Raw genomic sequence first — 288,358 nt, 5'->3', positions numbered from 1 at the left:
TGCTGGGATGGGCCACCCCAGGTCAGGGGGGCTTGGAGGCTAATGTCGGCCCCATTTATGTCCTCTTAGCGCCCAGCTCACTGCTGAACATGTTGCGGGCCCTCTGCTGAAACATCTCCTGGTTGTTTGTGAAACACCCAGTGGGTGCCCATGGGCACTGCTTTGGGGATTTCCCAATGTCTCCTATCAGGAGGTTCATCTGAACCTCAAATATGCCTGGGAGGTCAGCAGAGGGCTCTTGTCTCGGCTTGTTTGGATTTACAAAGATTTCCTGGGCCTGCTCTGGGTCAGACATGAGATGCTCCCAGTCTGGTGGGGAAACCTCAGACCCATAGACAGACTGAATTAATATGGTGGGAGGTTGGACTTGGTGCTGTGGGAGCAAGAGACGAGGTGCTTAGTCCCCAAGGCGTTTGGAAGGAGGTGACACCTGAGCTGAAGCTTTTAAAATTTATTTATTTTTTATTGAAGGATAATTGCTTTACAGAATTTTGCTGTTTTTTGCCAAACCTCAACATGAATCAGCCATAGGTATACCTATATCATCTCCCTTTTGAAACTCCCTCCCATCTCCCTCCCCATCCCACCCCTCTAGGTTGATACAGAGCCCCTGTTTGAGTTTCCTGAGCCATACAGCAAATTCCCGTTGGCTATAGTGGAAACAGTGTCAGACTTTATTTTTCTGGGCTTCAAAATCACTACAGATGGTGACTGCAGCCATGAAATTAAAAGATGCTTACTCCTTGGAAGGAAAGTTATGACCAACCTAGATAGCATATTCAAAAGCAGAGACATTACTTTGCCAACAAAGGTCCGTCTAGTCAAGGCTATGGTTTTTCCTGTGGTCATGTATGGATGTGAGAGTTGGACTGTGAAGAAGGCTGAGCGCCGAAGAATTGATGCTTTTGAACTGTGGTGTTGGAGAAGACTCTTGAGAGTCCCTTGGACTGCAAGGAGATCCAACCAGTCCATTCTGAAGGAGATCAGCCCTGGGATTTCTTTGGAAGGAATGATGCTAAAGCTGAAACTCCAGTACTTTGGCCACCTGATGCGAAGAGTTGACTCATTGGAAAAGACTCTGATGCTGGGAGGGATTGGAGGCAGGAGGAGAAGGGGATGACAGAGGATGAGATGGCTGGATGGCATCGCTGACTCTATGGACGTGAGTCTGAGTGAACTCCGGGAGTTGGTGATGGACAGGGAGGCCTGGCGTGCTGCAATTCATGGGGTCGCAAAGAGTCGGACACGACTGAGTGACTGATCTGATCTGATCTATTTTACAGATGGTAATGTAAGTTTCCATGTTACTCTTTCCATACATCTCACCCTCTCCTCCCCTCTCCCCATGTCCATAAGTCTATTCTCTATGTCTGTTTCTCCACTGTTGCCCTGTAAATAAATTTTTCAGTACCATTTTTCTAGATTCCGTATATATGTGTTAGAATACGGTATTTCTCTTTCTGACTCACTTCACTCTGTATAATAGGTTCTAGGTTCATCCACCTCATTAGAACTGACTCAAATGCGAACGCTTTTAATGGCTGAGTAATATTCCATTGTGTATATGTATCACAGCTTCTTTATCCATTCATCGGTCCATGGATGTCTAGGTTGCTTCCATGTTCTAGCTATTGTTAATAGTGCTTCAATGAACAATGGGATACATGTTTCTCTTTCACTTTTGGTTTCCTCAGGGTATATGTCTAGGAGTGGGATTGCTGGGTCATATGGTGGTTTTATTTCTAGTTTTTTAAGGAATCTCCGTACTGTCTTCCATAGTGGCTGTATCAATTTACATTCCCACCAACAGTGCAAAAGCATTCCCTTTTCTCCACACCCTCTCCAGCATTTATTGTTTGTAGACTTTTTGATGAGGGCCATTCTGACTGGTGTGAGGTGATATCTCATTGTAGTTTTGATTTGCATTTCTGTAATAATGAGTGATGTTGAGCATCTTTTCATGTATTTGTTAGCCATCTGTATGTCTTCTTTGGAGGAATGTCTGTTTAGGTCTTTTCCCCACTTTTTTTTTTTTTAATTAGGTAGCTATTGTTTTTTTTTTAATTTATTTTAATTGGAGGCTAATTACTTTATAATATTGTATTGGTTTTGCCATACATGAACATGAATCCGCCACAGGTGTACATGTGTTCCCCATCCTGATCCCCCCTCCCACCTCCTTCCCTGTACCATCCCTCTGGGTCATCCAGTGCACCAGCCCCAAGCATCCTGTATCCTGCATCGAACCTGGACTGGCAATTTGTTTCTTATATGATATTATACATGTTTCAATGCCATTCTCCCAAATCATCCCACCCTCTCCCTCTCCCACAGAGTCCAAAAGACTGTTCTATACATCTGTGTCTCTCTTGCTGTCTCATATACAGGGTTATTGTTACTGTCTTTCTAAATTCCATATGTATGCGTTAGTATTCTGTATTGGTGTTTTTCTTTCTGGCTTACTTCACTCTGTATAATAGGCTCCAGTTTCATCCACCTCATTGGAACTGATTCAAATGTATTCTTTTTAATGGCTGAGTAATACTCCTTTCCCCCACTTTTTGATTGGGTTGTTTATTTTTCTGGTATTGAGTTGTATGAGCTGCTTGTATATTTTGGAAATTAATCCTCTGACAGTTGTTTCATTTGCTATTATATTCTCCCATTCTGAGGGTTGTCTTTTCACCTTGCTTATAGTTTCCTTTGTTGTGCAAAAGCTTTTAAGTTTAATCAGGTCTCACTTGTTTACTTTTGTTTTTATTTCTGTTACTCTAAGAGGTGGGTCATAGAGGATCTTGCTTTGATTTATGTCATCGAGTGTTCTGCCTATGTTTTCCTCTAAGAGTTTTGTAGTTTCTGGTCTTACATTTAGGTCTTTAATCCATTTTGAGTTTATCTTTGTGTATGGTGTTGGAAAGTATACTAATTTCTTTCTTTTACATGTAGCTGTTGAGTTTTCCCAGCACCATTTATTGAAGAGGCTGTCTTTGCCCCATTGTATATTCTTGCCTCCTTTGTCAAAAATAAGGTATCCATAGGTGCATGGGTTTATTTCTGTGCTTTCTATCTTGTTCCATTGGTCTGTATTTCTGTTTTTGTGCCAGTACCATGCTGTCAGTACCATACATGACTGTAGCTTTGTAGTACAATCTGAAGTCAGAAAGGTTGATTCCTCCAGCTCCATTTTTCTTTCTCAAGACTGCTTTGGCTATTCGGGGTCTTTTGTGTTTCCATATGAACTGTGAAATTTTTTGTTCTAGTTCTGTGAAAAATCCCATTGGTAATTTCATAGGGATCACATTAAATCTGTAGATTGCATTTGGTAGTATAGTCATTTTCACAGTATTGATTCTTCCTACCCAGGAGCATGGAATATCTCTCCATCTGTTTATGTCGTTTTTTGTTTCTTTCATTAGTGTATTATAATTTTCGGTGTACAGTTCTTTTGCCTCCTTCAGTTCAGTTCAGTTCAGTCGCTCAGTCATGTCTGACTCTTTGCAACCCCATGAACCACAGCAAGCCAGGCCTCCCTGTCCATCACCAACTGCTGGAGTTCACTCAAACTCACATCCATCGAGTTGGTGATGCCATCCAGCCATCTCATCCTCTGTCATCCCCTTCTCCTCCTGCCCCCAATCCCTCCCAGCATCAGGGTCTTTTCCAATGAGTCAACTCTTCGCATCAGGTGGCCAAAGTACTGGAGTTTCAGCTTTAGTATCATTCCTTCCAAAGAAATCCCAGGGCTGATCTCCTTCAGAATGGACTGGTTGGATCTCCTTGCAGTCCAAGGGACTCCTAAGAGTCTTCTCCAACACCACAGTTCAAAGGCATCAATTCTTTGGTGCTCAGCTTTCTTTATAGTCCAACTCTCACATCTATACATGACTACTGGAAAAACCATGGCCTTGACTAGATGGACCTTTGTTGGCAAAATAATGTCTCTGCTTTTGAATATGCTATCTAGGTTGGTCATAACTTTCCTTCCAAGGAGTAAGTGTCTTTTAATTCCATGGCTGCAGTCACCATCTGCAGTGATTTTGGAGCCCCAAAAAATAAAGTCAGCCACTGTTTCCACTGTTTCCCCATCTGTTTGCCATGAAGTGGTGGGACCAGATGCCATAATCTTTGTTTTCTGAATGTTGAGCTTTAAGCCAAACTTTTCACTCTCCTCTTTCACTTTCACCAGGAGGCTTTTTAGCTCTTCTTCACTTTCTGCCATAAGGGTGGTGTCATCTTCATATCTGAGGTTATTGATATTTCTCCCGGCAGTCTTGATTCCAGCTTGTGTTTCTTGCAGCCCAGCATTTCTCATGATGTACTCTGCATAGAAGTTAAATAAGCAGGGTGACAATATACTGCCTTGATGTACTCCTTTTCCTATTTGGAACCAGTCTGTTGTTCCATGTCCAGTTCTAACTGTTGCTTCCTGACCTGCATACAGATTTCTTTTTTTTTTTTTTCTTTTTTTTTTTTTCTTCCAATTTTATTTTATTTTTAAACTTTACATAATTGTATTAGTTTTGCCAAATATCAAAATGAATCCTCCACAGGTATACATGCGCTCCCCATCCCGAACCCTCCTCCCTCCTCCCTCCCCATACCATCCCTCTGGGCCGTCCCAGTGCACCAGCCCCAAGCATCCAGCATCATGCATCGAACCTGGACTGGCAACTCGTTTCCTACATGATATTTTATATGTTTCATTGCCATTCTCCCAAATCTTCCCACCCTCTCCCTCTCCCACAGAGTCCATAAGACTGTTCTATACATCAGTGTCTCTTTAGCTGTCTCGTACACCAGGTTATTGTTACCATCTTTCTAAATTCCATATATATGCGTTAGTATACTGTATTTATGTTTTTCCTTCTGGCTTACTTCACTCTGTACAATAGGCTCCAGTTTCATCCACCTCATTAGAACTGATTCAAATGTATTCTTTTTAATGGCTGAGTAATACTCCATTGTGTATATGTACCACAGCTTTCCTATCCATTCATCCGCTGATGGACATCTAGGTTGCTTCCATGTCTTGGCTATTATAAACAGTGCTGCGATGAACATTGGGGTACACGTGTCTCTTTCCCTTCTGGTTTCCTCAGTGTGTATGCCCAGCAGTGGGATTGCTGGATCATAAGGCAGTTCTATTTCCAGTTTTTTAAGGAATCTCCACACTGTTCTCCATAGTGGCTGTACTAGTTTGCATTCCCACCAACAGTGTAAGAGGGTTCCCTTTTCTCCACACCCTCTCCAGCATTTATTATTTGTAGACTTTTGGATCGCAGCCATTCTGACTGGTGTGAAATGGTACCTCATAGTGGTTTTGATTTGCATTTCTCTGATAATGAGTGATGTTGAGCATCTTTTCATGTGTTTGTTAGCCATCTGTATGTCTTTTTTGGAGAAATGTCTATTTAGTTCTTTGGCCCATTTTTTGATTGGGTCGTTTATTTTTCTGGAGTTGAGCTGTAGGAGTTGCTTGTATATTTTTGAGATTAGTTGTTTGTCGGTTGCTTCATTTGCTATTATTTTCTCCCATTCTGAAGGCTGTCTTTTCACCTTGCTAATAGTTTCCTTTGATGTGCAGAAGCTTTTAAGGTTAATTAGGTCCCATTTGTTTATTTTTGCTTTTATTTCCAATATTCTGGGAGGTGGGTCATAGAGGATCCTGCTGTGATGTATGTCGGAGAGTGTTTTGCCTATGTTCTCCTCTAGGAGTTTTATAGTTTCTGGTCTTACGTTTAGATCTTTAATCCATTTTGAGTTTATTTTTGTGTATGGTGTTAGAAAGTGGTCCAGTTTCATTCTTTTACAAGTGGTTGACCAGATTTCCCAGCACCACTTGTTAAAGAGATTGTCTTTAATCCATTGTATATTCTTGCCTCCTTTGTCGAAGATAAGGTGTCCATATGTGCGTGGATTTATCTCTGGGCTTTCTATTTTATTCCATTGATCAATATTTCTGTCTTTGTGCCAGTACCATACTGTCTTGATAACTGTGGCTTTGTAGTAGAGCCTGAAGTCAGGTAGGTTGATTCCTCCAGTTCCATTCTTCTTTCTCAAGATCGCTTTGGCTATTCGAGGTTTTTTGTATTTCCATACAAATTGTGAAATTATTTGTTCTAGCTCTGTGAAGAATACTGTTGGTAGCTTGATAGGGATTGCGTTGAATCTATAAATTGCTTTGGGTAGTATACTCATTTTCACTATATTGATTCTTCCAATCCATGAACATGGTATATTTCTCCATCTATTAGTGTCCTCTTTGATTTCTTTCACCAGTGTTTTATAGTTTTCTATATATAGGTCTTTAGTTTCTTTAGGTAGATATATTCCTAAGTATTTTATTCTTTCCGTCTGCATACAGATTTCTCAAGAGGCAGATCAGGTGGTCTGGTATTCCCATCTCTTTCAGAATTTTCCACAGTTTATTGTGATCCACACAGTCAAAGGCTTTGCCATAGTCAACAAAGCAGAAATAGATGTTTTTCTGGAAGTCTCTTGTTTTTTCAATGATCCAGCAGATGTTGGCAGTTTGATCTCTGGTTCCTCTGCCTTTTCTAAAACCAGCTTGAACATCTGGAAGTTCATGGTTCATGTATTGCTGAAGCCTGGCTTGGAGAATTTTGAGCATTACTTTACTAGCATGTGAGATGAGTGCAACTGTGCGGTAGTTTGAGCATTCTTTGGCATTGCCTTTCTTTGGGATTGGAATGAAAACTGACCTTTTCCAGTCCTGTGGCCACTGCTGAGTTTTCCAAATTTTCTGGTATATTGAGTGCAGCACTTTCACAGCATCATCTTTTAGTATTTGAAATAGCTCAACTGAAATTTCATCACCTCCACTAGCTTTGTTCGTAGTGATGCTTTCTAAGGCCCACTTGACTTCACATTCCAGGATGTCTGGCTCTAGGTGAGTGTGAGTGATCACACCATCGTGATTATCTGAAGATAATTACGTGATATCATGAAGATCTTTTTTGTACAGTTCTTCTGTATATTCTTTTTTCTTTCTTCTGTATATTCTTGCCACCTCTTCTTAATATCTTCTGCTTCTGTTAGGTCCATACTATTTCCGTCCTTTATTGAGCCCATCTTTGCATGAAATGTTCCTTGGTATGTCTAATTTTCTTGGAGAGATCTCTAGTATTTCCCATTCTGTTGTTTTCCTCTATTTCTTTGCATTGATTGCTGAGGAAGGCTTTCTTATCTCTCCTGGCTATTCTTTGGAACTCTGCATTCAAATGGGTATATCTTTCCTTTTCTCCTTTGCTTTTCACTTCTCTTCTTTTCATAGCTATTTGTAAAGCCTCGTCCAACAGCCATTTTGTTTTTTTGCATTTCTTTTTCATGGGGATGGTCTTGATTCCTGTCTCCTGTACAATGTCACAAACCTCCGTCATAGTTCATCAGGCACTCTGTCTATCAGAGTGCAATGGTGAATGAGATTGATTCCTAAATTTCTCTTTTTGATTTTTCATTGTTAGTATGTGGAAGTGCAAGTGATTTCTGTGTATTGATTTTGTATCCTGCAACTTTGCTAAGTTTACTAATTAGCTCTAATAATTTTCTGATACTATCTTTAGGGTTTTCTGTGTATAGTATCATGTCATCTGCAAACAGTGAGCGCTTACTTATTCTTTTCTAATCTGGATTCCTTTTATTTCTTTTTCATCTCTGATTGCTGTAGCTTGGACTTCCAGAACTATGTTGAATAATAGTGGTGAAAGTGGACACCCTTGTCTTGTTCGTGATCTTTGGGGGAATGCTTTCAGTTTTTCACCATCAAGAATAATGTTTGCTGTAGGCTTGTCATATATGGCCTTTACTATGCTGAGGTAGGTTCCTTCTATGTCCATTTTTAAAAGAGTTTTAATCATAAATCGGTGCTGAATTTTGTCAAAGGCTTTTTCTGTATCTATTGAGATTGTCATATGGTTTTTATCTTTCTATTTATTAATATGGTGTATCACATTGATTATTTTCCATATATTGTAGAATCCTTGGATCCCTGGAATAAACCCAAGTTGATCATGGTGTATGAACTTCTTGATGTGTTGCTGAATTCTGTTTGCTAAAATTTTGTTGAAGGTTTTTGCATCTATGTTCATCAGTGATATTGGCCTGTAGTTTTCTTCTTGTGTGTTGTCTTTGTCTGGTTTTGGTATCAGGGTGATTGTGGCCTCATAGAATGAATTTGGAAGTGTTCCTTCCTCTGCAATTTTTTGAAAGAGTTTTAGAGGGATAGGAATTAGCCCTTCTCTACATGATTGATAGAATTCTCCTGGGAAGCCATCTGGTCCTGGGCTTTTGTATTTGAGGAGATTTTTGATCACAGCTTCAATTTCAGTGCTTGTAATTGGGTTTCTATTTCTATCTTCATAATTTCTATTTCTTCCTGGTTCAGTCTTGGAAGACTGAACTTTTCTAAGAATCTGTCCATTTCTTCCAGGGTATCTATTTTATTGCCATATAGTTGTTCATAATAGTCTCATAATCCTTTGTATTTCTGCATTGTTTGTTGTAACCTCTCCTTTTTGATTTCTAATTTTGTTGATTTGATTCTTCTCTCTTTTTTAAAAATTTATTTATTTAAATTAGAAGCTAATTACTTTACAATATTGTATTGGTTTTGCCATACATCAACATGAATCTTGATGAATCTGGCTAAGGGTTTGTCAATTTTATCTTCTCAAAGAATCAGCTTTTAGTTTTATTAATCTTTACTATTGTTTCTTTCACTTTTTCATTTATTTCTGCTCATATCTTTATGATTTCTTTCCTTCTACTAATTTTTTTTTCTTCTTTTTCCAGTTGTTTTAGGTATAAAGTTAGGTTGTCTATTTGATGTTTTTCTTGTTTCTTGAGGTAGGATTGTATTGCTATAAACTTCCCTCTTAGAACTGCTTTTGGTGCATCCCATAGGTTTTGAGTTGTCATGTTTTCATTGTCATTTGTTTCTAGAAATTTTTTGATTTCCCTTTTGATTTCTTCAGTAACCTGTTGGTTATTTAGAAACGTGTTGTTTAATCTCCACATGTTTGTGTTTCTTACAGTTTTTTTCTTGTAATTGATATCTAGTCTTATAGCATTGTGGTCAGAGAAGATGCTTGATACAATTTCAGTTTTCTTAAATTTACTGAGGTTTGATTTGTGACCCAAGATGTTGTCTGTACTGGAGAATGTTCCATATGCACTTGAGAAGAAGGTGTATTCTTCTGCATTTGGATGGAATGTCCTGGAGATATCAATGAGATCCATCTCATCTAATGTATCATTTAAGACTTGTGTTTCCTTATTAATTTTTGTTTTGATGAGCTCTCCATTGGTGTGAGTGGGGTGTTAAAGTCTCCTAGTATTATTGTGTTACTGTCAATTTCTCTTTTTATGTCTGTTGGTGTTTGTCTTATGTATTGAGCTCCTACTGTGTTGGGTGCATAGATATTTACAATTGTTATGTCTTCCTCTCGGATTGATCCCTTGATCATTATGTAGTGTCCTTCCTTATCTCTTGTAATTGTCTTTGTTTTAAGATCTATTTTGTCTGATACAAGGATTGCTACTCCAGCTTTCTTTTGCTTCCCATTTTCATGAAATATATTATCCCATCCTCTCACTTTCAGTCTATATGTCTTGAGGTCTGAAGTGGGTTTCTAGTAGACAGCATAGATATGGGTCTTGTTTCTGTATCCATTCAGCCAGTCTGTGTCTTTTGGTTGGAGCATTTAATCCACTTACATTTAAAGTAATTATTGATATATATGTTCCTGTTGCCATTTTCTAATTGTTTGGGGTTGATTTTGTAGATCTTTTTTCTTCTGTTGTATTTCTTGACTATATAAGTCCGTTTAACATTTTTTGTAAAGCTGGTTTGGTGGTACTGAATTCTCTTAACTTTTGCTTGTCTGAAAAGCTTTTTATTTCTCCATCAATTTTGAATGAGATCCTTGCTGGATCAGTAATTAGATTAAGATTAAGATACAATAATCTTGGTTGTAGATTTTTCCCTTTCAGTACTTTAAATATATCCTGCCATCCCCTTCTGGCCTGCAGAGTTTCTGTTGAAAGATAAGCTGTTAAGCATATGGGGTTTTCCTTGTATGTGACTTGTTGCTTCTCCCTTGCTGCTTTTAATATTATTTCTTTGTGTTTAGTCTTTGTTAGTTTGATTAGTATGTGTCTTGGTGTGTTTCTCCTTGGGTTTTTCCTGTATGGGATTCTTTGTGCCTCTTGGACTTGATTGGCTATTTCCTTTCCCATGTTGAGGAAATTTTCAATGATAATCTCTTCAAAAATTTTCTCATACCCTTTCTTTTTCTCTTCTTCTTCTAAGACCCCTATAATTCGAATGTTGGTGCATTTGATATGGTCCCAGAGGTCTCTGAGACTGTCCTCAGCTCTTTTCATTCCTTTTACTTTATTCTGCTCTTCAGAAGTTATTTCCACCATTTTATCTTCCAGCTCACTGATTTGTTCTTCTGCTTCAGATATTATGCTATTGATTCCTTCTAGAGTATTTTTAATTTCAGTAATTGTGGTGTTTGTCTCTGTATGTTTATTCTTTGGTTCTTCTAGGTCTTTGTTAATTGATTCTTGCATTTTCTCCATTTTGTTTTCAAGGTTTTTGGTCATCTTTACTATCATTATTCTGAATTCTTTTTTCAGGTAATTTTCCTATTTCCTCTTCATTTATTTGGACTTCTGTGTTTCTAGTTTGTTCCTTCATTTGTGCAGTATTTCTCTGCCTTTTCATTTTTTAAAAAAAATGATTGTGTTTGAGGTCTCCTTTTCCAAGGCTTCAAGGAAAGTTGAATTCTTTCCTTGAAGAAGGTTGAATTCTTTCTTCCTTTTGGTTTCTGCCCTCCTAAGGTTGGTCCAGTCGTTTGTGTGAGCTTTGTATAGGGTGAGATTTGTGCTGAGTTTTTGTTTGTTTGTTTGCCTGTTTTTCTTCTGATGGGCATGGCTGAGTGGTGGTAATCCTGTCTTCTGATGATTGGGTTTGTATTTCTGTTTTGTTTGTTGTTTAGATGGGGCATCCTGCACAGTGTGCTACTGGTGGTTGGGTGATGCCAGGTCTTGTATTCAGGTGGTTTCCTTTGTATGAGTTTGATACTCCCTAGGGTTAGTTCTCTCGGAGAAGGAAATGGCAACCCACTCCAGTGTTCTTGCCTGGAGAATCCCAGGGACGGGGGAGCCTGGTGGGCCGCCGTCTATGGGGTTGCACAGAGTCGGACACGACTGAAGCAACTTAGCAGCAGCAGCAGGGTTAGTTCTCTGGTAGTCTAGGGTCTTGGAGTCAGTGCTCCCACTCCAAAGGCTCAGGGCTTGATCTCTGGTCAGGAACAAAGATTCCAGAGTGCTTTGTTATGGCATTAAGTGAGATTAAAACAAATATCCAAAAATAAGAAACCAAAGATGAACCCCAGACAAATGGCAGTTACAAAATTAGGCAAATAATAATTAAAATAATGGCATATACACATATACATATACAACCGTGAGCAAACTGAAAATAGTCCAACAAAAACAAAGTACAATAGATTGATCTGGCAAACAAAGGAAATAAAAAATTATATTTAACAGTTAAGAACAAAACTAACTTAAGCATAAACTGGAAAACAAAACTAAAGCAAGGTGCTAAGTGGGGAATAAAGCAATGTAAGCAAAACAAAACTAACAAATATGTTGAGAGGAAAAGAAAGAATAGATATGCAAAGTTAGAGGTAGATGCTGCTGCCGCTGCTGCTGCTAAGTCACTTCAGTCGTGTCCAACTCTGTGCAACCCCATAGACAGCAGCCCACCAGGCTCCTCTGTCCCTGGGATTCTCCAGTCAAGAATACTGGAGGATGGTGCCATTTTCTTCTCCAATGCATGAAAGTGAAAAGTGAAAGTAAAGCCGCTCAGTTGTGTCCGACTCTTAGCGATCCCATGGACTGTAGCCTACCAAGCTCCTCCATCCATGGGATTGTCCAGATAAGAGTACTGGAGTGGGTTGCCATTTCCTTCTCTGAGAGGTAGATGAAGAAGATTTATATACATTAAAGATTAACTGCAAGGGGAAAAAAACAGTAGGAAAGACAAACAAAAGAATAAATGTAGACGAAATATAATAGGTTTTAAAAATTAAAATTATATATATATATTTACATTTATTATTATTATTATTTTTTTTTTTACTTTACAATATTGTATTGGTTTTGCCATACATCAACATGCATCCACCATGGGTGTACACGTGTTCCCCATCCTGAACCCCCCTCCCACCTCCCTCCCCATACCATCCCTCTGGGTCATGCCAGTGCACCAGCCCTAAGCTTCCTGTATCCTGCATCGAACCTGGACTGGCAATTCGTTTCTTATATGATATGGTACATGTTTTAATGCCATTCTCCCAAATCATCCTCCCCCAAATTATAAAAAGGAGCAAAGAGAAAAAAATGGAAGAAGAGCGAAAAAAAGGGGGAAAAAGGAAAACTCACAGAACTGCAAAAGCCCAATGTAGAGGCAGAGTTTTGTAACAACAATAGAAAATGTGACTGAATATACACATATACACCCAGAAGCAAAATCAAAACAGCCCAACAAAAATAAAGTACAATAGACTGACCTGGTGAGCAAAGGAAACCAAAAGTTATATCTACTAGAACAAACAACTTAAAGCACAAACTGGAAAACAAAACTAAAGCAAGGTGCCAGTTTGGGAATAAAGCAATGGAGATAAAACTAACAAATATGTTGAGAGGAAAGGAGAGAAAGAAAAGAAAGACTAGATATGCAAAGTTAATAGAGGTAGATAAAGAAGGTTTATATACATTAAAGATTTACTGCAAGGGGAAAACAACAGTAGGAAAAGCAAACAAAGGAATAAATGTAGAAATAATAATAATAGGTTTAAAAATTAAAATTAAAAAAAGAGGAAAACACAGACCTGCAAAAGCCCAACATAGAGGCAGAGGTTTATGACAACAATAAAAAATGTGACTGAGGAAAAAAAGAAAAAAGTTCAAAAGCTTAATTGGATTTCTTAGTGCCAATAAAATCGACAACTATAGCAGAGGGGGGAGAAATCCAAAAGAATCTACAGAACAAGTCAAAAAATAAGAAGAATAAATGTTTTTCTTGAGTCACTTTCCCGAGCAGTCAGAGTCCTTTCCCGCACTGGGAGTCACAGTCCACCTTACCTCCCTAGGATGCCCTCCAACACTGTGCTGATATCAGGACCTGCTGGGGGCTGCTCAGATTCTAATCTGGTCCTCCTCCTGTGTGTTTTTGCCTCCAATGTCCGCTGCTCTCAGAGCTAGTGCATTTTCTTCTGTGGGCAATCTCAATGGCCTTTTGTATATTCCATAGACACAGAGTCTGCTTAGTTGATCATGTGGATTTAATCTGCAACTTGTACAACTGGTGGGAAGGTTTTGGATCTTCTTCCTTAGCCGCACTGCCCCTGGGTTTCAATTGTGGTTTTATTTTCACCTCTACACGTGGGTCGTCTACTGGGGTTTAGCTCCTGCGGCTTCCCTGGAGGGCTTGGGTTTGCCCCTGTGAGGGCCAGGTGTGGAGGTGGTGCAGCTGCTTGAGTCACAGGGGTTCTGGCAGCACCAGGTACTCAGGGGGTTGGCAGTTAGAATGGTAGGAAATACAGTGCTCTAGAAGGGTATGGCAACTAGTGTTGGCCAATAGGCTCCAGTATTCTTGCCTAGAGAACCCCCTCTCTGAGAAGCCTGGCAGGCCACAGTCCACAGGGTTGCAAAGAGTTGGACATGACTGAAGCGACCCTGAGTGCATAATTGCAAGATTTTTTTTTTTTTTTTTTTTGCCTGTAGCAGCTCTGCCCCAGTGAAAGTTGAGCTTGAAGGTGGTGCAGCTGTTTGGCTTGCAGGGACCCTGGCGGCGCCAAGTGTGCAGGGACACAGACTGCCTCCGCCACAGGAGTTATGGCCCTATCAGAGTCTTTTTTTGAGCCTCTTGTAGCTGGTGATCAGAAATCCTCATAGGACAGTCTTTCTCCATAGCTTCGCCCATTCAGGAACTTAGAGGACTCCCTTGTCTGGGGTCCTTCTCTGTTGTTTGGTGCTTCAGGCACATAGAGGGACCCCCCTGACTGGGATCCTACTCTGTAGATTGGTGCATCAGTAACTTAAAGGGGCACCCTGGGTGGGGTCCTGCTCTGTAGTTAAGTGTGTCAGGCATTTGATGGGCCAGCCTCTCTATTGTTCAGCTGCCAATGAGAGTTTTGTGTGGTTCTATGTATTCTTTTCCACTGGTCAGGTACTCCTGTCCGCTCTCAGCTGGTGTTCTGCATGCATTTCTGTGTCTGAAGTTGTATTCCTGATATATCTGTGGAGAAAGATGTACTCCACGTCCACCTACTCCTCTGCTATTTTGTTCTCTGTGCCTAAAATTTATTTTTAAAAGCCAAATTTGTAGATGTACATGCTTTAGAAAGTGGAATCAGTTCAGTTCAGTTCAGTCGCTCAGTTGTGTCCAACTCTTTGCAACCCCATGAATCGCAGCATGCCAGGCCTCCCTGTCCATCACCAACTTCCGGAGTTCACTCAAATTCTTGTCCATCGAGTCGGTGATGCCATCCAGCCATCTCATCCTCTGTCGTCCCCTTCTCCTCCTGCCCCCAATCCCTCCCCGCATCAGAGTCTTTTCCAATGAGTCAACTCTTCCTTCGCATGAGGTGGCCAAAGTACTGGAGTTTCAGCTTTAGCATCATTCCTTCCAAAGAACACGCATAGTCCTACACTATTTACAACAAAATTAGAGGCACCTTGCTCTACTGATCCCCACACTAGATTTTCCTTCCAATGTCCATTTTTCACTCCAATGAGAAGTTTCTTCCAGTGTTTGTTGCCATGTCATTAAATGACATGCTTATCCTACTATTTCTTGATTACTCTGGGAGATGGGGATTCAGGTTTCTGATATCCTTCTGGCCTCACACAGGGAAGATAAAACAGGGATACGAATGGGGTTTTTATTTGGTGTTTGCATCATGATGACTTAAGTTCTCATTATTCAGACTGAAGCCACACACACTTCTGTACTTACATTTCTGTTCTTGACATCTTTTCATTTTTTTTTTTTTGGAATCAATAGTTCCTCTAGTAATCATGAGTTTTCTGTGTCCCAAACTATCATCCGTTTTCTATAAAAGTGTGCCTCCCCTCTCAGGATGTTCAAGCCCTCCCCAAGCTCTCTCCTAGCTTAGGCCTAGGCTACTTACTTCTGCTCCTGTATGGCCATCTTCCTGGGCATTCCCCTTGCCTCTCTGCTGCACTGAATTTTACCTGTTCCTGGATGCTCAGGCTGTCTCTTTCTTGGTTTTGTCCCTTGTTTTGATAGAGGGCATCATCTTGTCACTTTCTGAGGCATAATACATACGAGAACTTTTTTTTTCCTGGGAAGTTGCATGTCTGAATAATTCTCTGTTCTACACTCATACTTGATTGATGGCCTGAGTGTAAAATTCAAGGTGAGGTGAACTTTCTCTCTGAATTTGAAGACATAGAGTTGTGCTTCTGTTATTGCTGTTGAGAAGCTCAGTGCCCTTCTGATTTCTATTCCTTTGTGTCTGAACTGTTTCTTATCCCCACCCCACTTTTGGAAGTTCTTGGGACTTTCTTTCTGTCCCTGGTTCTCCAAAATGTCATGACTGTGTGTCCTGGTGGGTCTGCTTTCATCTGTTATTCTAGGCCAGGGCTGTCCAGTCCACCTTTCTGTGGTGCCACAAATGCTCTCTACCTGTGTTGTTCTGTATGGTGACCTCCAGATGCTAGAGACAAACAAGCATTGAAATGTGGCTGGTGTGACCAAGGAACTGCTTGTCTGGTTTTATCTAATTTTAAGTAATTTGCATTTTAACTTTAATTAGCTTCATGTGACTAGGGGCTACCATATTGGACAGTGATTTCCATTGATTTTTCAGTCTGAACCCATAGCATTCGGGAGACAAGAAGTAAGCAGAGCCACACCACTAGAGCCCAGAAAGACTCAGGAGCTGAATGACCCAGGTACCTCTGCAACTGGGAGTGTTAGGGGTGGGGGTGAAAGCAGAGGACCTCATATCTGAGTGATCATTTCTTGAGGGTCTGCTGAGGATCAGGTATCTGATGGGCAAGGTCACATGTCCTCTTCTCTCAAAGCCACCAGGACACTGATCTGCAGATCCAGGCCCCAAGCCCATCAGGTCACAGATCAGGGGCTAGTGTGGTCTGGGCTCCTTTAGAAGGGAAAGGCATAATTAGTATCATTGATTTTATAGATTAGGCAACTGAGGCTGAGAAGGTTTAAATAACTCACCCAAGGGCCTGCATATCAGTCACATTCTGTGGATCCCTACCAGCCAACTGTCCACAGAACAGAGAGCATAGGTGGCCCTGGAGCCCATAGAAGGCTCAGGGACCTCCTTGGGCAGGTTCCCAACCATACCATTTGCTTGTCACCCTCTATTTCTGGCAAATTCTCACAAATTCTTAGTTACTGTGGTTGTACAAAGTCAAAATCCCAGAAATTTGACTCTTTCACAAAAACTAGAGTGGCTATAAAAAAAAAAAAAAAAGAAAAGAACAAGTGTTGATGAGGACGAAGAGAAATTGGAACCCTCATCTGTTGCTGGTAGGGATGTAAAGTTGCAGCTATTGTGCAGAACACTTTGGCAGCTCCTCAGATAGTTGAGCATAGAATTACCACATGAGCCAACAATTACACTCCTGGGTAGATACCTAAGAGAACTGCATACAGTTTCTCCAACAAATACATGTATCTGCATGTTCATAGCAGCACTATTCACAATAGCTGAAGGGTAAAAGCAAGGCAAACCAGTGGATGAATAAACAGATCGTGATGTGTCCATACAATAATGGTTTCTTCAGCCACCAAAGATATGAAGTACTGATACATGGTACAAGAGAGATCAACTTCAAAGACATGTAATCAAAAGAATTCAGACACAGGATGCTGCATATAATGTGGTTCATTTATATGAATCATCTAAAATGGGCAAATTCATGAAGACAGAATGTACATGGGTGGTGGCCAGAGGCTGGGAGAGGAGCGAGTGGGAAGGAGCTGCTTATTGGGCTCAGGAGTACACTCTGGTGGAATGGGAGTGTCTTAGAACTAGAGGAGGCGGTGGCATGACCCTGTGAATGTGCTAAATGACATTAAATTGTTCACCTGAAATAATTTGTGTCAGGTGGATTTTATCATAGTAAAAAAAAAGTTAAATGCCAGGACTGTACCCAAGAAGTACAAGACAGGTCACTGTGGTTTCTGTGAAGCCCAGTGGCTTTATTTTAAATTTTTAAATTTATGTCTATTTATTTGACTGTCCTGGATCTTAGTTGCCGCACGTAGGATCTTTAGTTGTGGCGTGGGATCTGTTAGTTGTGGCATGTGGGATCTAGTTCCTTGATTAGGGATTTAACTGGGCCCCCTGCATTGGGAGCTTAGAGTTTTAGCCACTGTACCACCAGGGAAATCCCACCCAGTGGCTTTTCCCCGATGTCTTGCATAGCCTTCAGCTCCCTGCTGAGCTGTCCAGGGTGGAACCTTGGCCCCAGAATTACAGGATCCCCAACTTGGCCTGTGATCTGATCACTTCCTTCATAGCAGTTATAAAAGCTGGCTGATTTAGACTCTGCTTTGCAACCAAGAAATGACAAACATACTCAGCAATGATGATGATAAGATGGACCATTCTCACAGCCTAGAATCCTCTCTCTGCTTCTCTCCTTAGACAAACACTGCTCTGTCCCTAGTACTGCAAGCAGTGTCACCTCTTCCGAGAAGCCACTCATCCCTACAGAGGCTCCAAATCCCACTTATCTCTGCCTTTCCCATCCTTTGGAGTTGTCTGCATGCATGGAGCACCACACTTAGGTAAGTGTGACAGTGTGACACTTGTCACTTAGGTAAGTGTGACAAGTGTGACAGTCTTGTTCACACTTTGTGCCCATGGTGCATCATAGCTCTGGACACAGCGAAGACCAGTTCAGACTGACCCACAGGGCGTATGACCATGCAGATAACTGTGTGTCCAATCAGAATAGGGCATCTTGTGTTGGAGTCCAGGTGTGGGCTGGAATTGGCCAGGCTGGGCCCCTGGAAAAAGTCACTTGATTTGGCAGACACATGGTGACATGTCTATTTAGAAATCTTTTGGAACTGCATGCAGTAATGAGGATTTGTTTATTTTCTGGGCATTTGGTTTTTTTTTTTCCGTCTGATTATCACAGAAGCTGATGTTGTAACCAAAGGTAAAGAACTCAGCATTTGAACCTAGTTGATCTCAGTTGAATGAACCCATGTTGGTCAGTTCAAACAGCCTCAAATGGTCAAAAGTATTTAATTTATTCAGTGATTTTTTTCAATTGTTCACCTGGTATTCACAAGCTGGGTTTCTGACAAAAACAAGTAATGACATTCTTTTTGTTTCCAGCATAAAATTAACTGATGGGATTTTATGTACTTAAAGAGTGTTACAAATTTTGAAAAGGCTGTATGTGCATGTGGTAAAGTAGCATAAGCAGATAATGCTTTTATACTATGAATGATGTTTTGTTAGGTGATTTTGGTAGATCCTTTTATCACATTAAGGAAATTCCTTGCTATTAGTAGTTTACATTCTTCTTCTATCATAAATGATATATTGAATATTAACAAATGCATTTCTGAAGCTGTTGGGATGATAAGACTTTTTTCTTTTAATCAATTAACCTGATAACTAATATTTATATTAATTCTCTGTTAACCACCCTTGAGTTCCAGGGTAAAAGCCAACTTGGTCATGGTGTATCATAGTTGCTGGATTTGACTGGCTTTATTTTGCTCAGGATTTTTGTGTTGAAGCCCGTGATTGAGACTGAAATGGAGTCTTTCTTTTTTGTCCCATTTTTGTCCTATTTGGATCAAGTTCATACTGTCTTCATAGAGTGAGCTGAGAATCTTAGCTTCACCTCTGCGATGGCATCCTCTCAGTTGGCCACCAATGGCTCTGCCTGCTAGCACTTACGCCACATTTAACCCCCTCCCATTGGTGAGGCTGGGATAGGTGACTTGCTTCTAATGAGTAGAATATTAATTGGGTGCCCCCTCTCACTCCCTCACTCTGGGGGAAGCGACTGCCATGTTGTGAGCTGCTCTGTGGAGAGACTCCGGTGGCAGAGATCTGAGGGGGCTTCTGGGCCATAGCCAGTGAGGAACTGAATCCTCGAGCTTGTGAGGATTTGAACCCTGCCAGACCACCTGGAGGACCTGAAAGGGGGTCCTTCCCCAGTGAGACTTTGGATGAGAGGCAGCCCAGCCTGACAGCAGGAGAGAGCTTGAGCCAGAGGCTCCCAGGTAAGCCACGCCTGGACTCCCAGCCCAAGGAGTGTGACACAGTCAATGCTTGTTTCAAGGGGCTGTATTTGGGGATAATCTGCTGGACAGCATAGAGAACTAGTGTACCTGCCATGGTCTCTGTTCCCGCCACACTACAGGGACCATCTTCGCCCGGATTCCAACTGAATTCGTGCAGTGAAGCCTGACTGTGCCTCTCAGACTAGCAATTCTTCTGTAATACAGAAGTTTTAGAGAATTACTTTTCTGTGGGAGGAACATTTTCCCAAAGGGAGAGGGAAACCAGTGGATACCCTCTTCCCCCTTCCTTCCCTTGGATGGGCTGCATCTTCTGAGTGGTTGTATGGCTTCTCAGAAGATGGTCAGTTGAGCAAAGAGCTGGTTGCTTTTGATACCAAGTGTTGACCAGGTTGGTTAATGAATCTGGTATTGATTCTCCTTCCTTGCTTTGTTCCTATTTTCCTTCATTCTTCCTGTCCTGGATCAAATTCCCCAGATGATAATACCATGAAAGCCTGTATTTCAGGCTCTCCTTTCTTGGGAAAGAAGGCTAAGACAAATGTGTTCCTTGAAGGTTACCGTAAAACTCTGGATGAATTTCTCCTTGTAGGAAGACTTTGACTTCCAATTATTTTTAAAGGAGTTTTGGGACTAATTTTATATTTCTTGTTTGGCTGGTGTTGGTCAATTTTGTTTCTCTAGGAACCAGCCTATTGCTTTTAATATTTCAGCTAATGTTTTTCATAATTCTTAGCAACAATTAAATTAATAATATGATTTTTCTTGAGTTTTACTTCATCCTGTCAATTTCAGGTATTCAGGTGGGCCCAGGCATATGTAGTTTTTAACATTCCCCCTGCACTTGGATTATAATGAATGTCATGGTCTGAGAGTCACTATGTTTCTTCATGAGAACTGTGATATGCAGAAGTGGGACCCTCCCCATCAGCTACATGTTGAGGACAAGGGTCAGTGGGGAAGATGTTGCCTTGGCTGACTCCCAAAGGAAGTTTAGGAATTCACCAGATGGAAAATGGATTGGATCCATTCCAGATGGAAGAACAGTTGTGTAGACACAAGAAGACCCAGTCATCTGAGGAGCTTGGGGACAGTACATCTTACCATTTTCTTTTTTTTTTTTTCCATAGCATGTCTTTGTGTTTTATTTATTTATTTTAATTGGAGGCTAATTACTTTACAATTTGTATTGGTTTTGCAATACATTGACATGAATCTGCCACGGGTGTACATGTGTTCCCCATCTTGAACCCCCCCCCACCTCCCCCCCCCCCCCATATCATCCCTCTGGATCATCCTAGTGCACCAGCCCCAAGCATCCTGTATCCTGCATCGAACCTGGACTGGCAATTTGTTTCACACATGATAATATACATGTTTCAGTGCCATTCTCCAAAATCATCCCACCCTCTCCCTCTCCCACAGAGTCCAAAAGACTGTTCTATACATCTGTGTCTCTTTTGCTGTCTCGCATATAGGGTTATCATTACGATCTTTCTAAATTCCATATATATGCATTAGTATACTGTATTGGTGTTTTTCTTTCTGGCTTACTTCACTCTGTATAATAGGCTCCAGTTTCATCCACCTCATTAGAACTGATCCAAATGTATTCTTTTTAATGGCTGAGTAATACTCCATTGATCGCTGAGGAAGGCTTTCTTACCTCTTCTTGCTATTCTTTGGAACTCTGCATTCAGTTGCTTATATCTTTCCTTTTCTCCTTTGCTTTTCTCTTCTCTTCTTTTCACAGCTATTTGTAAGGCCTCCCCAGATAGCCAGAAATAGAGGAAAACAACAGAATGGGAAAGACTAGAGATCTCTTCAAGAAAATTAGAGACACCAAGGGAACATTTCATGCAAAGATGGGCTTGATAAAGGACAGAAATGGTATGGACCTAACAGAAGCAGAAGATATTAAGAAGAGGTGGCAAGAATACACAGAAGAACTGTACAACAAAGATCTTCATGACCTAGATAATCACGATGATGTGGTCACTCATCTAGAGCCAGACGTCCTGGAATGTGAAGTCAAGTGGGCCTTAGAAAGCATCACTACGAACAAAGCTAGTGGAGGTGATAAAATTCCAGTTGAGCTATTTCAAATCCTGAAAGATGATGCTGTGAAAGTGCTGCACTCAACATGCCAGCAAATTTGGAAAACTCAGCAGTGGCCACAGGACTGGAAAAGGTCAGTTTTCATTCCAATCCCAAAGAAAGGCAATGCCAAAGAATGCTCAAACTACCGCATAATTGCACTCATCTCACACGCTAGTAGAGTAATGCTCAAAATTCTCCAAGCCAGGCTTCAGCAATACGTGAACCATGAACTTCCGGTTCATGTTCATGCTGGTTTTAGAAAAGACAGAGGAACCAGAGACCAAATTGCCCACATCTGCTGGATCATGGAAAAAGCAAGAGAGTTCCAGAAAAACATCTATTTCTGCTTTATTGACTATGCCAAAGCCTTTGACTGTGTGGATCACAATAAACTGTGGAAAATCTTGAAAGAGATGGGAATACCAGACCACCTGACCTACCTCTTGAGAAATCTGTATGCAGGTCAGGAAGCGACAGTTAGAACTGGACATGGAACAACAGACTGGTTCCAAATAGGAAAAGGAATACATCAAGGCTGTATATTGTCATCGTGCTTATTTAACTTATATGCCGAATACATCATGAGAAACGCTAGGCTGGAGGAAGCACAAGCTGGAATCAAGATTGCTGGGAGAAATATCAATAACCTCAGATATGCAGATGACACCACTCTTATGGCAGAAAGTGAAGAGGAACTAAAAAGCCTCTTGATGAAAGTGAAAGAGGAGAGTGAAAAAGTTGGCTTAAAACTCAACATTCATTAGAACTGATTCAAATGTATTCTTTTTAATGGCTGAGTAATACTCCATTGTGTATATGTACCACAGCTTTCTTATCCATTCATCTGCTGATGGGCATCTAGGTTGCGGCTGGTGCACTGGGACGACCCAGAGGGAGGGTATGGGGAGGGAGGAGGGAGGAGGGTTCAGGATGGGGAACACAGGTATACCTGTGGTGGATTCATTTTTATATTTGGCAAAACTAATACAATATTGTAAAGTTAAAAAAAAAAACAAACTCAACATTCAGAAAACTAAGATCATGGCATCTGGTCCCATCACTTCATGGGAAAAGATGGGGAAACAGTGGAAACAGTGTCAGACTTTATTTTGGGGGGCTCCAAAATCACTGCAGATTGTGACTGCAACCATGAAATTAAAAGACGCTTACCCCTTGAAGAAAAGTTATGACCAACCTAGATAGCATATTCAAAAGCAGAGACATTACTTTGCCAACAAAGGTCCGTCTAGTCAAGGCTATGGTTTTTCCTGTGGTCATGTATGGATGTGAGAGTTGGACTGTGAAGAAGGCTGAGCGCCGAAGAATTGATGCTTTTGAACTGTGGTGTTGGAGAAGACTCTTGAGAGTCCCTTGGACTGCAAGGAGATCCAACCAGTCCATTCTGAAGGAGATCAGCCCTGGGATTTCTTTGGAAGGAATGATGCTAAAGCTGAAACTCCAGTACTTTGGCCACCTCATGCGAAGGAAGAGTTGACTCATTGGAAAAGACTCTGCTGCTGGGAGGGATTGGGGGCAGGAGGAGAAGGGGACGACAGAGGATGAGATGGCTGGATGGCATCACTGGCTCGATGAATGTAAGTCTGAGTGAACTCCGGGAGTTGGTGATGGACAGGGAGGCCTGGGGTGCTGCGATTCATGGGGTCGCAAGGAGTCGGACACGACTGAGCGACTGAACTGACTGAACTGAATACTCCATTGTGTATATGTACCACAGCTTTCTTACGCATTCATCTGCTGATGGATATCTAGGTTGCTTCCATGTTCTGGCTATTATAAACAGTGCTGTGATGAACACTGGGGTACATGTGTCTCTTTCATTTCTGGTTTCCTTGGTGTGTATGCCCAGCAGTGGGATTGCTGGGTCATATGGCAGTTCTATTTCCAGTTTTTTAAGGAATCTCCACACTGTTCTTCATAGTCGCTGTACTAGTTTGCATTCCCACCAACAGTGTAAGAGGATTCCCTTTTCTCCACACTCTCTCCAGCATGTATTGGTTGTAGACTTTTGGATAGCAGCCATTCTGACTGGCATGAGATGATATCTCATTCTGGGTTTGATTTGCATTTATCTAATAATGAGTGATGTTGAGCATCTTTTCATGTGTTTTTTAGCCATCTGTATGTCTTCTTTGGAGAAATGTCTGTTTAGTTCTTTGGCCCATTTTTTGATTGGGTCATTTATTTTTCTGGAATTGAGCTTCAGGTGCTGCTTGTATATTTTTGAAATTAATTCTTTGTCAGTTGCTTCATTTGCTATTATTTTATCCCATTCTGAAGGCTTTTTCACCTTGCTTACAGTTTCCTTAGTTGTGCAAAAGCTTTTAAGTTTAATTAGGTCCCATTTGTTTATTTTTGCTTTTAGTTCCATTACTCTGGGAGGTGGGTCATAGAGGGTCCTGTTATGATTTACATCGGAGAGTGTTTTGCCTGTGTTTTCCTCTAGGAATTTTATAGTTTCTGGTCTTACATTTAGATCTCTAATCCATTTTGAGTTTATTTTTGTGTATGGTGTTAGAAAGTGTTCTAATTTCATTCTTTTACAAGAGGTTGACCAGTTTTCCAAGCACCACTTGTTAAAGAGATTGTATTTTCTCCCTTGTATATTCTTGCCTCCTTTGTCAAAGGTAAGGTGTCCATAGGTGTGTGGATTTATCTCTGTGCTTTCTATTTTGCTCCATTGATCTATATTTCTGTCTTTGTGCCAGCACCATACTGTCTTGATGACTGTATCTTTGTAGTATAGTCTGAGGTCAGGCAGGTTGATTCCTCCAGTTCCATTCTTCTTCCTAAGATTGCTTTGGCTATTCAAGGTTTTCTGTATTTCCATACAGATTGTGAAATTATTTGTTCTAGTTCTCTGAAAAATACCATTGGTAGATTTATAGGGGGAGAAGGCAATGGCAACCCACTCCAGTACTCTTGCCTGGGAAATCTCATGGATGGAGGACCCTGGTAGGCTGCAGTCCGTGGGGTTGCAAAGAGTTGGACATGACTGAACGACTTCACTTTCACTTTTCACTTTCATGCACTGGAGAAGGAAATGGCAACCCACTCCAGTGTTCTTTCCTGGAGAATCCAAGGGACAGAGGAGCCTGGTGGGCTGCCGTCTATGGGGTCGCACAGAGTCGGACATGACTGACACAGTTTAGCAGCAGCAGCAGCTTTATAGGGATTGCATTAAATCTATAGATCACTTTGGGTAGTATACTCCTTTTTCACTATATTGATTCTTCCGATCCAGGAACATGGTATATTTCTCCATCTATTTGTGTCATCTTTGATTTCTTTCATTAGTGTTTTATAGTTATCTATATCGAAGAAGGCAATGGCACCCCACTCCAGTACTCTTGCCTGGAAAATTCCATGGACTGAGGAGCCTGGTGGGCTGCAGTCCATGGGGTCGCTAAGAGTAGGACATGACTGAGCAACTTCACTTTCACTTTTCACTTTCATGCATTGGAGAAGGCAGTGGCAACCCACTCCAGTGTTCTTGCCTGGAGAATTCCACGGATGGTGGAGCCTGGTGGGCTTCCGTCTATGGGGTCACACAGAGTTGGACACGACTGAGGTGACTTAGCAGCAGCAGTTATCTATATATAGGTCTTTTGTTTCTTTAGTTAGATTTATTCCTAAATATTTTATTCTTTTTGTTGCAATGGTGAATGGAATTGTTTCCTTAATTTCTCTTTCTGTTTTCTCATTGTTAGTGTATAGGAATGCAAAGGATTTCTCTGTGTTAATTTTATATCCTGCAACTTTACTATAGTCATTGATTAGCTCTAGTACTTTTCTGGTGGAGTCTTTAGCGTTTTCTATGTAGAGGATCATGTCATCTGCAAACAGTGAGAGTTTTACTTCTTTCCAATCTGGATTCCTTTTATTTCTTTTTCTGCTCTGATTGCTGTGGCCAAAACTTCCAAAATTATGTTGAATAGTAGTGGTGAGAGTGGGCACCCTTGTCTTGTTCCTGATTTTAGGGGAAATGCTTTCAATTTTTCACCATTGAGGATAATGTTTGTTGTGGGTTTATCATATATGGCCTTTATTATGTTGAGGTATGTTCCTTCTATGCCTGCTTTCTGGAGGGTTTTTTTTTTTTTTTATCATAAATGGATGTTGAATTTTGTCAACGGCTTTCTCTGCATCTATTGAGATAGTCATATGGTTTTTATCTTTCAATTTGTTAATGTGGTGTATCACATTGTTTGATTTGCAAATATTGAAGAATCCTTGCACCCCTGGGATAAAGCCCACTTGGTCATGATGTATGATCTAGCCAGGTTATTCCAGGAAGCCTCTTGGAATCCAGCCAAGCATGACACTGGCACAATTTAGAATTATGAGATCTAGCTCCATGCCCTGCATTCATGGTTTAATGTTTGGGCAAGATTCTTCCCCACTCTAAGCTTCTGTTTTTACATCTGTAAAGTGGGAATCAAACAACACCAGCACTGCTTATCTCACAGAATTTTCAGGGAAATCAGTTAAGAGAGACATGAAAGAACTTTCTTGGCTTCCCTGGTGGCTCAGACCGTAAAGAGACTGCCTACAATGTGGGAGACCTGAGTTTGGTCCCTGGGTTGGGAAGAAACCCTGGAGAAGGACATGGTAACCCACTCCAGTATTCTTGCCTGGAAAATCTCATGAATGGAGGAGCCTGGCAGGCTACAGTTCATGGGGTCTCAGAGTTGGACACAACAGAGCAACTTCACTTTTCTTTTCCTGAAAGAACTTTCTAAGGTGTACTGTGCAGTAGAGATATTAGTGATTCATTTATCAAGAAAGAGAAACTCAGGAATGGAGTCGAAAGTGAGCAGCCATGAGGTCCTTCTCATCCCTTTGCTGTGAAGTCCACGGAAGTGCACCTGCTTAAGGGCACGTATGTGTTTCTTCATGGTGGGATATGTGTGGGTCAGAAAGAACATCCCTGTACCTCACCCCAGCCCCTACGGACTGGCTTGCTAGGGGCCCTCACCTTGTCTCTGTTGGGGCAGTGCTCTGGTCACAGACCCGTGATCTGTGAAATTGGAATCTAGCACACACATTATTCCAGAGAAACACAGCCTTCCCGTACTGTGAGCAGTTCTCTCAGCCAGTGGACAAGCTTCCCAGAAGAGGAGTCACCTCTAAAAGGAGAGGAATAGCAGACTGACAGGGCCTCTTACATCACTGAGTCCCTGGCACCCTGCTCACCTCTGCTGATATCTGAGCCTAATGCCCAATTCCATGAGTGTTCTTTGATTTCCATCTCTGACTGATTTCTGAAGTCTGAAAAGAGAAGCCACGTATTGTTGATGAGGACACTGTGTTTCTAAAACATGTATAATTAGTTTACCTTGGCAGTACTATAATTGTCTATTTCTATCTTCCACCTGAGTAATATCAGGATCTTAGTCACATCTGCATGTGAAGCACTTGGAATAGAGCTTTGACCATGCCAGGCCGTCAGTACACAAATGACCAGATGAGAGACGTGAGGTGTGGGGTGCTCTTCAGGCACACACGTCTTCCTTCACGGTCTTCGTAAGTGAGACTTTTCAAGTCAGGTGTGTCTGGCTGTGGAACGAAGAGCACAAAGACCATGCCTTCTGTTATTTCCCCTTGCAGAGCAAGCCATTTGCCTTTGCTAGGACGTGGCTCTGGCTACACATTTTTCCAGGACTTGACTAGACTATTGACACTAGACAGATTCCAACCAGCTGGACCAGGCCCTGAGGTGAATTGGGAAGGTGATGGCATGTAAGTGTTGGTGAGAAAACCATCATATTAGCATATGTTTTGGAGGAAGATGAAAGTATGTAGTTTCCACAAGGGTTTTGTTTTCAAGAAGAATAAGAAAGGCTGTGGGTTTAGCTGAGTGAATTAAGTTGTCAGTAGTTATCAGATGACACTGTAATCTCTTCATGGGGATGTATTTTGTGTTCCTCTCAGTGGAGAATACAGACAGGTGGGTCCTCATGACAAGCACCTGTCCTTGTTCCTGCTGAGGTGACACGAAGTCTGGGTTCTGCAGACCCATGGGGGAGCCCCTGCGCAGGGGTAGACATGGAGACAGAGCCAGAATTGTGACCAATGTGCTGCTTCAGCCTTGGGTCTCACTATTTCACACAGTGACTCTCATCATGAATCAGCAAATGTTGAATATCGGCATTTCAGAGCAGAAGACTTGCCATCTTTCTTCATATTATTTATAACATGTTTTGATCAATAGCTGTTGGGAAGCCACTTGCAGTCACTAAGGCTCACTTTCTATCTGTAAATGGAGGATTGTAGCATGACCCTCTTTAAAACTATGCCATGTGTGCGTGTGCTTAATCATTCAAATATGTCCCACTCTTTGCAACACCATGGTAGTAGTCCATCAGGCTCCTCTGGCCATGGGATTCTCCAGGCAGGAATGCTGGAGTGGGTAGCCATTCCCTTCTCCAGGGGGACCTTCCTGACCCAGGGATCGAGCCTGGGTCTCCTGCATTGCAGGCAGATTGTTTACAGTTGAGCCACCAGGGAAGCCCCAACAGTACCCAGGGAAGGTACCAAAAGGGGGCAGAAATGTATCAAAATTCCTTGGACTTTCTGACTTTCCCTGGGGATCATCGTCCAGTTTCCCAGGTCTGTGCTTTGTTGGTACTCAAGCTTCCGTTCATTTCTCTCCTTTGCTGCCTCTCTCTAGGGCTCCATTTCCCCAAGGATTCCAGAGGTATGCCCCATACTGAGCTTGGTTGTGTGTCTCACTCCCTCCACCGGAGGCTGCTCCCCAGGGAGGGGACTGGATGGCTTCTAGCCCACAGTCCAGCACAATACCAGCGCTGAATTAACCAGCTGAATTAACTCACTTGGATGACGCAATGGACAGATAAATGTGTTCAGACAATACAATTCTCATTGGATGTGGATTTTAACAGAGGCCTCCTGGAAGAAGTGAACCCTAAGATGACAAACTCTGATGGTAGAAATATCATGCTCCATGAGAAGCTCCCAAGGAAATAAAAAAGTGCAGGAGACATAGTTCAGACTTGCTGCATTTTACTAATGAGACTTCCACTCAGGCCAGTATGGAACAGCCCTGGGAACTCTCAGGCCAGAGTGAGGGAAAGAGTTACCAAGAGATGAGTATCACTTTCTGTAGGAGTAAAAGTGAGAAAGGATAAAGGGAGAAGGAAGTGCACAAACACAGCTTACATGTCTTATGTTTCTATCAAGTTTTGGGAACCTTTGAGCTTTTGTTTTTCATGTAATCCATGGTCATTCAGGCCTGGCAGATGCAGGACATGGTTCAAAGTACTGATAATGAGCCAGTGTAAATTCTCGATGCTCAGCCTTCATACTGCTCCCATCAGGAATTCAGCATGGATGGAAGGTGGCTCTAGTGGTAAAGAACTCGTCTGCCATTGCAGGAGACATAAGAGATGCTGATTCAATCCCTGGGTTGGGAAGATCCCCTGGAGGAGGGCATGGCAACCCATTCCAGTATCCTTGCCTAGAGAATCCCATGGACAGAGGAGCCTGGTGGGCTACAGCCCATGGGACACAGAGTCAGATATGACTGAAGCGAATTAACTGCACAGGGGAAGGCCTACCAGCTGGTAATACCAACTGCTACTCTAGGCCTCCTCAGTATCAGCTCCTTGTTACCCAGTAAACACTCCCTGTTTTGTGCATGCTAATTCGCTACAGTAGTGTCCAACTCTATGTAACCCTGTGGACTGTAGCCCTCCAGGATCCTCTGCCATGGGATTCTCCAGGCAAGAATACTGGAGATGGTTGCCATTTCCTCCTCCAGGGGATCTTCCCATCCCAGGGATCTAACCTGTGTATCTTAGGTCTCCTGCATTAGCAAGTGGGTTTTTTTTTTTTTTTCTTTTACAACTGGTGCCACCTGGGAAGCCCCAAATGCCCTACATGTCCACAAGTGGGAACCTGTCTGCTCTGACCCACCCACACCTCACATTCCCCAGAGATAACATGCCCTCGTGTGATCTTTTTGGAGTCCTGTTGCTGTACATGCCACATTACTGGTGGCTAAGGACGTTGGGGTCCTCTTGGCCATTGGGCTGCTTTTTTCTCTCTCTTTACACCCTTTGATCTTGGATTGCAGCCTTTCCAGAGAGAGGAGACCATTCTTTGATCTAGAATCTGACTTGCAGGATACTCTGAGGGTGGGACAGGAATGAGCCTGAATTGATACCATTGGTGCAGCCATCACCCTCTCCTCCATGTCCTGCCTTTCCTTCTGGGGCCCTCTTGTCAACAGGATTCTGATGGATTCTCCTGAAAATACAGAGACAGTGACCAAGGCCCAGCCAGGCCCTCTTGGTGTGTCAACAATTCAGGAAAGCACTTCTGAAAGCACTGTGCTAGGTACCTGGGACATGACTGTGGCTAGTATCCAGCATGTGCCCAAGCTCTTGATCCACTGAGGGGACTAGAAGTGGAAACTGACTGTGGTGTGGGAGATAGTAGGATTGTGTGCAAGGGACAGAAGTCCCCAGAGGATGAAATTGTTATATCTGCTCAAGGAGGTTTGTTTGGGAAATCTCTAACACAGATGTTCTGTCTGAACTTCATTTTGAAGCATAATTAAGAGCCTACAAGGGAAACAGGGGCATTCCTGGGCAGAAAAAAAAAATCATATAAGTAACAGTAACAATCAGTACAGCCATCTTGTTTGACCCCCTAGAGAAAGAGATAACACCTGACTCCAGTATTCTTGCCTGGGAAATCCCATGGACAGAGGAGCCTGTCGGGCCACTGTGCATGGGGTCACAAAGAGTGGGACACGACTTGGCAACTACACTGCCACCATCATCTTGTTTGAACAATTTCAAACATTTTGGACTGCAGGCAACCCTAGAGACAGGGCAGTCGAGAGGAGAATTAAAGCCAGTGGCTTTATTTGAGTTTCTGTAACCTTTGGGCTTACTGTTAACACTGATTGAGTTGTTTATTGATTTCCTACAGAATATGAACTCAAGGGAGGTCAAACTGTAATGTGTATGATGCTCAGCCAACTACCAAGGCCGAGAGGGCTCCTACAGGTGGAGCCCAGGTGGCTCTTCTATTGGTTGCAGCTCCAGCTCCAACTCCTTTCTAAGCACATAAATCTCCCAACCGCACTGAATCTCCACCTAATGTGAACAGAAGCTTCACACTGAGAGGTAGGCAGAGAGCAGCACACACAGCTGAAAGGAAACTCAGAGGAGGGAATCACCAAGAAAGTGGCCATGGAGCTAATCCCAAGCTTTTCCATGGAAACCTGGGTTCTCCTGTCTATCAGCCTGGTGCTCCTTTATCTGTGAGTAACTGTTAGGCTCATCTCTTCTAAAACCTAGGTCTTGGGGTGCTAATCAGGAAAGGGGGTTCCCTTAGTTTTTTAAAGTTCAAAGTAAATGGAGGGGAAGTTGCTCAAGCATCATGTGCTATGGGCACCAAATGGGTTATTATCATCGATCTTACCCACATCTGTTGAAGGAGTTAACTTTACTCCTGAGTTGCTGTTAGCATAGTTAGGAGGGTTTGTGACATTATTTGCTCCTGAGAATGACCCTCTGATTGACTGCCAGTTTGCGTGGACCTAGAGTAGTCAACCAGAGTCCATCAAGGGCAAATTAAAAACAACTGGCCCATGCCAGGGACCTGCCCCGGCTGATCCAGGGTATTCGAAGCGGGGACGGCGTCGGCGACCTATTTATTTAAATATTTTATCAAAGATATAAAGAGTAATAGGATGAGGATAGCTCAGTAGGAAAATTCAGTGGAGAAAAGAGGCTGAGTAGCTTGGTTTACGCGGGAGACCAATAAAACTTCAAGACAAGAAGTTTGCACCACTTACGTAGGCCGCAGGCGTCCTTCCGTTCTCCCGAAGGAGAGGAGACACTGAGGCCTCCCCGGTCGGATCTTAGAAGCCCAGGCATAATTAGTAAGCATGGTGGGTTCCGCGCTCCAGATGGAGACTCAACCAGAGTGAGAGAGAGAGCGACATGGGGAGACCAGTATTTCGAGAAACTGATCCCAATTCTTTATTTTCCATGGTCTACTTTTATACACTGAGATGTTATGCAAAAGTCACGCGGGGTCAGCAGTCCTGACTTCAAAGTCAGGTGCTTCATACAAATGTATACAGAGGTCTTAGGGGTGTTACATCATCTTCTGGCCAGGGGGGCCTGCTGACAATTTACGACCCTCTCCTTGTGACAGTGGTCAGTCAATCAGGACACTTATTTCTCCAGGGCTGATTATTCTCAAAACAGACGCCACCCAAATAAAGTTACATTCCTACAGGGTGAGGGTGTAGTGGGTTTTAGTTAAGGAAAGAATTTACTTAGCCTAAGGTCTAACGTGATTAATATCAAAGGTTAATTCTATATATTCATTAATGTGTGTAAGGGCAGGGGATATGGAGACTTAGCAACAAACATTGGCTCAACAAATGAAAAACCCTTCACCAACACAATTTCTAATTAGCCCATTATACTTATACTAATAGTTTTCTAACTTTTCTAAGGAACCTGTTTTTAGAAGGTTTAAAGCATCTTGTGCCTCTCACGGTTGGGAGGCTGTGAGCGATCACATGTGGCCGGACAAGCCTGTCAGGCAGGCCAGAGAACCTTCAGAGGAGTTTGTAGGTTAAAACACTCTTATCACGCCCAGGAATTATTATAAACTGGAGCTCTAAGTTAACTCCTTCTCCAAAAGAGGTGGTGGGGGACAGCCCCCCATAAAGTCAGAGGTGTAGGTGAGCACAAAGTAGTAAAGTAGGCAGGCTCTGGTTATGGGGGTAGATGCTCGAGGAGTTCCAGGGGGACTCCTGAGGCTCAATCCCGCCTTTGCGTATGTCGAGCCTCCTTCCTCATGACCTTTGTCACGGGCGGAGTACCTCACTCTGGCCCCCAACAGGCCCATGTACAGCATAGTCCTTACTGATTCCCATGGCTGGGAATCCTGGAGGCAAGGATCAACGTGGATTTTTGTTTCAGTCTCTCTGACTGTACCTGCTGCAAGAGACATGAGGAAGTATCGGCCCCTTTGTCACTCAGGAGTTCCTGCTCCGGACCCTTCTTCCAGGTGTTATTTACACAAGGCATGGGGTGCGCCCCGACTTTTTTGGGAGGCCTGAGACTGAGCACCCTTTTTTTCATGGTCAGACCTTCCCCTTTTCTGTGCCCCTCCTCAGGGCATCCCTTCCTAAGACTCAATTCCCGCACCCTGTACTCTGCAGAAATTATCTAGTTTCCAAATGAGAAAGCTTAAGATCTGAGGAGACTTGGTAAAAATCTTGAAATTATATTCATTTCTTTCACCTTTTCTCTCAATCTCTGGAAGGGTTAGAATCAATGTACATATTTATTTTCCCTGTGATATGACATCTGCTAAGCCTACAAGAGGCACAAGCCCCAGAGTCCAATTTGGATTTTATTTTCCCTGTATAAGTGTGGCACAGGAGGTTGAATCAAAACCATCTAGCAGAAAAATTCCTTTCAATGTTGAGATTCTGGTATCATGGATTGGATTGGGAGAGGAGTTATTTCTAATGAGTGATTAGAGAGATACCCCTACAAATCACATTTAGGTTCTGTGTCAATTTCATTTTCACTAAGTGTAGTAAATCATGATGACATGTATGTGGGTAATATTAACCTCATTTTAATTACTTGAAAGAAGTATTAGGAATTTAAGGTATTTCAGCAACATATTTTCTGTCTATTATTATAAAATTAATTGGTACAGTTTAATTTCATTCTATTTAGTACTGCTGCTGCTGCTGCTAAGTCGCGTCAGTTGTGTCTGACTCTTTGTGACCCCACAGAAGGCAGCCCAACAGGCTCCTCTGTCCCTGGGATTCTCCAGGCAAGAACACTGGAGTGGGTTGCCATTTCCTTCTCCAATGCATGAAAGTGAAAAGTGAAAGTGAAGTCGCTCAGTCGTGCCTGACTCTTAGCGACCCCATGGACTGTAGCCTACCAGGCTCCTCTGTCCATGGGATTCAAAATCAATATGAGTATTTCCAGCATGTGGTTTTTCCCTGAAGGACAAAAGAGGACTGTTTCTAGGTGTTCCAGCACCTAGAAAGGTATGTAAATAAATTCGCCCTCTAGAATAATGCCTGGAATATGAATCTAGTGTAGTAAAATATTCCTGTGATATACCCTTTTAAATATGCATGTCCAGCAAGCTATTTTAGTCTTCAGGGCAGATGAGTATACATGCCTGGGAGCTGGTGATGATATGAGAGGCATCCAGAAAGAGATCGGGATGGAGGGGAGAATATTCCTCTTTCCTCAGAGCAGACCCCCTAGAGTTATTCCTCAGACCTGGTCCCACAGAAGGTCAACAGGGTTGGCATCTCATCTGCTGGAAGCCTGGGGACAAGACACAACCTCAGTCACACTGTGTGTGGTCCGTCTGACAGTGGGGCTGGTACCAGCTAGTGTCCCACCAGGCAAACATCCCTGTAGCCTGAGAAGGTGCTGGTGCAGCCAGGAATCAGCTGCTGCAGGCAATGCTCTTGTTAGGCTGACAGGATGTAAAGACAATAAAAATGTTGGCTTTATCTTTAGCCCCTTCCTTTTTACCCAAAATAGCATTACTGTACCAACCAAAAAGTAAAGAGCTAGAAAGAAGCCAAATAATTCACTCAGTCCACCTGCTGCCTTGGTGGAACCATGTGAATTTAGACACTATACCAGAGCTCTCTGTGGGACCAGTGTTGCCAACATGTTCACTCAATTGCTTGGCATCACTTTTGAGTTTATGTAGCAACCCACTCCAGCATTCTTGCTTGGAGAATCCCAGGGATGGTGGAGCCTGTTGGGCTGCCATATATGGCATCGCACAGAGTCTGACACGACTAAAGCGACTTAGCAGCAGCAGCAGCAGCAGCACACTGAAGGTTCAGAAGCAGACATTGACTTGCCCTGTTTGTGAAGACAGAGGAAGCAACTGGGGTTTGAATAGCCCAGGCCATCTCTTTTGTGGTGATTGGTGCCCACACCTCCTCCACTTGCTTTGGAGGAAAGAGAGATATAGCCGACTGCACTTGGCCAAGGTACCTCTGTGTGCACTTCCAACATAGGTACTTTCCTGAAATTTTTTGGGTTTCTCTTATCACATACTTTAAGACCGCTAGATTTCTACAGAGATTTGAACCTGTGCTACCTTAAAGGCTACCTTCCAAAGAAGGAGAGAGAGGAGCTTAGTCCAGTATTCTGGAGTTTTTTATGGTCACTCATTTTTGGTCACACAAAGTCTGTTGCTCTACACGGAAAGGTAACTGAAGACTGGGAACCGTGATATCTCTTTGTTGAAAGTGCCCATAGGGCATGATGAACCATTTACACATAGCATGCTTTTCAACCATACCTTACTAATTTGCCTCTAGAGAGTTAGCCTTGGAGGCCTAGCAAGTTCATGTTTAAACCATCGATGGCAGTTTCTTCCTTCAGCCTCTCTTTTCCTGCACTCTGTCATCTCTCAGGAACACCAGAGTGAGCAGGCTTGCAAAGATCCACAACTCGGAACTGTGAGCTTGCACACATAATACATGAAGAATAACCTGCAGGTAGGCCTGGCATAGGGAGCACCAGCTTGATTGGTTTTTAAGATAGTTGAAGTGCAGAGGAAGTAATCTAGCTGCTTTATGATTGAGAATCTTCAGAAAAATGAGTGTATTTCAGGCCCTGGGCTTAGCAGGTGGTTGGAGGACCAGATGCCATGAGGTGGGGAATGGTCTGGAGATGGATCCTTTAGTCATTGATTCATTTATACAGTTTCAGGGAACAAAAGGGTCAACCACCCTTTTTTGTAGTTCAAGTCAACCAAATTGCCTGGTGACAGAGTCATGGGTGTAGCTGAAAGGTACTCAATTTCTATGATGGCAGTGGAAGTCTTGAACACAGTTTTCATTATACAGACAAGAACACTGTGCTTGTTTTAATGCCAGCTTGTGAAGACAGAGTTAAGAAGAATCAGATCCAGTGTTCTTGCCTGGAGAATCCCAGGGACGGGGGGAGCCTGGTGGGCTGCTGTCTATGGGGTCGCACAGAGTCAGACATGACTGAAGAGACTTAGCAGCAGCATGGAGGGAGGTCTGATGGGAGGAGCTTACTCACTGGAGAAGACCCTGATGCTGGGAGTGATTGAAGGCAGGAAGAGAAGAGGGAGACAGAGGATAAGATGGTTGGATAGTATCACTGACTCAATGAACAGGAGTTTGAGCAAACTCCAGGAGATAGTGAAGGACAGGGAAGCCTGGCATGTTGCAGTCCATAGAGTGACAAAGAATCAGACATGACTGAGTGACTAAACAACAAAACAATATAGAGGAAAGGAGAAAGATAAGAACAATGCCAAGGTAGACTCTAGTAACTCTGTCATTGGGCAGATGCAGTTAACCAAAGTCTCATGTTTGATACAGAAAAGAAAAGTTTCCCCTTTGTATCTAGAATGAGAATCTCTAAATCATGGAAGAGTTAACTTGCTGAATACATATGAATGAATTTTTTGGAGGAATTATAGCCTACACCTCTCAGGAGCTCTCAAATTTAAATATTTATCAAGCATCCAATCTAGGATTAGGACCTTCAAGATTTCACTTGATGGTGAAAGTGATATTATCTCACTGTGCAAGAGGGAAAGAAGATGATGAATGAAAGTAATTATTGCTTTTGGAATTGCTGTTATTATTTATCGCCTACATGTTACCTCTCTAGGCTGACAGTTCCAGTTCCAAGTCTGTGACTGGCCAGCTCCACACATTCCACAATCCCTGACCTGGATTTTCTCTTTCACTTTATAGATATGGAACTTATTCACACGGACTATTTAAGAAGCTGGGAGTTCCTGGGCCAAGACCTCTGCCTTATTTTGGAAATGTTCTGTCCTACCGAAAGGTGTGTGTTGTTTGATGTCCCTTTTTTGCTTCTTATTGCAAATCCCAGATGAGTTGCATAGTAAAAATTCTCCTCCTCAGGAGATAGTGGAGAGTTTTCTTACTTCCCAGAAATGGCATTGTAGGCCCCACCCACACATGCCCTCTTTACCCGAGGCCTCTGTTGTCAGCTGTCAGGAGCCTCAGGTTTGCCTCCTCAGACAGCTGAACTCTCTGGCTGAGTCAGCACAGGATTTGAAGTTCCATCTTGTAAGCTTTGTGAAGAGGGTCTTATCTCTGCCAGGTGCAGATTCCCAGCAAAGCACAGCCCTACTAATTGTCAGGAGAGAAGCATGAAGGGATGCCTGGTCGTGGCTCTTAAGCAGCGTACAGTACAGTCAGATGTATCCTGTTGGTAGCATAAGCTCTGGGTACTCTTTTTTCTCCTTTCTCCTGAATTGCTTGGATGCTTCACTTTTAATGTATCAGGTAATTTGCACATACTTGGATTCTCTCAAGAACTGCTAGTGCCTGCAGCTTGTTTTTTTTTTTTCCTCGCTTTTTCTGCTCTACCTCTTGCTACACATGACATCTTTTGGGATATGAAAAATGGAACAAAAGCTTTCTGCTTTTCTTCTGTGCTTTCAAAGCGGGCACCTCATGGATGAGTTTGAGCAGGGAATTAGTGTAACTGAGACAACATGGTGGTTGTCTATTTGCTTCAGATACTTAACTGCTAAATAAATTGTGGAGTTTTTAAAAATAAGGCAGAATTACATATACAAAAATCACTAGAAATGATATGATTTGACAAAATTATTAGAAGTTTAATTTAACTGAAAGGAATGTAGCAGGTGGCAGATGGACTGTGAATTCTGATATTCATTCAGCTCTGATGCCTCCCCAGGGCCTGGCCCCTGAACTGAAGGTCATGAACTGCATTCAGATGTGCAGAGGCAGAGCCCCGTGTGCAGGCTGCTCTCTGGCTTAGATTTCCTGTCCTGCAGACATGAGGCTTGTTTCTCAGATCCTGATTCTCCCAACTGAGGTCTTCACTGTCTTGTTACTGCCTCAGAGTTTCCTGAACATTTTTCCATCTGAAGAAGCAGTAATTTTCTCTCCACCTTTCCTAGGTGAACTCTTTAGTAGATGCACCCCAATTCACATTTCTGAGACTTTCATTTACTTGTTAAAGCATTAAATATCATGATAGAAACTTAGGGACAGGCTTTTTTTTAAGTTATAGAAGTAAAAACTCAGGCCAGGTCTTTTTGTCCTGTGTGTATGTGTGTGTAGCAGAGTTTTATTAAAGTATAAAAAGGGACAGAGAAAGCTTCTGAGACAGACATCAGAAGGGTGATGGAGAGTGCCCCCCTCACTAGTCTTAGCAAGGGAGCTGTATACTTTTTAAATTGGTTATTACAATACATCAAAAGAATGTCTCAAGTTTGTAAAGGTCCTACCAGACCCACTCCCACAATTTACAAGTTTCAAGATAACAAGATTAGTCAGAAGGTTCTTGCTAAGGAGAAACATGTCCTCGAGCAAGATACATTGTCATATTCACTAAGACAAAGTAATATAGAAAAAAATATTTGTCCTTTTCTCCTTGAGAGCCTCAGACCCCTTTCTCCTCCTTGGGGAATCTGGTCTTTTTATCAGCCTGCCTAGGAACTGACTCTCTCATCCCCCCCTCCCCAACCTTTTCTTTTAGGAGAATTATGTTGCAAGGGAAAGGGGCATCATTTTCATCCCATAACTACTTCCTGCTGTTGAGGGGCATAGTCCCTAAATTGTTGAGGCAACATATTCTCCTAACCCTCATGTTGAGGGTGTCTGATTCAGGGACCCCAAGTAATAGTTTGAGGAGCCTGTGGCATTCATAGGAGCTTGAACAACCATTTGTAACTTAAGAGGTTTCAGCCAGTTAGAAAAAAATCCAGTTACATAGTTATAGATATAAGGCAAAATGGTCATTAAACCAAGTTAAAACATAATCAAAATTAAAAGTTACATTATGTCCATAGTTACACCAGTCCATTTTAGGATTGTTAGATGTCATCAGATCAAGAAGAGGCATCACATACGATTGTTGTTCATGAAGATATTTGCAGAGTTGAAGAAAGTCCTTTCCTTGAAGTGGAGAAACCCACCATGGGAAGCCTTCAATTGATTAGGAGGGGGAGTGCTCCACAGACCCAGAAATTAGACCAATGTGGAGGCTGGGTCAGGGGTCACCTCCCAGAGTTCTAGTAATGTCTGTTGAAAAGCTGAGTCACATAGTTAGTTAATTCTAAGGCTTTAGGATCTATGACAGTATCTGTATGCAAAAACAGTCTGTCATAGAGAGAGTCCCTTTTTTGGGGGGCAGTTTGAGCCCTCATTAAAAGCTGGGCAAGTCCCCCATAACCCAGAATCCAAATTTGGCAATAGCCTGTAATGCCCAAGAATCCTCTCAATTGTCTTAAAATCATAGGTAGAGGATGATTTAATATAGGTTTAATGTTAGAAAGCATCATCCTTCAAATCAGTCACTGAAAATTATATGGCTTGTTTAGGAATTTCAGACAATAAAGTATAAGAATTAGGCACTTATTATTCATATATCTAGAACAAGTCTCCACTTATCATTTGAGCCTTTTCACACCCAAAATAGAAGTGTTACGTGGACTATTGTAGGGAATTAATAGCCCTTGTTACTTTAAATTTTCAATGATAGGCTTTAACCCTTTCTTAACCTCAGGTTTTAATGGATATTGCTTTTGATATGAAAATAGGTGAGGGTCATTGAGCTTGATAAGGAGAGGAACAACATTTTGTGCTCGACCACAGTTTTTCCATCAGTCCACACTTTAGGATTTACATTTTTTTCAGTTAAAAGAACGGGTTCCATATTCATGAAAACAGAGGCCTGGACTTTGTTCAGTATATCCCTCCCCAGAAGGGGTGAGGGAGACTCTGGCACGATTAGAAACTCGTGAGAAAAACAGCTCAGAGTCCCAGTTGCAGCTTAAAGGATGACTGAAATAATAACGTTTGGCTCGTTCTGACAGAAGCAGACCAGGGGCTTCAGTGAGCAAAGAGAAAGCTGCCCCAGGGTCCAAAATAAAATCGACTGGTTGGCCCCCCACAGTTATTAATGCCCAGGGTTCCTCAGGTGTAATTAGGGTGGAAGCTTGTGTGGGCACCTTTGGTCCTGATTGTCCTGAGAGTCCGACCCCTGGGGCCTACACCTTAGAGGGCAGTCTCTTCTCCAGTATGGTCCTTTTCAGACCAGACATGGAGCTGGGGGTGGCATAGATGCCTGAGGGCAATCCCACTTGAGATGCCCCTTCTTTCCACAGTAATAACAAGCCCATCCCTTTTCACCTGGGTCCATCTGGGCATTTTTCTCAGGCTGTTTCAGAGCAGGTCTAACAGCCATTGTTGGGGCTTCAGTCTTTTGCCTGGTTCTTTTTTCCCCTCTTATTTTCTTTCTCATATTCTTTACCATAATATACTGTCTGAGCCAGCTGTAACAGTTTTTCTAAAGACTGATTTGGTCCAAATGCCAGTTTTTATAACTTATGGCAGATATCTGGAGCCGACTGAGTGAGAAATCTTTTTTTTATTTTTATTTTATTTTATTTAACTTTACAATATTGTATTGGTTTTGCCATATATCAAAATGAATCTGCCACAGGTATACATGTGTTCCCCATCCTGAACCCTCCTCCCTCCTCCCTCCCCATACCATCCCTCTGGGTCGTCCCAGTGCACCAGCCCCAACCATCCAGCATCGTGCATTGAACCTGGACTGGCGACTCATTTCATATATGATATTATACACGTTTCAATGCCATTCTCTCAAATCATCCCACCCTTGCCCTCTCCCACAGAGTCCAAAAGACTGTTCTATACATCAGTGTCTCTTTTGCTGTCTCGTATACAGGGTTATTGTTACCATCTTTCTAAATTCCATATATATGCATTAGTATACTGTATTGGTGTTTTTCTTTCTGGCATACTTCACTCTGTATAATAGGCTCCAGTTTCATCCACCTCATTAGAACTGATCCAAATGTATTCTTTTTAATGGCTGAGTAATACTCCATTGTGTATATGTACCACAGCTTTCTTATCCATTCATCTGCTGATGGACATCTAGGTTGCTTCCATGTCCTGGCTATTATAAACAGTCCTGCGATGGATATTGGGGTACACGTGTCTCTTTCCCTTCTGGTTTCCTCAGTGTGTATGCCCAGCAGTGGGATTGCTGCATCATAAGGCAGTTCTATTTCCAGTTTTTTAAGGAATCTCCACACTGTTCTCCATAGTGGCTGTACTAGTTTGCATTCCCACCAACAGTGTAAGAGGGTTCCCTTTTCTCCACACCCTCTCCAGCATTTATTGCTTGTAGACTTTTGGATCACAGCCATTCTGACTGGCGTGAAATGGTACCTCCTAGTGGTTTTGATTTGCATTTCTCTGATAATGAGTGACAAATTGAAAAATAAAAACATTTGATTATCTCAATAGATGCAGAGAAAGCCTTTGACAAAATTCAACATCCATTTATGATAAAAACTCTCCAGAAAGCAGGAATAGAAGGAACATACCTCAACATAATAAAAGCTATATATGACAAACCCACAGCAAACATTATCCTCAATGGTGAAAAATTGAAAGCATTTCCTCTAAAGTCAGGAACAAGACAAGGGTGCCCACTTTCACCATTACTATTCAACATAGTTTTGGAAGTTTTGGCCACAGCAATCAGAGCAGAAAAAGAAATAAAAGGAATCCAAACTGGAAAAGAAGAAGTAAAACTCTCACTGTTTGCAGATGACAGGATCCTCTACATATAAAACCCTAAAGACTCCACCAGAAAATTACTAGAACTAATCAATGAATATAGTAAAGTTGCAGGATATAAAATCAACACACAGAAATCCCTTGCATTCCTATACACTAATAATGAGAAAACAGAAAGAGAAATTAAGGAAACAATTCCATTCACCATTGCAACGGAAAGAATAAAATACTTAGGAATATATCTACCTAAAGAAACTAAAGACCTATATGTAGAAAACTATAAAACACTGGTGAAAGAAATCAAAGAGGACACTAATAGATGGAGAAATATACCATGTTCATGGATTGGAAGAATCAATATAGTGAAAATGAGTATACTACCCAAAGCAATTTACAGATTCAATGCAATCCCTGTCAAGCTACCAATGGTATTCTTCACAGAACTAGAACAAATAATTTCACAGTTTGTATGGAAATACAAAAAACCTCGAATGGCCAAAACTATCTTGAGAAAGAAGAATGGAACTGGAGGAATCAACCTGCCTGACTTCAGGCTCTACTACAAAGCCACAGTCATCAAGACAGTATGGTACTGGCACAAAGACAGAAATATAGATCAATGGAACAAAATAGAAAGCCCAGAGATAAATCCATGCACATATGGACACCTTATCTTTGACAAAGGAGGCAAGAATATACAATGGATTAAAGACAATCTCTTTAACAAGTGGTGCTGGGAAAACTGGTCAACCATTTGTAAAAGAATGAAACTAGAGCACTTTCTAACACATACACAGGAATAAACTCATGGATTAAAGATCTAAACGTAAGACCAGAAACTATAAAACTCCTAGAGGAGAACATAGGCAAAACACTCTCCGAAATCTATCTTTTTTTTTTTTTTTTATAAAGTTTTATTAAAGTATAAAGGAGATAGAGAAAGCTTCTGACATAGGCATCAGAAGGGGGTAGAAAGAGTATCCCCGAAATCTATCTTTTAAGATCATTTCTCCCTCTGTAATTTCAGGATCAATGTCAGTAAACATGTGGAGAGCCTCCCATAATCTTTGTTAAGAGTTTACCAGGAGTTTCCTTCTCTCCCTATTCTATGTTAGTTAACTTAGCATAGTTTAAAGTCTTAGCATATGCTCTCTTGAGTCCTTCAAGAATACATCTGGCAAAGTGGCTCTGTTATGGGAACGACTTGGCTCCCAGTAGGGAGGAAGGCTATTTTGTGATCCCTCTTTCCCCTTGCCTCCAAGCCATTCATCTCCAAAAGTAATGGCTTCCCCCAAAACTCGAGCTCTCAAGTCAGGAATCAGCATCTGTCCCAAGACATATCCTCTAAATAGTCTACTGAGACTGAGGTAAGCTCTCCTGGAAGGGTGCCTTGATTCTCAGCCTGTTCAGTTGGCAGCCCCAGATACAGGGGCAAAGTAAGAGAACAGGAGGGAGCTGAAGGTTTCACACTCAAGTCTGTACCCTTAGGACACAAGTCTGGCATGTCTCACAGAGAGATAAAGAGCAACATATATGGCACTTCCACCCATTTCTTTGTTTTCTACAGAACTGATCTAATTGTAAACAATATTGTAATTAAGAGACTCTTCAACAGGCTAGTGTTCCCTGTCTTCCAAAGGATACTATGGCCATTTGGTATCACAGAAGAAGATCAGGCATGTCTTTTTAAACTCTAGGGATCAAACTTGTCCTAGTTTTTTGTTTTTGTTTTTTTTTTAATAGATTTTAAAGGAGTGGTTTTGGAAATGTTAGTTCCCATCTATAAGAGAGAAAAAAGAAGCATCCACAGCCATGGTTTCTTTCCACCGAAGGCGTCCCTCTCTGCTCTAGATGGGAGTGTAGACAGACTTTCCACCGAAGTTTTCCTTCCCTGGTCGGACTTAGTCTGTCCCTTACCAATGCAGAAGCCTGATTCACCTCTTCCGGTTCTACCACTGAGATGGGGTGGAGATGCACCAGGGGTAGATCTGATGGCATCCCAAATTGATTTCTAGTTCTATACCACCACAACCTTTGATTTGTCACAGTAGTTTCCCAAAATGTTTACCAAGCTAGGACTACTAGGGGAAGCATCCGTCTTCCCTGTGCCTATGCACATTCCTGAGTACAGTCCTGACTGCAGTAGAAATGGTGGTCATAAAGGGATAAACAACAACCAAGATGTCCTTTCTGAGTGTCACCACGCCAGTATATGTGATAGCAAAAGGGTCGGCCAGCGAGGAAAAAGTGATTTTTGTCCTCAAGCTACTAGAACCAATCCTTCCAGTCCATTTCCACAGATTCCACAGAAAGAATATCTAAGGAGTTGAGACAGAAGCCACCCGAGAGCCTCTTCTGGTCCACTACTAAAGGAAGAAACCCTTTGCATTTCCAATCTGACCAGATCCTGCAATTCCCAATCTGTGTCCTCAAAAACCTCATGGTCAGCAGCAGTGCTTCTCTCCACATAGATCAGAGGCACAGCCATGACAAAGACTCACTTTCAGATCGCTGGTCCCTGAGGCAGCCAAGAGAGTGACCTTTAGCCTGAGAGACATTCCTGGAGTTAAAGTTCTGTCTTGCTCCCAAATCTGCTCTTGTAGCTTTTGGCTCCTAGCAAGACCAGGCACTTCCATGACTACCAAGCTTGGGGTCTAAGTGAAAGTACATAGTAACGGCATGAATCTTAAGTCTACTCAAAGTCTATGACCCAACAGATTAGGTTAGTAGTTCTGATTCCCCATGCAATTACAAAGTGGTCAAAGGGACCAGGAAAAATGACCAAGAAAGGAAAGTTCTGTCCACACACTTTGCCATCCTCTGGCCACTCCCTTTACAGGGACATTGGGTGTCTCTTGGCATTGACAGGTGGTATAAACCCCTGACAAGGCTCCCCTTTTTGGATCTGCCTTCAGTCATTACGAGGCACCGTGAAACTGCAGAGCAGGGCTCATCACTTGCTTTGTGCAGGGCATGTCATTCATTCACACAAGCAAACCATAGAGTTAGTAAAAGTAAAGCAGAAAATATGTATACTGAGAAAGCAGAGAGACTAGAGCTCTTGAATGTTCTTACCCTGTCCTGAAGATCCTGGGCAAGCCCCAAGATGATAGCTTAATGTGAACAATGCAGATTCATGATCTCCGAAGAAGACTTAGCTTCTGGACCAGGGACCAAGCTTGATCACTCAAGAGCTTTTGCATAGCAGAGATTTATTTAAAGTACAGAAAGGGACAGAGTAAGCTTCTGACATAGACATCAGAAGGGGGATGGAGAGTGTCCCCCTCGCTAGTCTTAGCAAGGGAGCTATATCCTTTTTTTAATTGGTTATTCCTATCAAGCCAGGTGTTTAAAATGCACTGTTCCTTGTATAGTTGTGGCATCTCCCCATTTTTTTCTGTGTTGAGCTGGAAGACTAGGAGGTATGTCCAATTTGTCATTCATTCAGTCACTCACTCACTTTCTCATTGAACACACACCCCTTAGACTTCTTTAAATCTGTGAGATTAAAAGATGTTACTAGTGCTTTAACTTGCTTATTCTGCTAGAATTCTAGAAAGAGCCCATGAGATAAATGAAAAGGCTGCTTAACTAGGAGATGAAAGTGTGTGTAGGAATCTGTTACTTCCCTCAGCTTCAGTTTTGTCACATGTCCATGGAGGATTAGAGATGAAGAGATTTTAGACAACGCATGCACAAGGAAAAGCCTTCAGGAAGACAAAGAGTAATTAGTATTCACTGACAGGGTAAGTGTTTAGTGTCTATAATATTCAAAGAATATTCAAGAGTGATTTTAAATTGTCGGTTTCAAATATCTCCTCTATTTTCCCTCCTTCCCCTTAAGACATTTGTGAATAAGAACAAATACAATATTGTAAAGTAATTAGCCTCCAATTAAAATAAATAAATTTATATTAAAAAAAGAACTTCCCTCCAACTGCCAGTGAAAAATAGTAGTTTTGTGAATTAGAGATAGGGTTCAATACAGGATATTAATAATGTAATATTGTTTTTCCTTATAGGGTGTTTGTGAGTTTGATGAAGAATGTTTTAAAAAGTATGGGAAAATGTGGGGGTGAGTATTCTGAAAACTCCCATCGGACACACTTGTTATAATAATCCTGCCCTCCCCTGGTGGTGTGGAGGGCACTCTCAGTCCAGAGCTTCTTGGAATGAAGTCATTTGCTGTAAAGCTTGCAGGTTTTTTCTACCAGAGATCATGAAGGCCACCAGGTATCCAGGTCCACAGTCTGAATCAGGCCTGGAGGACCACAGGTCGTCACTTTTCTCCAGACTTTGAGGCCCAGAGACTCCTAGCATCACTTTCTCTCCAGGATCTCACTCTTCCTCCCCTTTTTCATTTTTCTCTCCTTAGGTTACCTTTAATTGCATAAAATGCATTATCCCAGAACATTCTAATATGTGCTCATAAATGTATCTTATGACCCTTTCCCACATGATTACCTTTTAATTTAAACCCAATATCCTTTATTTAAACTCTGGATTTAATATGTCCTTTTGGAAAAAGAGATGAGGGTTATAGATTAACATAATGGGAAATCATTTCTGCTCAGCTTTTTACTTTCTCTACATGTATGGAATTTGTTTAATTTTCAGGTAAGATTTTCCAATAGAATTGTATTCAATGATTGTTTTATCTACTGTTTTTCTCTGACCTTGAGGAGATGTAGGGTATATATATCTAACCCAGTCTGTCAGGTGGGCTTTAGGAGCTGTTGGAGGTTTGGTGAGAGCAGAGGGAGAGGTGTCTTGTGGTGCTTCTTTGCCAACAGCAAGTGGCAGAGGCTCTACCTGTCCGGACCTCTTCATCTCCTCTCATGAGGCCCTCAGAAACCATGGGAACCTGTGAGTTGCCATGGCCCCACATGTCAACCTGCTTGAGTGGAAAGAATACATAGCACTGGGACACTACTGGCCCAGCTCCAGCTGCCCCTCCAACGCTTAGTACCTGTGAGCTCGGGCTGGAGTCCGTTTTTCATGGTGGATCCCAGTTCTCTTTTAGAAAATGGTTCTCATGCATGGATGTATGAGGAGCACCTGGGAGAGCTTGTTATAAATACAGACTTTGACCCCACTCATCAGTACACTGAATCACTATGATCTGAGGTGGGTTCAAAGACCTGATTGTAACTGTTAGTGAGAGAAATTATTAAGGCTGGAGTGACATCATGAATATAAAGCAAACCACTATCTCTTCTCTACCCAAGTGTTGTTGCAAAACCATGGTGGGAAGAAGGGAATCATACAAATAATAACTCAGTCAGGTGGAAGAGCAGATTAAGTGCCTCCTCAATCCCTCCTGTCACTGCTTCAGCACTAAATGCTCTTGACACCCAATTACACCCTCTGAGTTTTAGAACAGCTTTTGGAAATGGGCAGAAGTAAGTGCAGTGTTTCTCTGCAATTTTTATATGTGATCATGAAACCATATGAGATTCATCTGTGAAATTAAAGGAGGAATAGGGAACATGTGGAAAATCTTCCAATTTGTTCTAGCCATTGCAAGTGATTGATAATGAAACCAAAATGTCAGAAGACAGTAAATAACCCAGAGTAAACCTCATTCCAGTGGCCAATTCCCATGAATGGGCATCCTGATAGTCAGGAGATCAGGTCAAACAGTGACATGTCACATCTGAGGAGTCAGCTTTGTGTGATAGGTGGGTCAAACGTGGGCCTGCCCTGCTGGTGATGGATGTCACCGACATGGAGCCTGAGGCCCACGGGACCCATGTAATGAAAAGAAAATATTTAAAAGATGAGTTATACATACTTCTCTGATCTTTTTCATTCTCTTTTTCCTTTTGTTCAAATTCTCCTGAACTTGATGCTACCAAAGATATCTCACTATTTAAAATATTTGCTTAAAAAATATTAACTAGTAAGCAAATTTTAGAAAATAGGACAAAAAAATCTTTCATATCCCACTGTCAGTTGTGGAGCATTCCAAATCTTCTTCCATTTGCAGATATATTGTTACATATTTATGATAGCTGTATCTACAGTTTTCATCTAATATTATATGCATTTTCATGCTTTGGGTATATCTTAAAAAATGACTGAGTAGATGGACTCCCCTTAATTATTTTTTAATTTTCAGATAATTTACTTCCTTCAATTATTTACTAACCTAACTTCCTTCTTGATAATGAAATATATTAAACCTATAAAAATTGTGGAAAATGATACAGGAAATACCCATATACTTACCACCTAGAATTAGCAGTGTTTTCATGGTATTTTTAATGATAACTTTAGAAGGATGGGTTATGTAATGTTAAGATAAACATCTGGACTTCCAGGTATGGCTCCAGCTGCAGAAAATGGCTTATTAAGTTTAATCAGCTTTGTTTTCCCCACACAGGATTTTTGAAGGTAAACATCCTCTGTTGGTTATCACAGATCCAGATGTGATCAAAACAGTACTAGTGAAAGAATGTTATTCTGTCTTCACAAACCGGAAGGTAGGCATCCATTTTTTTAATTTAAAATTTGTTTATTAGATATGCATTTTGAAATATATTACAGATTCACAGGATATTGTCAAAAGAGAAAAATACAGAAAGGCTGGATGTCAGGTACCTTTCATCCTGATTCCTCCAACGGCAATAAATTGATTAATTAGTCTACAATTTCAAAGCAGAAAGCTGACATTCATACTATCCACAGAGCATATTGTGGTTTCTTCAGTTTCATGCTCACTCATTGTGTATGTTTTGTTCTGTGAAATGTGTCCTAGATGTAGATTTGTGTAGCTACCACTACAATCAATGTACAGAACTATTCCATCCCTACAAGTCTCCTCCTTACTATTCTTATATAGTTGTAGCAGGTAGCTTGTTTTTTCCTCTTATCAGGGTCTTTAGCATAGCAAACACTGCTCTTTAAATTTTGATGAATGATTTATCAATTTTCCATTTTATGGATTTTGCCTTTGTTGTCAAGTCCAAAATATCTTGACCTAGCCCTAGGCCTTGAAGATTTTCTCCTATTTTGTCCCTAAACATTAAATCATTTTATGTTTTACATTTACGCCTATAACCCATTTTATGTTAGTTTCTCCGTAACGTGTGAGGTTAAGTTTTTTTTTTTTTAATTTGGCTTCTAAATGTCTGAATTGCCCTAGCACCATTTATGGAAAGACTATCCATTTAAAATAATGTGTTTATTTAATATTTATTCATTTTTAGCTGTGCTGGGTCTTCACTGCTGTGCTCAGGCTTGAGCCTGGCTGTGTGCAGGTTTGTGGCTGTGGAGGTTAACTGCGGACAGGTGTGTCAGTGCAGTCGAGTGACAGTAGTGAGGACTGGCTTTAGGCATCTGAGCATCTGCAGGGGCCTGTCATAATGTTTTGCACATGCCCACCCAAAAAGATTGACTGCTGTTATCAATCCTGGGTCTTATAGCATCAACAGTGGCACTAGCTGGGCAGCTCTAGTGGGGTTGGAGGCAGTAGGGTAGGATTCATGAAACTCCCTGAACACCATGAACATGGAATAAAAGACGGCTGATTGTTCAGTTGACTGGGGAGAAAGGCTACACACACTGGTCAGTTTCCATTGGTATCAGAAGCTGCACATGGCTCTTCATTTCTCTTTTTTGCCCCTTCCTTCCCCTCTCCTTCCCTTGCCTGTCATGTCTTCTTGGACTATCCAGTCCTAAACCCATAGGTGGGCCACAGAATGTGGGCAGCCTCACACATCAGGGTGGGGCCAGAGAAGGAGGACAGTGGCTCCAAATCAGAGACTGAGTAGGGAGGGGATGGTGTTCACAGGGATGGCAGCTGGGCACTGGTAAAGTGAAAGTGAAAGTCACGAGAGGGGGAGGAGCCAAGATGGCGGAGGAGTAGGACGGGGAGAACACTTTCTCCCCCACAAATTCATCAAAAGAGCATTTAAACGTCGAGTAAATTCCACAAAACAACTTCTGAATGCCGGCAGAGGACATCAGGCACCCAGAAAAGCAATCCAACTCTTCGAAAGGAGCACGACTGAACAAAGAGAAGAAATACAGCTCCACCCATCAGAACACCGACACAAGCTTCCCTAACCAGGAAACCTTGACAAACCACCTGTACAAACCCACACACAGTGAGGAAAAGCCACAATAAAGAGAACTCCACAAACTGCCAGAATACAGAAAGGACACCCCAAACTCAGCAATTTAAACAAGATGAAGAGACAGAGGAATAGCCAGCAGATAAAGGAACAGGATAAATGCCCACCAAACCAAACAAAAGAGGAAGAGATAGGGAATCTACCTGATAAAGAATTCCGAATAATGATAGTGAAATTGATCCAAAATCTTGAAATTAAAATGGAATCACAGATAAATAGCGTGGAGACAAGGATTGAGAAGATGCAAGAAAGGTTTAACAAGGACCTAGAAGAAATAAAAAAGAGTCAATATATAATGAATAATGCAATAAATGAAATTAAAAACACTCTGGAGGCAACAAATAGTAGAATAACAGAGGCAGAAGATAGGATTAGTGAATTAGAAGATAGAATGGTAGAAATAAATGAATCAGAGAGAATAAAAGAAAAACGAATTAAAAGAAATGAGGAGAATCTCAGAGACCTCCAGGACAATATTAAACGCTACAACATTCGAATCATAGGGGTTCCAGAAGAAGAAGACAAAAAGAAAGACCATGAGAAAATACTGGAGGAGATAATAGTTGAAAACTTCCCTAAACTGGGGAAGGAAATAATCACCCAAGTCCAAGAAACCCAGAGAATCCCAAACAGGATAAACCCAAGGCGAAACACCCCAAGACACATATTAATCAAATTAACAAAGATCAAACACAAAGAACAAATATTAAAAGCAGCAAGGGAAAAACAACAAATAACACACAAGGGAATTCCCATAAGGATAACAGCTGATCTTTCAATAGAAACTCTTCAAGCCAGGAGGGAATGGCAAGACATACTTAAAATGATGAAAGAAAATAACCTACAGCCCAGATTATTGTACCCAGCAAGGATTTCATTCAAGTATGAAGGAGAAATCAAAAGCTTCTCAGACAAGCAAAAGCTGAGAGAATTCTGCACCACCAAACCAGCTCTCCAACAAATACTAAAGGATATTCTCTAGACAGGAAACACAAAAATGGTGTATAAATTCGAACCCAAAACAATAAAGTAAATGGCAACGGGATCATACTTATCAGTAATTACCTTAAACGTAAATGGGTTGAATGCCCCAACCAAAAGACAAAGACTGGCTGAATGGATACAAAAACAAGACCCCTACATATGTTGTCTACAAGAGACCCACCTCAAAACAGGGGACACATACAGACTGAAAGTGAAGGGCTGGAAAAAGATTTTCCATGCAAATAGGGACCAAAAGAAAGCAGGAGTAGCAATACTCATATCAGATAAAATAGACTTTAAAACAAAGGCTGTGAAAAGAGACAAAGAAGGTCACTACATAATGATCAAAGGATCAATCCAAGAAGAAGATATAACAATTATAAATATATATGCACCCAACACAGGAGCACCGCAGTATGTAAGACAAATGCTAACAAGTATGAAAGGAGAAATTAACAATAACACAATAATAGTGGGAGACTTTAATACCCCACTCACACCTATGGATAGATCAACTAAACAGAAAATTAACAAGGAAACACAAACTTTAAATGATACAATAGACCAGTTAGACCTAATTGATATCTATAGGACATTTCATCCCAAAACAATGAATTTCACCTTTTTCTCAAGCGCACATGGAACCTTCTCCAGGATAGATCACATCCTGGGCCATAAAGCTAGCCTTGGTAAATTCAAAAAAATAGAAATCATTCCAAGCATCTTTTCTGACCACAATGCAGTAAGATTAGATCTCAATTACAGGAGAAAAACTATTAAAAATTCCAACATATGGAGGCTGAACAACACGCTGCTGAATAACCAACAAATCACAGAAGAAATCAAAAAAGAAATCAAAATTTGCATAGAAACGAATGAAAATGAAAACACAACAACCCAAAACCTGTGGGACACAGTAAAAGCAGTCGTAAGGGGAAAGTTCATAGCAATACAGGCACACCTCAAGAAACAAGAAAAAAGTCAAATAAATAACCTAACTCTACACCTAAAGCAACTAGAAAAGGAAGAAATGAAGAACCCCAGGGTTAGTAGAAGGAAAGAAATCTTAAAAATTAGAGCAGAAATAAATGCAAAAGAAACAAAAGAGACCATAGCAAAAATCAACAAAGCCAAAAGCTGGTTCTTTGAAAGGATAAATAAAATCGACAAACCATTAGCCAGACTCATCAAGAAACAAAGGGAGAAAAATCAAATCAATAAAATTAGAAACGAAAATGGAGAGATCACAACAGACAACACAGAAATACAAAGGATCATAAGAGACTATTATCAACAATTATATGCCAATAAAATGGACAACGAGGAAGAAATGGACAAATTCTTAGAAAAGTACAACTTTCCAAAACTCGACCAGGAAGAAATAGAAAACCTTAACAGACCCATCACAAGCACGAAAATTGAAACTGTAATCAAAAATCTTCCAGCAAACAAAAGCCCAGGTCCAGATGGCTTCACAGCTGAATTCTACCAAAAATTTAGAGAAGAGCTAACACCTATCCTGCTCAAACTCTTCCAGAAAATTGCAGAGGAAGGTAAACTTCCAAACTCATTCTATGAGGCCACCATCACCCTAATACCAAAACCTGACAAAGATCCCACAAAAAAAGAAAACTACAGGCCAATATCACTAATGAACATAGATGCAAAAATCCTAAACAAAATTCTAGCAATCAGAATCCAACAACACATTAAAAAGATCATACACCATGACCAAGTGGGCTTTATCCCAGGGATGCAAGGATTCTTCAATATCCGCAAATCAATCAATGTAATACACCATATTAACAAACTGAAAAATAAAAACCATATGATTATTTCAATAGATGCAGAGAAAGCCTTTGACAAAATTCAACACCCATTTATGATAAAAACTCTCCAGAAAGCAGGAATAGAAGGAACATACCTCAACATAATAAAAGCTATATATGACAAACCCACAGCGAACATTATCCTCAATGGTGAAAAATTGAAAGCATTTCCTCTAAAGTCAGGAACAAGACAAGGGTGCCCACTTTCACCATTACTATTCAACATAGTTTTGGAAGTTTTGGCCACAGCAATCAGAGCAGAAAAAGAAATAAAAGGAATCCAAATTGGAAAAGAAGAAGTAAAACTCTCACTATTGGCAGATGACATGATCCTCTACATAGAAAACCCTAAAGACTCCACCAGAAAATTACTAGAACTAATCAATGATTATAGTAAAGTTGCAGGATATAAAATCAACACACAGAAATCCCTTGCATTCCTATACACTAATAATGAGAAAACAGAAAGAGAAATTAAGGAAACAATTCCATTCACCATTGCAACGAAAAGAATAAAATACTTAGGAATATATCTACCTAAAGAAACTAAAGACCTATATATAGAAAACTATAAAACACTGGTGAAAGAAATCAAAGAGGACACTAATAGATGGAGAAATATACCATGTTCATGGATTGGAAGAATCAATATAGTGAAAATGAGTATACTACCCAAAGCAATTTATAGATTCAACGCAATCCCTATCAAGCTACCAACAGTATTCTTCACAGAGCTAGAACAAATAATTTCACAATTTGTATGGAAATACAAAAAACCTCGAATAGCCAAAGCGATCTTGAGAAAGAAAAATGGAACTGGAGGAATCAACCTACCTGACTTCAGGCTCTACTACAAAGCCACAGTTATCAAGACAGTATGGTACTGGCACAAAGACAGAAATATAGATCAATGGAACAAAATAGAAAGCCCAGAGATAAATCCACGCACATATGGACACCTTATCTTTGACAAAGGAGGCAAGAATATACAATGGATTAAAGACAATCTCTTTAACAAGTGGTGCTGGGAAATCTGGTCAACCACTTGTAAAAGAATGAAACTAGAATACTTTCTAACACCATATACAAAAATAAACTCAAAATGGATTAAAGATCTCAACGTAAGACCAGAAACTATAAAACTCCTAGAGGAGAACATAGGCAAAACTCTCTCTGACATACATCACAGCAGGATCCTCTATGACCCACCTCCCAGAATATTGGAAATAAAAGCAAAAATAAACAAATGGGACCTAATTAAACTTAAAAGCTTCTGCACATCAAAGGAAACTATTAGCAAGGTGAAAAGACAGCCTTCAGAATGGGAGAAAATAATAGCAAATGAAGCAACCGACAAACAACTAATCTCAAAAATATACAAGCAACTCCTACAGCTCAACTCCAGAAAAATAAATGACCCAATCAAAAAATGGGCCAAAGAACTAAATAGACATTTCTCCAAAGAAGACATACAGATGGCTAACAAACACATGAAAAGATGCTCAACATCACTCATTATCAGAGAAATGCAAATCAAAACCACTAGGAGGTACCATTTCACACCAGTCAGAATGGCTGCAATCCAAAAGTCTACAAATAATAAATGCTGGAGAGGGTGTGGAGAAAAGGGAACCCTCTTACACTGTTGGTGGGAATGCAAACTAGTACAGCCACTATGGAGAACAGTGTGGAGATTCCTTAAAAAACTGGAAATAGAACTGCCTTATGATCCAGCAATCCCACTGCTGGGCATACACACTGAGGAAACCAGAAGGGAAAGAGACACGTGTACCCCAATGTTCATCGCAGCACTGTTTATAATAGCCAGGTCATGGAAGCAACCTAGATGTCCATCAGCAGATGAATGGATAAGAAAGCTGTGGTACATATACACAATGGAGTATTACTCAGCCATTAAAAAGAATACATTTGAATCAGTTCTAATGAGGTGGATGAAACTGGAGCCTATTATACAGAGTGAAGTAAGCCAGAAGGAAAAACACCAATACAGTATACTAACGCATATATATGGAATTTAGAAAGATGGTAACGATAACCCTGTATACGAGACAGCAAAAGAGACACTGACGTATAAAACAGTCTTATGGACTTTGTGGGAGAGGGAGAGGGTGGGAAGAATTGGGAGAATGGCATTGAAACATGTAAAATATCATGTATGAAACGAGATGCCAGTCCAGGTTCAATGCACGATACTGGATGCTTGGGGCTAGTGCACTGGGACGACCCAGAGGGATGGTATGGGGAGGGAGGAGGGAGGAGGGTTCAGGATGGGGAACACATGTATACCTGTGGTGGACTCATTTTGATGTTTGGCAAAGCTAATACAATTATGTGGAGTTTGAAAATAAAATAAAATTAATTAAAATTAAAAAAAAAAGAAAGTGAAAGTCACTCAGTCATGTTCCCATGGACTATACAGTCCATGGAATTCTCGAGGCCAGAATACTGGAGTGGGTAGCCTTTCCCTTCTCCAGGGTATCTTCCCAACCCATGGATTGAACCCAGGTCTCCCACATTGCAGGAGGATTCTTTACCAGATGAGCCACAAGGGAAGCCCAAGAATCCTGGAGTGGGTAGCCTTTTCCTTCTCCAGGGGAATCTTCCTGATACAAAAATTGGACTGAGGTCTACTCCACTGCAGGTGGATTCTTTACCAACTAGCTATCAGGGGAGCCCCTTTCACTTTCCCTGGTAAGGTAACCCAGAATACTCACTTGTGGGGTTGGCCCATAAGGCGAGGGGGCATTGTGAGTGGAAAGGGATGCATTGTGGATTGGGTCCATAAAGGAAGATTGATCAAGTAATAATATAGAAAGGATGATGGAAGCTGGCATTCTCACTGTTGGAGAAGAAGTCACAGGTTCAAAGACTGAGAAACTAGTCTGTGGAGTCACCACCTGTATTATCAATGCAAATCCATGCTTTTCTGTGTAGATAGATGATAGCAGGCCAGATGATATAGACAGATGACAGATAAATACAGATAAAGACAGATAGGTGTGTGTGTGTGTGTGTGTGTGTGTTTGTGTAGCTACAAAAGCACATTATACCTACTGCTTTCTACTGATATAGTATAGACACCTGAGCAGCTGCAGGGGTCTGGGATGGGGTTTTACACATGCCCAGCCAAAAAGATTGGGGCTGGCAGCTGATATGGATTTTGGGTCTCACGGCATCACTGGCTGGAGCAGCTCTCTTGGGGTTGAGGGGGAAGACAGGACGCAAGAAATTGGAATCTGCCCATCACTGACTCGATGGACATGAGTTTGGGTAAACTCCGGGAGTTGGTGATGGACAGGGAGGCCTGGCATGCTGCGATTCATGGGGTCGCTAAGAGTCGGACACGACTGAGTGACTGAACTGAACTGAACTGAACTGAATATAGAACCCTGGGAGTGATCAGCACCAAAATTTTCAGAGGTTTTTCAATGACTATGCTGGCAGTTGGCTTCATCATAGCAAAGTTTCTGGGGTTTTCTGCAGAGCAGGATACAGAGAACCATAGTCACTCCTGCTGCGTGGTTGACACTGATAGTCCCTGCCCTTCTTCTTTGTTCCTAGTTGTCTCTAGTTGTCTCAGCTCTGCTCTTCTCTGGGAAGGGTGAAAGCAAAGCAGGTCATTTGTGCAATGTTCTGAAAGGCTGGAGAAACTGGTCACTGATCCTGTTGTCTCTTTTAGTCATTTTTAATGTTTCCAGCAAGGGAAAATGTCTCAGGCTGGGGAAATCCCTTTTGATGCTGAGCAGTTCAGGCCTAGAGGAAGGGATGATGCAAACATCAGCTATTCTCCTCTTTTTGTGAGTTATTTTCAAGTGTGCTCTGTTGTATTGCTGAGGCTTCTTAGACCTATTTTCATTTACTGTGAGCTATCTAATTATGAGACAACAAAGGCTGGAGTCTCCACTCTGGTGATGAGTCTCCTATCTTGGAGATGTCACTTTGGTATTTCATCATTAAAGTGCTATTAGCTGTAGGTCTTTTTGTAGATGCTCTTTATCAAGTTGAGGAAATTTTTTTGTCTTCCTGTTTTGTGAGTTTTATCATGAATGAGTGTTGGAGCAATCTATTTTAAAACAAAATATAAATTTGAAAGATTGAGGAGATTTTCAAACAAGTTTGCTTCATACACCTGTCCCAAGCTGAGAAGTAGAATTGTCTTCTTTCCCCTTCTATTCCTGGGGAAAATGAAGGGGGAAATGTTTTCCATATCATTGCATAATTTTTTTCAGAAGATCAGGTAGATTCATAATCTTTCGCGTAGTTAGTACTACTTAAAAAGTCCCCACCATGTCAACACATTCCTTTTTCCAGTTGGTCAGGCTGTAAAATATATGTAAAGACTGAAGTAACCTGAGGCAAAATGCAGTCGGCCAAGGCTATCTGGCTGGCTGTCACCAATCCCTTCTCTGCATGGCCCAGGAACATGAACTAGATCTTATTCCCTTCTATCCCCCTGGAAGAACCCTTTCCATACTACATGGGTCATTTGTGTTTAAAAGGAGATTGGAATATGAATGCTGGAAACCACATCAAGTGGCTGAATGTCTCTTCCACATTCACAGGAACCTAGACATTCAGGATAAATGTTTATTGTTCATCTAGCATAGGGCCTGGTACTACATAGATAGTCATTAAACATGAAGGGGACGACAGGATAGATGGCTGGATGGCATCACTGACTCAATGGACGTGAGTCTGAGTGAACTCCGGGAGTTGGTGATGGACAGGGAGGCCTGGCGTGCTGCGGTTCATGGGGTTGCAGAGTCGGACATGACTGAGCGACTGAACTGAACTGAAAGATTTGTTGGATACATTGTTCCCAAATTATTAACAAATTTTCCCCAACTGTTGAGACTTCCAACACTTAGGTAGGGTAAAATGTGTTTTGCTTTCAACTCTAGGTTTTTGGTCCAAGGGGAATTATGAAAAATGCTGTTTCTGTGGCTGAGGATGAACAATGGAAGAGAATACGGACATTGCTCTCTCCAGCCTTCACCAGTGGGAAGCTCAAGGAGGTAAGAAAAGAATACGGTTTTCCATGAGCAACTTAAAGAATAAGGTAGAAAATAAATTCATATCCCTGTCTAAGGCGTGTGCCAAATTTGAGTTTCCTAAAATGGTTTTTATCTTCACATCCTAAAAGAGACATCATCAGATTCATAATAAAATGTCATTTACGGCTCCATGCCCCTGAAAACCAGGTTCTTCTAAAACTTGAAAACTTCTCCACATTTAACTTCCTGTGCTGTTGTGTTTTGTGTCTAGATGTTCCCTATCATTGGGAAGTATGGAGATGTGTTGGTGAGGAACCTGAGGAAGGAAGCAGAAAAAGGCAAGTCCGTCAACATGAAAGAGTAAGTAGGAGTGGAGCTTCTGGTCCTCTGAGCTCCAGGGAGACCCTTGTGTTTCGTGCCTTGGAGCCAAATTCCTACTGCTGAGTTACTCTAGTGACCAAACAGAAGCAGGTGTATGGTTTACAATGCCAGCTGGCCGGCCACCCAAGAATGAGTGGTGGCTCATGAAAATATCAGAAGTTATCTTCTGTGTACATGAGCCAGGATTAACTTCTCTGCTTAAGTGTCACCTTGGATATTCTGGGAGACAAAAATACAGTTTGGTCTTAAGTCAGGGAGCGTGATGCCTCCATCTCTGTTGGTTTTCTCAAGATTGCTTTGGCTATTTATGGTCTTGTATGGTATTTTTTTGGGCTGCAAAATGGCTGCAGATGGTGATTGCAGCCATGAAATTAAAAGATGCTTACTCCTTGGAAGGAAAGTTATGGCCAACCTAGACAGCATATTCAGAAGCAGAGACATTACTTTGCCAACAAAGTCCATCTAGTCAAGGCTATGGTTTTTCCAGTGGTCATGTATGGATGTGAGAGTTGGACTGTGAAGAAAGCTGAGCGCTGAAGAATTGATGTTTTTGAACTGTGGTGTTGGAGAAGACTCTTGAGAGTCCCTTAGACTGCAAGGAGATCCAACCAGTCCATCCTAAAGGAGATCAGTTCTGGGTGTTCATTGGAAGGACTGATGCTGAAACTGAAACTACAATACTTTGGCCACTTCATGTGAAGAGTTGACTCATTGGAAGAGACTCTAATGCTGGGAGGGATTGGGGGCAGGAAGAGAAGGGGACGACAGAGGATGAGATGGCTGGATGGCATCACCGACTCGATGGACATGAGTTTGAGTGAACTCTGGGAGTTGGTGATGGACAGGGAGGCCTGGCATGCTGCGATTCATGGGGTTGCAAAGAGTCGGACATGACTGAGCGACTGAACTGAACTGAACTGAACTGATGGTTCCATATAAACTTGAGGATTATTTGTTCTAGTTCTGTGAAAAGTACCACAAGTATTTTGATAGGGATTGCGCTAGATCTACTTGGGTTGCTTTGGGTTGTATGGACATTTTGGAAACGTTAATTGTAGCTATCCATGTACATGCAGCATCTTTCCGTTTGTTTGGATTTCCTTCATCATTTTATCGTTTACATAGTATAGGTCTTTCACTTCCCTGATTAAGTTTATTCCTAAGTGTTTTATTCTTTTAATGTGATTTTAAACAGGATTGTTTTATTATTTTCTCTTTCTTATAGTTCTTTATTACTGTATAGAAAAGCACCAGATTTCTGCATATTAATCACCTATCTGCCACTTTACTGAATTAATTTATTCTAGTTTTTTGGTGGAACTTCAGGGTTGCCTATATAAAGTATTATTTCATCTGCAAATAGTGATAGTTTTACATGTACCCTTCCAATTTGGATGCATTTTACTTCTTTTTCTTGTATTATTATGGCTAGGACTTCTAATTCTATATTGAGTAGAAAGGGCAAGCATGGGCATCCTTGTCTTGTTCCTGATTCTAGAGACTACTTACTGGTACAAAACAGACACATATCAATTGAATAAATTTGAGAGCTCCAAAATAAACCCTTATACTTAGAGTCAATTAATCTATGATAAAGGAGGTAGGAATATACAGTGGAGAAAAGACAGTCTCTTCAATAAGTATGCTGGGAAAACTGGACAGCTACATGTAAAAGAATGAAATTAGAACATTTTCCTATACCCTATAGAAAAACAAAACTCAAAATGGATTAAAGATCTAAATGTAAGACTGGAAAATCATTAAAACATAGAAGAAACAATAGGCAGAATGCTCTTTGCCATAAATATCATAACAATATGTTTTTGGATTTAACTCTTAAGAAAACAAGAGTAAAAATAAGCAAATGACCTAATTTTTTATTTTTGCTTAATTGAACTTAAAAATCTTTTGCACAGTGAAGTAAAATATTGATAAAATGAAAAGACCACCTAGTTAATGGATGGGAGAATAATTTGCAAATGATATGATGATAAGAGGTTAGTATCCAAAAATATATAAATGTCTCATACAACCCAAAATCTAAATAACAAACAACCCAATGAAAAATGAGCAGAAGATCTTAATAGACATTTTTTTCAAGCGAAGATATACAATTGAAAAGATGTTCAACATTGCAAATCATCAGAGAAATGCAAATCAAAATCACAAAACCAGCCAACACCTGTAAGTTTGGGTGAGGATGTGGAGAAAAGGAAACCCTGGTACAAGGTTGGTGGACTGTAAACTGATGCAGACACTGTGAGAAACCATATGGAGGTTTCTCCAAAAGCTTAAAGAGAACTATTGTCTGTGTTCCGTCATGTCCCACTCTCTGTGACCCCACAGACTGTAGCCCCCAGGCTCCTCTGTCCATGGGATTTCCCAGGCAAGAATACTGGATTGGGTAGCCATTCCCTTCTGCAGGGGATCTTCCTGACCCAGCGATCGAACCCAAATCTCCTGCCTTGCAGCCTGAGGACTGTGATATGATTCAGGAATTCCACCCTGAGTATACACCCAGTGAAAATGAATATACTAATTTGAAAAGATACATGCACCCCATTTCTTTTATCAGCTTTATTTACAGTAGCCAAGATATGGAAGAATGTAAGTATCTGTCAGTAGATGAATGTTGAAAGAAGATGTATCACATGTGTGTACACACACACACACACACACACACACACTCCACACAAGAAATATTACCAAGCCATATAAAAGAATGAAACTGTTCCATTTACAACAGCATGTATGGACGTAGAGGGTATCATGCTTAGTGAAATAAGTTAGAGAACGACAAACATTGCATGTTATCATTTGTATGTGGAATCTGAAAATAAAATGAATAAATATCAATATAACAAAACAGAAACAGACTCACAGTGTAGAAAACAAAGTGGTGGTTACCAGTGAGAAGTAGGAAGGGGAGTGCAAGATAGGACAGATGATTAAAAGGTACAAATTGCAATGTATAATGTAATTGTGCTACAGGGATAGACTGTACCTAACAAGGAATGTAGTCAATATTTAATAATAACTTTAAATGGAGTATTTAAAATCGTCCTTCTACACCTGAAACTAATGTGATATTGTATATCAACTCTGCTTTTGCGCTAAAGGGGCATCAGCTCTGAGCACAATTCTGTGGTAAGGTGAGACCCAGATCAATGTCCCCTTTCTTGACTCCCCAGGAAGAGTGAATTTGCTCCCTTTGCTCTGCTCAGACACAGTCCTTATACACCTTTTATTGCCATAGTCAAAGCACACTACTGTCCTCTGTCTGATTATGGGTTCTATCCTTCTGTGACTGAGCTCCTTGAGTTTGGGGGGTGGGGTCTAACTTGCCTTAGTGTCCCCATCCCCCCAGCACGGGGACAGTTGCATCATTCACACTTATACACACCTCAGGAGTGAGTGATAGTAGCAGACAGTCTTCCATGATCCAGCAGGTGGTTCTGAGAGAGTGTGGCTCTTGACCTGTCTTGCCTGGGCATCTGATTATATATGATTTTCTTGTTGACTCTGTTGGATATGGATAGTCAGCTGGTCCTGATTTTAACTGTCTGTGTCTGTCTTTCTCTACTCAGGGTCTTTGGGGCCTACAGCATGGATGTGATTACTAGCACATCATTTGGAGTGAATATTGATTCCCTTGGCAACCCGCAAGATCCCTTTGTGGAGAATGCTAAGAAGCTCTTAAGATTTAATATCCTCAATCCATTTCTTCTCTCAGTAGGTAAGTATCCTACTACATTTCTTTTTCTGTATTCTTCCTCCTGTCCCTCCTTCCCTCTCATTCTTTTTTCCTCTCTTCCTCCTTCCCTCCCTCCCTTTCTTCTTTTTCATAGGTTTATTGAGATATAATTCACCAATTTAAAATATACAATTCAATGGTTTTTATAACCTAAGTGCCCATTGATGGATAAATGGATAGGAAAAATGTGGTATTTATACACACAGACACAAACACAACAGAATACTCTTCAGCCATAAAAAGGAAGGAAATTCTTTCATTTGCAGCAATGTGGCTGGACCTCATGCTAAGTGAGATAAGTCAGACAGAAAGACAAATACTATATGTTGAATCAAAGGAAGAAATCCAAACTCATAGAAAAATGATGTCAGATTTTTGGTTACTAGAGACAGGGTTTGGGAGATAGAATTGGATGATGGTGGTCAAAAGGTACAAATTTCAGTTATTACTTAAATCAATAGTCCTGGTGCAATTTGCTTATAGGTATCCAGTTGTCTGAGCACCACTTACTGAAAAGCCTGTTTTGTCTCCATTGAATGGTCTTGGAAACATTTCCATTATTCAGTTGGCCATAGACACGTGGGTTTATTTCTAGACTCAAAATTTTATTCCATGGATATATGTCCATCTTTAGGCCAGTGCCACATTGCCTTGATTAATGTAGCTTTATGGTAAGTCTTAAAATCAGGAAAGGTGAGTCTTATAACTTTATTATTTTTTTCAGTAATATTTTGTCTTCTCTGAGCCCCTTCCAATTTCATATGAATTTATGCTAAGTTAGTCAGTTTATTCAAAGAGCTCAGCTAGAGTTCTGATAGGGAATATCTTCTATCTGTCAACGTGCCATCTTGACAATGTGAATGTTCTGATTCATGATCATGGCATGTTTTTCATTTATTTACATCTTCTTTAATTTAGTTCAACAAGGTTTTGTGGTTTTCAGAGTGTAAATTTTACATCTTTTATTTTATTCCTACTTATTCTATTCTTTTTGATGTTATTGTAAGTGGAGTTATTTTCTTAATGTCACTTTATATTATTTATTGCAATATAGAAATACAATTGATTTTGTGTTGTGATCTTGTATCTTTTTTTTCTTTTTATTTTAGTTGGAGGCTAATTACTTTACAATATCATAGTGGTTTTTGCCTTGATCTTGTATCTTGAAACCCTGCTGAACTTATTTATTTTTTCTAATAGGTTTTTAGTGGTTTTCTTAGGATTCCCTGTATAAAATATCATGTTGTCTGATAGCAGAGGTTTAGTCTTCATTTCCTATATGGATATATTTTATTTAATTTTCTTGACTAATTCTTCTGGTTAGAATGTCAGGTACAGTTTTGGGTAGAAGTGGTGAAAAAGGCTTCCTTGTCTTATTCTTAATCTTAGAGAAAATCATCCAGTTTTTCACTATTAGGTATTAGTGTTAACTATGGGTTTACATAAGTTGTTAAATATGTGCTTTTCATAGATTCCTTTTATCAGGTTGATGAAAGTCCCTTCTGTTTCTGTTTGCTGAGAGTTGTTTTTTTTTTTTTTAATCACAAGCACGTATTGGATTTTTGTTACATGCTTCTTATGCATCTATTAGATAATTGTGTGGTCATTGTTTATTACTCTATTGAAATGGCATATTATACAACCTTGCCTTCCTGGGATAAAGCACACTTATACATGATGTATACATCTTTTTATATGTTAGTAGATTCAGTTTGCTAGTATTTTGTTGAGGATCTGTGTATCCATGGTCATAGATACATTGATCTATAGTTTTTTTCTTCCTCTACTATCTTATTGTTTCTCACACCAGGTTAATACTGATTCTGAAGAGTGACTTTCAGAGTATTCTGTCATCTTCTATTTGTTTGATGAATTAGTGGAAAATTGGCATTAATTCTTTAATTATTTGAGTAGTGTTCAGCATGGAAACCATCTGGACCTGAGCTTTTCATTTTCAAGTTGTGGGTGGTGTCTTGATTATCAAATCAAACTGTATTTCTTATAGGTCTATTCACATTGTTTCTTTCTTTTTGAGTAGTTTCTGTTTAATAATTTTTTACAGTATATTAATTTATTTTAATTGGAAGATAATTACATTACAATATTATGAGGTCTTTTGTCATCCATCAACATGAATCAGTCACAAGTATACATGTGTCTCCCCGTCCTGAAATCCCCTTCTCACCCCTCTCCACACCCTATCCCTCTGGGTTATCCCAGAGCACCAGCTTTGGTGCCCTGCTTCATATATCAAACTTCCACTGGTCATCTATTTTACATATGGTAATGTACATGTTTCAGTGCTATTCTCTCAAATCACCCCACCCTTGCCTTCTCCCACTGAGTCCAAAAGTCTGTTCTTTACATCTGTGTCTCTTTTACTGCCCTGCATGTAGGATTGTCAGTACCTTCTTTCCAAATTCCATATATGTGCATTAATATACAGTATTTTTTTCCTCTTTCTGACTTATTTCACTCTGTATAATAAGCCCCAGGTTCATCCACCTCATTAGAACTGACTCATAAGTGTTCCTTTTTATAGTGAGTAATATTCCATTATGTATATGTACCACAATTTCCATATCTATTCATGTGCTGAGGGACATCTAGGTTGCTTCCATGTCCTAGCTATTGTAAATAGTGCTGCCATGAACACTGGGGTACATGTGTCTCTTTCAGTTCTGGTTTTCTTGGGGTGTATGCCTAGCAGTGGGCTTGCTGGGTCATATGGCAGTTCTATTCCCAGTTTTTTAAGGAATCTCCACACTGTTCTTCATGTGGCTGGGTTGGTTTGCTTTCCCACCAACAGTGTAAGAGAGTTTCCTTTTCTCCAAACCCTCTCCAGCATTTATTGTTTGTAGACTTTTTGATCAGAGAAGGCAGTGGCACCCCACTCCAGTACTCTTGCCTGGAAAATCCCATGGGCGGAGGAGCCTGGTAGGCTGCAGTCCATGGGGTCACTAAAAGTCGGACACGACTGAGCGATTTCACTTTCACTTTTCACTTTCCTGCATTGGAGAAGGAAATGGCAACCCACTCCAGTGTTCTTGCCTGGAGAATCCCAGGGATGGGGGAGCCTGGTGGGCTGCCATCTATGGGGTCGCACAGAGTCGGACACGACTGAAGTGACTTAGCAGCAGAAGTAGCAGCAGACTTTTTGATAATGGCCATTCTGACTCATGTGAGATGATACCTCATTGTGGTTTTGATTTGCAGTTCTCTAATAATGAGTGAGATAGCATATTCAAAAGCACAGACATTACTTTGCCAACAAAAGTCTGTCTAGTCAAGGCTGTGGTTTTTCCAATAGTCATGTATGGATGTGAAAATTGGACTGTGAAGAAAGCTGAGCGCCGAAGACTTGATGCTTTTGAACTGTGGTGTTGGAGAAGACTCTTGAGAGTCCCTTGGACTGCAAGGAGATCCAACCAGTCCATCCTAAAGTCCTGGGTGTTCTTTGGAAGGACTGATGCTAAAGCTGAAACTCCAGTACTTTGGCCACCTCATGCAAAGGTTCGACTTATTGGAAAAGACTCTGATGCTGGGAGGGATTGAGGGCAGTAGGAGAAGGGGACAACAGAGGATGAGATGGCTGGATGGTATCACTGACTCGATGGACATGAGTCTGAATGAACTCCGGGAGTTGGTGATGGACAGGGAGGCCTGGTGTGCTGCAATTCATGGGGTTGCAAAGAGTCAGACATGACTGAGCGACTGAACTGAACTGAATAATGAGTGAAGTTGAACATCTTTTCACGTGTTTATTAGCCATCTTTATGTCTTCTTTGGAGAAATGTCTGTTTAGGTCTTTTGCCCAGTTTTTGACTGGGTTGTTCATTTTTCTGGTATCGAACTATATGAGGAGCTGCTTGTATATTTTGGAGATTAATTCTTTGTCAGTTTCTTCATTTGCTACTATATTCTCCCAGTCTGAGGGCTATCTTTTCACCTTGCTTATGGTTTCCTTCATTGTGGGAAAGCTTTTAAGTCCCATTTGTTTATTTTTGTTTTTATTTCCATTACTCTGGGAGGTCGGTCCTAGAGCATCTTGCTGTGATTTATGTCAGAGAGTGTTCTGCCTTTGTTTTCTTCTTTTTATAGTTTTTGGCCTTTCATCTATTTTGAGTTTATTTTTGTGTATGGTGTTAGAAGATATTCTAGTTTCATTCTTTTACACATATTTGACCAGTTTTCCCAGCACAACATTTTGAAGAGACTGTCTTTTCTCTATTGTATATTTTTGCCTCCTTTGTCATAGATAAGGCATCTTTGGTGTGGGGATTTACCTCTGGACTTGCTATTTGTCCCATTGATCTATATTGATTTCTGTCTTTGTGCCATTACCATTCTGTCTTGATGACTGTAGCTTTGTAGTATACTCTTCTCTGGTGGCTTAGACAGTAAAGAATCTGGCTACAATGCAGGAGACCTGGGTTCAATTCCTGCGTTGGAAAGATCCCCTGGAGAAAGAAATGGAAACCTACTCCAGTACTCTTGCCTGGAGGATCCCATGGACAGAGGCACCTGGAGGACTATAGACCATGGGGTCACAAAAAGTCAGACAGGGCTGAGTGACTAACACTGTCACTTTCTTTCAGTATAGTCTGAAGTCAGGAAGATTGATTCCTCCAGTTCCATTCTTTCTCAATATTGCTTTGAAAGCATTCCCTCTAAAATCAGGAGCAAGACAAGGGTTCCCACTCTCACCACTACTATTCAACATAGTTTTGGAAGTTCTAGCCACAGCAATCAGAGATGAAAAGAAATAAAAGGAGTCCAGACTGAAAAGAATAAGTTAAACTCACAGTGTTTACAGATAACATCATCCTCTACATAGAAAACCCTAAAGATGCCATGAGAAAATTACTAGAGCTAATCAATGAATATAGTAAAGTTGCAGGATATAAAATTAATACACAGAAATCCCTTGCATTCCTATATAATAACAATGAAAAATCAGAAGGAGAAATTAAGGAAATAATGCCATTCATCATTGCACCAAAAAGAATAAAATAGTTAGGAACAAATTTACCTAAAGAAACAAAAGACCTCTATACAGGAAACTATAAAACACTGATGAAAGAAATCAGAGATAACACAAATAGATGGAGAAATATACCGTGTTCTTGGATTCAAAGAATCAATATAATGAAAATGAGTATACTACCCAAAGCAATCTATAGATTCAATGCAATCCCTATCAAACTACCAACGATATTTTTCACAGAACTAAAACAAATAATTTCACAATTTGTATGGAAACATAAAAGACCCTGAATAGCCAAAGCAGTCTTGAGAAAGAAGAATGAAGCTGGAGGAATCAACCTTCCTGTTTAATAATTTTTAATAGAAAAATTCAGATTGTCTCTTTCTTTTTGAGTTAGCTTCTGTACTTCATGTCTTTTAAGGAATTTGTCCACTTTGTCTAAGTTATCTAATTTATTGGTGAACCTTGTTCCTGGTATTCTTTTAATGTCAACAGTAATCACTCCTCTTTCATTGGGATGCTACATATTTGAGCTCTCTCTCTCTCTCTCTCTTTTTGGTCTATCTAGCTTCAAAGTGCTTCCCTGATAGCTCAGTTGGTAAAGAATCCACTTACAATGAAGGAGATCCCGAGTCAATTCCTGCATTGGGAAGATCTGCTGGAGAAGGAATAGGCTACCCACTCCTGTATTCTTGGGCTTCCCTTGTGGCTCAACTGGTAAATAATCCACCCGCAGTGCAGGAGACCTGGGATCGATCCCTGGGTTGGGAAGATCCCCTGGAGAAGGGGAAGATACCCAGTCCAGTATTCTGGCCTGGAGAATTCCATGAACTGTATAGTCCATGGGATCAAAAAGAGTTAGACAAAACTGAGTGACTTTCACTTTACTAGCTTAAAAGTTCTTTTCAAAGAATTAGCTTTTGGTTTTATTGATTTTCTCGATTGTTTTTATTCTATTTCATTAGTTTCTGCTCTTGTCTTTATTAATTTCTTCTTCTAGATTTAGGTTGAGTTTGCTCTTCTTTTTTCATTGAGTTAGGGTGGAAAGTTAGGTTCATGCCTTGAGGTATTTGTTCTTTTTAAAAGTAGATATTTATAGCCTTAAACTTTCCCATGAGCACTGTTTTTTCTATATCCCATTCGTTTTGGTAAGTAATAGTTTCATTTTTATTTATTTCAAAGTAATTCCTGGTTGTATATTTGATATAGTATACAGATCATTGTTTATTTAGGAGTGTATTGTTTAATTTCCATGTATTTGTGAATTTCCCAATTTTGGTTATTGATTTTTAATTTAATTCCATTGTAGTTAAAAGATATATACTGTTTTATTTCTATCTTGAATGGTTTTTTGCAGAAAATGGTTAATTAGAGTAGCATACTATAGTGTGATTTATCCAAAGAAATCCGAATCCAATAGATAAAAAACTAGGAAGTTAAGGAATATAATCCTGTTTTGTTTTTTTTTTAATCATTCCAAAAGGCCAAAACGACCACTGATTTCACTACTATAGTGACGGCCCCTATAAGTGGACTTGGCCTTGCTCAGTCATTGACTTGGAGGTCTGAGCAAAGGTCGTACAGGGAGTGATTCTGGTTGAGAAACCTGGTATCTTTCTCTGATAGATAGAGCAAATTATACTTGCTGTGTAAATTTTGAATTTTCACTGTGCTTTTCTGTTATCTCTTCTCTATAGTACTCTTTCCATTCCTTGTCCCAGTCTTTGAAGTATTAAATATCACCATGTTTCCAAAAAGTGCTGTGAATTTTTTGGCAAAATCTGTAAAAAGAATAAAAGAAAGTCGCCTCAAAGATAATCAAAAGGTAAAATCTGGTGGTGGTTACATGAGGGTGTTCACGTTTTGAAAATTTTTTAACCTGTACACATATGATTTGTGAACTTCTCTGTATTTTTTAAAAGATATGTTGAGAAGTATAGATTTTAGAACTGGGGGATTATTAATATATCATTGTGAAGGGATGAGAAAGGTGGAGATTGGGGAAGAAATAAGAAAATGGGCCAGAGAGTGATGTTTTAATAGTAGGCATGCACATTAGTATGTCATTGCATAAATATTGTTGAGATGAAAGCTTTACCACTTCCATTCAATAAACTGTTAAAGGATAAGAATTACTGTTTAAAAATGATTTTACTGATATTATAGATGCCCGAGATGTTATACTGGTAAAGAATCACTTTGATTCCAAGACTCTTATATTATAGATTGTGTAGTGAAAAGCCCCATCAGGCAGCTGGTGGAGTGAATTCTGTGTTAAATTGGAGCTGTCTCCTAGTCTGGCATGGGCAGGAGTCTTCTCTGGGCCATGAGGCTGCAAGCTGGTTAACCCACCTTTACCTTCATGAAGCCTGGAGGCCAGCACAAGCATGTCTGCAGGTCAGGGGGACTGAGGGTTTTGTACCCAGGATGCCACTGAAGACTGTATAGAGTTCTGAAAGGGTCAAGGCCTTGAAGATGCTTCTATACAAGTTGCCAAAGTACTTTGCAAATGTGAGGGGATTAATTTGTGTGGTAATTCATTAAGAATTAAAATTGGAAGGAAAAAAAGGATCGAAGTCATGGATTTTCTCCTGAGCAAACAGGTGTGACAGGAGAGACAGCAGGCAACTCTTTGGCAAAGAAGCTGTTTCAAAAGCCAGAGAAACCAAAGATCAGAGAGAGTGAGGACCAGAAAGCAGTTGACATAATGGCAGGTTTCTCTCTGGGAAACGTCATGTTCTCCAAGGTCTGTAGGTGAATGTTAGTTCACTGAGGACTCAGGCAATACTAGTCAGACTTCTGCTCTATAAGGGGCCATACTCTCAGGAAAGAGGTTAAATACTGCACTCCTGATTTGTCTATGACTTCACAAGTAACTTTCTTTCATAGAAATTTTTTTTCTGCTTACAGCCACGTGTGGATTTTCTTCAGCTGATGATTAACTCCCAGAATTCCAAAGAAACAGACAATCATAAAGGTAACCAAGGAGAGCTTCAGAGGGGCCACAGTGGGGAGATGCAGAGGTAGGGGGCAGTTCTGAAAATGAGCAGAAAGTTTTCTAGGTAGATGAGAATTTCTGCCAAATTGAAGAAAGACACTTGTGCAGAAAGAGTAGACTGTGGTACTTCCTGGGAGTTTGCAGGCACAACTTTGTTCAGAGCTCGAAGGACAAGGATAACAAGGAAGTCATGCCCAGAAGCCAGTTATGATGTGGATTACTTACAGCTGAACCTCTGGGGAGCTTGGTTCCAATACCAGTTCTCAGGATCCTCCAGACCCACCAAGTCAGAACCTCTGCCTGGAAATTTGCATCAAGGCTTCATCCCTTCATTCATCAGGGGGCACATTGCCCCATTGTTGGTGACCTCCAGTTGGAACACTTTTTAACTTGTGTTCACCAGCTTACTCTACTGTAAAGTGTATTTTTCCCCCCTTTGTTATTAACACGTAACTTCTGGGAGAAGCCTTAAATATTCTGTTCCTCCTCAAATTGTCACCCACTGGTTTTATCATTCATGGATAGTTTTTGACTGAAACCGTTGTTACTATGATGATTACAACATGATGCCTTTCTTTTTTTTTTTTCCTAAACCTGAGGCAGACTTTTTTAAAATTTAAATTTATTTATTTTAGTTGGAGGCTAATTACTTTACAATATTGTATTGGTTTTGCCATACATCAACACATGATGCCTTTCAAAACCCATCATTCTTCTGTGTTTATGAGCTGACATTCTTTCATAGGGAGAGCTCTCCATTCTCCCCCAATCATTTATTTATTTATATCAGTATAATCTCATGTATAACTAACTTACTCTCTCACATCACTCTTCAATTTAATTTTCAAATTGTCAGGTTTGTCTACTGGAGCCCTTTCAAGTGGGCTCCTATATATATTTTACTTTTTTTCTCCTTAGACATTTCTTTCAATAGTCTATTTTTTAGCAGAAATTAAAAAAGCATAATTGAGTGAAGAATAGTTTACCAAAATACATTTTGCCCCCACCTACATATAGCCTTCCTCAATATCAGAAGTCCATACTGGAGTGATACACTTGTTATAATCAATGAACCTCCACTGATACAGTATTATCACCCAAAGACAATAGTTCCCACCTGGGTTCAATCTTGATATTGTACATTCTATGGCTTTTGATAAATGTATAATGATGTGTGTCCACCACTGTGGTACACAAAGTATCCTGTGTCCTTTTCATTTATCATTTTCCAAGAACCTCACTTCCTAATGCAAGGCATTCCAGCTTTCTCTTCTATTTCCCCTGGAATAAGCCATTTCTCTAAGAAGTTCTGCTTCCATTTAGTGAAAAATGGTATTTAGAACCCAAAATTTGGGTTCTAGGAATGCTCATTGCTTCTAGGGTTTCTTTGCTTCCAGATCCTCTCAGTGGACAACTGTCAGAACATCAAATATTTTTACACTTATGTTAAATAAAAAAAGATTTCTGTATCTACCACAAATCACTGATATAAACATGCTCTCTCTCTCAAACAAAAAGACCCTGGTGTGTTTTAATTCTATGACATGAATACTCCTATAGGATTAATCTGAAGCTACAAATGGATTGATAACCATCTCACAAAATAATGAATTTTGTAAAATTGGGTCTTGAAAGCAGGGATAAACTGCATCCCATTCTCAATATGTCTATACCTGTTTATATACATACTTATATCTATCTTGGAGAAGGCAATGGCAACCCACTCCAGCACTCTTGCCTGGAAAATCCCATGGACGGAGGAGCCTGGTAGGCTGCAGTCCATGCGGTCACGAAGAGTCAGACACGACTGAGCGACTTCACTTTCACTTTTCACTTTCATGCATTGGAGAAGGAAATGGCAACCCGCTCCAGTGTTCTTGCCTGGAGAATCCCAGGGACTGGGGAGCCTGGTGGGCTGCCGTCTATGGGGTCGCGCTTGGTTGGACATGACTGAAGCAACTTAGCAGCAATAGCAGTAGCATATCTATCTATCTATTATTATCATCTAATATTTTTCTAAGTACATGATTCAATACAACTTTCTCTGATGAAGGAAATATTCTGTATCTGCTCTGTTCAATATAGTAATCACTAGGCATAAATGTCTGTTGAGGACTTGACATGTGACTAGTGCCACTGAAACCTGAATACTAAATTGTATTTAATTTTAATCAATTAAAATTTGAAGAATCATATATTAGCACAACTCTAAACTTTGAGTATTATGCAGTTTATGCTAACTGGAGAAAGAATTTGATGGTTGAATTTATTGACAATAGCATCACAGATATCATCACTAGGGAATTAGAACTTCGTAGATCTTTATTGCACTCATTTTATATTGCTTTTTTTTGCTAATCGCTTGTTTGGGGCAGGTACTATGTTGAGTTGAGTGCTCTAAGTAACAAAGATCCTACTTCAGTCCCATCAAATAGCTGAGAGCCTGAGCATGTTTGGTCTCTCAGGAGAAAATAAAAATGGAGACTGGTATATAATCACAGGACTGTTTGATAAGAATAAAGAAGAGCAGAAAGAGGAGGTGTATACTGAAAGGATGACCTTCAGGCCAGACTTGAATCAGCATTGCTAATTGTACTCCCTGGACCTAATTTTTCTATATTTCACGCTGGCCTAAGTCCTTATATGCACACATTCTTTCTTCTGCTATTTTAATGTCACTGATTAGACTAGGATCATCACAACTCTTCAAGTTTTTTATTGATTTCTGCAGCTTCTATACATATCTCGATCCTCCCCTTGAAGACTTTATGTCCCAGGTCTTGTATTACCTGGTGCCTCTCAAGGGCATAATCCATGCTTCTCAGGCTACATTGTGCACATACATCTCCACATCTCATGAAAGTTCATGTGGGTTGTTTCCATAGTTCAGGGTTTTTGGGATTTGAGACACTGAATTTGTATTAGGCTTCTAGATCCTGCTCATGCTGCTGGTCCATGGACCACTCTTTGAGTAGCAAGAGTTTAACTGTAGCCCAGTATTGTACTCTTATGTTCCTGGAAACAAGTTTTGATAAAATATAATTTAATTTCCCCTACCATATAGCCTTAGTACTGTAAATCTCTCAAAAAAAACAAAATCAAACTATACCTTAAGTGGAATAATTTAAAATATTCTAGAAGGGAATGCTACTCCATTTTACTTGGATCTAAAGTTCTTTTACAGTTCTCTAAGGGACACATTGATAACACTGTAGATTTTAGACACAAATGCCATCTCTTGAAATTACCCAGCTGTGTTGGTGGGGCTATGGTATTGCCAGGAACAGAGGGCCAAGAATAGTATAGACCTGGGAAAAACTCAATTAAAACAGTTCTTGGCTTTTTCTTGGCTCTGTGAGGCAGACACAGAGTGGAAATCGATCTCATTTTGATTCTGAATTACTTTTCCATGATTCCCCTAGGGCTTTGGGAATTACACTGGAATGTCTCATCATCTAAACTGTGGTTTTTACATTGCCATGCTTTACCTAAAATATCTTGACTTTCTTTTTAGCTCTCTCTGACCAAGAACTCATGGCCCAAAGTGTTATCTTTATTTTTGCTGGCTATGAGACCACTAGCAATACTCTTTCCTTCCTTTTGTATATTTTGGCCACTCACCCTGATGTCCAGCAGAAGTTGCAGGAGGAAATTGATGTGACTTTCCCCAATAAGGTGAGTGATGATACCTGGAGAGAGAGGGAGAAGGTGAAGCCTTAGCATGATTGTCTTCTCTCTACTTCTTACAAGGTTTTTGCCCAAAGCATAAGCATCAAATCATTTACTTCCATTCCCAGATGGTGCAGTGGAGAAGAATCCAATCCTCCTGCCAGTGCAGGAGATGCAGGTTCAATAGGTGCGTTGGGAAGATCCCCTGGAGTAGGAAATGGCAGCCCACTCCAGTATTCTTGCCTGGGAAATCCATGGACAGAGGAGCCTGGTAGGCTACAGTTCATGGGATTGCAAAGAGTTGGAGAAGACTAAGCAGTTGAGCACTGCACATTTAGGAAGGATGTATAGCATACAAAACAAAGGGAGAAAACTTAAGTACTTCCTGCTACTCACAGCAATGTAAGTATTTTGAAAAAAGTGCTGGTCCAGCGGTATCAGTTATCAGAATAATCCCAACTAAATTCACTGAACTTCAGTGGCATCACTTATTACTCTGGTGTCTGCATTTGTTTTTGTTCAGTTGCTAAGTCATTTTGGACTCTTTGTGACTCCATGGACTGCAGCACACCAGGCCTCCCTGTCCCTCACTATCTCCTAGAGTCTGCTCAAGTTTATGGTGTCTGCACAGTTACCTATTGATGTTGGCTGGATTTGCTGTGGTCTGTGCATTGGCTGATCTTGGCTGCCCTTAGCTAAGTGTTTGGACTGACTCAACTCCACACATGCTCCTCACATGTCTCAATCTCCACATGTCTGCTTCTCAAGGCAGTTGTAGATGTCATGAGCAAGAGGCCTAATCCCATGGATGACTTTCACAACTCTGCTAGCATTACACTTAGTGAATATTCCACTGGTCAGGTTGAGCCACCTGACCAACCTGAGTCAGAATGGGAGGGCATCGCAGAGTTAATGGCGAAGGGAATGGACAGAGGAAATGGTGGAGAATTGGGACCATTCATTTAGTCTACTGCCTGCTGTAAACTTTAGACTAGGTGAAGCCTGGTGTACAAGAAAGGATATATGGTAAGAAACAGAGGACATGAGTATGAGACCTGACTGGTTTTGGACAAGTCTTATGACCTTTCAAATCCTAGGTCCTTCAAATACTTTGTAGGGCCTGCATAAATTAGAGATGATATTTCTTCTCTGGTAAACCCCATATTGGGATTCTCTTGATAACAAGAAGATTGAATGGTCACTAACTGAGGTTACCTAAGGCATTACATTCTCTCCTTTTTATAAGAATACTTACAGTAACACTACTACTGGCTAATATGTACTTCTTACTATATATGTCTGTTCTAAATACTTTCTATTTATGAATGCATTTAGTTTTTGAGAAATTATTAGTCAGGAGAGGTAGGTTATTCCTCAGTAACGGATGAGCCCTGAAATCTCAGGGGCTTTTATAGTAGAGGTTTACTTCAATCTATGTCTACAGATTCAACATGGATTGTTAGTGGAGGATGGAGCGGACAGCTCTGCTTCACAGTCACTCAGGAAAACCGACTCAGAGCTTCCACCATCTTGTAGCTGCCTTATCTGGAACATGAGACCTTCTTGTCATCTGTGGAATATGGAACTCGAGAGTTGCTTTCCAGGGTTCAAATGATTTGTCTCTGAACTGACATAATCATCTCACAGCCTGTTGGCTGATTTGGCCTTAACTTCAAGTGGGATGGGGAAAATGGGGCTGACATGGATGCTGGGTGAGCAGTGAGTGTCTCTGCCACACAACCCTATGGAGGGTCAGCTCCATCTGTCTCCATGTAACATATGAGAAACCTAAGCTACAGGGAGATGAAATACTTCCAGACACTAGTCGTGTATGTGGTGGTGATCTAGTCAAGCTGTGATCCAGGGTGTTGGCTCCTGAGGCACTCTTACCCTCTACAAGGTTGCTCCTTAAATATAACCCCACTTGACAGCCATGTATCACCCCCAGTTCAGTTCAGTTCAGTCGCTCAGTCGTGTCTGACTCTTTACGACCCCATGAGTCGCAGCACGCCAGGCCTCCCTGTCCATCACCAACTCCCAGAGTTCACTCAGACTCACATCCATCGAGTCAGTGATGCCATCCAGCCATCTCATCCTCTGTCGTCCCCTTCTCCTCCTGCCCCCAATCCCTCCCCGCATCAAAGTCTTTTCCAATGAGTCAACTCTTCGCATGAGGTGGCCAAAGTACTGGACTTTCAGCTTTAGCATCATTCCTTCCAAAGAAATCCCAGGGCTGATCTCCTTCAGAATGGACTGGTTGGATCTCCTTGTAGTCCAAGGGACTCTCAAGAGTCTTCTCCAACACCACAGTTCAAAAGCATCAATTCTTCGACACTCAGCCTTCTTCACAATCCAACTCTCACATCCATATGTGACCACAGGAAAAACCATAGCCTTGACTAGATGGACCTTTGTTGGCAAAGTAATGTCTCTGCTTTTGACTATGCCATCTAGGTTGGTCATAACTTTCCTTCCAAGGAGTAAGTGTCTTTTAATTTCATGGCTGCAGTCTCACCCCCAGTGGTCTCAAATCTCAGCCAAAACTGGAGTTCTTTGTGGTGTGAGGAGAGCTGGCCCCTGGGGCTGGAGTGGCTTGTTTAGACCTTCAGACCTTAGGGTCATACCCACAGGGACAACAGGAGACCCTTCTAGCAGCAGAGGGTGGGGTTCTGATCCTCTTGTAACTTCCCTGCATCTGAAATTGTATTCTCATTCATTTGCGGATTTGGTTTAGAAAGGAACTCATTTCTCCCCAAGTTATTTATAGAGTTTTCATATATTATTTCTGGACTGTACATGTATAATAAAGAGAATGAGCAGTCAACAGTATTCATCTAAGAACCTTCATGTTGAATAGGGTATTTGCTCTGTTACACGTCTTTCCTTTGAACAGATGTATGGCCTCATTTCAAAAAGAAATGGTGACTTGGCCTTTTTCACTTAAAAGTAAGGGTCCTAGTCTGTTGGTCATGTTTGTTCTCATGAGAGAGAAAATACGTTCCCTGATCACCTCTGGTGTTTCACAGTTTAGATGATTGTCCCCATTTTCTTCTTTTGTTATAACTACTGTACAGTCAATGGGCATTGAGAGCTCAAAGGACATGATAGTAATGTCCATAAATACTAAGGTCCTTTACCAATTTAAATTATTCCCCAGAGCTCCTAACATTTCAATAGGACTATATAGATGGCGTTGAAGGGTGATCCAAATTCTTAATTTATCAAAATCTGTATTTCTCTTCCCAGGCCCCTCCGACCTATGATGTCCTGGCACAGATGGAGTATCTTGACATGGTGGTGAATGAGAGTCTCAGAATGTTCCCAATTACTGTTAGACTTGATAGGCTCTGTAAGAAGGATGTGAAAATCCATGGAGTGTCCATTCCCAAAGGGACAACAGTGACGGTGCCAACCTCTGTGCTTCACAGAGACCCACAGCTCTGGCCAGAGCCTGAGGAGTTCCGTCCTGAAAGGTACAAGAGCCCAGGGAAGGGGACCCTCCTGATCCAGTTGCTCAGAGCGTATTCTGATGACTCTCATTATGGGTGACAAATATGTGACTATACAATCATTTTATTTTACATCTTTTTATTGTTAAATGTATTTCCTATTCCAAGAATGATATTATTTGATTAAAAGCTTTACCAACCATAAACAAAAAAAAAAAAAAAAAGAAAGAAAAATTTAGTTGTTCATTTCTAAAACATTAAGCTTTGTTGTTTAGTCACTAAGTCATTTCCGACTCTTTGTGACCTCATGAACTGTAGCCCACCAGTCTCCTCTGTCCATAGGATTTTCCAGGCAAGGAGACTGGAGTGGGTTGCTATTTTCTTCTCCAGGGGATATTCCCAACCCGGGGATCGAACCCACATCTCCTGCATTGGCAGGTGGATACTTGATCACTGAGCCACCAGGGAAGCCCAATACCTTAAGATAGGCCTCATTAATAGTGCAATGTAAGTCCTGAGGACATTTTTCTATGCATATACAGATTGTTAAAGCTTAGAATGGCATTACATATAGTGTGATTTTTTTCAGTTGCTTACTATATGTAACAGTAAACTATAAATGGCATTCTGTGTTTTTAATATATATATATATATATATATATATATATATATATATAAAATTGTTGCATCTGCTATAATTTATTTAACAGCTATATTATTTTAGGTGTATTGGTTTTTTTCCTTAAGTCTTTCTGTCTGTTCTCCTTAGCTCTTTGAATTCGTCACTAACGTTCCCACATTTCCATTTCTTTAAACACTGGCTGCTGTTTCCTCCATTATTATTGTGGGATGTAGGCTGAGGACCTAGCAGTCTCATCCCAGGTGGTTCCAGCAGCCTCAGTGAGGATGGAGGAGACACAGGTGGCCTGGTTCTGTCTGTGGCTGTAGACCTGGGCCAGCTCCCTTTTGCCTCCATGTTTTTTGACCTTCCAAAGAGAAGTCCTCTGCTCTCTAGACATCTAGACACCCCAGTTGGAGAGGTTAAGCATTGTCTTCTGGGAATTCAGAACCAGGTTCTGCTTTGGGCACAGATGGGATTCTGGAAATAATTGATGCTCTCCCTATATGGTGAACAAAATTTGGATTGAACATTTTAGGGCACTATCTGGGATCTAGACTTTTATGAGCTCCTGACTATAAGCTCCCTGGTGGCAGGGACTGTGTCTCGTTCACCTTTTTGCCCCTAGTACTAGCATAACCTGTACACGTAGCATTGTTGAAAGAAGAGTCAGAGTCCACCAAGTCCTCTGTTCTGGACCGGGGAAACTCTGTGTCACCCTCAAGCTCAGCAACTTCAGCTTCCCCTCCTGCAGCGTCAGGAACGTAAAACCAGAGACCACTCACTGTACTTCCCTTTGATTCACTCAGCCCTCAAGCAGAGAGTTAGTGCTCACCTGTGTGTGTCAGGGTCTGGGCCAGCCGATTATAGAGTTTTTGACATATACACAGTACAGTTTATAGTTACAGGTTATATGAATCATTTTTAATGTATCAGTATGTGTCCATTCCCTGCTCAACAGCCTTTGACCCAGGTCTGCAGCACTCAGATGCTGCCCTTTGACTAATTTCCCATGTAGCTACAGTGACATTATCTGTATTCTTCCAGAATATTTTCCATAATAGGACTGTTTATAATATACACAACCGTAATGCCATTATCACTTCTCCAAATCCAAATTTGAGGAGTCAAATTTGAATAAAGCAGAGATCTAGCCATCATGGACTTTATCAGTTTGTGGAACAGATAGACAAAAAAATCAGTGATTGAACCAGAGTATAGTAGAGTCATATGCCCTCATGAATCTACTGACCTCAGCAACCTCTGAGTGTGGGAGAAAGAGACGTATCCACACAAGAGGAAGCCAAGGGAAAACAATAGAAAACTAACAACTTAAATATTCAAAGATGTTTCTACTGCTTCCTTCATCTCTGAGCACATGACCAATGTAAGTGTTCATGGAGGCAGGAACCCACTCTTCCTGCAATCAGTCTCATTTCCTAACTGCCTTTCAGAGCATGAGCATCTCACCACCCTGAATGTAAATTTCATATTTAAAGACACATTTTCTTTAAACAGCCTTCATCTTATTTTCTCACCCAGACTGAAACCTCCTGTAGGATCCAGGGAATGGGAGTCTCTCCCTTATGCTACTGGTTGAGGGTTTAAGTTAAAACTTCAGACCTGAAGCTTCTGTGATTTTTCTGTTTCATTCACTTGTTTCATCTACTGTTGTGGATTCAGGTTCAGTAAGAAGAACAAGGACACCATAAGTCCTTATGTATACCTGCCTTTTGGAACTGGACCCCGAAATTGCATTGGCATGAGGTTTGCCATCATGAATATGAAACTTGCTGTTGTCAGAGTCCTGCAGAACTTCTCCTTCAAATCTTGTAAAGAAACACAGGTTAGCAGTTAACTATCTGCATAAATAATGTTTTATTGGGAATTTTTTAACCAAGATGTATTTCTCTGTGTCTATAAGATTGTATCTATAAGACTTATCCCTGGAGGGCTAAGTCTGTGGCTTCATAAAGACCCAACTATAAAGGTCATCTAGAGTCAAGGCGTTAGCACGACATGATTACACAAAGTCAGTGAACTTGAGCAACTTATAAAATTTGGTTTCATGTTCACTAGAAGGAAGGAAAATGTTGTACAAAGTCGTGAGAGCAGTGATGACCATGTCATGACTTTTCAGTGATGCCCTTCTCCACGGGAACTTACAGAAACTCTCCTGACAGTGATTCTCAGCCACTATTTGTATAAAGAAATTACCGGGGAGCATTATCCCGATGCTGAGGTCACCTCAGACTCTCTAAAATAATTCCCCCATAGTGTGGTGTCGAGAGCACCCCCACTGATCCTCCTGTGCAGCCACAGTGATCCCTGAGTGAAAGCATTTCTGCTGGATGGGAAGGACTCCCACAGCCCCTCACCTGCCAGGAATCCTGCTGCCATCTAGCTGGGCTCCCTTTACATTCTCAGAATGACTGTGTGTCCTTCCTGTCTACCCTTCCTGTCCTGTCCTTCCTGTCTACAGTCCATTCTCCCCCATAGAGTTCCAGTTCAGTCCCGAGCCCCTCCATGCAGCCTCCCCATCCAGGCCAGAGCCCACTCTCCCCTCTGCTGTGTTTACAGGTACCACAGGCTGGCATCAGTGGTCCTACCACCTAACAATACTTTGTCCCTGAACCAGCCAGTTTGATTCTTGTTTCCTTTGTACTTAAGAAGGTCTTTAACTCTGTCCCCTCATTTTATTCCTTCCATAAACTCCCAGTGGTGCCTTGACGTCATCGGGCAAATGTTTAAGGAGTGACTTGCAGTTGATTAGAGCTCTTGGACACAAATACGGAACAATTTGAACTTTAAAAATTTAACAGATGTCATCTGTGTGCTTGCTTGTTTTGTGTGTGTCTGTGTGTCTATCTGCAGGGAAAATGCTTACCATTTGAAAAAAAACAATTTGTTGCAGTTATAGAAAGACCTGGAATCACTCTCTGAGGAGCACACAGAACAGTTGGCATTGATTCATCTCAAGCATGGCCCTAAAATAAGGCTTATTTCTAGGAGTCATGCATTTAGTAAGCAGCTGCTCCCTTTGAGTAGCTTTCTCAGGGAAGAGGAGGATAGAGATGTTTCCATTTTACTTGCAGGCATCTGTGTGGGCGTCCTGTAAGTGTGCACACACAGCGGACTCAGCCCTGAGAGAAAGGGGGCCTCGGGCACGCCTGGGAAGGGCAGATGCCGCTGCAAGCTCCACCCAGTACCCCATGGGCTGGGGCTTCTCCCTCCACAGCTCCTTGCTTGTCCTTCAGTCAACTGAGGTTAGAAGGTCACTCTGTTGGTTCCCCCAACCCAGAAGGAGTGACTGGGTGAGAAAGGGGCTAAAAATCTCAGACAAACCACTGTAGGTCTTCAGAAGTTCACCATTTGCCCTGCACTTGGAACCAGGGCATGTTTAAAAAAACAGGCAAAATGCTTCATATAGGCATAGTGTTCAAATAATATTTTGTGCAAGAATGATGGGTGAATGCTTTCACTATCCAGTCTTGACAGAACTTACAGAATAAGTACAGAGAATCAAAGATAAAGAAAAGAAACTGGATGCAAGTGATCGAAAGGTACAAACTTCTGGTTATAGATAAATAAGTATTAGAACTATTGTGTAAAACATGATGATTATAGTTGACATTTTTATATAGTAGAAGAGAGTAGATCCTAAGAGTTCTCATGAGAGGAAAACAGTATTTTTTCTTTTTCTATCTCTTATGAGTTGATGGATGTTAACTAAACTTATTGTGGTAGTAATTTCACATATATGTAAGTCAAATGTTTATACTGTTGATCATTTATATCTCAGTAAAAGAGGAATTAAAACAATTTTTTTTAAGGTGAATAGTAAGGGGGTACTAGAAATGACTTTATGCCCATGTATTTTATAGCAAGTTAAATAGACCAATTTTCTGAAAGTCATGAAGTGTTAAAGTTTAATCAAGGAAATATTGACAGCCTGTCCATCCCTATAGCTTTTAAACACATTGAATTTTAGTTAAAAAAATCAAAGACACACGATGTGTAGCTTGTATACGGTTGTAAAGCATTATTGTCTGTAATGTATCTTGTCTACTTTGCTTCTATTGTTGGCGGTGCCTCATTCATTGGTTCTCTTAACTGTTGCAGATCCCCTTGAAGATAAACAGTCAAGGACTTATAAGACCAGAAAAACCCATTTTTCTGAAGGTTGTGCTCAGAGATGAGACCATAAGTGGAGCTTGACTTCCCTTAAGGACCTGGGCTTTGTTCTTCAAGGAGCTGTGTCCCACAGTTTCAGGGGACTTGATTTACTTTGTGATAAAACTCAGAAATAAAGACGGGCTGCATCTATTGTACTTGCTGGATGACTAGGGTATCCACACATTTGTTTAGCTTTCTCAGTGTCTGTGTGGTGTTATATATTGTGTAATATGAAAGAGGTGACTAATGAGGGCCAGATACGTACACTCAGCTTATCTGATTCTCAAAGGACCATCTCCACCTACCCCCAGTTAGTAGCATCTACTCCTCCAGAGCAACGATCAAGAAAGAAAGTGTCTCAACAGTTTTATCAGCAAATTAATGAAAACAAGAATTATTGTGGTGACTAAAGTTCTGACATATTTTAATAAATCACTGGTTTTATTTTATATATTTCAAATCTAATATTCTATTGAGGAACTCTGTAAACCTCTCTTTACAAAAGTATTGTCTGATACCAACCTGCACTTTAGGGTAATATGTACATCTGAATCAGGGATAAGCAGTGACTAAATACTTGGCCATCACAATTCCTGGTGGGTGGGGCCTCTTTCAAAACTGCTGTTTGTTACATTACACAGGTAAGAATTAATCCACAGTGTTTTGCGCATTTCTTAGAAAGTATAAAAATGAAAGTCACTCAGTCATATCCCACTCTTCGTGACCCCATGGACTATACAGTTCATGGAATTCTCCAGGCCAGAACACTGAAGTGGGTAGCCTTTCCCTTCTCTAGGGAATCTGCCCAAGCCAGGGATCAATCCCAGGTCTCCTGCATTGTAGATGGAATCTTAACCAGCTGAGCCACAAGGAAGCCCAAGAATACTGGATTGGGTAGCCTATCTGTTCTCTAGTGGATCTTCCAGACTCAGGAATTGAACTGGGCTTCCCTCATAGCTCAGTCGGTAAAGAATCTGCCTGCAATGCAGGAGACCTGGGTTAGATTCCTGGGTTTGAAGATCCCCTGGAGAAGGAAATGGCAACCCACTCCAGTATTCTTGCCTGGAAAATCCCATGGACAGAGGAGGCTGGCAGGCTACAGACCATGGGATCACAAGATTTGGACACGACTCAATGACTAAACCACCACCTCCTGCATTGCAGTGGATTCTTTACCAACTGAACTATCTTTCATGGTTTAAATCTACTTTTTGGGGGTACACATTTTATATAACAGACACACATATAATTATGTTATTAGTTTTGATTAAAATTTTTCATCTCATCTCCTCTGATATTTCTTGAAGACAGGAAACAGGTTTTCTTGAAGTGTCTTTGTATTCCACCCTCAATTCCCAACTGTCTTAACATAATGAATATGGAATAAAAGATGGTTGATTGGTCAGTTGATTGGGAAGAAAGGCTACAACCACTGGTCAGTTTCAGTTGATATCAGAAGCTGCACACAGCCCTTCCTTTCCCTTTTCTGCCCCTCCCATCCACAACCCCTTCCTTGCTAGGCTTTTCCTAGATAGTCCAGTCCTTAAGCCATTGGGGGTGCACAGAAGGCGGACAGCCTTACCCTCCAGGGTGTGGGCAGAGAAGCGGGGCTCAGTGGCTCCAAGTTGGAGATTGAAGTGGGACAGTGTCCACAGGAACAGCAGCCCGGCATGGCTGTGGGTGTCCAGGCAGGGAGCAAGAGTGTCTGCTCAGAAGGGTGGCCTGGCCAGGGCATCCAGAGCCTAAATAGGGTGTGGAGAACCATGGAGGGTGAGGGGGATATCAGGAGTGGAAAAAGGCTGAGTGGTAGTAGCTACACAAAGGGAGACTGATTAAGCAAGTAAACATATTATGGATAATGGAAGATATGTTTTTTCCCTGTTAGAGAAGGGAGTCCCTGGTCCAGGAAAGGGGAAACTAGAAGAAACCCCATGGAGTCAGAGATTGGAACTGCATGTATCTGTGAACATCCTTGCTTTTCTTTGTAGACAGATGACAGCTAGTTAGTTGGATGATACACTACAGATAGATAGCTGATATAGAGAGATAGATGACAGATATAGATAGATAAAGTGTGCCTGTATGGTGATTGGGGAATCTGCAGCTGGAGTCCTACTCAGGGCCCCAAGCTCATACAGCTGGAAAGACCCCTGCCCCAATTAGAATCCATGAAATAATGTCTTGAACATTTAAACTCAGTGGCTCCTCACATAATAAGTGGAAAAGGAGACATTTAAACATAATTAGAAGGAAAAAGGTAAAGATTCAAAGTTAGCAAACTCCCAGCCTTTTATTTATTTTTCAATGACAACTTGAACTCATGCCTCCTCTTGGTAACAAACAACACAGTCCATAACTTATGGTTTTTCTATTATACTTGCCCTTTTTGGCGACTACTTGAACTCATATGAGCTCACGTGAGTGAACATTTCTAGAGAGTTTCCTGAGGGTCAGGTGTGTGATGGGCAAGGTCACATGTTTTCTTTCCCCAGTGACACCAGGACTCTGATCGCAGGTTCAGGCCCCAAGAGCCTCAGGTCATGGATCAGGGTCTGGTCTGATCCAGGCTCCTATAGGAAGGGAAAGACATAATTATTATTTTTTAATTTATTTATTTTAATTGGAGGCTAATTACTTTACAATATTGTAGTGGTTTTTGCCATACATTGACATGAATCAGCCATGGGTGTACATGTGTTCCCCATCCTGAACCCTCCTCCCACCTGCCTCCCCATCCCATCCCTCAGGGTCATCCCAGTGCACCAGCCCTGAGCACCCTGCCTCATGCATCAAACCTGGACTGGTGATCTATTTCTCATATGATAATATACATGTTTCAATGCTATTCTCTCAAATCATCCTACCCTGCCTTCTCCCAGAGTCCAACAGTCTGTTCTTTACATCTGTCACTCTTTTGCTATCTTGCATATAGGGTCATCATTACCATCTTTCTAAATTCCGTATATATGTTTTAATATACTGTATTGGTGTTTTTCCTTTCTGACTTATTTCACTCTGTATAATAGGCTCCAGTTTCGTCCACCTCATTAGAACTGATTCAAATACATTCTTTTTATTTTTTTAAATTTTATTTTATTTTTAAACTTTACATAATTGTATTAGTTTTGCCAAATATCAAAATGAATCCGCCACAGGTATACATGTGTTCCCCATCCTGAACTCTCCTCCCTCCTCCTTCCCCATACCATCCCTCTGGGTCATCCCAGTGCACTAGCCCCAAGCATCCAGTATCGTGCATCGAACCTGGACTGGCAACTCATTTCATACATGATATTTTACATGTTTCAATGCCATTCTCCCAAATCTTCCCACCCTCTCCCTCTCCCACAGAGTCCATAAGACTGTCTATACATCAGTGTCTCTTTTGCTGTCTCGTACACAGGGTTATTGTTACCATCTTTCTAAATTCCATATATATGCGTTAGTATACTGTATTGGTGTTTTTCTTTCTGGCTTACTTCACTCTGTATAATAGGCTCCAGTTTCATCCACCTCATTAGAACTGATTCAAATACATTCTTTTTAATAGCTGAGTAATATTCCATTCTGTATATGTACCACAGCTTTCTTATCCATTCGTCTGCTGATGGGCATCTAGGTTGTTTCCATGTCCTGGCTATTGTAAGCAGTGCTGCGATGAACATTGGGGTACACGTGTCTCTTTCAATTCTGGTTCCCTTGGTGTCTATGCCCAGCAGTGGGATTGCTGGGTCATATGGCAGTTCTATTCCAGTTTTTAAAGGAATCTCCACACTGTTCTCCATAGTGGCTGTACTAGTTTGCATTCCCACCAACAGTATAAGAGGGTTCCCTTTTCTTTGCATCCTCTCCAGCACTTACTGTTTGTAGACTTTGTGATAGCAGACACTCTGACTAGCATGAATAGGTACCTCATTGTGGTTTTGATTTGCATTTCTCTGATAATGAGTGATGTTGAGTATCTGTTCATGTGTTTGTTAGCCATCTGTATGTCTTCTTTGGAGAAATGTCTGTTTAGGTCTTTGACCTATTTTTTTTTCAGAGAACTCTTTTTTTTTTTTAATTTTATTTTTAAACTTTACATAATTGTATTAGTTTTGCCAAATATCAAAATGAATCCGCCACAGGCATACATGTGTTCCCCATCCTGAACCCTCCTCCCTCCTCCCTCCCCACACCATCCCTCTGGGTCGTCCCAGTGCACCAGCCCCAAGCATCCAGTATCATGCATTGAACCTGGACTGGCAACTCGTTTCTTACATGATATTCTACATGTTTCAATGTCACTCTCCCAAATCTTCCCACCCTCTCCCTCTCCCACAGAGTCCATAAGACTGTTCTATACATCAGTGTCTCTTTTGCTATCTCGTACACCAGGTTATTGTTACCATCTTTCTAAATTCCATATATATGTGTTAGTATACTGTATTTATGTTTTTCCTTCTGGCTTACTTCACTCTGTATAATAGGCTCCAGTTTCATCCATCTCATTAGAACTGATTCAAATGTATTCTTTTTAATGGCTGAGTAATACTCCATTGTGTATATGTACCACAGCTTTCTTATCCATTCATCTGTTGATGGACATCTAGGTTGCTTCCATGTCCTGGCTATTATAAACAGTGCTGCGATGAACATTGGGGTACACGTGTCTCTTTCCCTTCTGGTTTCCTCAGTGTGTATGCCCAGCAGTGGGATTGCTGGATCATAAGGCAGTTCTATTTCCAGTTTTTTAAGGAATCTCCACACTGTTCTCCATAGTGGCTGTACTAGTTTGCATTCCCACCAACAGTGTAAGAGGGTTCCCTTTTCTCCACACCCTGTCCAGCATTTATTATTTGTAGACTTTTGGATCGCAGCTATTCTGACTGGTTGACCCATTTTTTGATTGGATCATTTATTTTTCTGGAATTGAGCTGCAGGAGCTGCTTGTATATTTTTGAGATTAATTCTTTGTCAGTTGCTTCATTTGCCATTATTTCCTCCCATTCTGTAGGCTATCTTTCACCTTGCTTATAGCTTCCTTTATTGTCCAAAAGCTTTTAAGTTTAAGTACGTCCCATTTGTTTATTTTTCCTTTTATTACCATTACTCTGGGAGGTGGGTCATAGAGGATCCTGCTGTGATTTATGTCAGAGAGTGTTTTGCCTATGTTTTCCTCTAGGAGTTTTATAGTTTCTGGTCTTACTTTTAGATCTTTAATCCATTTTGAGTTTATTTTTGTGTATGGTGTTAGAAAATGTTCTAGTTTCATTCTTTTACAAGTGTTGACCAGTTTTCCCAGCACCACTTGTTAAAGAGATTGTCTTTTCTCCCTTGTATATTCTTGCCTCCTTTTGAAAGATAAGGTGTCCATAGGTGTGTGGATTTATCTCTGGGCTTTCTATTTTGTTCCATTGATCTATTTTTTCTGTCTTTGCACCAGTACCATACTGTCTTGATGACTGTAGCTTTGTAGTATAGTCTGAAGTCAGGCAGGTTGATTCCTCCAGTTCCATTCTTCTTTCTCAAGATTGCTTTGTCTATTTGAGATTTCCATACAAATTGTGAAATTATTTATTCTAGTTCTCTGAAAAATACTGTTGGTAGCTTGATAGGGATTGCCTTGAATCTATAGATTGCTTTGGGTTTTTCACTATATTAATTCTTTTGATCCATGAACATGGTATATTTATCCATCTATTTGTGTCATCTTTGATTTCTTTCATCAGTGTTTTATAGTTTTCTATATATATCTTTTGTTTATTTTGGTAGATTTATTCCTAAGTATTTTATTCTTTTTGTTGCAATGGTTAATGAAATTGTTTCCTTAATTTCTCTTTCTGTTCTCTCATTGTTTGTGTGTGCAAGGTATTTCTCTATGTTAATTTTATATCCTGCAACTTTACTATATTCATTGACTAGCTCTAGTAATTTTCTGGTGGAGTCTTTAGGGTTTTCTATGTAGGGGATCATGTCATCTGCAAATAGTGAGAGTTCTACTTCCTCTTTTCCAATCTGGATTCCTTTTATTTCTTTTTTTTTTCTGATTGCTGTGGCCAAAACTTCCAAAACTATGTTGAGTAGTAGTGGTGAGAGTGGGCACCTTTGTCTTGTTCCTGATTTTAGGGGAAATGCTTTCAATTTTTCACCATTGAGGATAATGTTTGCTGTTGGTTTATCATATATGGCTTTTATTATGTTGAGGTATGTTCCTTCTTTGCCTGCTTTCTGGAGGGTTTTTTTTTTTTTTATCATAAGTGGATGTTGAATTTTGTCAAAGGCTTTCTCTGCATCTATTGAGAAAATCATATGGTTTTTATCTTTCAATTTGTTAATGTGGTGTATCACATTGATTGATTTGCAAATGTTGAAGAATACCTGCATCCCTGGGATAAAGCCTACTTGGTCATGATGTATGATCTTTTAAATATGTTGTTGGATTCTGTTTGCTAGAATTTTGTTAAGGATTTTTGCATCTATGTTCATCAGTGATATTGGCCTGTAGTTTTCTTTTTTTGTGGCATCTTTGTATGGTTTTGGTATTAGGTTGATGGTGGCCTCACAGAATGAGTTTGGAAGTTTACCTTCCTCTGTAATTTTCTGAAGAGTTTGAGTAGGATAGGTGTTGCTGCTGCTGCTAAGTCACTTCAGTCGTGTCCAACTCTGTGTGACTCCATAGACGGCAGCCCACCAGGCTCCCCCATCCCTGGGATTCTCCAGGCAAGAACACTGGAGTGGGTTGCCATTTCCTTCTCTAATGCATGAAAGTGAAAAGTGAAAGTGAAGTCGCTCAGTCGTGTCCAACTCTTTGCAACCCCATGGACTTCAGCCTACCAGGCTCCTCCGTCCATGGGATTTTCCAGGCAAGAGTACTGGAGTGGGGTGCCATTGCCTTCTCCGAGGATAGGTGTTAGCTCTTCTCTAAATTTCTTGTAGAATTCAGCTGTGAAGCCATCTGGTCCTGGGCTTTTGTTTGTTGGAAGATTTCTGATTACAGTTTTGATTTCCATGCTTGTGATTGATCTGTTAAATTTTTCTATTTCTTCCTGGTTCAGTTTTGGAAAGTTATACTTTTCCAAGAATTTGTCCATTTATTCCAAATTGGAAAGACATAATTAACCCTCATTCTATATATCAGGCAACTGAGGCCGAGCAGGTTTAAATAATCCACCTAAGGCCTGCACATCAGTCACATACTATGGATGCCTTCTAGGCAGCTGTGTACACACTGGAGAGAATAGGTATCCTGGAGCCCAGAGAAGCCTCCAGGACCTGGTGGACCAGGTTCCCAACCATACACTTTGCTTGCCCTCTCTGCTTCTGGCAAATTCTCACAGATTATTAACTAACAGTGGTAGCACAAAGTCAAAATCCCAGAAATGTTACTACATCACAACCACTGGGATGGTTATTTTTTAATAAAGTAAAACAAAAGAGGATGTAGAGGAACAGTTTGGCAGCTCTTCAGGTCATTGAGCATAGAATTACAAGTAATTGCACCCCTGGGTAGATGCCTAATAGAACTGAACACAATTTGTCAAGCAAAGACATACACCTGCATGTTCATAACACCAGTATTCACAATAGCTAAAAGGTAGAAATAAGACAAGCCATGGTTGAATGGATAAACAGATCGTGATGTATCCATAGAATAGTCGTTTCTTCAATCATCAAAGATGTGAAATACTAATACATGGTACAAGAGAGATTAACTTTAAAAATGCATAAATGAAAGAATTCACACACAAGAGACCACACGTTACATGATTCCATTTATATGAAGCATTTGGAAGAGGCAAATCCATGAAGTCAGATGTACATGAGTGGTGGCCAGGGGCTGGGAGAGGACAGAGTGGGGAGGAGGGCTTATGGACTCAGGAGTGCACTCTGGTGGAATGGGAGTGTGCTGGAACTAGAGGAGGTGGTGGCACGACCCTGTGAATGTGCTAAATGGCCCTGAATGGTTGATGTTATGCTGTGTCAGTGTGACCTCAGTAAATGTTTTTAATCTCAGGACTGTACCCTAACAAATTCAAGACAGGTCACTGTAATACCACAAAGCCTTGTGGCTTTTTTTCCCAGATGTCCTGCACATCCTTCAGCTTCCTGCTGAGCTGTCCAGGGTGGAACATTGATCCTAGAATTACAGGATCCCTAACTTGGCCTGTGATCTGATCACTTCATTATTAGCAGTAATAAAATTTGGTTGATTTAGACACTGTGTTTTGCAACCAAAAAATAAACGTACTCAGCAATGATAATGATAAGATGAACCATTCTCACAGCCTAGAATGCCCTCTCTCCTTCTCTCCTTAGGCAAATTTTGCTCTGTCCCTGGTACTTCAAGCAATGTCACATCCTCTGGGAAGCCCACCCATCCCTACAGAGGCTCTGGATCCCACTCCTCTCCACCTTTTCCATTCTCCTGATGCCTTTGGAGGTGTCTGCATGCATGGAGCACCCCACTTAGGTAAGTGCCCTTTGTGACAATCTTGTTCACACTTTGTCCCCATGGTGCATCATAGCTCCAGACACAGCAAAGACCAGTTCAGACTGACCCACAGGGCGTATGACCATGCAGATAACTGTGTGTCCAATCAGAATAGGATATCTTGTGTTGGAGTCCAGGGCTTGAATTGGCTGGGCCAGGCCCCTGGAAGAAGTCACTTGACTTGGCAGGCACATGGTGACATATCTACTTAGAAATCTCTTGGAAGTGCATGCAGTAATGAGGATTTGTTTATTTTCTGGGGATTTGGTTTATTTTTTCCATCTGATTATCACAGGAGCTGATGTTGTAACTAAAGGTGAAGAACTCAGCATTTGAACCTAGTTGATCTCAGTTGAATGAACCCACTGAATGAACCCATGTTGGTCAGTTCAAACAGCCTCAAATGGTCAAAGATATTTAATTTATTCAGTGATGTTTTCAATTCTTCACCTGGGATCCACAAGCTGGGTTTCTGACAAAAACAAGTAATGACATTCTTTTTGTTTCCAGCATAAAATTAATTGATGAGAGTTTACATACTTAAAGAGTGTTACAACTTTTGAAAAGGCTGTATGTGCATGTGGTAAAATAGCATAAGCAGACAATGCTTTTATACTATGAATTATATTTGGTTAGGTGATTTTGGTAGATCCTTTTATCACATTAAGGAAATTCCTTGCTATTAGTAGTTTACACTCTTCTTCTATCATAAATGATATATTGAATATTAACAAATGCATTTTCTGAAGCTATTGGGATGCTAATACTTTTTTCTTTTAATTAATTAACCTGATAACTAATATTTATATTAATTCTCTGTTAACCACCCTTGAGTTCCAGGGTAAAATCCAACTTGGATATGGTGTATCATTGTTGCTGGATTTGACTGGCTTTATTTTGCTCAGGTGAGTGAATGAGACTGTCTCATAAGTGAGAGTGAAATGGAGTCTTTCTTTCTTGTCCCATTTTTATCCTATTTGGATCAAGTTCATACTGTCCTCATAGAGTGAGCTAGGCATGATTGAATTAATTTTATGTGACAACTCAGAATCTTAGCTTCACCTCTGTGATGGCATCCTCTCAGTTGGCCGCCAATGGCTCTGCCTGCTAGCACTTATGCCCCATTTAACCCCCTGCCACTGGTGCGGCTGGGATAGGTGACTTGCTTCTAATGAGTAGAATATTAATTGGGTGCCCCCTCTCACTCCCTCACTCTGGGGGAAGCGACTGCCATGTTGTGAGCTGCTCTGTGGAGAGACCCTGGTGGCAGAGATCTGAGGGGCTTCTGGGCCATAGCCAGTGAGGAACTGAATCCTCGAGCTTGTGAGGATCTGAACCCTGCCAGACCACCTGGAGGACCTGAAAGGGGGTCCTTCCCCAGTGAGACTTTGGATGAGAGGCAGCCCAGCCTGACAGCAGGAGAGAGCTTGAGCCAGAGATACCCAAGTAAGCCACGCCTGGACTCCCAGCCCAAGGAGTGTGACACAGTCAATGCTTGTTTCAAGGGGCTGTATTTGGGGATAATCTGCTGGACAGCATAGAGAACTAGTGTACCTGCCATGGTCTCTGTTCCCGCCACACTACAGGGACCATCTTTGCCCGGATTCCAACTGAATTCGTGCAGTGAAGCCTGACTGTGCCTCTCAGACTAGCAATTCTTCTGTAATACAGAAGTTTTAGAGAATTACTTTTCTGTGGGAGGAACATTTTCCCAAAGGGAGAGGGAAACCAGTGAGTACCCTCTTCCCTCTTCCCCTGGACGGGCTGCATCTTCTGAGTGGTTGTAAAGCCTCTCAGATGGTCAGTTGAGCAAAGATTTGGTTACTTTTGACACAAAGTGTTGACCAGGTTTGTTAATGAATCTGGTATTGATTCTCCTTCATTGCTTTGTTCCTGTTTTCCTTCATTCTTCCTCCCCTGGATCAAATTCCCCAGGAGATAGTAGCATGGAAGCCTGCATTTCAGGCTCTCCTTTCTTGGGAAAGCAGGCTAAGATATATGTGTTCCTTGAAGGTTACCGTAAAACTATCTGGATGTGATTTTTCTTTGTGGGAAGGTAACTTCCCCTTATTTTTAAAGGCGTTTTGGGACTATTTAACTTTATATTTCTGTTTGGCTGGTGTTGGTCAATTATGTTTCCCTAGGAGCCAGCCTATTGCTTTTAATGTTTCAACTAATGTGTTTTTTTTTTTTTTTTACAATTCTTAGCAACAATTGAATTAATAGATAAGATTTTTCTTGAGTTTTACTTCAACCTGTCAATTTCAGGTATTCAGGTGGGCCCAGGCATATGTAGTTTTTAACAGTCCCCCTGCACTTGAATTATAATGAATGTCATGGTCTGAGAGTCACTAAGTTTCTACATGAGAACTGGGATCATGTAGAAGTGGTACCCTCCCCACCACCTACGTGTTAAGGACAAGGGTCAGTGGGGAAGATGGCACCCTGGCTAACTCCCAGAGGGAGTCCAGGAATTAACCAGATGGAAAATAGATTGGATCCATTCCAGATGGAAGAACAGTTGTGCAGACTCAAAAAATCCCAGTTGTCTGAGGAGCTTGGGTATGGCACATCATACCATTTTCTTAAAACATCATGTTTACACTGGATGTGGACTGAGACAAGACTGTAGAAGTCAGCTGTGGCCAGATGCACACGGGTCTTTTTTCACCTTTTATTTATTAATTTATTTTTAAATTATTTTAAGAAATTGAGTTCTAATTAACATTGTTCAGTCGCTCAGTCACATCTGACTCTTTACAACCTCATGAACTGCTGAACGCCAGACTTCCCTGTTCATCATGAACTCCCGGAGCTTGCTCAAACTCATGTCCATTTAGTCGGTGATGCCATTGAAACATCTCATCCTCTGTCACTCCCTTCTCCTACTGCCTTCAATCTTTCCCAGCATTAGGGTATTTTCTAATGAGTCAACTCTTCTTATCAGGTGGCCAAAGTATTGGGGCTTCAATTTCAGTGTCAGTCCTTCCAATGAATATTGAGGGTTGATTTCCTTTATTATTGACTGGTTTGATCTCCTTACAGTCCAAGAGACTCTCAGGAGTCTTCTCTAGCACCACAGTTGAAAAGGATCAATTCTTTGGTGCTCAGCCTTCTTCATGGTCCAACTCTCACAGTCATACATGATTACTGGAAAAACCATAGCTTTGATTATATGGACCTTTGTTGGCAAAGTAATGTCTATGCTTTTTAATACACTGTCTAGGTTTATCATAGCTCTTCTTCCAAGGAGCAAGCATCTTTTAATTTCATATCTGCAGTCACCATCGACAGTGATTTTGGAGCCCAAGAAAATAAAGTCTGTCACTATTTCCATTGTTTCCCTGTCTATTAACATATAATGTTGTGTTTGTTTCAGGCATACAGAAAACAAATAGGTGGTTGCCAAAGAAAATAGGGACAAAGAAAATAGGTGAAGGGAATTAAAAGGTACAAACTTCCATATATGTTATATTAGTTTCAGGTATACAACACAGTGATTCCATATTGTAATACATTACAATTTCATCACCTCAGTAAGACCAGCAAGCATCTGTCCCCATGTACATTTGTGACTGTATTATTGTCTATATTCCCTATGTGAACATTACATCCCAGTGACTTATGTATTTTTGATCTGGAAGTTTGTACCTCTAATTCTCTTTATATATTTGGTTTGTGAATATTCATTAGAAGGATTGATGCTGAAGCTGAAGCTCCAATAGTTTGTCCACCTGATTCAATGAGCCGACTCATTAGATAAGACCCTGATGCTGAGAAAGACTGTAGACAGGAGGAGATGGGGATGACAGAGGAGGAGATGGGGATGACAGAGGACGAGATGGTTGTACGGCATCACTGACTCAGTGGATATGAGTTTGACAAGCTCCAGGAGATGGTGAAGGACAGGGGAGCCTGGCGTGACACAGTCCCTGGGGTTGCAAAGCATCGGACATGACTGAGCGGCTTAATTAGTTAATTAATTCCCTTCCTTGTGGTCTTCTGAAACAATAAATAAATGACATTATACAGTAATTTTTTTTCAATTGGACTTATTTCACTTAGCATAATGCCCCAGGTCAATGTTTAAAAACCAAACACTTGATTAAAAAGTGGGCAGAAAACCTGAATAGACATTTTAAAGATGGCATACAGATTGCAACAGGCACATGAAAATATGTTCAGAGTCACTCATCATCAAGAAATGCAAGTCAAACCCTTAATGAGATACCACCTCACACCCATCCAAGTGACAAATTATCAAGGAGACAAGAAACAACAAATGTGGGTGATGATGTGGAGAAAGGGGAACTTTCTTGCACTATTGCTGGGAATGTAACTAGGTGCAGCCACAGCAGAAGACAGCATGGAGATTCCTCAAAAACCCGAAAGAGAGCTACATAAAACCCAGCAGTTCTACCTCTGGCCGTTTATCTCAAGCAAGGGCTACTTTGAATATAGGCCCCTATGCTCAATGCAGCAATGTTTATAATAACCAAGAAATGAAAGTAACCTACATGTCCAACATGGGTCTTGAATTGCTGTCCCATGGCATTTGGGTTTAATTCTGCGGATGATGGAAGTTGTTGGAGAGATTTGAGCAACAGAGGAATGATGCATGACTCGTGTTTTACCAGGCTCTGTCCGGTGGCAGAGTAGGGAATTTCCTGGGTGAGGCCAGTCTAGGGTTGGATAAAACTCCTTAGCAGGTTGCTGCACTGATTAGGAGAGACAGCCAACACTTTGCTCCTCTTTTGCAGCTAATCTGTGATGCTCATCTATTCCCTAATTTTACACCTCCTGTATCATTAATTCCCTCATTGTGGTCTTCTGAAACTTGTCCCCCTCCTCTGATTCCTCTTTCACTCCTTGGTTTCATTCATTGTTTACTTCCTACTTTCTTGGAAACCCAAATGATTCTGATTGTGACATGTCAGAACTATTTGCAGCATCCTTTATCTGCTGACACCATGAATTCATGAATACATAAAATTTAGTCTGGTGCTCTATTTTTTGTGGCCACTAACAGCTTTAGCACTTACTACAAGAATAGTAGCATGATGGATAGTGTGGAAGGAGATATTTATCCCATAAGAGGTTGACACAACCTGCCAGGTTATTTCAGGAGGCCTTTTGGAATCCAGGCAAGCATGTCTCTGGCACAATTTAGAATTATGAAATCTAGCTCCATGCCCTGCATTCTTGGTTTAATGTTTGGGCAAGATTCTTCCCCACCCCGAGCTTCTGTTTTTACATTTGTAAAGTGGGAATCAAACAACCCCAGCACTGCTTATCTCAGAGTTTTAGGGAAATCAGTTCAGAGAGACATGAAAGAACTTTCTTGGCTTCCCTGGTGGCTCAGACCATAAAGAGTCTGTTTGCAGTATGGGAGACCAGGGTTCAATTCCTGGTTTGGGAGGATCCCCTGGAGAAGACATGGCACCCACTCCAGTATTCTTGCCTGGAAAATCCCATGGATGGAGGAGCCTGGCAGGCTACAGTCCATGAGGTCTCAAAGAGTCGAACACAACAGAGTGACTTCACTTTTCTCTTCCTGAAAGAACTTTCTAAGGTGTACTGTGCAGTAGAGATGTTAGTGATTCATTTATCAAGAAAGAGAAACTCAGGAATGGAGTCAAAAGTGAGCAGCCATGAGGTCCTTCTCATCCCTTTGCTGTGAAGTCCATGGAAGTGCACCTGCTTAAGGGCACATGTGTGTGTGTTTCTTCATGATGGGATGTGTATGGGTCAGAAAGAACATCCCCGTACCTCACCCCAGCCCCTACTGACTGGCTTGCTAGGGGCCCTCACCTTGTCTCTGTGTTGGGGCAGTGCTCTGGTCACAGACCCGTGATCAGTGAAATTGAAATCTAACACACATGTCATTCCAGAGCAACATGGCCTCCCCATACTGTGAGCAATTCTCTCAGCCAGTGGATAAGCTTCTCAGAAGAGGAGTCACCTCTAAAAGGAGAGGAATATCAGACTGACGGGGCCTCTTGCATCACCGAGTCCCTGACACCCTGCTCACCTCTCCTGATATCTGAGCCTAATGCCCAATTCCATGAGTGTTCTTTGATTGCAATCTCTGACTGATTGCTACAGTCTGAAAAGATAAGCCATGTATCGTTGATGAGAACACTGTGTTTTCAAAACATGTATAATTAGTTTACTTTGGCTGTACTATAACTATTTCTCTCTATCTTCACAACCTGAGTAATATCAGGATCTTAGTCACATCTGCACATGAAGCACTTGGAATAGAGCTTTGACCATGCCAGGCTGTTGGTACACAAATGACCAGATGAGAGACATGAGGTGTGGGGTGCTCTTCAGGCACACACGTCTTCCTTCACGGTCTTTGTATGTGAGATTTTTCAAGTCAGGTGTGTCTGGGTGTGGAATGAAGGGTACAAAGATCATGCCTTTTGTTATTTCCCCTTGCAGAGCAGGCCATTTGCCTTTGCTAGGATGTGGCTCTGGAGAAGGAAATGGCAACCTGCTGGGAGCCGGTGAGGCATTCCACTCGTGACAAAAGTCATGAGGAAGGAGGCTCGGCATACGCAAAGGCGGGATCGAGCCTCAGGAGTCCCCCCGGATATTCTCGAGCATCTACCCCCAAAAAACCAGAGTCTGCCTACTTTATTGCTTTGTGCCCTCACCTCTGACTTTACTGGGGGCTGTCCCCCACCACCATCTCGCTCTCTCTGTCAGAGTTAACTTACAGCTCCAATTAATAAAGTTCCTGGGCAACTAGGAGTGTTTAAATCCAAACCCCTCAGATGGCTCTCTAACTCGCCTGACAAGTTTACCCGGACTCCTACAGCTATGCATACGATTGTTTACAGTCTCCCAGCCTCCAGAGGCATGGGAAGCTTAAGATATTCAAATAGCTTAGAGCCTCTCAGAGAGTTAGAAACTGTCAGAATAAAACTAGTAAAAGATTTCATTGATGAGCCAATGCTTGTTGCCAAGTTTTCACATCCCCTGTATTGTATCCTTGAATGTGTATTAATTAATATAATTGGTATGTAGAAAAAATAAGTAGTGGCCTTGGTGTTAGTAACTTTAGACCCTTAAGGTAATCAATTCTTTCCTTTGTTGTAAACCCATTACACATCTGCCCTATAGGAATGCAATTTTATCTTTGGAAGATGGTGCCAAACCTTAAAATAATTACTCCTAGATAAAATAAGTCTTTGTTGATAAGTCTTTGTCAAGAGTCATAAAATGTTAATAAGCCTTCTGGCCAGAAGATGATGTAAATCACCTAAACCATTTGTATATGATAAATTTGCAGGAAAGAAACCCTGGTTTTTGATAAGGATCAAAGACTGCTGACTTTGCATCCCCTATTATCCTCTATGTGTAACTTAGGGTATAAAAGCCCCTGTTGAAAATAAAGCTATGGGCCTTGCTCACCAAAGCTTGGTCTCCCCATGTCATTCTTCCCCTTAACTTCCAGCTGAGTCTCCATCTGGAGCGCGGATATCCTCTGCGACCATTTATATTTGCCTGGGCTTCTAAGACCCACTTGAGAAGGTGTCTAAGTGGGGCACCTTCCGCTATTCGAGAGGGCGCCTGCGGCCTCCGTGGTCAGAGCTAACCTGGTGTCACAGGTTATATTGATTTTCCACGTAAACCAAGCTACTCAGCTTCTTTTCTCCACTGAATTTTCCGACTGAGCTATCCTCATTCTATTACTCTTTATATCTTTGATAAATAAATAAATAAATAGGTTGCCTAAGCCATCTCTCCTTCAAATACCCTGGATCAGCCGGAGCTGGACCCCTGCAGCAACCCACTCCAGTGTTCTTGCCTGGAGAATCCCAGGGATGGGGGAGCCTGATGGGCTGCTGTCTATGGGGTCGCACAGAGTCGGACACGACTGAAGCAACTTAGCAGCAGCAGCAGGATGTGGCTCTGGCTACACATTTTTCCCAGGACTTGACTAGATTATTGACACTAGACAGATTCCAACCAGCTGGACCGGGCCCTGAGGTGAATTGGGAAGGTGATGGCATGTAAGGCTTAGTGAGAAAACCATCATATTGGCATGTTTTGGAGGAAGGTAAAAGTATGTAGTTTCCACAAGGGTTTTGTTTTCAAGAAGAATAAGAAAGGCTGTGGGTTTAGCTGAGTGAATTAAGTTGTCAGTAGTTATCAGATGACACTGTAATCTCTTCATGGGGATGTATTTTGTGTTCCTCTCAGTGGAGAATACAGACAGGTGGGTCCTCATGACAAGCACCTGTCCTTGTTCCTGCTGAGGTGACATGAAGTCCGGGTTCTGCAGACCCATGGGGGAGCCCCTGGGCAGGGGTAGACATGGAGACAGAGCCAGAATTGTGACCAATGTGCTGCTTCAGCCTTGGGTCTCACTATTTCACACAGTGACTCTCATCATGAATCAGCAAATGTTGAATATCGGCATTTCAGAGCAGAAGACTTGTCATCTTTCTTCATATTATTTATAACATGTTTTGATCAATAGCTGTTGGGAAGCCACTTGCAGTCACTAAGGCTCACTTTCTATCTGTAAATGGAGGATTGTAGCATGACCCTCTTTAAAACTATGCCATGTGTGCGTGTGCTTAATCATTCAATCATGTCCCACTCTTTGCAACACCATGGTAGTAGTCCATCAGGCTCCTCTGGCCATGGGATTCTCCAGGCAGGAATGCTGGAGTGGGTAGCCATTCCCTTCTCCAGGGGGACCTTCCTGACCCAGGGATCGAGCCTGGGTCTCCTGCATTGCAGGCAGATTGTTTACAGTTGAGCCACCAGGGAAGCCCCAACAGTACCCAGGGAAGGTACCCAAAGGGGGCAGAAATGTATCAAAATTCCTTGGACTTTCTGACTTTCCCTGAGGATTCTCTTCCAGCTCCCCAGGTCTGTCCTTTGTTGGTACTCAAGCTTCCGTTCATTTCTCTTCTTTGCTGCCTCTCTCTAGGGCTCCATTTCCCCAAGGATTCCAGAGGTATGCCCCATACTAAGCTTGGTTGTGTGTCTCACTCCCTCCACTGGAGGCTGCTCCCCAGGGAGGGGACTGGATGGCTTCTAGCCCACAGTCCAGCACAATACCAGCGCCTGAATTAACTCACTTGGATTGAAGCAATGGACAGATAAATGTGTTCAGACATTTCAATTCTCATTGGATGTGGATTTTAACAGAGGCCTCCTGGAAGAAGTGAACCCTAAGATGACAAACTCTGATGGTAGAAATTTCATGCTCCATGAGAAGCTCCCAAGGAAATAAAAGAGTGCAGGAGAGATAGTTCGGACTTGCTGCATTTTACTAATGAGACTTCCACCCACTCTGGCCAGTATGGGACAGACAAGGAACTCTCAGGCCAGAGTGAGGGACATGTCTGTGTGTTTCTTCACGGTGAGATGTGTGTGGGTCAGAAAGAACATCCCCCTACCTCACCCTAGAGATTGCAAGAGATGAGTATCACTTTCTGCAAAGGAGTGAAAGTGAGAAAGGATAAAGGGAGAAGGAAGTGCACAAACACATGTCTTGTGTTTCTATTAAGTTTTAAGAACCTTTGAGGTTTTGTTTTTCACGTAATCCATGGTTATTCAGGTCTCACAGACATAGGACATGGTTTAAAGTATTGATAACGAGCCAGTGTAATTTCCTGATGCTCAGCCCTCATCCTGCTCCCATCAGGAATTCAGCGAGGGTAGAGGGAGACCTGGGCTTCCCAGGTGGCCCTAGTAGTTAAGAACTTGTCTGTCATTGCAGGAGACATAAGAGACGCTGGTTTGATCCCTGCATTGGGAAAATTCCCTGGAGGAGGGCATGGCAACCCACTCCAGTATCTTTGCCTGGAGAATCCCATGGACAGAGGAGCCTGGAAGGCTACAGCCCATGGGTCACAGAGGCAGATATGATTGAAGTGATTAAAGTGCACAGGGTTGGCCTACCAGCAGGTGATACCAACTGCTACTCTAGGCCTCCTCAGTATCAGCTCCTTGTTACCCAATAAAAATTCCCTGTCTGTGCATGCTAAATTCCCTCAGTAGTGTCCAACTCTTTGTGATGCTGTGGACTGTAGCCATCCAGGTTCCTCTGGCATGGATTTCTCCAGGCAAGAATACTGGAGTTGGTTGCTATTACCACCTCCAGGGGATCTTCCCATTCTAGGGATTGAACCTGTGTCTCTTAGGTATTCTACATTGGCAAGTGGGTTTTTTTTTTTTTTTTTCTTTTACCACTAGTGCCACTGGGGAAGCCCCCAAATTCTCTTTGTGTCCAGAAGTGGGAACCCATCTGCTCTGACCCATCAACACCCCATGTACCCTAGAGATAACATCCCCTTATGTGATCTTTTTGGAGTCCTGTTGTGGTACATGCCACATCACTGGTGGCTAAGCACGTTGGGGTCCTCTTGGCCATCAGGCTGCTTTTTTCTCTCTCTTTACACCCTTTGATCTTGGATTGCAGCCTTTCTAGAGAGAGAGGACCATTCTTTGATCTAGAATCTGACTTGCAGAATGCTCTGAGGGTGGGACAGGAATGAGCCTGAATTGATACCATTGGTGCAGCCATCACCCTCTCCTCCATGTTCTGCCTCTCCTTCTGGGGCCCTCTTGTCAACAGGATCCTGGTGGATTCTCCTGAAAATACAGAGACAGTGACCAAGGCCCAGCCAGGCCCTCTTGGTGTGTCAACAATTCAGGAAGATGGCATGGTCACCAAAGAGCCACAGGGAGAGGGCACACAGGTGCCCAGTGGTCTTACCTCTACCAATTCAGTCCATCTACCATTTGGGATGCGCACTCTGCAGAAAGCAGTCTGCTAGGTACCTGGGACATGACTGTGGCTAGTATCCAGCATGTGCCCAAGCTCTTGATCCACTGAGGAAACTAGGTATGGAAACTGACTGTGGTGTGGGAGATAGTAGGATTGTGTGCAGGGGACAGTTCCCCAGAGGAGGAAATTGTTATATCTGTTGGAGGAGGTTGGTTTGGGAAATTTCTAACACAGATGTTCTGTCTAAGCTTTATTTGGAAAAGTTTAAGAGCCTACAAGGGACACAGGAGCATTTCTAGGCAGAAAAAAGAATTGTATGAGTAACAATCAGCACAGCTATCTTGTTTGACCCTGTGGAGGAGGAGATGGCACCTGACTCCAGTATTCTTGCCTGGAAATCCCATGGACAGAGGAGCCTGTTGGGCTGCTTCCATGGGGTCACAAAGAGTGGGACATGACTTAGCAACTAAACCACCACCACCATCTTGTTTGAAGGATTTCAAACATTTTGGACTGCAGGCAACAATAGACATGGGGCAGTTTAGAGGAAAATTAAAGCCAGTGGCTTTATTTGAGTTTCTACAACCTTTGGGCTTACTGATAACATTGAGTTGTTTATTGATTTCCTACAGAATATGAACTCAAGGGAGGTCAAACTGAAGTGTGTGTGATGCTCGGCCAACTACTAAGGCAGAGAGGGCTCCTGCAGGTGGAGACCAGGTGGCCCTTCTGTTGGTTGCAGCTCCAGCTCCACCTCCTTTCTAAGCACATAAATCTCCCAACCGCACTGAATCTCCACCTGAAGTGAACAGAAGCTTCACACTGAGAGGCAGGCAGAGAACATCACACACAGCTGAAAGGAAACTCAGAGGAGGGAATCGCCAAGAAAAGTGGCCATGGAGCTAATCCCAAACTTTTCCGTGGAAACCTGGGTTCTCCTGGCTATCAGCCTGGTGCTCCTCTATCTGTGAGTAACTGTTAGGCTCTTCTTCTCTGTAACCTGGATCTTGGGGTGCTAAGCAGAAAAGGGGGTTCCCTTAGTTTTTTAAAGTTCAAAGTAAATGGAAGGGAAGTTGCTCAAGCATCATGTGCTATGGGCACCAAATGGGTTATTATCGATCTTACCCACATCTGTTGAAGGAGTTAACTTTCCTCCCAAGTTGCTGTTAGCATTGTTAGGAGGGTTTGTGACATTACTTGCTCCTGAGAATGACCCTCTGATTGACTGCCAGTTTGCATGGACCTAGAGTAGTCAACCAGAGTCCATCAAGGGAAAATTAAAAACAACTGGCCTGTGTACAGCATAGTCCTCACTGATTCCCATGCTGGGAATCCTGGAGGCAAGCAGTAACCTGGGTTTTGTTTCATTCTCTGACTTCTGGATTCTGTACCTGCTGCAGGAATCCTGAGGAATGTTTGGCCCCTTTGTCACTCAGGAGCTCCTGCTCCAGACCCTCTTTCCAGGTGTCATTTACACAAGGCACCGGGTGCACCCCGACTTTGTTTGGAGGCCTGAGAACAAGCACCCTTTTTTTCATACCCATCCCTCCCCCTTTTCTGTGCCCCTCCTCCTTTTCTGCACCCCTCCTAAGGGCATCCATTCCTAAGACTCAATTCCCCCACCCTGTACTCTGCAGAAATTATCTAGTTCCAAATGAGAAATCTTAAGATTTGAGGAGACTTTGTAGAAAATTTAAAATTATATTCATTTTTTTCACCTTTTCTTTCAATCTCTGGATGAGTTAGAATCAGTGTACAAATTTATTTTCCCTGTGATTTGAAATCTACTAAATCTACAAGAGGCACAAGCCCCAGAGTTCAGTTTGGATTTTAAGTGATTTTTCCCTAATAAGTATGGCACAGGAGGTTGAAGTAAGCCAGAAAGAAAAACACCAATACAGTATACTAACGCATATATAAGGAATGGTAACAATAACCCTTTATACGAGACAGCAAAATAGAGACTGATGTATAGAACAGTCTTTTGGACTCTGTGGGAGAGGGAGAGGGTGGGATGATTTGGGAGAATGGCATTGAAACATGTATAATATCATATATGAAATGAGTCACCAGTCCAGGTTCGATGCACGATATTGGATGGTTGGGGCTGGTGCACTGGGACGACCCAGAGGGATGGTATGGGGAGGGAGGAGGGAAGAGGGTTCAGGATGGGGAACACGTGTATACCTGTGGCAGATTCATGTTGATATATGGCAAAACCAATACAATATTGTAAAGTTAAAAAATAAAATAATAATAAAAAAAAAACCATCTAGCAGAAAAATTCCTTTCAATGTTGAGATTCTGTTATCATGCATTAGGTTGGGACAGGAATTACTTCCAATGAGTGATTAGAGATACCCCTACAAATCACATTTGGGTTCTGTCAATTTCATTTTCACTAAGTGTAGGAAATCATGATGACATGTACGTGGGTAATATTAACCTCATTTTAATTACTTGAAAGAAATATTAGGAAATTAAGGTATTGCAGCAACATATTTTCTGTCTGATATTATAAAATTATGTGGTACAGTTTAACTTCATTCTATTTAGGACTAGATTTAAAAAATTGATGAGTATTTCCAGCATGTGGTTTTTCCCTGAAGGATAAAAGAGGACTGCTGTCCAGTACCTAGAAAGGTATGTAAATAAATTCGCCCTCTAGAATACTGCCTGGAATATGAATCTAGTGTAGTAAAATATTCCTGTGATATACCCTTTTAAATATGCATGTCCAGCAAGCTATTTTAGTCTTCAGGGCAGATGAGTATACATGCCTGGGAGCTGGTGATGATATGAGAGGCATCCAGAGAGAGATCGGGATGGAGGGGAGAATATTCCTCTTTCCTCAGAGCAGAACCCCTAGAGTTATTCCTCAGACCTGGTCCCACAGAAGGTCAACAGGGTTGGCATCTCATTTGCTGGAAGCCTGGGGACAAGACACAACCTCAGTCAGACGGTGTCAGGTCCGTCTGACAGTGGGGCTGGTACCAGCTAGTGTCCCACCAGGCAAACATCCCTGTAGCCTGAGAAGGCGCTGGTGCAGCCAGGAATCAGCCGCTGCAGGCAATGCTCTTGTTAGGCCGACAGGATGTAAAGACTATAAAAATGTTGGCTTTATCTTTAGCCCCTTCCTTTTTACCCAAAATAGCATTACTGCACGAACCAAAAAGTGAAGAGCTAGAAAGAAGCCAAATAATTCACTCAGTCCACCTGCTGCCTTGGTGGAACTATGTGAGTTCAGACACTATACCAGAGCTCTCTGTGGGACCTGTGTTGCCAACATGGTTACTCAATTGCTTGGCCTCACTTTTTGAGTTCATGTAGCACACTGAAGGTTCAGAAGCAGAAACTGACTTGCCCTGTTTGTGAAGAGAAACAGGAAAGGAAGACAAACAAAAGGGGAAGCAACTGGGGTGGGAATAGCCCAGGCCACCCCTTTTGTGGCAGTTGGTGCCCACACCTCCACCACTTGCTCTGGAGGAGAGAGAGATATAGCCAGCTGCGCTTGGCCAAGGTACCTCTGTGCACTTCCAGCATAGGTCCGTCTGTGAAATTTTTTGGGTTTCTCTTATCACATATTGTAAGATTGTTGGATTTGTACAGAAATTTGAACCTGTGCCACCTTAAAGGCTCCCTTCCAAAAAGGAGAGACAATATCTTAATTTAATATTCTGAAGTTTTTTATGGTCACTCATTTTTTGTCACACAAAGTGTCTTTTGCTCTACATGGGAAGGTAACTGAAGACTGGGAACCCCGATATCTCTTTGTTGAAAGTGCCTGTAGGGCATTATGAACCATTTACACACAGCATGCTCAACCATACCTTACTAATTTAACTCTACAGAGTTAGCCTTGGAGGCCTAGCAAGTTCACATTTAAACCATTGATGGCAGTCTCTTCCTTCAGCCTCTCTTTTCCTGCACTCTGTCGTTTCTCAGCAACACCAGAATGAGCAGGCTTGCAAAGATCTAGAACCTGGAGTTGTGGGCTTGCACATGTAATACATGAAAGATAAGCTGCAGGCAGGCCTGCCATAGGGAGCACCTATGCCATAGGGAGCACCAGCTTGATTGTTTTTTAAGATAGTTGAAGTGCAGAGGCTTTGTGATTGAGCGTCTTTAGAAAAATGAATGTAAATCAGGCAGTGGGCTTAGCGCGTAGTTGGTGGACCTGATGCCATGAGGTTGGGAATGGTCTGGAGATGGATCCTTTAGTCATTGATTCATTTATACAGTTTCAGGGAACAAAAGAGTCAATCACTACAACTTATTTGTAGTTCAAGTCAATCAAATTGCTTGAACACAGAGCCATGGGTGTAGCTGAAAGGTGCTCAATTTCTATGATGGCAATGGAAGCCTTGAATCAGTTTTCATTCTGCAGATAAGAACACTCTGCTTGCTTTAAGTCCTGCTCTTGAAGACAGAATTAAGAAGAATCAGATCTTAAAATGAGGTCAGATCATGGAGGGAGCTCTGATGCATTGGCCACTTGATGGGAAGAACTTACTCATTGGAAAAGAACCTGACGCTCGAAAAGATTGGCACGGAGGATGAGATGGTTGGGTAGAATCACTGACTCAATGAACATGGGTTTGAGCAAACTCTAGGAGATAGTGAAGGACAGTGAAGCCTGGCATGTTGCAGTCCATAGGGTCACAATGAGTTGGAAATGACTGAGTGACTAAACAACAAAACATCAGAGGAAAAGAAAAGGATAAGAACAGGCCAAGGTAGAGTCTAGTAACTCTGTCATTGGGTGGACACAGATAACCAAAATCTCATGTTTGAGACAGGAAAATTTCCCCTTTGTATCTAGAATGAGAATCTCTAAACCACTTTAGTGGAACCACTAAGAATCCACTTACTAAATACATATGAATGATATTTTTGGAGGAATTATAGCATAAACCTCTCAGAAGCTCTGAAATTATAAACATTTATCAAGCATCCACTCTATAGGATTGGGACATCAAGATTTCAGCTGCTATTTATGGTCTCACTGTGGAGGATGGAAAGAACATGATCAACAAAAGTAATTACTGCTTTTGGAATTGCTGGTATTTATCACCTACGTGTTGCTTCTGTAGGCTGATGGTTCCAGTTCTGAATCAGTGACTAGCCAGCTCCAGCACTTATTCCACAATCCCTGACCTGGATTTTCTCTTTCACTTTATAGATATGGAACTTATTCACATGGACTGTTTAAGAAGCTGGGGGTTCCTGGCCCAAGACCTCTGCCTCTTTTCGGAAACGTTCTATCCTACCGAAAGGTGCATATTGCTTGATGTCCCTTTTTGGCTTCCTATGGTTGCAAATCCCAGCTGACTTCCATAGTAAAATTCTCCTCCTCAGTAGGCAGTTGTCAGTTTTGATATTTCCCAGAAATCACATCATAGGCCCCACCCACACATGCCTTCTATACCCCAGGCCTCTATTGTCGGCTGTTAAGAGCCTCAGGTTTGCCTCCTCAGACAGTTGAGCTCTCTTGACTGAGTCAGCACAGGACTTGAAGTTCCATCTTATAAGCTTTGTGAAGAAGATCTTCTCTCTGCCAGGTGCAGATTCCCAGCAAGGCAAAGTCCTACTAATTATCAGGAGAAAAGCATGAAGGGATGCCTGGTTGTGGCTCATTAAGCAGTGTACAGTATAGTTAGACGAGTCCTGTTGGTAGCATAAGCTCTGGGTACCCTTTTTTCTCCTTTCTCCTGAATTGCTTGGATGCTTCAATTCTAATGTATCAGGTAATTTGTACATACTTGGATTCTCTCAGGAACTGCTAATGCCTGTGGGTTCCCCCCCCCCCCCCCCCATTTTATGCTCTACCTCTTGCTACACATGACATCTTTGGGGATATAAAAAATGGACCAAAAACTTTCTGCTTTTTCTGTGCCTTCAAAGCAGGCAACTCATGGATGAGTTTGAGCAGGGAATGAGTGTAACTGAGGCAAGGTTGTCTATTTATCAGATATTTAACCACTAAATAAGTTGTGAAGTTTTTTACAAAATAAGGCAGAATCACATATACAAAAATCACTAGAACGGATATGATTTGACAAAATTATTAGAAGTTTAATTTAACTGAAAGGAATGTACCAGGTGGCAGATGGACTGTGAATTCTGATATTCATTCAGCTCTGATGCCTCCCCCAGGGCCTGGCCCCTGAACTGAAGGTCGTGAGCTGCATTATGATGTGCAGGGGCAGAGCCCTGTATGCGGGCTGCTCTCTGGCTTAGATTTCCTGTCCTGCAGACATGAGGCTTGTTTCTCAGATCCTGATTCTCCCAACTGAGGTCTTCACTGTCTCGTTACTGCCTCAGAATTTCCTGAACATTTTTCCATCTGAAGAAGCAGTAATTTCCTCTCCACCTTTCCCAGGTGAACTCCATAGTAGATGCACCCCAACTCACATTTCTGGGACCTTCATTTACTTGGTAAAGCATTAAATATCATGATAGAAACTTAGGGACAGGCTTTTTTTAAGTTATAGAAGTAAAAACTCAGGCCAGGTGTTTAAAACGCACTGTTCTTTGTATATTTGTGGCATCGCCCCATCTTTTCTGCGTTGAGCTGGAAAACTAGAAGGCGAGTCCACTTTGTCATTCATTCAATCACTCATTTACTTTCTCATGGAACACACACCCCTTAGACGTCTTTAAATCTGCGAGATTAGAAGACATTACTGGTGCTTTAGCTTCCTTATTCTGCTGAAATTCTAGGAAGAGCTCATGAGAGAAATGAAAAGGCTGTTACACTAGGAGAGGAAAGTGTGTGCAGGAAACCCTTACTTCCCTCATTTCCAGTTTTCTCAAATGTCCATGGTGGATTAGAGATTAAGAGATTTTAGACAACACATGCACAATAAAAAGCCTTCAGAAGACGAGGAGTAATTAGTATTCACTGACAGGGGTAAGTGTTTAGTGTCTATAATATTCAAAGAATATTCAAGAGTGATTTTAAATTGTCAGTTACAAATATCTCCTCTGTTTTCTCTCCTTTCCCTTAAGACATTTGTGAATAAGATCTTCCCTCCAACTGCCAGTGAAAAATAGTAGTTTTGTGAATTAGAGATAGGGTTCAATACAGGATATTAATAATGTAATATTGTTTTTCCTTATAGGGTGTTTGTGAGTTTGATGAAGAATGTTTTAAAAAGTATGGGAAAATGTGGGGGTGAGTATTCTGAAAATTCCAATCGGACACACTTCTTATAATAATCCTGCCCTCCCCTTGGTGGTGTGGAGGGCACTCTCAGTCCAGAGCTTCTTGGAATGAAGTCATTTGCTGTAAAGCTTCCGAGAAGGCAATGGCACCCCACTCCAGTACTCTTGCCTGGAAAACCCCATGGACAGAGGAGCCTGGTAGGCTGCAGTACATGGGGTTGCGAAGAGTCAGACACAACTGAGCGACTTCACTTTCACTTTTCACTTTCATGCATTGGAGAAGGAAATGGCAACCCACTCCAGTGTTCTTGCCTGGAGAATCCCAGGGACGGGGGAGCCTGGTGGGCTGCCGTCTATGGGGTCGCACAGAGTTGGACACAACTGAAGCGACTTAGCAGTTTGGAAAAATAGATGAGGGTTATAGGTTAACATAATGGGAAATCATATCTGCTCAGCTTTTTACTTTCTCTGCATGTATGGAGTTTGTTTGTTTGTTTTTTAATTGTTTCAGGTAAGATTTTCCAGTAGAATTGTATTCAATGATTGTTTTATCCACTGTTTTTCTCCGATTTTGAGGAGATGTAGGGTATATATATCTAACCCAGAGTCTGTCAGGTGGGCTTTAGGAGTTGTTGGAGGTTTGGTGAGAGCAGAGGGAGAGGTGTCTTGTGGTGCTTCTTTGCCAACAGCAAGTGGCAGAGGCTCTACCTGTCCGGACCTCTTCATCTTCTCTCATGAGGCCCTCAGAAACCATGGGAACCTGTGAGTTGCCATGGCCCCAAATGTCGACCTGCTTGAGTGGGAAGAATACATAGCACTGGGACACTACTGGCCCAGCTCCAGCTGCCCCTCCAATGCTTAGTACCTGTGAGCTCGGGCTGGAGTCCGTTTTTCATGGTGGATCCCAGTTCTCTTTTAGAAAATGGTTCTCATGCATGGATGTATGAGGAGCACCTGGGAAAACCTGTTATAAATATAGAGTTTGACCCCACTCACCTGTACACAGAATCACTATGATCTGAGGTGAGTTCAAATACCTGAATTGTGACTGTTAGTGAGAGAAATTATTAAGACGGGAGTGACATCATGAATATAAAGGGTCACCTGAAACCACTATCTCTTATCCACCCAAGTGTTGTTGCAAAACCATGAGGGGAAGAAGAGAATCGTCCAAGTAATATGGTCAGTCAGGTGGAAGAGCAGATTAAGTGCCTCCTCAATCCCTCCTGTCACTGCTTCAGCACTAAATGCTCTTGACACCCACTTACACCCTCTGAGTTTTATAACAGCCTTTGGAAATGGGCAGAAGTAAGCGCAGTGTTTCTCCGTAATTTTTATGTGTGATCACAAAACGATTTGAAATTCTTCTGTGGAATTAAAGGAGGAATAGGGAACATGTAGAAGTGAAGTGAAGTCGTTCAGTCGTGTCCGACTCTTTGCGACCCTATGGACTGTAGCCTACAAGGCTCCTCTGTCCATGGACTTTTCCAGGCAAGAGTACAGGAGTGGGTTGCCATTTCCTTCTCCAGGGGATCTTCCTGACCCAGGGACCCGGGTCTCCAGCATTGCAGGCAGACGCTTTACCATCTGAGCCACCAGGGAAGCCCCAAACTTAGTCCTAACTGTCAGGCGAGTGTACGCTCCTCGGTTCTGTCTCATCCACAACAAAGATTTGGAGCGACGGACATTAAAGCCCTCGGTGCGTCACAGCTCTCGGGTCTTGGACAAACCATGTTATAGCTCTTAGGCAAATCAGTGTTATGGCTCTATTTTATTTAGAAGATAGCAGGAGAATCCATCCTCAAAGCGTGAGGGCATGCCAACCCAAAGACACGAAGAGAAGAGAAGAGAAGAGAGTGGAGGAGCGCGCCAGCGTGCGGGAGAGAGAGAGAGAGCAGGCGCTTTGGCTCCTCTTTTTATGTTTCTTCCTCCCCCTGGGCCTGCCCTATGCAAACTGGGCTTAGCCAGGAGTGCTGTTTGTTCTACTTGAGGTCTTCATCCTGGTCCTCGGACCTTCCTTTGTTCTATTTTCACAGGCTTTTCCCTTCCTTGTCTTTTAGACACTGCCATTTTGGACTCTTTTTCCCTACTCTAACTACCTAGCATAACCATATACAAAACTTTTCCTCAGGGTTGGCTTTTCACAAACCTTATCCCTTTCTGTACCCATTACTGTCGACGTCCATCTAAAAAGCCACCTGTAAGTTAGGCTTACTTCCTTTTCCCTTCACAAAATGCAATTTCATTCCTCATACCCTTTTTACCAAAAACACACTTCCTACTTCCCTTAAGCAACCAAAAACTGACTTTTATATTAGCATTTTATAGATTTGTGAGCATAAATACCAGTGATAATTTCTAAAACCTTTGTTTTCTTAGAACATTTTAGGATGGCACCAAACATCATTTATTTTTAATCCTAAATCTCTTTAATTAAGGGAACATGTAGAAAATCTTCCAATTAGTTCTAGCCATTGTAAGTGATTGATAATGAAACCAAAATATCAGAAGACAGTAAATAACTCAGAGTAAATGTCATTCCAGTGGCCCATTCCCATGAAGGGACATCCTGACAGTCAGGAGATCAGGTCAAACAGTGACATGTCACATCTGAGGAGTCAGCTTTGTGTGATAGGTGGGTCAAATGTGGGCCTGCCAAGCTGGTGATGGATGTCACTGACATGGAGCCTGAGGCCCATGGGACCCATGTAATGAAAAGAAAATATTTAAAAGATGAGTTATACATGCTTTTCTGATTTTTTTTCATTCTCTTTTTCCTTTTGTTCAGATTATCCTGAACTTGATGCTACCAAGGAGATCTCACTATTTAAAATTTTTCCTTAAAAAATATTAACTAATAAGCAAATTTTAGAAAATAGGACAAAAGAGAAAATCTTTCATAATCCCACTGTCAGTTGTGAAGCATTCCAAATCTTCTTCCATTTGCAGATATATTGTTACATATTTATGATAGATGTGTCTACAGTTTTCATCTAATATTATATGTATTTTCATGCTTTGGGTACATCTCCAAAAATGACTGAGTAGATGGTCTCCCCTTAATTATTTTTTAATTTTCAGATAATTTGCTTTCTTCAGTTATTTACTAACCTAACTTTTTTCTTGATAATGAAATACATTGCTGCTGCTGCTAAGTCGCTCCAGTCGTGTCCGACTCTGTGCGACCCCAGAGACGGCAGCCCATCAGGCTCCCCCGTCCCTGGGATTCTCCAGGCAAGAACACTGGAGTGGGTTGCCATTTCCTTCTCCAATGCATGAAAGTGAAAAGTGAAAGTGAAGCCGCTCAGTCGTGTCTGAGTCTTAGCGACCCCATGGACTGCAACCCACCAGGCTCTTCCATCCATGGGATTTTCCAGGCAAGAGTACTGGAGTGGGGTGCCATTGCCTTCTCCAATGAAATACATTAAACCTATAAAAATTATGGAAAATGATATAGGAAATACCCATATACCCATGACCTAGAATTAGTAGTGTTTTCATGGTATTTTTAATGATGACCTTAGAAGGATGGATTATGTAATGTTAAGATAAACATCTGGACTTCCAGGTATGGCTCCAGCTGCAGAAAATGGCTCCTTAAGTTTAATCAGCTCTGTTTTCCCTACACAGGATTTTTGAAGGTAAACATCCTCTGTTGGTTATCACGGATCCAGACATGATCAAAACAGTACTAGTGAAAGAATGTTATTCTGTCTTCACAAACCGGAGGGTAGGCATCCATTTTTTTTAATTTGCAATTTGTTTGTTAGATATGCATTTTGAAATATATTATAAATTCACAGGATGTTGTTAAAAGAGAAAAACACAGAGAGGCTGGATGTCATGTACATTTCATTCTGATCCCTCCAATGGCAATACATTGATTAATTAGACTACAGTTTCAAAGCAGAAAATTGACATTCATACCATCCACAGAGCATATTGTCATTTCTTCAGTTTCATGCTCACTCATTTTGTATGTTTTGCTCTGTGAAAATGAGTCCTAGATGTAGATTTTGTAGCTACCATGACAATCAATGTACAGAACTATTCCATCCCTACAAGGCTCCTTCTTACTATTTTTTTTATATTTGTGGCAAGTAGCTTGTTTTTTCCTCTTATCAGGATCTTTAGCATAGCAAATATTGCTCTTTAAATTTTGATGAGTGATTTATCAGTTTTCCCTTTTATGGATTTTGCCTTTGTTGTCAAGTCCAAAATATCTTAGGCATTGCAGATTTTCTCCTATTTTGTCCCTAAACATTAAATCATTTTATGTTTTACCTTTAAGTCTATAATCCATTTTGTGTTTCTGTGTAACATGTGAGGTTAAGCTTGCTTTTTTTTTTTTGCATCTAAATGTATGATTTGCTCCAGCACCGTTTATGGAAAGACTATCTATTAAAAGTAATTTATTTATTTTATTTTTTGCTCCCCTGGGTCTTCATTGCTGTGCTCGGGCTTGAGCCTGGCAGTGGGCAGGTGTGTGGCTGCAGAGGTTAGCTGTGGGCAGGTGTCAGTACAGTTGAGTGACAGTAGTAAGGACTGGCTTTAGGCATCTGGGCATCTGCAGGGCCCTCCGATGGTGTTTTGCACATGCGCATTGAAAAAGATTGGCTGCTGGTGTGGATCCTGGGTCCACATAGCATCAGCAGTGGCACTAACTGGGCAGCTCTAGTGCGGTTGGAGGCAGTAGGGTAGGACTCCTGCAACTGCCTTAACACCATGAATGTTGAATTAAAGGTGGCTGATTGATCAGTTGATTGGGAGAAAGGCTACACGCACTGGTCAGTTTCAGTGGGGTCAGAAGCTGCACGTGGCTCTTCCTTTCCCTTTCCTGCCCCTTCCCTCGCCTCTCCTTCCCCTGCCTGCCATCTCTTCCCTTTCCTGTCCCTTCCCTCCCCTCTCCTTCCCCTGCTTGCCGTCTCTTCCTGGACATTCCAGTCCTAAACCCGAAGGTGGGCCACAGAAGGTGGGCAGCCTCACACGTCAGGGTGGGGCCAGAGAAGGAGGACAGTGGCTCCAAGTCAGAGACCGAGTAGGGAGGGGAGGGTTTCCATAGGGTTGGCAGCCAGGCACTGGTAAAGTGAAAGTGAAAGTAGCTCAGTCATGTCCGACTCTCTGAGACCCCATGGACTATAGAGTCCATAGAATTCTTCAGGCCAGAGTACTGGACTGGGTAGCTTTTCCCTTCTCAAGATCTTCCCAACCCATGGATTGAACCCAGGTCTCCTGCATTGCAGGCAGATTCTTTACCAGCTGAGCCACAAGGGAAGCCCAAGAATCCTGGAGTGGGTAGCCTTTCCCTTCTCCAGGGGATCTTCCTGACCCAGAAATCGAACCAAGGTCTACTGCACTGCAGGCAGATTCTTTACCAACTGAGCTATCAGGGAAGCCCCTTTCACTTTCACTGGTAAGGGAAACCAAAATACTCACTTGTGGTGGTGGCTAGTAGGGTGAGAGGGCATCGTGAGTGGAAAGGGATGCATTGTGGATTGGGTACATAAAGGAGGATTGATCAAGTAATAATATAGAAAGGATGATGGAAGCTGGCATTCTCACCATTGGAGAAGAAGTCACAGGTTCAGAGACTGAGAAACTAGACTAAACCCTGCGGAGTCACCAACTAAATTATCAGTGTAAATCCACACTTTGGTATGTAGATAGATGATAACAGGTCAGATGATATAGGCAGATGACAGATAAATACAGATAAAGACAGATAGCTGTGTGTGTATGTTTGTGTAGCTACAAAAGCACATTATACCTACCGCTTTCCACTGATGTAGTATAGAGCAGCTGCAAGGGTCTGGGATGGGGTTTTGCACATACCCAGCCAAAAAGATCGGGGCTGGCAGCCAGTGTGAATCCTGGGTCTCAGGGCATCACTGGCTGGAGCAGCTCTTTTGGGGGTTGAGGGGGAAGATAGGACTTAGGGCACTGGAGTCTGCTAATGTAGAACCCTGGGGAGTGATCAGCACCAAAATTTTCAGAGGTTGCTCAATGACTATGCTGGCACTTGGTTTCGTCATAGCAAAGTTTCTGGGGTTTTCTGCAGAGGAGGATACAGAGAACCATAGTCACTCCTGCTGCGTGGTTGACACTGGTAGTCCCTGCCCTTCTTCTTTGTTCCTAGTTGTCTCTAGATGTCTCGGCTCTGCTCTTCTCTGGGAAGGGTGAAAGCAAAGCAGGTCATTTGTGCAATGTTCTGAAAGGCTGGAGAAACTGGTCACTGATCCTGTTGTCTCTTTTAGTCATTTTTTCTCTTTTTTCCAGCAAGGGAAAATGTCTCAAGCTGGGGAATTTCCTCTTGCTGCTGAGAGGTGCTGGCCTAAGGGAAGGGATGATGCAAACAATATGCAACTCTTCTCCTTACTTTTTTTGTGAGCTGTTTTCAAGTGTGCTCTGTTGTATTGTTGACCTTTTTAAACCTATTTTCATTTACTGTGGGCTGTCTAATTGTGAGACAACAAAATCTGGAGTCTCCTACTCTGGTGACGAGTCTCCTATCTTGGAGATGTCACTTTGGTATTTCATCATAAAGTGATATTAGCTGTAGGTCTTTTTGTAGATGCTCTTTATCAAGTTGAGGAAATTTTTTTGTCTTCCTGTTTTGTGAGTTTTATCATGAATGAGTGTTGGAGCAATCTATTTTAAAACAAAATATAAATTTGAAAGATTGAGGGGATTTTCAAACAGGCTGGCTTCATACGCCTGTCCCAAGCTGAGAAATAGAGTTGTCTTCTTCCCCCTTCTATTCCTGGGGGAAAATGTAGGGGAAAATGTTTTCCATGTCATTGCACAATTATTTTCAGAATTTGAAATAGTTTCATAAACTTTTGTGTAATTAGTACTACTTAAAAAGCCCCATCAATTCAGCACATTCCTTTTTCCAGTTGATCAGGCTGTAAATATATGTAAAGACAGAAGTAATCTGAGGCAAAATGCAGTCTGTCAAGGCTATCTGGCTGGCTGTCACAAATCCCTTTCTTCTCTGCATAGCCCAAGAAGATGAACAAGATCTTATTCCCTTCTATCCCCCTGGAAGAACCCTTTCTGTACTACATGGGTCATTTGCGTTTAAAAGGAGATTGGAATATGAAGGCTGGAAACCACGTGAAGTGGCTGAATGTCTCTTCCACATTCACAGAACCTAGATATTCAGGATAAAGTTTATTGTTCATCTAGCATAGGGCCTGGTACTACGTAGATAGTCACTAAAGATTTGTTGAATACATTGTTCCCAAATTATTAAGAAATTTTCCACAACTGTTGAGACTTCCAACACTTAGGTAGGGTTAAATTTGCTTTCAACTCTAGGTTTTTGGTCCAATGGGAGTTATGAAAAATGCTGTTTCTGTGGCTGAGGATGAACAATGGAAGAGAATACGGACATTGCTGTCTCCAACCTTCACCAGTGGGAAGCTCAAGGAGGTAAAAGAAGAGGGTTTTCCATGAGCAACTTAAAGAATAAGGTAGAAAATAAATTCATATCCCTGTCCAAGGAGTGGTGTGCCAAATTTGAGTTTCCTAAAATGGTTTTTATCTTCCCATCCTAGAAGAGACCTCATCAGATTCATAATAAAATGTCACTTAAACCTCCATGCCCTTGAAAAGTTCTCTAAAACTTGAGTCTCCACATTTAACTTCCAGTGCTGTTGTGTTTTGTGTCTAGATGTTCCCTATCATTGGGAAGTATGGAGATGTGTTGGTGAGGAACCTGAGGAAGGAAGCAGAGAAAGGCACGTCCGTCGACATGAAAGAGTAAGTAGGGGTGAAGCTGCTGGTCCTCTGAGCTCCACTGAGACCCTTGTGTTTCCTGCCTTGGAGCCAAACTCCTATTTCTGAGTTACTCTAGTGACCAGACAGAAGTAGGTGTATGGTGTTACAACTCCGACTGGCCGGCCACTTAAAAATGAGTGTTGGCTCATCAAAATATCAGAAGGTATCTTCTGTGTACATGAGCCAGGATTAACTTATCTGCTTAAGTGTCACCTTGGATATTCTGGGAGACAAAAATACACAGTTTGGTCTTAAGTCAGGAAGCATGATACCTCCATCTCTGTTGGTTTTCTCAAGATTGCTTTGGCTATTTATGGTCTTGTATGGTTCCATATAAACTTGAGGATAATTTGTTCTAGTTCTGTGTAAAGTAACACAGGTATTTTGATAGGGATCATGCTAGATCTATAGATTGCTTTGGGTAATATGGACATTTAGGCAATATTAATTGTTCCTATCCATGTACATGTAACATCTTTCCATTTCGTGTATCACTTTCAGTTTCCTTCATTGTTTTATAGTTTTCATAGTATAGGTCTTTCACCTCCCTGGTTAAGTTTATTCCTCAGTGTCTTATTCTTTTTAATATGATTTTAAACAGGATTGTTTTATTATTTTCCCTTTCTGATTGTTCTTTATTACTGTATAGAAAAGAACCCAGATTTCTACAAATTAATCATGTACCTGCCACTTTACTGAATTTATTTATAGTAGAGTTTTGGTGGAACTTCAGAGTTGCCTATATAAAATATTGTTTCATCTGCGAATAGTAATAGTTTTACATGTTCCCTTCCAATTAGGATGCCCTTTATTTCTTTTTGTTGTCTGATTCCTGTGGCTAGGACTTCCCATAGTATATTGAATAGAAGGTGGAAGAGTGGGCATCCTTGTCTTTTCCTGATTTTAGAGAGTACTGGCACAAAAGAGACACATATCAATTGAATAAAATTGATAGGCCCAAAATAAACTCATATACTTAGAGTCAATTAATCTATGATAAAGAAAGCAAGACTATACAATGGAGAAAAGACAGTCTCTTCAATAAGTATACTGGGAAAACTGGACAACTACATGTAAAAGAATGAAAATAGAACATTTTCTCATACCCTATAGAAAAGCTAACTCAAAATAGATTAAAGATCTAAATGTAAGTCTGGAAACCATAAAAACATAGAAGAAACAATAGGCAGAATGCTCTTTGACATAAAGCATAACAATATGTTTTTGGATTTAACTCTTAAGGCAAAGAAAACAAGAGCAAAAGTAAACAAATGACCTAATTTTTTACTTTTATCTAATTGAACTTATAAGTCTTTTACACAGTGAAGTAAAATATTGATAAGATGAAAAGACAGCCTAATAAATAGATGGGAGAAATAATTTGCAAATGATGTGATGATAAGAGATTAGTACCCAAAATATGTAAATGTCTCATACAACTCAATATCTAAATAACAAACAACCCAGTGAAAAATGAGCAGAAGATCTTAATAGACATTTTTTTCAAGCGAAGATATACAGTTGAAAAGATGTTCAACATTGCAAATCATCAGAGAAATGCATATCAAAATCACAAAATCAGCCAACACCTGTAAGTTTGGGTGAGGATGTGGAGAAAAGGAAACCCTGGTACAAGGTTGGTGGACTGTAAACTGATGCAGACGCTGTGGGAAACGGTATGGAGGTTTCTCCAAAAGCTTAAAGAGAACTATTGTCTGTGTTCCATCATGTCCCACTCTCTGTGACCCCACAGACTGTAGCCCCCAGGCTCCTCTGCCCATGGGATTTCCCAGGCAAGAATACTGGATTGGGTAGCCATTCCCTTCTGCAGGGAATCTTCCTGACCCAGCGATCGAACCCAAATCTCCTGCATTGCAGGCAGTTTCTTTACCACTGAGCCACCCAGGAAGCTAAGAACTGTCATATGATCCAGCAATTCCACCCTGAGTATACATCCAGTGAAAATGAATATACTAATTTGAAAAGATACATGCACCCCAATGTTTGTATCAGCTTTATTTACAAAGCCAAGATACGGAAGCAGCATAAGTATCTGTCAGTAGATGAATGCTTAAAGAAGATGCAGCACATGTGTGTACACAGGCACCCCCACAAGAAATACTACTGAACCATAAAAAAGAATGACACTGTGCCATTTACCGCATGTATGGACCTAGAGGGTATTATGCTTAGTGAAATAAGTTAGACAGAGAATGACAAAGTTGCATGTTATCATTTGTACGTGGAATCTAAAAATAAAATGAATAAATATCAATATAACAAAACAGAAACAGACTCACAGTGTAGAAAACAAAGTGGTGGTTACCAGTGGGAAGTAGGAAGGGGAGTGCAAGATAGGACAGATGATTAAAAGGTACAAATTGCAATGTATAACGTAATTGTGCTACAGGGATAGACTGTACATAACAAGGAATGTATTCAGTATTTAATAATAACTTTAAATGGAGTATTTAAAATCGTCCTTCTACACCTGAAACTATGTGATATTGTATATCAACTCTGCTTTTGCACTAAAGGGGCATCAGCTCTGAGCACAATTCTGTGGTGAGGTGAGACCCAGATCAATGTCCCCTTTCTTGACTCCCCAGGAAGAGTGAATTTGCTCCCTTTGCTCTGCTCAGACACAGTCCATATACACCTTTTATTGCCCATAGTCAAAGCACACTATGTACTTTGTCAGATTATGGGTTCTGTCCTTCTGTGACTGAGCTCCTTGAGTTTGAGGGGGGGTGTCTAACTTGCCTTAGTGTCCCCGTCCCCCCAGCACGGGGACAGTTGCATCATTCACACTCATACACACCTCAGGAGTGAGTGATAGTAGCAGACAGTCTTCCATGATCCAGCAGGTGGTTCTGAGAGAGTGTGGCTCTTGACCTGTCTTGCCTGGGCATCTGATTTTATATGATTTTCTTGTTAACTGTGTTGGATATGGATAGTCAACTGGTCCCGATTGTAATTGTCTGTGTTTATCTTTCTCTACTCAGGGTCTTTGGGGCCTACAGCATGGATGTGATTACTAGCACATCATTTGGAGTGAATATTGATTCCCTTGGCAACCCACAAGATCCCTTTGTGGAGAATGCCAAGAAGCTCTTAAGATTTGATATCCTTGATCCATTTCTACTTTCAGTAGGTAAGTGTCCTACTACATTTCTTTTTCTGTATTTCTCCCTCCATCCCTTCTTCCCTCTTGTTCTTTCTTCCCCTCTTCCTCCTTCCCTCCCTTCCTTCCTTCTTTTTCACAAGGTTATTGAGATATAATTCAATACCATCAATTCACTGATTTAAAATATACAATACAATGGTTTTTACAAGCTAAGTGTCCATGGATGGATAAATATAGAGGGAAAATGTGGTGTATATACCCCCCCACCCCCACCACACACACACACACACCAGAATACTATTCAGCCATGAAAAGGAAGGAAATCCTGCCATTTGCAGCAATGTGTCTGGACCTCAATGGAGGGTATTATGTGCCAGGGTCCAGCCCGGGTTGGATCCAGGGATTCCCTCAGGATGACCGCGTTGGCGATTAAGGGATAGCAAAGGCTGAGAGATTTATTAGATGCTCAATAATAACTGGTTTACGCGGGAAATCAATAAAGTTCATGACACCAAACTTGCTCTGACCACGGAGGCCGCAGGCGCCCTCTCGAATAGCGGAAGGTGCCCCACCTTAGGCACCTTCTCGAGTAGGTCTTAGAAGCCCAGGCAAATAAGTGGTCGCAGAGGACCCCCTTGCTCCAAATTATTTTGGCATGAAGGAAGAACAGAAGAGAAAAGGAGGAAAAGGAAACAAGAAAGAATGACACGGGGAGACCAAGCTTCAGTGAGCAAGGCCCGTAGCTTTATTTTCAACAGGGGCTTTTATACCCTAAGTTCCACATAGAGGATAATAGGAGATGTGAAATCATGCAAAATCAGCAGTCTTTGATCCTTATTGAGACCAGGCTTTCTTTTCTGTAAATTTATCGTATACAAATGGTTTAGGTGATTTACATCATCCTCTGGCCAGAAGGCCTGTTAACATTTTATGATTCTGACAAAGGTTTGTCAACCATAAGACTTATTTTCTCTAAGAGTAATTATTTTAAAGTTGGCGCCATCCTCCGAAGGTGTTAGATAAAGTTGCATTCCTATAGGGCAAAGGTGCAATGGATTTACAACAAAGGAAAGAATTTATTACCTTAAGGGTCTAAAGTTGTTAACACCAAGGCCACTACTTATTTTTTCTACATACCAACTATATTAATTAATACACTTCCAAGGATACAATACAGGGGATGTGGAAACTTGGCAGCAAGCATTGGCTCAACAATAAAATCTTCTACTAGTTCTATTCTGACAATTTCTAACTTTCCGAGAGGCTCTATACTATTTGAATATCTTAAGCTTCCCGTGCCTCTCGAGGCTGGGAGACTGTAAACAATTGTATGCATAGCTGTAGGAGTCTGGGTAAACCCGTCAGGCAAGTTAGAGAGCCATCTGAGGGGTTTGTGAACTAAAACACTCTTGTCACACCCAGGAACTTTATTAACTGGAGCTGTAAGTTAACTCTTTTTCAGAGAGAGAGATGGTGGTGGGGGACAGCCCCCCGTAAAGTCAGAGGTGTAGGTGAGAGCACAAAGCAGTAAAGCAGGCAGACTCTGGTTTTAGGGTAGATGCTCAGGCAGGCCCAGAGGGGCACCCCTCAAGTTCTGGCTCGCCTTGCCCTCCAGAACTCTCCCACATAACCTTGTTATGGGTGGGGACTCCCGTGCTGGCTCCTGGCAATTATGCTTAGTGAGATAAGTCAGACAGAGAAAAACACTTACATGTTGAATCAAAGGAAGAAATCCGAACTCATAGAAAAATGATGTCAGATTTTTGACTACCAAAGATAGGGTTTGGGAGATTGAATTGGACGATGGTGGTCAAAAGGTACAAATTTCAGTTATTACTTAAATCAATACTCCTGGTGTAATTTGCCTATAGCTATCCTGTTGTCTCAGCACCACTTATTGAAAAGACTGTTTTGTCTCCATTGAGTGGTCTTGGAAACAGTTTCAGTGTTCAGTTGACCATAGGCATGTGGGCATATTTCTGCACTCAAAACTCTGTTCCATGAATCTGTATATCCATCCTTAGGCCAGAGCCACTTTGCCTTGATTAATGTCACTTTATGATAAGTCTTAAAATCAGGAAATGTGAGTCTTTATAACTTTATTATTTTTTTCAGGAATGTTTTGTCTTCTCTGAGCCCCTTGCAATTTCATATGAATTTAATCTAAGATAGTCAATTTCTTCAAAGAGGTCAGCTAGAGTCCTGAAAGGAAATGCCTTATATCAGTCGATTTGCCATCTTGACAGTGTAAATGTTCTGATTCACGATCATGGCATGTTTTTCATTTACTTATGTCTTCTTTAATTTAGTTCAACAAGGTTTTGTGCTCTTTAGAGTGTAAATTTTACATCTTTTATTTAATTCCTACTTATTCTATTCTTTTTGATGTTATTATAAATTGAGTGTTTTTTCAATGTGACTTTCAGATTATTTTTTGCAATGTAAAGAAATACAATTGATTTTGTATTTTGATCTTGTATCTTGAAACCTGACTGAACTTGTTTATTAGTTCTAATAGGTTTTTAGTGACTTCCTTAGGATTCACTGTGTACAAGATCATGTTATCTGATGATAGAATTTTAGTCTTCATTTCCTATATGGATATGTTTCTTTAATTTTCTTGATTAATTCTTTTGGTTAGAATGTCAGGTACAGTTCTGAGTAGAAGTGGTGAAAAAGGCTTCCTTGTCTTATTCTTAATGTTAGAGAAATCATCCAGTTTTTCACTGTTAAGTATTAGTGTTATCTATGGGTTTACATTGGAGAAGGCAATGGCACTCCACTCCAGTACTCTCTCGTGGAAAATCCCATGGACGGAGGAGCCTGGTGGGCTGCAGTCCATGGGGTCGCTAAGAGTCAGACACGACTGAGCAACTTCACTTTCAATTTTCACTTTCATGCATTGGAGAAGGAAATGGCAACCCACTCCGGTGTTCTTGCCTTGAGAATCCCAGGGACAGGGGAGCCTGGTGGGCTGCCGGCTGTGGGGTCGCACAGAGTCGGACACGACTGAAGTGACTTAGCAGTAGCATGGGTTTACGTAAGTTGTTAACTATGGGTTTTTCATAGATTCCTTTTATCAGGTTGATGAAAGACCCTTCTGTTCCTGTTTTCTGAGAGTTTTTAAAATCACAAGTGTGTATTGGATTTTTGTCACATGGTTCTTATGCACATATTAGATAATTGTGTGGTCATTGTTTTTTTTCTCTGTTGAAATGGCATATTATATAACCTTGCATTCCTGGGATAAAGTGTACTTATATATGATGTATACATCTTTGTATATATTAGTAGATTCAGTTTGCTAGTATTCCCTTGAGGATTTGTGTATCCATGGTCATAAGACACATTGATCTGTAGTTTTTTTTTTTTTCCTCTACTATCTTACTCTGTTTCTCACACCAAGTTAATACTGATTCTGAAGAATGACCTTCAAAGTATTCTGTCATCTTCTATTTGTTGGATGAGTTAGTGAAAAATTGGTATTAATTCTTTAATTATTTGAGTAGTATTCAGCATTGAAACCATCTGCGCCTGAGCTTTTCATTGTCAAATTGTGGGTAGTTTCTTGATTATCAGATGAAACTTTGTATTTCTTATAGGTCTATTCACATTGTCTATTTCTTTTTGAGTAGTTTCTGTTTAATATTTTTTCCAATTAATTAATTAATTTTAATTGGAGGATAATTACTTTACAGTATTGTGAGGTTTTTGTCATCCATCAACATGAATTGGCCACGGGTATACATGTGTCCACCCCATACTGAATCCTCCTTCTACACCTCTCCGCACCCTATCCTTTTGGGTTATACCAGAGCACCAGCTTTGGGTGCCCCGATTCATGCATCGAACTTGCACTGGTCATCTATTTTACATATGATAATACACATGTTTCAGTGCTATTCTCTCAAATCATCCCACCCTTGCCTTCTCCCACTTGGTCCAAAAGTCTCTTCTTTATATCTGTCTCCTTTGCTGCCCTGCATGTAGAACTGTCAGTACCTTCTTTCTAAATTCCATATATATGCATTAGTATACAGTATTTTTCTTTCTCTTTCTGACTTATTTCACTTTGTATAATAGGTTCCAGGATCATCCACCTCATTATAACTGACTCAAATGCATTTATTTTTATAGTAAGTAATATTCAATTGTGTATATGTACCATAATTTCCTTATCCATTCTCTGCTGACAGACATCTAGGTTGTTTCCCTGTCCTAGCTATTATAAATAGTGCTGCCATGAACATTGTGGTACATGTGTCTCTTTCAGTTCTGGTTTCCTCAGGGTGTATGCCCAGCAGTGGGACTGCTGGGTGGTATGGCAATTCTATTTTCAGTTTTTAAAGGAATCTCCACACTGTTCTCCATAGTGGCTGTACCAGTTTGCATTCACATCAACAGTTTATGAGAGTTTCCTTTTCTCCACACCCTCTCCAGCTTTATTGTTTGTAGACTTTTTGATAATGGATATTCTGACTGGTGTGAGATGATACCTCATTGTGGTTTTGATTTACAGTTCTCTAATAATGAGTGAAGTTCATGTTTTATTAGCCATCTGTATGTCTTCTTTGGAGAAATGTCTGTTTAGGTCTTTTGCCCAGTTTTTGATTGGGTTCTTCATTTTCCTGATATTGAGCTGCATGAGCTGCTTATATATTTTGGAGATTAATTATTTGTCAGTTGCTTCATTTGTTTTTATTATATTCTCCCATTCTGAGGGCTGTCTTTTCACCTTCATTATAGTTTCCTTCATTTTGCAAAAGTTTTTAAGTTTAATTAAGTTCTATTTGTTAATTTTTGTTTTTATTTCCATTACTCTTAGAGGCCAGTCATAGAGGATCTTGGAGTGATTTATGTCAGAGAGTGTTCTGCCTTTGTTTTCCTCTACTTATAGTTTCTGGTCTTATATTTAGGCCTTTCATACATTTTGAGTTTATTTTTGTGTATGGTGTCAGAAAGTGCTCTAGTTTCATTCTTTTACACATAGTGAACCAGTTTTCCCACCACCAGTTGTTGAAGAGATTGTCTTTTTTCCATGGTATATTTTTGCCTCCTTTGTCAAAGATAAGTTGTCCATAGGTACATGGATGTTCCTCTGGACTTTCTAATTTGTTCCATTGACCTACATTGATTTCTGTCTTTGTGCCAGTACCATACTGTCTTGATGACTATAGCTTTGTAGTATAGTCTTCTCTGGTGGCTTAGACAGGAAAGATTCTGCATACAGTGCAGGAGACCTGGGTTCAGTTCCTGGGTTTGGAAGATCCCCTGGTGAAAGAAATGGTAACCCACTCCAGTATTCTTGCCTGGAGAATCCCATGGACAGAGAAGCCTAGAAAAACTATACACCATGGGGCCACAAAAAGTTGGACAGGACTCAGCAACTAATACTCTCACCTTCTTTCAGTATAGTCTGAAGTCAGGAAGGTTGATTCCTCCAGTTCCATTCTTCTTCCTCAAGATTCCTTTGAAAGCATTTCCTCTAAAATCAGGAACAAGACAAGGGTCTCTATTTTCACCACCACTATTCAACACAGTTTTGGAAGTCCTAGCCATAGCAATCAGAGAAGAAAAAGAAATAAAAGGAATCCAGGTGGGAAAAGAAGAAGTAAAATTCACACTGTTTGCAGATGACATGATCCTCTACATACAAAACCCTAAAGATGCCACCAGAAATGAATATAGTAAAGTCTCAGGATATAAAATTAATTCACAGAAATCCCTTGCATTCCTATATATTAACAATGAAAAATCAGAAAGGGAAATTAAGGAAACAATCCCATTCATCTTGCATCAAAAAGAATAAAATAGTTAGGAATAAATTTACCTAAAGAAACAAAAGTCCTGTATACAGAAAACTATAAAACACTGATGATGTTGAAAAGATGCTCAACATCACTCATTATCAGAGAAATGCAAATCAAAACCACTATGAGGTACCATTTCACACCAGTCAGAATGGCTGCGATCCAAAAGTCAACAAGCAATAAATTCTGGAGAGGAAGTGGAGAAAAGGGAACCCTCTTATACTGTTGGTGGGAATGCAAACTAGTACAGCCACTATGGAGAACAATGTGGAGATTCCTTTAAAAAGTGGAAATAGAACTGCCATATGGCCCAGCAATCCCACTGCTAGGCATACACACTGAGGAAACCAGAAATGAAAGAGACACATGTACCCCAATGTTCACTGCAGCACTGTTTATAATAGCCAGGACATGGAAGCAACCTAGATGTCCATCAGCAGATGAATGGATAAGAAAGCTGTGGTACATATACACAATGGAGTATTACTCAGCCATTAAAAAGAATACATTTGAATTAGTTCTAATAAGGTGGATGAAACTGGAGCCTATTATACAGAGTGAAGTAAGTCAGAAAGAAAAACACCAATACAGTATAATAATGCATATATATGGAATTTAGAAAGATGGTAACAATAACCCTGTATGTGAGACAGCAAAAGAGACACAGATGTATAGAACAGTCTTTTGGACTCTGTGGGAGAGGGCAAGGGTAGGATGATTTGGGAGAATGGCATGGAAACATGTATATTATCATATGTGAAATGAATCGCCAGTCCAGGTTCGATGTATGATACAGGATGCTTGGAGCTGGTGCACTGGGATGACCCAGAGGGATGGGATGGGGAGGGAGGTGGGAGGGGAGTTCAGGATGGGAACACATGTACACCCGTGGTGGATTCATGTCAATGTATGGCAAAACAATACAATATTGTAAAGTAATTAGCCTCCAATTAAAATATATATATTTATATTAAAAAAATAAAATCAGAGACAGCTGAAGTAAAAAAAAATTTTTTTAAACACTGATGAAAGAAATCCAAGATGACACAAATAGAGGGAGAAATATACCATGTTCTTGGATTACAAGAATCAGTATAGTAAAAATGAGTATACTACCTAAAGAATGCTCAAACTACCGCACAATTGCACTCATCTCACACGCTAGTAAAGTAATGCTCAAAATTCTCCAAGCCGTTTCTATTTCCAGTTTTTTAAGGAATCTCCACACTGTTCTCCATAGTGGCTGTACTAGTTTGCATTCCCACCAACAGTGTAAGAGGGTTCCCTTTTCTCCACACCCTCTCCAGCATTTATTGCTTGTAGACTTTTGGATTGCAGCCATTCTGACTGGTGTGAAATGGTACCTCATAGTGGTTTTGATTTGCATTTCTCTGATAATAAGTGATGTTGAGCATCTTTTCATGTGTTTGTTAGCCATCTGTATGTCTTCTTTAGAGAAATGTCTATTTAGTTCTTTGGCCCATTTTTTTTTTCTAATTTTATTTTATTTTTAAACTTTACATAATTGTATTAGTTTTGCCAAATATCAAAATGAATCCTCCACAGGTATACATGTGTTCCCCATCCCGAACCCTCCTCCCTCCTCCCTCCCCATACCATCCCTCTGGGTCGTCCCAGTGCACTAGCCCCAAGCTTCCAGTATCGTGCATCGAACCTGGACTGGCGCCTCGTTTCATACATGATATTTTACATGTTTCAATGCCATTCTCCCAAATCTTCCCACCTTCTCCCTCTCCCACAGAGTCCATAAGACTATTCTATACATCAGTGTCTCTTTTGCTGTCTCATACACCGGGTTATTGTTACCATCTTTCTAAATTCCATATATATGCGTTAGTATACTGTATTTATGTTTTTCCTTCTGGCTTACTTCACTCTGTATAATAGGCTCCAGTTTCATCCACCTCATTAGAACTGATTCAAATGTATTCTTTTCATGGCTGAGTAATACTCCATTGTGTATATGTACCACAGCTTTCTTATCCATTCATCTGCTGATGGACATCTAGGTTGCTTCCATGTCTTGGCTATTATAAACAGTGCTGCGATGAACATTGGGGTACACGTGTCTCTTTCCCTTCTGGTTTCCTCAGTGTGTATGCCCAGCAGTGGGGTTGCTGGATCATAAGGCAGTTCTATTTCCAGTTTTTTAAGGAATCTCCACACTGTTCTCCATAGTGGCTGTACTAGTTTGCATTCCCACCAACAGTGTAAGAGGGTTCCCTTTTCTCCACACCCTCTCCAGCATTTATTGCTTGTAGACTTTTGGATCACAGCCATTCTGACTGGTGTGAAATGGTACCTCATAGTGGTTTTGATTTGCATTTCTCTGATAATAAGTGATGTTGAGCATCTTTTCATGTGTTTGTTAGCCATCTGTATGTCTTCTTTGGAGAAATGTCTATTTAGTTCTTTGGCCCATTTTTTGATTGGGTCATTTATTTTTCTGGGCATACACACTGAGGAAACCAGAAGGGAAAGAGACACATGTACCCCAGTGTTCATCGCAGCACTGTTTATAATAGCCAGGACATGGAAGCAACCTAGATATCCATCAGCTGATGAATGGATAAGAAAGCTATGGTACATATACACAATGGAGTATTACTCAGCCATTAAAAAGAAAACATTTGAATCAGTTCTAATGAGGTGGATGAAACTGGAGCCTATTATACAGAGTGAAGTAAGCCAGAAGGAAAAACACCAATACAGTATAATAATGCATATATAAGGAATTTAGAAAGATGGTAACAATAACCCTGTGTACAAGACAGCAAAAGAGACACTGATGTATAGAACAGTCTTATGGACTCTGTGGGAGAGGGAGAGGGTGGGAAGATTTGGGAGAATGGCATGGAAACATGTAAAATATCATGTATGAAACGAGACGCCAGTCCAGGTTCGATGCACGATACTGGAAGCTTGGGGCTAGTGCACTGGGACGACCCAGAGGGATGGTATGGGGAGGGAGGAGGGAGGAGGGTTCAGGATGGGGAACACATGTATACCTGTGGCGGATTCATTTTGATATTTGGCAAAACTAATACAATTATGTAAAGTTTAAAAATAAAATAAAAAATTCTCCAAGCCAGGCTTCAGCAATACGTGAACCGTGAACTTCCTGATGTTCAAGCTGGTTTTAGAAAAGGCAGAGGAACCAGAGATCAAACTGCCCACATCCACTGGATCATGGAAAAAGCAAGAGAGTTCTGGTAAAACATCTATTTCTGCTCTATTGACTATGCAAAGCCTTTGACTGTGTGGATCACAATAAACTGTGGAAAATTCTGAAAGAGATGGGAATACCAGACCACCTGACCTGCCTCTTGAGAAACCTATATGTAGGTCAGGAAGCAACAGTTAGAATTGGACATAGAACAACAGACTGGTTCCAAATAGGAAAAGGAGTACGTCAAGGCTGTATATTGTCACCCTGCTTATTTAACTTCTATGCAGAGTACATCATGAGAAACGCTGGGCTGGAAGAAGCACAAGCTGGAATCAAGGTTGCGGGGAGAAATATCAATAACCTCAGATATGCAGATGACACCACCCTTATGGCAGAAGTGAAGAGGAACTAAAAAGCCTCTTGATGAAAGTGAAAGGAGAGAGTGAAAAAGTTGGCTTAAAGCTCAACATTCAGAAAACGAAGATCATGGCATCTGGTCCCATCACTTCATGGGAAATAGATTGGGAAACAGTGGAAACAGTGTCAGACTTGATTTTGGGGGCCTCCAAAATCCCTGAAGATGGTGATTGCAGCCATGAAATTAAAAGACACTTACTCCTGGGAAGGAAAGTTATGACAAACCTAGACAGCATATTAAAAAGCAGAGATATTACTTTGCCAACAAAGGTCCATCTAGTCAAGGCTATGGTTTTTCCATTGGTTATGGATGGATGTGAGAGTTGGACTGTGAAGAAAGCTGAGCTCCAAAGAATTGATGCTTTTTAACTGTGGTGTTGGAGAAGACTCTTGCAAGTCCCTTGGACTGCAAGGAGATCCAACCAGTGCATCCCTAAAGGAGATCAGTCCTGGGTGTTCATTGCAAGGACTGATGCTAAAGCTGAAACTCCAATACTTTGGCCACCTCATGCGAAGGAAGAGTTGACTCATTGGAAAAGACCCTGATGCTGGGAGGGATTGGGGGCAGGAGGAGAAGGGGACGACAGAGGATGAGATGGCTGGATGGCATCACTGACTCGATGGATGTGAATCTGAGTGAACTCCGGGAGTTGGTGATGGACAGGGAGGCCTGGTGTGCTGGGATTCATGTGGTCGCAGTCAGGCACAACCGAGGGACTGAACTGAAGAACAATAGAGAAAATCAATGAAACCAAAAGCTGATTATTTGAAAAGAACTTTTAAGCTAGTGAAGTGAAAGTTGCTCTGTCGTGTCTGACTCTTTGCAACCCAATGGACTATACAGTTCATGGAATTCTCCAGGCCAGAATACTGGAATGGGTAGCCTTTCCCTTCTCCAAGGGATTTTCCCAACTTAGGGATCGATCCCAGGTCTCCCGCATTGCAGGCAGATTCTTTACCAGCTGAGCCACAAGGAAAGCCCAAGAATACTGGACTGGGTAGCCCAACCCATTCTCCAGTGGATCTTCCCAACTCAGGAATTGAACCAGGATTTCCTGCATTGCGGGCTGATTCTATACCATCTGAGCTCTCAGGGAAGCCCTTTTAAGCTAGATTGACAAAAAAATAAAATAAAAAGAGAGAGAGAGAAAACTCAAATTTGTAGCAATAAAATGGAAGAGGAGAGATTACTGGTGACATTAAAAGTGAGAAAGATATAAAGGAATATTAGGAACAAGGTTCACCAATAAATTAGATAACTTAGAGGAAGTGCACAAATTCCTTAAAAGATGTGAAGTACAAACTAATTCAAAAAGAAAGAGACAATCTGAATTTTTCTTTTTTTTTTTTTGGTCTCTTTTTTTTAAATTTTATTTTATTTTTAAACTTTACATAATTGTATTAGTTTTGCCAAATATCAAAATGAATCCACCACAGGTTAAAAATTATTTAATAGGAAGATTGATTCCTCCACATCCATTCTTCTTTCTCAAGATTGCTTTGACTATTCGGGGTCTTTTGTGTTTCCATAAAAATTGTGAAATTTTTTGTTCTAGTTCTGTGAAAAATATCATTGGTAGTTTGATAGGGATTGCATTGAATCTATAGATTTCTTTGGGTTCAGTTCAGTTCAGTTCAGTTGCTCAGTCGTGTCCAACTCTGCGACCCCATGAATTGCAGCATGCCAGGCCTCCCTGTCCATCACCAACTCCCGGAGTTCACTCAAACTCTTGTCCATTGAGTCAGTGATGCCATCCAGCCATCTCATCCTCTGTCGTCCCCTTCTCCTCCTGCCCCCAATCCCTCCCAGCATCAGGGTCTTTTCCAATGAGTCAACTCTTCCTTCGCATGAGGTGGCCAAAGTATTGGAGTTTCAGCTTTAGCATCAGTCCTTGCAATGAACACCCAGGACTGATCTCCTTTAGGGATGCACTGGTTGGATCTCCTTGCAGTCCAAGGGACTTGCAAGAGTCTTCTCCAACACCACAGTTAAAAAGCATCAATTCTTTGGAGCTCAGCTTTCTTCACAGTCCAACTCTCACATCCATCCATAACCAATGGAAAAACCATAGCCTTGACTAGATGGACCTTTGTTGGCAAAGTAATATCTCTGCTTTTTAATATGCTGTCTAGGTTTGTCATAACTTTCCTTCCCAGGAGTAAGTGTCTTTTAATTTCATGGCTGCAATCACCATCTTCAGGGATTTTGGAGGCCCCCAAAATCAAGTCTGACACTGTTTCCACTGTTTCCCAATCTATTTCCCATGAAGTGATGGGACCAGATGCCATGATCTTCGTTTTCTGAATGTTGAGCTTTAAGCCAACTTTTTCACTCTCTCCTTTCACTTTCATCAAGAGGCTTTTTAGTTCCTCTTCACTTCTGCCATAAGGGTGGTGTCATCTGCATATCTGAGGTTATTGATATTTCTCCCCGCAACCTTGATTCCAGCTTGTGCTTCTTCCAGCCCAGCGTTTCTCATGATGTACTCTGCATAGAAGTTAAATAAGCAGGGTGACAATATACAGCCTTGACGTACTCCTTTTCCTATTTGGAACCAGTCTGTTGTTCTATGTCCAATTCTAACTGTTGCTTCCTGACCTACATATAGGTTTCTCAAGAGGCAGGTCAGGTGGTCTGGTATTCCCATCTCTTTCAGAATTTTCCACAGTTTATTGTGATCCACACAGTCAAAGGCTTTGCATAGTCAATAGAGCAGAAATAGATGTTTTACCGGAACTCTCTTGCTTTTTCCATGATCCAGTGGATGTGGGCAGTTTGATCTCTGGTTCCTCTGCCTTTTCTAAAACCAGCTTGAACATCAGGAAGTTCACGGTTCACGTATTGCTGAAGCCTGGCTTGGAGAATTTTGAGCATTACTTTACTAGCGTGTGAGATGAGTGCAATTGTGTGGTAGTTTGAGCATTCTTTGGCATTGCCTTTCTTTGGGATTGGGATGAAAACTGACCTTTTCCAGTCCTGTGGGCACTGCTGAGTTTTCCAAATTTGCTTATTGTCTCTATTTCATTAGTTTATGCTCTTGTCTTTTTTTTTTTTTACTTTACAATATTGTATTGGTTTTGCCATACATCAACATGCATCCGCCACGGGTGTACATGTGTTCCCCATCCTGAACCCCCCCCCACCTCCCTCCCCATACCATCCCTCTGGGTCATCCCAGTGCACCAGCCCCAAGCCTCCGGTATCCTGCATCGAACCTGGACTGGCAATTCATTTCTTATATGGTATTATACATGTTTCCATGCCATTCTCCCAAATCATCCCCCCCTCCTCTCCCACAGAGTCCAAAAGACTGTTCTGTACATCTGTGTCTCTTTTGCTGTCTTGCATACAGGGTTGTCGTTACCATCTTTCTAAATTCCATATATATGTGTTAGTATACTGTATTGGTGTTTTTCTTTCTGGCTTACTTCACTCTGTATAATAGGCTCCAGTTTCATCCACCTCATTAGAACTGATTCAAATGTGTTCTCTTTAATGGCTGGGTAATACTCCATTGTGTATATGTACCACAGCTTTCTTATCCATTTATCTTCTTGTCTTTATTACTTTCTTCTTTAGTCTAGATTTAGGTTGAGTTTGCTCTTCTTTTTTCAGTGTGTTAGGGTGGAAAGTTAAGTTCATGATTTGAGATCTTTGTTCTTTATAAAAGTATACATTTATAGCCTTAAACTTTTCCATGACCAATGTTTTTCCTATATTCCATTCATTTTGGTAAGTAATAGTTTCATTTTTCTTTATTTCAAAGTAATTCCTGGTTTCATTTTTGATATAGTATACAGCTCATTGGTTATTTAGGAGTGTATTGTTTAATTTCCATTATTTGTGAATTTCCCAATTTTTGTTATTGATTTTTAATTTAATTCCATTATGGTTGAAAGGCACATACTGTTTTATTTCTATCTTGAATTGTTGTTTGAATGAAATGGTTAATTAGAGTAGCAGACTATTGTGGTTTATCCAAAGAGACTCTGATCAAATAGATAAAGAACTACCAAGTTAAGGAATATAATTCTGTTTCCTTGATCATTCCAAAAGGCAGCAGGGACTACTGATTTCACTACCATAGTGAAGACTCCATAAGTGGACTTGGCTTTGCTCAGTCACTGGCTTGGAAGTCTGAGCAAAGGTCACAGTGGGAATGATTCTGATATCTTTCTCTGATAGAGCAAATTATACTTCCTGTGTAATTATACTTCCTGTGTAAATTTTGATTTTTTACTGTGCTTTTCTTTTATGTTTTCTCTTCAGTACTCTTTCCATTCCTTATCCCAATCTTTGAAGTATTAAATATCAGCATATTTCCAAAAAGTGCTGTGAATTTTTTGACAACATCCGTAAAAAAGATAAAAGAAAGTCGCCTCAAAGATACTCAAAAGGTAAAATCTGGTGGTGGTTACATGAGGGTGTTCACTTTTTGAAAATGTATTTACCTCCACACATATGATTTGTGTACTTCTCTGCAGTTTTAAAAAGATAGGTAGAGAAGTATAGATTTTAGAACTGGGGAGTTATTAATATATCATTGTGGAGGTTGGGAAAGAAATAAGAAAATGAGCCAGAGAGTGATGTTTAAATTTAATAGTAGGAATGCATACTCATATGTCATTGCATAAGCATTGTTGAGATAAAAGCTTTATCACTTCCATTCAATAAACTGTTAAAGGATAAGAATTAGTTTAAAAATGATTTTACTGATATTATAATTTCCTCAATGTTATACTGGTAAAGAATCCACTTTGTTTCCAAGACTCCTATTTTATAGATTGTGCAATGAAAAGCCTCATCAGTCAGTTGGTGGAGTGACTTCTGTGTTAAATTGCAGCCCTCTCCTAGTCTGGCATGGGCAGGGGTCTTTTCTGGGCCATGAGGCTGCAAGCTGGTTAACCCACCTTCGCTTCCATGAGGCCTGAGACACAAGCTTGTCTGCAGGTCAGGGGAGCAGAGGGTTTTGTACCCAGGATGTCACTGAAAAGGGTCAAGGCCTTGAAGATGCTTCAATAACAGCTGCCAATGTACTTTGCACCTGTGAGGAGATTAATTTGTGTGGTAATTCATTAGGAATTAAAATTGGAAGGAAAAAAAGGATCCAAGTTATGGACTTTCTCCTGAACAAACAGGTGTGACAGGAGAGACAGCAGGCAACTCTTTGGCAAGGAAGCTGTTTCAAAAGCCAGAGAAAAAAAAGATCAGAAAGAGTGAGGACCAAAAAACGCTGACATGATGGCAGGTTTCTCTCTGGGAAACGTCATGTTCTCCAAGGTCTGTAGGTGAATGTTAGTTCACTGAGGACTCAGGCAATACTAGTCAGACTTCTGCTCTGTAAGGGGCCATACTCTCAGGAAAGAGGTTAAATACTGCACTGCTGATTTGTCTATGACTTCACAAGTAACTTTCTTTCATAGAAATTCTTTCTGCTTACAGCCGCGTGTGGACTTTCTTCAGCTGATGATTAACTCCCAGAATTCCAAAGAAACAGACAATCATAAAGGTAACCAAGGAGAGCTTCAGAGGGGCCACAGTGGGGAGACGCAGAGGTAGGGGGCAGTTCTGAAAATGTGCAGTAAGTTCTCCAGGCAGATGGGAATTTAGGTCAAGTTGAAGAAAGACACGTGCAGAAAGAAAGAATAGACCGTGGTACTTCCTAGAAGTTTGCAGGCACAACTTTGTTCAGAGCTCGAAGGACAAGGATAACAAGAATGTCATGCCCAGAAGTCAGTTATGATGTGGATCACTACAGCTGAACCTCTGGGGAGCTTGGTTCCAATATCAGTTCTCAGGCTCCTCTAGACCCACCAAGTCAGAACCTCTGTCTGAATATTTGCATCAAGGCTTCATCCCTTCATTCATCAGGGGGCACATTGCCCCAGTGTTGGTGACCTTAACTTGGAACACTTTTAAACCTGTTTTCACCAGCTTACTCTACTGTAAAGTATAATTTTTTCCCCTTTGTTATTAACACGTAATTTCTGGGAAAAGACTTTGAAACTGTAAATATTCTATTCCTCTTCAAGTTGTCACCCACGGGACATTCATGGATGTCACCCATTCATGGATGGCTTTTGGTTGAAACCATTGTTACTATGATGATTAAAACATGCCCTTCTAAACCCATCATTCTTCTGTATTTATGAGCTGATGTTCTTTCATAGGGAGAGCTCTCCATTCTCCCCCAGTCATTTATTTATTTATATCAGTATATCTCATGAATAGCTAACTTACTGTGTCACATCACTCTTCATTTTGATTCTCAAATTCTCTCAGGTTTGTACACTGGAGCCCTTTCAAGTGGGCTCCTATATATGTTATTACTTTTTTCTCCTGAAAAAATGTTTTCAATAGGCCATTTTTTGGGCAGAAATTAAAAATCTTAATTGAAGAGTACAGGGTTTCTCAATATGCATTCTGCCCCCACCTACATATAGCCTTCCTCAATATCTCAAGTCCATACTGGAGTGATACACTTGTTATAATCAATGAACCTACACTGATACATTATTATCACCCAAAGACAATAGTTCACACCTGGGTCCAATCTTGGTATTGTACATTCTATGGGTTTTGATAAATGTATAATGATGTGTGTCACCACTGTGGTATACAGAGTATCCTGTATCCTTTTCACTTATCATTTTCCAAGAACTTCCTCACTTCCCAATGCAAGGCATCCTAGCTTTCTCTTCTATTTCCCCTGGAATCAGCCATTTCTCTAAGAAGTTCTGGTTCCATTTAGTGAGAAATGGTATTTAGAACCCAAAATTTGGGCTTTCGAAATGCTCATTGCTACTAGGGTTTCTTTGCTTCTAGATCATCAGTGGACAACTTTCAGAACATTAACTACTTTTACCCAGGTGTAAAAATAAAAAAGATTTCTGTATCTACCTCAAATCACTGATATAAACATGCTCTCTCTCAAACAAAAAGACCCTGGTGTGTTTTAATTCCATGACATGAATACTCATATATGATTAATTTGAAGCCACCAATGGATTGATAACTTCACAAAATTTGTGATAACTTGTGATAACCTCACAAAATTATTAATTTTATAAAGTTGGTTCTTGAAAGCAGGGATAAACTGATTCCAGCCCATTCTCAATATGTCTATTCCTGTGTGTACACTACTTCTATCTATCTATTATTATCATTTATCATTTTTCCAAGTACATTATTCAATACAATGTTCTGTGATGAAGGAAATATTTGATATCTGCTCTGTTCAATATAGTAATCACTAGACATAAGTCTCTGACATGACACTGAGTGAGTGAATGTGAAGTCACTCAGTTGTGTCCGATTCTTTGTGACCCATGGACTGTAGCCTACCAGGATCCTCCATCCATGGGATTTTCCAGGCAAGAACACTGGATTGGGTTGCCATTTCCTTCCCCAGGAGATCCTCCCAACCCGGGGACTGAACCTGGGTCTCCCGCATTGTAGGCAGACGCTTTACTATCTGAGCCACCAGGGAAGTCCCATGACATGTGACTAGTGCTACTGTAACCTGAATGATAAGTTGTATTTAATTTTAATTAATTAAAACTTGAAGACTCATATGTTAGACAGCACAACTCTAAACTTTGAGTATTTTGTGGTTTATGCTAACTGGGGAATGAATTTGATGGTTGAATTTATCCACGATAACATCACACATAACATCATTGGGGAACTAGAACTGTCTAAATCTTTATTACACTCATTTTATATTGCTTTTATTGTTAGTCAGTTGGTTGGGGTAGGTACCACGTTGAGTTGAGTGCTCTAAGTAACAAAGATCCTACTTCAGTCCCATCAAATAGCTGAGAGCCTGAGCATGCTTGATCTCTTGGGAGAAAATAAAAATGGAGACCAGTGTATAATCACAGGGCTGTTTGGTAAGAATAAAGAAGAGCAGAAAGGGGGGATGTATACTGAGAGGATGACCTTCAGGCCAGAGTTGAATCAGCATTGCTAATTCTACTCCCTGGACCTAATTTTTCTATATTTCACACTGGCCTATGTCCTTATATGCACACATTCTTTCTTCTGCTATTTTAATGTCACTGATTAGACTAGGATCATCACAACTCTTTAAGCTTTTTGTTGATTTCTGTAGCTTCTATACATATCTCGATCACCCCTTGAAGGCTTGTGCCCCAGGTCTTGTATTACCTGATGCCTCTCAAGGGCATAATCCATGCTTCTCAGGCTACATTGTTCACATACATCTCCACATCTCACGAAAGTTCATGTGTTGTTTCCATAGTTTTGAATTTGTATTAGGCTTCTGGATCCTGCTCATGCTGCTGGTCCATGGACCACTCTTTTAGTAGCAAGAGTTTAACTGTAGCCCAGTATTGTACTCTCATGTTCCTGGAAATGTTTTGATAAAATATAATTCAATTTCCCCTATCATATAGCCTTAGTATCATAAATCTCTTAAATCAAGCTGCACCTTAACTAGAATAATTTAAAATATTCTAGAAGGGAATGCTGCTCCATTTTACTTGGAGCTAAAGTTCTTTTACAGCTCTCTAAGGGACATGCTGATAACACTGTAAAGTTAGAAGTGCTATCTCTTGAAATACCCAGCTGTGTTGGTGGGGGCGTGAAATTGCCAGGAACAGAGGGCCAAGAATAGTATAGACCTGGGAAAAACTCAATTAAGACAGTTCTTGGCTTTTTCTTGGCTCTGTGAGGCAGACACAGAGTGGAAATCGCTCTCAGTTTGACTCTAAATTACTTTTACCTGATTTCCCCTAGGGGTTTGGGAGTTTCACTGGAATGTCTCATCATCTAAACTGTGATTTTTACATTGCCATGCTTTACCTAAAATGTCTTGACTTTCTTTTTAGCTCTCTCTGACCAAGAACTCATGGCCCAGAGTATTATCTTTATTTTTGGTGGCTATGAGACCACTAGCACTTCTCTTTCCTTCATTATATATGAATTGGCCACTCACCCTGATGTCCAGCAGAAGCTGCAGGAGGAGATTGATGCGACTTTCCCCAATAAGGTGAGTGATGATACCTGGAGAGAGGGGGGAAGGTGAAGCCTTCGCATGATTGTCTTCTCTCCTCTTCTCAGGAGGTTTTGCCCAAAGCATAAGCATCAAATCATTTACCTCCATTCCCAGGTGGTGCAGTGGAAAAGAATCCAAACTAACAGTAAGCACTTATTTCTCTGGTGTCTGCATTTGTTGTTGTTCTGTCGCTAAGTCATTTTGGACTCTTTGCGACTCCGTGGACTGTAGCACACCAGGCCTCCCTGTGCCTCACTATCTCCTAGAGTTTGCCCAAGTTCACGGTGTCTGCATATTTATCTATTGATATTGGCTGGACTTGCTGTGGTCTGGGTGTTGGCTGATCTAGGCTGGCCTTAGATAAGCGGTTGGACTGACTCAGCTCCACACATGCTCCTCACGTGTCTCAATCTCCACATGTCTGCTTCTCGAGGCAGTGGTAGATGTCATGAGCAAGAGGCCTAATCCCATGGGTGACTTTCAAAACTCTGGTAGCATTACATTTGGTGAATATTCCAGAGGTTCAAAGTGAGCCACCTGACCAACCTGAGTCAGAATGGGAGGGCACCACAGAGTTAATGGCGAAGGGAATGGACAGAGGAAATGGTGGAGAATTGGGACCATTAATTCATTCTACTGCCCTGTGTAAACTTTAGACTAGGTGAAGCCTGCTGTACAAGAAAGGATATATGGTAGGAAACAGAGGACATGAGTATGAGACCTGACTGGTTTCGGACAAGTCTTATGACCTTTCAAATCCTAGGTCCTTCAAATACTTTGTAGGGCCTGCAGAAATTAGAGATAATATTTCTTCTCTGGTAAACCCCATATTGGGAATCTTTTGATTACAAGAAGATTGAAAGGTCACTAACAGACCAAGGCTAGCTAAGGCATTGCATTCTCTCCTTTACACCCACGGCTGATTCATGTGAATATATGGCAAAAACCACCACAATATTGTAAAGTAATTAGCCTCCAATTAAAATTAAAAAATTTTTTAAAAGAATACTTATAATACTAGTACTATTGGCTGATATGTGCTTCTTACTTTGTATGTCTGTTCTAAATACTTTCTACTTATAAATGCATTTAGTTTTCAAGAAATTCTTTATGAGTCAGGAGAGGCTAGCTTATGCCTCGGTAACAGACAAGCCTGGGATCTCAGGGGCTTTCCTAGCACAGTTTTCCATCACCCATGTGTACACGCTGAACATGGACTGCTAGTGGGGGATGGAGTGGACAGCTCTGCTTCAGAGTCACTCAGGAAAACTGACTCAGAGCCTCCACCATGTTGTAATTGCCTCGTCAGGAACATGAGGCCTTCTTGTCTTCTGTGGAATAAGGAACTCGAGAGTTATTTACTGGGTTTTCAACTGATTTGTCTCTGAACTGATATAATCACCTCAGTTCACAGCCTGTTGGCAAGGATGATTTGGCTATAACCTCAAGTGGGATGGGATTCATGGGGCCGACATGGATGCTGGGTGAGCAGTGAGTGTCTGCCACACAACCCTCTGGAGGGTCAGCTCCATCTGTCTCCATGTAACATATGAGAAACCTGAGCTACAGGGAGATGAAATACTTCCAGACACTACTCGTGTACATGGTGGTGATCTAGTCAAGCTGTGATCCAGGGTGTTGGCTCCTGAGCCACTCTTACCCTCTATAATGTTGCTCCTTAAATATAACCCCACGTGACAGCCATGTATCACCCCCAGTGGTTTCAAATCTCAGCACAAACTGGAGTTCTTTGTGGTGTGTGGAGACCTGGACCCTGGGGCTGCAATGGCTTGTTTAGACCTTCAGGCCTTAGGGTCACACCTGCAGGGAAAATAAGAGACCCTTCTAGCAGCACACGGTGGGGTTCTGATCCTCTTGTAACCTCCCTGCATCTGAAATTGTGTTCCCAATCTTACTCTTCATTTGCAGATTTGGTTTAGAAAGGAACTTGTTTCTCCCCAAATTATTTATAGAGTTTTCATATATTGTTTCCAGACTGTATATGTGTGATGAAGAGAATGAGCAGTCAGGAGTCTTCAGCTGAGAATCGGGGATTTGCTCTTTTACGCGCTCTTGCCTTGGTACGGTTGTGTGGCCTCAGTTGGTGATGGACAGGGAAGCCTGGCAGGCTGCAGTCCGTGGGGTCGCAAAGAGTCAGACACGACTGAGCAACTGAACTGTAGCAACTATATTTCAATTAAAAGAATAAAAAAACTAAGTTCTATGGTTCCCTGTCAAGCAATCCCTGACCAGCTCATGTCTCCTGACCCTCTGAACTGAACCTTGTTTTCAGATTCTTTGTAAACAAAATTCCATCTATTCTTTTAAAAAAATAAAATAAAATCTTGTGAGACTGTTGTAAAAAAAATAAAAAGAAAAAGAAACACTGACTTTGGACTTTTTCACTTAAGAGTAAGAGTCCTAGTCTGTCGGTCATGTTTTCATAAGAGAGAAAATACACTCCTTGATAACCTGTGGTGTTTCATCTCAATGGGCATTGAGAGGTCAAAGGACATGATAGTAATGTATACAAATGCTAGGATCCTTTACCAATTTAAATTATTCCCTGGAGCTCCTAACATTTCAGTAGGTCTACATAGATGGAGTTGAAGGTTGATCTGATATCTTAATTTATCAAAATCTATTTCTTTCTTCCCAGGCGCCTCCGACCTACGATGTCCTGGCACAGATGGAGTATCTTGACATGGTGGTGAATGAGACTCTCAGAATGTTTCCTATTGCTGTTAGACTTGAGAGGTTCTGTAAGAAGGATGTGGAAATCCATGGGGTGTCCATTCCCAAAGGGACAACGGTGACGGTGCCAATCTCTGTGCTTCACAGAGACCCACAGCTCTGGCCAGAGCCTGAGGAGTTCCGTCCTGAAAGGTACAAGAGCCCAGGGAAGGGGCCCCTTCTCATCCTGTTGCTCAGAGCGTATTCTGATGACTCTCATTGTGGGTGACAAATATGTGACTATAAAATCATTTTATTTTACATCTTTTTATTGTTAAATGTCTTTGCTTTTTCCAAGAATGATATTATTTGATTAAAAATTTTACCAACCATAAACTAAAAAAAAAAAAAAAAACAACCAGAAAATTTTAGTTGTGTGCATTCCTAAAACCTTAAGCTTTTTTGTTGTTTAGTCACTAAGTCATTTCCGACTCTTTGTGACCTCATGAACTGTAGCCCACCAGTCTCCTCTGTCCATGGGATTTTCCATGCAAGAAGACTGGAGTGGATTGCTATTTTCTTCTCCAGGGGATGTTCCCAACCCAGGGATCAAACCCATGTCTCCTGCATTGCCAGGTGGATACTTTACCCCTGAGCCATCAGGGAAGTCCAATAGCCTAAGATAGGCCTCATTAACAGTGCAATGTAAGTCCTGAGGACGTTTTTCTATGCATATACAGATTGTTCAAACTTAGAATGACATTATATATAGTTTTATTTTTCAATTGCTTACTATATTTAACAGTAATGTATAAATGGAATTCTGTGTTTTTAATATATATATATATATGATTGTTACACCTGCTATAATTTACTTAACAGCTGTGTTATTTTAGGTGTATTGGTTTTTATTTCCTTTAAGTCTTTCTGTCTGTTCTCTTTAGCTCTTTGAATTCGTCACTAACATTCCCACATTTCCATTTCTTTAAACACTGGCTGCTGTTTCCTCCATTATTATTGTGGGATGTAGGCTGAGGACCTAGCGGTCTCATCCCAGGTGGTTCCAGCAGCCTCAGTGAGGATGGAGGAGACACAGGTGGCCTGGTTCTGTCTGTGGCTGTAGACCTGGGCCAGCTCCCTTTCGCCTCCATGTTTTTTGACCTTCCAAAGAGAAGTCCTCTGCTCTCTAGACATCTAGATACCCCAGTTGGAGAGGTTAACCATTGTCTTCTGGGAATTCAGAGACAGGTTCTGCTTTGAGCACAGATGGGATTCTGGAAATAATTGATGCTCTCCCATTTATTTTATGGTGAACAAAATTTGGATTGAATATTTTAGGGCACTATCTGGGATCTAGCATTTTATGAGCTCCTGACCATAAGCTCCCTGACAGCAGGGACTGTGTCTCGTTCACCTTTTGTCCCTAGTACTAGCATAACCTGTACCCGTAGCATTGTTGAAGGAAGAGTCAAAGTCCACCAAGTCCTCTGTTCTGGACTGGGGAACTTCTGTGTCTGCCTCAAGCTCAGCAACTTCCCCTCCTGCAGCATCAGAAACCTAAAACCAGAGACCACTCACTGTACTTCCCTTTGATTCACTCAGCCGTCAACCAGAGAGTTAGTGCTCACCTGTGTGTGTCAGGGTCTGGTCGAGGGAGTGAGAAATCCAAATGTTAAAGCCAATTATAAAGAGTTTTGACATATACACAGTATAGTTTATAGGCACAAGTTTTATGAATCATGTTTAGTGTATTCTTCCAGAATATTTTGTATAATAGGGACACTTTAAAATATATACAACCACAGTGTCATTATCACTTGTCCAAATCCAAATTTGAGGAGTCAAATTTGAATAAAGCAGAGGTCTAGCCATCAAGGACTTTATCAGTTTGTGGAACAGACAAGGAAATCCGTGATTGACCCAGAGTAGAGTTGAGTCACATGCCCTCATCAGTCTACTGACCTCAGCAACCTCTGTGTGTGGGAGAGAGACATACCCACACAAGAGGAAGCAAAGAGAAAACAATAGAAAACTAACAACTGAAATATTTAGAGACATTTTCCCTGCTTCCTTTGTCTCTGAACACATGACCAATGTAAGTGTTCATGGAGGCAGGAACCCACTCTTCCTGCAATCAGTCTCATTTCCTAACTGCCTTTCAGAGCGTGAGCATCTCACCACCCTGAGTGTAAATTTCATATTTAAAGATACATTTTCTTTAAACAGCCTTCATCTCATCTGCTCACCAGGACTGAAAGCTCCTGTGGGGTCCGGGGAATGGGAAGGCCCTGGGGCTTACCTTTCTCACAGCAAAATCACCACAGCAGGATTCAGTCACCCACCCACAGGAGTCTCCCTTATGCTACTGGTTGAGGGTTTAAGTTAAAACTTCAGACCTAGAATTCCTGTGACTTTTCTGTTTCATTCACTTGTTTCATCTACTGTTGTGGATTCAGGTTCAGTAAGAAGAACAAGGACAGCATAAATCCTTACGTCTACCTGCCTTTTGGAACTGGACCCCGAAATTGCATTGGCATGAGGTTTGCTATCATGAACATGAAACTTGCTGTTGTCAGAGTCCTGCAGAACTTCTCCTTCAAACCTTGTAAAGAAACACAGGTTAGCAGTTCATTATTTGCATAAGTAATGTTTTATTGTGAATTTTTTAACTGAGGTTTATCTCTCTGTGTTTATAAGGTTGTGATCTATTCAAATAATAATTTAGCTTACTAGAAAGAGAATCTGTCTGAATCCATCTGTGACCTTTAACTGTCTTTCATCCCTGGAGGGCTAAGTCTGTGGCTTCATAAAGACCCAACTGTAAAGTCATCTAGAGTCAAGGCAGTTAGCACGACATGACTACACAAAGTCCAGTGAATTTGAGCAACTTTTAAATTTGGTGTCACATCCACTAGAAGGAAGAAAAATGTTGTACAAAGTCGTGAGAGCAGTGGTGACCATGTCATGACTTTTCAGTGATGCCCTTCTCCACGGGAACTTACAGAAGCTCTCCTGACAGTGATTCTCAGCCACTATTTATATAAAGAAATTACTGGGGAGAAATATCCCGATGCCGAGGTCATCTCAGACTCTCTAAAATAATTTCCCCAGAGTGTGGTGTCGAGAGCACCCCCACTGATTCTCCTGTGCAGCCACAGTGATCCCTGAGTGAAAACATTTCTGCCGGATGGGAAGGGCTCCGACAGCCCCTCACCTGCCAGGAATCCTGCTGCCATCCAGCTGGGCTCCCTTTACATTCTCAGAATGACTGTATGTCCTTCCTGTCCACCCTACAGTCCATTCTCCCCCTTCAAGTTCCAGTTCAGTCCCGAGCCCCTCCATGCAGCCTCCCCATCCAGGCCAGAGCCCACTCTCCCCTCTGCTGTGTTTACAGGTACCACAGGCTGGCGTCACGGGTCCTACCACCTGACAATACTTTGTCACTGAACCAACCAGTTTGGTTTCTTTGTTTCCTTGTACCTTAAAAGGTCTTTAACTCTATCCCCTCATTTATTCCTTCCATAAACGCCCAGTGGTGTCTTGACGTCATCGGGCAAATGTTTAAGGAGTGACTCGCAAATTTGGAACAGTTTGAATTTTAAAAATTTATCAAATGTCATCTGTGTTCTTGCTTGTTTTATGTGTGTCTACCTGCAGGGGAAATACATACCACTTGAAAGTTTAAAAAAACAATTTGTTGCAGTTATAGAAAGACCCGGAATCACTCTCTGAGGAGCACACAGAACAGTTGGCATTGATTCATCTCAAGCATGGCCCTAAAATAAGGCTTATTTCTAGGAGTCATACATTTAATAAGCAGCTGCTCCCTTTGAGTAGTTTTCTCAGGGAAGAGGAGGATAGAGATGTTTCCATTTTACTTGCAGGCATCTGTGTGGGCGTCCTGTAAGTGTGCACACACAGCAGACTCAGCCCTGAGAGAAAGGGGGCCTCGGGCACACCTGGGAAGGGCAGATGCCGCTGCAAGCTCCACCCAGTACCCCATGGGCTGGGGCTTCTCCCTCCACAGCTCCTTGCTTGTCCTTCAGTCAACTGAGGTTAGAAGGTCACTCTGTTGGTTCCCCCAACCCAGAAGGAGTGACTGGGTGAGAAAGGGGCTAAAAATCTCAGACAAACCACTGTAGGTCTTCAGAAGTTCACCATTTGCCCTGCACTTGGAACCAGGGCATGTTTAAAAAAACAGGCAAAATGCTTCATAGGCATAGTGCTCAAATAATATTTTGTGCAAGAATGATGGGTGAATGCTTTCACTATCCAGTCTTGACAGAACTTACAGAATAAGTACAGAGAATCAAAGATAAAGAAGGGAAACTGGATGCAAGTGATCGAAAGGTACAAACTTCTGATTATAGATAAATAAGTACAGGGATATCATGTAAAACTTGATGCTTATAGTTGACATTTTTATATAGTAGAAGAGAGTAGATCCTAAAAATGCTCAAAAGAGGAAAACAGTATTTTTTCCTTTTCTATCTCTTATGAGTGGTGGATGTTAACTAAACTTATTGTGGTAGTAATTTCACATATATGTAAGTCAAATGTTTTTTACCATTAATCATTTATATCTCAGTAAAAGAGGAATTAAAACAACTTTTAAAAGTGAATAGTGAGTAATAGAAATGACTTTATGCCCATATATTTTATAACAATAGTTAAATAGACCAATTTTCTGGAAGCCATAAACTGTTACAGTTTAATCAAGGAAACATTGACAGCCTGTCCATCCCTATAGCTTTTAAACACATTGAATTGGTAGTTTAAAAAAAAACAAAGATACACGATGCTAAAAGTAGCTTGTATATGGTTGTAAAGCATTATTGTCTGTAATGTGTCTTGCCTATTTTGCTTCTCTTGGTGGTGGTGCTTCATTCATTGGTTCTCTTAACTGTTGCAGATCCCCTTGAAAATAAAAAGTCAAGGACTTTTAAGACCGGAAAAACCCATTGTTCTGAAGGTTGTGCTCAGAGATGAGACCATAAGTGGAGCTTGACTTCCCCTAAGGACCTGGGCTTTGTTCTTCAAGGAGCTGTGTCCCACAGTTTCAGGGGACTTGATTTACTTTGTGATAAAACTCAGAAATAAAGACGGCCTTCATCTATTGCACTTGCTGGATGACTAGGGTATCTGCACATTTGTTTCACTTTCTCAGTGTCTGTGTGGTGTTATATATTGTGTAACATGAAAGAGGTGACTAATGAGGGCCAGATACGTACACTCAGCTTATCTGATTCTCAAAGGACCATCTCCACCCACCCCCAGTTAGTAACATCTACTCCTTCAGAGCAACAATCAAGAAAGAAAGTGTCTCAACAGTTTTATCAGCGAATTAACGAAAACAAGAATTATTGTGGTGACTAAAGTTCTGACGTGTTTTAATATATCACAGGTTTTATTTTATATATTTCAAATCTAATATTCTATTGAGGAACTCCGTAAACATCTCTTTACAAAAGTGTTAGGATACCATCCTACACTTTAGGGGGAATGTGTACAACTGAATCAGAGAGAGCCAGTGACTAAACACGGCCGTCACAATTCCTGGTGGGTGGGGCCTTTTTCAAAACTGCTGTTTGTTATATTACATAGGTAAGAATTATTCCAGTGTTTTGCCCATTTCTTAGAAAGTATGAAAGTGAAAGTTGCTCAGTCGTGTCCAACTCTTTGTGACCCCATGGACTACACAGTTCATGGAATTCTCCAGGCCAGAACACTGGAGTGGGTAGCCTTTCCCTTCTCCAGGGGATCTTCCCAACCCAGAGATCGAACCCAGGTCTCCCACGTTGCAGGCAGATTCTTTACCAGCTGAGCCACAAGGGAAGTCCAAGAGTATTGGAATGGGTAGCCTATCTCTTCTCGAGAGGATCTTCCCAAACCAGTTATTGAACCAGGGTCTCCTTCATTGCAGGTGGATTCTTTACCAACTGAGCTATCTTTCATGGTTTAAATCTACTTTTTTTGAGCACATATTTTTTATAACAACAAATGCACATATAATTATGTTATTAGTTTTGATGACAAGTTTTCAGCTCATCTCCCCTGGTATTTCTGAAAGTCAGGAAACAGGTTTTCTTGAAGTGTCTTTGTTTTCTATCCTCAATTCCCAACTGTCTTAACATAATGAATGTGGAATAAAAGATGGTCGATTGGTGAGCTGATTGAGGAGAAAGGCTACAGTCACTGGTCAGTTTCAGTTGATATCAGAAGCTGCACACAGCCCTTCCTTTCCCTTTTCTGCCCCTCCCATCCACAACCCCTTCCTGGCTAGGGTTTTCCTGGATAGTCCAGTCCTAAAGCCATTGGGGGAGCACAGAAGGCTGACAGCCTTACCCTCCAGGGTGTGGGCAGAGAAGGGGGGCTCAGTGGCTCCAAGTTGAAGATTGAGGGGGGACAGTGTCCACAGGAACAGCTGCGCAGCCTGGGTATGGGTGTCCAGGCAAGGAGCAAAGAGTGTCTTCCCAGAAGAGTGACCTGGCCAGGGTATCCAGAGCCTAAATAGGGTGTGGAGAACCACGGAGGGTGAGGGGGATATCAGGGGTAGAAAAAGGCTGAGTGGCAGTAGCTATACAAAGGGAGATTGATTAAGCAAGTAAACATATTATGGATAATGGAAGACACGTTTTCCCTGTTAGAGAACGGAGTCCCTGGTCCAGGAAAGGAGAAACCAGAAGAAACCCGTTAGAGTCAGAGATTGGAACTGCATGTATCAGTGAACATCCTGCTTTTCTTTGTAGACAGATGACAGCTAGTTAGTTGGATGATGCACTACAGATAGATAGCTGATATAGATAGATAGATGACAGATATAGATAGGTAACATGCATCTGTGTGGTGGGTGGGCAAGGTAGGGTTGGAGGTCCTGCTCAGGGCCCTGAGCTCGTACAGCTGGACAGATCCCCCACCCCAGCCCCAGTTAGAATCCAGGACATAACGTCCTGAACATTTATGATTCAGTGGCTCCTCACACAGCAGGTGGAAAAGGGGGCATTTAAACATAATTAGAAGGAAAAGGTCAGAGAAGGCAATGGCACCCTACTCCAGTACTCTTGCCTGGAAAATCCCATGGATGGAGGAGCCTGGTAGGCTGCAGTCCATGGGGTCTCACAGAGTCAGACACGACTCAAGTGACTTAGCAGCAGCAGCAGCAGAAGGAAAAGGTAAAGATTCAGAGTCAGCAAACTCCCAACCTTTTATTTATTTTTCAACTACAACTTGAACTCATGTCTCCTTTTGCTAACAAACAACACAGTTCATAACTTGTGCTTACTCTATAATGCTTGCCCTTTTTGGCTACTACTTGAACTCATATGAGCTCTTGTGAGTGAACATTTCTAGAGGATTTGCTAAGGATCAGGTGTGTGACGGGCAAGGTCACATGTTCTCTTCCCCCAGTGACACCAGGACTCTGATAGCAGGTTCAGACCCTAAGCCCCTCAGGTCACAGATCAGGGTCTGGTCTGATCTGGGCTCCTATAAGAAGGGGAAGACATAATTATTTACCCTGTTTCTAAAGATCAGGCAACTGAGGCTGAGCAGGTTTAAATAACCCACCTAGGGCCCACACATCAGTCACATTCTATGGATGCCTTCTAGGCAGCTGTGTACACAGTAGAGAGAATAGGTGTCCCAGGAGCCCAGAGAAGCCTCTGGGACCTGGTGGACCAGGTTCCCAACCACACCCTTCACTTGCCCTCTCTGCCTCTGGTTGAATTCTCACAGATTATTAACTAACATTGGTAGGACAAAGTCAAAATCCCAGAAATTTTACTACATCACAACCACCAGGATGGTTATTTTGTAAAAAGGGAAAATGAAAGTGTTGGTAAGGATGTAGAGGAAATGTGGAAACCTCAGCTGTTGCTGGCTAGTGAGGATGTAATGAAGCTGTCACTGTGTGGAACAGTTTGGCAGCTCCTCAGGTCACTGATCATAGAATTACCAGCAACTGCACACCAGCGTAGATGCCTAAGAGAACTGAACACAATTTCTCAAACAAAGATATGTGCCTTCATGTTCATAACACCACTCTCCACAATAGCTAAAGGGTAGACACAAGGCAAACCAGTGGATGAATGGATAAACCGATCGTGATGTATCCATACAATAGTTGCTTCTTCCGTTATCACAGATGTGAAATCCTAATACATGGTGCAAGAGAAATTAACTTTAAAAATGCATAAATGAAAGAATTCAGAGACAAGAGACCACACATTACATGATTCCATTCATATGAAGCATTTGGAAGAGGCAAATCCATGAAGTCAGAATGTACACGAGTGGTGGCCTGGGGCTGGGAGAGGACAGAGTGGGAGGAGCTGCTTATGGACTCAGGAGTGCACTCTGGTGGAACGGGAGTGTGCTGGAACTAGAGGAGGTGGTGGCACGACCCTGTCAATGTGCTAAATGGCACCGAATGGTTGATTTGTGCCGAGTCAGTGTCACCTTGGTAAATGTTTTTAATCTCAGGACTGTACCCTAACAAATTCAAGACAGGTCACTGTAATACCAGAAAGCCCTGTGGCTTTTCCCAGACATCCTGCACAGCCTTCAGCTTCCTGTTGAGCTGTCCAGGGTGGAACCTTGGCCCTAGAATTACAGGATCTCTAACTTGGCCTGTGACCTCATCACTGCCTTATTAGCAGTAATAAAAATTGGTTGATTTAGACATTGTGCATGTAACCAAGAAATAACAAACATACTCAGCAATGATAATTTTGATAAGATGAACCATTCTCACAGCCTGAATGCCCTCTTTCTCTCCTTAGGCAAATTCTGCTCTGTCTGTGGCACTGCATCAGTGTCACCTCCTCTAGGAAGCCCACCCATCCCTACAGAGGCTCTGGATCCCATCTGCCTTTCCCAGCCTTCCAATGCCTTTGGAGGTGTCTGCGTGCATGGAGCACCCCACCTCGGTAAGCGCCCTTTGTGACGGTCTTGTTCACACTTTGTCCCCATGTTGTGTCATAGTACCAGGCATAGCTCAGACTGATACCCAGGGCACATGACCACGGAGGTAACTGTGTGGCCAATCAGAATAGGGCATCTTGTGTTGAATTCAAGGTGTGGGCTGGAACTGGCTGGGCAGGGCCCCTGGAAAAAATCACTGGGCTTGGCAAGCATGTGCTGACATGTCTACTTAGAAAACTCTTGGTGCTGTATGCACTAATGAGGAGGATTTGTTTATTCTCTGGGGAGGTGGTTTATTTTTTTCTATCTGATTATCATAAGAGCCTATGTTCTAACTAAAGGTGAAGAACTCAGCTTTTGAACCCAGCTGATCTCAGTTGAATGAACCCACTGAATGAACCCATGTTGGTCAGTTCTCAAAGGGTAAAAAAATATTTAATTTATTCAGTGACTTTTTGGAATTGTTCACCCGGGATCTACAAACTGGGTTTCTGACAAAAACAAGTAATGACATTCTTTTTGTTTCCAGCATAAAATTAATTGATGGGATTTTAGGTACTTAAAGAGGTTACAGTTTTTGAAAAGGCTGTATGTGCATGTGGTAAAATGGCGTAAACAGATAATGCTTTTATACTATGAAGAATGATGTTTTGTTAGGTGGTTTTGGTAGATACTTTTATCACATTAAGGAAATTCCTGCTACTAGTAGTGCAGTCTTCTATCGTAAATGATATATTGAATATTAATAAATGTGTTTTCTGAGGCTATTGGGATGATAAGACCTTTCTCTTTTAATCAATTAACCTGATAACTAATACTAATACTTATTCTTTGTTAGTCACCCCTGAGTTTCAGGGTAAAATCCAACTCAGTTCGGTTGCTCAGTCATGTCCAACTCTTTGCAACCCCGTGGACTGCAGCACACCAGGCTCCCCTGTCCATCACCAACTCCTGGAGCCTACTCAAACTCATGTCCATAGCATCAGTGATGCCATCCAACCATCTCGTCCTCTGTTGTCCTCTTCTCCTCCAGTCTTCAATCTTTCCCAGGACCAGAGTCTTTCTTTTTCCAATGAGTTGGTTCTTCACATCAGGTGGTCAAAGTATTGGAGTTTCAGCTTCAGCATCAGTCCTTCCAATTAATATTCAGGGCTGATTCCCTTTAGGATTGAATGGTTGGATCTCCTTGCAATCCAAGGGACTCTCAAGAGTCTTCTCCAGCACCACAGTTCAAAAGTATCAATTCTTCGGCGCTCAGCTTTCTTTATAGTCCAACTCTCACATCCATATATGACTACTGGAAAAAAACATAGCTTTGACTAGATGGACCTTTTTTGGTAAAGTAATGTCTCTGATTTTTAATATGCTGTCTAGGTTGGTCATAGCTTTTCTTCCAAGGAGCAAGTGTCTTTTAATTTCATGGCTGCAGTCACCATCTGCAGTGATTTTGGAGCCAAAGAAAATAAAGTCTCTCACTGTTTCCATTGTTTCTCTATTTGCCATGAAGTGATGGCACTGGATGCCATGATCTTGGTTTTCTGAATGTTGAGTTTTAATCCACCTTTTTCACTCTCCTCTTTCACTTTCATCAAGAGGCTCTTTAGTTCTTCACTTTCTGCCGTAAGGGTGGTGTCATCTGTGGCAATCTTGATGCCGGTTTGTGCTTCGTCCAGCCCAGCATTTTGCATGATGTACTCTGCAATATGTTAAGTAAGCAGGATGACAATATACAGCCTTGACGTACTCCTTTCCTGGTCTGGAACCAGTCTGTAGTTCCATGTCCGGTTCTAACTGTTGCTTCTTGACCTGCATACACATTTCTCATCATGTGGTCTGGTATTCCCATCCCTTAAAGATCCAACTTAGTCATGGTGTATCATTGTTGCTGGATTTGACTGGCTTTATTTTGCTCAGAAATTTTGTGTTGAAGCCTGTGTGTAAGAGCGAAATGTAGTCTTTCTTTCTTGTCTCACTTTTGTCCTATTTGGGTCAAGTTCATACTGTCCTCATAGAGTGAGCTAGGCATGATTGAATTAATTTTATGTGACAACTCAGAATCTTAGCTTCACCTCTACGATGGCATCCTCTCAGTTGGCTGCCAATGGCTCTGCCTGCTAGCACTTATGCCCCCTTTAACCCCCTCCCACTGGTGAGGCTGGGATAGGTGACTTGCTTCTAATGAGTAGAATATTAATTGGGTGCCCCCTCTCACTCCCTCACTCTGGGGGAAGCGACTGCCATGTTGTGAGCTGTTCTGTGGAGAGACCCCGGTTGCAGAGATCTGAGGGGCTTCTGGGCCACAGCAAGTGAGGAACTGAATCCTCAAGCTTGTGACGATCTGAATCCTGCCAGACCACCTGGAGGACCTGAAAGGGGGTCCTTCCCCAGTGAGACTTTGGATGAGAGGCAGCCCAGCCTGACAGCAGGGGAGAGCTTGAGCCAGAGGCTCCCAGGTAAGCCACGCCTGGACTCCCAGCCCAAGGAGTGTGACACAGTCAATGCTTGTTTCAAGGGGCTGTATTTGGGGATAATCTGCTGGACAGCATAGAGAACTAGTGTACCTGCCATGGTCTCTGTTCCCGCCACACTACAGGGACCATCTTTGCCCGGATTCCAACTGAATTCGTGCAGTGAAGCCTGACTGTGCCTCTCAGACTAGCAATTCTTCTGTAATACAGAAGTTTTAGAGAATTACTTTTCTGTGGGAGGAACATTTTCCCAAAGGGAGAGGGAAACCAGTGAGTACCCTCTTCCCTCTTCCCCTGGACGGGCTGCATCTTCTGAGTGGTCGTATGGCCTCTCAGAAGATGGTCAGTTGATCAAAGAGTTGGTTGCTTTTGATACCAAATGTTGGCCAGATTGGTAATGAATCTGGTATAGATGTTTCTTCCATGCTATATTCCTATTTTCCTTCACTCTTTCTCCCCTGGATCAAATTCCCCAGAAGATAGTACCACGAAAGCCTGTATTTCAAGCTCTCCTTTCTTGGGAAAGCAGGCTAAGACATATGTGTTTCTTGAAGATTACCATAAAACTCTCTGAATGTGATGTTTCCTTGAAGAAGATTTGACTTCCACTTACTTTTTAAAGGAATTTTGAGACTGTTTAGCTTTCTATTTTTTGGCTGGTTTTGCTCAATTATGTTCCCTAGGATCTAGGCTATTGCTTTTAATATTTCAACTAATATTTTTCACAATTCTCAGCAACAATTAAAGTAATAGATGCAATTTTCTTGTATTTGACTTCATCCCATGAATTTCAGATGTTCGGGTGCACCCAGGCTTGTGTAGTTTTGAACATTCCCCCTGCACATGGATTACAATGGATATCGTGGTCTGAGAGTTAGTATGTTTCCACGTGATAACTGTGAGAACTGTGATCGTGCAGAAGTGGGACCCTCCCCACCACCTACATGTTCAGGACAAGGGGCACTGGGGAAGATGGTGCCCTGGCTGACTCCCAGAGGAAGTCTAGGAATTCATGATGGAAAATGGATTGGACCCATTTCAGATGGAAGAATGGTTGTGTAGACACAAGAAGACCAGTCGTCTAGGGGGCTTGGGAACAGCACATCATACCATTTTCTTAAAACATCATGTTTGCGCTAGAAGTGAGCTGAGACAAGCCTGAAGAAGTCAGCAGTGGCCAGATGCACACAGATCTTTTTTCACCATTTATTTATTAATTTATTTTAAGAAATTGAGTTCTTATTAACATAAAATGTTACATTAGTTTCAGGCATGCAATATAATGATTCTATATTTTAATACATTGCAATTTGCTCACCTTAGTAAGACCAGCAAGCATCTGTCACCGTATAAATTTGTGACAATATTATTGACTCTATTCCCTGTGTGAACATTATATCCCAGTGACATATATTTTCTATGTGGAAGTTTTACCTCTTCATTCCCTCCACCCATTTTGTTTGTCCCTCAACCCGCCTCCCCTGTGGCGACTACCTGTTTGTTCTCTGGATCTGTGAATCTCTTTCTGTATTTTTTGTATTTTTGTAATACAGTCTTTTTCTGTATTCTACTTTGTTTTTTAGATTCCATATATAAGTGAAATCATACAGTATTTGTTTCTTTTTTTTCCTTCTGACTTATTTCACATAGTGTAATACCCCAGGTCAATATTAAAAAACCAAACAACTTGATTAAAAAGTGAGCAGAAAACCTGAATAGACATTTTGAAGACGACATACAGATGACAACAGACACATGAAAATGTGCTCAGCATCACTCATCATCAGGAAATGCAAGTCAAACCCATAAGAGAAAGCACCTCTCACCTGTCCAATGACAAATTGTCAAAGAGACAAGAAGCAAATGTGGGCCATGATGTGAAGGGAGGGGAACTTTCCTGCACTGTTGCTGGGAATGTAACTTGGTGCAGCCACAGTAGAAGGCAACATGGGGATTCCTCAAAAAGCCGAAAGAGAGCTACCGTAAAATCCAGCAGTTCTACCTCTGGCCATTTATCTCAAGAAAGGGCTACTTTGAAGCCCTTTGCTCATTGCAGCACTGTTTGCAATAACCAAGATATGAAAGTGACCTAAACATCCAACATGGGTTTTTTATTTATTTATTTATTTATTATTATTATTTTTTTTTTTTTACTTTACAATATTGTATTGGTTTTGCCATACATCAACATGCATCTGCCACAGGTGTACACGTGTTCCCCATCCTGAACCCCCCTCCCACCTCCTTCTCCATACCATCCTTCTGAGTCATCCCAGTGCACCAGTCCCAAGCTTCCTGTATCCTGCATTGAACCTGGACTGACGATTCGTTTCTTGTATGATAATATACATGTTTTAATGCCATTCTCCCACATCATGCCCCCCTCCCTATCCCACAGAGTCCAAAAGACTGTTCTATATATCTGTGTCTCTTTTGCTGTCTCGCATACAGGGTTGTCGTTACCATCTTGAATAGCTGCCCCATGGCATTTGGGTTTAATTCTGTGGATGATGCAAGTGGTTGGAGAGATTTGAGTAATAGAGGAATGATGCATGACTCATGTTTTACCAGGCCCTGTCTCATGGCAGAGTAGGGAATTTCCTGGGTGAGGCCAGTCTAGGGTCAGATAAAACTCCTTAGAAGGTTACTGTACTGATTAGGAGAGATGGCCAACACTTTGCTCCTCTTTTGCAGCTAACCTGTGATGCTGATCTTTTCTTTCATTTTACACCTCCTGTGTCATTAATTCCCTTCCTTGTGGTCTTCTGAAACTTGCCTGCCTCCTCTGATTCCTCTTTCACTCCTTGGTTTCATTCATCTTTCATTTCCTGCTTTCTTGGAAACCCAGATGATTCTGATTGTGACATGTCAGGACTATTTGCAACATCCCTTATCTGCTGACACCGTGAGTTCATGAATACATAAAATTTAGTCATCTGCTCTCTCTTTTGTGGCTACAAACAGCTCTAGCATTTATAACAACAGTAGAAGCATGATGGAGATATTTATCCCATAAGAGGTTGACACCATCTGCCAAGTTATTTCAGGAGGCCTCTTGGAATCCAGGCAAGCATGTCACTGGCACAATTTAGAATTATGAGATCTAGCTCCACATCCTACATTTATTGTTGAATATTTGGGCAAGATTCTTCCCCACCCTGATTTTCTGTTTTTACATCTGTAAAGTGGGAATCAAATAACCCCAACACTGCTTACCTCACATAGTTTTCAAGGTAATCAATTGAGAGATGTGAAAGAACTTTCTAAGGTATACAGTGTCGTAGAGATATTAGTGATTCATTTATCAAGAAAGAGAAATTCAGGAATGGAGTAGAAAGTGAGCAGCCATGTTGAGGTCTTTCTCTTCTCTTTGCTGTGAAGTCCATGGAAGTGCTTCTGCTTAAGGGCATATGTGTGTGTGTTTCTTCATGATGGGATGTGTGTGGGTCAGAAAGAACATCCCACTACCTCATCCCAGCCCCTACTGACTGGCTTGCTAGGGGCCCTCACCTTGTCTGTGTTGGGGCAGAGCTCTGGTTACAGACCCGTGATCTGTGAAATTGGAAACTAACACACACATCAATCCAGAGAAATATGGCCTCCTCATACCCTGAGCAATTCTCTCAGCCAGTGGAAGTCAGGACAGGCTTCCCAGAAGAGGAGTCATCTCTAAAAGGAGAGGAATAGCAGACTGACAGGGCCTCTTGCGTCACTGAATCCCTGACACCCTGCTCACCTCTCCTGATATCTGAGCCTAATGCCCAATTCCATGAGTGTTCTTTGATTTCCATCTCTGACTGATTGCTGAGGTCTGAAAAGATAAGCCATGTATTGTTGATGAGGACACTGTTTCTAAAACATGTATAATTAGTTTACCTTGGCAGTACTATACTTGTCTATTTCTATCTTCCACCTGAGTAATATCAGGATCTTGGTCACATCTGCACATGAAGCACTTGGAATAGAGCTCTGACCATGCCAGGCCGTCACTACACAAATGACCAGATGAGAGACGTGAGGTGTGGGGTGCTCTTCAGGCACACGTCTTCCTTCACGGTCTTCGTAAGTGAGACTTTTCAAGTCAGGTGTGTCTGGCTGTGGAACGAAGGGCACAAAGACCATGCCTTCTGTTATTTCCCCTTGCCGAGCAGGCCATTTGCCTTTGCTAGGATGTGGCTCTGGCTACACATTTTTCTCAGGACTTGACTAGACTATTGCCCCTGGGATAGATTCCAACCAGCTGGACCAGGCCCTGAGGTGAATTGGGAAGGTGATGGTATGTAAGGCTTAATGAGAAAACCATCATATTGGCATATGCATTTTGGAGGAAGGTGAAAGTATATAGTTTCCACAAGGAATTTGTTTCCAAGAAGAATAAGAAAGGCTGTGGGTTTAGCTGAGTGAATCAAGTTGTCAGTAGTTATCAGATAACACTAATCTCTTCCTGGGGATGTATTTTGTGTTCCTCTTAGTGGGGAGTATAGACAGGTGACAAGCACCTGTCATGACAAACATCTGTCCTTGTTTCTCCTGAGGTGAGATGAAGTCCTTGATTCTGGAGACCCATGGAAGGAGCCCCTGGGCAGGGTTAGACATGGAGATAGGAGCCGAACTTTTAACCAAATTGCTGCTTCAGCCTTGAGTCTCACTATTTCACAGTGACCCTCATCATGAAACTGCAAACTTTGAATATTGGCATTTCAGAGCAGAACACTTGCCATCTTTCTTCATATTATTTATAACATGTTTTGATCAATAGCTGTTGGGAAGCCATTTACAGTCACTGAGTCTCACTTTCTATATATGTACATGGGGGATTTTAGCATGACCCTCCTTAAAGGTACCCAGTGTGTGTATGTGCTTAGTTGCTCAATTGTGTCCCACTCTCTGCAACACCATGGACAGGAGTCCTTCAATCTCTGTCCATGGGATTCTCCAGGCAGGAATACTGGAGTGGGTAGCCATTCCCTTCTCTAGGGGATCTTCCTAACCCGGGGATCAAACCTGGATCTCCTGCATTGCTGGCAGATTGTTTACAGTTGAGCCACCAGGGAAACCCCAAAGGTACCCAGAGAAGGCACCAAAAGGGGGCAGAAATGTATCAAAATCCCTCAGACTTTCTATCTGACTTGCTTCCTTGATAGCTCAGTTGGTAAAGAATCCGCCTGCAATGTGGCAGATCCTGGTTCGATTCCTGGGTTGGGAAGATCCCCTGGAGAAGGGATAGGCTACCCACTCCAGTATTCTTGGGCTTCCCTTCTGGCTCAGCTGGTGAAGAATTCACCTGCAATGCGGGAGACCAGGGTTCGATCCCTGGGTTGGGAAGGTCCCCTGGAGAAGGGAAAGGCTACCCACTCCAGTATTCTGGCCTGGAGAATTTCATGGACTGTGTATAATCCATGGGGTGGCAAAGAGACACGACTGAGCGACTTTCACTTTCTCTTCACTTTCCCTGGGGATCATCTCCCAGCTTCCCAGGTCTGTCCTTTGTTGGTACTGAAGCTGCCATCCATTTCTCTCCTTTGCTGCCTCTCTCTAGGGCTCCATTTCCCCAAAAGACTCCAAAAGGTATGCCCCATACTGAGCTTGGTTGTGTGTCTCACTTCCTCCACTGAGAGGCTGCCCCAAGGGACAGGACTGTATAGCTTCTAGCCCACAGCACAGTACCGGCACCTGCCAGTCACCCACTTGAACTGAAGCAATGGACAGATAAATAGATGTGTTCAAACATTATAATTCTCAGTGGAAGCTGTGGATTTTAACAGGGGCCTCCTGGAGGAAGCCTGAAACCAAAGATGAAAAACTATGATGATAGAAATTTCATGCTCATGCCAAGCTTCCAAGGAACGTAAAATAGGGCAGGAGGCATAGTTGGGACTTACTAGACGGGGTCGCACAGAGTTGGCCACGACTGAAGCGACTTAGCAGCAGCAGCAGCAGCAGCAGCAGCAGCACTTTAATAATAAGACTTCCACCCACTCGGGCCAGTATAGGAGAGCCCTGGGGACTCTTAGCCCAGAGTGAGGGGAAAAGTTAGCAAGAGATGAGTACCACTTTCTGCAGAAGGAGTGAAAGTAAGACAGGATAAAGGGAGAAGGAAGTGCAGAAACACAGCTTACATACCTTGTGTTTCTATTAAGTTTTAAGAACCTTTGAGGTTTTGTTTTTCACATAATCCATGGTTACCTAGGCCAACCAGACGCAGGACTTGGTCCAAAGTACTGATAATGAGCCATTGTAATTTCTCGATGCTCAGCCCTCATCCTGCTCCCATCAGGAATTCAGCAGGGTTACGTGGATGCCTGGGCTTCCCAGGTGGTCCTAGTGGTAAAGAACTAGCTTGCCAATGCAGGAGACATAAGAGACGCTGGTTTGATGCCTGGGTTAGGAAGATCCCCTGGAGAAGGGCATGGCAACCCACTCCAGTATCTTTGCCTGGAGAATCCCATGGACAGAGGAGCCTGGCGGGCTACAGCCCATGGTTCACAGAGTCAGATATGATTAAGGCGACTTAAGTGCAGCAGGGGGAGGCCTCCAGCAGGTGATACCAACTGCTTCTCTAGGCCTCCTCTGTATCAGCTCCTTGTTACCTAATAAAATTTCCCTGTGCTCTGCATGCTAAGTTTCTTCAGTAGTGTCCGACTCTTTGTGACCCTGTGGACTGTAGCCCTCCAGGCTCCTCTGCCATGGGATTCTCCAGGAAAGAATACTGGGGTTGGTTGCCATTTCTTCCTCCAGGGGATCTTCCCATCCCAGGGATCAAATCTGTGTCTCTTAGGTCTCCTATATTGGCAAGTGGGTTCTTTACCACTAGCAACACTTGGGAAGCCCCCAAATTCCCTAGGTGTCCACAAGTGGGAACCCCTCTGCTCTGACCCACCCACACCCCACATTCCTCAGAGATAACATGCCCTCATGTGATCTTTTTGGAGTCCTGTTGCTGTACATGCCACATTGCTGGTGGCTAATGTTGTTGGGGTCCTTTTGGCCATTGGACCGCTTTTTCCTCTCACTCTCTTTACACCCTTTGATCTTGTATTGTGGCCTTTCCAGAGAGAGGTGACCACTTTTTGATCTAGAATCTGACTTACAGGAGCTTTTGAGGTGGGTCCAGAATCAGCTGAATTGATACCATTGGTGCAGCCATCACCCTCTCCTCCATGTCCTACCTCTCCTTCTGGGGCCCTCTTGTCAACAGGATCCTGATGGATCCTCCTGAAAGTACAGAGACAGTGGCCAAGACCCAGCCAGGCCCTCTTGTTGTGTTAACAATTCAGGAAGATGGCGTGGTCACCAAAGAGCCACAGGGAGAGGGCACACAGGTGCCCAGTGCCCTTACCTCTACCAACTGAATTCCATCTACATTTCTGGATACCCACTCTGCAGAAAACACTCTGCTAGGTACCTGGACATGACCCTGGCTAGAACCCAGTATGTGCCCAGGTCTCCATCCACTGAAGAGACTAGGTATGAAAACCGAACATGGTGCAGGAGATAGAATTGTTTTCAGGGGACAGAAATCCCCAGAGGAGGAAATGGTTATATCTGCTCGAGGAGGTTGGTTAGGGAAGAGTCTAACACAGATGTTCTGTCTGAGCTTCATTCTGAAGGATAATTAAGAACCTAAAAGGGACACAGGGGCATTTCCAGGCAGGAAAAATGTCATATGAGTAACAATCAGCACAGCTATCTTGTTTGACCCCATGGAGGAGGAGATGGCACCCAACTCCAATATTCTTGCCTGGGAATTGCCATGGACAGAGGAACCTGGTGGGCTGCAGTCCATGGGGTCCCAAAAGAGTTGGACACAACTTAGCAACTAAACCACCACCATCTTGTTTGAAGAGTTTCAAATATTTTGGACTACAGGCAGCCATAGAGACAGAGAGGTTTAGAGGAGAATTAAAGCCAGTGGCTTTATTTTATTTTCTGTAACCTTTGGGCTTACTGATAACACTGATTGTTTATTGATTTCCTACAGAATATGAACTCAAGGGAGGTCAAACTGAAGTGCGTGTTATGCTCGGCCAACTACCAAGGCAGAGAGGGCTCCTGTAGGTGGAGCCCAGGTGGCGCTTCTGTTGGCTGCAGCTCCAGCTCCACCTCCTTTCTCACCACATAAATCTCCCAACCGCACTGAATCTCCGCCTAATGTGAACAGAAGCTCCACACTCAGAGGCAGGCAGAGGGCAGCACACACAGCTGAAAGGAAACTCAGAAGAAGGAATCGCCAAGAAAAGTGGCCATGGAGCTAATCCTGAGCTTTTCCACGGAAACCTGGGTTCTCCTGGCTACCGGTCTGGTGCTCCTCTATCTGTGAGTAACCATCAGGCTCATCTCCTTTGTAACCTGGGTCTTGGGGTGCTAAGCAGGAAAGGGGGTTCCCTTAGTTTTTTAAAGTTCAAAGTAAATGGAGGGGAAGTTGCTCAAGCATCATGTGCTATGGGCACCAAATGGGTTATTATTGATCTTACCCACATGTGTTGAAGGAGTTAACTTTACTCCCAAGTTGCTGTTAGCATTGTTAGGAGGGTTTGTGACATTCTTTGCTCCTGAGAATGACCCTCTGATTGACTACCAGTTTGCATGGACCTAGACTAGTCAACCAGAGTCCATCAAGGGCAAATTAAAAACAATGGCCCATGTGCAGTGTAGTCCTCACTGATTCCCATGCTGGGAATCCTGGAGGCAAGCAGTAACCTGGGTTTTGTTTCATTCTCTGACTTCTGGATTCTGTACCTGCTACAGGAATCCTGAGGAATGTTTGGCCCCTTTGTCACTCAGGAGCTCCTGCTCTGGACCCTCTTTCCAGGTGTCATTTACACAAGGCACCGGGTGCACCCCGACTTTGTTTGGAGGCCTGAGAACAAGCACCCTTTTTTCATACTCATCCCTCCCCCTTTTCTGCACCCCTCTTCCTTTTCTGCACCCCTCCTCAGGGCATCCATTCCTAAGACTCAATTCCCCTACGCTGTACTCTGCAGAACTATGGAGCCCCAAATGAGAAATCTTAAGATCTAGGGAGACTTGGCAGAAATCTTGAGGTTATATTCATTTCTTTCACCTTTTCTTTTAATCTCTGGAAGGGTTAGCATCAGTGTACAAATTTATTTTCCCTGTGATAAAAATCTGCTAAGCCTACGTTGCCACAAGCCCCAGAGTCCAATTTGGATTTTAAGCACTTTTTCCTTTTTAAGTATGACACAGGAGGATAAATCAAAACCATCTAGTAGAAGAATTCCTTTAAGTGGTGGGCTACCTGGTATCATGGATTAAGTTGGGAGAGGAGTTATTTTCAACAAGTGCTTAGAGATACCCCTCCAAATCACATATGAGCCCTATGTCAATTTCACTTTCCTTTAGTATAGGAAATCATGATGACATGCACATGAATAATATTAACCTCATTTTAATTCTTTGAAAGAAATATTAGGAATTCAAAGTATTGCAGCAACATATTTTCTGTCTGATATTATAAAGTTAATTGGTAGAGTTTAATTTCATTTTATATAGTTGAATCTAGTACTAAATAGAATGAAATTAAACTCTGCCAAAATTGGGGCTTCCCTGATAGCTCAGTTGGTAAAGAAGCCGCCTGCAATGTGAGAAACTGGGGTTCAGTCCCTGGGTTGGGAAGATCCCCTGGAGAAGGGAACAGCTGTACAGTCCAGTACTCTGGCCTGGAGAATTCCATGGACTGTCTAGCTGGGGATCCCAAAGAGTTGGACACGATTGAACAACTTTCACTTCACTTAAAAAATTGATATGAGTATTTCCAGCATGTGTTTTTTTCCCCTGAAGGATAAAAGAGGACTGTTGTCCAGCACCTAGAAAGGTATGTAAATAAACTCACCCTCCAGAATAATGCCTGGAATATGAATCTAGTGTATAAATATATTCCTGTGATATATCTTTTTAAATATACATGTCCAGCAAGCTATTTTAGTCTTCAGGGCAGATGAGTATACATGGCTGGGAGCCAGTGATGATGTGAGAGGCATCCAGAAAGAGGTTGGGATGGAGGGGAGAATATTCCTCATTCTTCAGAGCAGACCTCGCAGGGATACTTCTCAGACCTGATCCCACACAAGGTCCATAAGGTTGGCATCTCATCTGCTGGAAGCTTGGGGACACGGAACAACCTCAGTCACACTGTGTCTGGTCCGTCTGACAGTGGGGCTGGTGCTGGCTAGTGTCCCACCAGGCAAACATCCCTGTAGCCTGAGAAGGCGCTGGTGCAGCCAGGAATCAGCCGCTGCAGACGAGGCTGTCGTTATGCTGATGCAGTGTAAAAACTATGAAAATGTTGGCTTTATCTTTAGCCTCTTCCTTTTTACCCAAAGAAGCATCAATGTACCAAAAAGTGGGGAGCTAGAATAATAACTCACTCAGTCCACCTGCTGCCTTGGTGGAACCATGTGAGTTTAGACACTACACCAGATCTCTCTGTGGGACCAGTGTTGCCAACATGCTCACTCGATGGCTTGGCATCACTTTTGAGTTCATGTAGCACACTGAAGGTTCAGAAGCAGAAACCAGTTTTGCCTGGTTGTGAAGACAGAGAGAGGAACTGGGGTGGGAGTTGCACAGGCCACCCCTTGGTTGTGCCAGCTGGTGCCCACACCTCCACCACTTGCTCTGGAGGAAAGAGAGAGATCGCCAACATGGCTTGGCCAAGGTACATCCATGGGCACTTCCAACATAGGTCTTCCACAAAATTTTTTGCGTTTCTCTTATCACATATTGTAAGATTGCTGGATTTATACAGAAATTTGAACCTGTGCTACCTTAAAGGCTAGCTTCCAAAGAAGGAGAGACAGGAGCTTAATCCAATATTCTGGAACATTCTATGGCCACTCATTTTTGGTCATACAAAGTGTCTTTTGCCTCCACAGGAAGGTTACTGAAGACTGGTGAAAGTGCCTGTAGGGCATTTTGAACCATTTATACACAGCCTGCTTTTCAGCCATACCTTACTAATTTGCCTCTGCGGAGTTAGCATTAGAGGTCTAGCAAGTTCATGTTTAAACCATTGATGGCAACCTCTTCCCTCAGGCTCTCTTTTCCCACACTCTGTCATCTCTCAGTAACACTAGAGTGAGCAGACTTGTAAAGATCCAGAACCCTGAGTCATGGGCTTGCACACATAACACCCGAAGGATAACCTACAGGCAGGCCTGCTATAGGGAGCACCAGCCTCCATTGGTTTTTAAGGTAGTTGAAGTCAGAGGCAGTAATCTAGCTGCTTTGTGATTGAGCATCTTCAGGAAAATGAGTGCACCTGGGGCATTGTGCTTAGCAGGTGAGTATCACTGGTTGGAGGACCAGATGCCATGAGGGGGGGAATGGTCTGGAAATGGATCCTTTAGTCATTGGGTCATTTCTACAGTTTCAGGGAACATAAGGGTCAGTCATCCTTCTTTGTAGTCCAAATCAACCAAATTGCCTGACAACAGAGACATGGGTGTAGCTGAAATGTGCTCAATTTCTGTGATGGCAATGGAAGACTTGAGCACAGTTTTCATTCTACAGATAAGAACACTGTGCTTCAAGAATTCAACCGTTACAACATAAGAGTTGAACACAAGCACTGTGATACCATGACAGTTGATCTGATGATTAAGTCAGCTCCTAAATGACTAACAGGCATGATGAACTGAAGAAAGGGATGGTTCACATTTTGTCAGATGGAGCAAAATTTCATCACGCTGCTCAGAACAATGCACAATTTAAAACTTATAAATTATTTCTGGAATTTTCCACTTAATATTTTTAGACCAATATGTTAACCACATAGACCATGGGTAACAAATCATAGACTGCAAAACTTTACCTGGGTGTGTGTGTGTGTGTTGGGTTACTGTATAGTTTTTAAAGATGTCTCCATTGGGTGGAACTGGGTTAAGAGTAAATGAGATCTTTCTGTACTATTTCTTATAAATTCTTATGAATGTACTATTATCTCAAAATTAAAAAAATATTAAAGAGACAATTCCCTGGTGGTACAAAGGTTAGGACTTTTTACTCTCACTGCCAAGAGCCCAAGTTTGATCCCTTGGTCTGGGAACAAAGATAATGCACGTCCTGCATACTGGTCCATGCAGTCAAAAAAAAAAAATGGTAGAGAGTAAATAAAACCATCTGCACATGAGGCATGATTATATGTTTTCTAAGAACATATACAGAAAATAGACACTGAGCATATTAAGCTGATGACTTACTGATAGGAAAGATGATAAGAATGGAGTGAAAAATGAGTATAAAGGATGTATTTTGTTAACAGGTGAAAAAGTTTTAAATTTTAAAAAAATACTCTTAATTCAGTTGGTTCACACTTGGCTTGTGCGTCCTTGTCTGACTGTTGGCAACCCTATGGACTGTAGCCCACCAGGCTTCTCTGTCCATGGGATTCTCCAGGCAAGAGTACTGGCGTGGGCTGCCATTTTCTCCTCCAGGGACCTTCCCATCCCAGGGATCAAACCAGTATCTCCCAAGTCTCCTGCATTGGTAGGCAGAGTATTTGTGACTGAGCTGCCTGGGAAGCCCAGAGATACCCATAGATATCATATAATTGACTCAGGTAGGTAGGCAAAATATAGTTCCATTTTTATCTCCAGGTGTTAAGCATTTACACAACCACTGATGTAATTCAAGTCATTGTGCCACTATAGTAACCATTAAGTTTGCACTTGCCATGTTTGGGGCAGTTATGCTAACTGGCTCATTTTAATTGTTTAGATAATTAATTTGTAAAGATAGATTGCCACCCTTATGACACCACCTTTATGGCAGAAAGCAAAGAAGAACAAAAGAGCCTCTTGATGAAAGTGAAAGAGAAGAGTGAAAAAACTGGCTTAAAACTCAACATTCAGAAAACTAAGATCATGACATCTGGTCCCATCACTTCATGGTAAATAGATGGGGAAACAATGGAAACAGTGAGAAACTTTCTCTCTTTGGCCTCCAAAATCCCTGCAGATGGTGACTGCAGCCATGAAATTAAAAGACGCTTGTTCCTTGGAAGAAAAGCTATGACCAACCTAGACAGCATATTATAAAGCAGAGACATTACTTTACCAACAAAGGTCCATCTAGTCAAAGCTATGGCTTTTCCAGTAGTCATGTATGGATGTGAGAGTTGGACTATAAAGAAAGCTGAGCACCGAAGAATTGATGCTTTTAAACTGTGGTGTTGGAGAAGACTCTTGAGAGTCCCTTGGACTTCAAGGAGATCCAACCAGACAATCCTAAAGGAAATCAGTCCTGAATATTCATTGGAAGGACTGATGCTGAAGCTGAAATTCCAATACTTTGGCCACCTGATGCAAAGAACTGACTCATTGGAAAAGACCCTGATGCTGGGAAAGATTGAAGGCGAGAGAAGAAGGGGACAACAGAGGATGAGATGGTTGGATGGCATCACCGACTCAATGCATATGAGTTTGAGTAAACTCCGGGAGTTGGTGATGGACAGGGTGGTGTGCTGCAGTCCATAGGGTTACAAAGAGTCGGACAGGACTAAGTGGCTGAACTGAACTGAATTGCCATTAAATAATAAAGCAAATTAACTAATATTACTTTAATTAAAACAAAAAGCTGTGCTTGTTTTAACACCTGCTTGTGAAGACAGAGTTAAGAAGAATCAGATCTTAAAATGAGGTCAGATCATGGTGGGAGCTCCAATGCAAAGAACTGGCTCCTTGGAAAAGACCCTGATGCTGGGAAAGATTGAGGGCAGGAAGAGAAGGGGGTGACAAAGAATGAGATGGTTGGATGGCATCACTGACTCAATGGACATGAATTTGAGCAAATTCCAGGAGATGGTGAAGGACAGGGAAGCCTGGTGTGCTTCAGTCCACGGGATCACAAAGAGTCAGACATGACTGAGCAACTAAACAGCAACAACAGCATAAAGGGAAGGAAAAGGATAAGTATAAGAACAACGCCATGTTATCTCTAGTAACTCTGTCATTGGGTGGATGCAGTTATCCAAAATCTCATGTTTGAGACAGAAAAAAAAATTTCCCCTGTGTTCTTAGAATGAGAATCTCTAAATCATGGGAGAGTCAACTTACTAAATACATATGAATGCATTTTTTTGGAGGAATTATAGCCTAAACCTCCTGGGAGCTCTCAAATTTTGTAAATATTTATCAAGCATCCACTCTAGGATTGGGACCATCAAAATTTCAGCTGCTATTTGTGGTCTCACTATGGAGGAGGGAAAGGAGTTGATGAGTGAAAGTAATTATTGCGTTTGGAATTGCTGTTATTATTTATCGCCTACATATTATCTTTCTAGGCTGATGGTTCCAGTTTCAAGTTAGTGACTGGACAGCTCCAGCATTTATTCCACAATCCGTGACCTGGATTTTCTCTCTCAATTCATAGATATGGAACATATTCCTATGGGCTTTTTAAGAAGTTGGGAGTTCCTGGACCAAGACCTCTACCTTATTTTGGAAACATTCTGTCCTACCGAAAGGTGCATGTTGCTTGATGTCCCTTTTTTGCTTCTTATGGTTGCAAATCCCAGCTGAGTTCCATAGTAAAAATTCTCCTCCTCAGGGGGCAGTTGAGAGTTTTCTTACTTCCCAGAAATGGCATCATAGACCCCACCACACATGACCTCTTTACCCGAGGCTTCTATTGTCAGCTGTCAGGAGCCTCAGGTTTGCCTCCTCAGACAGTCAAGGTCTCTTGGCTGAGTCAGCACATGACTTGAAGTTCCATCTTGTAAGCTTTGTGAGGAGGATCTTCTCTCTGCCAGGTGCAGATTCCCAGCAAGGCACAGCCCTACTAATTGTCAGGAGAAAAGCATGAAGGGATGCCTGGTTGCGGCTCATTGTGCTGCGTTCACTAGTGTCAGATGTGCCTTGATGGTAGCATAAGCTCTGGGTACCCTTTTGTCCCTTTCCTCCTGAATTGTTTGGACACTTTAGTTTTTAACGTATCAGGTAATTTGCACATACTTGGATTCTCTCAAGAACTGCTAATTCCTGCAGTTGTTGTTGTTGTTGTTGTTGTTTTTTTCTTTTTTCCACTTTCTGCTCTACCTCTTGCTATACATGACATCTTTTGGGACTTGAGAGATGGAACAAAAGCTTTCTGCTTTTCTTCTGTGCCTTCAGAGCAGGCACCTCACGGGTGAGTTTGAGCAGGGAATGAGTGTAACTGAGACACGTTGGTGGTTGTCTATTTGCTTCAGATATTTAATGACCAAACAAGTTGTGGAGTTTTAAAAAATAAGACAGAATCACATATGCAAATTCACTAGAAAGGATATGATTTGACAAAATTATTAAAATTTTAATTTAATGTTTAATTTAACTGGAGGGAATGTACCAGATGGCAGATGGATTGTGAATTCTGGCTGAACCTTAATATCCATCATGCTCTGATGATTCCCCCAGGGCCCAGTCCCTCAACTGAAGGTCGTGAGCTATGTCCATGTCCACGGGCAGAGCCCTGTGTGCCAGCTGCTCTCTGACTCAGATTTCCTTTCCAGCAGACAGGATTGTTTCTTAGATCCCAATTCTCCCAACTGAGATTGTCATTATCTCATTACTGCCTAATAACTTTCTGAATATTTTTCCATCTGAAGAAGCAGTAATTGCCTATCAACCTTTCCCAGACGAACTTCTTAGTAGATGCACCTAAAAAACCCTCATTTCTGAGAACTTCATTTGCTTTGCTGTTTGTTGTTCAGTTGCTCAGCTGTGTCCCCATGGACTGCAGCACACCAGGGTTCCCTGTCCTTCACCATCTCCTGGAGTTTGCTCAAACTGATGTATTGAGTCAGTGGTGCCATCCAACCATCTCATCCTCTGTCGCCCACTTCTCCAGTATCAGGTTCTTTTCCAATGAGTCAGCTTGTTGCATCAGATGGCCAAAGTATTGGAGCTTCAACTTCAGCATCAGTTCCTTCCAATGAATATTCATGGTTGATTTCCTTTAGGATTGACTGATTTGATCTCCTTGCAGTCCAAGGGACTCTCAACAGTCCTCTCCAACACCACAGTTTGAATATCACAATAGAAACTTAGCAAAAGGCTTTTTTTTTTAAGTTATAGAAGTAAAAACTCAGGCCAGGCATGTAAACTGCACTGTCCTTTGTGTACTTGTGGCATCTTCCCGTTTTTTCTGCGTTGAGCTGGAAAACTAGAAGGCAAGTCCACTTTGTCATTCATTCAATCACTCACTCACTTTCTCATTCAGCACACACTCCTTAGACTTATTTAAATCTGTGAGATTAAAATACATCACTGGTGCTTTAACATCCTTATTCTGTTAGAATTTGCATGGGATAAATGAAAAGGCTGCTTAACTAGGAGATGAAAGGGTGTGTAGGAAACGCTTACTTCTCTCAGCTTCAGTTTTCTCACATGTCCATGGGGGATTAGAGATTAAAGGATTTTAGACAACACATGCACAAGGAAAAGGCTTCAGAAAGACAAGGAGTAAGAAGTATTCATTGACAGGGGTAAGCGTTTTAGTATCTACAATATTCAAAGAAAATTAAAGAGTGATTTTAAATGGTCAGTTTCACATATCTCCTCTATTTTCTCTCCTTTCCTTTAAGACATTTGTGAATAAGAACTTCCCTCCAACTGCCAGTGAAAAATGATGGCTTTGTGAATTAGAGGCAGGGTTCAATACAGTATATTAATAATATAATTTTGTTTCTCCTTGCAGGGTGTATGTGAGTTTAATGAAGAATGTTTTAAAAAGTATGGGAAAATTTGGGGGTGAGTATTCTGGAAACTTCTGTTGGATACACTTGTTATAATTAGCCACTCTCCCTCCCCCCTTAGTATGGAGGGGGGTATCCAGAGCTTCTTGGAGTGAAGTCATTTGTTGTAAAGCTTTGGAGACTTATTTGACCAGAGATCCTAGAAGCCACCAGGTATGCAGGTCCACAGTCTGAATCAGGCCTGGAGAGTCACAGGTCATCATTTTTCTCCAGACTTTGACACCCAGGGACTCCTAGCCTCACGTTCTGTCAATGTCTCACTCTTTCTCCCCTTTTCCATTTTTTCTCTCCTTAGGTTGCCTTTAATTGCATAAATGCATTATTCTAGAACATTCTAATATGGGCCTATAAATGCATTTTATTACCCTTTCCCACATGTTTCTCTCTGTTTTTAAAATATATATATTTTATTGAAGTAGAGTTGACTTACAATGTTTCAGGTGCGCACGGGTGATTTGGTTATACAAATACACATATATTACTTTCAGAATTATTTCCCATCGTAGGTTATTATAAGATATTGACTATAGTTCCCTATTCTATACCATAAACCTTTGTTACTTGTTGCATATCTATTTTTTAATTAGAAATCTAGCATTCTATTCATACTAAGTCAAACAAGTAAAATTGAAATGTTGTAATTTTTTTAGTTAGGCAAAAATTCATGTTTTCTAAAATATATATATTATACATATTTATATATAGTATACAAATGCTTTTCTACTGCACTTGATAAAGGTTCAAGAAAGAACATCAAAGAAAAAAAAGGAGATGGAGAAACTGGAGAACATAAACTAAATGAAATGGGAGCACTGAATATGAAATAGAAAAAGTGAAATAAACTAGATAAAAGTAAAAGATCATCATATAGTCCAATTGTTTTTAAACATGACTGTTCATTAGAAACGTGGAGCTCTGGAGGAAAAAAAGCAATACCTGAGCATTTGTATTTTTCAAAAAGTTTCAAGATAATTCTGATATGCATCTGGATTTTAAAAAGTGATTACAGGTTTTTCTATTAGGTCCTAGTTTTGGTGATATAGACTTCTATTATTTTTCTGTTGACCAGTCATGATATAGTGTTATTAAGTGAGTAACAGTATCATAATCACAATAGTAAAAGATGTTTATCAGTTTTCACAATCAGTCAGACAAAAATAAAAGATAATTACAATTGCAAGCCATAATGGGAACATGATTAAATAAACAATATAAAACAATTACATACAATTTGGGGGGGGGTTGTCAAGCAGAGTGATGCGGTAAGTGGACGTGCATACAGGCATATGTTTTCATCCACCCGGCCAGTCTATGTATTTTGGTTGGTCCCTTTAATTCATTTACGTTTAAGGTAATTCATTACATTTAAGATAATGATTGATATGAATGATTCTATTACCGTTTTCTTAATTGTTTTGGGGTTATTTTCTGCAGGTCTTTTTCTTCTCTTGTGTTTCCTGCCTAGAGAACTTCGTTTAGCATTTGTTGTAAAGCTGGTTTGGTGGTGCTGAATTCTCTTAACTTTTGCTTAACTGGAAAGCTTTTGATTTCTCCATAAAGTCTGAAGGAGAGTCTTTCTGGGTAGAGTATTCTTGGTTGTAATTTCTTCCCTTTCATCACTTTAAATATATCATGCCATTCCCTTTGGCTTGTAGAGTTTCTGTTGAGAAACCTACTCAGAGCCTGATAAGAGTTCACTTGTGTGTTAGCTGTCACTTTCCCCTTGTTCTTTTAATGTTTTATCTCTGTCTTCAATTTTTGTCAGTTTGATTACTGTGTGTCTTGGAGTGTTGCTCCTTGGGTTTATCCTGACCAGGACTCTCTGTGCTTCCTGGACTTGGTTGACTATTTCCTTTCCCATGTTAGGGAAGTTTTCAGGTGTTTTCTCTTCATATATTTGCTCAGGCCCTTTCTTTCTCTCTTCTCTTTCTGGGACCCCTATAATATGAATGTCGATGTGTTTAATGTTGTCCCAGAGGTCTCTTAGGCTGTCTTCATTGCTTTCCATTCTTTTTTCTATGTTCTATTCTGCAGTAGAGATTTCCACCATTCTGTCCTCCAGGTCATTTATCCGTTCTTCTGCCTCAGTCATTCTGCTATTAATTCCTTCAATGGCACCCCACTCCAGTACTCTTGCCTGGAAAATCCCATTGACGGAGGAGCCTGGTAGGCTGCAGTCCATGGGGTTGCTAAGAGTCACACACGACTGAGCGACTTCACTTTCACTTTTCACTTTCATGCATTGGAGAAGGAAATGGCAACCCACTCCAGTGTTCTTGCCTGGAGAATCCCAGGGACAGGGGAGCCTGGTGGGCTGCCGTCTCTGGGGTTGCACAGAGTTGGACACGACTGAAGCGACTTAGCAGCAGTGTGTTATTCCGGAGAAGGCGATGGCACCCCACTCCAGTACTCTTGCCTGGAAAATCCCATGGACGGAGGAGCCTGCTAGGCTACAGTCCATGAGGCCGCTAAGAGTCGGACACGACTGAGCGACTTCACTTTCACTTTTCACTTCCATGCGTTGGAGAAGGAAATGGCAACCCACTCCAGTATTCTTACCTGGAGAATCCCAGGAACAGAGGAGCCTGGTGGGCTTCCGTCTATGGGGTCGCACAGAGTCGGACACGACTGACGCGACTTAGCAGCAGCAGCAGCAGTGTGTTATTCACCTCTGTTTGTTTGTTCTTCAATTCTTCCAGGTCTTTAGTAAGTATTTCTTGCATCTTCTCAATCTTTGCCTCCATTCTTTTCCCAAGATCCTGGATCATTTTCACTATCACTGTTCTGAATTCTTTTTCTGGAAGGTTGCCTATCTCCATTTAGTTGTTTTTCTGGGGTTGTCGGGGACCAGCCCCGGCTGATCCAGGGTATTCAAAGGGGAAACGGCGTCGGCGACTATTTATTTATTTATTTATCAAAGATATAAAGAATAATAGAATGAGGATAGCTCAGTAGGAAAATTCAGTGGAGAAAAGAAGCTGAGTAGCTTGGTTTACGCGGAAAATCAATATAACCTGTGACACCAGGTTAGCTCTGACCATGGAGGCCGCAGGCGCCCTCTCGAATAGCGGAAGGTGCCCCACCTTAGACACCTTCTCAAGTGGGTCTTAGAAGCCCAGGCAAATAAATGGTCACAGAGGATATCCACGCTCCAGATGGAGACTCAGCTGGAAATTGAGGGGAAGAATGACATGGGGAGACCAAGCGTTGGTGAGCAAGGCCCGTAGCTTTATTTTCAACAGGGGCTTATATACTCTAAGTTACACATAGAGGATAATAGGGGATGCAAATCAGCAGTCTTTGATCCTTATCAAAAACTAGGGTTTCTATCCTGCAAATTTATCGTATACAAATGGTTTAGGTGATTTACATCATCTTCTGGCCAAAAGGCCTATTAACATTTTATGACTCTTGACAAAGACTTATCAACAAAGACTTATTTTATCTAGGAGTAATTATTTTAAGGTTTGGCACCATCTTCCAAAGATAAAATTGCATTCCTATAGGGCGGATGTGTAATGGATTTACAACAAAGGAAAGAATTTATTACCTTAAGGGTCTAAAGTTACTAACACCAAGGCCACTACTTATTTTTTCTACATACCAACTATATTAATTAATACACATTCAAGGATACAATTCAGGGGATGTGGAAACTTGGCAGCAAGCATTGGCTCATCATTGAAATCCTTTACTAGTTTATTCTGACAGTTACTAACTCTCTGAGAGGTTCTAAACTATTTGAATATCTTAAGCTTCCCGTGTCTCTCGAGGCTGGGAGACTGTAAACAATCATATGCATAGCTGTAGGAGTCCAGGTAAACTTGTCAGGTGAGTTAGGGAGCTATCTGAGGGGTTTGGATTTAAACACTCCTAATTGCCCAGGAACTTTATTAATTGGAGCTGTAAGTTAACTCTTTGACAGAAAGAGCGAGATGATGGTGGGGGACAGCCCCCAGTAAAGTCAGAGGTGAGAGCACAAAGCAATAAAGTAGGCAGACTCTGGTTTTTTGGGGGTAGATGCTCGAGAATATCCGGGGGGACTCCTGAGGCTCGATCCCGCCTTTGCGTATGCCGAGCCTCCTTCCTCATGACCTTTGTCACGAGTGGAATGTCTCTCGCCGGCTCCTGGCATGGGGTTTTATCTTGTCCCTTCATCTGGGACCTAAGTTTCTGCTTTTTCATCATGATTGTCTTTCTTTCTTTCTTTCTTTCTTTTTTTTTTTTTTTTTTGAAGAAAGGGAGAATCACTTTTTATTTGCTCCTGGTAGAGTCTCGGGAACAATAATTGAGATAGACAAGCAGAGACAACTGGCTGGCTGTTGAGGCAGCACTAGTACAGGAAATCATGGCGTCAGTCACTCCAACAGCTTCCCAGCAGCTCAGCGCAGACGCAGACAGTCACTGTGCACACAGCAGCTGTGAGCATGCTCTCAGTCTCCATGGCAAGATGTCAGAGGCTCTGGCTCTGTCCTGAGTAGCAATATGGATGGACTTCTGCAGTTCCAGAGGTTATTTAGCATTTTGGCTTCCCTTGTAGCATCCTTGGTGGTGGTTCCTCAGGCAAGTTCAGTAGCATAGCTGTCCTGGACTCCCAGTTAAATCAATTTTTAAAAATTTTTTTTTCTATTGAAGGATAATTGCTTTACAGAATTTTGTTGTTTTCTGTCAAACCTCAACATGAATCAGCCATAAGTATAGGGTTGCGAAGAGTCAGACACGACTGAGCAACTTCACTTTCACTTTTCACTTTCATGCATTGGAGAAGGAAATGGCAACCCACTCCAGTGTTATTGCCCGGAGAATCCCAGAGAGGGCAGAGCCTGGTGGGCTGCCGTCTATGGGATCACACAGAGTCGGACACAACTGAAGCGACTTAGCAGCGGCAGCAGCAGCAGCAGCATATATATATCCCCTCCCTCCTGAACCCCCTCCCATTTGCCTCCCCATCCCACCCCTTTAGATTGATACAGAGCCCCTATTTGAGTTTCCTGAGCCATATAGAAAATTCCTGTTGGCCATCTATTTTACACATGGTATGTAAGTTTCCATGTTACTCTTTCCATACATCTCACCCTCTCTACTCTCCCCATGTCCATAAGTCTATTCTCTATGTCTGTTTCTCCATTGCTGCCCTGTGAATAAATTCTTCAGTACCATTTTTCTAGATTCTGTGTATATGCATTAGTGTACGATATTTATCTTTCCCTTTCTGACTTACTTCACTCTGTATGATAAATTCTAGTTCAACCACCTCATTAGAACTGACTCAAAGGCATTCCTTTTTATGGCCGAGTAATATTCCATTGTGTATATGTACCACAGCTTCTTTATCCAATCATCTGTCGATGGACATCTAGGTTGCTTCCATGTTCTAGCTATTGTAAATAGTGTTGCAATGAACAATGGGGTACATGTGTCTTTTTCAGTTTTGGTTTCCTCAGGGTATATGCCTAAGAGTGGGATTGCTGGGTCATATTTTATTCCTAGTTTTTCAAGGAATCTTCATACCGTCTTTCATAGTGGCTATATCAATTTACATTCCCACCAACAGTGCAAGAGCGTTCCCCTTTCTCCACACCCTTTTCAGCATTTGTTGTTTGAAGACTTTTTGATGAGGCCCATTCTGACCTGTGTGAGGTGATATCTCATTGTAGTTTCGATTGGTGTTTCTCTAATAATGAGTGATATTGAGCATCTTTTCACATCATGATTAACTTTCTGTAATATGGTTTGTGTTTTAGCTGTTGGAAGACTGTGCTTCTTCTTGCTTCTGTCTTCCCTCTGATGGCTGAGGCCAAGAGGCTTGTATAAGCTTCTTGATGGGAGGGACTGGCAGTGGGAAAAACTGGATCTTTCTCTGGTGGGCAAGGCCTTGCTCAGGTGGTTGTTTGGCTTGAGGCGACCCAGCCCTGGGTCTACAGGCTCTATGGTAGGGTTAATGGTGACTTCTAAGAGGGTTTATGCCAAAGGGGAACTTCCAGTGCCCCCGTCCCTGTGGTGAGCCCCTGCCAACCCTCTCCTCCACAGGAGGCCCTCCAATACTAGCAGATACTTTTGGTTCAGTCTCCTGTGGGGCCACTGCTTCTCTCTGGGTCTTGGTGTGCACAAAATTTTGTTTGTGCCCTCCAGAACTGGAGTCTCTGCATCCCCTGGTCCTCTGGAAGTCCTATAATCAAATCTCACTGGCACTCAAAGCCAGATTCCCTGGGGATTCCCAGTCCCTTTGTCAGATCCCCAGGCTGGGAAGCCTGATGTTGAGTTCAGAACCTTGGCAACAGTGTGAGAACTTCTTTGGTATTGTTCTCCTGTCTGTGGGTCACCCACCTGGCAGGTATAGGATTTGATTTTATTATAATTGTGTCCCTCCTACCTTCTCGCTGTGGCTTTTTTGTCTTTGGATGTGGGTATCTTTTTTTGGTGGGTCCTAGTATCCTCCTGTCAATGGTTTTCCAACAGCTAATTGCAAATTTGGTGCTCTCGCAGGAGGAGATGAGCACATGTCCTTCTACTCCACCATCCTGAAGTGGAAGCCTGCACTTCTCTTTTGACCTAGTTATTCCATTGCTGAGAATTTATTTCAGGGATATACTTGCACACATGCATAAGTAAATCTGTATAAGGACATTTATTCCTGCTCCAGAAGAATGAGGCAGCTCTATGAGTACTCCTATGGGTTTGTAAAATAAAGGCTAAACACCTCCCCCCATATGATCACATGATTCTCTTTTAGTTAAAACCCAAAGTCCTTTATTTAAATTTTGGCTTTCATATGTCCTTTGGGAAAAGATATGGGAGTTATAGGTAAACATAATGGGAAATCGTTTCTGCTCAGCTTTTTACTTTCTCTACAAGTGCAGAGTTTTTGGGTTTTTTTTTTAATTTTCAGGTAAAGTTTTCTGATAGAATTGTATTCAATGATTGTTTTATCTACTGTTTTTCTGACTTTGAGGAGATGTGGGGTATATATATCTAACCCGAGTGTGTCAGGTGGGCTTTAGGAGCTGTTGGAGGTTTAATGAGAACAGAGGGAGAGGTGTCATGTGGTGCTTCTTTGCCAAAAGCAAATGGCAGAGGCTCTGCCTGTCCAGACCTCTTCATCTTCTCTTATCAAGTTTTCAGAAACCATGGGACCTTGCTAAGTCGTTATGGCCCCAAAACTCAGCCTGCTTGAGTGGAAAGAATACATAGCACTGGGACACCACTGGCCCAGCTCCAGCTGCCCCTCCAGCGTTTAGTACCTGTGAGCTCGGGCTGGAGTCCCTTTTTCATGGTGGATCCCAGTTCTCTCTTTAGAAAATGATTCTCAGGTTGGATGTGAATGAGGAGCACCTGGGAGAGCTTGTTATAAATTCGGACTTTGACCCCACTCATCAGTACACCAAATCAGTATGATCTGAGGTGGGTTCAAAAATCTGAATTGGAACGGGTAGGGAGAGAAAGTATTAAGGCTGGAGTGACACCATGGATATAAAGGGTCACCCCAAACCACTGTCTCTTCTCCACCCAAGTGTTGTTGCAAAACCATGATGGGAAGAAGGGAATCATCCAAGTAACATGGTCAGTCAGGTGGAAGAGCAGATTAAGTGCCTCCTCAATCCTTCCTAATACTGCTTTAGCACTAAGTGCTCTTGACACCCACTTACACCCTCTGAGTTTTTTTTTTTAATATAAATTTACTTATTTTAATTGAAGGTTAATCACTTTACAATATTGTATTGGTTTTGCCATACATCAACATGAATCCACCATGGGTGTACACATGTTCCCCATCCTGAACCCCCTTCCCACCTCCCTCCCGGTACCATCCCTCTGGGTCATCCCAGTGCACCAGCCCCAAGCATCCTGTATTCCTGTATCCTGCATCAAACCTGGCCTGGCGATTCATTTCATATGCGTGGGATGATTTGGGAGAATGGCACCCTCTGAGTTTTAGAACAGATTTTGGAAATGGGCAGAAGTAAGTGCAGTGTTTCTCTGCAGTCTTTACATGTAATCACAAAGCCATTTGAAATTCTTCTGTGGAGTTAAAGGAGGAATAGGGAACATGGAGAAAATCTTCCAATTCATTCTAGCCATTGCAAGTGATTGACAGTGAAACCAAAATGTCAGAAGACAGTGTAAATAACTCAGAGTAAACCGCATGCCAGTGGCCATTCCCATGAACGGGCATCCTGACAGGAGATGAGGTCAAATGGTGACGTGTCACATCTGAGGAGTCAGCTTTGTGTGATAAGTGGGTCAAACGTGGGCCTGCCGAGCTGGTGATGGATGTCACCTACGTGGAGCCAGAGGCCCACGGGACCCATGTAATGAAAGAAAATATTTAGAAAATGAATTAAGTAGGCTCCTCTGAAAGTTTTTTCTCTTTTTCCTTTTGTTCAAATTATCCTAAACTTGATGCTACCAAGGATATCTCATTATTTAAAATATTTCCTTAAAATTATAAACTAGCAAGAAAATTTTAGACAATAAGGCAAAAAAACTTTCATAATCCCACTGTCACTGGTAGAGCATTCCAAATCTCCCTCCATTTGCAGATACTTTGTTACATATTTATAATCAATGTGTCTACAGTTTTCATCTAATATTATATGCATTTTCATACTTTGGGTATATCTTCAAAAATGACTGAGTAGATTGACTCTCCTTAATTATTTTTTAATTTTCAAATAATTTACTTCAACTATTTACTAAGATAACTTCCTTTTTGACAATGAAATATATTAAACCTATAAATATTATGGAGAATGGTATAGGAAATACCCATGTCCCTACCGCCTACAATTAACAATGTTTTCATGGTAGTTTTAACTATGATCTTAGAAGGATAGATGATGTAATAGTAGGATGAACATCTGGACTTCCAGGTGTGGTTTCACCTGCAAAATGGCTCATTAAATTTAATCAACTGTTTTCCCTACACAGGATTTTTGAAGGTAAACAACCTCTGTTGGTTATCACAGATCCAGACATGATCAAAACAGTACTAGTGAAAGAATGTTATTCTGTCTTCACAAACCGGAGGGTAGGCATCCATTTTTTTTAATTTAAAATTTATTTGTTTCTAAGATATGCATTTTGAAATATATTATAAATTCATAGGATGTTGTCAAAAGAGAAAAATACAAAGAGACTGCACATCATGTACCTTTTGTCCTGGTTTTTCCAATGGCAATACATCGATTAATCAGAATACAATTTCAAAGCAGAAAATTGACACTCATACTATTCATGGAGCTTATTCTGATTTCATCAGTTTCACGTTCACTCATTTGTGTATGTTTTGCTCTATGAAAATGTGTCCTAGATGTAGATTTGTGTAGTTACCATGACAATCAATGTATAGAACTGTCCCATCCCTACACGACTCCCTCTTACTATTCTTTTACAGTCATGGCTTGTACAGCTTGCTTTTTCCTCTTATCAAGGTCTTTAGCAAACATTGTTCTTTAAATTTTGATGAATGATTTATCAATTTTCTCTTTTATGGATTTTGCCTTTGTTGTCAAGTCCAAAATATCTTGACCTAGCCCTAGGCCCTGAAGATTATCTCCTATTTTTTCCTAAACATTAAATCACTTTATGTTTTACATTTAAGTCCATGATCCATTTTATGTTAGGTTTTGTGTAATGTATGAGGTTGTCTTTTTTTTTTCTTTTGCATCTAAATGTCTGATTTGCTCCAGCACCATTTATGGAAAGACTATCCATTAAAAGTAATTTATTTTATTTTTTGCTCCCCTGGGTCTTCATTGCTGTGCTCAGGCTTGAGCCTGGCAGTGGGCAGGCGTGTGGCTGCAGAGGTTAGCTGTGGGCAGGTGTCAGTACAGTTGAGTGACAGTAGTAAGGACTGGCTTAGGCATCTGAGCATCTGCAGGGCCCTCCGATGGTGTTTTGCACATGTGCATTGAAAGAGATTGGCTGCTGGTGTGGATCCTGGGTCCACATAGCATCAGCAGTGGCACTAACTGGGCAGCTCTAGTGTGGTTGGAGGCAGTAGGGTAGGACTCCTGCAACTGCCTTAACACCATGAATGTTGAATTAAAGGTGGCTGATTGATCAGTTGATTGGGAGAAAGGCTACACGCACTGGTCAGTTTCAGTGGGGTCAGAAGCTGCACATGGCTTTTCCTTTCCCTTTCCTGTCCCTTCCCTCCCCTCTCCTTCCCCTGCCTGCCATCTCTTCCTGGACAATCCAGTCCTAAACCCGAAGGTGGGCCACAGAAGGTGGGCAGCCTCACACATCAGGGTGGGGCCAGAGAAGGAGGACAGTGGCTCCAAGTCAGAGACTGAGTAGGGAGGGGAGGGTGTCCACAGGGATGGCAGCTGGGCACGGGTGAGGGAACCCAAAATACTCACTTGTGGGTGTAGCCTGTAGGGTGAGGGGGCATCATGAGTGGAAAGGGATGGATCATGGATTGGGTCCATAAAGGAGGATTGATCAAGTAATACAGAAAGGATGATGGGAGCCAGCATTCTCACTGTTGGAGAAGAAGTCATAGTTCAGAGACTGAGAAACTAGACTAAACCCTGTGAAGTCACTGACTGAACTATCCATGTAAGTCCATGCTTTTCTGTGTAATAGATGATAGCAGGCCAGATGATATAGACAGATGACAGATAGATGCAGATATAGACAGACAGGTGTGTGTGTGTGTGTAGCTACAAAAGCACATAATATACTGCTTTCCACTGATGTAGTATAGACACCTGAGCAGCTGCAGGGGTCTGGGATGGGGTTTTGCACATGCCCAGCCTAAAATATTGGGGCTGGCAGCCGGTGTGGGTCCTGGGTCTCAGGGTGTCATTGGCTGGAGCATCTCTGTTGGAGCTGAGGGGGAAGACAGGACTCAGGAAATTGGAGTCTGCTAATGTAGTACCCTGGGGAGTGATCAGCACCAAAATTTTCAGAGGTTGTTCAATGAATATGCTGGCAGTTGGTTTCATCATAGCAAAGTTTCTGGGGTTTTCTACAGAGCAGGATACAGAGAACCGTAGTCACTCCTGCTGCGTGGTTGACACTGGTAGTCCCTGCCCTTCTTCTTTGTTCCTAGTTGTCTCTGGTTGTCTCGGCTCGGCTCGTCTCTGGGTGGGGTGAAAGCAAAGCAGGTCATTTGTGCAATGTTCTGAAAGGCTGGAGAAACTCGTCACTCTTCCTGTTGTCTCTTTTAGTTTTTTTTTTTTTTTTCCAGCAAGGGGAAATGTCTCAAGCTGTGGAATTTCCTGTTGATGCTGAGCAGTGCTGGCTTAGGGGAAGGGATGATGCAAACAAAATTAACTATTCTCCTTACTCTCTCTGCGAGTTGTTTTCAAGTGTGGTCTGTTATATTGGTGACGCTTTTTAGACCTACTTTCATTTGCTGTGAGCTGTCCAATTGTGAGACAACAAAGGCTGGAGTCTCCTACTCTGCCATCTTGGTGATGTCACCTTAGTATTTCATCATTAAAGTGATGTTAGCTGTAGGTTTTTTGTAGATGCTCTTTATCAAGCTAAGGAAATTTGTCTTTCTTGTTTGTGAGCTTTGTCAAAAATGAGTGTTGGAGGTATCCATTTTAAAACAAAATATAAATTTGAAAGATTGAGGAAATTTTAAAACAGGTTGGCTTCATAATCCTGTCCCAAGATGAGAAATAGAGTTATCTTCTTTACCCTTCTATTCCTGGGGGGAAATGTAGGGGGAAATATTTTCCATATCACTGAGTAATTTTTTCAGAATAGCAAGTAGATTCCTAATCTTTTGTGTAGGTAGTACTAAAAAATCCCCACCATATCAGCACATTCCTTTTCAAGTTGGTCAGCCTGTAAATATATGTAAATACAGAAGTAATCTGAGGCAAAATGCAGTCTGCCAAGGCTATCTGGCTGGCTGTCACCAATCCCTTCTCTGCATAGCCCCGGAAGATGAACTAGACCTTATTCCCTTCTATTCCCCTGGAAGAACCTTTCTGTACTACATGGGTCATTTGCGTTTAAAAGGAGATTGGAATATGAAGGCTGGAAACCACGTGAAGTGGCCAAATGTCCACCACCTTCGCAGGAACCTAGACATTCAGGATAAATGTTTATTGTTCATCTAGCATAGGGCCTGGTACTATGTAGATAGTCACTAAAGATTTGTTGAATACACTGTTCCCAAATTATTAGCAAATTTTCCACAACTGTTGAGACTTCTAAAACTTAAGTAGGGTAAAATGTGTTTTGCTTTCAACTCTAGGTTTTTGGTCCATCGGGAGTTATGAAAAATGCTATTTCTGTGGCTGAGGATGAACAATGGAAGAGAATACGGACATTGCTGTCTCCAACCTTCACCAGTGGGAAGCTCAAGGAGGTAAAAGAAAAGGGTTTTCCATGAGCAACTTAAAGAATAAGGTAGAAAATAAATTCATAGTCCCTGTCCAAGGAGTGGTGTGCCAAATTTGAGTTTCCTAAAATGGTTTTCATCTTCATATCCTAAAAGAGACCTCATCAGATTCATAATAAAATGTCACTTATGCCTCCATGCCCGTGAAAACCAGGTTCTTCTAAAACTTGAGTCTCCACATTTAACTTCCAGTGCTGTTGTGTTTTGTGTCTAGATGTTCCCTATCATTGGGAAGTATGGAGATGTGTTGGTGAGGAACCTGAGGAAGGAAGCAGAGAAAGGCACGTCTGTCGACATTAAAGAGTAAGTAGGGGTGAAGCTGCTGGTCCTCTGAGCTCCACTGAGACCCTTGTGTTTCCTGCCTTGGAGCCTAATTCCTACTGCTGACTTACTCTAGTGACCAAACAGAAGTAAGTATATGGTTTACAACTCTGACCGGCCACCCGAGAATGAGTGGTGGCTCTGAAAGTATCAGAAGGTATCTTCTGTGTACATGAGCCAGGGTTAAATTATCTGCTTAACTGTCACCTTGAATATTCTGGGAAACAAAAATACACAGTTTGGTCTCAAGTCAGGGAGCATGATGCCTCCATCTCTGTTGGTTTTCTCAAGATTGCTTTGGCTATTTGTGGTCTTATATGGTTCCATATAAATTTGAGGATTATTTGTTCTAGTTCTGTGAAAAGTAACACAGGTGTTTTGATAGGGACTGCATTAGATCTATAGATTGCTTTGGGTAATATGGGCATTTTAGCAACATTAATTATTTCTTTCCATGTACATGCGGTATCTTTCCATTTCTTTGTGTCATCTTCAATTTCCTTCATTGTTTCGTAGTTTTCATAGTATAGGCCTTTCACCTCCCTGATTAAGTTTATTCCTAGGTATTTTATTCTTTTTGATGTGATTTTAACAGGATTGTTTTATCATTTTCTCTTTCTGGTAGTTCTTTATTATTGTATAGAAAGGCAACAGATTTCTGCATATTAATAATGTACCTGCCACTTTACTAAATTCATTTATTCTAGTTTTTTGGTAGAACTTTAGGGTTACCTATGTAAAGTATTATTTCATCTGCAAATAGTGATAGTTTTACATGTTCCCTTCCAATTTGGATGCCTTTTATTTCTTTTTCTTGTCTGATTAGTGTGGCTAGGACTTCCAATACTACATTGAATAGAAGGGGTGAGAGTGGGCATCCTTGTCTTGTTCCTGATTTTAAAGAGTATGGGCACAAAAACAGACACATAGATCAACTGAATAAAATTGAGAGCCCCAAAATAAACCTGTACACTTAGAGCCAATTAATCTATGATAAAGGGGGCAAGAATAAACAATGGATTAAAGACAGGAAAACTGGACAGCTACACGCAAAAGAATGAAATTAGAACATTTTCTCACACCCTATACAAAAACAAACTCAAAATGGATTAAAAACCTGATTGTAAGACTGGAAACCATAAAAACATAGAAGAAACAATAGGCAGAATGAATGTTCTTTGACATAAATCATAACTGTACATTTTTGGATTTGACTCTTAAGGCAAAGAGAACAAGAGCAAAAATAAACAAATGGTACCCAGTTAAACTGAAAAATCTTTTGCACAACAAAGTAAATTATTAATAAGATGAAAAGACAACCTGGTGAATGGATGGGAGAAAATATTTGCAAATAATATGATAAGAGGTTAATATCAAAAATATATAAATGTCTCATACAACTAAAAATCTGAAAAACAAACAACCCAATGAAAAATGGGCAGAAAATCTTAATAGACAATATTGTAAAGTAAAAAATAAATAAATAAAAATATAACAGTTGTTCAAAAAAAAAAGAAAAAAAAAATAGACATTTCTTCCATGGAAGATATACGTTGAAATGATGCTCAACATTGCATATTATCAAAGAAATGCAAATCAAAATCACAAAATCACCCACCACCTGTAAGAATTACTATCATCAGAAAGTTTACAAATAGCAAATATTGGTGAGGATGTGGAGAAAAGGAAACCCTGGTATAAGGCAGTAGACATGTAAATTGATGTAGGGGAAACCATATGGAGGTTTCTCCAAAAACTAAAAAGAGAACTGTTTTGTGTGTGCTCAGTTGCTCAGTCGTGTCCAACTCTTCACAACCCCGTGGACTGTAGCCCACCAGGCTCCTCTGTCCATGAGATTTCCCAGGCAAGAGTACTAGAGTGAGTAGCCATTTCCTTCTCCAGGGGATCTTCCTGATCCAGGGATCAAACCCAAATCTCCTGCATTGCAGGCAGATTCCTTACTACTGAGAGACCTGGGAAACCCGAGAACTTTGATATGATGCAGCAATTCCACCCTGGGTATATATCCAATGAATATGAATACACTAATTTGTAATCATACATGTTTTACATCAGCATTGTTTACAATAGCTAAGATATGGAAGTAACCTAAGTATCCACTGACAGATGAATAGATGAAGAAGATGTGGCACGTGTGCATGTATACACGTGTGTGCACGCACACACACACAAGAAATATTACTGAGTCATAAAAAAGAATGAAATTCTACTTTTACAATAACATGCATGGACCTAGAGGGTATCATGCTAAGTGAAATAAGTTAGACAGAGAATGAAAGTATTGCATGTTATCATGTGTATGTGGAATCTAAACATAAGATGAATAAATATCAATATATAAAACCAAACAGACTCACAGTGTAGAAAACAAACTGATGGTCATCAGTGGGGAGTAGGAAGGGGCATGCAAGATAGGATAGAGGATTAAAAGGTACAAATTGCAATGTATAACATAATTGTGCTACAGGGGTAGATTGTACATAACAGGAATGTAGTCAATATTTAATAATAACTTTAAATGAAGTATTTAAAATAGCTCTTCTACCCCTGAAACTAATGTGATATTCTGCTTTTGCGCTAAAGGGGAATCAGCTCTGAGCACAGGTTCTGCGGTGAGCTGAGACCCAGATCAATGTCCCCTTTCTTGACTCCCCAGGAAGAGTGAATTTGCTCCCTTTGCTCTGCTCAGACACAGTCCATATACACCTTTAATGCCCATAGTCAAAGCACACTATGTACTTTGTCAGATTATGGGTTCTGTTCTTCTGTGATTGAGCTCCTTGAGTTTGGGGTGGGCGTCTAACTTGCCTTAGTGTCCCCATCCCCCCAGCACGGGGGCAGTTGCAGCATTCACACTCATACACACCTCAGGAGTGAGTGATAGTAGCAGACAGTCTTCCATGATCCAGCAGGTGGTTCTGAGAGAGTGTGGCTCTTGACCTGTCTTGCCTGGGCATCTGATTTTATATGATTTTCTTGTTGACTGTGTTGGATATGGATAGTCAGCTGGTCCTGATTTTAACTGTCTGTGTCTGTCTTTCTCTACTCAGCATCTTTGGAGCCTACAGCATGGATGTGATTACTAGCACATCATTTGGAGTGAATATTGATTCGCTCGGCAACCCACAAGATCCCTTTGTGGAGAATGTCAAGAAGCTCTTAAGATTTAGTATCCTCGATCCCTTTCTTCTCGCAGTAGGTAAGTATCCTACTACATTTCTTTTTCTGTATTCCTCCCTCCATCCCTCCTTCCCTCTCATTCTTTCTTTCTCCCTTCCTTCCTTCTTTTTCACAGGTTTATTGAGATATAATTCACATACCATCAATTCACCCACTTAAAATGTACAGTTCAATGGTTTTACAACTGAGTGTCATCGATGGATAAATGGATTCGGAAAACGTGGTGTACACACACACACACACCAGAATACTATTCAGCCATTAAAAGGAAGGAAATCCTGCCATTCGCAGCAATGTGGCTGGATCTCAGTGGAGGGCATTATGCTCAGTGAGATACGTCAGACAGAGAAAGGCAAATACTTACACGATGAATCCATAAAAAGAATCCAAATTCATTGAAAAACAATGTCAGATTTTTGGTTTCCAGAGACAGGGTTTGGGAGATAGGAGAATTGGATGATGGTGGTCAAAAGGTACAAATTTCAGTTATTACTTAAATAAATACCCCTAGTGTAATATGCTTATAGCTATCCAGTTGTCTCAGCACCACTTGTTGAAAAGCCTATTTTGTCTCCATTAAATGGTCTTGGAAACATTTTCAGTGTTCAGTTGACCATAGGCATGTGGGTTTATTTCTGGACTCAAAATTTCTATTCCATGAATCTGTATGTCCATCCTTAGGCCAGTGCCACATTGCCTTGATTAATGTAGCTTTATGGTAAGTCTTAAAATCAGGAAAGGTGAGTCTTTTAACTTTATTATCTTTTTCAGGAATATTTTGTCTTCTATGAGCCCCTTGCAATTTCACATGAATTTAATCTAAGATAGTTTCTTCAAAGAGGCCAGCTAAGGTTCTGATAGGGAATGTCTTATATCTGTTGATGTGCCATCTTGACAATGTGAATGTTCTGATTCATGAACATGGCATGTTTTTCACTTATTTACATCGTCTTTAATTTAGTTCAACAAGGTTTTGTGGTTTTCAGAGAGTAAATTTTACATATCTTTTATTTTATTCCTACTTATTCTATTCTTTTTGGTGTTACCATTAAGTGGAATTGTTTTCTTAATGTCATTTTCATTTTATTTATTGCAATGTATAGAAATACAATTGATTTTGTATTTTGATCTTGTATCTTGAAACCCTGCTGTACTTCTTTATTTTTTCTAATAGGTTTTTAGTGGCTTCCTTAGGATTCCCTGTATACAAGATCATGTTATCTGATGAGTTTTAGTCTTCATTTCCTATATGGATATATTTTGTTTAATTTTCTTGACTAATTACTTCTTGTTAGAATGTCAGGTACAGTTTTGGATAGAAGTGGTGAAAACGGCTTCCTTGTCTTAATTTTAGAGAAAAGCATCCAGTTTTTCACTATTAAATATTAGTGTTAACTATGTTTTTTTCATAGGTTCCTTTTATCAGGTTGATGAAAGTCCCTCTGTTCCTGTTTGCTGAGAGCTTTTATCACAAGGGGGTTTTGGATTTTGTCACATGGTTCTTATGCATCTATCAGATCATCATGTGGTCATTGTTTATTACTCTATTGAAATGGCATATTATACAACCTTGCCTTCCTGGGATAAAGTGCACTTATACATGATGTATACATCTTTTTATATGTTAGTGGACTCAGTGTGCTAGTATTTTGTTGAGGATTTGTGTATCCATGGTCATAGGATGTATTGGTCTATAGTTTTCTTTTCCTGTTATATCTTAGTCTTTTTTCTCACTCTGGGTTAATACTGGCCCTCCAGAATGATTTTCAAAGTGTTCTATCATTTTCTATTTGCTGGATGAGTTAGTGAAAATTTGGTATTAATTCTGTAATTATTTGAGTAGTATTCAGCATTAAAGCCATCTGGACCTAAGCTTTTCATTGTCAAATTGTGGGTTGTTTCTTGATTATCAAATCAAACTTTGTAATTCTTTTTTTTTTTTTTAAACTTTACAATGTTGTATTAGTTTTGCCAAATATCGAAATGAATCCACCACAGGTATACATGTGTTCCCCATCCTGAACCCTCCTCCCTCCTCCCTCCCCATACCCTCCCTCTGGGTCGTCCCAGTGCACCAGCCCCAAGCATCCAGTATTGTGCATCGAACCTGGACTGGCAACTCGTTTCATACATGATATTATACATGTTTCAATGCCATTCTCCCAAATCTCCCCACCCTCTCCCTCTCCCACAGAGTCCATAAGACTGATCTATACATCAGTGTTTCTTTTGCTGTCTCGTACACAGGGTTATTTTTACCATCTTTCTAAATTCCATATATATGCGTTAGTATACTATATTGGTGTTTTTCTTTCTGGCTTACTTCACTCTGTATAATAGGTTCCAGTTTCATCCATCTCATTAGAACTGATTCAAATGTATTCTTTTTAATGGCTGAGTAATACTCCATTGTGTATATGTACCACAGCTTTCTTATCCATTCATCTGCTGATGGGCATCTAGGTTGCTTCCATGTCCTGGCTATTATAAACAGTGCTGCGATGAACATTGGGGTACACATGTCTCTTTCCCTTCTGGTTTCCTCAGTGTGTATGCCCAGCAGTGGGATTGCTGGATCATAAGGCAGTTCTATTCCCAGTTTTTTAAGGAATCTCCACACTGTTCTCCATAGTGGCTGTACTAGTTTGCATTCCCACCAACAGTGTAAGAGGGTTCCCTTTTCTCCACACCCTCTCCAGCATTTATTGCTTGTAGACTTTTGGATCGCAGCCATTCTGACTGGTGTGAAATGGTACCTCTTATAAGTCTATTCACATTGTCTCTTTCTTTTTAAGTAGTTTCTTTTTAATAATTTTTCCAATTAATTTATTTATTTTAATTGGAAGATAAATCCTTTACAATATTGTGATGGTTTTTGCCATACATCAACTTGAATCGGCCACAGGTATACATGTGTCCCCTCCATCCTGAACCCCCTCCCACCTCCTTCCCCCTATGTCCCTCTGGATTATCCCCAAGTACTGGCTTTGGGTTCCCCACTTCATGCGTTGAACTCGCACTGGTCATCTATTTTACATATGGTAATGTACATGTTTCAATGCTATTCTCTCAAATAATCCCACCCTCGCCTTTTCCCACTGAGTCCAAAAGTCTTCACTTTAGATCTGTGTCTTTTTGCTGTGCTGCAGTAGGATCATTGGTACCATCTTTCTAAATTCAATATATATGTGTTAATATACAGTATTTGTCTTTTCTTTCTGACTTACTTCATGTTGTATAATAGGCTCCAGGTTCATCCATCTCACTAGAACTGACTCAAATGTATTCCTTTTTTATAACTGAGTAATATTCCATTGTATATATGTACCTCGACTTGCTTATCTGTTCATCTGCCAATGGACATCTAGGCTGCTTCCATGTCCTAGCTATTGTAAATAGTGCAGCAGTACATTGGGTACACGTGTCTCTTTCAGTTCTGGATTCCTTGGAGTGTATGCCCAGCAGTGGGTTTTCTGGCTTTTATTCCCAGGTTTTTAAGGAATCTCCACACTTTTCTCCATAGTGACTGTACCAGTTTGCATTCTCACCAACCATGTAGGAGGTTTCCCTTTTCTCACCCTCTCCAGCATTTATTGTTTGTAAACATTTTGATGATGGCCATTCTGACTAGTATGAGATGATACACTAGTGTGAGTATGGTTTTGATTTGCATTTCTCTAATAATATGTGAAATTGAACATCTTTTTATGTGTTTATTAGCATCTGTGTATCTTCTTTGGATAAAAGTCTGTTCAGGTCTATTCTTTACTTTTTGATTGGGTATTTATCTTTCTGGTATTGAACTGCATGAGCTGCTTATATATTTTGGAAATTAATTCTTTGTCAGTTGTTTTGTTTGCTATTATTTTCTCCCATTCTAAGGGCTGTCTTTTCACCTTGTTTGTAGTTTCCTTCATTGTGCAAAAGCTTTTACATTTAATTATGTCTCATTCATTTATTTTAGTTTTTATTTCCATTACTCTGGGAGGTGGATCACAGAGGGTCTTGATGTGATTTAAGTCAGAGTGTGTTCTGCCTGAGTTTTCTTCTGGGAGTTTTATAGTTTCTGGTCTAGGCTTAATCCATCTTATTTTTATGTGTGGTATTAGAAAGTGTTCAGTTTCATTCTTTTACATGTAGTTGACCAGTTTTCCCAGCACCACTTGTTGAAGAGACTGACTTTTCTCCATTGTATATTTTTGTCTCCTTTGTCAAAAATAATGTGTCTATAGGTGCATGGATTTTGTCTCTGGACTTCCTATTTTGTTCAGTTCATCTATATTTCTGTCTTTGTGCCAGTACCATACTGTCTTGAGGACTATAGCTTTGTAGTATAGTCTGAAGTCAGGAATGTTGATTCCTCCAGTTCCATTCTTTTATCTCAAGATTGCTTTGAAAGTATTTCCTCTAAAATCAGGAACAAGACAAGGGTTCCCCCTCTTACCACTACTATTCAACATAGTTTTGAAAGTCCTAGCAACAGCAATCAGAGAAAAAGAGATTAAAGAAATTCAGACTGGAAAAGAAAAAGTACAACTCTCACTGTTGGCAGATAACATGATCCTCTACATAGAAAACCCTAAAGATACGATCAGAAAAGTACTACAGCTAATCAATGAATATAGTAAAGTTGCAGGATATAAAATTAATACACAGAAATCCCTTGCATTCCTTTTACTCAGCTATTAAAAAGAATGTATTTGAATCAGTTCTAATGAGGTAGATGAAACTGGAGCCTATTATACAGAGTGAAGTAAGTCAGAAAGAAAAACACCAATACAGTATATTAATGCATATATATATGGAATTTAGAAAGATGGTGACAATGACCCTATATGTGAGACAGCAAAAGAGACACAAATGTATAGAACAGACTTTTGGACTTTGTGGGAGAAGGCGAGGGTGGGATGATGTGAGAGAATAGTATTGAAACATGTATATTATCGTATATAAAATAGATCGCCAGTCCAGGTTCGACACATGAGACAGGGTGCTCAGGGCTAATCCACTGGGATGACCCTGAGGGGTGGGATGGGGAGGGAGGTGGGAGGGGAGTTCAGGATGGGGAACACATGTACACCCATGGCTGATTCATGTCAATGTATGGCAAAAACCCCTATAATATTGTAAAGTAATTAATCTCTAATTAATTAATTAATTTTTTTAGAAAAGAAAAAAAAAGATATAACCACCTGGAATATTTTCACATTTCCACCTTTATTATAGCTAAACAATAATAAAACTCAACACAGTGAAGTACTTTTCAAATGTTAATTTTCATAGTTTGCCAAACATATAACAACAATGCTCCACCTTTAATGTTCCTACCATTTCATTTTACTTGTTCTAACAAGTACAGAGAATGATGAATTTAACTAAGAATGATTTCAGATTAACTTCTCTAACATAAAGCACTCAACTTTTATAATATATGTAGAGCAAGTATAATAAGCACTGAAATATGTAATTGCTTTTTAGGAAATATTTGTTTCCAATTTAGGTTTCAAAGTAATGTGGAAGACTAAATTATATCATTTTTAATGGCTTTCAGGTAAAGCTCTCAGGATCAGTAGTAGATTAAGAAATAGAAGCACAATTATAGAAAAAAGAAAAATAAACTTCAAAAGGACCAGACCTTAGGCTGTACCATTATTCCATAAACTACAAGAAGACCACACCATTATTACTGAAGTAATATTATTAGTCATGCTTTATAATATTCCTGTATACAGCTAGTTATTCTCTGTTATAACATTTGTAAGTGTAGATTTTAATTCCAGGTTTTTGTTTTTATAATCAACAAATAAATGCATATATGTTCATGTTGGGAAAAAAAAAAGAAATCCCTTGCATTCCTATACACTAACAATGAAAGATCAGAAAGAGAAATTAAGGAAACAATCCCATTCACCATTGCAATGAAATAATAAAATACTTAGGAATAAATTTATCAAAAGAAACAAGAGATATACAGAAAACTATAAAACACTGATGAAAGAAATCAGAGATGACACAAATAGAGGGAGAAATATACCACGTTCTTGGATTGGAAGAATCAATATAATAAAAATGAGTATACTACCCAAAGCAATCTGTAGATTCAACACAATCCCTATCAAAGTACCAACAGTATTTTTCACAGAACTAGAACAAATAATTTCACAATTTGTATGGAAACACAAAAGACCCCAAATAGCCAAAGCAATGTTGAGAAAGAAGTATGGAATCAGAGGAATCAACCTTCCTGTTCAACCATTTTTAATAGAGAAATGCAGATTGTCTGTTTCTTTTTGAGTTAGTTTCTGTACTTCATGTCTTTTAAGGAATTTGTGTACTTCCTCTAACTTATCTAATTTATTGGTGAACATTGTTCCTTGTATTCCATTATGCTCTTTCTCATTTTAATGTCAATACTAATCTCTCCTCTGTTGTTGTGATGCTAGATATTTGAGCTTTTCTCTCTCTTTTTGGTCAATCCAGCTTAAAAGATGATAACAATAACCCTGTGTACGAGACAGCAAAAGTGACGCTGATGTATGAAACAGTCTTATGGACTCTGTGGGAGAGGGAGAGGGTGGGAAGATTTGGGAGAATGGCATTGAAACATGTAAAATATCATGTATGAAATGAGATGCCAGTCCAGGTTCAATGCACGATACTGGATGCTTGGGGCTGGTGCACTGGGACGACCTGGAGGGATGGTATGGGGAGGGAGGAGGGAGGAGGGTTCAGGAGGGGGAGGACATGTATACCTGTGATGGATTCATTTTGATGTTTGGCAAAACTAATACAATTATGTAAAGTTTTAAAATAAAATAAAATTTAAAAAAAAAAAGTTCTTTTCAAAGAATCAGCTTTTGGTTTCATTGAATTTCTGTGTTGTTTTGATTCCCTATTTCATTAGTTTCTGTCCTTGTCTTTATTATTTTCTTCTTTGTTGTAGCTTTAGGTTTAGTTTGCTCTTCTTTCAGTGAGTTAGGGTGGAAAGTTAGGTTCATGACTTGAGATTTTTGTTCTTTTTAAAAGTAGACATTTATAGCCTTAAACTTTTCCATGAGCACTGTTTTTCCTACATCCCATTCATTTTGGTAAGTAATGGCTTCATTTTTATTTATCTCAAAGTAATTTCTGGTTGTAGTTTTGATATAGTATACAACTCATCGGTTATTTAGGAGTGTATTGTTTAATTTCCATGTATTGTTTAATTTCCGTGTATTTGTGAGTTTCCCAATTTTTGTTATTGATTTTTAATATAATTCCATTGTGGTTGAAAGACATACACTGTTTTATTTATATCTTGAATTGTTTTTTGCAGAAAACAGTTAATTAGAGTAGCAGACTTTAGTGTGGTTTATCCAAAGAGACTCTAATCCAATGATAAAAGACTATGAAGTTCAGGAATGTAATTCTGTTTCCTTGATCATTCCAAAAGTCAGAAGGGACCACTGATCTCACTGCCATAGTGATGGCCGCTTGTAAGTGGACTTGGCCTTGCTCAGTCATTGGCTAGGAAGTCTGAGCAAAGGTCATAGAGGGAGTGATTCTGGTATCTGACCCTGGTATCTTTCCTGATTGATAGAGCAAATTATACTTGCTGTGTAATTTTTGAATTTTCACTGTGCTTTTCTTTTATCTTCTCTCTACAGTACTCTTTCCATTCCTTGTCCCAATCCTTGATGTATTAAATATCACCATATTTCCAAAAAGTGCTGTGAATTTTTTTACAAAATCTGTAAAAAGGATAAAGGAAAGTCGCCTCAAAGATAATCAAAAGGTAAGGTCTAGTGGTGGTTACATGAGGGTGTTCACGTTTTGAAAATTTGTTAACCTGTACACATATGATTTGTGTACTTCTCTGCATTTTTAAAAAAATTAGGTAGAGAAATATAGATTTTAGAACTGGGAAGTTACTAATATATCATTTTGGAGGGATGAGGAAGGTGGAGGTTGGGGAAGAAATAAGAAAATGAGCCAGAGAGTGATGTTTAAATTTAATAGTAGGCATGCATATTAGTATGTCATAGCATAAATATTGTGGAGATAAAAGTTTTACCACTTCCATTCAATAAACTGTTAAAGGATAACAATTACTATTTGAGAATGATTTTACCAATATCATAATTTTCCCATATGTTATACTGGTAAAGAATCACTTTGATTCTAAGACTCCTATTTTATAGATTGTGCAATGAATAGAAAGCCCCATCAGGCAGCTGGTGGAGTGAATTCTGTGTTAAATTGGAGCCCTCTCCTAGTCTGGCATGGCCAGGGGTCTTCTCTGGGCCATGAGGCTGCAAGCTCATTAACCCAGGTTTGCCTCCATTAAGCCTGGAGGCCAGCACAAGGATGTCTGCAGGTCAGGGGGACAAGAGTATTGTACCCAGAATGTCACTGAAGATTGTATAAGGTTTTGAGAGGGGTCAAGGCATTGAAGATGCTTCCAAAAACACTACCAATGAACTTTGCAAATGTGAGGGGATTAATTTGTGTGATCATTCATTAAGATTTAAAATTGGAAGGAGAAAAGGGAATAAAATCATGGACTTTTCCTGAGCAAACAAGTGTGACAGGAGAGACAACAGGCAACTCGTTGGCAAAATAAAGCTGTTTCAAAAGACAGAGAAACCAAAGATCAAAGAGAGTGAGGACCAGAAAGCAGTTGGATTGATGGCTGGGTTTCTCTCTGGGAAACATCATGTTCTCCAAGGTCTGTAGGTGAATGTTAGTTCACTATCTCCGGCAAGAGTAGTCAGACTTCTAATTTTTAAGGGGCCATATTCTCAGGAAAGAGGTTAAATACCGCACTCCTGATTTGTCTATGACTTCACAAGTAACTTTCTATCATAGAAAATTTCTTTCTGCTTACAGCCACGTGTGGACTTTCTTCAGCTGATGATTAACTCCCAGAATTCCAAAGAAACAGACAATCATAAAGGTAACCAAGGAGAGCTTCAGAGGGGCCACAGTAGGGAGACGCAGAGGTAGGGGGCAGTTCTGAAAATGCACAGAAAGTTTTCCAGACAGATGGGAATTTAGGCCAAATTGAAGAAAGACATTTGTGCAGAAAGAAAGAGTAGACCGTGGTACTTCCTAGAAGTTTGCAGGCACAACTTTGTTCAGAGCTCGAAGGGCAAGTATAACAAGGAAGTCATGCCCAGAAGTCAGTTATGAAATGGATCGCTACAGCTGAACCTTTGGGGAGCTTGGTTCTGATATCAGTTCTCAGGCTCCTCCAGAACCACCAAGTCAGAACCTCTGTCTGAATATTTGCATCAAGGCTTCATCCCTTCATTCATGAGGGGGCACATTGCCCCATTGTTGGTGACCTTAATTTGGAACACTTTTAAACTTGTGTTCACCAGCTTATTCTACTGTAAAGTGTAATTTTCCACCCCTTTGTTATTAACACATAACTTCTGGGAGAAGCCTTTGAGACTGTAAACATTCTGTTCCTCTTCAAATTTTCACCCATTGGTTTTATCATTCATGGATGGTTTTTGACTGAAACCATTGTTGTTATTATGATTACAACATGATGTCTTTCTAAACCCATCATTCTTCTGTATTTATGAGCTGATGTTCTTTCACAAGGAGAGCTCTCCATTCTCCCCCAGTCATCTATTTATATCAGTATATCTCATGTACAGCTAACTTACTCTCTCATATCACTCTTCATTTTGATTTTCAAATTCTCTCAGGTTTGTCCACTGGAGCCCTTTCAAGTGGGCTCCTATATATATATTACTTTTTTCTCCTGAAAAATTTTTTCAATAGGCTATTTTTTAGCAGAAATTAAAAAGCAAAACTGAGTGAAGAATAAAGAGTTTCCCAATATACATTCTGCCCCCACCCCCACCTACATATAGCCTTCCTCAAATCAGAAGTCCATACTGGAGTGATACACTTGTTAAAATCAATGAACCTACACTGATACATTATTATCACCCAAAGACAATAGTTCACACCTGGGTCCATCTTGGCCTTGTGCATTCAATGGCTTTTGATAAATGTATAATGATATGTGTCCACCACTGTTGTATACAGAGTATCCTGTATCCTTTTCACTTATCATTTTCCAAGAACTTCCTCACTTCCTAATGCAAGGCATTCCAGCTTTCTCTTCTATTTCCCCTAGAATAAGCCATTTCTCTAAGAAATTCAGGTTCCGTTTAGTGAGAAATGGTGTTTAGAATCCAAAATCTGGGTTCTAGGAATGCTCATTGCTACCAGGGTTTGTTTTTTTTGTTTGTTTGTTTGTTTGTTTTGCTTCCAGATCCTCTCAGTGGACAATTTTCAGAACATCAACTATTTTTACACAGGAATGTAAAAATTAAAAAAAAAAAAGATGTCTGTATCTACTCCAAAACACTGATGCAAACCAGCTCTCTCTCACACACAAAAAGACCCTGGTGTGTTTTAATTCCATTACATGAATACTCCTAAATGGTTAATTTGAAGCCACCAATGAATTGATAACCATCTCACAAAAGTCTGGAATTTTATAAAATTGGTTCTTGAAAGCAGGTATAAACCTACTTCAGTTCAGTTCATTTCGGTTCAGTCGCTCAGTCGTGTCCAACTCTTTGCGACACCATGAATCGCAGCACACAAGGCCTCCCTGTCCATCACCAACTCCTGGAGTTCACTCAGACTCACATCCATCGAGTCAGTGATGCCATCCAGCCATCTCATCCGCTGTCGTCCCCTTCTCCTCCTACCCCCAGTCTCTCCCAGCATCAGTTCAGCACACTCTAAATATATCTATAACTGTGTGGATACTTACTTTTATCATTCTATCTATCTATCTAATATCATCTATCATTTCTTTAAGTACATGATTCAATACAACTTTCTGTGATGAAGGAAATAATCTGTATCTGTTCAGTTCAATATAGTAATCACTAGACATAAATATCTCCTGAAGACATGACATGAGGCCAGTGTCCCTGGAACCTGAATGCTAAATTGTATTTAATTTTAATCAATTAAAATTTGAATAGTCACATATTAGCACAGCTCTAGACTTTGAGTATTATGGAGTTTATGTTAACTGGGGAAAGACTTTGATGGCATCACAGACATCATCATTGGAGATATCATCATCTACAATCTTGTAGACCTTTATTACACTCATTTTATATTACTTTTATTATTGATTTCTTGGTTGGAGTAGGTACCACATAGAGTTGAGTGCTCTAAGTAACAAATGTCCTACTACACCCATCAAATAGCCAAGAGCCTAAGCATGCTTTGTCTCTTTGGAGAAAATAAAATTGGAGACTAGTGTATAATCACAGGGCTGTTTGATAAGTATAAAGAAGAGCAGAGAGAGGGGATGTGTACCTAGAGGATGACCTTCAGACTCTACTCTCTGGATCTTATTTTTCTAATTTTCACATCGGGCTATATCCTTCCATGGACGCATTCTTTCTTTTGCTATTTTAATGCAAATGATTAGCCTAGGATCATCACAACTCTTCAAGATTTTTGTTGATTTCTGTAGCTTCTATACATATCTCGATCATCCCCTTGAAGGCTTGTGCCCCAGGTCTTGTATTACCTGGTGCCTCTCAAGGGCATAATCCATGCTTCTCAGGCTACATTGTGCACATACATCTCCACATCTCATGAAAGTTCAGATGTTGTATCCATAGTTCTAGGATGGGATTTGAGAATCTGAATTTGTATTAGGCTTCCAAATCCTGCTCATGCTGCTGGTCCATGGACCACACTTTGAGTTGCAAGAGTTTGTCTGTAGCCCATATTGTACTCTTATGTTCCTGTAAACAAGTTTTGATAAAATATAATTTAATTTCCCCTACCATATGGTATCCCAAAGAAAGGCAATGCCAAAGAATGCTCAAACTACTGCACAATTGCACTCATCTCGCACACTAGTAAAGTAATGCTCAAAATTCTCCAGGCCAGGCTTCAGCAATACATGAACCGTGAACTTCCTGATGTTCAAGCTGGTTTTAGAAAAGGCAGAGGAACCAGAGATCAAATTGCCAACATCTGCTGGATCATGGGAAAAGCAAGAGAGTTCCAGAAAAACATCCATTTCTACTTTATTGACTATGCCAAAGCCTTTGACTGTGTGGATCACAATAAACTGTGGAAAATTCTGAAAGAGATGGGAATACCAGACCACCTGACCTGCCTCTTGAGAAACTGTTGCAGGTCAGGAAGCAACAGTTAGAATTGGACATGGAACAACAGACTGGTTCCAAATAGGAAAAGAAGTACATCAAGGCTGTATATTATCACCCTGCTTATTTAACTTCTATGCAGAGTACATCATGAGAAACACTGAGCTGGAAGAAGCACAAGCTGGAATCAAGGTTGCCGGGAGAAATATCAATAACCTCAGATATGCAGATGACACCATCTTTATGACAGAAAATGAAGAGGAACTAAAAAGCCTCTTGATGAAAGTGAAAGAGGAGAGTGAAAAAGTTGGCTTAAAGCTCAACATTCAGAAAATGAAGATCATGGCATCCGGTCCCATCACTTCATGGGAAATAGATGGGGAAACAGTGGAAACAGTGTCAGACTTTATTTTTCGGGGCTCCAAAATCACTGCAGATGGTGACTGCAGCCATGAAATTAAAAGACACTCCTTGGAAGGAAAGTTATGACCAACCTAGATAGCATATTCAAAAGCAGAGACATTACTTTGCCAACAAAGGTCCATCTAGTCAAGGCTATGGTTTTTCCAGTGGTCATGTATGGATGTAAGAGTTGGACTGTGAAGAAAGCTTAGCGCTGAAGAATTGATGCTTTTGAACTGTGGTGTTGGAGAAGACTCTTGAGAATCCCTCGGACTGCAAGGAGATCCAACCAATCCATCCTAAAGGAAATCGGTCCTGGGTGTTCTTTGGACGGACTGATGCTGAAGCTGAAACTCCAGTACTTTGGCCACCTCATGCGAAGAGTTGACTCATTGGAAGAGACTCTGATGCTGGGAGGGATTGGGGGCAGGAGGGAAAGGGGACGACAGAGGATGAGATGGCTGGATGGCATCACTGACTCGATGGACATGAGTTTGAACTCCGAGAGTTGGTGATGGACAAGGAGGCCTGGCATGCTGCAATTCATGGGATCGCAGAGTCAGACACAGCTGAGCGACTGAACTGAACTGAACTGACCATATAGTCTGACTGGAAAAGGGAATGGCAAACCACTTGAGTATTCTTGCCTTGAGAACTCCATTAACAGTATGAAAAAGCAAAAAGATATGACACTGAAATAGAGGAAAGCAATAGAATGGGAAAGGTTAGAGATCTCTTCAAGAAAATTAGGGATATCAGGGAATATTTCATGCAAAGATGGGCACAATAAAGGGCAGAAATGGCATGGACCTAACAGAAAAAAAAAAAAAGATATTAAGAAGAGGTGGCAAGAATACACCAAAGAACTATACAAAAAAGATTTTCTAGACCCAGATAACCATGATGGTGAGATCACTCACCAGGAACCAGACATCCTGGAGTGTGATATCAAGTGGGCCTTAGGAAGCATCACTATGAACAAAGCTAGTGGAAGTGATGGAATTCCAGTTGAGCTATTTCAAATCCTCAAAGATTACACTATGAAAATGCTGCAGTCAATATGCCAGCAAATTTGGAAAACTCAGCAGTGGCCACAGGACTGGAAAAGGTCAGTTTTCATTCCAATCCCAAAGAAAGGAAATGCCAAAGAATGCTCAAACTACTGCACAATTGCACTCATCTCACACACTAGTAAAGTAATGCTCAAAATTCTCCAAGTTGAGGCTTCAACAGTATGTGAACTGTGAACTTCCAGATGTTCAAGCTGGATTTAGAAAGGGCAGAGGAACCAAAAATCAAATTGCCATCATCCGTTGGATCATAGAAAAAGCTAGAGAGTTCCAGAAAAACATCTGCTTTATTGACTGCACCAAAGCCTTTGACTGTGTGGATCACAACAAACTGTGGAAAATTCTTAAAGAGATGGGAATACCAGACCACCTGACCTGTCTCCTGAGAAATCTGTATGCAGGTCAAGAAGCAACAGTTAGAACCAGACATGGAACAATGGACTGGTTCCAAATTGGGAAAGGAATATGTCACAGCTGTATATTGTCATCCTGCTTATTTAACTTTTATGCAGAGTACATCATGTGAAATGACGGGCTGGATAAAGCATAAGCTGAAATCAGGATTGCTGGTAGGAATCTCAGTAACCTCAGATATGCAGATGACACCACCCTTATGGCAGAAAGTGAAGAGAAACTAAAGAACCTCTTGAAAAAAGTAAAAGAGGAGTGAGAAAGCTGGCTTAAAACTCAACATTCAAAAAATGAAGATCACAACATTCAGTCCCATCACTTCATGGCAAATAGATGGGGAAACAATGGAAACAGTGAGAGACTTTATTTTCTTTGGCTCCAGAATCACTGCAGATGGTGACTGCAGCCATGAAATTAAAAGACGCTTGCACCTTGGAAGAAAAGCTATGACCAACCTAGAGCATATTAAAAATCAGAGACATTACTTTGCCAACAAAGGTCCATCTAGTCAAAGCTATGGTTTTTCCAGTAGTCATGTATGGATGTGAGAGTTGGACCGTAAAGAAAGCTGAGCACCAGAGAATTGATGCTTTTGAACTGTGGTGTTGGAGAAGACTCTTGAGAGTCCCTTGGACTACAAGGAGATCAAACCAGTCCATCCTAAAGGAAATCAGTCCTGAATATTCATTGGAAGGACTGATGCTGAAGCTGAAGCTCCAATATATTGGCCACCTGATGCAAAGAACTGACTCTTTAGAAAAGACCCTGATGCTGGGAAAGATTGAAGGCAGGAAAAGGGGACAACAGAGGATGAGTGGTTGGATGGATCACCAACTCAATGGGCATGAGTTTGAGCAAGCTCCAGGAGTTGGTGATAGACAGGGAGGCCTGGCGTGCTGCAGTCCATGGAGTTGCAAAGAGTCGGACATGATTGAGTGATTGAACTAAACTGACCATGTAGCTTTATTATTGTATCCTTCAAAAAAAAAAAAAAATCAAGCTGTGCCTTAACTAAAATAATTTAAAATATTCTAGAAGGAAATGCTGCTCCATTTTACTTGGAGCTAAAGTTCTTTTACAGTTCTCTAAAGGACACAGTGATAACACTGTAGATGTTATACAGAAGTGCTGTCTCTTGAAATTACCCAGCTGTGTTGGTAGGGGGTGGCATTGCCAGGAACAGAGAGCCAAGAATAGAATAGACTTGGGAAAAACTGGATCAAGACAGTTCTTGGCTTTTTCTTGGCCCTGTGAGGCAGACACAGGGTGGAAATCACTCTCAGTTTGATTCTGAATTACTTTTACATGATTTCCCCTAGGGGTTTGGGAGTTTCACTGGAATGTCTCATCATTTAAGCTATGGTTTTTACAATGCCATGCTTTGCCTAAAATGTCTTTACTTGTTTTTTTTTTTTTTTTTTTTTAGCTCTCTCTGACCAAGAACTCATAGCCCAGAGTATTATCTTTATTTTTGCTGGCTATGAAACCACTAGCAGTACTCTTTCCTTCCTTCTGTATATTTTGGCCACTCACCCTGATGTCCAGCAGAAGCTGCAGGAGGAGATTGATGCAACTTTCCCCAATAAGGTGAGTGATGATACCCAGAGATAGAGGGGGAAGGTGAAGCCTTAGCATGATTGTCTTCTCACCACTTCTTAGGAGATTTCTGCCCAAAACATAAGCATCAAATCATTTACCTCCTTTCCCAGGTGGTGCAGTGGGAAAAAAACCCAATCCTTCTTCCAATGCAGGAGGTGCGGGTTTGATACATGGGTTGAGAAGATCCCCTGGAGTCAGAAATGGCAACCCACTCCAATATTCTTGCCTTGGAAATCCCATGGACAGAGGAGCCTGGTGGGCTACAGTTCATGGGATTGCAAAGAGTCAGAGAAGACTAAGTGATTGAGCACAGCACATTTAGGAAAGATCTAAAGGATACGAAGCAAAGGGAGAAAACATAAGTACTTCGTGCTACTCACAGCAATATAAGTACTTTGAAAAAAGTGCTGGTCCTGCAGTATCAGTTACCAGAATAATGCCAAGTAACATTCACAGAACTTCAGTGGCATCTGAAAGTGAAAGTGAAGTCACTCAGTCGTGCTGACTCTTTGTGACCCCACAGACTGTAGCCCACCAGGCTCCTCCCTCCATGGGATTCTCCAGGCAAGACTACTGGAGTGGGTTGCCATTTCCTTCTCCAGGGGATCTTCCCGACCCAGGGATCGAACCCGGGTCTCCTGATTTCCAGGCAGACGCTTTAACCTCTGAGCCACCATTTATTTCTCTGGTGTCTGCACTTGTTGTTCAGGCACTACATTGTGTCAGACTCTGTGACCCCATGGACTGCAGCACGCCAGGCTTCCCTGTCCCTCACTATCTCCCAGAGTTTGCCCAAGTTCATGGGGTCTGCATAGTTGTCTGTTGATATTGACTGGACTTGCTGTGGTCTGGGCTGTGGTCTGTGGTGGATCTAGGCTGGCCTTGGCTAAGTGGTTGTGTTGCAGGAAGGAGGACCCCTTCCAGGGCCCGAAACTGGGCTCTTGTCCAACACTCAGAAATGAATTGTCCAAGGAGACACATGTGCTGACACAGCAAGAGATTTTATTGGGAAAGGGCACCCGGGTGGACAGCAGTAGGGTGAGGGAAACCAGGAGAACTGCTCTGCCAGTCTTGCAGGTTTTATGGTGATGGGATTAGTTCCCCGGGTTGTTTTTAGCCAATCATTCTGACTTAGAGTCCTTCCTGGTGGTACATGCCTTATTCAGCCAAGATGAATGCCAGAGAGGATTCTGGAGGTGGTTGGACATGTGGTGTCTCCTTTTGACCTTTCCTGAACTCTTCCGGTTGGTGGTGGCTTATTAGTTCTGTGTTCCTAACCAGGACCTTCTGTCATAAAACAACTCATGCAAACGGTTACTATGGCACCTGGCCAGGCTGGACAGTTTCAGTCAATGTGCTTTCCCTAACAGTTAGACTGACTCAGCTCCGCACATGCTCCTCACGTGTCTCAATCTCCACATGTTTGCTTCTCAGGGCAGCAGTAGATGTCATGAGCAAGAGGCCTAATCCCATGGGTGACTTTCAAAACTCTGCTAGCATCACACATAGCCAATATTCCACTGGCTCAAAGTGAGCCACCTGACCAACCTGAGTCAGAATGGGAGGGCATCGCAGAGTTAATGGCAAAGGGAATGGACAGAGGAAATGGTGGAGAATTGGGACCATTAATTCACTCTACTGCCCTGTGTAAACTTTAGACTAGGTGAAGCCTGGTGTACAAGAAAGGATATACGGTAGGAAACAGAGGACACAAGCCTGAGACCTGGTTGGTTTTGGACAAGTCTTATGACCTTTCAGAATCCTAGGTCCTTCAGATACTTTGTAGGGCCTGCATAAATTAGAGATGATTTTCTTCTCTGGTAAACTCCATATTGGGATTCTTTTAATTACAAGAAGATCGAAAGGCTGCTAACAGACCAAGGCTAGCTGAGACATTGCATTCTCTCCTTTTTATAAAAATACTAATAATACTAGTACTACTGGCTTATATGTGCTTACTTTATATGTCTGTTCTAAATACTTTCTTTTTTTAATTTAAATGTATTTATTTTAATTGGAGGCTAATTAGTTTACAATATTGTATTGGTTTTGCCATACATCAACATGAATCCGCCACAGGTGTACACGTGTTCCCCATCCTGAACCCCCCTCCCACCTCCCTCCCCGTACCATCCCTCTGGGGGAGAGGGAGAGGGTGGGATGATTTGGGAGAATACTTTCTATTTAAAAATGTGTTTAATTTTCAAGAAATTCTTTATGAGTCAGGAGAGACTAGCCTATGCCTGAGTAACAGACAAGCCTGGGATCTCAGGGCTTTCATAGCACAGTTTTCCATCAGCTATGTGTACACGCTGAACGTGGACTGTTTGTGGGGGATGGAATGGACAGCTCTGCTTCACAGAGTCACTCAGAGCCTTTACCATCTTATAATTGCCTTAACTGAAACATGAGGCCTTCTTGTCATCTGTGGAATAAGGAACTCGAGAGTTGCTTACTGGGTTTTCAACTGATTTGTCTCTGAACTGATATAATCACCTCAGTTCACAGCCTGTTGGCAAAGCTGGTTTCCCATAACTTCAAGTGGGCTGGGAAACATGGGGACTACATGGATGCTGGGTGAGCAGTGAGTGTCTCTGCCATACTACCCTGTGGAGGGTCAGGTCCATCTGTCTCCATGTAACATATTGAGATACCTGAGCTACCGGGAGATGAAATACTTCCAGACACTACTCGTGTACGTGCTGGTGATCTAGTCAAGCTGTGATCCAGGGTGTTGGCTCCCGAGGCACTCTTACCCTCTACAAGGTTTCCCCTTAACTATAACCCCATGTGACAGCCATTTATCACCCACAGTGGTCTCAGATCTCAGCCAAAACTGGAGTTCTTTGTGGCATGCGGATAGCTGGACCCTGGGGCTGGAGTTGCTTGTTTAGACCTTCAGACCTTAGGGTCACACCTGCAGGGATAATAAGAGACCCTTCTAGCAGCAGACGGTGGGGTTCTGATCCTCTTGTAACCTCCCTGCATCTGAAATTGTGTTCTCATTCATACTCTTCATTTGCAGATTTGGTTTAGAAAGAAACTTGTTTCTCCCCAATTATTTATAGAGTTTTCATATATTGTTTCCAGACTGCATGTGTATAATGAAGAGAATAAGCAGTCAAGAGTCTTCAATTAAGAACCTTCATGTTGAATAGGGGATTTGCTCCTTTATACGTTCTTTCCTTGGTACAGATGTGTGGCCTCACTTTCAAAAAGAAACTGATTGTGGCCTATTTCACTTAAGAGTAAGGGTCCTGGTCTTGGTCACATTTGTTCTCATGAGAGAAAAGATACACTCCATGACAACCTGTGGTGTTTCACAAACTATTTAGAGAATTGTTCCAGTGTTCTTCCATTGTCGTGACTACTGCCCATCTCAATGGGCATTGAGAGGTCAAATGACATGTAAAATGTCTATAAATGCTAACGTCCTTTGCAATTTAAATTATTCCCTGGAGCTCCTAACATTTCAGTGGGTCTACATGGATGGAGTTGAAGGTTGATCTGATATCTTAATTTATCAAAATCTATTTCTTTCTTCCCAGGCGCCTCCGACCTACGATGTCCTGGCACAGATGGAGTACCTTGACATGGTGGTGAATGAGACTCTCAGAATGTTTCCAATTGCTATTAGACTTGAGAGGCTCTGTAAGAAGGATGTGGAAATCCATGGGGTGTCCATTCCCAAAGGGACAACAGTAATGGTGCCAATCTCCGTGCTGCACAAAGACCCACAGCTCTGGCCAGAGCCTGAGGAGTTCCGTCCTGAAAGGTACAAGAGCCCAGGGAAGGGGCCCCTCCTGATCCAGTTGCTCAGAGCGTATTCTGACAACCCTCATTATGGATAACAAATGTGTGACTAAGTAATTGCTTTATTTTACACCTTTTTATTGTTAAATGTCTTTTCTTATTCCAAGAATATTATTTGATTAAATAACAATTAAAATTAAAATAAATAATAATTAAAATTTAAAATTTTACCGTGAACTAGAGAAAAAAAATTTAGCTCTGTACATTCTCAATACCTTAAGCTTTGCTGTTGTTTAGACACTAAGTTGTGTCCAACTCTTTGCAAACTCATGGGCTGTGTCTCACCAGTCTCCTCTGTCCGTGGGATTTTCCAGGCAAGAATACTGGAGTGGGTTGCCATTCTCTTCTCTCGGAGGTATTCCTGACCCAGGGATTGAACCCATATCTTGTGCATTAGCAAGTGGATTTTTTACCATTGAGCCACTGTGGAAGCCCAATAACTTAAGATAGGTCTCATTAATAGTGAAATGTAAATCCTGTGGACTTTTTTCTATGCATATACCCATTGTTAAAACTTGGAATGGCATTAGATATAGTCTGATTTTCAATTGCTTTCTTTATTTAACAGTAAACTATAAACAACATTCTGTGTTTTTTAAATATATTTATATATCTTGCATCTGCTATAATTTACTTAACAGCTATATTATTTTAGGTGTATTGGTTTTTATTCCTTAAAATCTGTCTGTCTGTTCTCGTTAGTTCTTTGAATTCATCACTAACATTCCCATATTTCCATTGCTTTAAACACTGGCTACTGTTTCCTCCATTATTATTTTGGGACTGTAGGCTGAGGCTAGCGGTCTCATCCCAGGAGGTTCCAGCAGCCTCAGTGAGGATGGACACACAGGTGCCCTCGTTCAGTCTGTGGCTGCAGACCTGAGCAGCTCCCTTCTGCCTCAGTGTTTGGTGACCTTTTGGAGAGAAGTCCTCTGGTCTCTAGATGTCTAGACTTTCTCCTTGTAGGGGTTAATATTGTCTTCTGGGAATTCAGAGTCAGGGTCTGGTTTGGGCACAGATTGGACTCTGGAAAGAGCTGATGCTCTCCCATTTATTTTATGGTGAGCAAAATTTGGATTGAAGGTTTTAGCACCCTAGCTGGGATCTAGCCCTTTATGCTGCTGCTGCTGCTAAGTCGCTTCAGTCGTGTCCGACTCTGTGCGATCCCATAGACAGCAGCCTGTTGGGCTTTGCTGTCCCTGGGATTCTCCAGGCAAGAACACTGGAGTGGGTTGCCATTTCTTCTCCATGAGTCCCTGACTACAAGCTCCCTGATGGCAGGGATGTGTCTTGTTCACCCTGGTGTCCCTAGTGCTAGCATAACTTGTACCTGTAACATTGTTGAAAGAAGAGTCAGAGTCCACCAAGTCCTCCGTCCTGGACCAGAAAACCTCAGTGTTTCTCTCAAGTTCAGCAGCTCCCCCTCCTGCAACCTCAGGAACCTGAAACCAGAGACCACTCACTGTAGTTCCCTTTGATTCATTCAGCCGTCAAGCAGAGAGGTAGTGCTCACCCGTGGGTGGCAGGGACTGGGCCAGGGAGTGGGAAATCCAAACGTTAAAGCCATTATTAAGAGTTTTGGACATATACACTGTATATTCTATAGGCAAATGTCTATGAATCATGTTTAATGTATCTGTTTGTGTCCATTCCCTGCTCAACAGCCATCAACCAGGTCTGCACCACTCACATGCTGCCCTTCGACTAATTCTCCATGCATCTGAAATCACATTGTCTGTAAATATTCCAGAATAGTCTCCAAAATAGGGACTCTTTAAAATGCACAGAACCACAATGCCATTATTACCCCAAATCCACATATTTTCTTAATATATTCAAATATTGAAGAGTCAAATTTGAATTGAACAGAGGTCTAACCACCAAGGACTTTATAGATTTGTGGAAATGATAGACACAGAAATCAGTGATTGAACCAGAGTAGAGTTGAGTCATATGCCCACATAAATCTACTGACCTCAACATTCTCTGTATGTGAGAGGAAGAGACACACATACACAAGAGGAGGGAAAGGGAAAACAATTGAAAACTAACAATTAAAATATTCAGAGACGTTTCTCCTGCTTCCTTCATCTCTGAGCACATGACCAATGTCAGTGTTTACAGAGGCAGGAACCCACTCTTCCTTCAACCAGTCTCATTTCCTAACTGCCTTTCAGAGCCTGAGCATCTCACCAATCTGAATGTAAATTTCATATTTAAAGATGCATTTTCTTTAAACATCCTTCATCTCATCTGCTCACCAGGACTGAAAGCTCCTGTGGGATCTGGGGGATGAGAAGGCCCTGGGGCTTACCTTTCTCACAGCAAATCAGCACAGCAGGATTCAGTCACCCGCCCACAGGAGTCTCCCTTATGCTACTGGTTGAGGGTTTAAGTTAAAACCTCAGACCTGGAATTCCAGTGACTTTTCTGTTTGATTCACTTTTTCCTCTATGGTTGTGGATCCAGGTTCAGTAAGAAGAACAAGGACAGCATAAATCCTTACGTCTACCTGCCTTTTGGAACTGGACCCCGAAATTGCATTGGCATGAGGTTTGCTATCATGAACATGAAACTTGCTATCGTCAGAGTCCTGCAGAACTTCTCCTTCAAACCTTGTAAAGAAACACAGGTCAGCAGTTCACTCTGCATAGTGTTTTACTGAGATTTTTTTTAAGTGAGATGTATCTCTCTGTGTCTATAAGACTGTGATCTAGTCAAATAACAATTTAGTTTACTAGACAGAGAATCTGTTTGAATCCATCTGTGACCTTTAACTGTCTTTCATCCCTGGAGGGCTAAGTCTGTGGCTTCATAAAGACCCAACTGTAGAGGTCATCTAGAGTCAAGGCAGTTAGCACGACACGACTACACAAAGTCCAGTGAATTTGAGCAACTTTTAAAAATTTGGTGTCACATCCACTAGAAGGAAGGAAAACGTCGTACAAAGTTGTGAGAGCAGTGATGACCATGTCATGACTTTTCAGTGATGCCCTTCTCCATGGGAACTTACAGAAGCTCTCCTGACAGTGATTCTCAGCCACTATTTGTATAAAGAAATTACTAGGGAGAAATATCCCGATTTTGAGGTCATCTCAGACTCTCCAAAATAATTTCCCCGGAGTGTGGCATTGAGAGCACCCCCACTGATCCTCCTGTGCAGCCACAGTGATCCCTGAGTGAAAGCATTTCTACTGGATGGGAAGGGCTCCCACAGCCCCTCACATGCCAGGGATCCTGCTGCCATCCAGCTGGGCTCCCTTTACATTCTCAGAATGACTGTATGTCCTCCCTGTCCACCCTACAGTCCATTCTCCCCCTTCGAGTTCCAGTTCAGTCCCGAGCCCCTCCATGCAGCCTCCCCATCCAGGCCAGAGCCCACTCTCCCCTCTGCTGTGTTTACAGGTACCACAGGCTGGCGTCATGGGTCCTACCACCTGACAATACTTTGACCCTGAACCAGCTAGTTTGGTTCCTTTGTTTCCTTTATACCTAAGAAGGTCATTAACTCTGTCCCCTTATTTTATTCCTTCCATAAATGCTCAGTGGTGCCTTGATGTCATCGGGCAAACGTTTAAGGAGTGACTTGCAGTTGATTACAGCTCTTGAACACAAATATGGGACAGTTTGAATTTTAAAAATTTATCAAATGTCATTTGTGTTCTTGCTTGTTTTATGTGTGTCTGTGTGTCTATCTGCAGGGAAAATGCTTACCGTTTGAAAGTTTAAAATAACAATTTGTTGCAGTTATAGCAAGACCTGGAATCACTCTCTGAGGAGCACACAGAACAGTTGGCATTGATTCATCTCAAGCATGGCCCTAAAATAAGGCTTTTTTCTAGGAGTCATACATTTAATAAGCAGCTGCTCCCTTTGAGTAGTTTTCTCAGGGAAGAGGAGGATAGAGATGTTTCCATTTTACTTGCAGGCATCTGTGTGGGCGTCCTGTAAGTGTGCACACACAGCGGACTCAGCCCTGAGAGAAAGGGGGCCTCGGGCACGCCTGGGAAGGGCAGATGCCGCTGCAAGCTCCACCCAGTACCCCATGGGCTGGAGCTTCTCCCTCCACAGCTCCTTGCTTGTCCTTCAGTCAACTGAGGTTAGAAGGTCACTCTGTTGGTTCCCCCAACCCAGAAGGAGTGACTGGGTGAGAAAGGGGCTAAAAATCTCAGACAAACCACTGTAGGTCTTCAGAAGTTCACCATTTGCCCTGCACTTGGAACCAGGGCATGTTTTTAAAAAAATAGGCATAATGCTTCATAGGCATAGTGCTCAGTAGATATTTTTGTGCAATGAATGATGAATGAATGCTTTCACTATCCAGTCTTGATATAACTTACAGAGTAAGTACAGAGAATCAAAGATAAAGAAGGGAAACTGGATGCAAGTGATCAAAGGTACAAACTTCTGATTATAGATAAATAAGTACAGGGATATCACATAAAACGTGATGATTATAGTTTGTGGACATTTTTAATATAATTAAAAGTATAAAATTTTAGACATAAATTTTAACATAAAATTATAGACATTTTTATGTAGTAGAAGGGAATAGATCCTAAAAGTGCTCATGAGAGAAAAACAGAATTTTTTATTTTTCTATCTCTATGAGTTAATGGATGTTAACTAAACTTATTGTGGCTGTAATTTCATGATATATATAAGTTAAATATTTATACCATAAATCATTTATATCTCAATAAATTAGAATTTTAAAAAATTTAAGTGAATAATAAGGGACTACTAGAAATGATTTTGTGCCCATATATCTTATAACACGTTAAATAGACCAATTTTCTGAAAGTCATAATCTATTAAAATTGAATCAAGGAAATATTGGCAGCCTGCCCCTCCCTATAGCTGTTGAACACATTGAATTGGTAGTTTAAAAAAAAATAAAAAATACACGATGCTAAAGTAGCTTGTATATTGTTGTAAGGCATTATTGTCTGAAATGTATCTTGTCTACTTTGCTTCTCTTGTTGGTGGTGCTTCATTCACTGGTTCTCTTAACTATTGCAGATCCCCTTGAAAATAAGCAGTCAAGGAGTTTTAAGACCAGAAAAACCTGTTGTCCTAAAGGTTGTGCTCAGAGATGGAACCATAAGTGGAGCCTGACTTTCTCTAAAGACCTGGGCTTTGTTCTTCAAGGAGCTGTATCCCAGAATTTCAGGGGGCTTGATTTACTTTGTGGTAAAACTCAGAAATAAAGACAGCCTTCATCTATTGCACTTGCTGGATGACTAGGGTATCCACACATTAGTTTCGCTTTCTCAGTGTCTGTGTTTTTATATATTGTGTAATATGAAAGAGGTGACTAATGAGGGCCAGATACGTACACTCAGCTTAGCTGATTCTCAAAGGACCATCTCCACCCACCCCCAGTTAGTAACATCTACTCATTCAGAGCAATGATCAACAAAGAAAGTGTCTCAACAGTTTTATCAGCAAATTAATGAAAACAAGAATTATTGTGGTGACTGAAGTTCTGACATTTATTTGTATATCACAGGTTTTATCTATATATTCTAAATCAAATATTCTATTGAGCAGCTCTATAGACAACTCTTTACAAAAGTATTATTTGATACTTTTAATACATCTTGCACTTTAGGGGGAATGTGTACAACAGAATCAGGGAGAGCCAGTCACTAAACCCTTTTGACCATCACAATCCCTGGTGGGTGGGACCTTTTCAAAACTGCTATTTGATATATTACATAGGTAAGAATTAATCCACAGTGATTTTGCCCATTTCTTAGAGAGTATGTTCATAGCTTAAATCTATGTTTTTTGAGCACATATTTTATATAACAACAGACACATATACTATTAGCTTTGATTAAAAATGTTCATCCCATCGCCCCTGATATTTCTGGAAGGCAGGAAACAGGTTTTCTTGAAGTGTCTTTGTTTTCTACCCTCAACCCCCAACTGTCTTAATACAATAAATGTGGAATAAAAGATGGTTGATTGGTCAGTTGATTGGGGAGAAAGGCTACAGTCACTGGTCAGTTTCAGTTGATATTAGAAGCTGCACACAGCCCTTCCTTTCCCTTTTCTGCCCCTCCCATCCACAACCCCTTCCTTGCTAGGGTTTTCCTAGATAGTCCAGTCCTAAAGCCATTGGGAGAGCACAGAAGATGGGCAGCCTTACATTCAGGGTGTGGGCAGAGAAGGGGGGCTCAGTGGCTCTGAGTTGGAGACTGTGTAGAGAGGGGAAGTATCCACAGAAACAGCAGCCAGGCATGGGTGTGGGAACATAGGCTAGGAGAAAGGAGTGTCCACCCTGAAGCGTGGCCTGGCCAGGGCAGCCAGAGCCTAAATAGGGTGTGGAGGTCTGAGGAGGATGAGGAGGGCACCATGAGTAGACAGGGGTTTGAGTGGCAACAGCTACATAACGGGGGATTGATTGAGTAAATAAATATATTATGGATAATGCTACTGTAGAAGAGCAGAGAAATAGCTCCAGAAGGAATGAAGAGGCTGAGCCAAAGTGGAAATAACACCCAGTTGTGGATGTGTTTGGTGATGGAAGTAAAGTCCAATGCTGTGAAGAACAATATTGCATAGGAACCTGGAATGTTAGATCCATGAATCAAGGTAAATTGAAAGTGGTCAAACAGGAGATGGCAAGAGTGAACGTCAACATTTTAGGAATCAGTGAACTAAAATGGACAGGAATGGGCAAGTTTAATTCAGATGATCATTGTATCTAATACTGTGGGCAAGAATCCCTTAGAAGAAATGGAATAGCCATCATAGTCAACAGAAGAGTCCAAAATGCAGTACAAGGCAAACTATTCAGTACCACAGTAATCCAAGTCTCTGACCCAACCACTAATGCCAAAGAATCTGAAGTTGAATGTTTCTATGAAGACCTATAAGACCTTCTAGAACTAACTCCAAAACACCAGTCCTTTTCATCATAGCAGACTGGAATGCAAAATTAGAAGGTCAGGAGATATCTGGAGTAACAGGCAAGTTTGGCCTTGGAGTACAAAATGAAGCAGGACAAAGTTTAACAAAGTTTTACCAAGAGAACCTGCTGTTCATAGCAAACACCCTCTTCCGACAACAGGAGACTCTACACATAGACACCACCAGATGGTCAATATTAAAATCATATCAACTATATTCTTTGTAGCCAAAGATGGAGAAGCTCTATACAGTCAGCAAAAACAAGACTGGAAGCTGATTGTGGCTCAGATCATGAGCTCCTTATTGCCAAATTCAGACTTAAATTGAAGAATGTAGGGAAAACCACTAGGCCATTCAGGTATGACCTAAATCAAATCCCTTTTGATTATACAATGGAAGTGACAAGTAGATTCAAGGGATTAGATCTGATATTGTGCCTGAAGAACTATGGACCAAGGTTTGTAACACTGTACAGGAGGCAGTGATCAAAACCATCCCCAAGAAATAGAAATGCAAAAAGGCAAAATGGTTATCTGAGGAGGCTTTACAAATAGCTGAGAAAAAAAGAGAAGCAAAAGGCAAAGGAGAAAAAGAAAGATATACCCAAGACAATCTTAATGCAGATTTCCAGAAAATAACAAGGAGAGAAAAGAAACACTTTTTAAGTGGCAAAATACACAGAAGAACTATACAAAAAAGATCTTCGTGACCCAAATAAGCACTATGGTTTTATCACTCACATAAACCAGACATCCTGAGGTGTGAAGTCGCAAGTAGGCCTTAGGAAACATCACTACAAACAAAGCTAGTGGAGGTGGTGGAATTCCAGCTGAGTTATTTCAAATCTTAAAAGATGATTCTGTGAAAGTGCTGCACTCAATATGCCAGCAAATTTGGAAAACTCAGCAGTGGCAACAAGACTGGAAAAAGTCAGTTTCATTCCAACCCCAAAGAAGAGCAATGCCAAAGAATGCTCAAATGCACAATTGCACTCATTTCACATGCTAGCAAATAATGCTCAAAATTCTTCAAGCTAGACTTCAACAGTATGTGAACCAAGTACTTCCAGATATAAAATCTGGGTTTAGAAAAGGCAGAGGAACCAGAGATCAAATTGCCAACATCTGTTGGATCACAGAAAAAGCATGAGAATCCCAGAAAAACATCTATTTTGGCTTCATTTACTACACTAAAGCCTTTGACTGTGTAGACATAAGGAACTGTGGAAAATTCTTCAAGAGATGGAAATACCAGACCACATTACCTGCTCCCTGAGAAATCTGTATGCAGGTCAAGAAGCAACAGTTAGAACCATACATGGAACAATGGGCTGGTTCAAAATTGGGAAAGGAGTATGTCAGGGCTGTGTATTGTCACCCTGCTTATTTAACTTATATGCAGACTACATCATATGCAATGCCAGGCTAGAAGAAACACAAGCTGAAATCAAGATTGTGGGGAGAAATATCAATAACCTCAGATATGCAAATAACACCACCCTTATGGCAGAAAGCAAAGAGGAACTAAAAAGCCTCTTGATGAAGGTGAAAGTGGAGAGTGAAAAAGTTGGCTTAAAACTCAACATTCAAAAAGCCAAGATCATGGCATCTGTCCCATCACCTCATGGCAAATAGATAGGGAAACAATGAGAATAGTGAATACTTTATTTTTTTTCGCTCCAGAATCACTGCAGATGATGACTGCAGCCATGAAATTAAAAGACATTTTCTCCTTGGAAGAAAAGCTACAAACAAGCATTTTTAAAAGCAGAGGCATTGCTTTGCCAACAAAGGTTCATCTAGTCAAAGCTATGGTTTTCCCAGTAGTCATGTATGGATGTGAGAGCTGGAGAATAAAAAAAAGGCTGAGTGCCGAAGAATTGATGGCTTTGCACTGTGGTGCCAGAGAAGACTCTTGAGAGTCCCTTGCACAGCAAGAAGATCAAACCAGTAAATCCTAAAGGAAATAAACCCTGAATATTTAGTGGAAGGACTGATGCTGAAGCTGAAGCCCCAATACTTTGGCCACCTGATGCCCAGAGCCCATTCACTGGAAAAGACCCTGATGCTGGGAAAGATTGAAGGCACGAGGAGAAGGGGACGACAGAGGATGAGATGGTTGGATGGTATCACTATCTCAATGGACATGAGTTTGAGCAAACTCCCAAAGATGGTAAATGACATGGAAGTCTGGTATGCTGCAGTCCATGTGGTCAAAAAGAGTCAGACACAACTGAGCTACTGAACAGCAGCAAGGGACAATGGAAAACAGGTGTCTCCTGTTAAAGAAGGGAGTCCCTGGTCCAGGAAAGGGGAAAACAGCAGAAACCCTGTGGAGTCAGAGATTGGAACTGCATGTATCAGTGTACATCCTTGCTTTTCTTTGTAGACAGATGATAGCTAGTTAGTTGGATGATGCACTACAGATAGATAGGTGATATTGATAGAGAAATGACAGATAGATATAGATAGATAACATGTGTCTGTGTGGTGGGTGGAGAATCTGCAGCTGGAGTCCTGCTCAGGGACCTGAGCTCGTACAGCTGGACAGACCTGCCCAGCCCCAATTAGAATCCAGGAAATAATATCCTGAACATTTATGACTCAGTGGCTCCTCACACAGCAGAGGGGAAAGGAAACATTTAAACATAATAAGAATGAAAAAGGTAAAGATTCAGAGTCAGCAAACTCCCAGCCTTTTTTAAAAATTTATTTTTCAACTACAACTTGAACTCATGTCTCCTTTTGCTAACAAACAACACAGTTCCTAACTTGTGCTTACTTTATAATGCTTGCCCTTTTTGGCTACTACTTGAACTCCTATGAGCTCTTGTGAGTGAACATTTCTAGAGGGTTTGCTAAGGATCAGAAGTGTGATGGGCAAGGTCACATGTTCTCTTCCCCAAGTGACACCAGGACTCTGACCTGCAGGTTCAGGCCCCAAGCCCCTCAGGTCACAGATTAGGGTCTGGTCTGATCTGGGCTCCTATAGGAAGCGAAAGACATAATTATTAACCCTCATTCTACAGGTCAGGCAACTGAGCAGGTTTAAATAATCCACCCACGGCCTGCACATCAGTCACGTTCTGTGGATGCCTTCTAGGCAGCTGTGTACACAGTACAGAGGATAGGTGTCCCAGAGCTCAGAGAAGCCTCTGGGACCTGGTGGACCAGGTTCCCAACCACACTCTTCACTTGCCGTCTCTGCCTCTGGCAAATTCTCGGATTATTAACTAAGATTGTTACAAAAAGTCAAAATCCCAGAAATTTTACTATGTCACAACCACTAAGATGCTTATGTTTAAAAAAAAGGGGAAAACAAAAGTGTTGGTGACAATGTAGAGGAAACGTGGAACCCTCATCTATTGCCAGTGGGGATGTAAAGGTGCAGCAACTCTGTGGAACAGTTTGGCAGCTCCTCAGGTATTTAAGCATAGAATTATGGACTGTGCTATTCGTTAGTTGTATGACTGTACAACTGCACTCCTGGCTAGATGCCTAAGAGAGCTGAACACAATTTCTCAAACAAATACATACACCTGCATGTTCATAACACCACTCTCCACAATAGCTAAAGGGCAGAAAAAGGTAAACCAGTGGATGAATGGATAAACCAATCGTGATGTATCCATACCATAGTTGCTTCTTCCGTTATCACAGATGTGAAATCCTAATACATGATGCAAGAGAGTTTAACTTTAAAGATGCATAAATGAAAGAATTCAGAGACAAGAGACCATGCATTACATGGTTCCATTCATATGAAGCATTTGGAAGAGGCAAATCCATGAAGTCAGAATGTACACGAGTGGTGGCCTGGGGCTGGGAGAGGACAGAGTGGGAGGAGCTGCTTATGGACTCAGGAGTGCACTCTGGTGGAACGGGAGTGTGCTGGAACTAGAGGAGGTGGTGGCACGACCCTGTGAAAGTGCTAAATGGCACCAAATGGTTGATTTATGCCAAGTCAGTGTCACCTTGGTAAACATTTTTAATCTCAGGACTGTACCCTAACATTCAAGACAGGTCACTGTAATACCAGAAAGCCCTGTGGCTTTTCCCAGACGTCCTGCACAGCCTTCAGCTTCCTGTTGAGCTGTCCAGGGTGGAACCTTGGCCCTAGAATTACAGGATCTCTAACTTGGCCTGTGATCTGATTAGCAGTAATAAAAATTGGTTGATTTAGGCTTTGTGCTTTGCAACCAAGAAATGACAAACACACTCAGCAACGGTAATGATGATAAGATGGACCATTCTCACAGCCTGAATACCCTCTCTGCTTCTCCTCTTAGGCAAATTCTGCTCTGTCCCTGGTACTACAAGCAGTGTCACCTCCTCTGGGAAGCCCACCCATCCCTACAGTGGCTCCAGATCCCACTTATCTCCGCCTTTCCCATCCTCCTGATGCCTTTGGAGGTGTCTGCGTGCATGGTGCACCCCACCTAGGTAAGTGTCCTTTGTAGTAGCTATGCACCTGTTTAACCCCCTCTCACTGGTGAGGCTGGGACAGGTGACTTGGTTCGAACAAATAGAATATGGCCAAAGGGATGGGATGCCACTCCTGGGATTAGGTTATAAAAAGACTGCGACTTCCATCGTGGGCACCCCCCCTCAGTCCTCTGGGGAAAGTGGCTGCCATGTTTTGAGCTGTCCTATGGAGAGACCCCAGTGGCCAAGATCTGAGGGGGCTTCTGGGCCACAGTCAGCGAGGAACTGAGTCCTTGAACTGAGGATCTGACCCCTGCCAGATCACCTGGAGGACCTGAAAGTGGGGCCTTCCCTAGTTGAGACTTTGGATGAGACACATCCCAGCCTGACAGCAGGATGGTAACCTCATGAGAGAGCTTGAGCCAGAGGTTCCCAGTGTAGCCACACTTGGCCTCCCAACCTAAGGAGCTGTGACATAGTAAATGCTCATTGTCTCAAGGGGTTATGTTTGGGGATAATCTGCTAGACAGCGTAGACAAGTAGTGTACCTGCTCTGGTCTCTGTTCTTGCAACAACCACAGGGACCATCTTTGCATGAATCCAACTAAGCTTGTCCAGTGAAGCCTGACTGTGCCTCTCAACCTAGCAATTCATCTGTATTACAAAAGTTTTAGAGAATTACTTCCCTGTGGGAGGAACATTTTCCCAAAGGGAAAGGGAAACCAGTGGATACCCTCTTCTCCCTTCCTTCCCTTGGATGGTCTGCTCTCTAGGTAGTAGTCATATGGCCTGTCAGAAAATGGTCTGTTGATCAAAAAGTTGATTGGCTTTGATACCAAGTGTTGGCCAGGTTAGTTAATTAATTGTATAGACTCTCCTTCCATGCTTTGTTCCTATTCTCCTCCACCATCCACCCCTGGATCAAAGTTCTCATAAGATAGTCTGTATCTCAGGCTCCCCTTTTATGGGAAAGCAAGTTAAAGCACATGTGTTCCTTGACAGTTACTATAAAACTCTGAATGTGATGTTTCCTTGTGGGAAGAACTTGACTTCCACGTAATTTTATTTTATGATTTTTTTTTCACTATTTAACTTTCTATTGTTCTCGGATTGATTTTGATCAGTTATGTTTTCCTAGGAACTAGCTTATTTCTTGTGATATTTGAACTAATGTTTTTCACAGCTCTTGAAAGTGAAAGAAAGTGAAAGTCGCTAAGTTGTGTCCAACTCTTTGTGACCCCATGGACTCTATAGTCCTTGGAATTATCCAGGCCAGAAAACTGGAGTGGGTAGCCATTCCCTTCTTCAGGGGATCTTCCCAACCCAGGATTGAACAGGGGTCTCCTGCATTTCAGGTGGATTCTTTACCAGCTTAGCTACCAGGGAAGCCCACAGTTCTTAGCAACAATTAAATTAATAGTTGTGAATAGATTACCATGGAGTGTGGCGTGTTCTTCAGGCACATGTCTCTTCCTTAACAATCTTAGTATACGAGAATTTTAAAGTTAGATGTTCCCTGCTGTGGAATGAAGGGGCACAAATATGCCCTGTGTTATTCCCGCTTACAGATCAATGTCATTTGCATTGATTTGAACATTGTTGTTGCTGCTCAGTCGCTCAGTCAGGTCTGACTCTTTGTGACTCCATATACTGCAGCACGCCAGGCTTCCCTATCCCTCCCTGCCTTCCAAAGTCTGCTCAAACTCATGTCCATTGAGTCAATGATGCCATCCAACCATCTCATCCTCTGCTGCCCCCTTCTCCTTTTGCCTTCAATATTTCCCAGCATCAGGATCTTTTCCAGTGAGTTGGCTCTTTGTATCAGGTGGCCAAAGTACTGGAGCTTCAGCTTCAGCATCAGACCTTCCAATGAATATTCAGGGTTGATTTCCTTTAGGATTAGCTGGTTTGATCTCCTTGCTGCCCAAGGAATTAGAACATGACACTGCCTAAACTTCAGTCCTCAACAATAACTAGCCTGTTACCACTGGGATAGACTCCAACCAGCTGGACAAGGCCCTGAGGTAAACAGAGCAGCATATGGTCCTATTTGGGTTAGTGAGAAAAGTCATCGTAACTGAGAATGTGTTTTGGGGAAGATGAAGGCATATAGATTCCACAATGATTTTGTTTCCAGAAGAATAAGAAAGGCTTTTAGTTTAATTGAGTCAATTAAGTTGTCAGTACTTATCAGATGACACCCCAGCATGCCATGTTGAGTGTATTTTGTGTGCCTCTCAGTCGAGGACATGGAGAGGTGGATCCTCATGACCTGCACCTGTCCTGTCCCTGCTGCAATGAGATGGAGTCCCTGGTTCTCAAGACCCATTGGGGAGCACCTGGGCAGGGGTAGTCATGGAGGTAGGAGCCAGAATTTTAACCAGTTTCCGTTGCAGCCTGGGGTCTCACTATTACACATCGTGACCCTCATCATGAGACAGCAAACCTTGAATATTGGCATTTTAGAGCAGCAGTAGACTTGCCAATCTTTCTCTACATTAGTTTCTTTACAACATATTTTGATTGAAAGTTTTGTGGAAACCACTTGCAGTCACTGGGCCTCAGTTTCTACATGTGTAAACTGGAGATTAAGTCTTGACCCTACTTAACAGACCCAAAAAAGGCAACAGAAGAAGGAAGTAATGTATCAGAATTCCTGGGACTTTTGACCCTACCTTTCCTGAGGATCATCTTCCAGCTTCCCATGACTATCCTTTGTTGGTACTAAGCTTGCATCCATTTCTCTCCTTTGCTACCTGTCTGTAGGGGTCCATTATCCCAGAGACTCCAAAGGTATGCCCCATACTGAGGTTGCTTGTGTGTCTCACTTCCTCCTCTGAGGCTTCCCCCAAGGGAGGGGACTATAAAGGTTTCTGGCCCACAGTCCAGCACAATATCTGCATCTGACATTCACACACTTGGCCTTGCATCAGTGAATGGATGAATAGATATATTCAGGTATTGTATTTCCAGTGGTAGCTACAGATTTTAACAGGGGCCTCCGGGAAAAAGTTGATAAGCTATGATGGTAGAAACATCATGCTGCATGACAAGGTCCCATGGAAATCCAAAGGGCAGGTACCATAGTTTGGACTTACTGCAATTTACCAGTGAGACATCCACCCACTCAGGCCAGTGTTGGGCAGCCTGGGGACTTTCAGGACAGAAGGATGTAAAGTATTGGTGAGAGTTGAATATCACTTTCTCCAAAAGGACTGAAAATGAGAAAAGATGAAGGGAGAAAGAAGTGTACAAACACAGGTGAAATGTTCTTTGTTTCTATTGAATTTTAAGAACTTTTGAAGTTTTTTTTTTTTTTTTAAACTTTACAATATTGTATTAGTTTTGCCAAATATCGAAATGAATCCACCACAGGTATACCTGTGTTCCCCATCCTGAACCCTCCTCCTTCCTCCCTCCCCATACCCTCCGTCTGGGTCGTCCCAGTGCACCAGCTCCAAGCATCCAGTATCGTGCATCGAACCTGGACTGGCGACTCGTTTCATACATGATATTATACATGTTTCAATGTCATTCTCCCAAATCTCCCCACCCTCTCCCTCTCCCACAGAGTCCATAAGACTGATCTATACATCAGTGTCTCTTTTGCTGTCTTGTACACAGGGTTATTGTTACTATCTTTCTAAATTCCATATATATGCGTTAGTATACTATATTGGTGTTTTTCTTTCAGGCTTACTTCACTCTGTATAATAGGTTCCAGTTTCATCCATCTCATTAGAACTGATTCAAATGTATTCTTTTTAATGGCTGAGTAATACTCCATTGTGTATATGTACCACAGCTTTCTTATCCATTCATCTGATGATGGGCATCTAGGTTGCTTCCATGTCCTGGCTATTATAAACAGTGCTGCGATGAACATTGGGGTACACGTGTCTCTTTCCCTTCTGGTTTCCTCAGTGTGTATGCCCAGCAGTGGGATTGCTGGATCATAAGGCAGTTCTATTTCCAGTTTTTTAAGGAATCTCCACACTGTTCTCCATAGTGGCTGTACTAGTTTGCATTCCCACCAACAGTGTAAGAGGGTTCCCTTTTCTCCACACCCTCTCCAGCATTTATTGCTTGTACTTTTGGATCGCAGCCATTCTGACTGGTGTGAAATGGTACCTCATAGTGGTTTTGATTTGCATTTCTCTGATAATGAGTGATGTTGAGCATCTTTTCATGTGTTTGTTAGCCATCTGTATGTCTTCTTTGGAGAAATGTCTATTTAGTTCTTTGGCCCATTTTTTGATTAGGTCATTTATTTTTCTGGAGTTGAGCTGTAGGAGTTGCTTGCATATTTTTGAGATTAGTTGTTTGTCAGTTGCTTCATTTGCTATTATTTTCTCCCATTCTGAAGGCTGCCTTTTCACCTTGCTAATAGTTTCCTTTGTTGTGCAGAAGCTTTTGAGTTTAATTAGGTCCCATTTGTTTATTTTTGCTTTTATTTCCAATATTCTGGGAGGTGGGTCATAGAGGATCCTGCTGTGATGTATGTCGGAGAGTGTTTTGCCTATGTTCTCCTCTAGGAGTTTTATTTTATTTTATTTTTTTAATTTATTTTTTTTTCCTCTAGGAGTTTTATAGTTTCTGGTCTTACGTTTAGATCTTTAATCCATTTTGAGTTTATTTTTGTGTATGGTGTTAGAAAGTGCTCTAGTTTCATTCTTTTACAAGTGGTTGACCAGTTTTCCCAGCACCACTTGTTAAAGAGATTGTCTTTAATCCATTGTATATTCTTGCCTCCTTTGTCAAAGATAAGGTGTCCATATGTGCATGGATTTATCTCTGGGCTTTCTATTTTGTTCCATTGATCTATATTTCTGTCTTTGTGCCAGTACCATACTGTCTTGATCACTGTGGCTTTGTAGTAGAGCCTGAAGTCAGGCAGGTTGATTCCTCCAGTTCCATTCTTCTTTCTCAAGATAGCTTTGGCTATTCGAGGTTTTTTGTATCTCCATACAAATTGTGAAATTGTTTGTTCTAGCTCTGTGAAGAATACCGTTGGTAGCTTGATAGGGATTGCATTGAATCTATAAATTGCTTTGGGTAGTATACTCATTTTCACTATATTGATTCTTCCAATCCATGAACATGGTATATTTCTCCATCTATTAGTGTCCTCTTTGATTTCTTTCACCAGTGTTTTATAGTTTTCTATATATAAGTCTTTAGTTTCTTTAGGTAGATATATTCCTAAGTATTTTATTCTTTCCGTTGCAATGGTGAATGGAATTGTTTCCTTAATTTCTCTTTCTGTTTTCTCATTATTAGTGTATAGGAATGCAAGGGATTTCTGTGTGTTGATTTTATATCCTGCAACTTTACTATATTCATTGATTAGTTCTAGTAATTTTCTGGTGGAGTCTTTAGGGTTTTCTATGTAGAGGATCCTGTCATCTGCAAACAGTGAGAGTTTTACTTCTTCTTTTCCAGTTTGGATTCCTTTTATTTCTTTTTCTGCTCTGATTGCTGTGGCCAAAACTTCCAAAACTATGTTGAATAGTAATGGTGAAAGTGGGCATCCTTGTCTTGTTCCCGACTTTAGAGGAAATGCTTTCAATTTTTCACCATTGAGGATAATGTTTGCTGTGGGTTTGTCATATATAGCTTTTATTATGTTGAAGTATGTTCCTTCTATTCCTGATTTCTGGAGAGTTTTTATCATAAATGGATGTTGAATTTTGTCAAAGGCTTTCTCTGCATCTATTGAGATAATCATATGGTTTTTATTTTTCAATTTGTTAATGTGGTGTATTACATTGATTGATTTGCGGATATTGAAGAATCCTTGCATCCCTGGGATAAAGCCCACTTGGTCATGGTGTATGATCTTTTTAATGTGTTGTTGGATTCTGATTGCTAAAATTTTGTTAAGGATTTTTGCATCTATGTTCATCAGTGATATTGGCCTGTAGTTTTCTTTTTTTGTGGCATCTTTGTCAGGTTTTGGTATTAGGGTGATGGTGGCCTCATAGAATGAGTTTGGAAGTTTACCTTCCTCTGCAATTTTCTGGAAGAGTTTGAGCAGGATAGGTGTTAGCTCTTCTCTAAATTTTTGGTAGAATTCAGCTGTGAAGCCATCTGGACCTGGGCTTTTGTTTGCTGGAAGATTTCTGATTACGGTTTCAATTTCCGTGCTTGTGATGGGTCTGTTAAGATTTTCTATTTCTTCCTGGTCCAGTTTTGGAAAGTTGTACTTCTCTAAGAATTTGTCCATTTCTTCCATGTTGTCCATTTTATTGGCATATAATTGCTGATAGTAGTCTCTTATGATCCTTTGTGTTTCTGTGTTGTCTGTTGTGATCTCTCCATTTTCATTTCTAATTTTATTGATTTGATTTTTCTCCCTTTGTTTCTTGATGAGTCTGGCTAATGGTTTGTCAATTTTATTTATCCTTTCAAAGAACCAGCTTTTGGCTTTGTTGATTTTTGCTATGGTTTCTTTTGTTTCTTTTGCATTTATTTCTGCCCTAATTTTTAAGATTTCTTTCCTTCTACTAACCCTGGGGTTCTTCATTTCTTCCTTTTCTAGTTGCTTTAGGTGTAGGGTTAGGTTATTTATTTGACTTTTTTCTTGTTTCTTGAGGTATGCCTGTATTGCTATGAACTTTCCCCTTAGGACTGCTTTTAAAGTGTCCCATAGGTTTTGGGTTGTTGTGTTTTCATTTTCATTCTTTTCTATGCAAATTTTGATTTCTTTTTTTATTTCTTCTGTGATTTGTTGGTTATTCAGCAGCGTGTTGTTCAGCGTCCATATGTTGGAATTTTTAATAGTTTTTCTCCTGTAATTGAGATCTAATCTTACTGCATTGTGGTCAGAAAAGATGCTTGGAATGATTTCTATTTTATTGAATTTACCAAGGCTAGATTTATGGCCCAGGATGTGATCTATCCTGGAGAAGGTTCCGTGTGCGCTTGAGGAAAAGGTGAAATTCATTGTTTTGGGATGAAATGTCCTATAGATATCAATTAGGTCTAGCTGGTCTATTGTATCGTTTAAGGTTTGTGTTTCCTTGTTAATTTTCTGTTTAGTTGATCTATTCATAGGTGTGAGTGGGGTATTAAAGTCTCCCACTATTATTGTGTTATTGTTAATTTCTCCTTTCATACTTGTTAGCATTTGTCTTACATATTGCGGTGCTCCTATGTTGGGTGCATATATATTTACAATTGTTATATCTTCTTCTTGGATTGATCCTTTGATCATTATGTAGTGACCTTCTTTGTCTCTTTTCACAGCCTTTGTTTTAAAGTCTATTTTATCTGATATGAGTATTGCTACTCCTGCTTTCTTTTGGTCTCTATTTGCATGGAAAATCTTTTTCCAGCCTTTCACTTTCAGTCTGTATGTGTCCCCCGTTTTGAGGTGGGTCTCTTGTAGACAACATATGTAGGGGTCTTGTTTTTGTACCCATTCAGCCAGTCTTTATCTTTTGGTTGGGGCATTCAACCCATTTACGTTTAAGGTAATTATTGATAAGTATGATCCCATTGCCATTTACTTTATTGTTTTGTGTTTGAATTTATACACCCTTTTTGTGTTTCCTGTCTAGAGAATATCCTTTAGTATTTGTTGGAAAGCTGGTTTGGTGGTGCTGAATTCTCTCAGCTTTTGCTTGTCTGTAAAGCTTTTGATTTCTCCTTCATATTTGAATGAGATCCTTGCTGGGTAGAATAATCTGGGCTGTAGGTTATTTTCTTTCATTACTTTAAGTATGTCTTGCCATTCCCTCCTGGCTTGAAGAGTTCCTATTGAAAGATCAGCTGTTATCCTTATGGGAATTCCCTTGTGTGTTATTTGTTGTTTTTCCCTTGCTGTCTAATTCAGAGCTTCTCAGGCCAAAGGGATACAGGATTTGATCAGAGTGAAGACAATGGACCAGTGTATATTTCAGATCCCCAGTCCAATTGTTTCTCCCATTAGAATGGGTGGGGTCACAGATGCCACTGACATCTACTCTGGCCCTCCTCCTTACTAACTCTTTGCTTCCCATTAATAATTTTCAATCTAATCAATGAAAGGTAAGCAACTGCTCTGACCACCCCCTTTGCCCTGTAGAAAACCATCATGTCATCTTTATGGACTCCTATGTGTCTATATGCCACATCCCTAGTGGATAAGGAGGTTGGAGGTCCACTTGGTCATTGGCTGCTTTCTCCACTTCACTCTCCTCATACCCATTGATCTTGGACTTGTGGCCTTTCCAGGGAGAGGGGGTCATTCTTTGGTCAGGAATCTGTGTAACTGCTGTACACTGAAGACCCTGAATTGATGCCATCGGTGCAGCCATCACCATATGGTCCATGTCCTGCCTCTCCTCCTGGGGCCCTCTTGTCAACAGCATCCTGATGGATCCACTTGAATGTGCAGGGATGCTGGCCAAGGCCAGCCAGCTCCTCTTGTTGGGTTACTGATCCTGGGAGATGATGTGGTCACCAAACAGCCACAGAAAACAGATACACAGAGACCCAGGGTTCTTACTGCTGCTGCTGCTGCTGCTGCTAAGTCGCTTCAGTAGTGTCCGACTCTGTGCGACCCCATAAACGGCAGCCCACCAGGCTCCCCCGTCCCTGGGATTCTCCAGGCAAGAACACTGGAGTGGGTTGCCATTTCCTTCTCCAGTGCATGAAAGTGAAAAGTCAAAGTGAAGTCGCTCAGTCATGTCCGACTCTTAGCAACGCTATGGACTGCAGCCTACACCAACTCAAGTCCACCAATTTTCTGACTCTCACTCTGCAGGAAACACTCTGCTACCAACCAGGAACACATGGTGACATTTACTCAGGCTATAACCAAGGTTTCAGTACGTTAAGGGGAATAGATGTGGAAATCAACAGTGGTTCTGGAGAATATTAGAACCATAATAAAATTGTGTGCAGGGGATACAGTTGCCCAGAAGAGGAAGTGGTTATTCCTGTTTAAGGAGGTTAGTTAGCAGAGTCTCAAAACCACGTTCTTTCTGAGCTGGAATTTGAAGGATGAGTCGATGCCTTATAGGGAAACAAGGATATCAAGTTTGAGGAAGGTGTTTGGGTAAAGATTTGTAGACATAGCTTGTTTGAATGATTTCAAGTATTAAAGTTCAGGCAGTTACAGAGATAAGGAGAGTTTAGAGGATATTTATCGCCAGTGGCTTTATTTGAGTTTTCCTAACCTTTGAACTTACTGATAGCACAGATTGAGTTGTTATTGAATTCCCAGAGAATATGAACACAAGGGAGGTCAAAGTGTAATGTCCATAATGCTTTCTCAACTATCAAGGTAGAAAGGGGCCTGCAGGTGGAGCCCAGGTATTCCTTCACTGGCTGAAGCTCCAGCTCCACCCACTTCCCAGCACAAAAACATTTCATTGCTGCATTGAATCATCACAGAGTGTGAAAGGAAGCAAGTGAAGAGTAGCACACAGAGCTGACAAGAAACTCAGAGGAGGGAATCACAGCAGAAAGGGGCCATGGAGCTGATCCCAAGCTTCTCCATGGAAACCTGGGTTCTCCTAGCTACCAGCCTGGTGCTCCTCTATGTGTGAGTAACTGTAAAGTCTGATCTCCTCTGCAACCTTGGACTTGCATGGTAATGAGGTCCCACTTTCCCTTTAGTGTTTTGAGGATTAGTTTATGGAGCAAAAGTAGCTTAAGTATGGGTGCTACAGACACCAATGGGGTTATTATGGATCTTAACTCAGTCTGTGAAGGAGCAGGCAACCAACCCTCGGCCCCAGCCCTGGCAGTTACCGTTACAGTCTTTTCTATGACTACAAAGACTCAGCCACAATGGAGCAACTAAGCATTCATGCAGAGAGTTTAGTGATTTTATTTGTTCCCAGGGATGATAGACTACTAATTTTCATAGACCCAGACTAATCAACCAGAATCCACCAGGGGAAGATTTAAAGAAACTAGTCCCTGTGCATTGGGGTACTCTCCCCTTCTCTAGTTCTGGGGATCCTGGAGACATAAAGTAACTTGGGATTTGTCTATTTTCACCTTCTTGGTTCAGTATCTGCTGTAAAGAGTGTTGAAGGAATGGCCCCTGTGTCACTCAAGGAGTTCCTGCTCCCTTCCTTCCCTCCCCAGATGTCATTTACACAAGGCACGTGGTCACCCAGAGCTGGAGATTGATCACCCTTCACATCAGCTCTTCCCCTTTTTATATGCCCTTCCTGTGGCACTCCCTGCCAAGGCTCAATTCCCTCAACCTGTACTACGCAGAACTACCTACCCCCAAGTGAGAAATCTTTAGTGGAGAGGAGACTTGGCAGAAACCTTGAAATTATATTCATTTCTTTCAGCTATTCCTCCCCTCTCTGAGAGCTTTAACATCAGCATAAATTTGAGAGTTTATGTAACACATTGAAAGTGCAGAAGGAAAATTGATTTGCTCTTGTTGTGATGGCAAAGGAAGGAACTGGGGTGGGAATAGCTCGTCATCCCCATTTGGAGAGTAAGTGTCCGCACCTCCACCACCTGCCCTGGAGGACAGATCCAAACATCCAGGTGGGCTTGGCCAAGGCGCATCTGCTGCACCTTCAAGCACAGTTTCCTTCAGGCAATTTTGGGTTTACTTTATCACATTTATTACCACATTATCATATCAGATCTGGTGGATTTGAACAGAATATTTGGAACTGGTAAGCCCTTAAATGGTAAACTTCATAGAAGAAATTAAACATTCTGGAATATTTTCTGTTTATTTATTCTGTGTTGCACGATACCTCTTTTCTTCACTGCAGGAAAGTACCTGAAGTTTGGAAGGCCCACTTTTAGCTAAAAGTGCTTGGAGGGGAATGTTGAACCATTTATACACAGCACGATTTTCAGTCATACCTTTCTAATTTGCCTCTACAGAGTTAGCCTGGGAGGCCTAGCAAACTTGAACATCAAAACCATTTCAGCAACTTTTCCCCTCAACCCCTCTTGTCCTCCACTCTGCCAGTTCTCAGAAACACCAGATTGAGAAGACCTGCAAGATTTCACACCCCATGTTGTGAGATTCCACACAGGACACGTGAAGATGAGTTTCAGCTATACCAGCCATAGAAAGCGCCAGGCTTTATGGCTTTTTGAGAGTTGATGCACAGAGAAGGTAAACGAACCAATCTGTGATTGAGCATCTCAAAACAAAAGCCCCCCAGAAAAGAGTGTGCCTTGCACTGAAGTTTATAGGTGAGTGTCACAGGTTGGAGGGCCAGATACCATTTGAGTAAGAATGGTCTGGAAATGGATCCTTTATTCATTGTTTCACTTGTACAGTTCTATTCAGTGACAGTAAAGTCAGTCAGCGTTGTCTGTAGGGCATGTCCACCAAATTGCCTGACAACAGAGACTTGAGCACAGCTGAAAGTTGCTTATATTTCCATGATGCCAATGGAAGTCTTGACAAGTTTGTCCTTTTTTAAAAAATAAGACAGTAGGATTTGTTGATGCGTATGAATAAGGAGGGGACAGCACAAAGACTCTGATGAGTGCAGGGCCTGTCGTTTATCCAGAGGGCCAGGATTAGGGATGTGTTTGACCTCACAGCCATCCTGGATGAACTGCTTTTCTGCTACCATATTTTCATATTCATCTGTAGTTAACTTAGGGAAAAAAACCCACTTCTTGGAGATCTGGATCTTCTGGTGACCAGTGAACTTGAATTTGGCCCTGCAGAGGGCCTCAATCACATGCTCCTTGCCCTGCAGCTTGGTGTGTATGGGCATTATGACTCGGCCAATGTGAACCTTTGCCACCGTGCCCTGGGGCTTTCCAAGACACGATGCATACCTGTCTGGAGCTTAGACTGGGGCCAGCATGTCAGTCATGAAATGTCCACTGGAAAAGTCTGGCTCCAAGGTCCCTTAGGGCAACCAGGCTGGTACACTCCCAAGGAAGCCGCTGTTTACAGCCATTGCACAGGCACAGTTTGTATTTTACAGAAATAAGAACACTGTTATTCTCTAAGACTTGATTGTGAAGATAGATTTAAGAAGAATTAAATCCTAAAATGTGGTCAGGACATAGGGGGAAAGAAAAGCATAAAAATCTCCATGCAAATTTTAAGAACAATGCCACAATGGGCTCACAGTAAGTGTGATGTTGTGGATGAATTTAAGCAAAATCTCATTATTGAAATGCATAAATTTCCACTTCCTACCTAGAATGAAACTCTGCAAATCATCTAAAAGTCAAGTTACTAAATTTATCAAGTATCCACTCTAGGATTAGAACCATGAAGACTTCAGCTGCTTTTAGCTAATCACCATTACCGTTTACAGGTTGTAAGAAGTGGTGGGCGAGGATAAGAGGAGTGAAAGTAATATCACTTTTGGAGTTGCTGATATTATTATCACCTACATGCTACCTCCCTATTTCGACGATTCCAGTTCTCAGTCAGTGACTGACCAGCTCCAGGACTTATTCCACAATTCCTGTGATCTGGTTTTCTTTTTCCCTTTATAGATATGGGACTTATTCATATGGACTTTTTAAGAAGCTGGGGATTCCTGGGCCAAGACCTGTGCCCTATTTTGGAAGTACTATGGCTTACCACAAGGTACGTGTTATTTAAACTCCCTCTTTTGACTCTCGTGGCTGCAAACTCAGCTGAGTTCCATAGTAACACTGTCCCTCCTCAGAAGGAAGTTTTGAGGCTTTATACTTTCCAGAAGTGATATCATGTGCCCCACCTAGCACATGGCCAAGTGTACCACACACCTCTCTTTTTAGCCATCAGGATCCTCATATTTTGTCTCAGTCAGATAGACAGGTTCTTCAGCTGATTCAGCAGAGGACCCTATGTTCCATCTTATGCAGACTGTGAAGAGTTTGCATCCTGCCAGGTGAGGTTTCCCATTAGGACGCAGGCTTCATTGTATCAGGAGGAGGGCTTGAACAAGGTGCCCAGGCATGACTCATTAGGCTGCATGCACTAGAGTCAGAACTTTCCTAATGGTCGCAGAAGCTCTGGGTTGCATTTTTTTTCTTCCTCCTCGATTGTTTGGTAACTTCAGTTTTTCGGGCAACCTGTATATTCAGTGGGGCTTCTCTGGTGGCTCTGATGGTAAAAAAAAAAAAAAAATTCATTAGCAGGTAATTTGCACATACTTGAATTATCTGGTAATTCCTGCAGTTATCTCCCTGGCTCTCCTCCACTTTTGCTAGCCCTGATGTCTTCTGCAGTTAGAGGAATGTAACAAGAGCCTTTTGCTTTACCTCTGTGTATCCAAAGGAAGCACTTTTGGGGTATATCTGAGCCATGAGTAGGTTTAACAGAGACAAGATGGTGGTTTTCTAGTTACTTCAGATATTTAACCACGAAATATATTATGGAGTTTTGTGGTTTTTTTTTTTTTTTTGAAAAAAGAAAAAGAATCACATATATAAAATCACTAGAAAGTATATGACTTGACAAAATTATTGAAATTTAGTTTAATTCAATGGAATATACTAGGTAGTACATGGATTGTGAATTCTAACTGAGCCTTGATATTAACTGAAGGTCGTGAGCTATGTACAGATGTCCACGGGCAGAGCTCTGTTGCAGGCTATTCTCTGCCTCAGATTTACTTTCCTGCAGACAAGAGGCTTGTTTCTCAGATACTGATTCTCCAAACAGAGGCCTTCATTGTCTCAGTACTGCCTAAGAACTCTTGAACTTTTCTCCTTCTAAAAAAGCAATAATTTATATTCTTTCCCAATGACTCCTTAGTAGATGTACTCCATACCCAATGTTTCTGAAATCTTCATTTCCATAGCTAAACCATCAAACATCACAGCAGAAACTTAATGACAGAAAGGTGGCTTTTTTTTTCAGTTGCAGAAGGGAAAATTCAGGGCAGGTTGTTTCGTTGGTGTTGTCATTTTTGTAACTGTGACCTCTCCCCATCTTTTCTGTGTTAGCTGGAAACTAGAAGGCAAGTCCACTTGTCATTTGTTCATTCGCGCACTTATTTTCTCACTCAACACACATGCCTTAGAGTTATTTAAATGTGCTGGATGAAAAAGGTTACTGGTGTCTTTAACGTGTAATTCTGCCAAAACTCTAGAGAGGGCTCATGAGATAAATGAAAAGTATGCTTAACTAGGAGATGCAAGTGTGTACAGGCCACTCTAACTTTCCCTCAGCTTCAGTTTTCTCACTAAAGACAAGGAGGTACTTAGTATTCACAGGCAAGTTAAGCAATTGGTATCTATAGTAGTTAGAGAAGATGCAAGAGTTATTTTGATTTCTGTTTCCAATATCCACTCTATTTCCTCTGAGACATCTCTGAATAAGAACTTCCCCCCAACTACCCATGAAAACAGTAAGCCTTATTAAATGTTTCAAACATTTTTATCCCCTAAGAGGTAGGTTTCAGTACATTTAGATTAATAATCAAATTTTGTTTCTTTTTGCAGGGTATTCCAGAGTTTGACAATCAGTGTTTTAAAAAGTATGGGAAAATGTGGGGGTGAGTTTTCTGGAAGCTTCCATTGAATAAACTTGTTATAATGAGGCACCTCCTGTGGTGTGGAGGAGAGGCTCAGTCCCGAGCCTCTTGGGATAAATTCATTTATTTTAAAGCTTTTGGAGGTTTGTTCTACCAGGGATCCCAGATGTCACCAGGTCCATAGGCTGAATCAGGTCTGGAGAATCACAGGTCATCACTTTTCTCCAGACTTTGAGGCCCAGAGACTCCTAGCAGCACTTTCTGTCCAGTATCTCACTCTTCTCCCCTTTTATATTTTCCTTTCTAATGTGACCTTTAATTGCATAATATGCATTATTCCAGAACATTCTAATATATGTCCATAGATGCATTTTATAACCCTTTTCTTTAGGATTCACTTTAAATTGAAAGACAGAATCTTTTTTTTTAATTTTGGATTTAATATGTTCTCTTGGGAAAAGAGCTGGAGGTTACAGGTAATAAGAACGGGAAGCCATTTCTGCTCGTCTTTTTCCTTTCTGTACAAGTATGGAGGGTATTTTTGTTTTGTTTTTAATTTTCAGCCAAGACGTTCCAATAGAATTTCAGTTATTGTTTTATCTAGTATTTTTCTCTGACTCTGAAGAGATGTGGGGTATATCTAAGCCAGAGTGTGTCACATGGGCTGACATACTTTAGGATCTGTTGGAGGTTTGGTGAGAGCAGCAGGAGAGGTGTCATTGGTGCTTCTCTGCCAAAAGCAAGTTGAAGAAGGCCCTCCCTCTCTGGACCTCTTCATCTTCTCTGATCAGGTCCTCAGAAACCATAGGGCCCTACTGAGTTGCCATGACGCTGAAGGGTAATGTGATTGAATGAGAAGAATACATAGCACTGGATCACCACAGTTGCCCCTTCAACATTTACTGCCTGTGAGCTCCGGGTGGAGTCACTTTTTCATGGTAGATCCCAGTTCTCTCTTTAGAAAAATTGTTCTCATGCTTGGATTTAAATGAGGACCACCTGGGAGAGCTTGTTATAAATACAGACTTTGACCCCCATCATCAGTACACCAAATCAATACGATCTGGGGTGGGGCCCAGGAATCTGAGCTGTAACTGGTAGTGAAAGAAATACTAAGGCTGGAGTGACAACATGAATATAAAGGGTCACCCAAAACACTAGCCCTTCTCCACCCAGGTGTTGTTTAAAAAGCATGATGGGAAGAAGGGAATCATCCAAGTAATATGGTCAGTCAGGTGGAAGAGCTGATTAAGTGCCTCCTCAATCCCTCCTGTCACTGCTTCAGCACTAAATGCTCTTAACACCCACTTAGACCCTCTGGGTTTTAGAATGGTTTTGGGAAATGGGCAGAAAAAAGTGCAGTGGTTCTCAGCGATTTTTACATGTGATCACAAAACCATTTGAAATTCATCTGTGAAGTCAGGAATAGGAGACTTGTAGAAAATCTTCCAATTTGTTCTAGCCATTGCAAATGATTGATAGTGGGGGGGGGGGTGGAAATGCCAGAAGATAGTGTAAATAACTCAGAGTAAACCTCATGCCAGTGGCCCATTCCCATGAACAGGCATCCTGACAGTCAGGAGATCAGGCCAAATTGGGATGTGTCATATCTGAGGAGTCAGCTTTGTGTGGTAGGTGGGTCAAACGTGGGCCTGCCGAGCTGCTGATAGGTATCACCTACATGGAGCCTGAGGCCCACGGAACCCATGCAGAAGAATAAATATAAGTAATGAGAAGAAAATTTTTTATTTTTTTAAATTAATTAAAAATTAATAATTTCCTTTAAAGTAAACTATAAAGTAAGCAAATTTTAGAGAATAGAAAAATCTTTTACAATTCTATTATCACCTGTGGAGCATTCCATATCTTTCTGTTTGCAGACAATTGTCACATATTTATGGTCAGTGTATCTACAAGTTTCATGTGCCTTTTTCATGCTTTTGATATATCTTCAAAAGTTAGTGGGTAGGCTCTCCCTAATTAATTGTTTTTTCATTCTTAGACAATTTTCTTGGCTTATTTACTAAACTAACTTCCTCACTGATACTGAAATATTTTAAACCTAGAAAAGTTATGAGAAGAGTATAGGAAACACCCACGTACATAACACTTAGACCAAACAAATGTTCTAATGTTATTTCTAACCACAATTTCTAGGAGTAAGGACTATCTATAATAATATCAGAATGATAGTCTGGACTTACAGTGTGGCTCCAGTTGGGGAATCTGTATCAGTAAATTTAATTAGATCTCCTTTCCTTACACAGGTTTTATGAAGGTCGACAACCTATGTTGGCTATCACAGATCCTGACATAATCAAAACAGTACTAGTGAAAGAATGTTATTCTGTCTTCACAAACCGGAGGGTAAGCATCCATTTCTTTAAATTTTGTTCGCTTATTAAATGCTTATTCTGTAATAATTTTAAGTATACAAGATGCTGTCAAGAGAAAAAATACAGGAAGCTGCTATGCTCTATACCCTTCATCCTGTTTCCCTCGATGGTTAGTACTTGCATAATTAGAGTACATCAGAGCAGGAAGTTGACACTGTTACTATCCACAGTGCTTATGCAGATTTCATCAGTTTTATGTGAATTCATTTGATGTGAGGGAGGGTGTCTGTGTGTGTGTTGCTCTATGGAAATTTATCATAGAGGCAGATTTGTGTAACCACCACCACAATAAATGTACAGAAACTTTCCATCCCCATAAGCTCCCTCCGTGTGTATGTGTGTGCTCGGTTCTGTCCGACTCTTTGTGACCCCAGGGGCTGTGGGCCTCGGAATAGAATCTTCCCGGCAAAAGTACTGGAGTGAGCTGTCATTTCCTCCTGCAGGGGTTCTTCCTGACCCAGTGATTGAACCCTCGTCTCTTATGTCTCCTGCATTCTCAGGCAGATTCTGTACTATGCCACGTGAGAATCCCCAGGTTCCCTCTTTAACTATTCATTTATAGCCACAGTGAGTGGCTTGTCTTTTTCCTCTTATCAGGGTCTTAGAAGAGCAAAAAATTTTATTTTCATGAGGTCAATGTATTCCTTTATTTATTTATTCTGTTTTTCTCTTTGTTTGAGTCTGCTGTTGTAACTGTTGCATTTTTTAGTTCATTTATCATTATATTCTAAAGTTTCAAATTTTCTACATTTTACATTTAATATCTCTTTGGTGAACATCTCATTTCATTTTTGTACTTGGAAAATGTGGGTATATAGTTATCCTTTGGGCTTCCCGGGTGGCGCTAGTGATACAGAACCTACCTGCCAATACAGAAGACATAAGAGGCAGGGGTTCGATCCCTGGTTCGGGAAGATTCTCTGGAAGAGAGCCTGGAAACCCACTCCAGTATTCTTGCCTAGAGAATCCCATGGACAGAGGAGCCTGGCAGGCTAAAGCCTATAGGGTCTCAAACAGTCAGACATGACCGAAGCGACTCAGCACACATAGCACACGTGTTGTGTTTCCTGTAACTCTGAATTTCTTTAGAACAATTATTTTGAATTCCTTTTCAGGCAATTCGTAGATGTTCATTTCTTTGGGATGACTTACTGGACAGTTATTATCTTCCTTTGGTTGTATCGTGTTTCCTTGATTCTTGGTGATCCCTTATCTTTCAATGGTGTCTATGTCTTTGGAGAAGCAGTTACTCTTTCTAGGCTTAATCAACTCAGTTTGATAAGGAAGACCTTTACTCTTGATGGGACACACTGAAGTGTGCTGAAGCCATCAGTCTAGTGGCTTTGGGTGCCAAGTGTGGGGGGTGGGGGGTGGTGGGTCCAATTCCAAGGGAAAATGATTGGCTCTGGCAGCTGGGTCCAGAACACCACCAACTACATGATATTTGACACCAATAACTGGAGAGTCCTAGGTGGCTCTGGGATGGTTGAGGTCTTCAGCAGCACACCCAAGTCCAATGTTAAGGCACCAGGGCAAGCAGAGTGGTAGCCAGAATTGGGGGGCATGCTCATCTGTGTGAGCTGACTACAGGCACATGCCCAGCATGAGGACTGGGGTCAGTGGCTGGGACTGGGTCAAGTGTGGGTACAGAAGCAGCTTCGAGTGCTGAGCAGTCAGTGTGCACTCATGTAGCCGCAGGGACGAGCTACACGCACATGTGGCTTTGTCGGCCAGTGACAGGAGTCAAGACTGGCTCCAGGCACCTGAGCAGCTATTCACTTGTTGGTGTGGGTCCTGGATCTCAGGACATCACTGGCTGGAGCAGCTCTGTTGGGGGCGGAGGGATAAGACAGGACTCAGGCCATTGGAGTCTGCTAATGTAGAACCTTGGGGAGCGATCAGCAGCAAAATTGTCAGTGGTCTTCAGTGACTGTGCTGGCAGTTGGTTTCCTCATAGTAAAGGTTCTGGGGTTTTTTTGCAGAGCAGGATACAGAGAACCCCAGTCTCTCCTGCTGTGTGGTTGGCATTGACAGCCCCTACCCTTCTTTCTTTGCTCCTAGTTGTCTCTGGATATCTCAGCTTTGCTAGTCTCTGGGTGGGGTGAATCCAAAGCAGGTCATTTGTGCAGTGTTCTGAAAGGCTGAGGAAACTAATAACTCACCCTGCTGTCCTCTTTCCAGTAAGGAGAACTGTTTCAGGCTGGGGAGGTTCCTTTTGGCACTGAGCAGTCTGGCCTGGGGGACAGGATGATGCAGGCAAAATGAAGCAATTTTCTTTACCAGTTTGTGGGTTATTCTCAAGTTTTTTTCACTGCTATGTTGCTGAAGCTTCTGGACTCCTGAGGTCTCTTAGACCTGTTTTCATTTATTTAGCACTGTTATTTGTGGGGTGAGAGAAACTGGAGTCTCCTCTGCCATCTTGGTGACATCACTCCAGATTTCATCATTAATGTGCTTTTAGCTATAGGATTTTTGTGTGTGTGTAGAATGCTCTTTATCATGTTGTGTAAGTTTTCTTCTCTACCTAGTTTATGAATTTCTATCATGAATGGGTGTTGGAAGTGTCAATTTTAAAACAGAGTATTTGGAATACAGAAAAATGTCTCAAGCAATTTGGCTTGATAAGCTTGTCCCAAGCTGAGAAACAGAATTATATCTTTCCTTTTCCTTCTATTCCTGGGGGGAAAACAGAAGAAAAAAGTATTTTCGTACAATTGTAACATTTCTTCAGAATAGCAAATAAACTCCTTATTTTTGATGTATTCTATTTTTTTTTATTTTTTAACTTTACAATATTGTATTGGTTTTGCCATATATAAAAATGAATCCACCACAGGTATACATGTGTTCCCCATCCTGAACCCTCCTCCTTCCTCCCTCCCCCTACCATCCCTCTGGGTCGTCCCATTGCACCAGCCCCAACCATCCAGTATCGTGCATCGAACCTGGACTGGTGACTCATTTCATATATGATATTATACATGTTTCAATGCCATTCTCCCAAATCATCCCACCCTCTCCCTCTCCCACAGAGTCCCAAAGACTTTTCTATACATCAGTGTCTCTTTTGCTGTCTCATATACAGGGTTATTTTTACTATCTTTCTAAATTCCATATATGTGCATTAGTATACTGTATTGGTGTTTTTCTTTCTGGCTTACTTCACTCTGTATAATAGGCTCCAGTTTCATCCACCTCATTAGAACTGATTCAAATGTATTCTTTTTAATGGCTGAGTAATACTCTATTGTGTATATGTACCACAGCTTTCTTATCCATTCATCTGCTGATGGATATCTAGGTTGCTTCCATGTCCTGGCTATTATAAACAGTGCTGCGATGAACATTGGGGTACACATGTCTCTTTCAATTCTGGTTTCCTCCGTGTGTATGCCCAGCAGTGGGATTGCTGGATCATATGGCAGTTCTATTCCCAGTTTTTTAAGGAATCTCCACACTGTTCTCCATAGTGGCTGTACTAGTTTGCATTCCCACCAACAGTGTAAGAGGGTTCCCTTTTCTCCACATCCTCTCCAGCATTTATTGCTTGTACTTTTGGATCGCAGCCATTCTGACTGGCATGAAATGGTACCTCATAGTGGTTTTGATTTGCATTTCTCTGATAATGAGTGATGTTGAGCATCTTTTCATGTGTTTGTTAGCCATCTGTATGTCTTCTTTGGAGAAATGTCTATTTAGTTCTTTGGCCCATTTTTTGATTGGGTCATTTATTTTTCTGGAATTGAGCTGTAGGAGTTGCTTGTATATTTTTGAGATTAGTTGTTTGTCAGTTGCTTCATTTGCTATTATTTTCTCCCATTCTGAAGTCTGTCTTTTCACCTCGCTTATAGTTTCCTTTGATGTGCAGAAGCTTTTAAGTTTAATTAGGTCCCATTTGTCTATTTTTGCTTTTACTTCCAATATTCTGGGAGGTGGGTCATACAGGATCCTGCTGTGATGTATGTCGGAGAGTGTTTTGCCTATGTTCTCCTCTAGGAGTTTTATAGTTTCTGGTCTTACGTTTAGATCTTTAATCCATTTTGAGTTTATTTTTGTGTATGGTGTTAGAAAGTGTTCTAGTTTCATTCTTTTGCAAGTGGTTGACCAGTTTTCCCAGCACCACTTGTTAAAGAGATTGTCTTTAATCCATTGTATATTCTTGCCTCCTTTGTCAAAGATAAGGTGTCCATATGTGCGTGGATTTATCTCTGGGCTTTCTATTTTGTTCCATTGATCTATATTTCTGTCTTTGTGCCAGTACAATACTGTCTTGATGACTGTGGCTTTGTAGTAGAGCCTGAAGTCAGGCAGATTAATTCCTCCAGTTCCATTTTTCTTCCTCAAAATAGCTTTGGCTATTCGAGGTTTTTTGTATTTCCATACAAACTGTGAAATTATTTGTTCTAGCTCTGTGAAGAATACCATTGGTAGCTTGATAGGGATTGCATTGAATCTATAAATTGCTTTGGGTAGTATACTCATTTTCAGTATATTGATTCTTCCAATCCATGAACATGCTATATTTCTCCATCTATTAGTGTCCTCTTTGATTTCTTTCACCAGTGTTTTATACTTTTCTATATATAGGTCTTTAGTTTCTTTAGGTAGATATATTCCTAAGTATTTTTTTCTTTCCGTTGCAATGGTGAATGGAATTGTTTCCTTAATTTCTCTTTCTGTTTTCTCATTATTAGTGTATAGGAATGCAAGAGATTTCTGTGTGTTGATTTTATATCCTGCAACTTTACTATATTCATTGATTAGTTCTAGTAATTTTCTGGTGAAGTCTTTAGGGTTTTCTATGTAGAGGATCCTGTCATCTGCAAACAGTGAGAGTTTTACTTCTTCTTTTCCAGTTTGGATTCCTTTTATTTCTTTTTCTGCTCTGATTGCTGTGGCCAAAACTTCCAAAACTATGTTGAATAGTAATGGTGAAAGTGGTCACCCTTGTCTTGTTCCTGACTTTAGAGGAAATGCTTTCAATTTTTCACCATTGAGGATAATGTTTGCTGTGGGTTTGTCATATATAGCTTTTATTATGTTGAGGTATGTTCCTTCTATTCCTGCTTTCGGGAGAGTTTTTTTTATCATAAATGGATATTGAATTTTGTCAAAGGCTTTCTCTGCATCTATTGAGATAATCATATGGTTTTTATTTTTCAATTTGTTAATATGGTGTATTACATTGATTGATTTGCAGATATTGAAGAATCCTTGCATCCCTGGGATAAAGCCCACTTGGTCATGGTGTATGATCTTTTTAATGTGTTGTTGGATTCTGATTGCTAAAATTTTGTTAAGGATTTTTGCATCTATGTTCATCAGTGATATTGGCCTGTAGTTTTCTTTTTTTGTGGCATCTTTGTCAGGTTTTGGTATTAGGGTGATGGTGGCCTCGTAGAATGAGTTTGGAAGTTTACCTTCCTCTGCAATTTTCTGGAAGAGTTTGAGTAGAATAGGTATTAGCTCTTCTCTAAATTTTTGGTAGAATTCAGCTGTGAAGCCGTCTGGACCTGGGCTTTTGTTTGCTGGAAGATTTTTGATTACGGTTTCAATTTCCGTGCTTGTGATGGGTCTGTTAAGATTTTCTATTTCTTCCTGGTCGAGTTTTGGAAAGTTGTACTTTTCTAAGAATTTGTCCATTTCTTCCACGTTGTCCATTTTATTGGCATATAATTGCTGATAGTAGTCTCTTATGATCCTTTGTATTTCTGTGTTGTCTGTTGTGATCTCTCCATTTTCATTTCTAATTTTATTGATTTGATTTTTCTCCCTTTGTTTCTTGATGAGTCTGGCTAATGGTTTGTCAGTTTTATTTATCCTTTCAAAGAACCAGCTTTTGGCTTTGTTGATTTTTGCTATGGTCTCTTTTGTTTCTTTTGCATTTATTTCTGCCCTAATTTTTAAGATTTCTTTCCTTCTACTAACCCTGGGATTCTTCATTTCTTCCTTTTCTAGTTGCTTTAGGTGTAGGGTTAGGTTATTTATTTGACTTTTTTCTTGTTTCTTGAGGTATGCCTGTATTGCTATGAACTTTCCCCTTAGGACTGCTTTTACAGTGTCCCATAGGTTTTGGGTTGTTGTGTTTTCATTTTCATTCTTTTCTATGCAAATTTTGATTTCTTTTTTGATTTCTTCTGTGATTTGTTGGTTATTCAGCAGCGTGTTGTTCAGCCTCCATATGTTGGAATTTTGAATAGTTTTTCTCCTGTAATTGAGATCTAATCTTACTGCATTGTGGTCAGAAAAGATGCTTGGAATGATTTCAATTTTTTTGAATTTACCAAGGCAAGATTTATGGCCCAGGATGTGATCTATCCTGGAGAAGGTTCCGTGTGCACTTGAGGAAAAGGTGAAATTCATTGTTTTTGGATGAAATGTGCTATAGATATCAATTAGGTCTAGCTGGTCTATTTTATCGTTTAAGGTTTGTGTTTCCTTGTTAATTTTCTGTTTAGTTGATCTACCCATAGGTGTGAGTGGGGTATTAAAGCCTCCCACTATTATTGTGTTATTGTTAATTTCTCCTTTCATACTTGTTAGCATTTGTCTTATATATTGCGGTGCTCCTATGTTGGGTGCATATATATTTACAATTGTTATATCTTCTTCTTGGATTGATCCTTTGATCATTATGTAGTGACCTTCTTTGTCTCTTTTCACAGCCTTTGTTTTAAAGTCTATTTTATCTGATATGAGTATTGCTAATCCTGCTTTCTTTTGGTCTCTATTTGCATGGAAAATCTTTTTCCAGCCCTTCACTTTCAGTCTGTATGTGTCCCCCATTTTGAGGTGGGTCTCTTGTAGACAACATATGTAGGGGTCTTGTTTTTGTATCCATTCAGCCAGTCTTTGTCTTTTGGCTGGGGCATTCAACCCATTTATGTTTAAGGTAATTATTGATAAGTATGATCCCGTTGCCATTTACGTTATTGTTTTGGGTTCGAATTTATACACCCTTTTTGTGTTTCCTGTCTAGAGAATATCCTTTAGTATTTGTTGGAGAGCTGGTTTGGTGGTACTGAATTCTCTCAGCTTTTGCTTGTCTGTAAAGCTTTTGATTTCTCCTTCATATTTGAATGAGATCTTTGCTGGGTAGAATAATCTGGGCTGTAGGTTATTTTCTTTCATCACTTTAAGTATGTCTTGCCATTCCCTCCTGGCTTGAAGAGTTTCTATTGAAAGATCAGCTGTTATCCTTATGGGAATTCCCTTGTGTGTTATTTGTTGTTTTTCCCTTGCTGCTTTTAATATTTGTTCTTTGTGTTTGATCTTTGTTAATTTGATTAATACGTGTCTTGGGGTGTTTTGCCTTAGGTTTATCCTGTTTGGGACTCTCTGGGTTTCTTGGACTTGAGTGATTATTTCCTTCCCCATTTTAGGGAAGTTTTCAACTATTATCTCCTCCAGTATTTTCTCATGGTCTTTCTTTTTGTCTTCTTCTTCTGGGACTCCTATGATTCGAATGTTGGGGTGTTTAATATTGTCCTGGAGGTCTCTGAGATTGTCCTCATTTCTTTTAATTCATTTTTCTTTTTTCCTCTCTGATTCATTTATTTCTGCCATTCTATCTTCTAATTCACTAATCCTATCTTCTGCCTCTGTTATTCTACTATTTGTTGCCTCCAGAGTATTTTTTATCTCATTTATTGCATTATTCATGATATATTGACTCTTTTTTTATTTCTTCTACGTCCTTGTTAGGGCTAGGGCACCCCACTACAGTACTCTTGTCTGGAAAATCCCATGGATGGAGGAGCCTGGTAGGCTGCAGTCCATGGGGTCGCTAAGAGTCAGATACGACTGAGCGACTTCACTTTCCCTTTTCACTTTCATGCATTGGAGAAGGAAATGGCAACCCACTCCAGTGTTCTTGCCTGGAGAATCCAAGGGACTGGGGACCCTGGTGGGCTGCCGTCTACGGGGTCGCACAGAGTCGGACACGACTGAAGCGACTTAGCAGCAGCAGGTCCTTGTTAAACCTTTCTTGCATCTTCTCAATCCTTGTCTCCAGGCTATTTATCTGTGATTCCATTTTGATTTCAAGATTTTGGATCAATTTCACTATCATTATTCAGAATTCTTTATCAGGTAGATTCCCTATCTCTTCCTCTTTTGTTTGGTTTGGTGGGCATTTATCCTGTTCCTTTACCTGCTGGGTATTCCTCTGTCTCTTCATCTTGTTTATATTGCTGAGTTTGGGGTGTCCTTTCTGTATTCTGGCAGTTTGTGGAGTTCTTTTTATTGTGGAGCTTCCTCGCTGTGTATGGGTTTGTACAGGTGGCTTGTCTTGGTTAGTGAAACTTGTGTCGGTGTTCTGGTGGGTGGAGCTGGATTTCTTCTCTCTGGAGTGCAGTGAAGTGTCCAGTAATGAGTTATGAGATGTCTATGGTTTTGTAGTAACTTTGGGCAGCCTGTATATTGGAGCTCAAGGCTGTGTTCCTGTGTTGCTGGAGAATTTGCTTGGTATATCTTGACCTGGAACTTGTTGGCCCTTGGGTGTTTGGTTTCAGTGTAGGTATGGAGGCATTTGATGAGCTCCTGTCAATTAATGTTCCATGGAGTCAGGAGTTCCCTGGAGTCAGGGTTTGGACTTAAGCCTCCTGCTCCCAGTTATCAGTCTTATTTTTACAGTAGTCTCAAAACAGCACCATCGATAAAACATCTAGGTTAAAGGTGAAAAGTTTCTCCACCATGAGGGTCACCCAGAGAGGTTCACAGCGTTACATGGAGGAGAGAAGAGGGAGGAGGGAGTTAGAGGTGACCCGAATGAGATGAGGTGGAATCAATAGAGGAGAGAGCGGGCTAGCCAGTAATCACTTCCTTATGTGCACTCCACAATTGGACCGCTCAGAGATGTTCACGGAGCTATACAGAGAAGAGAAGAGGGAGGAAGGAGACAGAGGTGGCCAGGAGGATAAAAGGGGGGGATGAAAAGAAGAGAGACAGATCCAGCCAGTAATCAGTTCCCTAAGTGTTCTCCACCGTCTGGAACACACAGAAATTCACAGAGTTGGGTAGAGTAGAGAGGGGTTAGGGGGGAGACACAGGCGACCTGGTGGAGAAAAAGGAGACTCCAAAGGGGGAGACAGGAGGCAAGCCAGTAATCTCGCTCCCAAGTAAAAAATGGGTACTGAAAATTGGGTTCTTAAAGGTACAAAATTGGTAACAAATACCTAAAAGCAAAAATTAAAAATCTAGGGTAGAGTTTGGCATTTCAAAAATACATTGTTAAAGAAAAGAAGAAGGAAAAGAAAGAGAGAGAGAGAGAAAAAAAAAACAAAGTCACAAAAATTATAAAGAAAATATAGGTACAAAATTGATAACAAATACCAAAAAGCAAAAGTTTAAAATCTGGAGTAGAGTTTGGAATTTCAAAAATACAGTGTTAAAGAAAAGAAGAAGAAAAAGAAAGAGGAAAACAAACAAACAAACAAAAACAAAGTCACAAAAATTATAAAGAAAATATACGTACAAAATTGATAACAAATACCAAAAAGTATAAATTAAAAATCTAGAGTAGAGTTTGGAATTTCAGAAATACAATGTTAAAGAAAAGAAGAAGAGAAAGAGGGAAAAAAAAAGTCACAAAAATTATTTAAAAAATATATAGGTACAAAATTGATAACAAATACCAAAAAGCTAAAATTAAAAATCTAGAGTAGAGTTTGGAATTTCAAAAATACAATGTTAAAGAAAAGAAAAAAAGAAGAAAGAAGGGGGGAAAAAAAAGGTCACAAAAATTATAAAATATATATATATGAAGTTTGCTTTAAAAAAAATAGGGTCTTTTTTTTTTTTTTGCAAAGTAATAGTAGGTTATAAAAGTGAAAATTAAAGGAGTAATAGAGGTCTTAAAATTTTTTTTAATTAAAAAGAAAGAAAGAATGATCGTAAAAATAGTAAAAATATATCTAGGACTTTCTCTGGTATTATTGTGGGTATTGTGGGGTCAGTTCATTTTCAGCTAGTTCCTTGGTCCGGCTTCTATTTCTCAAGATCTATAGGCCCCTTCCTATGTAGTCGGTACTAACAACAGGGTTTTAATCTATTGCCTGTCGCTTCCAAGGTGGTTCTCTCTGTTATAGCTTCTTCTGTTTGCTGGTCTCTTCAGTGTCTGATTTCCGCCCTGACACAAAGGGAGCGGTGGTGGACACTTTTTTTTTTTTAGGCTCACTTGTTCAGTCGCGCTGTGGGGAGGGAAGGACGCTACAAATAACATTGGCGTGTGCTCGCAGTGCCTCAGCCACACTGGGCCTGCCCCCACTCACGGCGCGTGTAGCCTCCCTGCCCACGCTGCTCAGGCTCTAGGTTGCTCCGCTGGGATCCATCTGCAGTCAGCCCTGGGCTGCTTGCACCTCCCAGGTCTAAGCCGCTCAGGTTCAGGCACTCGGGTAGTCCTCAGAGGTCCGAGCAGCTCAGGTGATGAGGTGTTTGGCGAGTGCAGCTGCTGCGACTTATCGCCTCCCGGCCGGTCGGTTTTCTGGGTGTACAACTGGTGCACCTTCTCAGGCGGATGTTGACCGTCCAGAGCCCCAAGAAGTCTTAGTTAGCAAAGAAGCCTGCTTACAGTTTTGTAGTCTCTCTGGGGCTGCGATTGCCCCCTTCCGGCTCTGGCTGCCTGTCACCAGAGGGAGATGGTCTGCAGCCGGCTATCTCTGTCCAGTCCTTTGTTCTGTGCGCGGGCCTGGCGGTGTCTTAGGTTACGGCTGGCTTTCCGCATGGTAGCTATCCAACAGTCTGGTTTGCTAGCCCAAATTAGTTCGCTCAGATAGCGCTGGGGGCATTCAGGCCAGATCCTTACTCTAAGCGATGCAGCCCGCGCCTCCCTGCCCAGCCCCCGCTTGCTAGTGGCAGGTGCCAGTGTCTGCGCTGCTTCTCCACTGGGGGAGTTACCGTTGGGCTCGTAATCTGTGGGTTTTAATTGTTCATTTATTTTTCCTCCCTGTTATGTTGCCCTCTGTGCTTCCAAGGCTCGGCACAGACTCGGCAGTGAGAGTGTTTCTTGGAGTTTGGAAACTTCTCTCTTTTTAAGACTTCCTTCCCAGGACGGAGCTCCGTCCCTCCCTCTTTTGTCTCTTTTTTTGTCTTTTATATTTTTTCCTACCTCCTTTCAAAGACAACGGGTTGCTTTTCTGGGTGCCTGATGTCCTCTGCCGGCATTCAGAAGTTGTTTTGTGGAATTTACTCGGCGTAAACGTTCATCAAACATTCATCAAATGTTCTTTTGATGAATTTGTGGGGGAGAAAGTGGTCTCCCCGTCCTGTTCCTCCGCCATCTTAGCTCCTCCTCTATTTTTATTTTTAAAAAGTCTCATATCAAGAAATGTTTTGAATCCACATGCTGTAGACATGTAAAGAAAGAACTGGTCTGAGACAACATATGTTTGTCAAAGCTATCAGCTTTCTGTCACTAGTTAGTTCCCTTGTACTCTTCACAGACCAGGAGGATGACCTAGGTCTTATTCCTGCCTATTCCCTTGGGAAAACCCTTTCTATACTACATGGGTCATTTGCACTTAATAGGATACTGAAACATGAAATTTGGAAACCACATCAAGTGGCTGGGTGTCTCTCCTCCACACCCACAGAAACCTAGATATTTTGGATAAATATTCATTAAGCGTTTAGCATAGGGTCTGCTACTAAGTAGACAGTCACTAAATATTAGCTGAATAATTGGTCCTTATTTAAGAAATCTTAAACAACTGTTGAGACTTCTAAAACTTATACAAGATAAATATGTTTTGCTTTTGACTAGATTTTTGGTCCAATGGGAATTATGAAATATGCCATCTCTCTGGCTTGGGATGAACAATGGAAGAGAATACGGACATTGCTGTCTCCAGCCTTCACCAGCGGAAAGCTCAAGGAGGTAAGAAAAGAAGAGGACTTTCAATTAGAAACTTACGGAATGACTCTAGGGACAGGTAAAAACCGAGATCATAGTCTCTTTTCAAAGAGGAGTCTGCTGAGTTTGAGTTTTTTAACGTTGGTCTTTTGTCTTTACATCCTAGAGAGACATTTTTAAGATTTTTATAAAATGTCAGTTACTACTCCATGCTTAGGAAAGCCAGGTCCTTCTAGGACTTGAGTCTCCACATTTAACTTCATGTGATGATATATTTAATGTCCAGATGTTCCCCATCATTGGCCAGTATGGAGATATGTTGGTGAGGAACCTGAGGAAGGAAGCAGAGAAAGGCAATCCCGTCAACATGAAAGAGTAAGTAGGGGTGAAGCTGCTGGTGCTCTGAGCTCCACTGAGAGCTTCTCGCTGCCTACCATGGAGTCAAGTTCCAACTGCTGTGTCGATCTAGAGAACAGACAGAAGTAGGTCGTGTTACAAACCCGATGGGCCGCTCCAGAACGAGTGGCGTCGTCAAAGAAAGCCGGGCAGCCAGGAGAGAAGGTGTCTATTGTGTACATGAGCCATAAAGAGCTTATCTTCTTAACTATGACTTTATGGATATTCCAGAAGACTAAAATAAACAGTTTTGAAAGGAGAACATTATCATGCCAAAGTATTGAGTGTAGAGGGTGTGAAACAGTGGCAGAGGAAGGCTCTTGGTATATATTGGCAGGTAGCGCATTGGGCAGTAAAGTTACAGTATTGAACTTGAAACAACTTAAATCTCTTCACACTTTTCCTACAGAAAATACTAAATATTAATTATTAATCACTATTTGTTCTTCTTTCATCCTGAAAAGAGAGAATGCCCTGTCCAGGCTATGGGTGGCATAACCATGGTTTTGTTGTCTAAACTGGGTTTTTTTTAAAAAAACAACTATACTATAATAGCAGATATAAAGGAAGACTGTCCCAGGGAAGCTGAGGACATACGCTCACTGAGCCATGGGATTCCCTAAGTCAATTTGAAAGGATTTTTGTTAAACTCAGAACATTTTTAGTTCTTATAGTTCACAGAAATGACTCTTCCCTCAGAGCAACCACAGAACACTGGGGTTGAGGAAGACAGGTCTTCCAGGAGCCTTAGCAGTAGTGTAAACAAGGAGGGGTGATGTTCCTGGCAACTCAGAACAGGGCACTGCTGTTATGTAATGTGCTAAAGGGAAATCAGCTCTGAGTACAGGTTTTATGGTGAAGCAAGACCCAGGTCAATGTCCCTTCTCTTGACTCCCCAGGAAAAGTTAATTATTCCACACTTTGTCTTACTCAAACACAGTCCTTACACACTCTTTATTGTCCATAGTCAAAACACATTACTGTACTTCCTGTCTGATTGTGCGTGTCTTTCTCTATGACAAGATCCCTGAATTCAGGGGGTGGGGGTCTAGGTTGCCTTAATGTCCCCACCTCCCTAATGTAGGGCCAGTTGCATCACTCACATGTCATATACACCTCAGGAGTGAGTGATAGTAGCAGAGATTCTTCTATGATCCAGCAGGTGGTTCTGAGAGAAGGTGGCTCTTTTCCTGTCTGCCTGGGCATCGGATTTTATGTATATTTCTTGTTGCACATGTTGGACAAGGATAAAGAGGTGTTGATTTTAACTGAACATGTTTTTCTCTCTCTACTAAGCATGTTTGGAGCCTACAGCATGGATGTGATTACTGGCACAGCATTTGGAGTGAATATTGATTCCCTCAACAACCCACACGATCCCTTTGTGGAACATAGCAAGAACCTCTTAAGATTTAGACCCTTCGATCCATTCATTCTTTCAATAAGTATGTGAACTACTTTATTTCTTATTCTTTATTCTTCTTTCATCCCTCCTTTCCTCCCTCCCTCCCTTCCTTCTTTCAATCCTTCCTTCATCTATCTTTTTTAAAATAATAGGTGTAATAAGATGCAATTCACATACCACATAATACACCAGTGTGAAATGTATAATTCATTCATTTTTACATCCTACCTATCCATCAACAAATGAAATGGACATGGAAGTTATATACAACATTCAGTATACACATTGAATATTATATCTGTGTGTGTGTATTCACAGAATTTAATATTATTCAACCAGGAGAGGAAGAAAATCCTGCCATTTGCAACAGGGTGGAAGGACCTTGAGGGTATTATGTTATGTGAAATAAGTCAAACAGAGAAAGGTGAATACTTATATAGAATTAAATTAAAAAAAAAAAAAAAAACCCTGGGTTTTCCCTGGTAGTCCAGTGGTGAAGAATCTGCTTCCAATTCAGGTAACGAGTTCAATCACTGGTCAGGGAACTAAGATCCCACATGCCACAGAGAAAACTGAGCCCACAGGCTGCAGCAAAAACCCAGTCAACCAAAATTTTTAAAAATAAATTAATTTTAAAAATCCAAAACTAAAAAACAACAAGAAGAAAACCAAACTCATATAAAAGCAAGATCAGATTTCTTTTGTTAGGAGAGGAGTGGCTTGGATTGGTGGGAAATTGAATAAAGGTATTCAAAAGATGTGATTTTTCAGCAACAGCATAAAAGTACTGGCAGAATAATGTACAATATGAGTCCACTTAACACTACTGTGATTTACTGTATTTGTGATTTACTAAGAAAGTAGATCCTAAAGGTCCTCATCACAAGGGAAAAAAAAAAAAAACTGTAACTATATCAGGTGAGGAATGTTAACTAAGCTAATGGGGCTAATTTTAAAATACATGTGTGTTAAGTTATTCATTAGTCATTGCGCTGTGCCCAAATTAATACAGTGCTGTATCTCAACTATAACACAGCACAACTGAAAAAGAAAGGTTTTTAGTGCTCTCAGAGATATATGCACAACCATCACCGCTGTCAATTTTTGTCAACTCTCACGCCCTGTACCTATCACCTTCCACTCCCCCTTAGCTTTAAGCTATCCCTTGGGCTTCCCTGGTGGCTCAGCTGGTAAAGAATCTGCCTGCAATCCGGGAGACCTGGGTTCAATCCCTGGGTTGGGAAGATCCTCTGGAGAAGGGAGCGGCTACCTACTCCAGTAATCTGGCCTGGAGAATTCCATGGACAGTCCATGGGGTTGCAAAGAGTCGGACACAACTGAGCGACTTTCACTTTCTCAATCTATGTTCTGTCACTTCAAATTTGCTTATTGTAGACACTAGATATGAGGGAATCATATACTATGTGGTCTTTTGTGGCTGACTTCTTTCATTTATCACGAGTAGTCTAAAATTGTAGCACGTATCAGTACTTCATTTCTTTGTATGCCAAATAGTATTTCATTATATGGGCATTCCGCATTCTGTTTACCCATTCATCAGCTGATGAACATTTGGGTCATTCACCATTAAGTATGGTGTTAGCTTAGTTTTTCATAGACGACTTTCATCAAGTTGAGGAAATTCCCTTCTGTTCCGGTTTGTTGAGTGTTTTTATCACAAGGGAATGGTAGGTTTTGTCACATGCTTATTATGCAAGTGTTAGATGATCGCATTGTTTTTTTAATTCCTTTGGTATGGTTTATTGTGCAACTTGGCATTCCTGGGATAACCCCACTTGGTCATGGTGTGTATCACCTTTTATGTGTTGCTAGACTCAGTTTGCTAGTATTCTGTTGAGGATCTGTGCATCCATGGGATAAGGTGTGTTGGTCTGTGCCTTCTTGTGCTATTTTTGTCTGGTTCTAGTATCAAACGCAAACACATTGGAAGTGCTCCAATGCCTTCAATTTTTTTGGAAGAGTTTGTTTAAAAATGGGGCTAATCCTTTAAATATTTGGTAGTATTCACCATTGAAACCACCTCTACCTGAGCCTTTCTTTGCCAAGCTGTGGGCTGTTTCTTGATAACTAACTCAAACTTTGTCCATTTTAATAGGTATATCAGATTGTCTGTTTCTTTTTGGATCACTTTCTGCAGTTTGTGTCTTTCTGAGAATCTGTCCATTTTATCTAAATGATCTAATTTATTGTCATACTGTTGTTCATAGATTACTTTTTTATTGAAGTAAAGTTGATTTACAATGTTGCGTTAGATTACAGCAAAGTAATTCAGCTATGTACACACAAACACATATTCTTTTCCAAGTTCTTCCCCAGTATAGGTTATTATAAGATATTGAGTATATAAAGATTTCATTATAGTCCCTGTACTTTTTAAAATGTCATTTGTAATCTCCCTTCTTTTACTTTCAATGCTAGCAATTTGAGTATTTTCTTTTTTTTTTTTTTTTGGCCAGTCTAGCTAAAAAAATCTTTCAAAGCATCAACTTTTAGTTTCACTGATTCTCTCCACTGTTTTTTAATCTCCTACTCATTATAGTTTCTTCACTTCTCTTTACCATTTTCTGCCTTCTACTCACTTTAAGTTTTGTTTGTGCTCCTCCTTTCAGAGTGTGAAGGTGGAAATTTAGGTTCTTGACTTAGGATCTTTGTTCTTTTAATATCTAAATGTACAGCCACAAATATCTCCCTGAACACTGCTTTTGCTACATCCCATCAGATTTGATATAGTGTGTCTTCATTTTTAGTCATTTAAAAGCAATTTTTGATTGCCCTTTTTATGTCTTCTACAACCCATTGGTTATTTAGAAGTGTGTTATTTAATTTCCACATATTTGTGTATCTCTTAATTGTCTTTCTGTTATTGATTTCTAATTCTATTCCATTGTAGTAGAAAGACACATACTGTATTATTTTGATCGTGACAATTTTTTTTTAACTGCACAATTAATTGAAGTAACAGATTTTGGTCTGGTTTATCCAAAGAGATGCTAGTCCAAGAATTAAAGGCCATGAGGTGCCAGAATGTAATCCTGTTCTTTGGTCAGTCCAAAGATGCAGAGGGAACCACTGATCTCACTACTATAGTGATGGGCCCCAGATGTGGACTTGGCTTCAATCAGTCATTGACTTGGAAGTCTGAGCAAAGGTCTAGAGGCAGTGGGTCATGACTGAGTATCCTGGTGGTTTTACTCTTTTGATTGGTAGAGCAAATTAAATCTGCTAAAGGTAACTATATTTGCTAAATGCAAAGTAAAATTTGCATTTTCACCGAGCTTACTTTTATCTTTTTCTCTGCAGTATTATTTCCATTTCTCAACCCAGTTTTTGAAATATTAAACATTACTGTGTTTCCAAAAAGTACTGTGGACTTTTTCACAAAATCTGTAAAGAAGATTAAAGAAAGTCGCCTCACAGATAAACAAATGGTAAAGTCTGGTGGTGTTTACAAGTGGATGTGCACTTTTTGATAATTTATTGAGCTGTGTACATATGACTTATATGCATCTTTGCATTTTTGAAACATAGGTAGAAAACTATAGAGTATAGAATATGATGGTTCTAAAATTTGGGGGGCAGTGGAAGAGCATAAGAATGGGGAAGAAAATAAGATTATGAGCCAGAGAGTTCTTCTCTGGTTCTTTTACTGAACCAGAGAAGCATGCTAATTAGTATATGAGGGATAAGAGTTACTGATTAAAAATAATTTTACTGATATTTTACCAAATATTAACTTGGTAAAGAATTACTTCAATGCCAAGCCTCATATTTTATAGGTTGTCTGATGAAATACTCCATCGGATGCCTGATACATTGCAGTCTTTTAAAAAGTTGAGCCCTGTCATGGTCTGAAGTGAGCAGGCGTCTTCTCTGGCCAGTGAAGCCACAAGTGGGTTAACCCAGTTTGGCCTTCATGATGCCATGAGGCCAGCACAAGGTTGTCTGCAGGTTAGGAGAGATGGGCTGGTTACAGGATGTCACTAAAGAATGTGTAGAGTCCTGGGAGGGTCAAGAGTTTGTAGATGCTTCTGCAAAATCTGCTGGCGACCTATGCAATGTGAGGGAGTTGATTTGTGTGTCCATTCATTAAGAGTTAAAGTTGAAGGGGAAAAAAGGATTGAAGCCATGGACCTGTTCCTGAGCAAACAGGTGTGACAGGAGAGACAGCAGATAACTATCTGGTTAAGAAGCTGTTTCAAAAGTCAAAGAAACCAAAGATCAGAGAGAGTGAGGGCAAAAAACCAGTGGGACGTGATGGCTGGGTTTCTCTCAGGGAAGCATCATGGTCTCTAAGATTTGTAGGTGGGTGGTTTTGTTCACTGAGGACTCAGGCAATATTAGTTAGACTCTTGCTCTTTAAGGGGCCATATTTTCAGGAAAGAAGTTAAATATACACTCCTGATTTATTTCTATCTTCAGAAGTAATTTCTAAAATTGATTTCTCTTTCTGTTTCCAGAATCGAGTGGATTTACTTCAGCTAATGATTAATTCTCAGAATTCCAAAGAAATTGACAACCATAAAGGTAACCATGGAGAGCTTCGTGGGGGCCGCTATGGGAAGGCGCATAGGTAGGGTGCGGTTCTCAAAATGTGCAAGAAGTTTTCCAGGCATGTGAGAATTTCTGCCAAATGGAAGAAAGACACTTGTGCAGAAAGAGTAGACTATGGTACTTCCTGGAAGTTTCCAGGCACAGCTTTGTTCAGAGCTCAAAAGGGCAAGTGTGGCAAGGATGTCAGGCCCGGAAGTGAGTCATGGTCAGTGGATCACCTACAGCTGAACCTCTGGGGAGCTTTGTTCTCATATCAATTCTCAGGCTCCTCCAGATCCACAGTGCCCCACTGTTGGTGCCCTTAACTTGGAACTCTTGGATAAGGTTGTATTTACAAGCTTACTCTACTCTAGAGATTATTTTTTCCCTTTTGTAATTAATAAATGACTTGTGAGAGAAGCCTGTGAGACTGGAAATACACTGTTTCTCTTCAAATTGTCACCTACTTATTTTATCATTCATGGGTGGTTTCTGACTGAAACCATCATTACCATGATGGTTATAACACGATGACTTTCTGATCCCATCATTCTTCTGTATTTATGAGTTGATGTTCTTTTGTAGGGAAGCTCTCCATTCTCTCTTGTTGGCTTACTTGTTCATCTATATTTATATAGCATGATCTCATGTACTCTCTTACATCACTTTTCATTTTGATTCTCAAATTCTTTCTGGTTTGTCCACTGGAGCTTTTTCAAGTAGGACCTTACATTCTTTTTTCTTTTCTCCTTCCTTCACTTTAAATCTTTTTTTAATGGACTATTTTTAGAATAGTTAGTTTTATAAGAAAATTGAGTGCAAAGTATAGAGATTTCCAATATACATCCTGCCCCAACTACACACAGTCTTCCCCCCACTATCAAAAGACCACACCAGAGTTGTGCATTTGTTAGAATCAATGAACCTACATTAATGCATCATTATCATCCAAAGTGTATAGCTGACCTTAGGGTTCATTCTTAGTATTATACATTCCATGGGTTTTGGCAAATGTGTAAGGATGCACCATCAGTGCATACAGAGTTTCCATTGTCCTTTAAAGTATCTTTTTCTAAGAACTTCCTCACTTTCTGATGTAAGACAATCCAGGTTTCTCTTACCCCTGAGTAGCCCTGGAATCAGCTGTTTTTTCAAAGGAGCTCTGGTTCCCTTTATTGAAAAATGGTATTTATAAATCACAATCTAGGATCTTAGGAATGCTTATTGCCTCTAGGGATTCATTGCCTCTAGGGATTCTTTGCTTCTAGATCTTTCCAGTGGATAAAGCTAAGAACATAAAATATTTTTACACAAGACAGTAAGCATAAGTAGTTCCATATCTGCCCTTACCATGATCACTCCCACATGTTAAATTTTAAGCTATCAGTCATTTGACGACCATGTCACAAAATTCTTGAATTTTAAAAATTTTATTCTGGAGCAATGCCGGGGTCCAGCCCCAGCTGATCCAGGGAGTTCGAAGCGGGGATGGCGACAGCAAGGATCAGGATACAATAGCTTCAATTAGATATTAATTAGAGATGTAAAGAGTAATAGAATGAGGATAGCTCAGTAGGAAAATTCAGTGGAGAAAAGAGGCTGAGTAGCTTGGTTTACTCGGGAGACCAATAAAACTTCAAGACAAGAAGTTTGTACCACTTATGTAGGCCGCAGGCGTCCTTCCGTTCTCCCGAAGGAGAGGAGACACTGAGGCCTCCCTGGTCAGATCTTAGAAGCCCAGGCATAATTAGTAAGCATGGCGGGTTCCGCGCTCCAGATGGAGACTCAGCCAGAGTTTGAGAGGGAGAGAGACATGGGGAGACCAGTCTTTCGAGGAACTGATCCCAATTCTTTATTTTCCATGGTCTACTTTTATACACTGAGACGTTATGCAAAAGTCACACAGGGTCAGCAGTCCTGACTTTTATCAAAGTCAGGTGCTTCATACAAATGTATACAGAGGTCTTAGGGGTGTTACATCATCTTCTGGCCAGGGGGCCTGCTGACAATTTATGACCTTCTCCTTGTGACAGCGGTCAGTCAACCAGGACACTTATTTCTCCAGGGGTGATTATTCTTAAAACAGACGCCACCTTCCGAAGGTACCAGATAAAGTTACATTCCTATAGGGTGAGGGTGTAGTGGGTTTTAATTAAGGAAAGAATTTACTTAGCCTAAGGTCCAACATGATTAATATCAAAGGTTAATACTTATTTCTTCTATATATTCATTAACGTGTATAAAGGCAGGGGATGTGGAGACTTAGCAGTAAACATTGGCTCAACAAATGAAAAACCCTTCACCAATACAATTTCTAATCAGCCCACTATACTTATACTAATAGTTTTCTAACTTCTCTAAAGAACCTGTTTTTAGAAGGTTTAAAGCATCTCGTGCATCTCACGGTTGGGAGGCTCTGAGCAATCACATGTGGCCGGACAAGCCTGTCAGGCAGGCTAGAGAACCTTCAGAGGAGTGTGTAGGTGGAAACACTCTTGTCACACCCAGGAGTTTTTATTAACTGGAGCTCTAAGTTAACTCCTTCTCTGAAAGAGGTGGTGGGGGACAGCCCCCCATAAAGTCAGAGGTGTAGGTGAGAGCACAAAGTAGTAAAGTAGGCAGGCTCTGGTTATGGGGGTAGATGCTCGAGGATTTCCAGGGGGACTCCTGAGACTCGATCAAGCAAGAATGAGCTGACGCCAGCACACCACTATAAATATATCTAAAACTATGTTTAAATCTACTTCAATCTATAATATCTATCTAGATATGTAAGTACATGGTTCAATACATCTTTCTGTGAAGAAGGAGTATTCTATGTCCGCATTGTTTAATATAGTAACCACTTGACATATGTGGCTATTGAGCACTTAACATGTGGTTATTGCCATTGAAGTATAGCATTTAATTGTGATTAAAATTTAAATAGCCACGTATTAGTACAGCTTTAAACCTTCTGGAGTATCATGGGTTTATGCTCACTGGGGGAAAGAATTTGATAGTTGAATTTACCCACAATAGAATCGCAGAAATCATCATGGGGCAATCAGAACCTTGTCGATCTCTCTTCCACTCATTCTCTATTGTTTTTGTTGTCACTCGCTTGGCTGGGGCAGGTACTACATTGACTTGAGTGCTCTAAGTAACAAAGGTCCTACTTCAGTCCCATCAAATAGCTGAGAGACTGACCATGGTTGGTCTCTCAGGAGAAATTGAAAACAGAGACATATTTATAATTACAAGGGTTTTTTTGCTGAGCATAAAGGAGAGTAAACAGTGGGCATGTACTGAGGAAGAAGACCTTCAGGCCAGGATTGAATCAGCATTGCTAATTCCCCTCCCTGGACCTCATTTTTCTATGGTGCACACTGACCAGTGTCCTTCCACAGACACATCCTTCCTTCTGGTATTTTAATGCCATTGATTAGACTAGGCTCACTCACAGCTCTTCTGGCTTTTAGTCCGTCTCTGTAGTTTTTGTGCCTATCTGAGATCACCCTGAGAAGACTTGTGCCTCAGGTCTTCTGTTGCCTGATGCCTGTCAATTGTATAATCCATGCTTCTTAGCCAAGTATTACACACTAATCACCACATCTTATGAAAAGCCAGACTCTGACTCCATTGTTCTAGTTTGGAATTGAGTCTCTGATATTCTAATAAGTTCCCAGATGTTGGTGATGCTGCTGGTCCATGAACACACTTTGACTAGAAAGAGCCTTCTATTGTTCTCTTCAGTTCAGTTCAGTTGAGTCGCTCAGTCGTGTCCAACTCTTTTCGACCCCATGAATCGCAGCACGCCAGGCCTCCCTGTCCATCACCAACTCCCAGAGTTCACTCAGACTCACATCCATCAAGTCGGTGATGCCATCCAGCCATCTCATCCTCTGTCATCCCCTTCTCCTCCTGCCCCCAATCCCTCCCAGCATCAGAGTCTTTTCCAATGAGTCAACTCTTCACATGAGGTGACCTTGGAGTTTCAGCTTCAACATCAGTCCTTCCAAAGAACACCCAGGGCTGATCTCCTTCAGAATGGACTGGTTGGATCTCCTTGCAGTCCAAGGGACACTCAAGAGTCTTCTCCAACACCACAGTTCAAAAGCATCAATTCTTCGGCGCTCAGCCTTCTTCACAGTCCAACTCTCACATCCACACATGACCACAGGAAAAACCATAGCCTTGACTAGACGCACCTTTGTTGGCAAAGTAATATCTCTGCTTTTGAATATGCTATCTAGGTTGGTCATAACTTTCCTTCCAAGGAGTAAGCGTCTTTTAATTTTACTGCTGCAATCACCATCTGCAGTGATTTTGGAGTTCCTACAAACATATTTAGATAAAAGATAGTTTAATTTCTCCCATAATGTGGCCTTACCCTTGTACAATTTATCCAAGAATCAAGTTATACTTTAACTAGAGTAATTTAAATTATTCTGGAAGAGAATATGGCCCCATATTACTTATAACTAAAGTGCTTTAAGGTTTCTCCAAGGGACACACTGATCACACTGTGTTTGTTAGACAAAAATGCTGTCTCTTGAAATTACCAAACTCTGTTGCTGGGGAGGCAGCATAGTCAGGAGCAGGGAGCCAAGAATAGTATTAGTCCAGTGCAGTGGCTCAGTCGTGTCTGACTCTTTGTGACCCCATGGACTGCAGCACACCAGGCTTCCCTGTCCATCACCAACTCCTGAAGCTTGCTCAAACTCATGTCCATTGAGTCAGTGATGCCATCCAACCATCTCATCCTCTGTCATCCCCTTCTCCTCCTGCCTTCAATCTTTCCCAGCATCAGGGTCTTTTCTAAAGAATCAGTTCTTTGCATCAGGTGGCTAGAGTATTGGAGCTTCAGCTTCAGCATCAGTCCTTCCAATGAATAATCAGGACTGATTTCATTTAGGATTGACTGATTTGATCTCCTTGCAGTCCAAGGGACTCTCAAGAGTCTTCTCCAACACCACAGTTCAAAAGCATCAATTCTTTGGCTCTCAGCTTTCTTTATGGTCCAACTCTCACATCCACACATGACTATTGGAAAAACCAAGCTTTGAGTATTCGGACCTTTGTCGACAAAGTGATATCTCTGTTTTTAATATGTTGTCTAAGTTTGTCATAGCTTTTCTTCTGAGGAACAAGTGTCTTTTAATTTCATGGCTGCAGTTACCATCTGCAGGGATTATGGACAGTGAGAAAACTGGATTAAAACAATTTCTGCCTTTTTCTTGTTTTTTTAATGTATTTATTTATTTTTAATTAGAGAATAATTTCTTTACAATATTGTTGGGTTCTGCCATACAACAACATGAATCAGCCAGAGGTATACGTATTTCCCCTCCCTCGGAAGACTGAGAATACAAAACACTCCCAGTTTGACTCTAATTGCTTTTACATTTTCCCCATAGGGATTTGGCAGTTTCATTTGATTTCTCATCATCTAAACTGTGATGTTTAATATTGATGTGTTTCATATAATATAAAATGTCTCTTGTCTCCCTTTAGCTCTGTCTGACATAGAACTCGTGGCCCAAAGTACTATCTTTATTTTTGGTGGCTATGAGACCACTAGCAGTACTCTTTCCTTCATTATATATGAATTGACCACTCACCCTGATGTCCAGCAGAAGCTGCAGGAGGAAATTGATGCAACTTTCCCTAATAAGGTGAGTGATGATACCTGGAGAGAGAAGAGAAGTTGAAGCCTTAGCAAAAATGCCTTCTTGCTGCTTCTTGAACATATTTGCAGAAAGCATAAGCCTCAAATCTTTTACCTGTGCTATTTAAGAAGGATATACATATACAAAACAAAGGGGAAACATAGATAATGCCTTGCACACACAGGAATGTAGGTACTGTGGGAAAAAATGCTGGTCTTGGCATATCATATATTACCGTATGCCATGTTAAAAACTCACAAAATCTTGGTGGCATCTAACAGTCAACATCTATTACTCTAGTGTCTGCATGCATGCATGCTGCATGCTAAGTTGCTTCAGTCATGTCTGACTCTTTGCAACCCTGTGGACTGTAGCCTGCCAGGCTCCTCTCTCCATGGGATTCTCCAGGCAAGAACACTGGAGTGGGTTGCCAAGACCTCCTCCAGGGGATCTTCCCAACCCAGGAATTGACCCTGTGTCTCCTGCAGCTCCTGCATGGCAGGCAGATTCTTTACCACTACAGCTGGACTTGCTGTGGTCTGGGTGTTGGCTGATCTGGGCTAGCCATGGCTAACTAGCTGGCTGACTCAGCTCCTTACATGTTCTACACGTGTCTCGTATTCCACATGTCTGCAGCACAAGGCAATGGTAGGTGTCAGGATCAAGAAGCCCCATCTTGTGGGTGACTTTCACACAGGCTGCTCACAGCACAGTAGCCACCTTTCCACTAATTCAAGGTGAGCCACCTGAATGAGAATGGGAGGGAACCACAGAGTTAGCTACAAGATAAGGACAGATAGCAGTGCCCACCTAAATTACAGATGATGTGTCTTCTCTGGTAAATCTTATTTGGGGATTATTTTGGTGCAATAAGATGAAAAAGTCACTAAGAGACAGAGAGTAGTTAAAGCATTGTGTTCTCCTCTTTTTATAATAATACTTACAATAACAACACCACTATTGGCTAATATTTACTTCTTACTATCTATGTTTATCTAAACACTTTCCATTTATGAATGAATCTAACCTTCATAAAATTCAGTCTTAGTCAGGAGAGTCTAGGTTATGCCTCAGTAACAGATTAGCCTAAAAATCTCAGGGGCTTTCATAGCAAAGGTTTACTTTTAACCCACATCTACACATCCAACATGGATTGTTAGTGGAGGAATTAGTACACAGTTCTGCTCCACAGAGTCACTTGGGGATACAGGCTGAGGCTCCACCTTCTTGTAACTGCCTTATCTGAAACATTCTTGTTATCTGGGGAACAGGAACCTGAGAGTTGCTCACTGACTTTTCAAATATTTTGTCTCTGAACTGCCATAACCACCTCAGTTCACAGCCCATTGGCAAAGTTGGTTTCCCATAACTTCAGATGGCCTGGGAAATATGGGGACTACACGGGATGCTGGGTGAGCAGTGTGTCTCTGCCACACAACCCTATGGAGGGTCAGCTCCATCTGTCTCCATGTAACCTATGAGATACCTGAGTGACAGGGAGATGAAATACTTCCAGACACTAGTCGTGTACCTGGTGGTGATCAAGCCAAGCTGTGATCCAGGGTGTTGGCTCTTGAGCCACTCCTATCCTCCACAATGTTGCCCCTTAAATATAACCCCATGTGACAGCCACATACCACCCTCACTAGTCTCAGATATCTGCAAAAACTGGAGTTCTTTGTGGTATGAGGAGAGCTGGCCCCTGGGGCTGGAGTGGCTTATTTAGACCTTCAAACCTTCTGGTCACACCTGCAGGGACAATAGAGGACTCTTCCAGCAACAGAGGGTGGAGTTGAGGATTCTGATTCCCTCGTAATTTCCTCTAGAACTGAAACTGTTGCTAGTAGCACTCAGTCTTATTCTTTATTTGCGGATTTGGTTTAGAAAGGAATTCATTTCTCTCCAAATCATTTACAGAGTTTTCATTTAATGTAGTATTTCCAAACTGTATACATATAACGAAAAGAATGAGCAGTCAGGAGCCTTCAACTGAGAACCTTCATGTTGAATAGGGGATTTGCTCTTTTACACATTCTCTTTCCTTGGTACTTACATGTGGCCTCACTTTCAAAAAGAAACAGTGATTTTTGCCTATTTCACTTAAGAGTAAGGGTTTTAGCCTATTGCTCACATTTGTTCTCCTGAGAAAGAAATACACTGCATGATAATGTGCAGGATTTCAGACCCTGGTTAGGGCACTGTCCCAACATCTTCCAAGTCCTCACTATTCTACATCTCAATGGGCCCGTGAGAGATCAAAGGACATGATAGATACTAAAATGTCCATAAATGTCCTTGATCAATTTAAATTATTCCCTAGAGCACCTAACATTTCAATAGGACTGCATTGATGGAGTTGAAGGTTGATCCAAAATCTTAATTTATCAAAATCTGTTTTTCTTTTCCGAGGCCCCTCCCACCTACGATGCCCTGGTGCAGATGGAGTATCTTGACATGGTGGTGAATGAGACTCTGAGAATGTTTCCAATTGCTGGGAGACTTGAGAGGGTCTGTAAGAAGGATGTGGAAATCCACGGGGTGACCATTCCCAAAGGGACAACCGTGCTGGTGCCGCTCTTTGTTCTTCACAACAACCCAGAGCTCTGGCCAGAGCCCGAGGAGTTCCGTCCCGAAAGGTACAAGACCCTGGAGAAGAGACGCCCACCTCATCCTTTTTGGTGCTTGCAAGTTCTGACAACTCTTATTATAGGTGTCAAACGGGTGACCGTGCAACCGTTTACCTGTATATCTTTTTATTGTTTAAAAGATTTTTCTCTTTAACTGGGTTCATTCTTTGAGTTGAATTATTCAAACTAGATTAGAAAAAATAAAATTATTAGCTGTCTTTATTCCTAATACAGTACGATAGGCCTCATTAATAATGTATGTCCTTGTGGACAGTTTTCTACGCATATATAGATTTTTGAAACTTTGAGTGGTATTCTTATATATTATTTAGTTCTAAATGGCTTGATTTATTTAACAATAAACTATAAACAATATTCTATGTGCATATGTTTGTATGCACATTCCATAAGTTACCTTACTACTGTCTTATTTCAGGTGTATAGGCTTTTTGTTTCTTTTAAGCCTTTCTCTCTATTCTCTCCTAGCTCTCTGAATTCACACATGTCCCACATTCCTTATTTTTAGACACGGCTGCTGTTTGCTCTTACTATTGTGGGAGCACAGGCTGGAGACCAGAGGTCTCATCCCTGTGGTTCAAGCAGCCTCACTGAGGATGGAGGAGCACCCAGGGGCCCTGGTTCTGTCTTGGGTGCAGACCTGGGCCAGCTCCCTTCTGTCTCAGTATTTGGTGACTTTCCAAAGAGAAGTCCTCTGCTCTCTAGACATCTAGATTTCCTCCTTGGAGAGCTGTTGAGTATCCTTTTCAGGAATTAGGAGCAAAGGTCTGGTTTGGGCACAGTTTGAACTCTGGATAGAGTTGATTCTCTCCCATTTAGTGTGCAGGGATCAAGGTTTGGAATGAACTTTTCAGGCACTGCCTGGGATCTGGACTTTCATTTCACCTTGACTACGGGTTGTCATTTCATCTCACCCTGATGGCCAACGGTTGTCTTGTTTGCCCCGATGTCCAAGTTCTACCATAGTGGTGACACACAATACTTGTTGATAGAAGAGTCAGAGTCCACCAAGTCCCCTGTTCTAGACCAGGGACACTCTGTTTCTCCCTCAAGCTCAGCAGCTCCCCCTCCTGCAGCATCCAGAAACTAAAAATGGAGACCACTCACCGTACTTCCCTTTCATTCATTCAGCCGTCAAGCAGAGATTTAGTGCTTACCTGTGTATGTCAGGGACTGGGCCACGGAGCGGGAAACCAAATATTTACAAAGGCCTATTATGGAGAATTTTACAAACATACACAAGTGTGGGTGTATTTGAAACATATACAGGTATACTCTATAGGCACAAGCCTATGAAATACATTTTTATTGTGGTATATTGCTAGTTGTGTTTGTTTCTGCTGTACAATGTATATCTGTGTGTGTCTATTCCCTGCTTAAGAAGCGTCAACCCATGTTTGCACATTCACTTGACACTGCTGTCCTTCCATCTCCATATTATTTTGTCACATTGTCTGTAAATTTACATAATGTTTTACAAAATAAGGACTCTTTTAAATATATGTAACCACAATGCTATTATCACTTTCCCCAAATATGCATTTTTCCTTGACATATTAAAATACTGAGGAGTCAAATTTTTATAACACAGAGGTCTAACCATCAGGGAATTTATAGGCTAGTGGAACAGATAGACAAAGAAATCAGTGATTATCTGGAGTAGCCTGGCATCCCATGCTGACAGAATTCTACTGACCTAAGCATTCTGTGTGTGGCAGAGAGAGGTAGAAAGATAATGACACATGGAGGTTGGAAGGGAAACGAGGGAAAGCAGTTGAAATATAACAATTTAAATACTCAGAGGTGTTTCTCCTGCTTCCTTCCCCCATGAGCACATGAGTGACGTAAGTGTGCTTGGAGATGGAACCCATGTTTTCTTCAATCAGATTCATTTCCTAACTGCCTTTCAGAGAGTGAACATGTCACCACCCTGAATGTAAATTTAGAGTTTAAGGATACATTTTCTTTAAATAACCATTACCTCAACTTAACAGGAGTGAAAGCTTCTGTAGGGTGCAGGGAGTGGAACTTATCTTTCTCACCACAGCAGTGTGCAGTCACCAGCCCACAGAAATCTCCTTATGCTACAGGTCCAAGAGTTAAGTTAAAACCTCAGACCTGCAGCTCTTCTGGTTTTTCTGTTTCATTCACTTGTTTCCTCTACTGTTGTGGATCCAGGTTCAGTAAGAAGAACAAGGACAGCATAAATCCTTACGTCTACCTGCCTTTTGGAACTGGACCCCGAAACTGCCTTGGCATGAGGTTTGCCATCATGAACATAAAACTTGCTCTTGTCAGAATCCTGCAGAACTTCTCCTTCAAACCTTGTAAAGAAACACAGGTCAGCAATTCACTTTCTGCATTAATAACGTTTTATTGGGAGTTGTTTTTTAACTGATGCTGCTGCTGCTGCTGCTAAGTCGCTTCAGTCGTGTCCGACTCTGTGAGACCCCATAGATGGCAGCCCAGGCTCCCCTGTCCCTGGGATTCTCCAGGCAAGAACATTGGAGTGGGTTGCCATTTCCTTCTCCATTTTTAACAGATGGATCTCTATATATCTAGGTATGTTATCAATTCAAAGGATAACTTATTCTATCAGCCAGAGAATCTCTTTGGAGTCACCTGAAACCTTTACTTGTCAATCATCCCTGGAGGGCTAAGTCAGCAGCTTCATAAAGACCCAACTACAAAAGGTTGTCTGGAGTCAATGCAGTTAGTGTGGCAGGACTGCACACCATGCATTGAATGGAAGAAAGATTTTAAATTTGGTTTCAAATTCACTGGAAGGAGTGTGTGCACAATCATGAGAGCAGTGACTTTTCATCATGACTTTTCAATGATGCTCTTCCCCACCAGAACTTAGAGAGGCTCTTCTGACAGCGGGTCTCAGCCACTGCTTGTATAGTAAAATTGATGGAAAAATTTTGCCATAATGCCTAACAATCTGGTACATTTTAAATACTCGGTATTTTTACTTAAAATTTAAATCAATAAAGAACACAGGCCAACCTGACTTTGTATCAAGCCTGGTACAGAATAGGTGCTCAAATAGGTATTTTGTGGAATGAATGAGGGATGAATGTTATCACTATCCCTCTTGACACAGCTCTGAATAAATATAAAGAATCAAAGATAGGCAGGCAAAATTGAACGAAGGTGGTCAAAAAGTGCAAACTTTCAGTTATAAATGAGTACTAGGGCTGTCATCAGAGGAGGCGATGGCACCCCACTCCAGTACTCTTGCCTGGAAAATCCAATGGACAGAGGAGCCTGGTGGGCTGCAGTCCATGGGGTCGTGAAGAGTCAGACATGACTGATCGACTTCACTTTCACTTTTCACTTTCATGCATTGGAGAAGGAAATGGCAACCCACTCCAGTGTTCTTGCCTGGAGAATCCCAGGGATGGCGGAGCCTGCTGGGCTGCCGTCTATGGGGTCACACAGAGTCGGACATGACTTACTCGACTTAGCAGCAGCAGCAGCAGCAGGGTTGTCATGCAAAGCACAGTGACTGTTGTTACCATTTCTGTATGATGTCAGTGAGTGCATCCTAAGACTTCTCTCACGGGGGAAACAATATTTATTTCTTTTTCTTTTCTTCCTATATGAGATGATGAGTGTTAACAAAACTTACCATGGTAATAACTTTATGACCTCTATAAATAAATCATTATGCTGTATACCTTAAATATAGGCACTGCTATAAATCAATTATATCTCCATAAAAGTGGAAGTTAAATTCTGATAGGACATGATAAGGGAATACTGTGAGCAACTTTCTTCCCACATGTTTTATAAATATGTTAAATAAACCGACTCTCTTGAAGACGTAAACTATTAAAATTCATTTAAGGAAATACAGACAGCTTAGCTGTCCCCTTATCTACCCTTGTATCTACTAAACATATTGAACTGGTAGTTTAAAAAAATCCAATATAGATCATGCTAAAAGCTTTGTTGTTGTTGTTTTGGTCGCTAAGTCATGCCCGACATTTGTAAAGCAGTATCTTGTCTACTTTGCTTTTTTTGTTTGTTTGTTAGCGGGGCTTCATTAATCGGTTCTCATGTGCTTGTTTAACTGTTGCAGATCCCCCTGAAATTATACACTCAAGGACTTACGCAGCCGGAACAACCTGTTATTCTAAAGGTTGTGCCCAGAGACCTGGGACCACAGGTGGAGCCTGACTTTCTCTAAGGATTTGCACTGTGGTTTTGAAGGAAGCTGCATCTCAGAACCAAAGACGTGTTCTACTTTGATAAAGCCAATAAATGAAGATGGGCTTCACCTGCTGCACTTGCTGGTGAGTAGGGTTCTGCATAATCATTTAGCTTTCTCGCTGCCGACCTGGATTATTAGATACTACGTGCCATACAAAGGAGGTGATTAGCAAGTGCCAGATACTCAACTTCACAGGTTCTCATAGGACACTCTCCATCCACCCCAGTTAGTACTATCTACTCCTCCTGAGCACTGATCAGAATGAAGATCTCTCAACAATCTTATCGACAGACTTTAATGAAAATAAGAATTAAAATGGGGATGGGAATGATATTTATATCACAAATTTTATCTTGAATATGCTAAATAAAACATATTGAGCAAGACAATAAACATCTGCTTACAAGAGTATTACCTGATGCCTTTGTGCATGCTAGGGTGGAGGTGTACAACCCAGTCTGGGGATGCAGTGACCAAATACTTTTTGACTATCACAGTTGCTGGTGGGTGGGGCCATTTTCAAAACTCCACCTTAACATATTAAATAGGTAAGAGTTAATTGACTATGACTTTGCCCGGTGTTTAGAAATCTGCCTTTTAAATCTACCCTTTTAGTTTAAATCTACCTTTTTTTGGAGCACATATTTTCCATACCTCTTTGTATTCCACCCTCAACTCACAACCATCTTAACACAGTAAACACGGAATAAAAGATGGTTGACTGGGGAGAAAGGCTACACACACTGGTCAGTTTCAGTGGGGTCAGAAGCTGCACACGGCCCTTCCTTTCCCTGTCCTGCCCCTTCCCTCCCCTCTCCTTCCCCTGCCTGCCATCTCTTCCCTTTCCTGCCCCTTCCCTCCCCTCTCCTTCCCCTGCCTGCCATCTCTTCCCTTTCCTGCCCCTTCCCTCCCCTCTCCTTCCCCTGCCTGCCATCTCTTCCTGGACAATCCAGTCCTAAACCCGAAGGTGGGCCACAGAAGGTGGGCAGCCTCACACGTCAAGGTGGGGCCAGAGAAGGAGGACAGTGGCTCTAAGTCAGAGACCGAGTAGGGAGGGGAGGGTGTCCACAGGGATGGCAGCTGGGCACAGGTGAGGGAACCCAAAATGCTCACTTGTGGGGGTGGCCCATAGGGTGAGGGGGCATTGTCAGTGGAAAGGGATGGATCATGGATTGGGGTCATAAAGGAGAATTGATCAAGTGGTAAATATGAGAGATGGTGGAGGCCAACATTCTCACTGTTGGAGAAGGAGTCCCTGGTTCAGGGATGGAGAAGCTAGAAGAAACCCTGTTGGTCAGGGATTGAAACTGAATTATCAGGTAAATACATGCTTTTCCATTCAGATAGATGACAGACAGATACACATAGAGACAAATAGGTATGTGTTTATGTTTGTGTAGCTATGAAACACATAATACCTACTGCTTTTCACTACTCTGTGTTAGAAACAGAGACACCTTCTTAGCCACAAGCACACCTTGTGCCCAGACCTTGGATTATAAATATCATTTTCCACTGAAATGAACCAGGGATCCTTAGAGAAAAGGCTGATTCCAGGGTTGGGAAAGTATGTGATGACGATGGACCATCTTGGGCTAGAAAGCAGGGAAATGTAAACATTGAGGGGGACGTGTTGAAAGGACACTGGGCCAAGCTGAGGGGGCTGTGTATGTACATGTGAATATGTATGTATGTATATATTGCAATTCCTTCATGAGGAAACGCATAGCTTCAAAGTACTGCTGCTCCAAATGCCCACTAATTATAGAGGGAAAGGGGAGCATCAGAGCAGAGAAACCTGGCAGACACCCCTTTCATCAAGGGATCAGATAGCAGCATCAGGAACAGGATAAATTGCTGGTGCTTCACCTGATGGGACACAGTGAGAAGAACTCACTTCACCTGTGTGATAATCCTGCCAAGGAGGCAGGAACTCTGAAGAGTCAGACAAACCCAAGTGGGGGAGCATTCTCCTCCTGGTTTGTAACTGGTTTGGAATCTTTGAAAGAGGCAACATCATGAAAACCAGAGATGGACTGAACATGTAGCAGATGAAGGAGACTTCAAAGAGGTGACATCCTAATGTAGCTCAGGAGCTGGGTCCTTCTGCTACAAGGACATGGTTGGGCAGGTGGGGGTCTGGGGGCTCTGAGGTTAGCTGGTAGTGATGTGCATTAACCTCCTGACTTGGAGGTCATATTGTGGTCACATAGGAGATGTTGTTGTTTGTGGGTGATACGGGGGTGTAAATTATCAGGTTGGCAATTTACTCTGAGATGAATAAGAAAAACAGATCTTTCAACAGACTCTTCCATAAGTTTGTGATTATTGTTGAGGCTGGTGGTCACAAGGGCACCTTTTGGCTTATATAGCTCTCCCCATCCCTCACCTTGGTCTTCTTTGTCTTACTTTATTATAAGGAGGCAGCACCACACTCTAACTGAGAGATGGGTGCCTCTGAAGCTGGAGCTCCTAAGTTTAAAATCCCAGCACTGTCCAGGACTGAGTCTAGACTCATCAGCGGCTTTGGGCAAATGAGGACTAGTGGCTTTGGGTAAATGTGGTCTTTGCATTGCTTAGACCACAGAGTTTGGGCTGAATTTCAACACCTCGATGCCCCTTGGCTGAATGGCACTGTACACACATTAGCTTGGACTCGGTCACTGTCTTAGGTTGGGTTCCTTAAAAGCAGAACCTGATATGGGGGTTCTGGCACAAATACTGAGAGAGTGATCTCAAGTAAAGGGATGCAGGGACCTGAGTGGGGCAGAAGGGAAAGCTGAGTTGAAGATGTGGTTTCTGTGGAGCCCAATCCCACAGGGAACCTGAGACAGATTTGTAATCCGAGTGGATCCCAGTTGGGAGCAGAACCAGCCTTCTGCACCCCATCATATAGACTGGCCCTCCTACCTCCCAGGATGTACAAACTCCCAGGTGAATAAGCTTTAGTTTGGCCCAGGGAGATCATCCAGAGTTTGGGTGGCCTGTAATGAGCAGCATCCAGTACTCCCAGTGACTCGGGGTGGGAATGAGTGACTCAGCCCAGGAAAAGGAATCTGGTAACTGCCTGGAAGTCCTGACTGAATCTTATAAATACGCTGTGTCTGTAAGAAGGGAATGTGCTCTTCTTACTCCTGGTTGTTCCTTTGGGATTTTGTCTTTTCCTTACCAACAGTGGACTCAAGTTTGGGACCTTTCTAGAAACAATTGCTCCCCCAAGCCAGGAGGAGGAGAGTGTGAAGGATTTCAACCCAGGGGGGCTTTGGCACCTATAGGGTTGGCGAACGTGGGGCTGGAGGTCCCACTCAGGGCCCTGAACTCACACAGTAGGACAGACACCCCTAACCCCAATTAGAATCCAGGAAATAATGTCCTAAACATTTTTGATTCAGTATCTCCATACACAGCAGGTGGTAAAATGAACTATTTAAACACAACCAATAAGGAGTGAAAAAATGAGCTCACACTCAGCAAACTCCTAATAATTTTAAATATTTTTCACTGTAATTTGCTGACAAAAGATACATTCGATAGTTTGTGTTTACTCTAGAAGTCTTGATACTAGTTAACTGTTTATGAACTCATATGAGTGCACATTTCTAGAGGGTCTGCTAAGGGTCAGGTATCTGATGGGTGAAGTCACATGTTCTCTTTAGTCAAAGCTACCAGGAGGCCAACTTGGAGATCCAGGACCCAAGCACTTCAGGTCATGGATCAGGACTTGTTTGGTATGCACTCCTTTAGGAGGAAAGCTGTTAACTCTCATTATATAGTTTAGGCAACTGAGGCTGAGAAGGTTTAAATAACTCACCCAGGGCCTTCATATCAGTCATGTTCTGTGGATCCCTACTAGCCAACTGTCTATATAGCAGAGAGCATAGGTGTCCCTGGAGCACATAGAAGGCTCAGGGGCCTCCTGAAGCAGGATCCCTCCACACTCTTTCCTCTCCTTGCTCTCCCTCTATCTCTGGCAATCAAACCAGTCGATCCTAAAGGAAATCAACCCTGAATATTCATTGGAAGGACTGATGCTAAAGCTGAAGCTCCAATACTTTGGCCATCTGATGCAAAGAGCCACACACTGGAAAAGACCCTGATGTTGGCAAAGATTAAAGGCAGGAGGAAAATGGGATGACAGAGGATGAGATGGTTGGATGGCATCACCGACTCAATGGACATGATTTTGAGCAAACTCTATGAAACGGCGAAGGACAGGGGAGCCTGGTGTGCTGCAGTCCATGGGGTTGCAAAGAGTTGGACATGACTGAGCAACAGAACAACAACAATCTCTGGCAAATTCTTATAGATTCTTAACCATTTGGATTTTTTATTTTAGTTACAGAAAATCAAAGTTTCAGAAATCTTATTGCACCACAAGCACTACGATGGTTATAAATTAAAAAGGTAAAAAGCAAGTGTTGGTGAGAATGTGTACAAATTGGGTGGCTCATTCATGCTGGTGGGATTGTAAAGTAGTACAACCATCAGGGGAAATGTTTGGCAGCTCCTCTGCAAGGTCGGCATAGAATTACCACATGACTCAAGAATTGCACTCTTGGATAGATGTCTAAGAGAACTGAAAACAGTTTCTCAAATACATGTATCTTCATATCCATTGCAATGCTATTCCCCAAAGCAAAAGGGTGGGAACAAAATCAGTGGATGAATGGATAAACAAATTGTTGTGTGTCCATACAGGACTTATTTTTAAGGCACAACAAAAAAAGGTTTTCTTTTTTTTTAAATTGGGGTGTAGTTGCTTTACAATGCTGTGTTAGTTTCCGCTGTAGAGTGAAGTGAGCTAGCTGCATGTATACATATATCCCCTCCCTCTTGGGCCTCCCTCCCACCCCCAATCCCGCCCATCAAGGTGACCACAGAGCACCGAGCTGAGCTCCCTGTGCTGAACATAATGTGACAAAGAAACTAGATCCTGGTTTTAAAGAATAAAAGGGTTGAACAAAAAAGGTTGACAACAAAAAAAAAAAGAAAGAAAAAATTGTGACACATAAGATTCCTTTTGAACATTTGGGCCACCCTCTCCCTTTAGGGTACCTTGTGAACATGCATTAACCAGCCCTCTTAGAAGACATCAGAATGCCTGCTTCATGTCAAGAGCACTTTTCCCTGGTGCCAGCAAGATGACTCCTTAGAGACAGCAATCCCTTTAATCTTCTAAGGGTGCAGATCTGGGTTGCATAAACTGTCGATATGTCATTTGATATACAACCTTTTCACTCAAAAACTTACCTAACTTTGCTTTGACCTCAAATGTTCGGAACAGTCCTCAGAGCTTTCTGAAAGATTGTCTCTTGGGTTATAATCCTCAGATTGGCTCAAAGAAAGTGTTCTGTTTCTTTCTTAGATGGACTGTTAATTTTTTCATCCACAGATAGAATAGTTATTCAGCCATTGAAAGAGTGACGTACTGAATGCATGGTGCAAGAGGAATGAACCTTGAAAACCTAAATGAAAGAATCCAGACACAAAAGGCCACATATTACCTGAATCCATTTATATGAAACATCAGAAATAGACAAATCTATGAAGAGAGAACTTACATTGGTGGTTATCAGGGCCTGGGGCGAGGAGAGAGTGGGGAGAAAGTGTTTGATGGGCACAAATTTTATTTTGGTATAAGGGAAATGTTTTGGAGCAAGATAGAGCTGTTGGTAGCACAACTTTGTGAATGTGGTAAGTGATAATGAATTATTCACTTTAAAATGGTTGATTTTGTGTCATATGAATTTTACCTCAACTAAAATGTTCAAATCCCAGTGATGTACCCTAACAAGTATAAGGTAGGTCACGATGGTGCCTGCAAAGCCCAGTGGCTTTTTCCAGAGGCCCTGCGCACTGGCCAGCCCCCTGTTGACCAGACCAGGGTGAAACCTTGACCTTACAAGAAGAGGGACCCTAGTTGGGTCTGGGATTCAATCATTTCCTTATTATTAATAGCAGTAAAAAGTTGGCTTGATTTAGACCCTGTGTTTTGCAACTAAGAAATGAGAAGCACACTCAACAATGATGACGATGGATAAGATCAGCCGTTCTCACAGCGTGAAATGCCCTCTCTCCTGTTCTCCCTCTGGCCAAATGCATGACGAGATGGGTCAAGACAAGTTGAAGAAGCCACTCTTAGCCAGATGAGGAGGAGTCTTGAGATTCTACCCTGATTTTATCTACTATTTATTTATTTATTTATTTATTTTATCTACTATTTATTCTACTAAGATTTTATCTTGGGGATGATGAAGGTGGTTGTAAGGATTTGAACCACAGAGGAATGTTACAAGATCCATGTATTAGCAGGCTCTGTCGTGGTTTAAGAAGAGAATCACCAGGAGGGAGGTGGGAGGGGGGTCGGGACAGGGGGACACATGCACGCTTGTGGCTGGTTCATGTCAATGTATGGCAAAAAAAAAAAAAAACAATATTGTAAAGTAATTAGCCTCCAATTATAATAAATAAATTAATTTCTTAGAAAAAGAGAATCACCTGGGTGAGGCCAGCATAGAGTCAAGCAAAACTTGTTAGGTAGTCACTGAAGCAATGAGGAGAGGCCAGTGCCTTGCCTTTCTTCTGCAATGTACCCCAGGACACTTGTTTTTTCCCTTCATCTCACACTTCCTGTTTCATTAATTCCCTTCTATATGATTGTCTGATATTTCCCTCTCTTCTCTGATTCCTCTTTTACTCCTTTTCATCACTTTCTGCTCTTCTGGAAACCCAAATGATTCTGATAGTAACATGTTTGAACCATCTGCAACATCCCCTAATATCTGACACCAAAAGTTCAGTGAATACCCAATATAGTCATGGGTAGAAGGAAGTACATATCATCTTTGTGGTCACAACTGGCTTTGCAGCATTTGGAACAAGAGTGGGAACGTGATGGGAAGTGTGGAAGGAAATATTTATCCCACAGGAAGATGACACAACCTGCAGAGTTATTTCAGAAAGCCCCTTGAATCTAAGCAAACAGGCAGAATTTGGAATCCCAAGTTCTGGCTCTGTGTTCTGGATTCATAGTTTAACTGCTTGGGCAGGACTCTTCTCCAGCCTGTCAAGTGGGAATTAAATAACCCCAATACTGTTTATGGGAGAAGGCAATGGCACCCCACTCCAGTACTCTTGCCTGGCAAATCCCATGGACGGAGGAGCCTGGTGGGCTGCAGTCCATGGGGTCGCTAGGAGTTGGACACGAAAGAGCAGCTTCACTTTCACTTTTCACTTTCATGCATTGGAGAAGGAAATGGCAACCCACTCTAGTGTTCTTGCCTGGAGAATCCCAGGGATGGGGGAGCCTGGTGGGCTGCCGTCTCTGGGGTCACACAGAGTCGGACACGACTGAAGCGACTTAGCAGCAGCAATACTGTTTTTTGTTTTTTGTGTTTGTTTTTTTTTTTTTTTTTTTGCAATACTGTTTATCTCAAAGAGTTTTCACAAGGATCAGTTAAGAGAGACATGAAGGAACTTTATATGGTGTGGTTGAGATGATGTTTAGTTGCTAAAATGTGTCCAATTCTTTGCAACCCCATGGACTATATGCTGCCAGGCTCCTCTGTCCATAGAATTTCCCAAGTAAGAATACTGGAAAAGTGAAAGAAAGAAAGTGAAGTTGCTCAGTCGTGTCCAACTCCTTGGGACCCAATGGTCTGTAGCCTACCAGGCTCCTAAATCCATGGGATTTTCCAGGCAAGAATACTGGAGTGGGTTGCCATTTCCTTCTCCAGGGGATCTTCCCAACCCAGGGATCAAACCCGGGTCTCCAGCATTGCAGATAGATGCTCTACCCTCTGAGCCACCAAGGAAACTCAAGAATACTGGAGTGGGTTTCTATTTCCTTCTGCAGAGGATCTTCCTGACCCCAGGGGAAGATCTCCTGCATTGGCAGGCAGATTCTTTACCACTGAGTCACCAGGGAAGCCCTTGGTAGAGATGTTAGCAGTTAGTTTATCAGAAAAGAGATTCTGGGATAGAGTAGAGAGTGAGCAAACGCTAAGGAAGTCCTCCTCCTCCTCTTTGCTGTAAAGTCTATAAAAGTGCCTCTGCTTCTGGGAGGGGGAGGGGATTTCTCTATGGGGCAATGTGTGTGGGTCTGAAAAAGCATTCTCCTACTTCAACCCAGCCATCTTGTCTCTGGTTTGGGTGCCTACCCTCTCAAAAGATCCAGGCTTTAGTGATAGTCCCACCCCCTCTACCCCCCAACACCCCACCTCCTCCCCTCCCCCAACACACGCACTGTATTCCTGGGCGAGGCTGAGCCTGGTTGAAGTTAACACCTTGGGCTCTAAAGCTAGATGATCTAAATTTGAATCCCAACTGCTTGAGTAGTTAGGGATGCATACTTGAGTGGTCACTTCACCTTTATGTGTCCCTTCTTGCTAATTTGTAGAAGAGGGGTCATAACAACACTTAGCTCATAGGGTTATGGGGTAAATTGAATATCTTAATGCAGGCCAAGTGCTCAGAACAGGAATTATTAGCTTTCCTTGCCTGAGGATAGGTCTCTCGGGGAGCAGGGGTGGGGGGCGGCGGTAGGTGGTATGCCCCTGTCTCTGCAATCTCAGTTGAGAAACTGAAGCAAAGCAGGTCTATATAGTCCTTGCCGCCCCTCCATGTCCTCAGCCTGCCTTTTCTCTGTGGAAAAACTTTAGCTAAAGAATAAGCTTAATCAGAGAACTGAGAAAATGCAGAAACAAAGGAAATCAGTGAAAGGAAACCAAATAATAATAGTGTGGTTATTATGCATTGTCTTTTCATACTGTTCATGGGGTTCTCAAGGCAAGGATACTGAAGTGGTTTGCCATTCCCTTCTCCAGTGGACCATGTTTTGTCAGAACTCTCTTCCATGACCTGTCCAGCTTGGGTGGCCCTACATGGCATGGCTCATAGTTTCATTGAACAACACAAGGCTGATGATGTGATCACTCACCTAGAGCCAGACATCCTGGAATGTGAAGTCAAGTGGGCCTTAGGAAGCATCACTATGAACAAAGCTAGTGGAGGTGATGGAATTCCAGTTGAGCTATTTCAAATCCTGAAAGATGATGCTGTGAAAGTGCTGCACTCAATATGCCAGCAAATTTGGAAAACTCAGCAGTGGCCACAGAACTGGAAAAGATTACTTTTCATTCCAATCCCAAAGAAAGGCAATGTCAAAAAATGGTCAAACTGCTACACACACTAGCCCTCATCTCACACACTAGCAAAGCAATGTTCAAAATTCCCCAAGCCAGGCTTCAACAGTACATGAACCATGAACTTCCAAATGTTCAAGCTGGATTTAGGAAAGGCAGAGGAATCAGAGATCAAATTGCCAACATCCACTGGATCATCGAAAAAGCAAGAGAGTTCCAGAAAAATGTCTACTTTTGCTTTATTGACTACACCAAAGCCTTAGACTGTGTGGATCACAACAAAGTGTGGAAAATTCTGAAAGAGATGGAATACCAGACCACCTGACATGCCTCCTGAGAAATCTGTATGCAGGTCAAGAAGCAACAGTTAGAACTGGACACAGAACAACAGACTGGTTCCAAATCGGGAAAGGAGTATGTCAAGGCTGTATATTGTCACCCTGCTTATTTAACTTATATGCAGAGTACATCATGAGAAATGCCGGGCTGGATGAAGCACAAGCTGGAATCAAGATTGCCTGGAGAAATATCAATAAGCCCATATACGCAGATGACACCACCCTTATGGCAGAAAGCAAAGAAGAACTAAAGAGCCTCTTGATGAAAGTGAAAGAGGAGAGTGAAAAAAAGCTGGCTTAAAACTCAACATTCAGAAAACTAAGATCATGGCATCTGGTCCCATCACTTCATGGCAAATAGATGGGGAAACAATGGAAACAGTGTCAGACTTTATTTTCTTGAGTGCCAAAATCATTGCAGATGGTGACTGCAGCCATGAAATTAAAAGACGCTTGCTCCTTGGAAGAAAAGCCATGACCAACCAAGATAGCATATTAAAAAGCAGAGACATTACTTTACCAACAAACGTGCATCTAGTCAAAGTTATGGTTTTTCCAGTAGTCATGTATGGATGTGAGAGTTGGACAATAAAGAAAACTGAGCACTGAAGAATTGATGCTTTTGAACTGTGATGTTGAAGAAGACTCTTGAGAGTCCCTTGGAAGCAAAGAGATCCAACCAGTCAATCCTAAAGGAAATCAGTCCTGAATACTCACTGGAAGGACTGATGCTGAGGCTGAAGCTCCAATTATTTGGCCACATGATGCAAAGAACCGAGTCATTGGAAAAGACCTGATGCTGGGAAAGATTGAAGGCGGAAGGAAAAGGGGACGACAGAGGATGAGATGGTTGGATGAAATCACTGACAAGACGGACATGAGTTTGAGTAAGCTGCAGGAGTTGGTGATGGACAGAAAAGCCTGGCGTGCTGTGGTCCACGGAGTCGCAAAGAGTAGGGCATGACTGAGCGACTGACCTGAACTGATTATGCATTGTCAAGAACCTTTAGTTCCTTTTCAAGGACTATAGATAAAATTCTGAGCCATATCTTGTGAGCTGTCTTGTAGATACTGAAACCCCCCCAGGTGGAAGAATTTAAGTACATGATGACTATGATGGAGCCACAACATAAGCTGCCACAATTCTGAGAGTTGGTCTCAAAGAAATGGAAACAAACAGACCCTGGATCTGAAGAGTAACTATATTTAAAACAATCAAGATGGAACTTCTCTGGTGGTCCCATGGTTAAGAATCTGTCTTGCAATGCTAGGGATATGGGTCCAGTCTCTGGTAGGGAACTAAGAACCTACATGCTGTGGAGCAACTAAGCCCGAACACCACAACTACTGAGCCTGAGAGCCACAACCAGAGAGTCCATGCACTGCAATGAAAGATCACAAAACAATGCAACAAAATCCTACATGCTGCAACTAAGACCCCCACACACAAAAAATCAAGATGACGTTGATCAGACCAGACCACCAATGATTAATTCAAGATGACTGTCAGAGCCAACTGTGCTGTTTCTGCAGGTAAAGCTTTTGTGCCCTGATTGTCCAGAGGTTGGGGGAGAGAGGAAGGAGTCAGCCTTTGGACAGGCATCTGCCTTCCCCCCACCCCCAGTTACCGGCATCCAAAATAAAGCAAGGCATACTTCCCATCAGCCTGGCCTCTTTGTTGGATTGGAGAAGGCGACGGCACCCCCTCCAGTACTCATGCCTGGAAAATCCCATGGACGGAGGAGCCTGGTAAGCTACAGTCCACGGGGTCTCAAAGAGTCCGACAGGACTGACCAACTTCACTTTCACTTTCCACTTTCATGCCTTGGAAAAGGAAATGGCAACCCACTCCAGTGTTCTTGCCTGGAGAATCCCAGGAATGGGGGAGCCTGGTGGGCTGCTGTCTATGGGGTCGCACAGAGTCGGACATGACTGAAGCAGCCACAGCAGCTTTATTGAATTTTGAGTAGCTAGCAGCTGGACTCCACTTTCAGTAACAAGGAGACCCAGAAAGTTTGTCTATTTCCATCTCCCAGCCACCAAAACTTAGCTATCACCTAATACCTCCAATGGCAAGATCAAGTTTTGCTGTCCTGAGAGAAATGAGGATATGGGAGCAGAGATATAACACAAGTACATGATCTTGCTTTCATTGTTTGCACACTCCAGAGTGTAACCTGTGAAATTTGAGTCTAACACATGAGTCACTCCAGACCAACACTGCCTCTCATATTGCGGGCGATTCGCTCAGCCAGCGGAAGTCAGGACTGACTTCCCAGAAGAGGAACCAACTGGGCTAACAAAATAGAAGGATGGGAATAGCAGACTGATGGGGCCTCTTGTATTGCCGAGTCTTCCCTGAGTGTGTTTTTTTTTCCTGAGTGTTATTTGATTTTCAACTTTGACTGATTGCCGACTGGTGAGAAAGAAGATAATCCACCTAGAGTTGGTGAGGATACTGTGTTCTCATGCCTGTGCAGTAAGTCTACCTTGGCTACTGTAACTGCCTGTTTATTTGTCTCTGAATAACGTCCGGATCTTAGTCACATCTGCTCCCTAAGCATTGAGAACAGAGCTTTGAAAGTACATGCCGAGGCCATTGGTACACAAGTGACTACACGAGAGGGTGCTCTTCACGCACACACGTCCTTCCTCACAGTCAGAACGGGAGTCTCTTCCCTTAGGTCTTACCAGCGGTGGAATGAAGGAGCACAAAGATCATGCCTTCTATTATTTCCCCTTGCAGAGCAAGGCCATTTGCCTTTGCTAGGATGTGGCTCTGGCCACGTTTTATTCCCAGGAAACGACTAGTCTACCTCTGTTGGGTTAGACTCCAACCAACTAGACTGGCCCTGAGGCGAAGAGGGCAGGTGATGGTTGTATAAGGCTTAGTGAGAAAGTCATCATAGCTGAGTATACGCTTTGTAGGAAGATAAAAGCGTATACTTCCTACAAGAGTTTTATTCTCAAGAAGAAGAAAGGCTGTGGGTTAGTTGAGTGTATTAAGTTGTCAGTAGTTATCAGATATCACCCTGGTTGTCCCTGTGGGATGTAGTTTGTGTACCTCTCAGTCAGGAACATAGAGGGGTGGGTCCTCATGACTTGCACCTGTCCTTGTTCCTGCTGAGGTGAGATGGAGTCCTTGGTTTTTGAGACCCATGGGGGAGCCCCTGGGCAGGGGTAGCCATGGAGATAGAGGCCAGAATTTTATGCAATTTGCAGTTGTAGCCTTGGGTCTCACTATTTCCCAAACTGACCTTCATCACAAAACAGCAAACATTAAATACTGGCATTACAGAGCAAATGACTTGCCACTTCCTCAAGAATATTGAAGTGAACATTGTGTGTGTTATTCAGTGAGTAGCCATTCCCTTCTCCAGGGGATCTTCCCAACCCAGCCATCAAACCCAGGTCTTCTGCATTGCAGGCAGATTCTTTACCACTGAGCCACCAGGGAAACCATTTCTCATATTAGCTTATTTATAACATGTTGTTTTGATCAATAGATGTTGGGAAGGCATTTGCAGTCACTGAGCCTCAGTTTCTACATCTATAACTGGGAATATTAGCATTAAGCTACTTAACAGTGCCCAGAGAAGGCACCAAGAGGTGGCAAAAACACATCAGAATTCTTGGGACTTTCTATCCTACTTTTCCTGAGGATCATCTTCCAGCTTCCCAGGTCTGTCCTTTGTTGATACTCAGGCTTGCTTCCATTTCTCTCCTTTGCTACCTCTCTGTAGGGCTCCATTTTCCCAGAAATTTCAGAGGTATGCCCCACACTGACCTTGGCTATGTGTCTCACTCCCTCCACTGGGAGGCCGCTCCCAAGGGAGGGGACTATGTGGATTTCTAGCCCACGGCCCAACACAGTATCCATACCTAATATTCACCTACTTGGCCTTGAGTCAATGGACAAACGAATAGATATATTCAGGCATTGTTTTACAGTGGCAGCTGTGGATTATAACAGGTGCGGAGTTGGTGAGGGACAGGGAGGCCTGGCGTGCTGCGATTCATGGGGTCGCAAAGAGTCGGACACAACTGAGCGACTGATCTGATCTGATCTGGGAGAAAGTCTGAACCAAAAGTTGACAGGCTATGATGGTAGAAATTTCATGCTGCGTGATAAGTTCCCAAGTAAATGAAAGAGGGCAGGAGACATAGTTGGGACGTACTGCAATTTACCAGCGAAATATCCACACACTCAGGTTGTCATCCAACAGCCCTGCAAACTCTCAGGCCAGAATGAGGGAAAGAGTAGGTGAAAGGTGAGTGCTACCTTCTGCAGATGAACTGAAAGTGAGAAAGGATAAACAGAGAGAGAAGTGCACAAACACAGCTTAAATGTCTTGTGTTTCTGTTAAGTTTAAGAATCTTTTAGATTTAGTTTTTCACATAATTCATGATTTCCCAGTCCAAGAAGTCCCAGGACATATGGGGTCAGAGTAATGACAATAAGGCCATGTAGTTTCCAGACCCTCAATCCTTGGGCTTCTCTCATCAGGAATGGAGTGAAGGCTGACAGATGACTGACTTCTAATATAATCCTCCTCCTTGCCATGTCCTCATGCCCCATTATATGGTCCCTATTTGTCACAAAGCAGGAAGCCATCTGCTCTGACCCTGCTTTGCCCCGTAGAAAAGCTTCATGTCATCTTTCTGGAGTCCTGTATGTGCCACATCACTTGTGGATAGAGAGGTGGAGTCCACGTGATGATCAGGCTGCTTTCTCCTCTTTACACCCATTGATCTTGGACTTGCAGCCTTTTCAGAGAGAGAGGCAACCGTTATTTGGTCTAGAATCCATGTAACATGCTGTCTACTGCAGACCCCTCTGAGGGCAGGACAGAAATCAGCCTGAATTGATACCACTGGTGCCGCCATCACCATCTCCTCCGTGTCCTGTGTCTCCTTCAGGAGCCCTCTCATCAACGGAATCCTGATGGATCCTCCTAAATGTACAGGGACAGTGACCAAAGGCCCAGCCAGGCCCTCTGATTGTGTTAACAATTCAAGAAGATGGTGTGGTCACCAAAGAACCACTTGAAAAGGACATGCAGCCACCCAGTGGTCTTACCTCCACCAACTCAAGTCCAACAACCTTTCTCATTCCCCCTTGGCAGGAAGCACTCTCTTGGTGCCAGAAGCACTCTCTTGGTGCCAGGGACAAGTGTGTCGTGTTAGTCCCTCAGTCATGTGACTGAGTAGCTCACCAGGCTCCTCTGTCCATGGAATGCTCCGGGCAAGAATACTGGAGTGGGTTGCCATTTCCTACTCCAAGGTATCTTTCCCAACCCAGGGATCAAGCCTGGGTCTCCTGCATTGTGGGTAGATTCTTTGCCATCTTAGCCACCAGGGAAACCCATGGACACGATGGTGACAAATACCTACACTCTGTCCATTATATAAATGTGGCAGGGGAACTAGGTGAGGAATCCAGCAATGGTGCTGGAGATAATAGAATTGTGTGCAGAGGACAGCAGTTTGCCAGGAGAGGAAGGGGTTATATCTGTTCAGTGGAGTTGGTCAGGAAAATCTAAAACACGGGATTCTGTCTGCACTGGGATTTGAAGGATGAGCAGGGGACTTATGAAAAAGGGGAGGCATTTCTAGGAAGGGGGAGCTGCATGAGCAAAGATCTTTAGACCTAGCTCACTGGAAGAATTTCAAGTATTTTAAAGCATGAGCACAGGGTAACTGAGCACAAATTATGAACATAAGAATAATTTAGAGGAGACATGGCCAACAGTTTTATGAGAGTTTCTGTAATGGTTGGGCTTACTGATGACACTGATTGAGTTGTTATTGAATTCCCACAGAACACAAAGTCAAATGAGTGTCTGTGATGCTCCGCCACCTGTCAAAGCAGAGAGGGTTCCTGCAGGTGGAGCCCAGGTGGCCCTTCTACTGGCTGCAGCTCCAGCCCCACCCCCTTCTCAGCGCTTAAACCTCCCAGCTTCACTGAGTCTCCGCTATCCAGGAAAGGAAGCTCCACATTCAAAGGCCTGCAAAGAATAGCACACACAGCTGAAAGGAAACTCAGAGGAGAGGATCTCAGCAAGAAGTTGCCATGGACCTAATCCCATACTTTTCCATGGAATCCTGGGTTCTCCTGGTTACCAGTCTGGTGCTCCTCTATTTGTGAGTAACTGTTCAGACTCCTCTCCTCTGTAATCTTGGACTTGGGGTGGTAATCAGGCCTCCCTTTCCCTGTCTGTTATGAAGATCAAAGTTAACAGATAGGATGTTATTAAAGCTTTAGAAACTACCAAAAATATTTCCCCTTTCTACCTAGAATGAGAATCTCAAAATCATGAGTCAAGTAATACATGTTGTTGTTCAATCTCTAAGTCGTGTCTGACTCTTTGCAACCCCATGAACTGCAGCACGCCAGGCTTCCCTGTCCTTCACTATCTGAGTTTGCTCAAACTCATGTCCAATGAGTCAGTGATGCCATCCAACCGTTTCATCCTTTCTCCCTCTTCTCCTCCTTCCCTCAATCTTTCCCACCATGAGAGTCTTTTCCAATGAGTCAACTCTTACCATCACGTGGCCAAAGTATTGGAGCTTCAGCTTCAACATCAGTCCTTCCAATGAATATTCAGGGTTGATTTCTTTTAGGATTGACTGGTTTGATCTCCTTGCTGTCCAAGGGACTCTCAAGAGTCTTCTCCAACACCACAGTTCGAAAGCATCAGTTCTTTGGCACTCGGCTTCTTTATGGTCCAAGTCTCACATCCATACATGACTACTGGAAAAACCATAGCTTTGACTACATGGACTTTTATTGGCAAAGTGATGTCTCAAGTGCGTGCACGCTTAGTCACTCAGTCATGTCTGACTCTGAAACCCCGTGGACTGCAGCCCGCCAGGCTCTTCTGTCCATAGGGATTCTCCAGGCAAGAATCCTGGAGTGGGTTGCCATGCCCTGGGCCAACAGATCCTCCCAACCCATGGATCAAACCCAGGTCTCCCACATGGCAGGCGGATTCTTTACTCATAAACATGAGTAATTCCCTGGAAGGATTCCTGCCTGAACCTCTCAGGACCACTCAAATTGGAAACATTTATCAAGTATCCATTTTAGGATTGGTCCCATGAAGACTTCAGCTGCTTTTAACTAATCATCATCACTTTCTGTGAGTCTCACAGTAGAGGTGGGAAAGGAGGTGATGAGTGAATGTAATATCAATTTTGGAGTTGCTGATCTTATTTATTGCCTACATGTTACCTCCCTAAGTTGACAGTTCCAGTTCTGAATCAGCGACTGGCAGCTCCAGCACCAATAGTCCACAATTCCTGTGACCTGGTTTTCTGTTTCACTTTATAGATGCTGGACTTATTCACATGGATTTTTTAAGAAGCTGGGGATTCCTGGACCAAAACCTCTGCCTTATTTTGGAAATATTCTGTCCTACAAAAAGGTGCGTGCTATTTGAGCTCCAGCTTTGCTTCTTATGGTTGCAAATCTCAGGTGAGTTCCATAATAAAAATTCCCCTTCTTAAGAAGAAGGTATGAGGTTTCAAGCTCTCTAGAAATGGCATCATAGGCTCTACTCAACACGTGGCCAAGGTTATCCCATGGCCCCACTGCCAACTGCTAAGCACTTCAGGTTTGCCTCCCCAGACAGCTGAGTTCTCTGATTCAGCACAGGACTTGATTTCCATCTTGTGAGTGTTGTGAAGAGGGTTTTCTTTCTGCCAGATTCAGATTCTCAGGAAGGCACAATCCCCCTTAGGAGAAAAGAATGAGGGGGGTGCCCAGTCATGACTCGTTAAGCTGAGTACACTGGAGTCAGACTTTTCTGTTGCCAGCATATGCTGTGGGTTCCCCTTTTTAAAAATTCCTTCTGGATTGATTGGAAACTTCACTTTCTAAGACAACCCTCATACTCACCCTTGAGTAATTGGCACATACGTGTATTCCCTCAAGAACTGCTAACACCAGCAGTTATTTCCATACACTTCTTGTAACTGGTGACCACTGAGGGGATTTGAGAGCTGAAACAAGAACTTCCTGCTGTACTTCTGTGCCTTCAAAGCAGACTCCTCTTGTGTGGGTCTTTGCAGAGTGAGTGAGTGAGCATCTAACAGAGACAAGATGATGGCTGTCTTCGACTTCAGATATTTATCTACTAAATAAATTGGTTTTAAAAAATAAGGCAGAATCACTTATATAAAATCACTAGAAAGGACGTGATTTGGCAAAATTATTAAAATTTTAACTGAAAGGAATGTACCAGGTGGCAAATGGACTGTGAATTCTAACCAAGCCTTGATATTCATCCAGCTCTGATGCCTCCCCCAGGGCCCAGCCCCTGAACTGAAGGTTGTGAGCTGTGTCCAGATGTTCAGAGGCAGAGCCCTGTGTGCAGGCTGCTCTCTGTCTCAGATTTCCTGTCCCACAGACACAAGGCTTATTTCTCAGATCCTGATTCTCCCAACTGAGCTCTTCACTGTCTCATTACTGCCTCAGAACTTCCTGAACCTTCTTTCCCTCTGAAGAAGTCATAATTTCCTCTCCACCTTTCCCAGACAAACTTCTTTAGTAGATGCACCCCAAACCCACATTTCTGAAACTTTTTTTTTTGCATAGTTAAACCATCAGATATCACAGCATAAACTTAGCTACAGGAAGTTTTGTTTTGGGGTTTTTTTTTTTTTTCACTTTCTACTTTATATTTTTGATTCTTTTAAATATAAATTTATTTATTTTAATTGGAGGCTAATTACTTTACAATATTGTAGTGGTTTTGCCGTACATTGACATGAATCCTCCACGGTGTACATGTGTTCCCCATCCTGGACGCCCCCCACCTCCCTCTCCGTCCCATCCCTCTGGGTCATCCCAGTGCACCAGCCCCGAGCACCCTGTCTCATGCACCGAACCTGGACTGGTGATCCGTTTCACATATGATAATATACATGTTTCAATGCCATTCTCCCAAATCATCCCACCCTCACCCTCTCCCACAGAGTCCAAAAGACTGTTCTATACAATAGACTCCAGTTTCATCCACCTCATTAGAACTGATTCAAATGTATTCTCTTTAATGACTGAGTAATATTCCATTGTGTATATGCACCACAGCTTTCTTATCCATTCGTCTACTGATGGACATTTAGGCTGCTCACAGAAGTGAGAACTCAGGGCACGTGTTTTCATTGCACTGTCCTTTGTCCTTTGTCCTGTGTGTGGTTGTGGCATCTCCCCATCTTTTCCACGTTGAGCTGGAAAACTAGAAAGTGAGTCCACTTTGAAATTCATTCATTCACTCTCTCTCTTGAACTGAGAGCATATGTTGAGTGATAAAGAGAGAGAGTGAATGAATGAATTTCAAAGTGGACTCGCTTTCTAGTTTTCCAGCTCAACATGGAAAAGATGGGGAGATGCCACAACCACACACAGGACAAAGGACAAAGGACAGTGCAATGAAAACACGTGCCCTGAGTTCTCACTTCTGTAAGCAACCTAGATGTCCATCGACTCAACATATGCTCTGCTGCTGCTGCTGCTAAGTCGCTTCAGTCATGTCTGACTCTGTGCGACCCCATAGACGGCAGCCCACCAGGCTCCCCCACCCCCGGGATTCTCCAGGCAAGAACACTGGAGTGGGTTGCCATTTCCTTCTCCAATGCATGAAAATGAAAAGTGAAAGTGAAGTTGCTGAGTCTTGTCTGACTCTTAGCGACCCCAGGGACTGCGGCCCACCAGGCTCTTCGGTCCATGGGATTTTCCAGGCAAGACTGCTGGAGGGAGGTGCCGTTGCCGTCTCCGCAACATACGCTCTAGATGCTTTTAAATCTGCTAGACACTAGAGATTATTGGCACTTTATCTTACTAATTCTGCTAGAATTCTAGAAAGGACTCATTAGATAAATGAAAAGGCTGCTTAGCTTGGAGATGAAAGTGTGTATAGGAAACTCTTCCCTCAGCTTCAGTTTTCTCACATGTCCATGGAGAATTAGAGGGTTATGAACTTGTGTACAAGAAAAAGCCTTCAGAAAGACAAGCAGTAATTAGTATTCATTGACAAGGGTAGGTGGTTAGTATCTACACTACTCACAGAAAATTTGAGTGATTTTTAAATTCTCTGTTTCAAATATCTCCTCTATTTTTGTCTCCTCTACCCTAAGATATCTCTTAGGAATAAGAGTTTCCTTGCATTTGCCAGTGGAAAATAGTAAGCCTGATTTCACGGGATTCAAGTCATTTTTATCCCAATTTGTGGTAGTGTTCAGTACATTTGGAGAAGGCAATGGCACCCCACTCCAGTACTCTTGCCTGGAAAATCCCATGGACGGAAGAGCCTGGTAGGCTGCAGTCCATGGGATGGATAAGAGTCGGACACGACTGAGCGACTTCACTTCACTTCACTTCACTTCAGTACGTTTAAACTAATAACCTAATTTTTTTCTCTTTCAGGATATTTGGGATTTTGACAATCAATGTTTTAAAAAGTATGGGAAAACAAGGGGGTAAGTATTCTGGAAATTTCCATTGGATAGACTTGTTATGATGAGGATCCTGTCCTTCTGTGGCATGGAGGACAATCTCAGTCCATAGCTCTTGAGATAAAGCCATCTGTTGCAAAGCTTTGGAAGCTTATTCTTTCTATGAGGAAGATGTCACCAGGTATCCAGCTCTGTAGTCTGAGTCAGGCCTGGGGAGCTTCAGGTCATCACTTTGCTCCAGGCTTTGAGGCCCAGAGACTCCTAGCATCACTTTATGCCCAGTATCTTGCTTTCTCCCCTTCTCCATTTTTCCTTCCTTGGGGAACCTATAATTGCATAAAATGCATTATTCTAGAACATTCTAATATGTGCTTACAAGTGCATTTTTTACCCTTTCCCACATTATTCACTTTTAACTGAAAGCCAAAATTCCTTTATATAAACTTTGGATTTAATATATCCTTTTCAAAGAAGGACTAGGGGTAATGCATGACAAGAAAAGGAAACCATTTCTGATCAGCTTTTAAAACATTTCTCTGGTTTTTGTTGTTTTTAAGTCAAAACTTTTCAATCTAAGTGTATAGAAGTATTGCTTTAACAACTCTATCCTTCTGACTTTGAAGAGATGTGGGATATTTCTAACCCAGAGTGTTTCCAGTGGGCTGATAGACTTGATTTTATAGAGTGGCCCCAGCTGATTGCAGTGGCTGGTCCCTTTTACAGCTGATGGAGGTTTGGTGAGAGCAGAAGAGAGTTACCATGGAGAAGGCAATGGCACCCCACTCCAGCACTCTTGCCTGGAAAATCCCATGGATGGAGGAGCCTGGTAGGCTGCAGTCCATGGGGTCGCTAAGAGTCGGACACGACTAAGCGACTTCACTTTCATTTTTCACTTTCATGTATTGGAGAAGGAAATGGCAACCCACTCCAGTGTTCTTGCCTGGAGAATCCCAGGGACGGGGGAGCCTGGTGGGCTGCCGTCTATGGGGTCGCACAGAATCAGACACAACTGAAGCGACTTAGCAGCAGCAGCAGCAAGGTAGAGAAAATAGTGTAAAGATTCTTTCTGCTCAAGATAACTTAACTCTTTCCTAATGTATTGGCAGCATTCTTTAATACAATGCTTAGTGGTAGCAGTAATTGTGAGCTTTGTATCTTTAGTTTTGGGAATGTTTCTAATGTTTTTTTTTTTTTTCCCATTAAAATGTATGTTTGTGGTAGGTTTGGGGATTATACCTTTCATGTTGATGTATGGCAAAACCAATACAATATTGTAAAGTAAAAAATATATATATATCGTTTTCAAAAAAAAAAAATCATTAATGATGAGAGTACCCTGTATTCAATCCAGGCTTGAATACAGGGTACAGTTCAATCCAATTATGTAAAAAGTTTTTACATAATTTTTTTAAATTGAGATAAAATACCCATAACATAAAACTTACCATGTTTACTATTTCAAAATATATAGTTCAGTAGTATTAAGTACTTTCATATTGTGTGCAACAAATCTCCAAAACTCTTTTTATCTTCCCAAACTACACCTCTACACCTGTGAAACTATTTCCCATCACCAGGCATTCGTCATTTTAGGTTCCATCTCTGAACTTGACTCTTGTAGGCGTTTGTATTTTAATGAATGGCTTAGTTCTCATAGAATAATGTCCTCAAGTTTCATCCATACTGTAGTACGTGTCAGAATTTCCTTCCTCTTCAAGGATGAATAAGATTCCGTTGTATATATATTTGCCACATTTGTTAATCCATTCATTCATCAAGGAACCCTTGAATTGCTTCCACTTTGGGGCTCTTGTGAATTATGCTGCTGTGAACCAGGGTGTACAAATACTACCTTGAGATCCTGCTTTCAGTTCTTTTGGCCACACACCCAGAAAAAGAATTGCTGTAACTGTCTTTCTTTTTTTAATCTTTTATTGAGTGGCTGCACCATTTTATGTTCCGCCAACAACGCACAAGCTCTCCAGTTTCTCCACATGTTTGCCAACAGTTGCTCGTCTCTGCTGTTTTAGTAATAGCCATCTTAATGAGCATGATGTGGTGTCTCATCATGGCTTTTGTTTGTCTTTATTAAAGAGTGAGACTCATTTCTCCTACTGCTGTTAAGATGTGAGTGACATTTGACATTGTGTTAGTTCAAGGTGTACAAGACAATGATTCAATGTATGTATATATTCCAAAATGATTACCAAAATGAGTTTTGTTAATTTACCTCAAGTAGTTATAGCTTTTTCTTTTACTGAACTTTTATTTTAATTTAGTCCTTTTATAAGAAAAAGATGTAATCTCTTGGCAATTTTCAAATATACAATTCATACTGTTAACTGTAGTCACCATGTTGTATATTATACCCTTCAAACTAATTTATCTTACTACTGGAAATTTTTACATTTTGATCACCTTTTCCTGTTTCCCCCACCCCTAGCCCCAGCTCTGGCAATCACTAATCCATTTTCTGTATCTAAAAGTGGAGGGTTTTTTGATCCTACACACAAGTGATATCGTAGAGTATTTGTCTTTCTCTGACTTATTTCACTTAGCACAATGCCCTCAAGGTCCAGCCACGTTGTCACAAATGACAAGAACTCTTTATTTTTTATAGAACTAATATCCCATTGTATATACATGCCACCTTTTCTTTATCCATTCATCCATAGACAGACACTGAGGCTGTTTCCATATCTTGACTACTATTAATAATACTGCAGTGAACGGGGGGGGGGAAGATAACTTTTCAACACAGAGATTTCATGTACTTGAATTTCTACCCAGAACTGGAATTCCTAGATCATAATATGGTTCTGTTTTTAATTATTGAGGAACCTGAATATTTTTCAATAGTAACTCTACCAATTTACATTCCCAAGATCCTGATGCTGGGAAAGATTGAGGGCAGGAGGAGAAGGAGGCAGCAGAGGAAGAGATGGTTGGATGGCATCACCAACTCAATGGACATGAGTTTGAGCAAACTCCAGGGGATAGGGAAGCCTGGCATGCTGCAGTCCATGGGGTTGAAAGAGTCAGATTCAACTTAGTGACTAAACAACAACAACAGGGCACAAGGATTCTCTTTTTTCCAGATCCTCTTCAGCAATTATCTGTGTTCTTTTTGAGAAAAGCCACTCTCACAGGTGTGAGGTGATACCACACTGTGGTTTTGACTTGCATTTCCCTGATGATTAGGGATATTGAGCACATTTTCATATTCCTGTTGGCCATTTGTGTGTCTTCTTTGGAAAAAGTCTTTTCAATTCTTCAGCCTATTTTTTTTTAAGTTTCTTAGATTTTTATTTATTTATCTTTTATTTTTTTTATTATTACTATTTGGAGAAGGCAATGGCACCCCACTCCAGTACTCTTGCCTGGAAAACCTCATGGACAGAAGAGCCTGGTGGGCTGCAGTCCATGGGGTCGCTAAGAGTTGGACACGACTGAGCGACTTCACTTTCACTTTTCATTTTCATGCACTGGAGAAGGAAATGGCAACCCACTCCAGTGTTCTTGCCTGGAGAATCCCAGGGACGGGGGAGCCTGGTGGGCTGGCATCTATGGGGTCACACAGAGTTCGACACGACTGAAGTGACTTAGCAGCAGCATTATTACTATTATTTTTTTTTACTTTACAATATTGTATTGGTTTTGCCATACATCAACATGCATCTGCCACGGGTGTACACGTGTTCCCCATCCTGAACCCCCCTCCCACCTCCCTCCCCATACCATCCCTCTAGGTCATCCCAGTGCACCAGCCCCAAGCTTCCTGTATCCTGCATTGAACCTGGACTGGCGATTCATTTCTTATACGGTATTATACATGTGCGTGTGTTTTGGCTATTGAGTTGTGTGGCTTTCTGATATATTTTGGATATTAAGCCCATATCAGGTAAATGATTTGTAAATATTTCCCCCATTTTCCAGGTTGACTTTACATTTTTTGATGATTTCCCTTTCTGTGAAGGGCTTCCCTGATAGCTCAGTTGGTAAAGAATCTGCCTGCAATGTAGGAAACCCCAGTTCAATTCCTGGGTTGGAAAGATCTGCTGGAGAAGGGACAGGCTACCCACACCTATATTCTTGGACCTCCCTTGTGGCTCAGCTGGTAAAGAATCCGCCTGCAATGTGGGAGACCTGGGTTCGATCCCTGGGTTGGGCAGATCCCCTGGAGAAGGGAAAGTCTACCCACTCCAGTATGGCCTGGAGAATTCCATGGACTATGGGGTCTCAAAGAGTTAGACATGACTGAGCGACTTTCACTTCACTTCACTTCACTTCACTTGCTGTGAAAATCTTTTGCTTTTTAGTTTAACATAGTCCCACTTGTTTCTTTTTGCTCTCGTTCTTTTTGCTTTTGGTGCCGTATCTAAAAAATATTGTCAAGACTGATGTCAAGGAGCTTGTCCCTTATGTTTTCTTCCAGGAGTTTTGTGGTTTCAGGTCTTACTTTCAAGCCATTAATCCTGTTTGAGATGATTTTCATAAATTATACATCAAATGATCTGTGAGGCTGAGCATCCTTTCATGTACTTGTTGTCCATTTGTACAACTTGTTTGGAAAAATTTCTTTTCAAGTCCTTTGCCCATGATTAGGTTATTGTGATTGTCTTTGAATTGTAGTCATTTTTGTGTATTCTGGATGTTAACCTCTTATCATGAAGCTTTCCCCTTATGTTTTCTTCTAAGAAGAAAATAATAGTTTAATAGTTTTAGTTCTTACATTTGGATATTTGATACATTTTCACTTAATGCTTTGTATAGTGTAAGGGTCTAGCTTTATGCTTTTGCTTGTGGATAACCAGTTTTCACAGCACAGTTATTGAAAAGATTGTCCTTTTCCCATTGAATGATCTTAGTATCCTCAATGATAATAATCTCATTGTATATATGAGGGTCTTTTTCTGAGGTGTCTCTTCCATTCCATTGGTCTATACATCCCTATATATGGTAGTATCACACTTTTTTGATTACTATAAATTTGTAGTAAGTTTTGAAATCAGTAAGTGTGAGTTTTCTAATTTTAGTCTTTTCCAGGATTGTATTGGCTATTTGAGGTCCCTTGATTCCATATAAATTTTAGGATATTTCTTTTTTTGAAGACAAAATGCCATCAAGATTTTGGTAGGTTTTGCCTTGGCTCTGTAGATCAGTTTGGGTAATAAAGAAGTCTTAACAATTTAAATATTTCCAATTCATAAACATAGGATATCTTTCCATTTATTTACATACCTTTACCTTCTTTCAGCAGTGTTGGATAGTTTTCAGTGTATAGATCTTTCACTTTCTTGGATAAGTTAATTCCTAAGTATTTTATTCTATTTGATTTCTATAGTAAGTGGAAAAAAGTTGGACCCTTACCTTACACCATTTTCAAAATTTAACTGGAAATATATCAAAAACCTAATGTAAAAGCTAAAACTACAAAACTCTTAGAAGAAAGCACAGAGAGAAAATTTCATGACATTGCATTTACAGTGTTTTCTTGGATATGACACAGAAATCCCAGGCAACAAAAATAAAAATGAATAAATGGGAATATATCAAAATTTTAAAACATGTCCATCAAATGACACAATCAACAGAGTAAAAGGCAACCAATGGAATGACAGAGGTATTTGTAAGCCCTGTATAAGACAAAGGGTTAATATCTAGAATATATCAAGAATAATTACAATTATAGAGTTAGGTGGCATCATCAACTCAATGGACATGAGTCTGAGCAAACTCCAGGAGATGTGAAGGACAGGGAAGCCTGGCGTGCTGCAGTCTGCGGGGTCGCAAAGAGCTGGACACGACTAAGCAACTGAACAACAGTGAACAACAGTAACTCTTCTCAAGGTGGGGTCATAACGCACTATACTATTTACCTTTGGCAGATGTTAGCATTACGTGAATAACCATCCATCAACTTAGCTCAGATTGTTTCATTCCCAGATAAGCCTATAGCATTCTGGACAAGGTCGTAGTTGTACGTGTATATGTGTAGAGAGTGGGGGTGGGCGTAGCAGAAGAATAGCCACTCTCTGTAACTAGGATTGTGAGCTAGCTGCTTATATCAGACCCTTGTGCCTTCAGGAATAACCCAGGCATCATTCCTCTGAAAATTCTCTCTACTTGATATTGGAGTGTTACAACACAAATCCAACCTTAGGGCTTTGTGTATAACATAGCACCCTACCCATAAAGGGCAGCTCATCTTATTATAGAATGCTGAAAAGCTATTTCTCAAAGAGAAAATACTTAGCGTCAAAGAAAGCATAACTTTGCTCTCAAGCATTAAGTATTTTTCTTCTGAAGATGGTCCCGGGACTGAATAACTAGTAGGAAAAGCAAGATCTAGATATTTGGCTGTGGCTTTGGCATCCCTCAGCCCACTAGACTCCAGGAAAGTTCACTGAGATGTCAAGTCTCTGCATCTACATGGGATTAATATGTGGCTATCTTTCATGTCACGTGAGCTAGTAAGACAATCTAGGTCCCTTTCATTTATTAACCCA

General features: G+C 41.4%; 4 protein-coding genes, 1 long non-coding RNA gene and 1 pseudogene across 6 annotated transcripts; 5 read left to right on the top strand and 1 right to left on the bottom strand.

Moving 5' to 3' along the window:
• Positions 1-30,598: 30,598 nt before the first annotated feature.
• Positions 30,599-81,298, top strand: LOC139179601 (cytochrome P450 3A24). Its single transcript, XM_070779222.1, has 13 exons — positions 30,599-30,779; positions 36,279-36,372; positions 45,167-45,219; positions 47,530-47,629; positions 57,018-57,131; positions 57,382-57,470; positions 61,079-61,227; positions 67,930-68,057; positions 69,143-69,209; positions 72,745-72,905; positions 76,146-76,372; positions 78,651-78,813; positions 81,090-81,298. Exons 1-13 carry the CDS (start codon positions 30,709-30,711, stop codon positions 81,183-81,185), a joined length of 1,512 nt encoding a protein of 503 aa, XP_070635323.1. The 5' UTR covers positions 30,599-30,708; the 3' UTR covers positions 81,186-81,298.
• Positions 81,299-85,798: 4,500 nt separating this feature from the next.
• On the top strand, positions 85,799-97,042 carry LOC139179610 (uncharacterized). The gene is made up of 2 exons (XR_011563935.1): positions 85,799-89,595; positions 90,451-97,042. It is a non-coding gene; the product is annotated as an uncharacterized lncRNA (long non-coding RNA).
• A 4,115-nt stretch (positions 97,043-101,157) lies between these two features.
• Positions 101,158-144,682, top strand: LOC139179600 (cytochrome P450 3A24-like). Its single transcript, XM_070779221.1, has 13 exons — positions 101,158-101,342; positions 105,558-105,651; positions 107,500-107,552; positions 111,173-111,272; positions 114,863-114,976; positions 115,218-115,306; positions 118,330-118,478; positions 132,139-132,266; positions 133,312-133,378; positions 136,722-136,882; positions 139,548-139,774; positions 142,018-142,180; positions 144,474-144,682. Exons 1-13 carry the CDS (start codon positions 101,272-101,274, stop codon positions 144,567-144,569), a joined length of 1,512 nt encoding a protein of 503 aa, XP_070635322.1. The 5' UTR covers positions 101,158-101,271; the 3' UTR covers positions 144,570-144,682.
• A 14,254-nt stretch (positions 144,683-158,936) lies between these two features.
• Positions 158,937-208,265, top strand: LOC139179602 (cytochrome P450 3A24-like). 2 transcript variants are annotated; one of them, XM_070779223.1, is made up of 13 exons: positions 158,937-159,267; positions 165,343-165,436; positions 167,647-167,699; positions 176,633-176,732; positions 179,922-180,035; positions 180,283-180,371; positions 183,461-183,609; positions 191,237-191,364; positions 192,459-192,525; positions 199,049-199,209; positions 202,770-202,996; positions 205,504-205,666; positions 208,057-208,265. In XM_070779223.1, the coding sequence occupies exons 1-13, from the start codon at positions 159,197-159,199 to the stop codon at positions 208,150-208,152; spliced, it is 1,512 nt and encodes a 503-aa protein (XP_070635324.1). In that variant the 5' UTR covers positions 158,937-159,196; the 3' UTR covers positions 208,153-208,265. The 2 variants fall into 2 exon arrangements, with proteins under 2 accessions (XP_070635324.1, XP_070635325.1); XM_070779224.1 differs by lacking the exons at positions 158,937-159,267; positions 165,343-165,436; positions 176,633-176,732 and having other exon boundaries at positions 167,681-167,699.
• A 15,476-nt stretch (positions 208,266-223,741) lies between these two features.
• LOC139179599 (cytochrome P450 3A28) lies at positions 223,742-262,321 on the top strand. The gene is made up of 13 exons (XM_070779220.1): positions 223,742-223,911; positions 226,827-226,920; positions 228,765-228,817; positions 231,064-231,163; positions 242,954-243,067; positions 243,330-243,418; positions 244,736-244,884; positions 248,166-248,293; positions 249,323-249,389; positions 254,892-255,052; positions 257,456-257,682; positions 259,870-260,032; positions 261,779-262,321. The coding sequence occupies exons 1-13, from the start codon at positions 223,841-223,843 to the stop codon at positions 261,884-261,886; spliced, it is 1,524 nt and encodes a 507-aa protein (XP_070635321.1). The 5' UTR covers positions 223,742-223,840; the 3' UTR covers positions 261,887-262,321.
• On the bottom strand, positions 226,208-226,303 carry LOC139179849 (small nucleolar RNA SNORA70; annotated as a pseudogene).
• Positions 262,322-288,358: the final 26,037 nt, after the last annotated feature.

Source organism: Bos indicus, chromosome 25 (assembly GCF_029378745.1).
Source record: "Bos indicus isolate NIAB-ARS_2022 breed Sahiwal x Tharparkar chromosome 25, NIAB-ARS_B.indTharparkar_mat_pri_1.0, whole genome shotgun sequence".
Classification (NCBI taxonomy): Eukaryota; Metazoa; Chordata; class Mammalia; order Artiodactyla; family Bovidae; genus Bos; species Bos indicus.
The sequence above is the reverse complement of the archived record's forward strand: the minus strand, read 5'-3'. Positions and strand labels throughout refer to the sequence as shown.

What these genes read in the sequence shown, in the direction of transcription:
- LOC139179601 (XM_070779222.1), top strand. Translation starts at nt 30,709, where the DNA reads ATGGAGCTAATCCCAAGCTTTTCCATGGAAACCTGGGTTCTCCTGTCT. An exon ending in ATGTTCTGTCCTACCGAAAG is followed by an intron (nt 36,373 to 45,166) that starts GTGTGTGTTGTT and finishes TTTTCCTTATAG; the next exon opens with GGTGTTTGTGAGTTTGATGA. An exon ending in CCAGTGGGAAGCTCAAGGAG is followed by an intron (nt 57,132 to 57,381) that starts GTAAGAAAAGAA and finishes TTTTGTGTCTAG; the next exon opens with ATGTTCCCTATCATTGGGAA.
- LOC139179600 (XM_070779221.1), top strand. Translation starts at nt 101,272, where the DNA reads ATGGAGCTAATCCCAAACTTTTCCGTGGAAACCTGGGTTCTCCTGGCT. An exon ending in AGCCTGGTGCTCCTCTATCT is followed by an intron (nt 101,343 to 105,557) that starts GTGAGTAACTGT and finishes TTCACTTTATAG; the next exon opens with ATATGGAACTTATTCACATG. An exon ending in GAGGAGTTCCGTCCTGAAAG is followed by an intron (nt 139,775 to 142,017) that starts GTACAAGAGCCC and finishes TTGTGGATTCAG; the next exon opens with GTTCAGTAAGAAGAACAAGG.
- LOC139179602 (XM_070779223.1), top strand. Translation starts at nt 159,197, where the DNA reads ATGGAGCTAATCCTGAGCTTTTCCACGGAAACCTGGGTTCTCCTGGCT. An exon ending in AGAAACAGACAATCATAAAG is followed by an intron (nt 192,526 to 199,048) that starts GTAACCAAGGAG and finishes TTTTTTTTTTAG; the next exon opens with CTCTCTCTGACCAAGAACTC. An exon ending in GAGGAGTTCCGTCCTGAAAG is followed by an intron (nt 202,997 to 205,503) that starts GTACAAGAGCCC and finishes TTGTGGATCCAG; the next exon opens with GTTCAGTAAGAAGAACAAGG.
- LOC139179599 (XM_070779220.1), top strand. Translation starts at nt 223,841, where the DNA reads ATGGAGCTGATCCCAAGCTTCTCCATGGAAACCTGGGTTCTCCTAGCT. An exon ending in AATCCCGTCAACATGAAAGA is followed by an intron (nt 243,419 to 244,735) that starts GTAAGTAGGGGT and finishes CTCTCTACTAAG; the next exon opens with CATGTTTGGAGCCTACAGCA. An exon ending in AGAAATTGACAACCATAAAG is followed by an intron (nt 249,390 to 254,891) that starts GTAACCATGGAG and finishes GTCTCCCTTTAG; the next exon opens with CTCTGTCTGACATAGAACTC.